Source organism: Gadus morhua, chromosome 18 (genome assembly GCF_902167405.1).
Source record: "Gadus morhua chromosome 18, gadMor3.0, whole genome shotgun sequence".
Classification (NCBI taxonomy): domain Eukaryota; kingdom Metazoa; phylum Chordata; class Actinopteri; order Gadiformes; family Gadidae; genus Gadus; species Gadus morhua.
In genome coordinates, this window is record NC_044065.1 from 752,163 (window position 1) to 989,662 (window position 237,500).

Below are 237,500 nucleotides of genomic sequence, written 5' to 3' on the forward strand. Positions count from 1 at the left end.
GCACACACACAGACAGACACACACACGCACACAGACAGACACACACACACGCACACAGACAGACACACACACACACACACAAGCACACAGAGACACAAACACAGACAGACAAACACACACGCACAAACACAGACAGACACACACACGCACAAACACAGACAGACACACACACACAAGCACACAGAGACACACACACAGACAGACACACACACACGCACACAGACAGACACACACACACACACACACACACACAAACACAGACAGACACACACACACGCCCACACACAGGCACACACACACACACACAGACAGACACACACACACGCACACAGACAGACAGACAGACACACACACACGCACACACACAGGCACACACACGCACACACACACACAAGCACACAGAGACACAAACACAGACACAGACACACACACCGGACACACGCACGCAGACACACATACACACCCACAGACATAGGCACACAGACGCACGCACACATGGACACACACAGGCACACAAACACAAATACACGCACACAGTCAGACACACACAGGCACACAGACACACACACGCCACCTACATACACACAAACACACACAGGCACACAGACACACACACCCCACCTACATACACACACACGCACACAGACACACACACACAAACACACACACACCACTTCGTCTCTCCTTCCCCAGCCAGGGAATCAGTTCAAGATGGTTAGTGCTGATTTTTGGCTGGGCTGGATTCTCAAAGCAGTGTTTTTGTGGGGGGGGGGGGCATACGTGTGTGCGTGTATGTGTATGTGTATGTGTGTGTGTGTGTGTGTGTGTGAGTGTGTGTGTGTCGAGAGTGAGTGAGAGGTGGGGCGGGGGGGGGGGGGGGGGTAATGCTGACATGCAGGCTTATGTTTGGCAGAGTGTGTGTGTGCAGTGTGTGTGTGTGCAGTGTGTGTGTGTGCAGTGCGTGTGTGTGCAGTGCGTGTGTGTGCAGTGTGTGTGTGTGCAGTGTGTGTGCAGTGTGTGCAGTGTGTGTGTGTGCAGTGTGTGTGTGTGTGTGTGTGTGTGCAGTGCGTGTGTGTGTGTGCAGTGTGTGTGTGTGTGTGTGCAGTGTGGTGTGTTGTGTGTGGTGTGTTTTCTCCATCAACATCATGGAGTGTGTACACAGGCTAAGAGAGGGGCTGGCTCTCTTTCTCCAGACCAGGAGATGCTCCCAAGATGCCGCGGCGTCTTACCCTGCGGCGAAACGTCTTTCAGAAAGAAACCTGGCGCCCTCCCCCCCCGGCGTCGCTGGCCTCTGAGTGTAGGGCCGAGGGTAAAGACGCGTGTGTGCGCGCGTGTGTGTGTGTGTCACTGTGAGGGCATAGGCGTGTGTGTGTGTGTGTGTGTGTGCGTGGCGTGCGTGCGTGCGTGCGTGTGTGTGCACATGTGTGTTTGTGTGTCACTGTGAGGGCACAGGCAGGGCATTCACAGGAAGTCAGTGAGTCAACTAAAGGCAGAAAGGTCTTATCTGGCCCAGAGAAGCGTTGTAGGAAGTCAGTGATTACCGAGCAGGCAGATAAAGAAGGGAAAGACAAACGCCACGGGCTCCTGCCCCCTAATCTCTTCCTTTCATAAAACGACCACAGCCGCAAACTAGGAGTACGTAGCAGGAATTTGAGCGATTTAAAACGAGACTCAAAGCGGCATCGCTAACCCAACCCTGGCTCCCTCAAACTAGCACAGCCTCAAGCCAGCATCTAGAAGCTAACATTTTTAAACCTAGTTCAAAGATCTGGTATTTTGGTGTCTTAAAGATAGTACACTTAAACCTAGTTCAAAGATCTGGTATTTTGGTGTCTTAAAGATAGTACACTTAAACCTATTTCAAAGATCTGGTATTTTGGTGTCTTAAAAATAGTACACTTAAACCTAGTTCAAAGATCTGGTATTTTGGTGTCTTAAAGATAGTACACTTAAACCTAGTTCAAAGATCTGGTATTTTGGTGTCTTAAAGATAGTACACTTAAACCTATTTCAAAGATCTGGTATTTTGGTGTCTTAAAGATAGTACACTTAAACCTAGTTCTTCCTTAGAAACTAGCTAAGCCTCCAGCGAGCATCTAGCATCAACCGTCTGGCAGACTGGAGAGCTTGCAGGATGGAATCTGGTCGTATAAAATTGTTCCGGTAAAATAAAAAAATCAGGAAAACGACACAGCTTGAAAGATCTAGTAGGCTTCACATTTTATACGATAGAGTAGATGTAGTCATGGGGAAAATATTGACATTTATATCCATGCGAAGCCAAGCGCCTGAGACCCTCCAGTAATCTGGAGCGTTGCTGCACACACTTCGGAATAGTGCGCCCTAGTGTTGAGGACTAAACACACGGGGCCATAAAGCCGGCCCACGTATTCATATGATGTCGTATAATGGAGCGGGAGAAGAACTTGCTCACCTTGTAAATGATGACCACTAAGAATCGCTCTGAAAACCATTTCAATTCCTCAGATGGTGACGGCTTACTGCCTTTTTCTTTTTATTAGTTGTACTTGGAAATGTTTCTGCTGGATATGGTGGTGAACCGTAATATTATTGCATGGATATATACTCAGGCTATAAATCCATTGAAGAACAACATAATATATAATCATATAATAACATGGAGGCATAATAAAAGGTGAACTATGGTTTGTTAAACTGAGAAGATGCTGAATATTTAGCAAACATAAGAATGAGAGCAAGAGATGATTAGTCCTGAGTTATCTGGGGTTAAAGCTCTTATTCTCCCAGGGAGGAATCCTTTATTTATAACCCTTCTTGAGAAGAGAAGCCAACATTAATTCTCAAGGTGTATGTTATTTGTGCGGAAGCAGAGATGTTTATCTACCATTCGTTACGTTATTCCACAATGAAACTCCATACGGATAATGAATCTTGTTTTAAATGTTTTGTAATACGGTGAAACAATAAAGAATGGAACGTCAACAGAGTCTAGAACAGCCTTCAGCCGGCCAGCCAAGCCGTTCATTTTGCTGAACTCTGTTTAGTTTGATGCAGAGCCATTTCCACTTTTTCTCCCAAATATTTGGTCTTATCTGTGAAGCAAATGATTCTCTATTTACTCAGTAATCATTTGTATGTAGGAATCCCACAGTACTTATTGTCTGTAAAATGTGTTTGTGCCAGTGTGTGTGTGTGTGTGTGTGTGTGTGTGTGTGTGTGTGTGTGTGTGTGTGTGTGTGTGTGTGTGTGTGTGTGTGTGTGTGTGTGTGTATGTGTGTGTGTGTGTGTGAAAATGTTGGACCCTCTGCGATGTTGTCATGAGGGCAGCGAAGGTTTCTGTTGGCACGACGACTTTGGCTTCAGGTCCGAGCCAGAGAAACCAAACACTCCCCTCCCCTCCTCCTCTCTCCTCTCCCCTCCCCTCCTCCTCTCCCCTCCCCTCTCTTCCTCGCCTCTCCTATCCTCATCTCTCCTCCTCCTCCTCTCCCTCTCCTCCTCTCTCCTCTCCTTCTCCTCCTCTCTCCTCTCCCCTCCCTCTCCTCCCCTCTCCTCTCCTCCCCTCTCCTATCCTCATCTCTCCTCCCCTCCCCTCCTCTTCTCCCCTCCCCCCCTCTCCTCTCCACCCCCCCCCCTCTCCTCTCCTCCCCTCCTCTCCTCCCCTCTCCTCTCTTCCCCTCCCCTCTCCTCCCCTCTCCTCTCTTCCCCTCCTCTCCTCCCCTCCTCTCCTCTCCTCTCCTCCCCTCCCCTCTCCTCCCCTCCTCCCCTCTCCCCTCCTCTCTTCCCCTCCTCTCTCCTCTCTTCCCCTCTCCTATCGTCCTCTCTCCTCTCCTTTCCTCTCAGGTCTGTCCTGAGTCTCTCCTGAGTCTGTCCTGAGTGGGGGGGCTTGAAGCCTGGATTCCGGCGGTATTTCAGCCAGTCCTACACATTCGAGAGAACATTGACTCAACATCTTCTTCCGAGCGAGTACAGAGCTGACAGGCCACGCATAACTCAAACACGATAACTCTTTGTACATTAGAACCAGATTGAAATAAAAGCCAAATGTCATAAAAAGAAAATCAAATGACAAATCTCCAGCGAGGACCAGTGAGTTGTGGAGGGCTGGTACCCCCCCCCCCCCCCATATCCCACATGACAACCGACCCGTTCCGGAATATCTGCACAAACAATCATCGGGCAAATGAGGGGCTCCTCTGGCTGAGGTCGTGAAGCGCCTCCATGTGTTCTGAGACTCTGTGTTCACGTCTGCAGCTGCAGCAGATCCACGGAGCAGACGAACACCTGCTAAGGTCTTTGGGCAGCCGGGCCTCGGTGCACACAAACAGCCGTAACCTTCAGGGGATCCACCGCCGCGCAGAGCGCTGACGCACGCAGGCCCCGTGTGGGGCGGCGGGCTGGTGGAGGACGGGAGGGGCCGGCGGCCCGGAGCGAAGACCCCTCCTGCTGCTGCTCCTCACCCAGAGGAGGCCGAGACCGGAGGCCGAGACCGGAGGCCGAGACCAAGACCGGAGGCCGAGACCGAGACCGGAGGCCGAGTCCGAGACCGAGACCGGAGGCCGAGACCGGAGGCCGAGACCGGAGGCCGAGACCGGAGGCCGAGACCGAGACCGGAGGCAGAGACCGGAGGCCGAGACCGGAGGCAGAGACCGAGACCGCAGGCCGAGACCGAGACCGGAGGCCGAGGCCGAGGCCGAGACCGAGACCGGAGGCCGAGACCGGAGGCCGAGACCGAGACCGGAGGCAGAGACCGGAGGCCGAGACCGGAGGCAGAGACCGAGACCGGAGACCGAGACCGAGACCGGAGGCCGAGACCGAGACCGGAGACCGAGACCGGAGGCCGAGACCGAGACCGGAGAACGAGACCGGATGCCGAGACAGAGAGAATTGCCGCACGCACGCACACACAAACACACACACACACACACACGCACACACACCATGAAGCACACACACACACACACACGCACATGCACACACACACACCATGAAGCACACACACTCACACACACACACACACACACAAACAAAGGAAGTAGCGACCATTCGTCTGCCAAGTTAAGGGCCCTTAGTTTTGTGCAAATAAGGAAAAGTAAATGATCACGGAAAGGGGAGGGGGTAGTGTATGGCGGGGGGGCAGGGGGGGTAGGAGGGTCTACGGGGGGTGAGGGGGGGTAGGGGAGTGTATGGTGGGGGGGAAGGGGGGGGAAGGGGAGTCTACGGGGGGTGAGGGGGGGTAGGGTGGGTAGGGGAGTCTACGGGGGGTGAGGGGGAGGTTGACGGGGGGACAGAGCGATGGGAAGAAGGAAAAAAGCAGGAGATAAAGAACACGATAGGAAGGGGAAAAGGGCAATTTCAGCTGAAAATATTAACGTAATCAGGGCTAATTAGAAGGTTTGGCATTCCTCCGGCCCACTGCTCAGTCTGCAGCCTGGAGAATAGGTAGGGCCGTTTGTGTGTGTCTCTGTGTGTGTCTGTGTGTGTATGTGTGCTTCCTGACGTGTGTTTGCGTGCTTGTAAGAGGCAGAGAGAAGGCAACTACCTAGGAATGTGTGCGTGTGCCTGTACGTGTACGTATTTTGTGTTTGTGTTGCATGGTGTGTGCGTGTGTGCTTCAAGAGTGACTGTGTTTGTATGTGTGTGTTTTTCATGGCGTGTATGTGTGTGTGTGTGTTTGTGTGTGTGTGTGTGGTGAATGTGTGTGTGTGTGTGTGTGCTTCATGGCGTTGATGTGTGTGTGTGTGTGTGTGTGTGTGTGTGTGTGTGTGTGTGTGTGTGTGTGTGTGTGTGTGTGTGTGTGTGTGTGTGTGTGTGTGTGTGTGTGTGTGTGTGTGTGTGTGTGTGGTGTTTCATGGTGTGTTTGTGTGCTTGGCCCTTATTTACACTAGGATATAATGAGCCTGTTAATCGAGGTGAGATCTAGGTTATACATTATATACACTATACTACACACAAGAATAACGATGATAAGAATAACGATAACCATAACGAGGTCTGGGGGACCGAGACCTGAGGGGGAGGGGTGGGGGGGGGGGGGGGGGGGGGAGGGGGGGGGGTGGGGTCGTACACAGAGCCTGATTCGGAATGCGTGTAATTGTTGTGTTTCAATCAGTCAACGCGCGGTGTGTCGGCTGAGCTGACAAACGGGCCGCGTTCCAGTCGACGGCCGACACGCTCCGCAGAACCTCGTTCCGTTGCCGCGGCGACCGTGCCCGTTCCAATTCAGCGCAGGAGAGCGACGCTGATTTACTGGGCGGGGAGAGCTGTCAGCTGGTTAGCAAGCGTGTGTGCGTGTGTGTGTGTGTGTGTGTGTGTGTGTGTGTGTGTGTGTGTGTGTGTGTGTGTGTGTGTGTGTGTGTGTGTGTGTGTGTGTGTGTGTGTGTGTGCGTGCGTGCGTGCGTATTTATGTGTCGCCCCACCTCTTCGTGACCAAGTGTTTGTGTGCCTCTACTCCACCAGCGAAAGTTTATTTCTGTCTGCTCTCGTTAGCAAAACTTTCCTTAAGATCTCCCCAGAGATGTGCGTGTGCGTGTGTGTGTGCTACAATCAGAAACTCCGATACACTCTGTTCATTCAAAAGTCAACTTAAAACCTATCTCTTCAGGACCACCTACAACATCTGAAAAATCATCCTCCGCCAACTTCCACCCCCTCTCTCTCTCTTAATTTGTTGTCTTTTGTTGTGGTGTTGTTGTTGTTGTTTTTTCCTTTTGTTTGAATGTCTGTGCTGTCTGTGTGCATTCCTTTTTGTGTAAAACGTCTTCGAATAGGATTTAGAAAAGCTCTTTATAAACCGGATACAATATTATTATTATTAAAAGTTAAAACGTGATATGCACTTTGACAACGATATAAAAGATGCCTTATATGCACGCGCACAATTGGACACAAACGACACAAACGACACACACACACACACACACACACACACACACACACACACACACACACACACACACACACACACACACAGTCAAATGCGCAAGCCCACACACCTATGGGCCGTAACTATGGGCTCTTTCTGTTAACTATGCGCTGTTGTTCAGAGCCGATGGCTTACTCCGTCGGGAGGAAGGTAGATCAGCAGGCCTGAATGTAGTAACGCAGCGCCGCCTTGTGGTGAGCGCGTGTGAAGACGTTTCATGGTGGTCAGGAGGGGAGAGGGGGTTTAATCACCTCGTTGTAACCACGACAACATGCTGCAGAATCACTCACTGCTCCATGTCGGGTCTCTGTCGTCAACCACCGGTTGGGTTTCTTGTTGAAGTGTGTGTGTGTGTGTGTGTGTGTGTGTGTGTGTGTGTGTGTGTGTGTGTGTGTGTGTGTGTGTGTGTGTGTGTGTGTGTGTGTGTGTGTGTGTGTGTGTGTGTGTGTGTGTGTGATTTGTGGGAAGAGGGGGGGGGGGGTCGGAGTTTCGCAACGCAAAGCTAAAGATGACGTAGCTCTCGGTGCTCGGATCACTGGCTCTCTGACGAGGTCCTGCTCTCCGCTGATTGGAGACAGATGTCGGACACGCAGGAAGGGGACCACCTGACATCCGTGAGAGTGACCTGCTCCGTCACTCTCACGGAGCAGGTCAGTAAAGTGATCCAATATTTCACGGTGTGTAACACAGTCACAGGGATTGCGCAATCTGAGAGGTTTCGCACTTTGACGCTCTAATTGAACAAGAAATACGCAAATTCAGCGATTATTATTCAAGTTATTCCAAATGTTAGTATTATTTCAAATTATTGAAATGATTGAAATCGTATGTGAACGAAATTTATAGTACAGTAGATAAGTATGCAAACACATCTATTACAATTTATTTTATCAGAGTTTATTTTCACAATGACAGGTGAAGCCTCCCTGACCACACGTCCCTGAAGCCTCCGTCAAAATAATATACATGGTGATAGTAGTGAATGAGGGCAACGAGAAGTCGTGGATATATTTAATCCCCGGCGAACTTTTCCTTCCATTAAACGGAGATTGGAAGTAGCGTTTAGTCTGATGCAGAACCGTTACACGACAGGAGATGGCGCCACCCGGTGAGAAGCCTTCTGGACAAACGACACATCGTTTGCATTCATCGAGGATTGACACGGAAATCCCTTTAATACAGCGCTAAGTAGGCCTATAAACGAATACATAAATGTGGGTGTTTTCATCAGCGTATGTGAATCCCGGGAGAGAAGCTGAGACTTTGATCACAATTATTTACATAGGCCTAGTGTTTAATAATGAGATATTTGTATTGATATATTATCTATTGATATGGATGAAATAGATAAAAGAAACCGTTCTATTACTGTATGAAATAGATCATCTTGTTGTGCTCTGTGTACACTCTACGTGTAAACACGTTTGCATATTTACATTTCAATTCACACGCTTTGTACACAAATAATTTACACGCGACTTTTCACGTGCTTTTTATGGCTGGTTACTCATGAACTTTGGTGAACCGAATGCACACGCATAAGCAGTTAAGGATCCCTTTGGCCTTCCAAACTATCTCTCACACACACACACACACACACACACACACACACACACACACACACACACACACACACACACACACACACACACCCTATATACCTGCTACTTCTTGATAGATAGATATATGCTTTATACTTTAGTTTATATGTAGCAATGTACATTCTCTTTATACTCACAACGTTAGTTAAAGGCCTAGGCCTGATAAAATATCATAATTGTATTTTCCAAACAGCCAGCAAAGGAAATTAAAACAGCGATGATGGATTAGATATAGAAAAAATACGGCTATATTAGATACATTAGAACAAAAGTGGTTCTTTTGGATTAACTAAGATTCGATAAATGAGAAGGAAACGCATCTACCTGTGGAGGCTGCATCAAGGTCCTTCAGTCTCTTCTTCCCTTCAGGTTGAGGCAGGCTGGTACATTCTGGGCATACTCAGGATTACCTCCGGACATTTTGACAGCATTCGTGTCAATGCGAGAGACAGTCATTGATTTGACGTTGTGGAGAAAACTGGGCATTTTAAACAGCAAAAAGAGTTAAGCAGAAGAGAGGAGGGGAGGGAGACAGAAGAAGGGAATGACAGAGGGGGCGAGGCAGGGACGTCACTAGGATTTAGATGCTGGGGGGGCTTAGCCCCTAGCAGTGTCTGAAGTGCCAATTTATTTTCATCACATCTTTAAAGTGGTTCTTTAATTCATCATTTATTACAGTAGAAAGTACAACAGAGCATCTATCAGGGCCGGTTTTCTGGCTCACTCTCTTTTCTTTACTTGCCTGAAAACCTCCTGCTTCCCTCTCCTGAGTCTTCAGGATGTCCTCCTTTTTAAAAATATAAATAAGGTAAACAAATGTAAGAGTTGGTAAGACTTAAGTGTCATGGTCCTCCCCTGGTTCTCCCGTTCACCTGCCTGCCACCCTGACCTCCCCTAATCAACCCTACCACCTCCACCTGTGCTCCCTCTATATCAACCCTCTCTCTCCACTCAGTCTCTGCCAGATCGTCTCTCGTTCTCACAGAGCTTTCCCGTAACTCCTGAACTGTCTACAACAATGATCCTGCGTGTTGTCGACCCCTCGCCTGTCTGACCACCCGCCTGTCGTCAGGTCCCTCCCTCGCCTGCCTGTCTGTCTGCCCTCCCGCTGCCGACTCTTTGCTCTCTGCCTGCCCGATCCTGCACCGAATGAAACCCTTGAAGCTGTCCTCAACTGTCGTCTGTCCGTGCACTTGGGTTCTGCCTAACCCCCCCGTTACATTAAGTCTACATATTGGGGTGAGTTCCGCGAAATAGGTTAGAAAATGTATCCATTCAACTCATATTCTGGCTTATTATGTTAAGTGCATGCATGTTACAATTTACATGACAAAAAATAAAAATAAAAAATTGTAGGGGGGGCTTTTGAACGTCTTGTGGGGGCTTAGCCCCCCCACAATAGGCCTAACGACATCCCTGGGGGGAGGGAGACGGGGAGGGGCGGCTGCACGGCGCTGACGGCTGTGGACATTGACCCTGGGGACGGAGCGGCTCTGGTGGTGGTAGGGTTATATTTGGCATCGGTACAACCAGGGCAAACGTCTGTGCAAATGATTGAATGGATTGGTGATATGTTTGATCATTAACATTTGGTTTGGTAAATAAATCAGAGCTCCACAGGGAATGAATGCAGCCAGAGTCATAAAGACATTAAACCGGTTGACGTGAATTGGTTTGGGTGGTGCAAATGACCTCGGCATTCTGTGATCATTGTTTTTTTATGTTTATCATCTTAGACTTTCGGGAAACTGAAAAGTGTGATGGGAAACTCGGGTAGATCATTAAGTGTTCTTGTAAAACGTCAGAAAATGTTCCCTATTTCCTTATTCAGCACCTGGCTGACAAGGGCACAAGGTTTGTCATCACTTATTTTTATTTGTTGTTTAATGTTAGGTTGTATTGTGGTCTTTCTAATAGTTTTACTGAGTTTATTTGATTGTGTTAAGGCGAACTAGGCTGCTACATTAGTTCAATGCGGTCAGTCTGGGAGGGTTATATACTATGTAAAATATGATTGCTGGTATGAAGAAATGCAGCATTTTTGTTTTACAGTGACTGCAATATAGATGTTCAAACTAACAAATGTGACAAAGTGTTAAATATGTTTAGCTATTGTACTCTATCAGAGGTGGTTACCAACCTTACGGGTTAAAACTTTAATGTGATTTTCCTTGATTGCAATATAAATTGTGATTTATCTTCATTGAGATGTTAATGTATGATTTTAGCTGTAGAATATTGTACGGCAATAGTACATTTAGCCTCAGAATGTGAACAGACGGTAATACTTTTATTTTCTTTCCTTTTGTAGCTCTTGTTGTGTTCACAGATTTCAGGGAGCTAAGGGATCGTCTGTTCGCTCAAAACTGTGAGCCATCAGGTAAAGAGACAGATCATTATCCAGCTGGGGATGCTACAAGTAGCATTAGAGATATGCCAGACTTTCCACATCCTGTCCTTAGCATCAGCACCAGATCTTTGTCACACACCCCTCAGCCAGGGGTAACTCCCCATGGAGTCTGTTTTTAGCGTCCTCAAAGCTATTCTTGTTCTTCCAACCAAACACAAAAAGGATGACGAGACAATACTTGAAACTTTTGTTAACCCCAGCAGGTTGGAGGTCAGCCTTTTACCTGGTAACAAATTTCAGAAATCAAAATCACAGTCAGAAATTGCAAAATGCAAGTCTAAGTTTTAAGCCCTTAAATCACCCATTGATTCATCCCCAGAAAGTCCTTCAACAGTATAAAAAAGATGTTCCCTGATTCATTCCGTCTGTGCACGGACCCGTATCAACGAGCAGGTGTACGCCTGCAGCCAGAGGGGGCGCCACAATACTAATTCTCCACACAATGTTACGTACTATATTGAAAATCTATTTTTTTTTTGCTTGCTTGTGGCGCCCCCCCCCCCCCCCATGTGATTTGGCGCCCCCCACAAATATGGCGCTCCGGGCGGCTGCCTGGTTCGCCCGTGCCCAAAACCGCCACTGCGTACACGGAAAGCCCTTCACCAAATAAAAATCTTAAAAAAAAAGCTTTGAGGAAAAAAAAAAACCTCAGTGGTCTTTGCCCAATCGGTCCTAAAAACGCCAGGTTCTCCGGCCCCCAGATTACCCCGTCCCGTTACTCTGGGGGCCGTGTGTAGCTGGTCGAGGGCTCCCCGTGGTCGACGGTCTCATGAACAGCCGCATGAGGCCAGCCTTGTGCAGCTGCTGCCACAGCGCCAGCTCCAAGCGGAACTCGTGGTTGGCGTAGAATATAACCCTGTGGTAGGTTTTGTCAAAGTAGTGGTCCGAGTACTTGCTATAGTCGGGCGTCATGAAGCCATAGGCGCTGACCTGCACGGCAAAGATGATCATAAACCACAAAGAAGATCCATCTTAGACACGAGGGTTAGGGTCATGGAGCAGTTGACGACCTTGTGAGTTGATATTATCCTCATAATGATAATAATAAAAAAGGTTGTTTATGACTGGATGCACACTTGATTATAACTAATTATATTGGGAACCAAAGTTCAGTGGAGATATGGTTATTATGTAACTAGTTACATGCTTAGAACGCCTTTGTAACCTGGTTACCTGGTCACAGGTGTGCAGAGCAGCCAGAAGCATCACAGATCCCGTAGACGGACGGAAGATCTCCCTGTATCTCTTCTTCAGTGTTTGGGCTGTAAAGAACCTACCAGATGGGTTTCAATCGAAGAATACAAAAGAATATTAAAAAAAGCGAATGGTGCATTGTGTAAGAGGCCCCCTATGGGTGGGGCAAGGGGCTGACAGTGTGGGCAGATGGGAGAAAATCTGCCCTCAGACGCATTCTACAGCGCCCTCTTCCCAACAACAGCACTCATTCATTAGAAACACAAACACTTCTGTCCATCCATGTAGATCTCCAGTGAACTCAGACCACCTCCCCCAATTCCACTCAAGTTGAACACTCAGCCTGTTCAACTGTTTGGTCGTTTATTGTATCGTCTGGCTCACCTGTTCCTGAGGTAGCGGACAAAGTCTGGGTGAAGCATCTTCAGCTTCTCCGCCGTTGCGTCCTCTCCGAAGTACTTTGGTGGACTGTGAAAACAAAACAAACGCAAATTATCGGGAATAAGAAATGCAATTTTGCAGTTTACTACTACTGTAACGGGGGGGGGGGTAGGCAGAACCCAAGTGACAGTTCAAGGATTTATTCTGGTAAAGGATCGGGCAGGCAGAGAGCAGACAATAAAGTCACAGACAGGTGGGCAGGGAATCATCGGTGGGTCAGTAGACGAGGAGATAGCAACGGGAGGGCAGAAGAGCAAATCGGGAGTCGGGAACTGGAGAGCAGACAGACTGAAAGGGACTCGACAGACTGACAAGGTTCGTTAACAGGCAGAGTGGAGTAGACCAAGACAATCGGGAGTTGCGTGAAAGCTGTGAATGAAACTAGAGACGATCTGGCAAGGACTGAGTGAAAGGAGAGGACTGTTACAGGGGGAGCACAGGTGGAGGTGGTTGGGTGGATTAGGGGAGATCAGAATGGCAGGCAGGTGAACGGGAAAACCAGGGGCGGACCTCGACAACTACAAAGAATGGCCGAAACACAAAACAGAAGCAGACAGAACTGAGGGGCTGAATATATTCACAAGTGATGTTGAAGGGTACTACCTATCGAGTCTTAAAAACAAAATGGCGTCAACGGGGATCTACTGATGGTATTGTGTGTATTAAAATGTCCTTTTTAATTAACAATTTGTACACTTACAAAGTTCTCAATGCCTTGTTTTATATGTTAAGACCCTTATTATACTACCAAAGAAGTGTAGGGCTACTTATAGCCTTTTAACTGGTTAAAAATAGCGATTGAGTTTTTACCATAACCAGTGCCCCCATCGTTCCAAGTTTATAGTGCTTTGATAGAATCTGCTAAAAACAGCCAACTGAAGAAAGCGTCTATGTGCGTTTTTTGTGCTCCAAAACGAACGTTTCAACTCGTTATCATAAAAAACATATCCCAAACCCATTTTACACCGGGATTACCCTTTAATTGTAGGATGGTCATTCTAGAATTGCAAAAATCCTAATTTGCCCCTTCTTGGTTTAACTCATAGCTATTTAGAGCGGACATGCTGCATACACGATAGAGCCATGGTAATACAACATTTTTTATTCATTAGAAAGGTTCACAATCACACATGCACACAAACATACTCACACTAACACTCACACACACACACACGCTTACGTTTTGGATTTATCTTGGCCTCGCTCCACCGGTGTGTGTGTGGCGACAGCTTTCACCATCAGGTAGTCCCGGTAACTGGTAGGAAGGAAGACATAACGCGTCTCCTGTAGTCCAAATGACAGAGACAGACAGAGCGACAGAGACAGACAGACCAACAGAGACAGACAGAGTGACCGAGACAGACAGAGCGACAGAGACAAACAGAGCAACAGAGACAGACAGAGCAACAGACACAGACAGAGAGACAGAGACAGACAGAGCGACAGAGACAGACAGAGCGACAGAGACAGACAGAGCAACAGACACAGACAGAGTGACCGAGACGGACAGAGAGACAGAGACGGACAGAGAGACAGAGACAGACAGAGCAACAGAGACAGACAGAGTGACCGAGACAGACAGAGAGACAGAGACAGACAGAGCAACAGAGACAGACAGAGTGACCGAGACAGACAGACATGAAAAAAACCGTCAGTTGAGAAGCAGAAATGAGGATTCCGACGGCAGTAACATAACCTTCAGCAAACTTTCAAGATTAAAAAACGAATAATAATGGGTTGAAGAGCAGTGCCCAAGTTTTGGTGACTGCTAGTATGTTATGAGTCAACAGGGTTATTTGAGCCTGCAGAACGCTGGCACTGTGGTGGTGGGGGGGGTGGTGGTGTTGGTGGCGATGGGGGTGCTGTGATGGCCATGGGGGGGTGGTTCTTACGTTGGACACCGGTGGCCCCCTGAAGCCCGCGCTACGGTAGCTCCCCATGGAATTCCTCATAGTGTTGGTGGAGAAGGTGTAGTGGGTGGTGCGGGTGCCCACATCCTTCTGGAAACCATCAAGGATAGCCCCGTTCGTTCTGAAGAGTTAGAGATATTAATATAGATATGTATACACCATGCACACACACACACACCAGACACACACACACACACACACACACACACACACACACACACACACACACACACACACACACACACACACACACACACACACACACACACACACACACACACACACACACACACACACACACACACTATAGCTATTTGGGGACGGGGGAGACGGGGGCTACCTGAACACGTAGTTGTGGCCGTCGATCTCGGGTCCCTTGCCGGAGTCCTTCAAGATCCCTCCGTTGCCGACCACGGCGCAGCGGATGCACTGCGAGCCGTTCTGTCGGTGCTCCCAGTCGTCAAACATCTGGTGGTTGGCCGTGAGGTTGAGGACGGAGAGCGTGGCCTTCAGCGCTGAGGAGGAGGAGTGAGGAGGTTCAGAGGTGGACGCGCTTCATGTCATTCTGCCAGATCACTCCTGATCAGGACGACGTGTTTTGTCGTAATGGTAAATGGGCGATGGTCTGCATTCACACAGCTCTCTTCTAACCAGTGGCCACTCCAAGAGCTTCACAACATTGCCTCATATTCACCCATTCATGCACACATTCACACCCCGACGGCGGAGTCAGCCCCGCAGGGCGACAGCCAGCTCGTCTGGAGCAGTCAGGGTGAGGCGTCTCGCTCAGGGACACCTCGACACTCGGAGGAGCCGGGGATCGAACTAGCAACCTTCCGGTTACCAGCTTCGCTCTACCTCCTGAGCCACCGATTATCGAGCTCTCATAGACATAATCGACTGCTCATATCTGTTGTAGCGAGAGGCAACACAGTCCCACATTGGGTTGTGCACAATCAGGGATCCAGCTCTGTGGTAGCAGAACCTCTGGAGACAGCACAGAGCATGTGCAGGAAACAGAAACTGCAGAGGGGCGGAGCTTAGGCCTTGTTTCCCGTTTCGTAGCAAACATATTCTGATGAAGAAGACTTCTTTGGGCGAACGGATCGAAACAAAGTACGAAAAATAATTCTTACAGTCATAATCCATCGAGAACCATCCGTAGGCTCCGTGAAACTGCTTCAGGCGCTGGTGCTGGTGCAGCGTGACGTCCTTGGCCCACTGGAGAACCGGAACGGTCCCCAGGAAACTGCCATTAAAGCCGGATGACGACCACTTCCTGGCGATGGAATCTGGGCAGGTCTGGGGGAGCAGATGGGGGACACTAATGGAATCATTACACCATCTTACTATAGCCGGTTTGAAGAGGATGCAGGGATCACCTTCTGCTGGTTCGAGAAACGGCTGAGTGCAGTTCCAACAACATGCTGATACAGTCCTCCTTATAGTATAGTTCATACAGACAGGGGGCGCCCCGCCTCTCTGCCCAGAGCAGTTAGGGTGAGGCGTCTTGCTCAGGGACACCTCGACACTAGTGATCGAACCAGCAGCCTTCCGGTTACCAGCCAACCCGCTCTACCTCCTGAGCTACTGCTGCCCTATTGGACATTGGACAAATGGCGGGGGGGGGGACTCACTGTCTGTGGTGGGATGTCTTCTCTGCTGTACGTATCTCCAATGTAGGCCTCCTCGAAGGTCAGCACCCTGGGAGTGGGCCCCATTGGGGCTGGTCTAGACGTGGTTACCCTCGGTCCCCTGGTCAGCACCCTGGGAGTGGGCTCAATGGGGGCTGGTCTAGACGTGGTTACCCTTGGTCCCCTGGCCGGCGGCTGGCCGGCGGCAGCAGTGGTGGACGGCGCTGGCCCCGGACTGGACGGGTCTGGGGCCACAGTGCTCGGGTCAACACTGGAGGCCCCGGGGTCCTGGCCAAAGAGACTGTTGTTGAGCCGAAGGGGCCCCAGGCGATCTCCTGGAATGCTGCAAGGGGCAAAATACAAAAAAAAAGTCGTTGAGCGGGTGGAAATCCGTCTGCATCCGTCTGCTTCTTTAATCTAAGCCATATGACTTCCATATCGACTGCCTCCCCTAACATCCCAGTGAACCTATGTGTATGGTATAGAACACTGATATAGGAGATCAGCTGTTATCAGGATAAATATACAACAGGGCGGTTAAACAAACTAAATTGAATGTTTACACCTCTAATTCTTTCATAACAATGACAATGAGTCATCCTCAACATCATCATCTTCATCGTAGCTGTGCTGTATCACATGTCAGCCACAAAGAAAGACACACGCTACATGAAATATGCAGAACCCTCTGACCCTCAACAACCCAGCCTCAACCAGAGGCCACTAGAAAACTAACACGTCAGTGTAGCTGCTGTTCTCCCTTCATACCCGTCCCCACCCCTCTCCTTCTGTTTTCATTGTTGACTTTCTTCAGAGGATGGTGGCTTTGTACATTCAAACACCGGGAGCAAACTGAGCATCTTGTTTTTCCCACATTTGACAGAAGGGCAGCTGCAGCCTCAGATAACAATGGTGCTGTTGGTGTGTGGTACGTCCCCTTTGACGCAACAAGTAATGGTTCCAGTGGAACAAAGAAACACTGGGAGACCGTGTATTATGATCCTTTACAACCCGCATACAGCGCGTTGTGTTCAACAAGATTAGAGAGCTGCCACTGCATGCCTTCAGCCATAAGCCCCATTGAGACCGGCGACTCCTCGCCAAATGAGAGGCTTGGAGGCCCCGACCGGTCATTTACTGTCTGGAGATGGACCTCCACCAGACGGACGCCACGCCCTGCTGCGTTGGCCCCAACGCTCCAACACGCCCGTCCTACCAGAGGCCGTCCCACTGGAAGTCACCAGCCTGTTCTCCTGGGGTGAACCAGAATGGGGGGTGCCCGTGTGTGTGGGGGTAGGTTAACCGACTTGCCTGCTTGGGGGGGAGGGGCTGGCTGCGTACCAGGCCCGCCCCAGGTGGTCCATGTGCCAGGGGGTCCACACCTCCAGGCTCACACTCATCAGGTAGAAGAGGGGCAGGCTGCCGGCCGCCAGGAGGCCGAACACGATGCGCAGCCCGGGCGCCATGGCACGCCGTCGCCCGGCCGCACGCCGCTCACAGGCCGCCGGCGGGGCTAGCGGTCCACAGGGCGGTCTCAGCGAGAGGAGGAGGAGGAGAGGACAGGGGGGGCCCCGTTGGGTGATCCCAGAGGGGCGGAGCCACAGGGGTATGGAGAAAACGTGGGCGGGGCCTCGTCCAATTAGGGGGCTCTCAAAGGGGGATTTAATTGGACCACCGCAGACTCTGTGCTCCTCTCCTAGAGAGACAAAGACAACGGTTACATGCCCCCATTCCAAAACCTTTTCGTACCGGACTTTTGAACTCTTCCAATCCGGTTTCCACTCCAAACACAGTACAGAAACTGCCCTCCTCAAAGTGACCAATGACCTTCTACTATCCTCTGACACTGGCTCCCTCAATATCCTCATCCTCCTTGACCTCAGTGCTGCCTTTGACATGATCAATCACTCCATTCTCCTCTCCCGTCTCCAATCCACCCTTGGCATCACTGGCACCGCCCTCTCCTGGCTCGGATCCTATCTCTCCGACAGACATCAATTCATCGCCATCAACAACTGTCAATCAGCCACTACTCCTCTCATCCACGGTGTCCCCCAGGGTTCTGTGCTTGGTCCACTCCTCTTCATTCTGTACATGCTTCCTCTTGGTCAGATCCTCCGTCACCATGGACTCCGGTTTCATTGTTACGCCGATGACACACAGCTTTACCTCCCCTCCAAAACCATCAGTCCTTCCACCCTCTCAACCATCTCCAACTGTTTGACTGACATCAAGACCTAGATGCAAAACAGCTTCCTCAAACTCAACTCCAACAAATCCGAAATCCTCATCATTGGTCCTGACACCCTCACTCACTCCACTCTGAACTTCACCCTTAACATTGACGGCTCCATCATCACCCCCTCCACCAAAATCCGTAACCATGGAGTTATCCTGGACCCCACTCTCTCCTTCCTCCCCCATGTTAACCATATTACCAAAACTGCCTTTTTCAACCTCCGAAACATCGCCCGCCTCCGCCCCAACCTGTCAACTACCGCTGCTGCGACACTCATCCACGCTTTCATTTCATCCAGGCTTGACTACTGCAATGGTCTTCTCTACGGCACCACCAACAAAGTCCTCAAAAAACTTCAATATGTCCAGAACTCAGCTGCACGCCTCCTCACTAGTACCCGCTCCAGAGAACACATCACACCTGTCCTCCCTGAACTCCATTGGCTTCCAATTAAACACCGAATCAACTTCAAAATCGTACTCATCACCTACAAGGCCCTCAACAGCCTAGCCCCCCCCTACCTTGCCGACCTCCTCCATCACCACGCCCCCTCCCGATTCCTCAGGTCCATCTCTGCCAACCTGCTACAAGTTCCACGGACTGAGCGCCGGACTTGGGGTGATCGGGCCTTCTCAGTTGCTGCCCCCACCCTTTGGAATTCACTCCCCTCCCACATCAAAGTCTCTCCAGCCCTCTCTTCTTTCAAATCTGCACTCAAAACATACCTTTTTACACTAGCCTTCTCCACCTAATTCCCACCTTATTCTTCATGTTTAACCTCCGTTTTTCTTTTTTTTCCTATTCTGTCTTGCATAGTTTTGAGATAGGGAAATATGTAAAGCATCTTAGAGTACCATATTAAGCGCTATATAAATTGCATTTATTATTATTATAATTATTACTGCCATTCCGACAGTCTATCAATCAGTGGCGCCAACTTCAGGGTGGGGGATCGTAAATATTTCGTTCAAATGTGTTCAACCAAAAAGCAGCCATTTCAGTATTATTTATCTGTAATCTATTTGATTAATTGCAAATTTTGGTTGTGATGATATTGTGTGTTGTGAAGGGCAGGGCGTGCACTTATTTAACATGGCCTGGGATTGTAGGCTATAAATAAATATTCTATGAAACTTAAAACTGGACAATTTATTCGTTAGACTTGGATTTAAACTCAATGCAGGACCACTATTGGAGTGGATTGGACGAATATGGGAACGAAATTAATTGTTTGGAGTGCCGCGGAAGAACGAATGGGCGCAGTTATCGGCCCAAGGCAATACAATATGCTTTACAATGGAGAAAGGCGAGAATATAACCTGCCCTGGAACCACCGTTCCACACAAATTCTCGAAGGGGATCAATAAAAATAAACCAACAACTTTTGCCCATAGAAAGCAAATCCGTTAAACATAGACTGTTAAACAATATCCCCCAACCTTTTCTTTTACCTATAGTTTCCACTAAACGGGCAAGTAAATATTCCCTCGTGGGCAGGATCCGGCAATTAAATAGCCCTGCTCTCTGATGACGTGTTTTGTGTGTGCGTGTGCAAGTGCGTGTGCGTGTGCGTGTGTGAGTGAGTGAGTGAGTGAGTGAGTGAAATACGTCAACCTCATAAAGCTCCGAAAACATCACCTCAACACAGAGACAAACGCTCTTCAAATTAGCCTACGCGTATTTGTTTGATGGGTGAATTTTCTCCAAAATCGATTTGTTTGCCGACAGCCTGCTGCAGTGGAATTGCGGACAGGCGTTGGAATAAGCAACGCCAGAACGGTCATGCGGTTCATCTCGTCAGTCCAAGTAGTCTATTGTTCATGATGAAATAAAGATCAGTTCAACGGGAGCATTAGTGCCAGGCAGCCACACGGCAAATTATACATTTATTTTTGTCTTGTAATCTCCCTGCTTCTGAAATGCGCGAACATCTCCGCCCCTTCCACTGTGCGGATTAAATTGCGCAGCATTCCACGATTATCCCTGTCGCGTATGTATGCCCTCACGCATTGTTGAAATCATATGCTGGATGCTTTAATCTTTCTATGTGTTTTTTAGTTAATGATTGGGCTACAATAAGACCACGTTGGCTATGTAATCGCGGACAAAAGGGGACATTTCATAGTGGATGGTGGAAACCGGGTCTCATTTATAACCGTTGCGTACGCACAAAACGGGGCTGAAATTGGCGTACGTGACTTTCCACTCCAAGGTTGTGATCTATAAAAAAAACAACTTGACGGGAGAATGTGCGCAGCCCATAAGCAAACTCTGACCCATGCGTACGCATGGTTTGGAGGAAAAGGAGAATTGGTGAACTGAAGTCAGACGGAAGAATTGTAGAGTGAGAAGAACGATTATGTTTTATCATCGCCCTTCATAAACGTAATTTCAACCCGTATCATGCGTTAAATCTATGTAATCTGAATAATTTAAGTCAACTGCGTTATTGCTCAGTTATAACTCCAGAAACATCTCCTTAGAATGGAAATAAAAATAAATTCTATATATTTAATCCCGTCACTCCATACTGTCCACTGCCGGCGCGACTGCATGGAATAAAGCATCTGTCCAACATGTGTCGATAACATAATATTTTTATGTGACACTGAAAACACATAATTATATGTCAAATAAATCCCAAGTGTGGAAAACCAAGCCACACTCCTCATCACAATCATTGTCCGTTACTCTTGATGCTTTCACGACAATCAGGCATTAAAAAGGGATTATGTTCAAGAACATTTTACGTTGGTGATTACAAACTGATTATCCAAGGTGTTCTCGGTCAGTTTTATTACCGTAACCAAATACAGAGGTGAGCGCCGTGGTAATGCTGCACCATATGGCACTTCTGGCGGACCATGCAAATGGCAGGATTCGGAGGGAGAGGGTCTTTAGGGACCATACCGATTTATTGGTAGCCTACATACAAATATGTACCTTTATGTCAGACCAATTCTTTTTTAATTCTGGGACTGTGCGCTCCGTGCTACTGACAGAGTTCACTGCTGCAGCAACATGGTGCCACTCACTCTGCTTTTTGTTGTTGGCGATCCCAATCCCGTGCACAAAACTACTTTTTGGGCCTCCAACTCAGCCACAAGTGGCTCCACTTCAACCTCCGTGAAATTTGGCTTCTTTGCTTTTCTCAGTCCTTCTGCCATTGTTTCCGACAAGACATAATACTTGCATCTGACTCTGTTTTATATGCAGATCGCATTCATGAGGTCATTTGCATTGACCATTTATGGTTAAAAAGGGGCGTGTACAGGGTGGAACGTGAAGCTGATTCAGCTGCGCACACTTGCACTCTGTGATTTATAAAGCAAAGATTGCGTACGGTGTGCGTACGCAGGGTTTTATAAGTCTGAATATTTTTTGGCGCACGCAAAACTTGGCTTTTGGGCGTACGTACAACTTTAGTAACGATCCCACGCACAGTTTTATAAATGAGACCCCCCAGGACATTTTAGGCTTTTGCTGGGACTCGGGACACGCACCTCAATCTCTCTCTCACATAGCCTCAGGGCTATTCATCCTCCTTAACAAGTGGGACGAAAAGGAAAACCACTGGGGGTTCATGGGCCACACAGAGTAAAACTACGTGAATGAATCGCTACAAATAAATCTTACTTAAAGTAGTGTTAACTTAATATATATAGTACTACTACATGGAATAAACTTGTCAGACGCATTCCTTCCTTCTTCACTTTTAATCATGTCATTATAAAAGATTTTGTTCTCACATATTTTGGACACGTATTTAGAATTCAACAATGTTGTTTGAATCATCACAAAACAGAACTACTGTACATATGAGACATTTTGAGCCACTGAGTCAGTGAGAAAGATTGCACCGACTGGTTTGCCTAGTTTGGCTCATCCTGAGACACTCCCTTGTTCTGATGGCATTCATATGAGAAAAGCTAGACTCAGATATCGGTTGAGCCAAACATTGTCAGAATAAGTGATGCCAGTTCCTGGTTGTGGGGTACTGATACTGGCTAGTATCACCGCCTACACACGGAAACCTGATTTGCATGCAACTATGTTTCTCCTTTATTTTATTTATTTTTTGCATGCAACCTCTTGCGGGCCAGAAAAAAATTAAGAGGGGCCGCATTTGGCCCACGGGCCGCTAGTTGAATAGGCCTGGCCTACACACACATACACTACATACACCCACACACACGCACATCACAAAAAAAACAGCTGGAATACAAAGAGTTTGCTTTGTATTCCAGCTGGCCTGTTATGTGCACACATATGTGCACGCAAAACAATCGGATCCTCATCAATTTATTTATACTGCATACAGTTTGTCCTGTATACAGGACAAACTGTATAGGCCTACAGTATATTTTACGGAGGCGCAGTTATTATGGTTTTCGCAGGACAAAAAAGACTCATCGGCAGTCCAATTTATATAGATAGAAAAAGTCAAAACGGGCTACATTTGGCTGAATTATAAAAGGTATAGGCCTAAGTGGTAATATGAAGAGCCGTTTGGGAGCCGAAAGGGTCGGCGACTATCCCCAGTGACAAATGTCAGTGTAGGACACTATGCATGAAACTAAGAAATAATCATGTTAATTAATTTAAGTAGGCTACAATATTAATAATGCAATTTATATTACCTCATGTCGGAATGGCGGGACGTTTGAAAAAAAGTAAAGTAGGCCTACCGCCACTCCGACCATGGATAGAGAGTGCATGGGAGGCTTGAAATCAATGGAATTGCAGCCACTACGACAATTAGACGTCAATGTCGGAGTGGGGGTACGTCGGAATGGAAGGCGGACCCCAGACACAACATACACAACCCAGTCTCGCGGAAATACGTGACACCGTCACGTCATTAAATCTATTCATTCGTGATTTGGGACACGTAATTTCAATTTTTTCCGTGCCAAAAAGCACAAATTTCTAACAATATGACAGCTTCTGGCCACTCGTTTCTACTTTCACCTTTGATTCTGAGAAATTGTGACAATTCACAGATATATTTAATGCAGGTGCGCTGCTCTGTAGGCAAACCGGGGGAAAAAAAAGGTAGCTAGGCCTACTTTCTCTTCTTAGAATGAGTTTGAAATTTTTGCTTTTGGCACGAAAAATTTGAAATTACTTGTCCCAGATCACGAATGAATAGATTAAATGACGTGATGTGACAGTGTCGAGCAAGGTACGTTTTATTACTCTGTTTTCTGGGAATAATTGACGTAAGCAGAAACCAGAAAACAAGCCGTTTTTTTCGTTTTTTTGTTTTGACAAGAAAACGAAAATCTAAATTTCAGTTCGTTTATTCGTTTTTTGGTTCTTACTGAGCGAAACTAATTTACCACTCAATATCTGGTTTCCGCCGGTGGGCGGGTCCTCTTATTGGCTAGCGTGCTTCATTGCCCTGTGCTCTTCATAATAAAAGTTCTTCCGTTTGATAATGTCGACAAGAATATTACTGTATTATAGACACTAGCAGACACAGAGGACCACACCACCCACAGTCAAGACTGACACTGCTTCAAATAACAATAATTGTATTCATAATCATTTGAAAATGAGAACTTATGAAGTTATGATGACTTCAGTGCAGTTGATGTTTAGCCACAGTTAATACATGCTGAGCAGACCTGCGATCGCGGGCTGCTGATTTCCTCACAACCTGAGAGCTATGAGGAATACAAGTGATCACAACATATTTCTGACAGCTGAAAATTGCGCATTTGTTGACCTTTATCCATTTAAAGTAAACAAATTATTTTTTCTTGTTGAAAGATATTTTATATTGTTTTCATATTATTATTTACTGATGGTGTTTACAGAATGCGAGTGTGTGTTATATTGAAAGCGAGGCTGGGTGTGCCTATGAATATAGGCTACAGTGAGTTTTTTAAGGTGCTGTACAAGCAAATCATATTGTCTACTCTGTACAGTGACAGGGAGTGTAAAGTAACCTACTTCATTCAATATCGAATAGGCTACTGTAGCCTACACTATGTACAAATGGTTTTGCTCATGGCAGTTGCGACAGTCATTTTAACGTGTCAGCAGGCAAGCTTCACTCATTCCAGGATGCATTATGCGTTGTCCTATAGCCTACTTGGAACATGTTTTGGAATGGATCTATAGTAGCGTATAGAAATGTGCACATAACAGGCCAGCTGGAATACAAAGCAAACTCTTTGTATTCCAGCTGTTTTTTTTGTGATGTTTTATGTTTCAATGTTGCGTTGGTAATGTGTTAGACAGCTTAGATGTTCTTAGATGTTTTGTTAACCTGATTCCTATCCCACTCTGTTTAAGTAAAAGTGTGCTACTGCTGCAAAATCTCTTTGCTTTTGTTTTTTTCCTTTCTTCAATGTGTTTGGAAATGACTTTTAATGATGTTAACACATACAAATTTGTATATACCCTAACCCTATACCGTTTGACTATAAGACCTCTATAAGAATCTCTATTCATGTAGTCAGTCAATGATCAAACTAGTAGCATGAATATGAATTACAGTCCAAGCGGGTTAGGCAAGGCAAGGCAATTTTATTTTTATAGCCCGTTTTTACAAACAGTTTGTCTCAAAGGGCTTTACATAGCATGAGCATCATAACAACATCCTCTTCCCTTAAACCCTCACATCGACTGAGTAAAAACTCCCAGGAAAACCAAGGGGAAAAATTGCAGTTGGTTCAGACTGGGGGTGGAGCTGTGGAGAATATATGGAAACACAGAGAGACTGCGAGACGCCAAGGCCAAACTACAAGGTGCGAAAGGCGAGGGGGGGGTCTGCCTCTATATTAATATGTGACTGCATACACATTTGTCCACAGTCATGGTGACTAATGTATGATAGTAGGCATTATTGGCCCTTAACACTAATATTCAGAAACAACACTGCCTCAAAAGGATATTGGCCTAAGCAACACCAGTAGAGGCATATACTTTTCCCTGAACTTTTAAACGTTGCAAACGTGCAAAACATACATTATATTTATTTGGCATTCAGTCCAATGCTTAAAAATATATCTGTGGCATTCAGTAGGCCAATGCTGTGGTAAAGTGTGCAAAGTATGAGTATGAATATTTGATGGAGTATGAGTAAGTGTTTCCTTCTGTTACATAGATATAACTTTATCAATCCCCTGCAGGAGAAATGTGTTAATGTTTGTCCCTATAAATCAATAATGGTAAAAAAATAATGCAAAACATGACGGTAACTCTAAAGTCAATCCGTCCAATCTGAAGGCTTTACTTAACCACTCCCCCCTACTCACTTCCACCAATACAAAGCGAACAGAACTGTGAGGGACCCAGAGGAACGCAACGCAACGGGGTATGGAGCGATTTTTTTTTTTTTTTGGCTCTAGGGGGCCCCCCCCGTGGCCCGGGGCCCCCAAACAATTGCGGGGCCCCAGGCCTGGTATGCCTAATGGGATGCGGCGCCTCTGGCTGTGAGGAAATCAGCAGCCCGCGATCGCATCTCCATTGATGTGAACGCGCACAGAGCGCATAGTTCAGAGCCGGACAATGATGTCGTAGTAAAGCCCTCAGGTCTACTCTGCATGTATTAACTGTGGCTAAACATCACTGAAGTCATCATAACTTCATAAGTTCTCATTTTCAAATGATTATGAATACTATTATTGTTATTTGAAGCCGTGTCAGTCTTGACTGTGGGTGGTGTGGTCCTCTGTCTGCTAGTGTCTATAATACAGTAATATTTTTGTCGACATTATCAAACGGAAGAACTTTTATTATGAAGAGCACAGGGCAATGAAGCACGCTAGCCAATAAGAGGACCCGCCAACCGGCGGAAACCAGATATTGAGTGGTAAATTCGTTTCGCTCAGTATGAACCAAAAAACGAATCAACAAACTGAAATTTCGATTTTCGTTTTCTTGTCAAAACGAAAAAACGGAAAAACGGCTTGTTTTCTGGTTTCTGCTTGCGTCAATTATTTCCAGAAAACAGAGTAATAAAACGTACCTTGCTCGACATCCTCTTTCACTGTCATGTCACTTAAACTTAAGCCACGTTACTGTCATGTTACTTAAACTATAGTGGCATGTTTAATGCGGAGCTCTAGAAAACACTCTCGTAGTTTAACAAGTTAAACCATTTCTTAGAGAGACTGCATCTCTTTTAAACTCCTTTACTGTGTCAAAGACACAGCAAACCTGGCCTGTGGCATCAAATCCTTTTTGCGCCACAAGATAGGCGTCGCATGTTCAGCAATTATCTCCAATATGATCCGAACAAACGAATTTTCCGAATGTCAAGATGAGTAGGGCTGAAGGGGCCGAGAGAATGTTTAGCCGCGAACCGATAAGCGCCTCTTGATAACTGACAGAAAGAGGCGAGGAAAGCCCTGGCTCTACTCCTCCCAAACACCCGAAGCATTTTAATAAATTTAACCATGTGAAACATGTTTAAAAACGAAACGCTATATCAGTGAAATCACATGTAGCCTACATATTTAGTTCATGACTGAAGTTATATATATTTTTTATTATTCCTCTATTTAAGGGTTACTTCTAGGCATCTCCTCTAATTTCCCGGACCTTCTCCTGGAGTATAATATGTGGTAAATCGCCCTCACCCGTTAAAGCTCCAGTTCAGTTACTCTTCCCCCATTATCGCGGAGCCTTTCCTTCCCAAGTTGGAAGCCCTTGCGCGTTGCTTAACCCGGTCAACTGTCGTCACTACACACACTCACACACTCACACACACACAGCCGGGCACAGCATGGGCGTCGACCCGCTGGTGAAATGAGAACCAGCTGCCCTCAATAGGCCGCCCCCCTCAGCCCCACACCCTTGTTGTATTTTTACAACAAGAGTTGTGACATACAAGTCAAACAACTTTTGAGCGCAAGTACACACCGAACACACACACACACGCGCACACACGCACACACACCTTCCGTATCTCCTTGGCACAAAATACGTCAGTGCTCCGTTTGTTTCTTAATGAGTCCTTAACGCAGACCCGAGGGGAGAAGGGAGTGCTCAGGGAAGAAGGGATGATCCAGTATCCTCAAAGCCCAATTAATTGTATTTACATCAGTTATTTTTGTAATACTTTTCACCTCATTTTCCTGCCCAATTTTGTAACCTTGTCCAGTTTAAAAACCCAACACTCAATCGCCTATTCGTAGAATGTGAATAGACGATAATGTTTATTTTATTTCCTTTTGTGGCTCTCGTGTTCAAGATGTGTTCACAGATTTCAGGGAGCTAAGGGATCGTCTGTTCGCTCAAAACTGTGAGCCATCAGGTAAAGAGATCATTATCCAGCTGGGGATGCTACAAGTAGCATTAGAGAGATGCCAGACTTTCCACATCCTGTCCTTAGCGTCAGCACCAGATCTTTGTCACACACCCCTCAGCCAGGGTTAACTCCCCATGGAGTCTGTTTTAAGCGTCCTCAAAGCTATCCTTGTTCTTCCAACCAAACACAAAAAGGATGACGAGACAATACTTGAACCTGTTGTTAACCCCAGCAGGTCGGAGGTCACCCTTTTACTTGGAAACAAATTTCAGGAATCAAAATCACAGTCAGAAATTGTGCAATGCCAGTCTAAGTTTTTAGCCCTTAAATCACCCATTGATTCAACACCAGAAAGTCCTTCAACAGTATAAAAAAGATGTTCCCTGATTCGCGGAGTGTCTTTGGCAGGACTAACTCTATACAGTATATTTTACGGAGGCTCCGTTATTATTGTTTCGCAGCACAAAAAAACCTCATCTGCAGTCCACCAGCGAGGAGACGAGCGCTCTCCAGCGAGGTCCAGCTCCACTTCACGCCATGGCCGTGAAGCCGGTCGTCGCAGGTGCCGCCGCCAACGCTCCCTGAAGAGTTGTCCCTGGAAACCCCCCTGCTCGGCCATGAGAGAAAGGGACGCTTTCTCCCCGTGTTGTCAGGGGAGACATCTTCAGTCCGTTAAAATATGTCCCCCAGCTTCCACAATAGCACAGCTTGACACGGTACCTTCTCCCTCCATGAGTTAACGCCACAGGGAGGAGGATCCTCAGAGGCATTTCTAAAATAATGTTTTTAAAATGCAGTTTGCATCGTAGACTACACACCAATGAAATTGCTTTAAAACAGAAATAAATTAAGTTTTTAAAATAAAAGACCGTTCTGTTTTTCTTCTGAATTTCAAGGCACACAGAATGACTGGAGGAGAACGTCTGAGACAGGGTTCGGTCAAGGCAATCAGCCACAATGTGGTTTCCCATCAAGTCTACATTTTTACCTGTTAGCTTGACGAGAAAACCAACACAATTATTACGCCGTACACGGAAAGCCAAATAAAAATCTTAAAAAAAAAGCTTTGAGGAAAAAAAAAAAACCTCAGTGCTCTTTGCCCAATCGGTCCTAAAAACGCCAGGTTCTCCGGCCCCCAGATTACCCCGTCCCGTTACTCTGGGGGCCGTGTGTAGCTGGTCGAGGGCTCCCCGTGGTCGACGGTCTCATGAACAGCCGCATGAGGCCAGCCTTGTGCAGCTGCTGCCACAGCGCCAGCTCCAAGCGGAACTCGTGGTTGGCGTAGAATATCACCCTGTGGTAGGTTTTGTCAAAGTAGTGGTCCGAGTACTTGCTATAGTCGGGCGTCATGAAGCCATAGGCGCTGACCTGCACGGCAAAGATGATCATAAACCACAAAGAAGATCCATCTTAGACACGAGGGTTAGGGTCATGGAGCAGTTGACGACCTTGTGAGTTGATATTATCCTCATAATGATAATAATAAAAAAGGTTGTTTATGACTGGAGGCACACTTGATTATAACTAATTATATTGGGAACCAAAGTTCAGTGGAGATATGGTTATTATGTATATAACTAGTAAAACTAGTTACATGGTTAGAACACCTTTGTAACCTGGTTACCTGGTCACAGGTGTGCAGAGCAGCCAGAAGCATCACAGATCCCGTGGACGGACGGTAGATCCCCCTGTATCTCTTCTTCAGTGTTTGGGCTGTAAAGAACCTACCAGATGGGTTTCAATCAAAGAATGCAAAAGAATATTAAAAAAAGCGAATGGTGCATTGTGTAAGAGACCCCTATGGGTGGGGCAAGGGGCTGACAGTGTGGGCAGATGGGAGAAAATCTGCCCTCAGACGCATTCTACAGCGCCCTCTGCCCAACAACAGCACTCATTCATTAGAAACACAAACACTTCTGTCCATCCATGTAGATCTTCAGTGAACTCAGACCACCTCCCCCAACTCCACACAAGTTGAACACTCAGCCTGTTCAACTGTTTGGCTGTTTATTGCATCGTCTGGCTCACCTGTTCCTGAGGTAGCGGATAAAGTCTGGGTGATACATCTTTAGCTTCTCCGCCGTCGCGTCCTCTCCGAAGTACTTTGGTGGACTGTGAAAACAAAACAAACGCAAATTATCGGGAATATGAAATGCAATTTTATAGTTTATTGCTACAAAGAAAGGTCGCAACACTGCAGAAGCAGATAGAACTGAGGAGCTGAATGTGTTGTGATTGACATTCTAGAATTGGAAATTTCAAATTTTCCCTTTATTTGTTTAACTCATAGCAATAAAGACCGGACATGCTGCATATAAGATAGAGTAGGGCTGCTTGATTATGGAAAAAAAATCATAATCACGATTATTTTGGTCAATATTGAAATCCCGATTATTCAAACGATTATTTTTTGAGTTTGAAAACATGAGGTTTTTATTCAGCGTGTCTCTCTAAAAAATACTTTGGAACCGAGAACATTGAAATTTCACCTTAAAAAAAAGACACAAAATGGTCCAAAAGAAAACATATGTATCCAGCTCTAAAAATCATAAAATAGAAACAAACGCTAAAATCGATACATACAAAACATTTTATTCATTAGAAAAGGTTCACAATCACACACGCACACAAACACACTCACACACGCACACGCACACACGGTTACGTTTTGGATTTATCGTGGCCTCGCTCCACCGGTGTGTGTGTGGCGACAGCTTTCACCATCAGATAGTCCCGGTCATTGTCTGGAAGGAAGACATAACGCGTTTCCTGTAGAACAATGAGCGGGACGACAGAGAGACAGCATCAGAACGAGAGAGACTCAAAATAAAAACATGAAAAAGAAGAAGCAGTCAGTTGAGAAGCAGATATGAGGATTCCGACGGCAGTAACATAACCTTCAGCAATCCTTCAAGATTAAAAAAATAATACATTGAAGAGCAGTGCCCGAGTCTTGGTGACTGCTAGCATGTTATGAGTCAACAGGGTTATTTGAGCCTGCAGAACGCTGGCCAGCTGATGTGAAGTAGAGGACATGTTGCAAATTATTTGAGTGAAGTGGTGATCAGACTCTAGCCGTGCTGTTATGTTACGACCAGGTCCTCGCTGTGAGGTCAGCAAAGGTTAATCAACACCACTCCAGGTAATCAAAGTCAATTAATCATTAAAGCCATCATCCAATCTATTATACGGGATAGAACAGTAACAGTTTCCAAAAGGAGTAGTACCAAACAATGTTTATCGATTGATCTGGTGGTGGTGCTGGTGGTGGTGCTGGTGGTGTTGATTGTGGTGGTGGTGGAGGTGGTGGGGATGGTGGGGGTGGTGGGGGGGATGGCACTGTGATGGTGGGGGTGGTGGTGGTGGTAGTGGCACTGTGATGGGGGCGGTGGGGGTGGTGCTGGTGGAGGCGGTGGGGTGGGGGTGATGGTACGGTGGTGTTGGTGGCGGTGGGGGTGCTGTGATGGCCATGGGGGGGTGGTTCTTACCTTGGACACCGGTGGCCCCCTGAAGCCCGCGCTACGGTAGCCCCCCATGGAATTCCTCATAGTGTTGGTGGAGAAGGTGTAGTGTGTGGTGCGGGTGCCCACATCCTTCTGGAAACCATCAAGGATAGCCCCGTTCGTCCTGAAGAGTTAGTTATTAATATAGATATGTATACACCATGCACACACACACCAGACACCAGACACCAGACACCAGACACCACACAGAAACACACACACAGAAACACACACACACACACACACTATAGCTATTTGGGGACGGGGGAGACGGGGGCTACCTGAACACGTAGTCGTGGCCGTCGATCTCGGGCCCCTTGCCGGAGTCCTTCAAGATCCCTCCGTTGCCGACCACGGCGCAGCGGATGCACTGCGAGCCGTTCTGTCGATGCTCCCAGTCGTCAAACATCTGGTGGTTGGCCGTGAGGTTGAGGACGGAGAGCGTGGCCTTCAGCGCTGAGGAGGAGGAGTGAGGAGGTTCAGAGGTGGACGCGCTTCATGTCATTCTGCCAGATCACTCCTGATCAGGACGACGTGTTTTGTCGTAATGGTAAATGGGCGATGGTCTGCATTCACACAGCTCTCTTCTAACCAGTGGCCACTCCAAGCGCTTCATAACATTGCCTCATATTCACCCGTTCATGCACACATTCACACACCGACGGCGGAGTCAGCCACGCAGGGCGACAGCCAGCTCGTCTGGAGCAGTCAGGGTGAGGCGTCTCGCTCAGGGACACCTCGACACTCTCGGAGGAGCCGGGGATCGAACTAGCAACCTTCCGGTTACCAGCTTCGCTCTACCTCCTGAGCCACCGATTATCGAGCTCTCATAGACATAATCGACTGCTCATATCTGTTGTAGCGAGAGGCAACACAGTCCCACATTGGGTTGTGCACAATCAGGGATCCAGCTCTGTGGTAGCAGAACCTCTGGAGACAGCACAGAGCATGCGCAGGAAACAGAAACTGCAAAGGGGCGGAGCTTAGGCCTTGTTTCCCGTTTCGTTGCAAACATATTCTGCTGAAGACGACTTCTTTGTGCGAATGGATCGAAACAAATTACGAAAAATAATTCTTACAGTCATAATCCATCGAGGACCATCCGTAGGCTCCATGAAACTGCTTCAGGCGCTGGTGCTGGTGCAGCGTGACGTCCTTGGCCCACTGGAGAACCGGAACGGTCCCCAGGAAACTGCCATTAAAGCCGGATGACGACCACTTCCTGGCGATGGAATCTGGGCAGGTCTGGGGGAGCAGATGGGGGGCACTAATGGAATCATTACACCATCTTACTATAGCCGGTTTGAAGAGGATGCAGGGATCACCTGCTGGTTCGAGAAACGGCCGAGTGCAGTTCCAACAACATGCTGATACAGTCCTCCCTATAGTATAGGTCATACAGACAGGGGGCGCCCCGCCTCTCTGCCCAGAGCAGTTAGGGTGAGGCGTCTTGCTCTGGGACACCTCGACACTAGTGATCGAACCAGCAGCCTTCCGGTTACCAGCCAACCCGCTCTACCTCCTGAGCTACTGCTGCCCTATTGGACATTGGACAAATGGCGGGGGGGGGGGACTCACTGTCTGTGGTTGGATGTCTTCTTTGCTGTACGTATCTCCAATGTAGGCCTCCTCGAAGGTCAGCACCCTGGGAGTGGGCTCAATGGGGGCTGGTCTAGACGTGGTTACCCTCGGTCCCCTGGCCGGCGGCTGGCCGGCGGCAGCAGTGGTGGACGGCGCTGGCCCCGGACTGGACGGGTCTGGGGCCACAGTGCTCGGGTCAACACTGGAGGCCCCGGGGTCCTGGCCAAAGAGACTGTTGTTGAGCCGAAGGGGCCCCAGGCGATCTCCTGGAATGCTGCAAGGGGCAAAATACAGGGCTTATGGTAGATATCAAAGAAATAGCTTAGTTTCTGTCAAGTTCAAGGCACATGTCCACAGTGATCGTTGGTTGCTATGACATATTTGGAAGCTCAATCTGTACATTTTTCCCAAAAGAATCTCACCAGAAGTAACCAATTAAAGGGTTTCATTTTCAACATTTTCTTCTAGGGGGGGCATCCCCCCGGACCCCCTAGCGTTGCTAGGTTATCAACTCACAGCAGCACCCACTGCTACTAAAGAATCTAGGGGAAACACTGCAAACACTGATATAGATGATCAGCTGTTGGATTAGTGGATAACCCCTCGCTAAATATACAACAGGGCGGTTAAACAAACTAAATTCAATGTATACACCTCTGTTTCTTTCATAACATTGATAATGAGTCATCCTCAACGTCTTCATCTTCATCATCCGTCATCACCCGCCCCTCTCCTTCTGTTTTCATTGTTGACTCTCTTCAGAGGATGGTGGCTTTGAACATTTAAACACCGGGAGCAAACTGAACATCTTGTTTTTCCCTCAGTGGACAGAAGGGCAGCTGCAGCCTCAGATAACAATGGTGCTGTCGGTGTGTGGTACGTTTCCTGAGAAACCACTGCACCGACCCCACAAGTGGTTCCATTGTCCCTCTGAACGGCACGCAAGTCCAGCAACGAGGCACACAGGAAGATGTGCTTAGGGGATAATATTAAAGTGTAACCAGACCTGGTTAATGCCCAACTATGATCTGACAACACAAGGTAATTACACTCCACGGAGCAACACTGGGAGACGGAGTGTGTTATGAACCTTGACGCATACAGCGCCTTCTGGTCCACCAGATTAGAGAGCTGCCACTGCATGCCTGTGGGCAGGGTAAGCACGCCCTTATTTGGAATCGCCAGGCATCCAGATTCAGCCATAAGCCCACAGAGACCGGCGGCTCCTCGCCAAATGAGCGGCTTGAGGGCCCCGACCGGTCATTTACTGTCTGGAGATGGACCTCCACCAGACGGACGCCCCGGCCTGCTGGGTTGGCCCCAACGCTCCAACACGCCCGTCCTACCAGAGGCCGTCCCACTGGAAGTCACCAGCCTGTTCTCCTGGGGTGAACCAGAATGGGGGGTGCCCGTGTGCGTGGGGGTAGGTTAACCGACTTGCCTGCTTGGGGGGGAGGGGCTGGCTGCGTACCAGGCCCGCCCCAGGAGGTCCATGTGCCAGGGGGTCCACACCTCCAGGCTCACACTCATCAGGTAGAAGAGGGGCAGGCTGCCGGCCGCCAGGAGGCCGAACACGATGCGCAGCCTGGGCGCCATGGCACGCCGTCGCCCGGCCGCACGCCGCTCACAGGCCGCCGGCGGGGCTAGTGGTCCACAATGGCCCCCGCCTTCCCCGGTGCATGGGGGGCCGCTGAGAGGGGGTGGAGGGCGGTCTCAGCGAGAGGAGGGGGAGGAGAGGACAGGGGGGGACCCGTTGGGTGATCCCAGAGGGGCGGAGCCACAGGGGTAGGGAGAAAACGTGGGCGGGGCCTCGTCCAATAAGGGGGCTCTCAAAGGGGGATTTAATTGGACGACCGCGGACTCTGTGCTCCTCTCCTAGAGAGACAAAGACAAACAAGTGTGAGCATGAGATATTGGAGAGGAATAAGAAGGATTGACTTAATCTTTCACTGTCATGTCACTTAAACTTTAACCATGTTACTGTCATGTTACCTAAACCAGCCATCATCCACACACTCCCACAGATGATTATTGGATCACAATCAAGACAAGAGACATCCAAAAAAAACATTCTCGGTTTCTATTGCATGTGTGACAAGAAACCTTTTAAACTAGGTAGATCGTTTTTAGCTATAGTGGCATGTTTTATGCTGAGCTCTAGAAAACGCTCTCGTAAAGTTAAACCAGAACGACTGCATCTCTTTCAAACTCTTTTACTGTGTCAAAGACACAGCATACATGGCCTGTGTCATCAAATCCTATTCACGCCACAAGATAGGAATCGCTTGTTCAGCACATTTCTCCAATTTGATCCCAACAAACGAATTTTCCGAACGTCAAGATGAGCAGGGACGAAGGGGCGGAGTCGGAGAGAATGTTTAGCGGCGAACCGATAAGCGCCTCTTGATAACGGACAGAAAGAGACGAGGAAAGCACTGGCTCTACTCCTCCCAAAAAACCCGAAGCATTTTAATAAATATAACCATGTGGGTATGTGTAAAAACGAAACGCTACAATAGTGAAATCACATGTAGCCTAGACATTTAGTTCATGACTGAAGTTACAAGTTTTGCATTTTTCTTTTTATTCCTCTAGTTAAAGGGTACATTCTAGGCATCTCATGGAGGCTTTCCCGGACCTTCTCCCGGACTACAATATGTGGTAAATTGCCCTCACCCGTTAAAAGTCAGGTTCAGTTCCTCTTCCCCCGTTATCGTGGAGCCTTTCCTTCCCAAGTTGAAAGCCCTTGCGCGTTGCTTAATCCGGTCATTTGTCGTTACTGACACACTCACACACTCACACACACAGCCGGGCACAGCATGGGCGGACCCACTGGTGAAATGAGAAACAGCTGCCGTCAATAGGCCGTCCCCCCTCAGCCCCACACTGGGGTCTAGGGCGGTCATTACTCAAATGTCTCTAATGACCGGAGAATGTGCGGAGAAACTATTATTCGAAAAACAGTTGTGACATACTAGAGTCAAACAACTTCTGAGCGCATGCACACCGAACAAACAAACAAACACACACACACACACACACACACACACACACACACACACACACACACACACACACACACACACACACACACACACACACGGAGCTGTCAGATGACAAGCAGCGACATGCAGACGTGGATTCTTTTTGCATGTGCAGATAACACACCAACTTTAGGATTCTTATCTCTACTTCCACGTCCATGTCTCATACGCATTCTTCAGTCAGCACGGGGTAGCTCAGACCTCGAAGTATGCTTTCTTATGTTGAGTTAAGCCAAATAAAAGGAAACACATGCGACTGGGGGCTGGGGAGTCCGAACGGGGCCACCAGTGGCTCCAGCACATGAGGCCACGAGCTAGAAACGCTGAACGACTGAACAGGATAAAGTAGGTCAAATGTACCGTTCCAGACGTGACGTCGCTCTGGGCTTTAGAAAGGACAGCGACGAGCTGGAAAATGTCATATCATGGCTGCTGTAGGATAAATTGTAACAACTCAACCCAAAAAAGAAAAATATGAGTTCATAGTGGTCAAAACGCATACTTTTTTAACTTTAAACTTTTTGACAATTGAGGTCTGGTATTTTTTCGTGCATTAACTTAAACCGATGATTAGTCCTAACAGAATTTACTTACTCTTGAATAGCAGCACTGAGACTGAGAGGAAACTGCAGTTAAATTGCCTGACGTGATAACAATGAACGCAGTCATCTTGAACCTTCAACTTTAATCTCGTCACAGAGAGATGCTTCCTGTGCTCAGAGCTTCTGATAGACCCGTCGGGCCGTCGTGATGAACCAAACCACAGAAGCACACCGCTTCCTCCGGTAGAGCAACGCTTTGCGACATCCAGTGGGCTCTCAGCAGGAAGCCCCGAGTTCTGCCTGCTGCTGCTGCTGCTGTTGCGGGCTGCTGGTTTGAAGCCTTGGTATGAAACAAGGTTCATGATCAAGTCTCTAGAGACCCACACGGACCAGACCTTTCACCCGAGTCTGCAGGTCTCTGAGATAAGATGGGTTGTGTTCACGTTGGGCCGGTTCTCATCCTGGTGGATGTATCCTGTGGTGGGCTGGGCGGTAGCCTACATGCCAGGGGGTTTACGGTGTGTTTTCAGCTTGTGTAACCAAGCCACGAAAACAATTGTCTCTAAATTAAACATCATGTGAAAACTAGAACCATTGCCCTTCAAAAAAAAGTTTATTATCAACAACAAAAAATATAAAATTTCCTGCAGAAAATGCGGTGGGGGCTGTAGTAGGCCTACAAAGTGGGGTTGAAAATATTTTTTAATAAAGCCACATAGATTAAGACATAAAGAAACGTTAAATGGCTTAAATCTAGTGATTTGAACAGAAGTTCAAAAGTCTAAATGGAGTAAACAATGTAAACATGCACACCATTTAAGAAAAAGTAAATGGTTGGAAACAAATAAAGTGACAGCCGAATGAAAAGCGCAAAGCATTGCTAAAAATGCAGAAATGTAAAAGGTCAAATGTATTGCCCTGCACGGGTTGGCCCGGCAGTGTTGCCAGGCCAATCTGGCAACGCTGCCTGAACGTCCTCCAAAAATAGCCCAATCTAGCGGGAAAAACGCCCAATCTGGCAACACTGCTGCACGTCCTCACGCTCCAGCGTCAACGTAAATCAATGAGACCAACTGAAAACGAAGCCGGTATGAACTAAAACTATTATTCTGAATAAAGTTTATATGATATCGAAATTCCGTTTGGATATTATTGAAGATACGAGTGTGCAGATTTGGTAAAATGTTTAAATTAAGGTTAACGGTTGAAATTTGACCGAGTTACGATGTCTTAAGTAATTTAAGTGTCAGAATGGGCAGACGGCTTAATGGGACCAACTGTAGAATATGACGGTTTGAAACTAAAACTGTGATTATGAAGATAGTTTAAATTATATCGAAATTCAGTTTAGATATTATTGAAGATACAAGTGTGTAGATTTGTTAAAAGGTTTGAATGAAGGGAAACAGTTGAAATCCCATTGACTCCCATGGTAAAAAAAAGAAGATAATATTTTAAAAGTAGAATATCTTAAAAAGTATAAAATATTTAAAAAATCTGAAATGAGGCGCACGCAATTCCAAGCTATTCTGAATATTTTAAATTTTGAATGGAGTCTCTAGGTGAAAAATTGAGGAAGGAGATAGGTCCCAAAGTTTGTAGAGAATAATAAAGAAAGAAAAAGATAAAAGATAAAACTTATGAAGAACAATAGTTGAGCGCTGCATGCAGCACTCACCTAATTAATATAGCTGGGAGCAGCAAAGAGGGGGCCAAGCAGAATACAACTCCATAAACTAATTTTGGTGGACAGACGTAATTGGTTCGAAGGTTACATGATGACGTCTCAGTAATTTCACTTACAATGAAAGCTATTGGCAAATGGTTATCACAATGAAAATACATTGAAGTTGCTTTCTAAGGGCTGGAATAGACCTGCTGCTAACAACGCATCCGCCTACGGATCAGGGTTGCCATACGTATGCTGCGATCGTTTGGTGCGTTGATTGTGCACGTTGTCGCAAGGTAACATGGCGCTGATGCCGCCCAAATAATTTGGTGACGTTTGACCTCTAGGTTGGCATTAAAACCAAATCAAGTGTGATCATATCTCAGTCTATCTTTTATTTTTTGATGTGAAACTTGTTGAAAGAGATGAAGGCCGTGTGTTTGACGTAGATCTATCTTGTTGCTGTGGCTACTCTACCAGAGTAGCCACAGCAACAAGATAATTCTGCAAGCAGAATTGACCAGAGTAGCCACAGCAACAAGATGGATCTACGTCAAACACACGGCCTCCAGCACTTCAACAAGATTCACATATAATAAAAATAAATAATAAAAGATAGACTGAGATATGATCACACTCACTATGGTTTTAATGCCGCCCTAGAGGTCAAATGTCACCAAATGATTTGGGCATCATCAGGATAGAGTCATAAGACTATTGCTGCCTTCAAAACAATAAGCGTTTCCAGGAGGTTCGGACCTTAAGCTCGGAGGAAAGTTTAGTACGGAAAGAGTTTCGTGCGGAAGTAAAGCTTCCCGAGTTTTCCAAGATCACGTCACAACAATAGCCGGCCATCTCAATTGATAGACTAAAGTGAACCTGCAGCAAGCATTAAGAGGCAAATTAACACCCATTCTAACATTTGCATTGCGATACATTATAGCTTACAATTGTAAAAATCCCCTGAAACATTATCGCTCATGTTCAACCATCGCAAGCAGTTCTATTAACTGATGTATATGATTCAGCAAAGAAGCGCAAAAAGGGTCCCGCGGACATCCATACTTGTCGTTATGAAGTCTAGTCTCACCAACAATCTGTTTTTCCAGTTTTATGTCATAGCCTACGAACATCTGAGGGGCGTTTCCTGAAAACTCTCGTTTCGAACGAAGGAAACGTTTACGTAAAGACACGAAAGGGCTTCCAAATCTCTGAGCTGTTTTGAAGGCGGCATATGAGCCAAGTTTGGTTCGGATACATGAAGTCATGGAGAGATATGAGCTCACTTCCTGTTTGACATCCCCCTGAGGTAAAAGGTCACAAAATTTGAAAAAGTTTGGCTATGATATGTTAAATAGTTGCTGAGAAATGGGCTTACTTCCTGTTGGGTGGCTTCGCCGTCAAGTTTGATTGGCTGTCGCGGCCAAGTTAAAACATAGCTTCAATAAACCAAATTTGATGAGTGTCCCCATGATGATGTCATGGGTCTATGTACCAAGTTTTGTTATGATTTGTCAAAGGGCTTTCTGAGAAATTGGCTTACTTCCTGTTTGGCAGCTTCGCCAAACAGGACTTTATTATTTTTGTCAGACTTTAAATAATAAAGTCTGACAAAGAAGACCAAGAGAATAAGAGAATTTGATGAGTGTCCCCATGATGATGTCATGGGTCTATGTACCAAGTTTTGTTATGATTTTTCAAAGGGCTTTCTGAGAAATTGGCTTACTTCCTGTTTGTTTTACCCGCCCACCGTGACCTCACGGCCGGTGTTCGGCCAATTTGTGCTACCTATCAGATTTTGCTACCTAGTGGTTCTGCGTGCGCATGACGACGCGATTGAGTATTGGTATAAAATACAAATACTACACCTCTGAAATCTCCAATAAAGACAAAAACTATTTTTAACGTACAGGCATTTAACCCTATTCTAGTAGTAGCCCCCAAATGCAATTATTAACCTGGAAAAATCACCCCTTTAAAAACACTCCTGTTTTTTTTTGCTTTATCAAGAACTAACTCAACTAGTTATGGCAGGGCTGGTAGGTATTGTCTGGGAAATTACATTCTAACATAAGTATAAAATGAATCACATATCCTTAGTTCTTGCTCAAATATGTGCTCAAGTGTCTTTGTTCTCGTTCTGTCACGCTACTACACGCAATCAGATCCAAAACCGGTCCGGTCGCCTATCTGATTTCATAGATAAGATAATTAAACCTTGATTGCCCCATGGCGTATTTTTCTTGCACTTGGCATCATAAATCACATATAAGCACAAAGCCATACACACAATCAGACAATGATAGACAGACTGACTGACTAAATAATATAAAAAGTCTGAAAAATAAGACTGATTATTCAAGGTACCTGATGTATTAGGGTGTCCCTCTACCTGAATTCAACCTGTTAATCAACTGAATACTCCTGGGCACAATTTATGTCAATGCCAGCGCCACACCACAGTGTGCGGCCGCACCAGGGTGTGCGGCCACACCAGGGTGTGCGGCCACACCAGGGTGTGCGGCCACACCAGGGTGTGCGGCCACACCAGGGTGTGCGGCCACACCAGGGTGTGGCCGCACCACAGTGAGCGGCTCCGGTGTTCAGGATGAAGGAGCGGATCGAGAGATGCACACCAGGGAGCCGTTGGGTCATCTCGGGCCAAGGAGGACTTTAATTCGTCGACAGTGGCAGCAATACGAATACTTAAAATAAAGGGGCTAGATTAAACTTTATAAATCCTTAAAGATATTGATAAAAAACGAATGGCATTCATTCAATGTCAGAATAAAAACTGACATACTGTACTCGGAGCATCCGAAAATAACATAGTTTTAGTTTAACTATTACAATAATTATAACCGTCCATATTGCGTTTGGCTTTTGCAGAAGGCATGCAAACTGTAGGACTAGTTGACTTGGGATTCTTTGTGCAAATACCAATACGAAACCATTCTGATAACAGTGAAATGTGGGAACCGAAACAACATCAATACTACAAACAAGGGAAGCAAAGAGACTGAGAAAAGAGAATAAATACAAAAGGGATCCACAAAAATAAAAACAAACAAGCAATAAATATCTTCAGACATGGATATGAATTAGGGGGGGGCGGCCTTGGGAACACAGTCACCTATCCAGCGTATTGCCATGGTGACAGGTCCTCCCTCTCTTCCCCACAGGCCTTTAAACAGAGCGAGGTTCTAGAAGGAACCTCCCTGGGCTCGGTGAGAGCATGGCACTGCAGCGTATTGCTTTAAACCAACCTCGACCGAAATAGAAAGCAAAACATACATTTAAAAAAAAAAGGGAATTGGCGTCTCTCGCTGATGGCCGACGTGGGGAGGATCTCCTTCCCTCGGCCGTCCCTCGTCGTTCAATAATGGAAACAAACCAACTGGGTTTCAGATGTCACCAGACACCCCCATGCCCGCCTCGGCCACGGATCAGGGTTGCACGTGATCATGTGATCGTTTCCTAAGCACATCCCCCGCTGGGAATGACGCTCTGACTCCTTCCTCATTCCTCCCTCGCAGACCATAAACAAACTCCTCACATCTCGGACTGGAAACATGTAGTGTCAGGACCAGTCTGTCTCGTGTCAACACATCCCCTTCTGAGTTGGTCTCTCTCTCTCCCCCTCCCTCTCCCTCTCTCTCCCTCCCCCTCCCTCTCCCTCTCTCCCCCTCTCTCTCCCTCCCCCTCCCTCTCCCTCTCTCTCCCTCCCCTCCCTCCCCTCCCTCTCCCTCTCTCTCCCTCTCTCTCCCTCCCTCTCTCTCTCTGCCTCCTTGCCTCCTCTCTCTCTCTCCTTCCTTGTCCCTCTGTCCCTCCGTCTCTCTGTCTTTCCGTCTCTCTCTTATATAAGATGTCTCGGAGGAGCTAACCCACTAGCCCCTGAAGTTACAGCAGGTCAGATTTGACCTTGTTCCAAGAGTCTCTGGTTCCACTCCCTGCCCCAGCCCCGGGGCAGGTATTTGGGGTTGAGGCCTTTTTTTACGGGATGAGAGACCTCTAATTACTGCTTCTCCTCCTGAGGTTTTGGGGTGGAGTGTGTGTGTGTGTGTGTGTGTGTGTGTGTGTGTGTGTGTGTGTGTGTGTGTGTGTGTGTGTGTGTGTGTGTGTGTGTGTGTGTGTGTTGGCATTTATGACCGGACCTCAAGGGGCGGGGCTTATTCGACTGTACTGCAGTCTCAGCTTTGGGTTTTGTCCGAAGAGATGTGTGAGTGTGTGTTTGGGGACTACCATCGATGTTGCAGATTAGTGTTTGGGTGTTTTCTATTTACCAAGGAACACTTTTTCTGGCGTTTTCCAATCCCAAAGCTATTCACAAGTCGATTTTTTCTGCTCCTCCATTTTTGCTTGTACCGTATAGTGCAGTTCTTGTCTTACTTCTCTTTTAACCCTCTAGAGATTTTTAAGTTTGAAACAGAGTTAACCCTAGCCTACTTTCTTTTCACACACACACACACACACACACACACACACACACACACACACACACACACACACACACACACACACACACACACACACACACACACACACACACACACCCTTTGCCTGTCGTGTATAACTTGAGGTATATCGTACGGCGTCAGTCTCTTCTCTGGGGCCTTCTTGTTTCAGCCTGTTTGGGTTCCACCAACACAACCCCATCCACTGCGGAGGAATCCAGAAGTCTTGGTACGAGTGGGGCAGGGGGGTCAGCAGTGGGGGGGGCTATTTATCTGACAGCTGTTTCCTCTGTTGTTCCCACAGGGCCTCCAAGTGTTCCGCCCTCTTCAAAGCGGCCTATCACAGAACAGGGGGAGGACAGGGAGTTTGATTGACATCAAGTGTGTGGCATGCTCACAGAGAGAAAGAGAAAGTGTGCGTGTGAGACAGACAGACAGACAGACAGAGAGAGAGGGAGAGACAGAGAGAGGGAGACAGACAGAGAGAGGAGAGAGAGAGACAGACAGACAGAGGCAGAGAGGAGAGAGAGACAGACAGACAGAGAGAGGGAGAGACAGAGAGAGGAAGACAGACAGACAGACAGACAGACAGAGAAACAGAGAAACAGAGAGAGGGAGACAGAGAGAGACAGACAGAGAGAGACAGACGGAGACAGAGAGAGAGACAGACAGACAGACAGAGACGGACCGAGACAGAGACAGACAGAAAAAGAGAGAGAGAGACAGAGGGAGAGGGAGAGAGAGAGAGCTCACCTCATGCTGCTTCCGAAGGCTACTCACAGTCTCTTCTTTCTTCAAGATGGCCGACTTCACTCTGGAATAACGGAGGTGAACACAAAGTATGAATTAGCATACGCGTTAATACACGTGTATGCAGTGGTGTATAAAGTACTCAAAAGCCATACTTAAGTAAAAGTACAGATACCTTACTGGAAAATTACTTAAGTAAAAGTAAAAGTCACCTTTTAGAATAGTACTTAAGTAAAAGTATTAAAGTATCTGATCTTTACTGTACTTAAGTATCAAAAGTACTTTTCTGATATTAAATGTACTTAAGTACTGAAAGTAAAAGTACAAGTAACTGCTGTTAATAAAAAAGCAAAGGGTCAGAATTTTGAGAATAAGTAAGGAATAATCACCGAGAGGCCGGGCAATAAACAGTTTGATATCCCCGGCTCGTGGACGGCTTACCACCCGAGACGAAGTCGAGGGCGTTAACCTTCCTCGAGCCGGGCATATCAAACTGTTTATTGCCCTGCCTTGAGGTGATTATTCCGTTTATTCTACTTCGCGCCGGCCAACATAATAAAACAATTCAAATACTTTAATAATTAGCCTTTTTCTTATTCGTATTGCATGCTTATTAAATGTATGCTCTGTTTAAGTTCATCTCCCTCGAAAAGTAGTTCCCTTTAGAACTACGGTGAATAACGTTAGCTCAACTGTAGGTAACGCGTTTCTATAGCAACCACACAAGGCTGGATCTGATCTCACTAGTTTAACAACGTTGTTACATTCGTATCAAGTCAGCTTTAATGACGATCGATCAAACATGCACTCCTTGGTTTATTTTTACAACGGACCTCATGTTTGAAATGTATGTGATAGAAAACGATACAAGCGGCGTATTGATCTACTGTGCTCAGTCAGCAGCAAGTAGAGTGTGAAGTGTATAAGATAGTGTTGTAATACTGCGTGTACAAACCAGCCTGATACAAATAGTAGAATTTTGATAGCCCTTGCCCTCGTCCTAGCCATGCATTTGTGTGTTGACAGTCGTAGGAGTTTTGATCGACGTAGCAACAGTAACTAAGCAAGGGGGCTTTGCGAACGTGCGCTGGGACAGCTGATTCGCCAAACAGGCTCGCAGTCTGTGTTCTACCACAGTCCCCGACGTTATTCTCATATCTCTCATGAATCTTTTTTTTTTTTCTAAAGATGAGTTGATTTTGTAACGAGTAACGAAGGTTTCAAGCGAAATGTAGCGGAGTAAAAGTATCCGTTTTCTTCGCAAAATGTAGCGAAGTAAAAGTAAAAGTACAGAGAAATATAAGTAGTAAAGTAAAGTACAAATATCCAAAAAAACTACTTAAGTACAGTAACGAAGTATTTATACTTCGCTACTATACAACACTGCGTGTATGCTAATACACGTGTCGAAACGGAAACCAACTGAGACACTGACTCATAAGCAGAGGGCAGCACTAACAGGTGTCTCTCTGGAAGGGAAACTTAATCGCATGAGCCCGATTGGTGCAATATAGAAAATATTATTTATTATAAATATTCACAGAATACGCCACCACCAAGATGGTATGATACATTTTATTTATAGTGCCCTTTTCATTCAAAGATCTCAAAGGGCTGAAGGTTAAGGTTAGGCTAAGGTTCAAAACAAAAAAGAATAAAAACATCTCATTTTGGGGTAAGCGAGATAACTAAGATAACTCAGCTTGTGATAAGGTCAAAGAAGAACAACATCTAAAAGGGGGATGTGACCCCGCCCCCCCGCCCCCCCACCTCTGGTGGACCTCGGCCAGCTCCGCCTCCTTCTCCCTGCTGACGCGCTCCACCTCCAGCCGCAGCCGGGCGCGCGCCTCCGCCACCTCCACCTTCATGCGGCGGTTCTCCTCCTCCGTGGCCACCAGCCGCTCTGCGAACTCTGTCCGGATGACCTCGGCCAGGCCTCGCCGCTCCGCCGACAGCTTGTCCCGGCTCTGTCCGATCGGTCCATGGATCATTGATCATTGATCGGGTCAGGCAGAACCTCACTCAGCACTGGGGGTCTGGCTTTGTTACAGGTTCTTATATAGATCTAGATCTATACATAGATCTATACATATATAGATCTAGATCTATATATGGATCTATACATGTATAGATCTAGATCTAGATCTAGATCTGTACATATATAGATCTATACATATATAGATCTATACATTGTGGCAACCCGGCCCAGGCCAATTAAGGATATTGAGAGCACCTGAGGAACAAGTGGAGAAGCAGGGCTTAAATAGCCCGCTTCTCCACTCATTCGGGGCTCTCCCAGCCCTGGAGCTCCTGCACGGAGAGACCGGTCCTCGTGGGTGACGGGATTCCACCCACGAAGGAGGGGACCGTTGATTCCTCCCAGGTCGTACGTTTTTTTGTGTTTGGAGAGACTTTTATGTTTTTGAAATAAACATGCCTTTTTTTGGCTTTTCCCAACACAATTGTGTCCTGTTTGGGAGGAGTTGGTACGCTCAACGTGGCGGGTTGCCACAACATATATAGATCTATATCTATATCTAGATCTATACATATATAGATCTATACATATATAGATCTAGATCTATACGAGCTGAGCCAGAGGGGCGTGCCGTGCTGCCTGAGGAGCCCACCTGCACCAGGTCCTCCATCTCCTGGTCCCTCTGCTGCAGACGGGCCTGCAGCCGCTGGAGCTCCGCCTCCGTCTCCGTCTGAAGCCTCCTGAGCTGCTGCTGCTTCTCCACCGCCGCCCGCTCAGACTGCTCCAGCTCCCGCAGCTCCACCTCGTACTGCTCCCGCACCCGCTTCACCCTGGGGGAGGAGGGGGAGGGGGGGGGGGAGGGGGGAGGGGGGGAGGAGGAGGGGGACGACGAGGAGGAGGAAGAGGAGGAGGAGGACGAGGAGGGGAAGGTGGGGGAGGAGGAGGAGGAGGGGGAGGAGGAGGGGGAGGGGGAGGGGGAGGGGGAGGACGACGAGGAGGACGAGGACGAGGAGGACGAGGGGGAGGAGGGGGAGAGGGAGGACGAGGAGGAAGAAAGACACAAGCAACGTTGAAGACACCAGAAAGGTCAGAAGGCGGACTTTGCCGGGGGTGGTAAGTGGCATGCAATTTGCCGGAGGGGTTGCGTGGGATGTCCCCCCTGGTCTCCCTATCCCCTCCTCCGCTCATTATTTCTATCCCGATGGGATCACTTTGATCCCCCAAAGTGATCAATGCTACTCCACCAATAGACCTAAAATATAAGAATCTTTAACTAAGTAAAGGTAACAGTCTTCAGTGCGATAGAACGATATAATCCAAAACGGACCGCCCACTGTCAGCGTTCCTGAGACAATAGAATACCTCTGTGTCTGATCTATTCTAGAGATACAAAACCTTTCAAAACATCCCCCCTCTGGTCTTTTCACAAATATTTGTCCCCTGATGGTAAATATTGCGAAACTTAAGAGGTGGACCATACTTTCCTAAATGTGTTTACTAAGTGTAAATATTTAAACACAGTTCAAAACGTTATGGTCTTATGCGTATCCTCAATGTGTGTGGAAGAGACAGGCACCATGGGTGCTAGGATGGCAGCTGCACTGCTCCCAGGCTTTGGAACCCCCCCACACATTCATCAGTCGGACAACCGGACATAAATCTCGCACACAAATCTTAAACACATCTGTTCCAACCGGCTCTCTGTAAGCTCCAGCCCCCTCGTATCCCACCTGTCTTGTGTTTTATTCGATTGTTTTATGAATTGTGATGCCAACTTGTGTGAGTTATGTTGACTTTGAATTTGCTTTTGGTGTGCACACAGCTGTCAGCCTATCAGCGCTCAGCACACAAAGCCACAGGATAACTAAAGTCCAGGGCTGCTTATCAGCGCTCGGCCATCAATAGGGTCACAATGGATAAAACAATACAAATGTGGGTGTGTTGGCGATGGCTGGTTGAAGCAGCCTCCCCTGGCCTGAGGCAGACTGCCTGGCTCTGTTGCTCGGTGAGGCGGCCCACCTGTGGTGCCTGGTTAATGAATCACCCCAGGTCAAACCATGCATCAACAACACTCAGGGGGTGTACCTGAACCTCTACAATAAACCGTTCCCCAACACCTCCAGCCTGGTCTCTCTGTCTGGAAGACTTAGCTCAGGAGGTAGAGCGGTTGTCTTGTAACCAAAAGGTTGCTAGTTTGATCCCCAGCTCCTCCTAGCTGAGTGTAGACGTGTCCCTGAGCAAGACACTTAACCCTAACAGCTCCTGACGAGCTGGCTGTCGCCCTGCGTGGTGACTCGGCCGTCGGTGAGTCAATGTGGGTATTAACCGGTCGCGACTGGACAAAAGCGACTTCATTGCCATAATTGTAATTGGTGGAGCCTCCACCCAGGTGGAGTGAAGCCCTGTTACAACCGAAAGTAATCCAGCACAAGCTCCCCACTCGACCTGTTCTCGCCGGCCCTCTCGCTCTCGCCCTGGGCGCCGCTGCTCTCCTCCTCCTCCCCCTCCCTCTCTCACCTGTTCTCGGCCGCCCTCTCGCTCTCGCCACGGGCGCCGCTGCTCTCCTCCTCCCCCTCTCACCTGTTCGCGGGCGCCGCTGCTCTCCTCCTCCTCCTCCCCCTCCCTCTCCCTCCCTCCCCCCCTCTCCCCCTCCCCCTCTCACCTGTTCTCGGCCGCCCTCTCGCTCTCGCCGCAGGCGCCGCTGCTCTCCTCCTCCTCCTCCTCCTCCCCCTCTCCCTCCCTCCCCCCCTCTCCCCCTCCCCCTCTCACCTGTTCTCGGCCGCCCTCTCGCCGCGGGCGCCGCTGCCCTCCTCCTCCCTCTCGCTCTCGCCGCGGGCGCCGCTGCCCTCCTCCTCCCCCTCCCCCTCTCACCTGTTCTCGGCCGCCCTCTCGCTCTCGCCGCGGGCGCCGCTGCCCTCCTCCTCCAGCCTCCTGATGGCGAGCTCTATCTCCTGGTCGCGGCCGCGCCTCACCTCCTCCTTCAGCTCCCGCTCCCGGCCCAGCAGCCACGCCTCCTAGGGACACACACAGACACACACAAGGTCACACACACACACACACAGGGTCACACACACACACACAGGGTCACACACACACACAGGGTCAAACAAATACGCACTCAAACACACACACACACACACACACACACACACACACACAGGGTGAAACACACACACACACACACAGGGTGAAACACACACAGGGTGAAACACACACACACACACATACAAGGTCAAACACACACACAAACACACACACACACACACAGGGTCACACACACACACACACACACACAGGGTCACACAAACACGCACTCAAACACACACAAACACACACACACAAAGGGTCACACAAACACGCACTCAAACACACACACACACACACACACAGGGTCAAACACACACACACACACACAGGGTGAAACACACACAGGTTCAAACACACACACGCACACATACAAGGTCAAACAATCACGCACTCAAACACACACACACACACACACAGGGTCAAACAAACACGCACTCAAACACACACAAACACACACACAGGGTCAAACAAACACGCACTCAAACACACACACACACACACACACAGGGTCAAACACACACACACACACACAGGGTCAAACATTCACAAACACACAGGGTCACATACACAGGGTCAAACACACACACGCGCACACCAGAGATGGATATTAACACCCGCCACACGCCATTTGCGGGTGGATTTGTATGGTGGCGGGTGAATCGTGTCACTTCACCCGCCACTGTGTCGGGTAATACTTTCCAGTCAGGTCAGATCAAATTTGCATATTCAAAACATTCGTCACACGGCGCTGCACAGTTCCACAACCATCACTGACAACACCCGGCCCCCTTCTTCTGCTACGCCTCTCTTGCTGAACTGTCAGAATTCTGAGAATTTAGTCAGCATTCAGATTTCTCAGAATTCTCTGACACTGTAAATTAAAGCGTTACTGCTTGGGAACTACTTTCAGCGTGACTGGAGAGAACTTCCTTAAATTAACCTTTAATGCTAGATTTGCATGAACGCTATTGTGTGAATTAGTTTGGTTCTCTTTCATGGAAGCCGGAAGTGGGAGATTCCTTATTTTTTTCTTATGTTTTATTAACAAATTTCTCCTACAGGGATTGATAAAGTTCTATCTAGACTGTGTCGGTAATACTTTCCAGTCAGGTCAGATCACATTTGCATATTCAATACATTCGTCATACGGCGCTGCACAGTTCCACAACCATCACTGTCAACATCCGGCCCCCTTCTTCTTCTACGCCTCTCTTGCTGAACTACGACTGTCAACATCCGGGATAATATACCGGTAACTAACAGCTCTCAAGTCTCACTCATTCGGCGTGAGATGAGACACACGCAATTCGGAAGAAGACGATGGGTGTGTCTCATAGACGTCATCGTCTTGCCGTCCCTCCCCGTTCTGTGATTGGTTCACTGTGTGTGAAATTAACTTTTTTGCCCACCAGCCACAGTGACAGTGGTGTTGAATGGGCCAAAAGGACGAGAGCAGCGGCGCCCAGGGCGAGAGCGAGAGGGCCGCCGAGAACAGGTGAGAGAGGGAGGGGGGGAGGGGGGGAGGGAGGGAGAGGGGGGGAGGAGGAGGGCAGCGGCGCCCAGGGCGAGAGCGAGAGGGCCGGCGAGAACAGGTCGAGTGGGGAGCTTGTGCTGGATTACTTTCGGTTGTAACAGGGCTTCACTCCACCTGCGGGGAGGCTCCACCAATTACAATTATGGCAATGAAGTCGCTTCTGTCCAGTCGCGACCGGTTAATACCCACATTGATTCACCGACGGCCGAGTCACCACGCAGGGCGACAGCCAGCTCGTCAGGAGCTGTCAGGGTTAAGTGTCTTGCTCAAAAGTTAATTTCCATCCCTGGCGCACACACACACACACACACACACACACACAACAGGAAGCCTGCTCGTGTGTGTGCGTGTGTGTGTGACACACACGCACACAGGGTCAAACATATACACACACACACACAAAGGGTAAAATACACACACACAGATACACGGGGTCAAACACACACAACAGGAAGCCCGCTCGCCTCTCTCCGTCGGGGGAAGTGACTCTCTGGTGTCACTCGTCGCTCTCGACGGGAGTGACGAGTGACACCTCCAGCACCACACAGGGCCTATTGTGGAGGTTGGAACCCGAGTTCAGCCAGTGTGTGTGTGTGTGTGTGTGTGTGTGTGTGTGTGTGTGTGTGTGTGTGTGTGTGTGCTCTGAGCAGCCCCCATGGCCGCAGCCAGACGGGGAGGAGATATGGAGTAAAAAGGATCAGCATAGGGGTCCCCAAGAAACACACACACACACACACACACACACACACACACACACACACACACACACACACACACACACACACACACACACACACACACACACACACACACACACACACCTCTTTCTTCATGTAGTTCTCCTCCCAAGTCTGCTTTTCGATCTCCATCCGTTCTTTCAAAGACTTCATCTCCACCTTGGGCCAAACAAACAGTAACCCGTTAACCATCACCCACCCAGGGCTGAACACCGCTGGAGGGGGGCCAGAGGGGCCGGGCCACAGCCCTCACCACGCCTGGTTGACCCCCCCCCCCAGGCCTGGTTGACCCTCCCTCCCCAGGCCTGGTTGACCCTCCCTCCCCAGGCCTGGTTGACCCTCCCCAGGCCTGGTTGACCCTCCCTCCCCAGGCCTGGTTGACCCTCCCTCCCCAGGCCTGGTTGACCCTCCCTCCCCAGGCCAGGTTGACCCTCCCTCCCCAGGCCTGGTTGACCCTCCCCCCCAGGCCTGGTTGACCCTCCCTCCCCAGGCCTGGTTGACCCTCCCTCCCCAGGCCTGGTTGACCCTCCCTCACCACGCCTGGTTGACCCTCCCCCCCAGGCCTGGTTGACCCTCCCTCCCCAGGCCTGGTTGACCCTCCCTCCCCAGGCCTGGTTGACCCTCCCCAGGCCTGGTTGACCCTCCCTCCCCAGGCCTGGTTGACCCTCCCTCCCCAGGCCAGGTTGACCCTCCCTCCCCAGGCCTGGTTGACCCTCCCCCCCAGGCCTGGTTGACCCTCCCTCCCCAGGCCTGGTTGACCCTCCCTCCCCAGGCCTGGTTGACCCTCCCTCCCCAGGCCTGGTTGACCCTCCCTCCCCAGGCCTGGTTGACCCTCCCCCCCCAGGCCTGGTTGACCCTCCCTCCCCAGGCCTGGTTGACCCTCCCTCCCCAGGCCTGGTTGACCCTCCCTCCCCAGGCCTGGTTGACCCTCCCCAGGCCTGGTTGACCCTCCCTCCCCAGGCCTGGTTGACCCTCCCTCCCCAGGCCTGGTTGACCCTCCCTCCCCAGGCCAGGTTGACCCTCCCCAGGCCTGGTTGACCCTCCCTCCCCAGGCCTGGTTGACCCTCCCTCCCCAGGCCTGGTTGACCCTCAAATGATACGACCCTAACTCAGCCAGCGACCGCGAGATCTCCCCATCATCACGTGTTTGGGACGAGGAAAACCTTGACTTGTAGTGTAGATTACTGTACTGTACTGTATAGTAGTGCACTGTCCTGGATCGTACTGTAGGGCAATTTACTGTACTGTACTGTTATGCATCATACTGTATCAAAGTGTAGTGTACTTTATCCTAGTTTAGTGCAGTGCTTGACTCTTGGCTCTATGAACATCCTTACTGTACCCACTACGACCTATGGTGGTTTCTCCTTCTTCTGTGAGGCGCTTTGGATAAAAGCGTCTGCTAAACGCCCTGCATGTTAATGTAAGGTGTACAGCGCGGGCCGGGACCCCCTGGAGTCCCACAGAGCGCCGGTCTTGCCCCCGTACCTGGTGCCTCCTCTCCTGCTCCTCCCGGCTCCTCTCCAGCTCCTCCCGGAGGGCGTGGCACGCCAGGGAGCTGTTGTCCTCCAGCGTCCGCCGCAGATCCTCCAGCTCCGCCCGCTGCCTGCAGAACGACCCCGACGTTAGAACCCCCAGGCTGACAGACCGACCCCGACGTTAGAACCCCCAGGCTGACACACCGACCCCGACGTTAGAACCCCCAGGCTGACAGACCGACCCCGACGTTAGAACCCCCAGGCTGACAGACCGACCCCGACGTTAGAACCCCCAGGCTGACAGACCGACCCCGACGTTAGAACCCCCAGGCTGACAGACCGACCCCGACGTTAGAACCCCCAGGCTGACAGACCGACCGACCCCGACGTTAGAACCCCCAGGCTGACAGACCGACCCCGACGTTAGAACCCCCAGGCTGACAGACCGACCGACCCCGACGTTAGAACCCCCAGGCTGACAGAACGACCCCGACGTTAGAACCCCCAGGCTGACAGACAGGCCGACCCCGACGTTAGAACCCCCAGGCTGACAGACCGACCCCGACGTTAGAACCCCTCGGCTGACAGACAGGCCGACCCCGACGTTAGAACCCCCAGGCTGACAGACCGACCCCGACGTTAGAACCCCTCGGCTGACAGACCGACCCCGACGTTAGAACCCCCAGGCTGACAGACCGACCCCGACGTTAGAACCCCCAGGCTGACAGACCGACCCCGACGTTAGAACCCCCAGGCTGACAGACCGACCCCGACGTTAGAACCCCCAGGCTGACAGACAGACCGACCCCGACGTTAGAACCCCCAGGCTGACGATGCTACCGCGGCTCTGAGGTCTTTACCGAGTCCCAGCACAAACACGCCGCTGCTTCAGAACTCCCCCAGAACACGGAGAACGGCTATGCTCAGGAGATGGATTGGGTTGACTGGTCACCGGATGCTTGCTAGTTGGATCCCCGGCTCCTCCTAGCGGAGGGTCGAGGTGTCCCTGAGCGAGACGCCTCACCCTGACTGCTCCTGACCTGCTGGCTGTCGCCTCGAGGGGTTGACTCCGCCGCCGGTGCGTGGACGTGTTTATTAACGTTGATCAGTCGCTTCGGATTAAAGCCAAATGCCCCAAATAAAAATAATGTCAAATATAAAGGTCAAACAATGAAGTGTTTTGGTTTTTAAGCTTTTAAGTACCCTCTACGGCAGGCCTATTCAACTAGCGTCCCGTGGGCCAAATGCGGCCCCTCTTAATTTTTTTCTGGCCCGCAAGAGGTTGCATGCAAAAAATAAATAAAATAAAGGAGAAACATAGTTGCATGCAAATCAGGTTTCTGTGTGTAGCAGGTGATACTAGCCAGTATCAGTACCCCACAATCAGGAACTGGCATCACTTATTCTGACAATGTTTGGCTCAACCGATACGTGTGAGTCTAGCTTTTCTCATATGAATGCAATCAGAACAAGGGCACGTTGCTCCATGACCTATGAGAAGCTGCATGAGTGTCTCAGAATGAGCCAAACTAGGCAAACAAGGCAGTGGAATCTTTCTCACTGACTCACTGGCTCAAAATGTCTCGTATGTACAGTAGTTCTGTTTTGTGATGATTCAAACAACATTGTTGAATTCTAAATACGTGTCCAAAATATGTGAGAACGAAATCTTTTATAATGATACGATTAAAAGTGAAGAAGGAAGGAATGCGTCTGACAAGTTTATTCCATGTAGTAGTACTATATATATTAAGTTAACACTACTTTAAGTAGGATTTATTTGCAGCGATTCATTGACGTAGTTTTACTCTGTGTGGCCCATGAACCCCCAGTGGTTTTCCTTTTCGGCCCACTTGTTAAGGAGGTTGAATAGCCCTGCTCTACGGTCTCATAGCCCAAAGCCAAGTGTGTCAGCGTTGTTTACCAGCCCAGCTGCCCTCCAGCTAGTGCCCTGCCCCGCGCTGAGGCAGCGGATCCACCGTAGAGCCTCGACACTCGTCACTGCAAATAACACTTCATTGATCCCCAGGGGGCAAAATGCAGGTGTTTAACGCAGCAGAAAGACAGCTGGTATCACAACATGTGGGCCAATAAGTATTGATCCAAGGGGAAGAACGGTGTTCACTCTGCAGACATCGCTGTAACAACCAAGCCAGGGCAGGTTGTTCTCTACCTTAAGGGAGAAATGATTGACGTTTTATTGCCACGTTTCCCGGGTGACCAGAGCAGCATGAAGCCAAGGACCCGCCCAACAACCAGAGCTCTGTGTTTGCACAGCATGGGGCTCTCCAACAGGCCCTCCTCCCCAAGCAGCTCCGCCTGAGGTGTCAGAGAGACGTGTCCGTGATAAGGACGAAGGGGCCCTGAATGTTGCTCAATGACGAGAGGTAAGGTTTAAGACCCCAGAACCTCTCAGACGACAGCCAGGCCCTCTGATAACAAGACTGTCCTGCTCTCTGTGTGAGGTGTGGTGGTGTGTGTGGCACGGGTAACGAGGTTAACCCGTGGCGATGAGGGCGATGAGGCCCTACCGAGCGGCCAGCTGGCCCAGCCTCTCCTTCTCCTCGGACACCTCCTTGTAGAGACGCCTCCTCTGCTGCTGCAAGGACATCTCTTCCTCCTGGAGCTGCTGCTCATACCTGGCGCACACACACACACACACACACACACACACACACACACACACACACACACACACACACACACACACACACACACACACACACACACACACACACACACACACACACACACACAATGCTGATTATCATTTATGAAGGTTCGTTGCTGACTGGCAACACCAAAGCGGAACTTCCCCGATTCACTTGAAGCTGAACTAGGACAGAGGAAGAGGGAGGCGACAGCAAGTGATGACCTGGAAGATTACATCAGCTGCCTGTTCTCCGTTGCTTTTCAATAGACATGAACCGAAGGAATACACCAACACAAAGACATCCATCGTCCTCATGGTGTTATGAGGACAATGGATGTTAACCGCACCCCCCCCCCCCCCATTGAGGCTGCAGACAGGTGTTGAATGAGCCTCTTGTTTCAGCATTAACGCATTCCAAACAAGCCATCATAACACGCACTCTGAGAAAAGTCATTGAACACAAGGTGCACATTGTACAATACACCACAGCCTATCAGGCGGAGGTAAAGCCACCATAATAAACAAATTCAGCCAGATAGGCTACAAGAGAACTTTTCATAGATTCAAATGAGTCTGGCTGGTCAGCTGTAGGGCGAACAAGAAGTGAAGCAATCATCAACGTACAGTCTGATTGTGGTCACTTAAAAAAATCGTACTTCCCTTTAAAAAAAACAAGAAAACTAAATGGTGGAATAAGGGTTAGAGCAGAGTTTCCGTTGTCCGGTAATAAAAAAAATGAGGAGGACCGAAAATTCTAAATGTCTCCGGTCAGAATGAAAAAGGGAAATAATTGTTTAAATATGCTACAGTGGTCATTGTTTAGCCAAATCATGTAAAACAATGAGGGTTTTGATTGACCCTACCCGGCCCGCCAATATTTCCCTGGCTTGATTTTCTGGGCCCTAAGCTCTAAAAAAGACTGCTCAGCGAAGCCGCCTTGGGGAATGAAGTGCCATGAGGCTTATGCGCATTGCAAGCAGCAGAGACACTCTCGATACATTTGACTTTAACTCAGCAGCAGCAGGCTTCACAGCTGCCAAATATCGAAAGAAGTAAAAAGAAAAAACGTTAAAATGAAACCTTCCAGGTCACATGACCGGCACCAATTTTTTCTAGCGGAAACACTGGGTTAGAGTTAGCGTTATCTTTACGTTATTTTTAGGAGCCCGTTTTCTTTAAATGATGGTCTTAACTGAGTATCAGTGACCAAATGTGATTCTGAAAATCCTTTCACACTTTAACACTTATCTCGTAATGGAAGCGCTGTGACTTCCCTGTTCTGATGGTGGTGCAAACAGAATCTAAAATGTACCTTTGCCTATAAGGGCAATTGGCACTTAATGTACGCACTTATTGTATGTTGCATGCCCTGGCACACAAAATAGTACTTAGCATCGTGTATCATCTTACCCTGGCTGTCTGTTTTGTATACGGGGAATGGGTTAACCTGATTGGTAGGTCCAATCCCATTTATACCCCTTACCCCTTCCCCCTTCAAAACAAGGGGGAGGGGGAAGGGGTAGAAATGGGATCGGGCCTTAGTGCTTGGCACTTGGTTCATTGAGCATCCTTACTGTACCCACAGTGATATATTGTTGTTCCTCTTGTGTGTGTAAAGGTCAGGTGTTCTGTGTGTGAGGTGGTGTCTGGGCGTGGGTGCGCTGCCCGCCCGCGGGTGCCCCCCCCACCCATACCTCTGCTTGGCCGTCTCCTTCTCCCGCTGACACTGCTCGTCCTTGTCCCTCTCCAGCTGCTGCCGCAGCTCCTCGCCCTGGCGGACGTAGCGCTGAGCGGCGCGCGCGTCCGACGTCTGCAGCTCCCCGTCGTGGGCCAGCCGCAGCCGCTGCAGCTCCTGCTTGTGTTTGGAGATCAGCTTCTGGATCTCCGGCTCCAGGCCTGGGAGGGCGGACACACGGACACACACGGACACGCACACGGACACGGACCCGGAGACAGACACAGACACGCAAACGGAGAAAGACACACACACACACAAACGGACACACACACACACTCAGGTTAATGGGTTAACCTAACAATTGTTAGTGCTTGGCACTTGTTTCTATGAACATCCTTACTGTTCCCACAGAGATATATTGTTGTTCCTCTTTCTTCTGGCGATTGGACAGGTTGTAAGTCTCTTTGGATAACAGCGCCCTGAGTGTAAACGTGATAGTGGACAACGAGCCCTCCACAGACCTTTGACGGTGATCTCTTTGATCTTCTTGGTCTTCTCGTCGATCCACTTCTCCCGACGCACCTTCTCCGTGGCGCTCATCAGCTCCTTCAGCTTCTTGATCTCCTGGAGGGGGGGGGGGGGGGGGGAGGGGGGGGGGGGGGGGGGGGGGGGGGGGGGGGGGGGGGGTGTTGAGGAGGAGGTCCGCTGTGACCACGGTGATACATCAACATTTACCGGCTCATTCTACCACTGCTACAGGGGAGGCTGCGGGGCTACGTGTCTGGAGTTACTCGTCAAACAGCGATACGCTCCAAGTTGGTTCACACTTTCACAGTGACTGCATGTGAAGTACACAGTGGCCGTTTGTGATGCCATGGCGATGTCAGGTCAGTCCTCACATCGCCATGGCATTAATAGCCGCCATGTTGGTGCGGGGTGCTGCAGTGGATGTGCAGTCCACGCCCTGGCCCTGCGGCTAAACGCCGGAGGTGTGCTTCACAGACACCGCACTGCGACGACGCACCAGCTTTACGAAGCACGGAGCAGCACAGAGGAGCCACAGGGAGAGCAGCGGGAGGTGAAGAGAGAAGAAGGAACAGCATCACACGGAGGTGGGGAGGAAGGGCCCCCCAGCGGTCCCCCATCATGCACCGGCCCGCCGTATCCCTTTGATTGGTTTACCGGGACTAGGCGGACCAGAAGGTACCGCGGTCACCGTCCAACCCCGGCTCAGGCACACACACACACCGTCCAACCACGGCTCAGGCACACACACACCGTCCAACAGGATGTGAACGGGACAGGCGCACACACACCGTCCAACAGGATGTGAACGGGACAGGGACACACACACACCGTCCAACAGGATGTGAACGGGACAGGCACACACACACACCGTCCAACAGGATGTGAACAGGACAGGCACACACACACCGTCCAACAGGATGTGAACGGGACAGGGACACACACACACCGTCCAACAGGATGTGAACGGGACAGGCACACACACACACCGTCCAACAGGATGTGAACGGGACAGACACACACACACCGTCCAACAGGATGTGAACAGGACAGGCACACACACACCGTCCAACAGGATGTGAACGGGACAGGGACACACACACACCGTCCAACAGGATGTGAACGGGACAGGCACACACACACCGTCCAACAGGATGTGAACGGGACAGGGACACACACACACCGTCCAACAGGATGTGAACGGGACAGACACACACACCGTCCAACAGGATGTGAACGGGACAGGCACACACACACCGTCCAACAGGATGTGAACGGGACAGACACACACACCGTCCAACAGGATGTGAACGGGACAGGCACACACACACCGTTCAACAGGATGGGAACAGGACAGGCACACACACACCGTTCAACAGGACGTGAACGGGACAGCCATTCGTTTTGCATTTAACTGAATAAAGTTTAGGAGGACACGTCCTCCCGTGAACACACAACACAGAGCGCAGGAAGAGGTGGGAAGACGTCCCGACAGGAGGGACCACACCCACACATTAAACATGATCTACTGTATACATGCACTACTGTATACATCCACTACTGTATACATCCACTACTGTATACATGCACTACTGTATACATGCACTACTGTATACATCCACTACTGTATACATCCACTACTGTATACATGCACTACTGTATACATGCACTACTGTATACATGCACTACTGTATACATCCACTACTGTATACATCCACTACTGTATACATCCACTACTGTATACATCCACTACTGTATACATGCACTACTGTATACATCCACTACTGTATACATCCACTACTGTATACATGCACTACTGTATACATGCACTACTGTATACATGCATGCACTACTATATACATGCATGCACTACTATATACATGCACTACTATATACATGCACTACTATATACATGCCCTACTATAACCTCCTCATCCAGTCAACTCAAACAGAGCAGTCAACAACACAGAATAGGACACAAAAAAAGAACTCTGTGTTGCCGGTGTGCAACAGCGAGTAATCGGTGTTGGTCTCAACAGCGGTAACACCAGTAATACCGCGGTAACCACAGGACACCCACACCAACACATTCCAACACGCTCTACTCAGAGGACAAAGGCCCACGAGCAGGTCGGACTAGGGGCCAGCCGGTACCAGAGACCTGTTCCCTAATTAAGCCTCAAAGCCTTAAATAAACACAACTGAAGCTCCCATGAACACTCAGCTGTTTGGGTGCGGTCCTCCAATATTGATTTATTATATTAAAGCCGTCACCTGATAATCCCATCAGCATTAATAAAACAGAGTAGAGCAGTGTGTGGGGGGGGGGGGGGGGGGGGGGGTGCGGGGGGTGGCAGCGTGGTGACAGAGGTTACAGGGTGGTGCTGATGAGGGCGGAGACTTGGGGGATATGCACATGTTGATTTCGGGGAAAAGGAAATATTACCTCACACAAGGGACCCAGAATTTGCCACACCTAAAGCCAGAAAGAAATCCACACACCCGCACCCAGGGGACAGACAGACAGACAGACAGACAGACAGACAGACGGACAGACGGACAGAAGGACAGAGAGACAGACAAACAGACAGACAGACAGACAGACAGACAGACAGACAGACAGACAGACAGACAGACAGACAGACAGACAGACAGGACAGAGAGACAGACAAACAGACAGACAGACAGACAGACAGAAGGACAGACAGACAGAAGGACAGACAGAAGGACAGAGAGACAGACAAACAGACAGACAGACAGACAGACAGACAGAAGGACAGACGGACAGACAGAGAGACAGACAGACAGACAGAAGGACAGACAGAAGGACAGACGGACAGAGAGACAGACAAACAGACAGACGGATAAAGTAAGAAGAGAACAAGAGAAAAAGAGAAAGGGGAGAGCAAAAAGAATAAAGAGACATGGAAAAGACAGTTAGACCATTGCAGCAGCGCCTTCGGGTGAACAAATACACTCACGTAAGCTGCAGACACACACGAGCGCACAACAGAGGTGGAACCGGGAGCACGGCACGCGTCTTAACGGTGGAACGCACTCTCATGGCCCTTATCCATACCATGGGCTAGCTGCTGGGTCTGGCCGGGTCTGACCAGTGTCTCCATGACCACTGGCCCCCCCGCTGGAGGGCGTGAGGCCCAGTGTCTGGGGCCTTAGGCTGCATGCAGTGGAACGGGGGACACAGCCATCACGTGGTCATCGAGGTAGTGACGGGCCTGCTGTACATTATCCAGCTTCTACCCCTTCTACTACTTCTGCTAATCCCTAAAGTAATCAACGACTCTAGAGGTCTGTATGAAGGACGGGCCGAGCCCCCCTGAGCGAGGATCAGCCCCCCCCGCTGGAGGCTGGGCTAGGGGGCGATGGCGGGACTCTCGGGGTCAACGTGACTTCAGCGCGACTGGTGCGTTGTAACCGGTTTAAAGCGGTGTAGAGCGGTGCAGAGCGCTGGTGCAGAGCGCTGGTGCAGAGCGCGGGTGCAGAGCGCTCACCAGCTGGTGCTGCTCCTCCATCTGGGAGATCTTCTTGGTGTACTTCTGGTCCACCTGCTGCAGCTCGGCCACCAGTGCCTCGCACCGCTCGCCCAGGGCCTTCTTATCGTCGATCAGCTGCCGGGGAAACGCATGGTCAGGCCCCAGAACGCACAACAGGAAGAACAGGCTCCCTCACAACGTGATCGGATCAGCTCACAGCAAGCACAACAAGAAAAGGCTTAGCCTTAACTACGCCTTTATAAAAATATTAAGATACATAAGATTGACACCCAACCTAACTGGTTTTAGTATGCCCAACGAGAACCTCCTAAGATGGCGCGATTTCATTGGTTTGCTATCTCAGGATATTAGGCAATATCCCGTGATTGAGATCTCAAACTCGGGATGTGAAGAATAGATGAATAGTGTCACTAGCTCACTCTTCACTTTGCCATCGGCGAATATTTGTTAACTATACGTGTCGTATGTGACGTGTCCAGACAAATAATGCAGTTGCCTTCAGTGAAAAATGACGTAGGCTCAAAGCATGATTGCCAAAGTTATATTTTAAGGTTATGTGGAACAGTATGTGGAACGGCACAAAAAGGTTCAGGCGTGATATGACGGCCAAATAAAGACTTGAAAACACTGTAGCTGTATGCTATACAGATCTTACTACACATTTACCGATATATGTTTTATACATTATGCACAAGGATTGAAACACAACTCTTCACTCACGTTTGTAAACAGTTAGGCCACAATTAATGTGTGTGTGATAAATATATATAAATAATAGTGGGGTTTTGAATATTTGTAAAGTTGAAATTGCACAAATTCTTTAACTGTTCTTGTTTCAGTTGTTATTTGACAATGATGTTAAGCACCCCCCCATTCTCACGGCCTAGCCCCCGACCAACTTAACTAACACATTTTCTGCGGGAAACCCTGCAGTCGTTATCAGACCAGTGTCCTCGTGGTTACACAACTCTTCACTTCACTCAAAACATTTAAGCTACAATAAGTGGTGTGTGATAAACATATAAATATTAATAATTAAAAATCTCTACATAGATTTTTCTTTAATATATATATATTTTTGTTTGTTTAATATATATATATATATATTAATATACACACATGTGTGCGCGTGTTACCTGATCAATGAACGCCAGGTGTCTCTGAATGGCCGCCTCGTACTGTTCCCGCTGCAGCTGGAAGTTTCTGTTGAGCTCCTTCTCCGTCTCCTTGACGTGGCGCACCGTCAGCTCCCTCTGCTGGGCCTGAGGGGAAGCGCAGGTCGGGGACGCTATTTAATACCAGCACTCCGCTGGCCTGAGACGTCACTACTAGCTTTGAACCCGCTAGCATTAGCATGGTATAATTGTTATGTTACAGTTAGGAACCAATCAGATCGCTGGATTTAGATCCCCCGTTGTATAAATTATCATACATTATATATTGTTTCGTAGTAATTAAAATATATTAACAATTATAATTAAATACACACGTCTGACACCTTTCCCCTGTGCTCTGATTGGCTACTGGGTTATGCCGAGTGGTTGTGGATACCAGGGTCGTGTGTGTGTGTGTCAAGCTGCTTTCACACCGCCAGGCGGCAACTCGCCGCCTCCGTTCATTTCAATGAGGGAAGGGCGGCAGAGGGGAGGTGGTTACAAAAGCGGCTGTAGACCAGGAAGCGGTCGCCGCCCACGTGAACGCGCACAGATTTTGCCCCACCGCTCAGCTTTCCCCGTGTTGATACTTTCGGCGGCAGCAGCAGCCGCTGTTGAAGACGCCTGGCCCTTCACACCGCCGCGCTGCCCCACCGGCAGCGACGCGGTATCACTGCGGTTGCCGCGCGACGCTGTGCAAGCAGCTTTAGTGTGTGTGCATGTGTCAGTTTGTGTGCGTGTGCATGTGTCAGTGTGTGCGCATGTGTCAGTGTGTGTGCATGTGTCAGTGCGAGCGTGTGGCCCTCACCAGCGCCGCCTGCAGCATGTTGACGGTCCGTCTCTTCTCTGCGAGGTCCAGCTTCAGCCTCATCACGGAGGTCGTGACCTCAGCAGCGGTGGCGGAGACGTGCTCTAGGCCGGCCAGCTCCTCCTCCGACACGCCCATCTGACACAACAACATCAACAACAACAACAGGAGGGCGGGCCTTTAGTGTGGTTTATCCAAACAGAGCCCTCACTGAGCGTTCAGATCAGCAGCTGTTGCCGTCGGCGATGGGTACGTCCTCTGTCAATGTGTCAGAATTTGGGCATTTTTTGATTGACGTGTCTCTGTTATTGTCTTGTTTTGTAATTATTTTCAGGGCTCTCTGGCAGAAGAGATTTTATCTCAAAGGGGAAATATAAATAAGAACACACGACTCAAACAGTGGACTAGGTTGCATCCTCCTCCTCTCCCTCCTCCCCCCCCTCCTCCCCCCGGTGGGACCCAGAGGTCCCGGAGCGAGGCCGTTCCTCCCCCCCTCCCCCCCTCACCTCCCGGTGGGACCCAGAGGTGCCGGAGCGAGGCCGTTCCTCCCCCCCTCCCCCCATCCCCCCCTCACCTCCCGGTGGGACCCAGAGGTCCCGGAGCGAGGCCGCTCCTCCCCCCCTCCCCCCCCGGTGGGACCCAGAGGTCCCGGAGCGAGGCCGCTCCTCCCCCCCTCCCCCCCTCACCTCCCGGTGGGACCCAGAGGTCCCGGAGCGAGGCCGCTCCTCCCCCCCTCCCCCCCTCCCCCCCCAGTGGGACCCAGAGGTCCCGGAGCGAGGCCGCTCCTCCCCCCCTCCCCCCCTCCCCCCCTCACCTCCCGGTGGGACCCAGAGGTCCCGGAGCGAGGCCGCTCCTGCTCGGACTGCTCCATCTCGTCCAGGAAGCTCATGATGCTCTGCAGCTTGGCCTCCGACAGCAGGGCGCCGCCGCCCGGCAGCGCTGCATTGTGGGTCATCTGGCCGTGGCGCTCCAGGTTGTCCGTGGTCAGCGAGGTGGAGTCCCCGTCCTGTAGGGGGGAGACGGGGGTGAGGGTGAGGGAGTGGTCACAGTAGTGAAGTATTATTACTACTACTGGATCTTTCAATAGGAGGCTGTATAAGATGCCCTATTCTTTATATAGCTCACCCTTAAATGATGATAAAAAGTTACATTTTATATCAAAGCAGAAATCGACCGAGGAAGGGCACCCTGTTTTGGCCGAGGGGAGGAGCCTACCTCCCTGTTTTGGCCGAGGGGAGGAGCCTACCTCCCTGTTTTGGCCGAGGGGAGGATCCTGCCTACCTGTTTGGGCGGGTGGGAGGAGCGCACCTCCCTGTTTGGCCCGAGGGGAGGAGCCTACCTCCCTGTTTTGGCCCGAGGGGAGGAGCCTACCTCCCTGTTTTGGCCCGAGGGGAGGAGCCTACCTCCCTGTTTTGGCCCGAGGGGAGGAGCCTACCTCCCTGTTTTGGCCGAGGGGAGGAGCCTACCTCCCTGTTTTGGCCGAGGGGAGGAGCCTACCTCCCTGTTTTGGCCGAGGGAGGAGCCTACCTCCCTGTTTGGGCCGAGGGAGGAGCCTACCTCCCTGTTTGGGCTGGAGGGAGGAGCCTACCTCCCTGTTTGGGCCGGTGGGAGGAGCCTACCTCCCTGTTTCTGGCCGGGGGGGGTGGAGCCTACCTCGTCGATGCGGGGGAAGGAGCCTACCTCGTCGATCCAGGCGTACTTGTCCCGAGAGAAGCCCTTCCCGGGCTCCGACAGCTTCTCCGGCTCCTCCTCCAACAGCTTCAGGGTGTCCAGCAGGTCGTTCAGGGTGGTCTTGGACTGGGCGTGGCTCGACTGGGCGTGGCTTGACTGGGCGTGGCAGGAGGGCGGGGCCAGCCGCTGGTCCTCCACGCTCACAGACCGCTGCAGGATGTCCTGGAAGCACAAGAGCGACACACACATCAGACGCTTTTACTCAAGAGGGCCGGGGAATCACTGCACGGTGCCGGGCCGCCGGGAATGGAACACCGGGAATGCAACATCTGGAATGAACAACTGGAATCAGTCAGTAACGTCTGAGAGCAAACAATTTAATCGTACATTTGAAGAAATGTGATTCAATTAGCAACGGTTTGGATGCGAGGTCTCCCATTGGTTACCTGGGAACACTGGGAGCCCCTGCGATTGGACGGCGCCGGGGAGGCGGCCCTGAAGCTGGTGACCTCACAGATGTCGTCCACCGCGTTGCAGATGGAGTCTGAAAGGACAGGCGTTCCCGTTAAGGACTGATGTTACCGTGGTGACCGACGCAACCCCCCCCCCCCCCCACAGACCGATGTTACCGTGACGACCGACGCACAACACCACCCCCCCACTGACCTGTGGGCCTGGCCTTCAGGTCCGTGGGCGAGGGACGGTCCTTCTGGGCCGTGGGGGCGGGGCTGTTGTTGGCGAGGAGGGTCTGGGCGGGCTGCTTGCGGCCCCCTCGGCCGCCCCCCCGGAGCCCCTCCAGGTCCTGGTCCAGGGACGCCTGGGCGTCGGCCGCCTGCTGGGCCCGCTTCTGCTGCAGCTCCTGGCCACACCACCAGGGGGAGACAGCGCACCGCTCGGTCACACCACCAGGGGGAGACAGAGCACCGCTCGGTCACACCACCAGGGGGAGACAGCGCACCGCTCGGTCACACCACCAGGGGGAGACAGCGCACCGCTCGGTCACACCACCAGGGGGAGACAGCGCACCGCTCGGTCACACCACCAGGGGGGGCCCCTCCCCTCAGTCTCTACCTGTATGGCGACGCCCCTCCCCTCAGTCTCTACCTGTATGGCGACGCCCCTCCCCTCAGTCTCTACCTGTATGGCGACGCCCCTCAGTCTCTACCTGTATGGCGAAGCCCCTCCCCTCAGTCTCTACCTGTATGGCGACGCCCCTCCCCTCAGTCTCTACCTGTATGGCGACGCCCCTCCACTCAGTCTCTACCTGTATGGCGACGCCCCTCCCCTCAGTCTCTACCTGTATGGCGACGCCCCTCCCCTCAGTCTCTACCTGTATGGCGACGCCCCTCCACTCAGTCTCTACCTGTATGGCGACGCCCCTCCCCTCAGTCTCTACCTGTATGGCGACGCCCCTCCCCTCAGTCTCTACCTGTATGGCGACGCCCCTCCCCTCAGTCTCTACCTGTATGGCGACGCCCCTCCCTCACTCTCTACCTGTATGGCGGAGAGGCGGGCCAGGCGGGCCTTCTCCTCACGGACGCGCCTCCTCTCCTCCTCCCTCCTCCTCCTCTGCTGCTGCTGGGCCTCCGGGCTTCGCTCCTGCTCCGCTCGCTGAGGAGGAGGAGGAGGAGGAGGACAGAGCCATGAGGAAGAGGAGGAGGAGGAGGACAGAGCCATGAGGAGGAGGACAGAGCCATGAGGAGGAGGAGGAGGACAGAGCCATGAGAAGGAAGAGGAGGAGGACAGAGCCATGAGGAGGAAGAGGAGGAGGAGGACAGAGCCATGAGGAGGAGGAGGAGGAGGAGGAGGAGGAGGAGGAGGAGGAGGAGGACAGAGCCATGAGGAGGAGGAGGAGGAGGAGGACAGAGCCATGAGGAGGAGGAGGAGGAGGAGGAGGAGGACAGAGCCATGAGGAGGAGGAGGAGGAGGAGGAGGAGGACAGAGCCATGAGGAGGAGGAGGAGGAGGAGGAGGAGGACAGAGCCATGAGGAGGAGGAGGAGGAGGAGGAGGAGGACAGAGCCATGAGGAGGAGGAGGAGGAGGAGGAGGAGGACAGAGCCATGAGGAGGAGGAGGAGGAGGAGGAGGAGGAGGACAGAGCCATGAGGAAGAGGAGGAGGAGGAGGACAGAGCCATGAGGAAGAGGAGGAGGAGGAGGACAGAGCCATGAGGAGGAGGAGGAGGAGGAGGACAGAGCCATGAGGAGGAGGAGGAGGAGGAGGAGGAGAGGGAGGACAGAGCCATGAGGAAGAGGAGGAGGAGGAGAGGGAGAGAGGAGGAGGAGGAGGAGGAGGAGGAGGACAGAGCCATGAGGAGGAGGAGGAGCAGGAGGAAGAGGAGGACAGAGCCATGAGGAGGAGGAGGAGGAGGACAGAGCCATGAGGAGGAGGAGGAGAGAGCCTTGAGGAGGAGGAGGAGAGAGCCATGAGGAGATGGAACAGGAGGAGGAGGAGGAGGAGGAGGAGGAGGAGGAGGAGGAGGAGGAGGAGCACAGAGGCATGTCGAGCAGACAGGAGGAGGAGGTTTACCTTCAGGGCGTTTAGCAGACGCTTTTATCCAGAGCCACTTACAATAAGTACATTTATCAGAAGAAAGAGGAACAACAATATGGCTGTCGGTACAGTAAGGATGTACATAGAACCCAGTGCCAAGCACTAACCATCACTAGGTTAACCCATTCCCTGTACACATACAGCAAGTGCGTAAGAGGGGTGAGATGGGGGGGGTGCTGTGTTTCAATATCCATACTTCCATGAGTACACTTAAAGGTAGTACACTATCAGCACTCATTAATGGTGCTAATTTTCAGATGTCAGTGTTGTTCCAAATCACTGGAACAACACTGACATCACTGACATCACTGACATCACTGACATCACTGACACCGGTTGAGCAACTGCTGCCGCGGCTCCTCCCACGCAATGAACATACCTTTGAATGGTGAACTCTTTACACTTAGTAGCTGCTATAAAAAGTACGAAAATGACTCCATTAATGCTCAGAAAACGTGGAAAATGCGCTGCCGTTGGCTCTGCCTCTTCCGCTACTTAGCTAAGATGGCTGCCGTTGAGCAAGAACAGAGTACATCGATCCACACTGCGAGGTTTGACCGTTTGGAGTAAACCATCCGGGTCCTTTCAGTACACTTCTTTTCGCCCCGATATTAATTGGAACGCCCTACGTACAACAACTAAGTACAGTGAGTAGGGACAGCGTGGATATTGGAACACGCCCTACGTACTCAAACCTAGTACAGTGATTAGGGATCGCGTGGATAATGGAACACGCCCTACGTACTCAAACCTAGTACAGTGAGTAGGGATAGCGTGGATATTGGAACACGCCCTACGTACTCAAACCTAGTACAGTGATTAGGGATCGCGTGGATAATGGAACACGCCCTACGTACTCAAACCTAGTACAGTGAGTAGGGATAGCGTGGATATTGGAACACAGCAGCAGGTGCAGACGAGAGGAGGACCAGCAGGGGGCGTACCTCCTTCCTGGCGGCCAGCAGCCTCCTGAGGGCGGCCTGGCCCCTGCGGCCCCGCGCGGCGTGGTGACGGTACCAGCGCTGGATGGTGACCACCGCCTGGTTCACCTGCTGGATGAACCTGCACACGCGCACACGCACACACACACACACACACACACACACACACACACACACACACACACTTTAACATTCTATGCAACCAATATAACATTTGGAAGCCTGTATTTAAAGCAGAGGAGATATTTGCAGTAGTTAGTAGTTAGTAATAGAAGACAGTACTAGTAGTTAATAGTAGTAGTAGCAGTAGACAGCAGTTAGTAGCGGTAGATAGCAGCAGTAGCAGTAGTTTGCAGCGGTAGTTAATAGCAGTAGTCAGCAGCAGATAAGATAAGATAAGACCTTTATTCATCCCTTTGCTTTTGACCCATCCGGGTAGCCGATGAACACATACACACACAGAGGTCCACACAGAGGTCCACACACGTGGGGTACACAAATACTGGTGCACACAGGTACACACATGCAGTTACACACATGGGGGCACACCGGCACTACCGGAGCAGTGGGCTACCGCGGTGCAGCGCCCGGGGAGCAGGTGGGGGTTTCAGGTGCCTTGCTCAAGGGCACCTCATCCGTGGAGGGTCGGGATTCGAACTGACCACCCTCCGGTTAGCAGTCCAACTCCTTCACCACCAGTATGCCACGGATGCCCCAGCAGTACAGCAGTAGTTAGTAGTTAGCAGCAGTAGTTAGCAGCAGTAGTTAGCCGCAGTAGTTAGCCGCAGTAGTTAGTAGTTAGCAGCAGTAGTTAGCCGCAGTAGTTAGCCGCAGTAGTTAGTAGTTAGCAGCAGTAGTTAGCCGCAGTAGTTAGTAGTTAGCAGCAGTAGTTAGTAGTTAGCAGCAGTATTTAGCCTCAGTAGTTAGCAGCAGTAGTTGGCCGCAGTAGTTAGCCGCAGTAGTTAGTAGTTAGCAGCAGTAGTTAGCCGCAGTAGTTAGTAGTTAGCAGCAGTAGTTAGTAGTTAGCAGCAGTAGTTAGTAATCAGCTCCTGTGAACTCTGACCTCTCCGCCTCCTGCTCCGTGACCTCCGTCCTCCGGGCGGGGGCGGGGCTGCCCTGGGGGGCGCCCCCCCCTGTGGGCGAGGCGGCGCTGGGGGGGGGCCGGGAGCTGGCGCCGGGGGGCGCGGCCGAGGCGAAGTTCTTCTGGGACTTGGTGACGGAGCCGTGCTCCAGAGACGCCTCGTCGTTCCCCGTGGCCTTGAGCAGGTTACTGGGGGGGGGGGGGGGGGGGGGGGGCAGGGTCCCAGCTGGTCAGACGGGGGCACTTTGGGATCATCTCTGGGGTATTAAGAGTCAATTGCCTCCATGCTGTTGGCATCTATTATGTTCTGTTATGTTACATTGATTGAGATAATAATGGTGGAGGAGGGGCGGGTCTTACTTGAAGGTGGGCCTCTGATTGGAGCTCTTTGGGGTGAGGGGCTTCTCAGAGTAGTTGTTGTGCAGGATGGTGGTGACGGAGTTGCCCACCGCGCCTTTGTTACTCCTGGAAACACAATGGATCCCTTCAACACGCACACATCTCCACACGGAATGGGTGGGTTGAATAACACATTTCACAAATCGAATTGAAATGGAACATTTAAAAATGTATAATTGAAGTCAAATATTGACAAAAATGTCATTAAAAATTAACTAATATAAATACATACACCGTAAATGATTTAAACCAATCCCGCTCTTCTCGAACGGGCCAGCGTGGCAGAGAAACAGTTCCCATCTACAAAACAACATTTCTACAGTCGTCATCTCCAAACTGCAGCACACACAGGGACCCTCCCCCTCAGCAGATAGTTCGGTATTGAGCGATGTCACAGTGGAACGGCCGGAGGCCTGCAGCGACAGTATCGGCTGTCTCCATCAGCAGGTAGGAAACATGAGACGGAAGGGGAAGAAAAGCCCCAGAATGCAGCTGGGCCATGAGTATCTCACTAAGGGACTGGCCCAACAACACTGCTGTATCCTGATATATACTGTGTGTGTGTGTGTGTGTGTGTGTGTGTGTGTGTGTGTGTGTGTGTGTGTTTGCGTTTGTGTGTCTGTCCGTGTGTATGTCTATGTCTGTGCGTGCGTGCTTGCGTCTGTGTGTGTGCGTTCCTGCATCCGTGTGTGCTTGTGTGTGTGTGCGTGCTTGCGTCTTTGTTCGTGCGTGCTTGCGTCTGTGTGTGCGTGCGTGCGTGCGTGCGTGCGTCTGTGTGTGTGTGTATGTGCGTTAGGGCTGCACGATATGAGCAAAAAATGATATCCCGATATTTTTTGGCTGAATGGCGATATACGATATATATCTCGATATTTTCTATAGAGTGGGTTAGATGTTTTTTTTCTAAGTCAAAAGCCACATGTGAGATGTTGCAAGCACTTTTATTAAAACATAGGTCAGTATGACTGCAACATGTGATTTTGTATCGTTATTTTCAACAGAATTGAATGAACATGTTAAAAAAAAGGGACGTTTTTCACCTTCTTCACAAAATAATCACCTATGCAAAACATTATAAAGCTGTAGGTTACACACATTAGCTTCCAATAAGAGCATTGGCTTCGTCGCATTGTCCTGTGTACTACGGTGAGGGTTTCAGTGCGCCGTAACTTTAATCCCCCGCCCCCTCCCTTCTCCGTTCCATTTGGGAACATGTTTGGTTTCATTTCGCTTGTTTCGTATATTTTAATTAATTAATTAAGAGCGTCACCAGAGGGCGCCCCCAACACATATGCCGAGCGCCGGCCCTGGTTTCGGGGCAGAAGAAACTGTCGCGGCCGGTGATGCAGCAGCACAGCCACGGAGTATTACGCATTCCTTATACTGCACTTTGTACCGCTGCTGTAAATGGTGGAACAGATTTGTCGTGCTTCCACTTTTAGTCGCTACACTTTAGTTGCTACACTCTCTACAGATGACCTGCAGCTGCTGCTCATCTGTTTTTTTTTAAACCCGAACTATTTCCACATTATAGAGCCGTTGTTTCTCCTCTTTGAAACAATTTCGTCTACCGCCGCCGTCTCGTTTTCTTTACGGGTATCATCCATGCTTGTTGTGTTGTGAGGGGGCGGCGGGGGCGGGAATGAGGCGTCTTTGCACACGCACGTTCGGAAAGACAGAGTGGGAGGGGGAGGGGTCGCGCTCACAGTCTCCAAGGCATGCGCTGTAGACGCTTGAGGGGGAAACTGACCATTTTAACGCATATCGATATAAACGATATTGTCAAATCTTGTATCCCCGTGGAAATTATATCGATATATCGTACATAGCCGATATATCCTGCAGCCCTAATGTGCGTGCGTGCGTCTGTGTGTGTGTGTATGTGCGTGCGTGCGTCTGTGTGTGTGTGTGTGTGCGTGTGTGTGCCAGCGACGCCGCCCACCTGTTGTTGGCGGTGAAGTTGGCAGCCAGGGTGCGGCCCGTGTCCCTCCTCCTCCCCGTCTGGGAGTCCACGCTGCCCGCGCTGCGGACGCTGCCCGCCAGGGGCGGCGCTCGGGGCTGGTCGTCCTGGGAACACAAGCCCACAGTTTCAGTTATTTTACAAACCTTTTCTTGGAGCATTGTGAGGGAGGGGGCCGAGAGTGACGGAGCAGAAACCCAGCGGCAGATCTGGAGTCACTTAAAGTTAACACTTATCTGTTGTTATTATTGTCAACATTATTCAGACTAAAACACACAGAATGAACGCTCTCGAGGTTAACGGTAAATGGTCTGCATTTCTACAGCTCTTCTCTAACCAGAGGCCACTCAAAGCGCTTTACAATATCGCTCAACATTCACCCGTTCATGCACACATTCCCACATTGACGGCGGAGTCAGCCACGCAGGGCGACAGCCAGCTGGTCAGGAGCACTCAGGGTGAGGCGTCTCGCTCAGGGACACCTCCACCCTCTAGGAGCTAGGAGGAGCCGGGGATCGAACCGGCGACCTTCAGGTTACCAGCCGACCCGTTCTCCCTCCTGAGCCACGTGGTAATGTGAAGGGACAGGGGGAGCTCCAGTGGGTCCAGTACCAGTATGTTCCATGTGGTCCTGTCTGGCGAGGCCTTGCTGAGGCTGGCCAGCTTCCTGCGTCCGTCTGAGCTGCTGTCGAACACGGCCAAGAAGTCGTCTCGGGGCTCCTCGCTGGGGACACAGAGCACAGCACCGTTGGTTCAGGGGTTCACACTGGACCCTCCTCAGCCCGTCGTGCATAAGAGGAGTGATCCAGTGTGATGACGATGTGAGACCATCTAAGGTCTGCCGGGCCACTTCCTGCTGTTCATAAGGGGAGTGAACAGGGGCTGGGCTGACCGCTTGGCCGCCATCCGCGACGCTAGCACCCGCGCGACGCTAGCACCCGCGCGACGCTAGCACCCGCGCGACGCTAGCACCCGCTTCGGTCGTTTCATGTGAACGGTTAGGGAGGTTCTTCTTACAATAACCCTCTCCATTCTAACCTTTATTGAATTCATAATTGCACATTGTGTGGATTGAGGAGATGAGAAATGAGAGGAGAAAAAACACAAATATTCAAATAGCCCCACAAACGTATTCTGCACCATTAACTTGCTGACAAAGAGGATTTTCTAAACCTCTAATGCTGAACACTGAACTGGTGGCCTCTCCCCCCCCTCAGCCCCGATCGGCCCGCTAGAGCGTTTAAAACAGGGCCAGCACCCGGCCTGCGGGTTTGTCATACCCCCCCACCCGGCCCCACCCCCGGCCCGGGTCCCAGTAACAACACGCTCGGCCCGCCGGCGGAGCCTCTGGTTCCAGAGGACATGGGACGACAGCTGGGATTCAGCCCCCCCCTCGCCAAGCCCCCCCCCCCCAGAGCGCCGGGGCCCGGGCTGGGGGACGGTGGGCCAGCGGTCTGGGATGGATTCAGCGCCAGTGTGTCAGTGTGAGTGAGTGGGTGAGTGTGAGTGTGTCTGTGTGTCGTTGTGAGTGTGTGTCAGCGGATGTGTGTGTGTGTGTGAGTGTGTGTGTGTGTGAGTGTGTGTCGGTGTGTGTCGGCGGGTGTGTGTGTGTGTGTACGTGTGTCGGCGGGTGTGTGTGAGTGTGTGTGTGTGAGTGTGTGTGTGTGTGTGTGTGTGTGTGTGCGTGTTCAAATGTTGACTCCCATGGCCCGTGGCCCGTCACACCCCCCCCCCCCCCCCCGCCCCCCCCTCAAATAGCTCGGGCGTAACTGCAGGGTGACCTCCAGGCTGGCCTAGCCTCCTTTGGCATCTACGTTTGATACTTAGTGCTGTGCGTGTGCGTGTGTCTCAATAGAAGTGTGTGCATGTGAGCATAAAGGAAACGGAGCGGCTGATGGGACAGCGGGGGCGTGGGGGGGCAGAGCCAGCTGGCCTCATGAAGAGCAATCTGGACTCAGCAACGCACACCCTGCATTCCTATAGACCCCCTCCTAGGACCCCCGAGAGGGAGAGGGAGAGAGAGAGAGAGAGAGAGAGAGAGAGAGAGAGAGGGACAGAGAGAGAGAGAGAGGGACAGAGAGAGGGACAGAGAGAGAGAGAGACGGACAGAGAGAGAGAGACGGACAGAGAGAGAGAGAGAGAGAGAGAGAGAGAGAGAGAGAGAGAGAGAGAGAGAGAGAGGGACAGAGAGAGAGAGAGAGGGACAGAGAGAGAGAGAGAGAGAGAGATGGGGAGAGTGAGAGAGATGGGGAGAGTGAGTGAGTGAGTGAGTGAGTGAGGTAGAGAGAGAGGGAGAGAGAGAAACAAAGAGACAGAGAGAGGACCAGGGAACTCATCACACTGGCCTCCATAAGGACTCTGAGGGGAGGGGTCAGTGAGGGGAGGGGTCGGTGAGGGGAGGGGTCGGTGAGGGGAGGGGTCAGTGAGGGGAGGGGTCAGTGAGGGGAGGGGTCAGGGAGGGGAGGGGTCAGTGAGGGGCGGGGTCAGTGAGGGGAGGGGTCAGTGAGGGGAGGGGTCAGTGAGGGGCGGGGTCAGTGAGGGGCGGGGTCAGTGAGGGGCGGGGTCAGTGAGGGGCGGGGTCAGTGAGGGGAGGGGTCAGTGAGGGGCGGGGTCAGTGAGGGGCGGGGTCAGTGAGGGGAGGGGTCAGTGAGGGGCGGGGTCAGTGAGGGGAGGGGTCAGTGAGGGGAGGGGTCAGTGTTTAGATGTTAAAGGTTGGGTATGGAATTCTCTTTTTTGGCCATTTTTTCAAAATTACTTGAAATCCTTATCATAACTCACTTACAGCCACTGAGTTAGAAGTACTGACATGGAAATTAAACAAGTCAATCATCTGTGGAACGGGCAGGGCTCGAAAAACTCCAGCCAATGATTTCCAGACCCACCGAGTGGCATTGGACAGTAAGTACGTCAATCAAACGGTCGTACTGCACTCCCCCGCTCCTCGCGCGACCCCTTCGTGCACATACTCAAAGCTCGTGACCCAGAGCAAGCTGCTGTTTGTTGTCATTCTGCGGTAGCTACTGGAGCTAGCTAACTAGCTAATGGCTGGCTCTCGCGCATCTGTTTGCGCGTCCATGTACTTGGAATGGGGGGAGTCAGAGTCAGCGTTGAAGGAGAGGGACCATCAAGGACCATTTAGTTTTGTGTATTTTCAATATCTGCTGGCGTTTCGCAAATCCCATACCCAACCTTTAAGTTGGTTTGTTTCAAATGTGAAGCTGCATAGCGGACAGTGCTGAAGGAGCAGGAGGAGGTGGGGGTGGGTGGGGTGGGGTGGGGGTGTGGTGGGTATGGTGAGGTGGGGTTGGGGGGGGGGGGGGGGGGTAGGGCGAAGGCGGCAGCTGTCCAACAATGGGGTCAGGCACACACTCCTCCTTCCACCGCTGGGGGGGGTAGGTCCCTCCCACCTTGGACAAAGCAGGGCTCTCGCCTTGCTTCCAGCACTACGAGACCCCCCCTCCCCATCACCACCATCAACTCCTCTTTCTGAATGGGGCAGCAGCCTCCGCCCTATTGTCCCCCCCCCCCCCCGCGAGCCTCTGGGCTGACAGCTGTTGCCCACTGAAGGCTTTAAAAGAGACTCCACGTGAACATGCTGCCACACACACACACACACTTCCAAAAAGACACCCACACACTCCAACAGACCCACACAAAAACACATACAATTCCAAAAACACCCACACACACACACTCAAACACACGACAGAAACACACACACGTCACTTCCATAAAGACACACACATACTCGAACAAATAGACACACACCCACACATACACATCCACACACTCCCAAAAACACACACACACACACACACCACTGGACAGGTTGAGTGTTGCCATGACCACAGACGGTCGATTGTCTCGTTTTGTCTCTGTGTTCACAGCAGACCCGGCCTCAGTTACTGTGCAGAGTTTAAATATAAAATAGAGTCATCACAATGAAAGAAGACACGATGAAATGGACGTCCCTAAGGCCCTAACACACCGGCCCAACCGTTGGCCGTCTGAGACGTCACACACCTGCCCAACCGTTGGCCGTCTGAGACGTCACACACCGGCCCAACCATTGGCCGTCTGAGACGTTTGGAAGACTCGGACGAGATCAGGAACAGATCTGTTCCGTGTTCAGCTGTGTTCAGCTGTGTTGAACCGGACCAGACGCCGTCTGGTCCGGTTCAACACGCAACGTCTGACAGCGTTGGCGGGGGGAGGAGTTGAGCCATCGGATACTCTGATGGGCGGTGTGCAACCGTGCACAACCGTGTGTGTGTCTGTGTGTCTGTGTGTCTGTGTCTGTGTGTGTGTGTGTGTGTACCTTAAGCTGATGTTGGCCTGCTGGTTGACCTGCGTTGTGCTGTTGGACCGCCGCAGGTTCTTGATGGAGCGCGGGCCTCCAAGGCTAGCATCACTCTGAGGAGCACGCACACATTCATGAGCACCTAGCATGTTAGCATCACACACACATTCATGAGCACCTAGCATGTTAGCATCACGCACACATTCATGAGCACCTAGCATGTTAGCATCACACACACATTCATGAGCACCTAGCATGTAGCATCACACACAAATTCATGAGCACCTAGCATGTTAGCATCACGCACACATTCATGAGCACCTAGCATGTTAGCATCACACACACATTCATGAGCACCTAGCATGTTAGCATCACACACACATTCATGAGCACCTAGCATGTTAGCATCACACACACATTCATGAGCACCTAGCATGTAGCATCACACACACATTCATGAGCACCTAGCATGTAGCATCACACACACATTCATGAGCACCTAGCATGTTAGCATCACACACACATTCATGAGCACCTAGCATGATAGCATTCCTCTGAGTACACACACGCACTCGTACACACACACGCACAGCATGTTTGTCCTTCCACTCAAAGAACAGCAGTTCCATCAGGCTTTACTGTAGTGGAACCAAAGTGCATACTCCAGTACCTCACCTAACTTAGAGGCATGTTATATATTAAGTCCACATGCTTAGATACATTGAGCTTTCTGGCTGCTAACTTTTTTCTATATTGTACACATTATATTTCACACTTGTGTTCATTCTGAAGTCTTATCTGTATTTATTTGATATTATTTTGACTGTATCTGCTCCATCCACTGCGACTGCTGTCAAACGTACGTTCTGCCTTTGAGGACGAGTAAAAAGCCACCTTATTCATCCATCCAGCGAATGTCAGAGTATTCAGCCGCCCGAGCACAACGCCCATCTGGAGCTGACAATCGGCACCTGGACCGGGCGACTAAAACCCCGTTCTCCTCCCTCTCTCTGTGGACTGTGGCAAATGTTGCTTATCCGTCCAATATATACAGTTTCTAGGTGGACACTCCCACGTGTGATGTCACTAAGGCACCTCGGTGCCTTAGTGACATCACAAGTGGGCGTGTCCGTCCAATCCGTCTTATATATATCTAGGTGGACACTCCCACTTGTGATGTCACTAAGGCACAGGAAGAGGCAGATTTTCAAACGGCTTGTAACGGCTAATCACACTCGCTCCCAGTGAGTAGTAATAAGGGCCCTTTAAAAGGAGATTAAGTTAGTGAAGATTCTAAAAATGTCAAGTTATCCTTGTTTTAAATCTTTAAGAAATAGAGAAAGGTGGTATGGATCTTCACAGAACGAGAGAGCATGTTGTTGAGTGCTGTCCTGACCCCTCTGCCCCCCCCCCCCGGTGAAGCGGGGCTCACCAGCGTGTTGCGTTTCCCCTTGCTGTCCGCGGCCACGGAGACGGAGCGGGTGAAGGCCTTCCCCGCAGCGACGGCACTGCCGGGCCGTCTGGACACGGAGAGCTGGGAGCCCGAGAGGCTGAGGTCCAGGGGGTCTCCCGGAGCCAGGCTGGAGGCGGACGGGGGGCTGCGGCTGCTCCGATGCATCATCTCTCAAGAGCCTTAGGGAGGGAGGGGGGAGAGGGAGAGGGAGGGAGGGAGAGCGAGAGCAATACAATCAAAACACAGAGCGAGACACACACACACAAACATAGAAATAAATAAAATAAGAACACAGAGCGGTACAGAAAGCCACACACACACACACACACACACACACACACACACACACACACACACACACACACACACACACACACACACACACACACACACACACACACACACACACACACACACACACACACACACACACACACACACACGGTAAACAGTCACTTTGCCCGTTGGTTTCCCTGGCGACCAACAACAAACTCTCTGTGGGAGGCGTCGCCATAGCATGGTCACGTTTACGTTACACAACTACACATTAAGGGCTTTAAAACACCGTGTATCACAGATATCACACCAGATACAACGAGATATAACGATGACAGAAGGAACGTCAGACGTCTTTACATTACAACATAAATATCCCGAGCAAGACGCGTAATCCTGCACGTCTGTGTCTGGGTAGTCATCATACATGAGACAAATATCATTTATATGAGACAAATATCATTTATGTGAGACATAAATCATTGATACGAGACATAAGCGGTCTTCTGATAGAAGTATAAACTGGTCCTGATGTGTTACTGGTATGCTGTTTCCCAACAACAAGGCCAGTGGGAGAGATGGGATCTCACCAGACTGTTGTTCTGGGAAACCATCCAACCAGATCCTGGCATCCCAACCGGGTTTATCGTGACTCAAATTGATTTCACGAAGCATCACTCCCACTGGATTGATGCAAACCGGAAGAACCCGACGTCACAATGTTACCTTCATGTTGTCACCTGAAGTCACACGTCACGCGTTCACCCCTCATCCTTCACAACACTGCTTAGTGAAACGAGCAGCTGTCTCCGGTAAAACCATCCTCATCCCCTCAACCTCAGCCCGACACTCAACAGTTAAGCCTTTCATCAACCGGAGGCGTCCCAACACAAGGCGGTACTCACGCTGATGGAGAGCCGTCCACAGCATCGCTCGGTAAACACGGAGTCAGATATAAACACGAACGTCCTCCTCTCTGTGCGATGGAAGTCGTGTGGTCTCCACACGGATTTATAACCTCCGTGGTGACGTCGTCACAACGCAACGGCGCAACGGGACGGAGACTCCGCCCCTCGGCAGCCGTGATTGGCCGAAGAAACGCGCTGTGTATGTTGTGGAGGACGTGATAGGCGGGAGAAGCTGCCTTTAAAGAAGCCCCGTCGGGGCGTGGCTTGGTTTGTTAATGGTTGGTTGAACTGAACAAAAAGGGGTAATAATCAGAGTAGTGCAAGTGATTTTACCATCTATGGGTTTATTGATTTATTAACAGATGCCATCACAGGTTTCTATATTCATACAAATACATTTGTGAAAAGATGTGGAAAAGGCAGAAACAGATTTCAAAAGTAAGACTCATTATAAAAAAAAGTAAGACTTTTAGAATTTTAGGAATTACTGCTAATCAAATTAAAACATCCCAACATTAACCATTAAGGTAAACAAGCAGCTCTAACAGGCTTTGGTCCCGAGGACTAGGCTACATTAAGCACAAGATTGGCCCAGAGTTCCTGAGTTTAAAATTAAATCATGTCCAACATCATCAAGGCATCAAGCGTCTTAGAGTACCATATTCAGCGCTATATACATTTTATTTATTATTATTATTATTAATGTGTGGACTTCAAGACGGAATGGACCGTGGAATGTTCCGTAGCCGCGACGCTATCCTCTCTTAAACGCCACCGCCATCCTCCACACCTCCGCCCCCTTGGCCAGGTTGATGTCGCCCGGTAGTGCGTCCAGCCCCTGCAGAGGGGGCAGGTTCTTCAGCTCCAGATGGCTCTCTAGAGTGGACCTGATGCTGGAGACAGAAGGGGGGGGAGAGATGCAACATTTAGCCTCACTGGTGTCTTCCCACATGCCCCCCTCCTCACTGGGCCAGCTGCCAGCTCAACACTGGTGACCTGTGGCTCTGGGGGGGGGGGGCTAACATAAGCACCGGTCATTCCCTTGATGGATGGGGGCCTTGAAGGGGGGGGTCATGTTCTAGCCCTAGGAAGCGAAAGGAGTTCAGCTCCCTAGGGGGCTGTGCTGGACACGACCTACACACTCCTCTGAGCTTGCGAGGGCCCTTCACTGCATTCCTTGAGAGCGCAGCGGTAATCCTTCAGGCTGACAAACGGCACACTTCTTAGCGGCTAGCTCCCAGCTTCAACACAACCAGGAGGACGAGTCCAGTCCGCTCCAGAGGGAAACAGCACGACACGAGGAGGCCTTGTGGGGCTCACCTTCTGCCTGTTTCCGATATTCCCTATTATTCTTATTATGTGTCTTACAAATGAATAAGTGCAATCATAAATGCAATGTATGCAAACATCTAGTGTCGTCTTCACAACAAAATGTATTTTATTCTGATTTAATTTAATTTCTGTCTTGTTCCGGTTTCCTTTCTTTCAATAAAAGCAATTCAACGAGGATTATGAAAACAAGACTTCTGGTCAAAAACATCTACTGATTGTGTGTTGCTTCAACTAATCATTCACACAGTCACACGCACGCACGCACGCACACAGGCACACAGGCACACACACACACACACACACACACACACACACACACACACACACACACACACAAACACACACACACACACACACACACACGATTGCACGCAACCTAGGTGAAAAGCATAAATCATTGAGTTGAATCCCACAGGGCTTTAGGGGCCGGCGGTGGGTTGGACGTGGAGGGTCTTACTCCCAGTGGGGGTTGTACTCCTGGTCCGGCACCAAGCCGCTGGTCTTCAGCAGGAGGACCTCGTGCAGCTCCCGGGTGAACCCTCCCGTATCGGCCGAGGTGAGGAACACCGTCAGCGCCCTCCGCTCCTCTGCCGTCAGCTTCTGGCAGAACTCTGAGCGCAGAGCGGGGAAGGGCTCCTACAGGACAGGAGACCACAGAGGAGCTTCATACAGGATGAGCTCAAATGAGTGTTACCTCATCCCAGAGGCCAAGGGGCTTCACAGGCCTCGAGGGAGAATCTTGATGACTCAAGGTTCATTGATAACCATGAGTCATCAATGAAGACCTGGAGGTGGTCTTCAGTAGAGGTGTGCCCCTCCCAGGGTGGGTACAAAACGGTTTAACCCACATAATGATAACAGTCATAGTCGCAATCATCCCAGATGGGACCCCTAGGGACTGCAGATGAAAAGTAGATATTTGGACTAATTCTGGCATATTTACAGTATTTTTTAAACCACAATGTTCATAAATATGCATGGACCCTATCAAACAAACCCCGCCAAAAAAGATGAAAGCCCATCAAAGCTCATATTGTGGCTGTGGTGAATTCAAGCTATTTCTCTTCCGCTCAGGGGGTCAGATGCTGGGGTCCCCCTGCTGTTTGTGGGGGCCCGGGCGCCACACTTTACACAGATTTACCGGCCAGGCTGCTGCCCCCCCCCCCCCGGCCCTGGGGGTCGGGCCGGGCCTCAGGCTGGGGTCAACCGCACCATGAAGAGTGACTAAAAGGTATCAGCCCAGAGGGGTCTCTCCACGGAGCCTCGTCGGGTTGTCTTCTTACAATAACTTAAAATAACTCTTCTTAAAATAACTCTGCCTACAAAAAAGTTTAGTTCATTAACTCATCTTTGTTAAATGTGTTTTAAAGAAGCACTAAATGACTAAATTATGATTTAAGTAAAGTATATAAGCAATGCTCTAATTAATGAATGATAAATGCAGTGAGATTTGGGTATGAATCGCTGCCAACACTCTGCCAAGCAGCAGTGAATAACATCCTGTGCTCCTAACCACCAGCGCTAGGCTAGCCTCAGCTGTAGCCTCACTGCTAACCCACACTCTGGAACGTCTGTCCAAGGGTCAGCACACAGTCCAAGAATGTGAGGAAGAAGTGACGGGCAGAGCTTCTTAAATGCATCTTCCAGTGGACACCTTCTACTGTCCCGTCTTCTTTTTCTTCTTCTACTGTCCTGTCTCATCTATTTCTTCATCTACTGTCCCGTCTTCTTCTTCTTCATCTACTGTCCTGTCTCATCTACTTCTTCATCTACTGTCCTGTCTCATCTATTTCTTCATCTACTGTCCTGTCTTCTTCTACTCCTACTGTCCTCTCTGCCTCTTGCCACCTGGAGCTCCTCTCCCAGGGAGGGGCTCTGCGGGTCACATCATGGCCACGCCTCCGACCCCGACCCACCTGCTTCTTCTTCAGCCTGAGTTCGGACTTCCAGCAGGTCAGGAGCTGCCAGGTGAACACGCCGTGCTCCAGGCGAATCTCTCCCAGCGCCTGCGATGAGACAGAAGTAAGAAGTTCAACGGATCCAAAAGGATTAAGGAAGCTTCCCGTTTCCCAGAGCTTAGGACAGCGGAAACCCTTTCATGTCTACGTCACATTCCTTCACGGATATCAATTTGATTTGGGATTACTGGGAGCTGGGGTATGAAAAAAAGAAATGCGAAAAATATGGCGAGGATGAATCAGATGATGAAACAAAATGACCATTCATGGTGATGATGAAGATGAAGGTGGTGATGATGAGGTCTCCCTACCTTGGCCACGCTGCTGGAGATCTGCGGGCCGATCTTCAGGGCCTCGGTGAGGTAGGTCATCAGAGGTCCCCCGGGCTGCCCGCCCGTCTTGCCCAGCAGGCGTAGGCCGATCTCCAGCAGGTACACGGCGTCACACACGTCCGAGTAGGAGCGCAGCCCGCTGCGGACCGCCTCACACACCGAGCCCTTCAGGGGGGTCTGGAGCCACAACACCAACACCATGACGGAGACGCCCCTCAGCAGTAGCTCCCGTAGCGGAGCTCTCACTCAGAGGGACTTTAGAGAGCTTTAAGGAGCGTGTGCAGGGGGATCGAACCCCGAACCTTCCAGCCAGGACTCAGACACCGTGCAACTGCAGCATTGTTAAATAGGAATATTGTACTGTCTGTTTTAGGAGTATTGTTCTGTCAGTGTGTCTGCTTGTCTGTCTGGGAACTTATCCCTTGTTTTATTAATTTTTTATTCCCGTTTTTTCCTCAACGTTGTAGTCCATGTGCTGTATGCTGGTTCTCCATGTTTAGCCTGTATTAAGCCTCCATGAATTATTTCTCCCTTTCCATCTAAAGGACCACAAACGAAACAACCCTTTGGGCTTTATTGTGTTTTTTAATCCTTTTGAACACTTCTGTTAATTTATTTTACTTATCTATTATTTTATTTTATTGTCCCCCCCCCTGACAATGTTTATATGTGAAGCACTTTGAGTCTGCCTTGTGTATGAAAAGTGCTACATAAATAAAGTTGCCTTGCCTTGCCTTAATTGTTGTTGTGCAATAAGGTTTTCAATCAATCAATCAAGTATCTGAACCTTGGAGGTAAATCGCTGCATCCTCGTTTCATTACAGCAAGCCTTGGCCCTTTGATAGTTCTAAATCAAGGCACAACTAATTTGTCTTTAACAATAATACTACTTATACTACTAACTAATGCAACTATGAACCAGAAGTTTCCATGACGACACACAAACAATACAATCAAAGCGCATATTTTTAAAGTTTAAAGTTGATTAAAGTTGATAAAAAAATGTTTTAAGATGAATGGAACTATTCCTACCATCGTTGGTAACAGTGGTATAAGTGGAATAAACCACTCGAGGAAGTTATTGGAAAGCAAAGTATATCAATGGTGGGAGACTACCTTGATTGATTGCTTGATCACCCTGCACCATTACCAGGTAGTTAACTCTCTTGGTCATGGACAGGGGCAGTTCTGCTCCCAGACAACACCGCTCAGTCATCACAGCGCCCCGTGGGACTCACCTGATGGACCTTCATCCTCACTTCCGACAGCACAACGGAGAAGTCCTGCTGGTGGCGGATCAGGAACCGCTCAGTGTCCTGGTTAGGACCAAAATAGATATGTTCAGTCGCTGCATAGTCTCCCCCACACCCCTCTGACGCACTTAGTGTACGTTGTACGTCCTGGCACCTTAATGTAATTATTGTATGTTGCACGCCCTGGCACTTAAAACAAAGTGCTTAGCATACTGAGGCATCTCATCCTAGTTGTCTCTGTTGTGTACGGGGGATGGGTTAACCTAGTGATGGTTAGTGCTTGGCACTCGGTTCTATGAACATCCTCACTGTACCAACAACGATGTATTGTTTCTCTTTCTTCTGACAAATGTACTTATTGTAGTTTGCTTTGGATAAAAGCGTCTGCTGAATCCCCTTGATGTCAGTGTCAGTGTAGAAGGCCCGGCGTCACTTAGAACCAGCCTTTAGGGGGCGGCCAGGCGGTGGCATCCTCACCGCTTGGATGAGGGGCTTCCCGGCCAGGAAGCGGCGGGCCAGCTGGGTTTGGATCCCTCGGAGGTCGTAGCTGTGCTCTGTCTCCTGGCCTTCCTTCAGGGTGTAGTGGCAGTGGGCGAGCACCAGGGGGAGCAGCTGCCTCTCGGGGTGACACAGGGCCAGCTGGGTGTCTGAGACCTCCTCTAGCTGCACACTGTACTCACTGGAAAGACGGAAAAGAAGAACATTATCGTGGATTATATCTCTGTCTCTGTCTTATTTATCATAAAAGGGCTTTAAACGGGTGTCAATCGGTCCTGTTCGGCTCTTCAATGAGAAAAACGGTTTAGAATGATCTACAACTCTCCGTTACACAGAGCCTAGCAAGATGGCAGCTATGTGATTCTTAAAAAGATGTTTGGTTGTACTTTGTCTGTGTTCAAATAATGTATAAATCAATACGTCAACAGATTGCCAGCATTATGAGGCATCATCGAATCACGATTTCATTTATCGGTTGTTTTGAAGGATTCAAAACAACCGAGACAACAGATTAATCCTACGTCAATTTATCGTCTGACAATAGAGAGTAAACTATTGCCGTGAATGGCATTATTTTTTTCTAATGCCGTGAATGTTTGTTTGCAGTAGTGGCATTAGCCAATCACAGAGGGGCTTCGTCTGTGGTTCAGGTAGAGGCGGAGGAGAAACCCTCTTCTGTGTTCTGTGGTCTGAACCTCCAGGTAAGCCGGGCTGACGGAGCCTTGGGGGGTGGCCGTCGTACACACCTGTGCTCTTGGTTGTTGACCTTCCGGGCCCCCGTCACCAGGCTGTTGTGGGTCTTGGACAGGAAGTCCACCAGGTTCCGAAGGCAGGACCCCGGTCCTCTACGGTCGGGGACCAGGAAGGCCCCGGAGCTGTCCGTGGTGATCGGTTTCTCACACAGCTTCACGTCCAGACCCAGCTCAGCTGCTCAGCGGACACACGTAGCGGTGAATGAAGCTTTACCGTCGCAACCTTAATCCCAAATGTGTGGTTTTAAAGCTGTGTGGCTGGTGAGTGCTCACCGTCACGGGCCATCTCCAGGCGAAGACAGTTCCACACGTCCACGAACCTCTCCACACGCTGCGAGACCACGCTGCGCTGGTGTCCTGCCGGCGACAAAACAAAGCGTCATCATGTGTGTTTGTGGGCGGCATGTGGCTCAGGAGGTAGAGCGGGTTGGCTGGTAACCGGAAGCAGGGCCGGCGCTGACCGTTTCGGTGCCCCAGGCGACTCGACATTACATTGCGCCCTGGACAGGGCTTCCCAGCGCGGGAACATGTTCCACCTCGGAACATGTTTGGTTTCATTTTGGTTTTTTTCGTATATTTTTATTAATTACGTGAGGGCGCCACTAGAGGGCGCCCCCAACACATTTGCCGCCCTTCGCCCAGGTCGCCTATGCCGAGCGCCGGCCCTGACCGGAAGGGTGCTGGATCGATCCCCGGCTCCCCCTAGCTGAGTGTCGAGGTGTCCCTGAGCGAGACGCCTCCCCCTGACTGCTCCTGACCAGCTGGCTGCCACCCTGCTTGGCCGACACCGCCGTCGGTGTGTGAATGTGTGCATGAATGGATGAATGTTGGGCAGTATTGTAAAGCGCTTTTCTAACCTCTGGTTAGAAAAGCACTGTATAAATGCAATCCATTAACCATACATCATTTGTTTGTAATTCATAGGTGTCCCATGTACTAGGGAACTCGGCCTCAGTGACGGTGTCGTTGAGGTCAACTGACGTTACCTTCCGGAAACCGTTGTAACATCTGAGCGATGCTTTGGGATTCGTAGTCCGGCGACGCAAGGGGAAAGATTCTGAGGAGGTCCGACTGCAGAGCTGCAAGCTCCGGGAGGTGTTGCAACTGTCTGACACAGGAAATCTGAGACACAACAGACGCATTTACATTTAGGGCATTTAGCAGACAATAAGTATCAGTACATTTTTGCCAGAAGAAAGAGAAACAAAATATCAGTCAGTACCCTGGGCTAGCGAAGCTCACAAAGCTTATCGCTCATTACCATTTTGGTGTGTTCGCTGAGGTTTGAATGTTGTAACTTTGCCATGTTGTATAAATATGTAACATTATATATGCAGGTTGTATAAAACATATCAATATCATAACTGTTGTATCAAACACCAGGGCTACCTTCTCCAGGAAGAGCAGCAGGAGGCCCAGGGAGCTCCGCCCCGCGCTCTCCCCCACCAGCTGGGAGAACCGCTCCACCGTCACGCTCTCCGGAAGGCTCCAGAAGGCCGAGCGCTGGGTGGGGCCCTCGGAGGGCAGCGCCAGCAGGGGCCCGGGGTCGGCGTACAGCAGCCTCATCAGGGGGCTCCCCACCTGGCTGTCGTCGGCGCTGACCCTCTGCCGCGCCTCGTCCAGCTTCCCCTTCAGGTTCTACGGGGACGGAGGCAGAACGTCAGATTAAAGCTGAAGTCAAACCGGGGGAACAGCACCCCCTGGTGGTAGGGTGGATGTTGAACGGACTGCATTTATTCAGTGCTTTTCTAACCAGTGGCCGCTCAAAGAGCTTTACAATACTGCCTCACATTCATCCATTCATGCACACATTCACACACCGACGGCGGAGTCGGCCTCGCAGGGCGACAGCCAGCCCGTCAGGAGCAGTCAGGGTGAGGTGCCTTGCTCAGGGACACCTCGACAGCTGGGAGGAGCCGGGGATCGAACTGGCACCCTTCCGGTGACCAGCCGACCCGCTCTCCCCCCTGAGCCACATGCCGCCATCCTGCAACATGGCGGTTGTTACAGAGGCTGATCCTGTACTGGCTGTGCCCGTTGCCATGCAAAGCCGGCCAGCTGTGAGTGCGTTGGTGACCGTATGCACACAGTAGGAGGAGACGCACCTGGAGCACCGGGTCGATGGCAGAGACACAGACGCGGTTCTCAAACTCTGCCCGCCCCTTCCTGCTGGTCAGGTCGGGTCTGGCCCCCCGCCAGCCTGGGCGGGACGACACCACACAGACACACGTTATTGATCCATGGTTATGATTATGGGCAGGACGCACCACACGGACACACGGTATTGATCCATGGTTATGATTATGGGCAGGACGACACCACACGGACACACGGTATTGATCCATGGTTATGATTATGGGCAGGACGATACCACACGGACACACGTTATTGATCCATGGTTATGATTATGGGCAGGACAACACCACACGGACACACGTTATTGATCCATGGTTATGATTATGGGCAGGACGATACCACACGGACACACGGTATTGACACTTATCATCGGGTTTAAGCACGAAACGTCCATGTACACATTTACATTAAAGGCACTTAGCAAGACGTTATCCAAAACGACTTACAATAAGAGCATTTGTCATAAGAAGGAGAAACAACAATATATCGCTGTCGGTACGATAAGGAGCAAGTGCCAAGCACTTACAATCACTAGGTTAACCCATTCCCCGTACGCAACAAAGCTAGCTAGAATAAGATGCTACACAGTGCTAAGTATTATTTTTAGGTGCCAGGACGTACAACATACGATAAGTGCTTAAAGGGCAACTTCACCCATTTCACATAAGCTTTGTATTTTTAGAACCCCCCGCATATTTTTGAATGGTCTAGCATCATTTCCTTATTTTCTGGAGAGACTGGAGAGATCCGTATCGATCTCCAACACTTCCTGTTTTTTATGACGCAATATGACGATTTTTGCGTACAAGAAAATAGGAAGTGTAAGAGGGGATGATTCTCGTACGACTACAACCACTAGTCCCACCCCCCTCTAGGGGGTGGGACCCACTGACGCTACAGACCTATTAGAGCAGTGCCAGTGGGTGGGACTTCACCAGCAGAAACTAACATCCACAGCGTCTGAAGCTAAGATAACAGAGGCTGTTGATAAAACTGAAGTAGGCCTACATTGGCGGAGGGTACTCGATCTGACATAGAAGATGGCTCCATGCAAAAGTTCACCATTTCGAAAGAAATAGACGAGGGCTGCCGTATTTTCCGCACTATACGGCACACCGGATTATCAAGCGCACCTTCAATGAATGGCCTATTTTAGAACTGTTTTCATGTATAGGGCGCACCGGATTATAAGGCGCATAGAATAGAAGATACTGCAGTCAAACGTTTGACTGGGGTTGCGTTATGCATCGACCAGACCGAGCTGTGCTAAAGGGAATGTCAACAAAACAGTCAGATAAAGTCAAACTTTATTAAGCGTTCTGACAACTCCGGTCACTCCCATGGTAACGATGTTCAAACGTTAATGTGCATATTAACAATATCTCATCAATATCAATATCTCTCAACAATAAGCTCACTTTTTCAGTTCATTCCCCGTCTACGAATCCCTCGAATTCTTGTGTGTCCGAATTAAACAGTTGGGCGAGTACGGCATCCAACATGCCCGGATCCCTCTCGTCATTATCCGAGTCAGTGTCGCTGCTGTTGACTGGCAGTTCAGTGATTATTCCTGCCTTCGTGAAAGCTTAGACCACAGTTGAGACTGTTATATCAGCCCAGGCATCCACGATCCATTGGCAGATAGTGGCGTAAGTCGCCTGGCGCTGTCTCCCCGTCTTGGTGACGTGTGTTCGCCTTCTTGGCCCCGTCCACACGAAGCCGATTTTTTGGGTGAAACCGCATAAAAAGACGCTTTTGGTGGACATGGGCTACGGCCACACCAAACGCGTGTAACGTGCTTAACTTGAAGCTTGATCATTGTGTGTCACAAAAATGGTTCAACGCGCCAACGCGCCTGTGGCTGCGCTGGATTTAGGAGTCCGAGGTAGGAAACCCAAATGCCGCCGTGTTTGGGTGCATGATAGAGTTTAGATCGGGTTAGATTAAATAATGTCGGATATAAATAACAATAATCGGGTTAAATAACTTCACATGGTGTGTCTGGTGTGTTTCCAGCATTCGTAGTGTTGATCAGCAGATAGTCCGCCAAGACGTTGAGGTTGCTTAGCAACCAGAGACGCTGTCCATGCAAGTGAATGGAGCGTTCCCTCTTCGTCATAACTATCAAACCAAACATCCTTCACATTCAACGAGCGAACATTATGAAATTAAAATGCACATTTCTCGCTAAAAATGTTTACATAAACGCATTTAATTGCGTAACTATGTTACTATTTCCACCCAGAATAAAGGAAGATGTCGGCCGTATGCTTCTGTGCAAGCGTCACTACTCTAGTGACGTCGGTTCAAGCTCCACGCTGATTTGTTCCATTAGTAGATGGAACAAGGAGGTGTCCGATAGGCGGAGATGATCAGCGGGAGTGGCCGCCAGCGAAGCTGTGCGTGGTGGGAGTTGTTGTCTTCAATCCACAAGCGCCAAAAAGTCACTTTCTGCCTTTTCTCGGTCAAGACTGCACCAAAGTAGAATTTTATTTTATTATTCGACTACATATAGGACCCAATTGCAATACATATTCATGCCTCCACCGGTGAAATGCTCCTTTAAGAGGGGTGGGGGGGGGATTCTTACTCTTACTGGAAACATATGAGGTTGATTCGCATCAGCTTTGTTCTGTTCTGGTCCGCGGACAACGTTATACCCGTGGGTCAAACAGAATCAGTACCCCTCCCTGCTGGTTCCCGTCCCCAGCTCACCTTGTGTCGCCGCGCTGCACTCGGCGAGGATCAGATGGACCGTCACGGCGGCGTCGTCGGCGTTCAGGTCCAGAGCGCGTCCCAGCGCGCCCAGGTCCCGCTCCAGGTGGTCCCACAGGAAGACCACCACGTCACGCGGGGTGGGGTGGACCATGCCAGTGACAACCTGACACAATTACAATCGATTTAAAGCGTTATTTATGAGGACCCTTCAAAACCCGCCTTACAAAGTGCTTAAAGGAAATATGAACGATTAGCTAACTGTTGATGTTGGTGTTAATTAAAGAGACGATTCCCCCAGGCCCGGGGCCTTTCCCAGGCCCGGGGCCCTTCCCCAGGCCCGGGGCCCTTCCCCAGGCCCGGGGCCCTTCCCCAGGCTCGGGGCCCTTCCCACCTTGCGGTTCTTGCAGGCCCCCTGCAGCATCGCGAGGTGCGTCAGCAGGCGCAGAACGCAGGACTGGGCGGGGGTCATCTGGCGCTCGGGGGCCTCGGACCGCTGACGGGCCCCTCCCAGGACGTGGCCGGCCCGGGTCTGATCCGCGGAGCTTTGGGCACACAAACACGGCACACGGCTTCAGTAAAAGAGCTTCAACACCAATAAGACAATTAATAAGTTGCAGGTGTGTTGTGTTTGTGTGTCACCTGTCCAAGCGTTGAAAGCCGACGACTGGCGAGTGGTTATGCCCTCCTACTTGTACGCGACAGTCTGGGCACTTTGACACTTCCACCGGCTTTCCACACTGTCGGACGATTTCAGAAAGACAAACGAATGAAAAATAACCCAAACCAACAAATCGACTGACCTCGATTAATGAAATATTAGGTCATATCTTACCTCGCCCACAAAGATAATATGTCCATTGGGACAACCTGCATGTAAATAACAGACACAGAGTAAAAACCCAGGCCAGGTGAACCACTGTGACAAGCCCAAGGATCAAAACGACGGTTCTGTACTTACGATACATTTGCGTCTTTCGCCCTTTGCTAAGCAGCAGTTGATGAACTTCATATGTGTGATCTTCAGGCATGGTCGGCAGGTAGAACGGCTGAAAGGTGAGGGCAAAGCGAGCTCTTCAGTGAGTATGAAGCCATGAGGGAGGTTGTGTTTCTAAGCGAGCTCCTCAGTGAGTATGAAGCCATGAGGGAGGTCGTGTTTCTAAGCGAGCTCCTCAGTGAGTATGAAGCCATGAGGGAGGTCGTGTTTCTCAGCGAGCTCCTCAGTGAGTATGAAGCCATGAGGGAGGTCGTGTTTCTAAGCGAGCTCCTCAGTGAGTATGAAGCGATGAGGGAGGTCGTGTTTCTCAGCGAGCTCCTCAGTGAGTATGAAGCCATGAGGGAGGTCGTGTTTCTCAGCGAGCTCCTCAGTGAGTATGAAGCGATGAGGGAGGTCGTGTTTCTAAGCGAGCTCCTCAGTGAGTATGAAGCCATGAGGGAGGTCGTGTTTCTAAGCGAGCTCTATAGTAGTTATGACACCGGCTGCCCAGGGAGACAGACAGCGTGGAGGGAGGCAACGCAGTCCTGAGGGCAGCAGCCTGTTAACGGCGGTTTGAGGGACGCGCGGTCCTTACCGCAGCGCTGGGGGGTCTGAAGGCCATGAGGTGCAGCGGCGCCAGCAGAGGGGCCCCACTGAGGAGCACGGCGTCCAGGTGGACCAGCAGCTCCAGCAGGGCCCGCCTCCCCGGCCCAAGCCCCTGGCTGAGGGAGAGGGAGGAATCCGGGCCCCCGATCTGATTGGACAAGAGGGCCGTGCAGAAGGCCTTGACCGGCTCGGGTATGGGGTCCTTAAGGACCTCCTCCAGGGTTCTCCTCTCCTGTAGATCGGGTGGGGGGGGGGGGCGAAGACGCTTTAGAACCGATGTGATTGGCGGAAACGTACATACGTCGTGAGGTGTGGAACGGTGCTGACCTGCTCTGAGGGGCGGAGCCTGTCCTCAGGTGATACACAGCGGCAGGTGACCTGGCGGAACAGGGCGAGCGCCAGCAGGACGCTGCCCTGGGGGCTGCTCTGCTTCTGTGAGGAGGGCAGAGAGGACGGGCTGTGACTGGCGGAGCGACCGTTAAAGAGAAAAGACGACGCGAGAACGCAAATCATTTTACTATGTGCTCGATATGTTCAGTAGTTCATTATTCATTATTTAGCTTTTTAATTACATAACCAAAAAGCTGTCAAAGGAAGTCCCAATATCCTATAAATAGTTCTCCTCCTTCATGTGCATTACAATACAATTAATTTATATTAATTACAATGCAATTAATTATACAATGCAATTAACATTGCATTAACATGTCATGTGACTGCAATTATCATTACATTGCGGTTAACAATGCACTTCCTATTTTAATCTGTAAAACCAAAAATAAAAGGCCTGTTATAAGTAAATGGCCTGTGAAGCCCTTTGAGACTGTAATGGTGATTAAGGGCTACACAAATCAATTGAAAAGCCCTCCACCGATCAGCTAGTCCCTGGTCCCGGGTCTGACCTGCAGCTCGCCCTGCAGGGCCTCGGTCCTGGCCTCCACCAGCGCCTGGCCCACGGCGTCCCTCAGGGCTCGGTACGGGGGACTGACGCACAGGAAGGGGTCCGCCTCCGCGGGGATCGCCTTCTGTGGGCCGAACGGTGGAGGACAAACGGTTCACAACGAGACACATGGGGTCACCCCATCAACATGTGTGTCGGGGACGGGAGCCTGAGGTGTAGCATATCATCTCTGTATATACTTCACGTGAACGCTCCAAAAATAAACAAGATAACACTTTATGCCGGGAATTATTTGTTTTTATTAGCGTGACGAGAGGACCGTCACGCGCGTTCCCCATGACGTAAACAATATCCCGAGTTTGAGATCTCAATCTCAGATTATTGCCCAATGTCCCGAGATAGCGAACCAAGCAAATTGCGCCATTTTAGGAGGTTTGCGTGTAGCATATACCAATACACAATATACAATACAATACACACAAGTGGGTGAAATACATTCTTGCGCATTACAATTGTATTCCAAATAAAAGACCACTCATTCATGTGCAATGGAGACGAGAAAATAACAGTAATAATTATAAAAATAATACTACATTCGATCTGTATAGCGCTTTTCTAAGTACTGAAAGACGCTCAAGCACAAAATAAAATCATTTAATAAGAACCTATACAAGTAAAAAGGAGGAAGGAGAGGGAAGGAGGCTATGTGGTGAAGGCAGTCTTAAAGAGGCTATGTGGTGAAGGCAGTCTTAAAGAGGCTATGTGGTGAAGGCAGTCTTAGAGAGGCTATGTGGTGAAGGCAGTCTTAAAGAGGCTATGTGGTGAAGGCAGTCTTAGAGAGGCTATGTGGTGAAGGCAGTCTTAAAGAGGCTATGTGGTGAAGGCAGTCTTAGAGAGGCTATGTGGTGAAGGCAGTCTTAAAGAGGCTATGTGGTGAAGGCAGTCTTAAAGAGGCTATGTGGTGAAGGCAGTCTTAAAGAGGCTATGTGGTGAAGGCAGTCTTAGAGAGGCTATGTGGTGAAGGCAGTCTTAAAGAGGCTATGTGGTGAAGGCAGTCTTAAAGAGGCTATGTGGTGAAGGCAGTCTTAAAGAGGCTATGTGGTGAAGGCAGTCTTAGAGAGGCTATGTGGTGAAGGCAGTCTTAAAGAGGCTATGTGGTGAAGGCAGTCTTAGAGAGGCTATGTGGTGAAGGCAGTCTTAAAGAGGCTATGTGGTGAAGGCAGTCTTAAAGAGGCTATGTGGTGAAGGCAGTCTTAAAGAGGCTATGTGGTGAAGGCAGTCTTAAAGAGGCTATGTGGTGAAGGCAGTCTTAGAGAGGCTATGTGGTGAAGGCAGTCTTAAAGAGGCTATGTGGTGAAGGCAGTCTTAAAGAGGCTATGTGGTGAAGGCAGTCTTAGAGAGGCTATGTGGTGAAGGCAGTCTTAGAGAGGCTATGTGGTGAAGGCAGTCTTAAAGAGGCTATGTGGTGAGGGCAGTCTTAAAGAGGCTATGTGGTGAAGGCAGTCTTAAAGAGGCTATGTGGTGAAGGCAGTCTTAAAGAGGCTATGTGGTGAAGGCAGTCTTAGAGAGGCTATGTGGTGAAGGCAGTCTTAAAGAGGCTATGTGGTGAAGGCAGTCTTAAAGAGGCTATGTGGTGAAGGCAGTCTTAAAGAGGCTATGTGGTGAAGGCAGTCTTAAAGAGGCTATGTGGTGAAGGCAGTCTTAAAGAGGCTATGTGGTGAAGGCAGTCTTAAAGAGGCTATGTGGTGAAGGCAGTCTTAAAGAGGCTATGTGGTGAAGGCAGTCTTAAAGAGGCTATGTGGTGAAGGCAGTCTTAAAGAGGCTATGTGGTGAAGGCAGTCTTAAAGAGGTGGTTTAGGGTTCAAATGAAGGGAGTGGACGCTCCTTTATTCAATCAGGGTAGCGTTCCCCGGCGCTATTAGGCACGCAGTGTATAGCAGAGAGGTGTGTGTGTGTGTGTGTGTGTGTGGGGGGGGGGGTTCACCTGGATCTTCAGCACCTCCGGAGGGAACAGCCAGGCCCAGGCGGGGTCGCGCATGCGGCCCAGGATGTGCTCCCGGCCGGCCTGCCGGTGCAGGGCTCGGAGCAGGTAGACGCGGTACCAGTCGTTGGCGCGGTACTCCACCACCGCCCGCACCTGCTGCAGGTACTGATCGTACTCAAACTGCTCCTCCGAGGTGTCTGAGGACAGGAGGACACATGTGGGGACGTTCGTACAGAATGGGGACGCTGGAATAAACTGAAGGCAGGTGAACCTGATATTATATGGTCAGGATAAGATGTTATTTATATACGCTATGGAACACACACACAGACACACCTATACCTATGCCTACACACACACACACACACACACACACACACACACACACACACACACCTATACCTACACACACACACACACACACACACACACACCTATACCTATACCTACACACACACACACACACACACACACACACACACACACACACACACACACACACACACACACACACACACACACACATATCCTGTACTGGGACAGGAGGGGGCAGCGTGTCTTCACCACGCTGCCCCCTCCTGTCCTGTCCTGGGGGGCAGCGTGGTGCCTCCATGAGCCCCCACCTGCGGCGTTGACCAGCATGTGCGCGGCGACGCCCAGGCTCAGCCGGAGCCGGGCCGTGTTGAGCAGGAACTCGGCGGGGTCCTCCCTCCGGTCGGGGGTCTGCCCCCGGGCCAGCCGGCTCAGGAACCGGCGCTCCTCCTCCCACCTCCTGCGGCGGCCCTCGGGGTCCTGGGGCGCCCCGGCCCCCGAGCAGAGCAGGGCGTCCTGGGGGGGGCCGGACCGGTCAGGGTTAACGCTTTGGGTAAGACGAGCGGCTCGATACAGAGGTCACTGCTGTGGTTTACTGGAGTCCTTTGGTCACTGGACCCGGTGCACATTAGTCACGCAACATCTACAAATCAAGGTGCTTCCCAACGCTGGATTAATTGCCCTGGAAATGATCCTAACTGCCCTGGGGGCGTTTTACAAGAGGGCCGAAATATGCCCGTGTCCGAAAGAGTTGACTTCTACCCTGGATCAGCACAAAGGAACCGACCAGACCATTATAAGAGCGTTCAGGTGACCAGAGACACTTATCATAGAACTAATACCAAATAAGTTAAATATAAAGGTAGGCAGAGTATACATCCATACATACTTATATATGTACACATAGACATGCATGTATGCATACACAAACAAAGCATCAAATCAAGCAGACTGGATGAAACAGGATGTGGATGAAGAGAGGCCTCAGTGGAGATGAATGGTGGTGGGTGGACTGGGAGGACTGGGAGAACGGGTCGGTTCATGGTCAACAGAATGTGGAGGGGGGGATTATTAGTGACCTGGAAGCAGTTGACGAAGAGCAGATAGAGGCCCGTGCGGTCTCCTCCTGGCACTATGTTGTCCTCCAGGCTCCTCAGGTACTTCTGGATGTGGCCCTTCACCTGCTTAAAGCTGAGCCAGTCATCCAGCTCGTTAGTGGTTAATTACCGGCCATCCGTGATAATGATGATGATAATACGTATATCAGGAACAGTTCATAATGATTAACGATTCATTAATACTAAAGAATGGATAATGAATAATGAACAATTAATAATGAATTAATGGTTGATTAATACTAAATTGTGAATGGTGAATAGTGATTAATGAATAATGATAATAATAATATAATTAATACTACTAATAGTAATATTGCACATTATGCAAATGAAAATGAATACAGTTTGTTTATCAGGTCTGTCTTGCAAAAGAGATGCTCAACATCAGTAAGACAAACCTGAACAAATAAAGGTTAAATATAATCCCTAACCACTAATCCCTAACCCCTAACCCCTAATCCCTAATATGAGTCCGCCCCAGGGGAGGAGCACCCTGATATGAGTCCGCCCTAGGGGAGGAGCACCCTGATATGAGTCCGCCCCAGGGGAGGAGCACCTGTACTGCAGCAGGAGCTTGGGCAGAACCGAGCGGACCACCGGGCTGTTGTCCACACACTCCAGGAAGGGGGACAGCTGCCGGGTCTTGTACACGTCTCCTGCAGACCACCCGAAACACGATGTTCACTACGACGCGTTCACGGTGAATGACATCAAACCAATAACACTGATGATAATAATGTAATGTCCTGAAGGTCATCACTCAACAACATTCTCTCTCGTCCTGTGAGGATCCATACCACCTTTCTCTATTTCTTAAAGAGTAAAAACAAGGATAACTTGACATTTTTAGAATTTTCACTAACTTAATCTCCTTTTAAAGGGCCCTTATTACTACTCACAAGGAGCGAGTGTGATTAGCCGTTAAAAGCCGTTTGAAAATCTGCCTCTTCCTGTGTTTTAGTGACATCACAAGTGGGAGTGTCCACCTAGATGTAGATTGGACAGATTGGACGGACACTCCCACTTGTGATGTCACTAAGGCACCTCGGTGCCTTAGTGACATCACAAGTGGGAGTGTCCACCTAGATACTGTTTATATTGGACGGATAAGCAACATTTGCCACAGTCCACTGGGTAGGCTGGCAGGCTGATCTATCCGGCATACATCTAGGTGCACACGCCCACTTGTGATGTCACTAAGGCACCGAGGGGGGGTGGGGGGGGGGGGGGGGGGGTGGGCGCGCACCGTGGGTGGAGATGAGCAGGGAGAACAGCAACTCCACCACCTCCTCAGAGGGACTCTGGTCCTCAGACAGGCAGAAGCGAGACACCACCTCCAGGAAGAAGGAGGTGCATGAGGAGCGCACCTCCGCCTGTCTCTGCAGGGCGGTCCTTCAGAGGGGCGGCAGGACGGAGCGCGGGCGGAGCAGAGACGGAGGTAGGGAAGAGGATCAGGGCCGGGTCTGAGTTCTGACTTTACTCTCAGAATTATGAGGTTAAAGTCAGAATTATGACTTAAAGTCAGAATTATGAATTTAAAGCTAGAATTATGACTTTAAAGTCAGAATTATGAATTCCGAGATTCTGATTATAGAATTCTGACTGAGATTAAAGTCAGATTTCCGACTTTAAAATCAGAATTCTTAGAATAAGAAACGCCCTACAACTCATCCGCAATCTTCCCATATGATAAACATTAGAAATCGTACAATAGTCACATCCCCAATGCTGTTGATATTCTATTCTACCATTGGCTACACAGGATTCCATTCACTCTGTAGTCGGGATTATGAAAAAGTAAAGTCTATTAGCAACTTAAACCTTAAAGAAAATAAAAGTTGATACAGTTGAACAATACAGTTGATTCAAAACATACTTGACGTCGTCTGAGACGGTGAGCTGGGGTTGTGGGGGCAAGTCCTTCCTGCACGTGGGGCAGAAGCGTCGGTCGTTCCGGATGCACTCCTGGATGCAGGGCAGGCAGATGAGGTGCTCACAGGGCAGGAGGCACGGGTCCTCCAGCTCGGACAGGCACACGGCGCAGAGCCGTCCGTACCTGGAGCAACAGACAGGATACGATCACGGTACAGTGTGCTGATCTCAGACCCAGCCGTGCTTCTGGGTCACAGCAGAACTGCCTTTCAGCTCGTTGCCTGTTTCGTGCAGGAGATATTCTACCGTAGAGAAACTCATGTTCTTGAGCTTTCAGAAGGCTATATCCATAAGGGTATTTCTACAGTGGCCAATCTACACATTATTCATTTGAAACCTTTACAGACACTTTTTCTAAAAACGTCTGTGTCTGGTAGGAGGGTTTAGCTTGTCTTCCCAAAAATAAACGTTACTCCTGCTGGCCTAGTTTGTTTTCACCAATCCCACGCTTCCAGATCCCCGCCTCCAGCACCAAAATTGGTCGAAACAAACAGAAAGAAATAAAAAAGAAAGTGAAACACAGTTTGCCCAGACTTCAACTCGTCTGCTATCAAACTTCAGGTTATGAACCTCAAGTCTTTTTGTTGACTGACGGCCCGATGCGGTGAGCGGCGTCTGATGTCTGCCTACCTCAGGGTACGGCTGGACGACTCCTCGTTGTAAGAGTTCAGGATGCTAATGAGCTTCTGCAGGACCGCCGCGTTCCAGAGGTCAGGTGACTCCTGCATCAACTGTCACCGGAGAAACCAACCAATCAGCTCGCTGCCAACACCACACGGACCACACATTTCTTCGAGTCCTATTTTGGCCAACCTAACTCTGCTCTCCTAACGCTGCTGATTCACTGTGCCTCAATCGCTTTATCCTAAGCCAATCATATTGCTTCTTACATTCCATGATAATTATCTGCCTAATTCATCTTTTCGGATCAACACAAGATGAACCTTAAAATATGACTCACAAATATGACGTTTCACAGAAGATGATGCATTGAGACGGACCAATAACGGGCAATACGTGGAACAATGAATCAATAATAAAACTAATCATCAAATAATACCAGTTTTGTTGGCGACCTATGTCAATTCGTGTATCAAATCCCACAGATGTCATGGCACACCCAGTCGTGCCTCAAGGAACCAGTGCTCCTGGGTCATCTATTTGATTTGGGTATTTTGGCGCTAAATACAAGATGAACCTTAAAATATGACTGAGGCCCACTAGCTATGAGGCTAACGATGTAGCAGTGGCCTTACCCGCTGGAGGAGGTTGCAGTGTTTGAGCGCTAGCTCCTTCAGGATGGCGCCGCCTTTGGCCGCCTCCAACAACACCCTCTGGATGAAGGCGGCAGTGACCTGCAGTCCACACCACGTTGACCTGGGGGGACATGGACGCTTATGGGGGACCCAGCCAACACACACCCGCCGCGCCCGCTGCGTGTGGGGCTACAGGTGCTCAAAACCAGCAAGGAAACCAGTTACAGCCCCAACCTGGGGTTTTGGTAAAGCTGTTGTTTCTCAGAAGACTACATCAGAATGTACGTTTACATTTACATTTGGCAGACGCTTTTATCCAAAGCGACTTACAATAAGTAAGAATGCAGTCTTCTGTTGTCTCATTTGCCATGTGCTTGGATCTTGAGATCATCTTGATCTTGATTTTTTCTATATTGTATTTGGTATTCTTCTACGGGATGTTATGGACTGCGTTAATAATGAGGCAGAGTCTCGGTAGTGGATGGCCCTCTAGCTACCTCAGTGAGTTCAGGTGCTGCAGACAGCCAGGCCCACAGAGGGCGCTGTAGCTTTGACTGAAGGCTCTCTCGAGGCACGGCTGCAGGAGGTCCACCCGGCGCACCAACACTTTGCACTCTCCCAGCGTGGTCACTGGCAACAGCCTGGTTTTCTCCACACAGATTCCCAGGGCTAAGACATCCTCGATCTTAACACCGAAAAAATCGAATGTATGAATATTGATAGATTAATTGCTGAATCAAAGGCTTTCTCATTGAGGTGGAAAAGCTCTCAAAGTAATCCATGCTACAAGATGAATTAATATTTCGGTCAAATAATATTTCGGTCACATAAAATTTGTATGGTTCAAATTAGGTGCATATTTCCTTAGTATATTAAATAATAATTAATTTAAAATAATATATATAATTTATAATTAATTATTAACTTATTCATTATAAATCTTTTTGAAATAATTGCGATTACGGTTGGTTTGCTTTTTATAAAGTGGCGACTTTTCCCACCATTTCGGCAGGTTCCCTCTTGGCGGCCAGCAGGTGGACCTCCATGGCGAGCTGATCCTCGACCAGCAGAGTGTGGGACAGAGTGTGCAGTCTGCTGGCGTAGTGTTTGGCCCCAGCCATGGCCCAGGCTGGGGAGAGGTGAGACAAAGCCCCAGTAGAGCAGCTCTGGAGCTCAGAGACGCAGCCTGACAGCGCCTTGCTGAACATCTACAGCGGCGTTGGAGAGACCGGGGTTAGTCGAGGTACGGAGGTTGGTGAAAACCGTAAGAAGAATAACATGCTTGTGTATTTCGTCATAAAGATGTCAAAGTACCCTCAGCTCCGCGTTGGTGGTGATCTTCAAGGAGAGCAGCAGGTAGTCCTGGAGGAAGCGCTGGCTGAACTCCTCTCGCTCCTGCACGGTCAGCTTCTGGAGGTACCCGCCCAGCCGGCTGTTGTCGAAGGCGCTGACAAACTGCTGAATCCTCGACATGCTGTCGTCGGTGGTCACTGAGACAGCGCCACACAGAGGGGGGCGTTGTATTTATCAAATATTTAAAGTTCACCATCTTCTACTTCTTTGCTGTAATGTAGGTTTTTATTCTAGAGTAGCAGACTAATAATAACAACCAACAAATAATGATCTCTGAATCATTCATTAACAATCTCTTCAAACCTGGAATGAATTCAGACTCGTCCCACAAGCTCTGGAGGTACGACTTGATGAGCCAGCTGAAGGGCGCCGCGCAGGGCTGCTCAACGCCGTCCAACCTGATGGAGCCCTGCACCAATACCTCCCGCTCTAACTTACTGCAGGTGACGAAAAACAAACAGAAACCCTTTGGTTGACTGCAACTCAACCGACCCCTCAACCGACCGCCGCGATGAGGAAGTACCCCCCCTCCGGTTACCTGGATGTCTGAGGAGGCGTTAGGTCGAGGATCTGCGTGTCAGAGAAAATGTCCAACCACAGTCCTGTCAAGCCCGGGCTCAGCTGACCCCCATGGAGCAGGTCCAGGTTGGCCCCCCGGTCCAACAGCTCCACCACGGTGGCCAAGACCGGGCTGACGTGGGACTGCAGACAGCGCCACAGGGTATGGCTGGCAGGTAAGGAAATAACGTTAGCATCCAATCTCGGAAAATACAACGCAGAAAACTATGATTTTGGGCTGCCTGTAAAAACATGACAAAAGAGTGTTTGCTTGAAAGGCAACATCGGGAGGTATGACCGTGAAGACGGGTGTTTTTACCGCAGAGTGCCCCCCTCCTGCAGAGCCTGCCGTTTCTTGGCTTCGGCATTCAGCCACTCTGCCGGAGAGAACTCTGTCTCCTCCTTCAGAGCCAAGGCCCGCGCCAATCTGCCTAGCAACACCGCACGGAACCGAGCTACAAACACAAGTATGATATTTGTCATGATATTGTGCTGTTTTTTTGTAAAACCAAAAATACATCCATATGCTTGGTACCCAAGGGAAACGCTGATGATGGAAGGAACATGGGATTACCGTGTGCGTTGTCTTGGCCGTTCCCCAGGAGGGCGAGAAGTGTGTGGATGCGTTCCCCGCTCCGGGATGCCATCCCACCGGGATCCCTCAACAGACCCAGCGCCTTCTGAACACAAGACCTCACCAAGGCCAGGCTGTGGAGCTGAGCTGCCGGCTCCTGCTCGTCCACAAGGTTACAGGACGTTAAACACAAGCTGTTAACCCTCGCTGCGGTCAGTGAGGGCAGGGTGGGACAGTAGTTCATGCTGTGTGGGGTGTTGCTGTGCTGAAATATCGTTAGCCTCATAGTATAATTTCCTAGGTCTCAACTCTCCAAACGCTGCTGATTCACTGTGCCTGATTTGCTTTATCGTAAGCCAATCAGAGTGCTTTTTTACTATCCATAATCACTATCTGGCTCAGTCCAGTATTTGAGTTGGGTATTTTTTTACCTTAAATACAAGATAAATCCTATGACTCAGGCAATTATGCTACAAGGCTAACGAAATGTACGTATAAAGTATGGCGAGGGGAATGCTGAGAAGCTACAACTACCTTTGGACATCTTTCGTTGTCCTCTTCTGTGTTTTTTGTTGGCTGCTCCATTTCCATTTTTTCTTCTAGGAGATGAAAATGTTTCAAATATTTAGGTAAAAATATAAAGCTATTTTCTTGAATATGTCATTTAGATTACATGAATATATATGCAAATTCTAAAAGGTTTTTTACACTCAAATAAAGGCACCAATAATAAGTAAGGTAATAATTGAGCATTGTGCATTTAATGCCAGAAGGTTCAGGGTGAAGTAAACTGGCTAATGGGAGTGGTGCTGAAGCCGCCGTGTTTGTACCAGAAGCTTGAGGGTGAAGAAGCTTGCTAATGGGAGTGGCACTGAACTCCGACAGGTTCAAGCTCATGTCCTCCATGTCCCTGAGGTCGTCAATATGCACCGAGTGCCAGATTCCTTTGAAGCAAAAATACATTGAAGGGTAAGGATAAGGCACTACTATCACGACTAACAAGACTAAGACTGGTCCCAATGTACTGCCGCCCCACATTAAATAGGAGTGATTCTTTGTTAAATTTGTCTCTTTTAGACTGGACCGTCGGGTCATGCCTCCACCGACACTCACCTCCCTGGAAGCCGATGTAGTGAGATCCACTGGGCATCCGTGAGAGCTTGGCGATGAAAACCACCCAACAGGCATGGTGGTCCAGGGACATCAGGTAGTTCATAGTGCAGTACCTGGACAGAGGGACAGGGTTACCAGAATGCAGCCACATTTCTATGTGTGCACGTGAAAATGAAGGCATGTCGGTGATCTGATTGTGGTCCAGAGCCTGGTTTGAGTCCTACTTTGCAGAAGCTATGAGCTCATCGCTGCAGTCCTCCTCAAGATCCATCTGAACGATCAGAACCAGAGCAGAGGGCTCAGGATCTTGCAGGAAGCTCCTGAAACATATAAAGCAGGGTAAGTAGCCTGATATTCTTTACAAAGAAAAAGCAGTGACAATTTGACATTTACATTTATGGCACGTAGCAGCACTTTTATCCAAAGCGACCAAGAGTAAATTTGTCAGAAGAAAGAGAAACAATATATCGCTGTCAGTACAATAAGGATGTTCATAGAACCAATTGCAAAGCACCAGCAATCACTAGGTTAACCCATTCCCCGTACACAACAAAGATAGCCAGGAGAAGAAGAGTATCAATAAGAAAGAAAGAGGGTTGTACCGTATCTTGCTTGAGAATGAGGCCTCTGTGTCAAACTGGTGAAGGGAGAGCAGCAGGAGTCTGTCCCGCGGCAGGCCAAGGACATTGGCCACTGTCTTTACATCTGATGTGGTTAGCAAGCTGGAGAATGTCGTGACCTGGCACAAAAAGACAGAAACGAGGCAAAGACGTTTTTTGAAAGAACATTAAAAATTGGAAAAAGAAAACTGCATCTCTTGGGTAGTTACCTCAAGGAACCTGTTGGACTCTTGTGGCTTTTTCAAATGGTTTTCCAGGAAACCCTGGAGGGAATGATGATGCTGTTGCTGGAAATAACTTTTCCGAAGTCTTTTCTTCTCAATATCTGACAAGGCTGAATGTTTAAGTCTCAGCACAGAGTCTGGGGTGGCGCAGTTCAGCAGAAGGCATTTGGCCAATTCCAACACCTCTTCTTCACTGTCAACGGCAGCCTGTGAACTGATTCCAGCCTTTGTTCCTTCTCCAAGCTTTTGTGGAACAGTCATTTCTCCTGAGTTTTCATCCAGTTTCTCCATCGAGACTTTGTCTGTCTTCTTCATGGATTCACTGGTATGCTGTTCTTTGTCAAGCCCTGTATCCATGGCATCATCATCTGCAGTAACTGCATCCTTGTTTGTGTTTGCTTCAGGTAGCTCTTCTCTTTGTTGTCCCACAGAATTGTCAAACAGTGTTTGTGGTCTATTTTCCAAGGCTTGCAACAAAGCACTGGCACAGGCGTCATCGTGAAAGCCCACAAATACGTCAGACAGAGTGAATTCTTCTGAGCAATTGCCCAAAAAGTCCTTCACCCATTCCCTAAGTTTCTCCAGGACACTGCGTTGCCATGCTGTCAGATCCGTACTTCTGTCCACTCTGTGCTTTTCTAGTCGATTGATGAGGGGCACAGGGAACTGTTCATAGACCTTCTTCTGGTCTTCTACTACAATCAGCCTGAAGCTCCTGTGGACACGGCATTTGACTCTGTGTGAGCCGAGGCCAAGATCGACATACTGCTGCTGACTGAGGTAAACATAGTATTGGTTCAAGGCATCGTACAAGCTTTCATAAAGATTCTGCATGTTCAGAAGAATGACTGTGCGCCCGGTTTCCATGCATGTCTTCACTCGGTTCACATTGCGGCAAACTTGGGAGTATTCTTGGTCCTTGGGAAATCCTGAGCCGAACACAATCTCAGGGGGAGCCTGGTCTCCATTTGCAAAGATATGCTGTTGAAGCATATAGAGCGCTGCATTGTTAGTGGTGAGCAAAAGGAGATACCGGTTCTCAAGACCGCTGTCACAAGCCAGATTACTTTTGATCATTTGCAGGGCACTTGGCCTGGGAACTTCAGAAAGGTTTTTAAAGACCTCATTGAAAAAAATGAGAGGGTCAAAACTGTCTGGTTGGCCGCTGAAGTTGTGCAAGATTGCCTCAACTAACTCCTCGTCGTCTGGCTCTTGTTGCGAGCGATTGACAATTGAAAAAAGCATTTTCACAAGGCTGTAGTAGTCCCTCAGCCCAAAGAACTGATTGGTTGCAGTCTCCTTACAGATCTTCCGAAAGGCCTTCGCTAGAGGTGGGAAGAGGTGCTTGATTTTCAGATTTACCGGGGGTGAGGATGAGCAAATCCCCTTGGCGGTTTCCACAAGTTCTTTCTCACTAGGATCCCATCTGGACACAAATATTCCTCTGTTCATCTTGGCTGGGTCAAGAGCCCAATTTGAGATGCCAACAAATCCAACTTTCATGTATGGATCAGGCCTGTCATTGTCAATGCAACCATCCTCAAGGAGAGGATGAAGAGTCTTCAAGGGCATCTGAGGAGAGTCTTCTGCTAAGCCAATCTCATCCAGCACCACAACAGACACATACTCATCCATGTTTTTATCCTTCTGGAAACGTGCACAGTTCTTGAAGGTCCCGATGATACCCTCAGGACTTGAGTAAGGACTGCATTGGAAGGAGACCATGTGGACCTGTTTGAGCTTCCTGAACAGTTCAACGTGTGAGTTCTGTCCCTGCATGGCATCAGAAACAACTGTCTTAGCCAGGGACTTGGAGCTTCCTGGTTTGCCAACTAGAAACAGTGGGATCTTGAGTTGAATGCAGATCACCATGAGAAACACGTTTTCTTTCAGGGCTGCGTTCTTTGCGATTGTTTCCCTTGTCTGTATGTTTTGAAGTAAGAATTCTTGACATTCTGAAATCACTTGCTCTAATGACTCTGCAGAGCGGAGATAACCTGGAAAGTATCTGCAAATGTGGGAGAGGTAAGGTTCAGTGCGCACAAGAGATGGGTAGTAGCAAACCCCAACTGCAAGAACCAAGCAGGTCAATGCCCTGCAAGGCATTGGGAGATCCTTTAGATTTTCGAAGTCATCGCCATGCTCGTAGAACCAGACCAAGACATTCATTGACCTTTCCACATCTCGCAGGCTCACAAAGCTGCACTCGTTTTTTTGCTCCCGCATGTATTGTTGTGAGGCTGCCAGGACATTTGAAATGATGTTCTCACAAACCACTGGTAAATCATTGCTGTCCACCTTTCTTTGGACAATCTGCTTGATGTAGGAAAGTTCAGTGGCATCACTCAACTGACCAAAATCCCACACTAGTGAAGCCATACTTGGAGGCAGAGGATGGACTCTGTACACAAGCTGCCTCAGTGGGACTTTTCCAAGACGGTCTTCTGTTTCATCTGCCTTTACTCTGTAGCCTAAACCTGCACGTTCCAAACGCTTCACCATTTCAGGTGTATGTTTTCGGTATGGATTGCAAGCAGCAATTATTTTCAGGCCACTGTCTGAGTTCAGGGGTTTTCCTTGAACGGTCTTATCACACAGGATTTCCTTGATGGCAAAAATGGCCTCTGTGGTGTTTGCCTCATCAAAGAATAAAATGGTGTCTAGTTTGTTTGTTCTGAAATTCTGCTCAGCGAGAATCTCTGCTTCCCTCACTCTTCGGTAGATCATCTCAGCTGTAGTTCCACCATGAACTTTGACGAGTTTCATGTTTTCGAGCTCTCTTCCCTCCTTCTGCAGATCGCAAAGGAAGCGGACCAGTCGGGTCTTTCCACAGCCGGTCTCTCCCATGATGATGACGGGAATCCCGCTACGAAATCTCATGTGAATAGCCAGCATTTTCCTCACATTGTCTGAGGTCAGTTCATATGTCGGGTCTGGATCAAAATCTTTGTTCCTGTTGAATTTGGTGGCACCAACAACGCGTGATATCCGCTTGATTTTGTCCTGCCGGTCCAGCAGGTCAAAGTCTTCAGTGAGGCAGATATGTTGGCGTTCTAAACCTTCAAAAAGTTTCTTTGTCATCACATCTTTAATTAGCACCTGCTGACTGTGGATGTCGACTGCATCAAATGTGTTTCGGCTCTGACATTTCTTCACGTGGAAGCCAAGGAAAGACATTGAGAAATGGTCGGCATTAAAGAAAATGTATGGATGGGCTTCACGCTCCCAATGCTTGCGTATGGTCAACATGTCATCCTCAGGATGGATGTTTTGATGACGATTTGAATCCATCGACGGGGAAGCGAAATCCCGTGCCATGAGAATCATGAACTTCACAATAAAATCCTTGAAGCCAAGCAGTTGGTCAGCGAGAAAATCTCGATCACAGAAAATTGAGTTCTCACAATCTTTGAGCTGCACATCAAGGAACCATGAGAAATTTTTCAACTCTGCCCAAGATGGGTCAGGCATTCCACAATAGTAAAGGAAATATCTCAGGCATTCCTGAGGATTCCCCTTAACTTCCTGGTACTTGAATGGATCCAGGTTTTGTTTGCTGTAGAAGAGCTTTAAAAACTGATAGGGTCTCTGAATCCCTTCACTGACAAACTCTTGTTTGTCCATGAGTGGGTCAAAGTCGTTCATTGTTAACCTGTCCTGGTCAACCAACAAGTTGTGCACCTCCTTAGGAGTTCTGCACTGGATGGTTGGAAGAATGTCAAGAAGTCCAAGTTTCACCTGTGGGAAAATAAAGAAACATATAACACATCACTCCCAGTCAGATATAATTGTACAAATATTTTCCACCTTATTGCCCTTTGGCGTAAAATAAGTGTTGATCAATTTACCTCCTTTGAATTCTCCTTTGAAGGTTTGCATGGTTTCAGAACCTCAATCATGAAAAGGTGAGATAAATTCCTTCTCCACACAGTTCCTTGGCTGTCACACAAGCAGCATAAAACCAGCAACTGGAACAGGAATTCTTCCAGACCAGAGTTCACCTAATAATGTACAATGGAAATAAATATCAAATCGTTGAATATACGTTGTCAAAAAAGGTTCAATTAATTTAATCTTTAGAAAATGTCTGTTATTGACTCACTGCTGCTGTGTCAATGTGAAGCAGAATTGGATCCTGCTCTCTTGTAGATTCTAGTCGGTCTAATAGTGTCTGAACCATTGAGTCGATATCAATTAGTGGTTCAATCAATCTGATTGTGATTTTCTGTGCCGGGGCAGATTTCTGTTGAAAGCTCTGGAACAAACGGTCGACATAAAGGGATTTTCCTGGAAATGAAAAGAAAATAAATGCATTTATTATACATTTTACGTTCTGTGTCCTCTGGAGTGACGACTACTAATGATCGCTGAAACATGAATATTCTTACCAACTGCAGGGCGTTGAGAGGACACTACCCAAACAGACAGTTTCTCCGGAGAGATCATTGACACGGGACTGTGTTTATTGGTGACGGTGAAGTGGTGGTGGATGTATTTCGTGATAGTATCGGCCGTTACAGTCACTCCTGCCTGAACTTTGTGATTACTGAAGAAGGAAGGCACATATCTGTGCTGGTGCACCAGGGGACTGACTATCACCAGCCGATAGTGGACACCGGCACTGCTTTCCAGTCTGTCAAACACCTCTCCAAGGGCCACGCTCACTTCGTAGCCTAACAATCCGGGGTTGACCAGAGAATAAATCCTCTTCTGGCTCATTTTGGAGCCCTGACCCAGAGCACGACGAAGAAAGATCTCCACCTGCTCCTCAGTGGTGGCCTCCCTGCACACCAGCACCTCGTCGGAGGAGGGCAGCGGCTGCTCGGGGCTGTGGGCGTAGAGGGACAGCGTCGTCGGGAACACCTCCGTGGCGGGACAGAGCACCAGGTTGGGTTTCCCCTCCTCGAGGGAACTCGGGATGGTCCTGGAGATGTGCTGCTGGCTCATATCAGATAGGCAGGAAAGGAAGTGTGCAAGTGTGGAGATGTCCAAGTGCTGGTGGAGATGCTGTGGCATGTTTTCCTTGAACTCTCTCCACAGATCCTCCATGCTATTGTTTTTACCATCCTCCCCTTTGCTCAAGGGTGAGCAATCCATGGCCTCAGCATCTTCCACTATCGTGTCATCCTCATCCTCATCCTCCGAGGAAAACTGCATGAAATCCTCACACGAACGCTTGGCGCCTTGCTCAACTGTTTGCCTCAGAGTTGTCCCTGTTGCAGTTTCAAAGGCGTTTCTGATATCAGCCAGGGTGCACTGGGGCTTTATGGGGGTGAGCAGATGCCATAGCTGTTGAGGAACCGGGCTCTGGCGGTGACACACACTGTGTATCCAGTGGCATAGGTACACCAGCTGCTCTGAAGTGAAGTGGTTCAGCATATGGAAGTTGGAGCGTTTTTCGGTGATAAACAAACACCATTCCTTATGGCAGATCTCCATGGAGCGACCAAGCTGTTGTAGGTTCTCCGTCACCTCCCCGTGGAACTCATTTAGTCGGTCGTCAAATGACAGGAATCTCACTTGGATAGATGGCTGGCACGCGTGTACGCAGTTGACCGAAGCATTCCATTCCCTGTAGAGCATGTTGCCTGACATTTGCATTTCGAGCAGAATCGAGGCCACTCTTTGAACACCTTCAAAGACCTTCAAAAGAAAAGGGAGGGGGGAAATGGTATGGTTAAAATAATGTATGCCAAACACAATTCTAGAACACAATTCTGTCAAACACTAAAAGTCCTCTGACCTGTGTGAACCTTCTGACTTGGTTCTTGCCATGTTCTCCTTTGGAGGACATGAGCATGAGTTTGTTTTGCAACTCCAGCAGCTCTTCAAGGCTGTATCTCTTCTGTGCATGGCCCTTGTCCACTCTTACAGACATGAGGTTCTGTAGACATCTCTGAGAAGTATGACAAGCACAATGCATTTAAAACAGCTATGGAAATAGCGAGCTTTGCATCATCATCATTGATGCAAAGTTCCCTGAATTGTCACCCTCACTTTTGGCATTCATTATTTACTTGTTTGAATTGCAGATGAACGTACGGAGAATTCAGATATGAGTCATTAGGCGTACCTACTTTATAGGTAGGCTGTGGACCTTAGGGATCAACACCAGGACCAATCGGCTTGGAATCAAACCCCCTCAGACCTTCAGAATTGAGTACTACTAAGTACTATCATCACCATGACAACTCACCTTCTCTGTGTTCTCGTTGGACCATCCAATCTGATAAACTCCTGTTTCATTAATGGAGGAGGCCAGGGCGAGGGAGGACTGCTCCACAGACCCATGGGTCTCCTTCAGTCCCTTCAGCCAGCTCAACAGTCGTGTGGAGTCCCTCTGCAAGGCGAACCATTGGCATTAATGTCACTCGGCTCCAGACACTCGGGTCGTTTCAACATCGCCTTCTCAAAAGAAGGAAGAACATTTGTACCAATTTATCCGGTAGTTTCCCGTCTCGTTGCTGGGCGTCCCACACCGGTTTGGCCAAGTTCATGAATTCATTAAAACCCGCGGTGGGTCTGAGGTTGTAGAGCAGTGGCCCGTAGCCCATCACTGCATCATGGAAGCAGGCAACCTGGTCGATCTCTGTGTCGTTCTCTCCAGCAGATATGGACGCCAGCTCGACAAACACCTTCACATCGCTCATGTCTGTGGTGGGAGCGTGAGACATGCACATGTAACACAAAGACTGAGGTAGTTGAATTGGAATACCGTTGAAAACGGCCGGACCTTGTACTCACTCTTTAGGTTCTCCTTGACCCAGGTGACCAGAGTGTGGCTCTTCAAGAACTCATCCAGACACAAGGTCTGCTGCTTGGTGACGCTGGAGAGTTGTTGCTTGGCACTGATCAGTTCGGTCGAAAGTGAATTGAGGGTCCTCTGTTTGAACGCATCTTCTTGCTGTTGTGCAGATAACAAGACATATGAAATCACAAACAAAACAAAGCCCAGAATCATTGCTAAATTAATTCTAAGCAGAGATTTAAGGGGGTTTACCAGTTGGGTGAGATTCTGGATCTTGCGGAAGTCTCCATTGAGCTCCATTTTATCTGCGATCTGCAGCACTGAACTTGCTGCGGCAGCCACCCCGAGGACCTGCCGATAGTCCTGGATCTGAGCGAGTCTCGCCTCCACCCAGTGGTCCTCAGGGGGAGGGAGGTACTCGTGGAGTTCTTCCAGCTGGAAGATTACATCAGCCATCAAACTCAGCTCCTGCTTCATCAGCTTCCCGTCTCCACTGTCCCCTGTGTCCACCAGAACCCGGTCGAGACGTTCAAATGTGACGGTGGCGTTGGCAATTTCAACGCCGTGCTGGAAATAATCGTCTAGCATTGGTCTCCAGATCAGGTCGCAGGCCTGCGATAGGGTGACCGGAACAGACACTGAGCTGCCTGATCGGTTTGTGTCCAGTCTCGCAGCCCGTCTGTCCCAGTATGCGAGAATCAGGTTGCTGTTGTGAAGTTGATGCATTTCTGAGGCCATCTCTAGGATCTCTGGGCTGAGTGAATACCAGAGGAGCTTCCAATCAGACACCACCTGGTCTCTCAAACTATTCACCAGCATCAACTCGTTCAGGCATACTGAATGGATGTCTTGTTGATGTTGCTCTTTGAGTGTGAACAACTCAAACACTAGATGAAAACAAAACTAAGTTACTGGGGACTCAATATACGATCACAAACCCACCATATGATAGAAGGGTTTGCAACCTACATTTAATGGAAATGTAAGATAACAAACTCAGTCATTAATTACCTGTGATGCTTTCTGTGACTTTGGCAAACATATTTATCAACGTGTTCACATGCTGTTGTTGGTGACGGAAAAAGGTGAGCTCCTTCTCTCTCTCAGCCAGAATGCGCCCTGCATCAGCTGGAATGGAATCCGAGGTCCCACTCTTTCTATCTGCAGCGGACATCATTGGGAAGGAGTGGTTTGAGATGGGTCCCTTTACACTTGCAGGGAAATTGAGCAGCATGGTATTAGAATAAAGCAACATACAGTAGTTGTAGAGCTTCTTAAACTGGTCTTTGTGCCGCAGGGTGGTCGTCAGATCTCCCAGTGTTACATGCCCTACAATCAGGGAGTCCACCAGCGACGCCATTCTGTCCAAGCAGCCTCTGACAATCTCCTCAGCCCCATCATCCAGGGGTAGTGTCTTCCATTCTACAGCGGACCAATTGATGCACACATTGGATCCACACAATGTACGATAAACGATAAACACTGCAAACAAATGCATGACAAATGCACAATGGTAAAATTGGCAGTCACAAATACTTTTCTATTTGAACATACCTTGAGACAGAATGCAGCTGATGGCGGACTGCGGATCGAGCAGCTGTAGCACAGAGTTGTGGTGAAACCTTGCAGCTGACTCCACTATAATCGAGGAAAGGATGTTGCCGGGGATATCTTTCATTTTAGAATAAAGGGTCTTTATCAGATCCCCCTCTTTCTCTCTCTGCAGATATGGAAGGATGAAATAGGTTGGTCAATCCTGAGCCAGAGGGAGAATCACTTACGATTTCAGACTAGTTAGAACCTGTTGACAAAGTCGTATTATAAGAACTCCACCATTCCCCATGAATTTATGCTTCTGGTGCATCATTGAGCAACCATTGTTAAAGTAAATGAGCTAATGCAGGATTTTCCCAGGTTGTTGTCCTTCCGAAACCCTATTGTTGTTCCTTCGATTGGAGGAAGATTGGAAGCTGATTGGATGACTTGTGGCAGCTGGGTTAACGTCTGCACTGTTGCACACTCCACAAGCAACACCAGAGCATATATATATACCTGGCAGGTGCTTCGAATGGCGGTCTGACACAGCTCCTGGAAGCAGGTTTGTAAGGTACTGTGGCTGCACCCCAAGGATAACTCAAGACAACACAGAAGGATCCTGTCCTCTTCCTCGGACTGCATAGACACCAAAGGACACAGAAAACAGTAGTGAATGTAGGAGCGAAACAAGAAGAACGTGAGGAAAATAATGTTGTTACAGTAAGTGCCTCACATTCCCTATTCATACACTCACTGATACATCGATCCATACACAGACAGTGGTGTGAACCATGCAAGGGAACGGCAGCGCATCAGGAACAGAGAGGGTAAGGTCATTCCTAAGGACACCTCAACAGCTAGGAGCAGCCGCCCACCGGATGACTGCTCTGGCTCTACACTAGCCACTGCTGCTGCCCCATGTGAGAGTGTGCGTGTGTGTGTGTGTGTGTGTGTGTGTGTGTGTGTGTGTGTGTGTGTGTGTGTGTGTGTGTGTGTGTGTGTGTGTGTGTGTGTGTGTGTGTGTGTGTGTGTGTGTACGTGTGTGTGTGTGTGTGTGTGTGTGTACGTGTGTGTGTGTGTGTGTGTACGTGTGTGTGTGTGTGTGTGTGTGTGTGTGTGTGTGTGTGTGTGTGTGTGTGTGTGTGTGTGTGTGTGTGTGTGTGAGCCAGAGCGTCCAAATATCTCGGCCAGTTCTACACGCCCTTTCACTAGTGTCTCATTCAGGCAAGCGCTAAAGAACATGTTCCCCTGCCTGGATCTCCATCGTCAGCATACCTGGTTAATCCTGGTCCTCAGGTCCTTCTCCACGGAGGACCTCCACTGGACCAACACTTCCTCATCGGAGCATTCCACCTTCAGCAGGGCATCCCAAATCTAACACGAAATAATCGCCAGAATCACAGAAAATGGTAGGTATTGGGATGTTGGATATCGTAATGATCTACTAAGTAAAATAAACTATGAAAGAAGCAAGGATCCAATGAAATGCTGCCGTTATGGATGCTTTGTTTTGTGTGTGTACCTCTATCTCTTTGGGGTAGCTGAGTGCTTTGGACTCTGTGAGAAGAGGTTTGTGGAGCAGGCTATCCCGCCACTCGCTAACATGCTGCTGCACGCGGAGCAGGTCTGTGCTGTATGGCCGAGTGACGGGGAGAACCTCAGCTTCAACGGTTGGGGCGTGGCCGTCCTCAACCTCCAGGGCCTGGGCGACAACAGAGTGAAACACGGCATACAACAAGAGGCCCCTATTGGCCTAATTCAGGTTCCACATTCCGCACTCCGTTCCATCACCCTGCTAGCGTTTGGAACCAAGACAGAACCAAGATGGCCGAGAGGGGAATAAAGTGGTCAGCATACTTCAAATTAAGAAGATTTAATTTTTGTAGTCAAATTTGTTTTATGCTCCATGCAGTTTCAGTTTTGTCACTGAGTATTACATTGGTTACGACCTGTAGCACCTTCATGGAGAACCTGCCTTCTCTGACAAGTCACACACAATGTTCGCATTGACCTCATCTGCAGAGATTTCGGCAGGTTACAAAAAATTGGAGCCGCAAGAAGTGCCCAAATCCCGTAATTGTTTTTGTAAAATTCAACAATCATATTATCCACGTGTGGTTTGCTGACCAATTGGGGCCACAGCTCAGATATAGCAGAGCTATAACAGGTGGACATACCTGTTCTGCAGACACTTGATGGATCATGGAGGTCAGCTTGAGCACTAGCTGGTAGGAGAGCAGTACAGTCCGGTAGCACGGTACCAGTTTTGCAACTTTGCGTGCGTTCTTGACCAAGTCAATGCTACTCAGGAAGATGCTACGCAGCTTGATGTCTCCTGAATCCATCACCCTATGGGAATCATACAATGAATAAGGATAAGGCTAAATAAGGCGCATGAATTTAAAAAAGTTTTTTCAATTCCTGAAGGCATTACCTTTCTGTTTCCATTTTTGTGATGACATGGGTCAGGACTCTTTGAGCCTGTTGCATAGTGGCAAAAAGTCAGAAATGTATAATACGACGTAAACACAAAAGCTGATAAAGGCAGGGTGCAAATGATATGGGGGGGACCGGGGGCCGGGTCAGGGCCCCCTTGATGTGAAGAGGGCCCCTGGAGACCCACCAGGACAACTCTTATGGGGTCTTTACAATTTAACATCCAATCACATTTTAAATACATGAAGACAGGAAAATGAAAAATGCATGTCTTGAACTGTTTAGGCCTATTACGTATAACGTGTATAAATATATGTTCCCACCCCCGTTGTGGATTTCACAATATCTCCAGAGATGTAAACTCATTTGTCTCGCTCCTATATTGTCTGATAGTTTCTTGTGTGTCTGTATCATTGGCCCCCCGTCAACACGTCTGTACGTCAGACTCACCTGCTCATTCAGGTGGTCTCTGGTGGTCTCGGAGGCATACTGTTGGAACCTATAGAGCAGAGCCTGGATCAGGAGGCCAGGGTGCACCCCTGTCAGCTCAGAGAACTCTGGGAAGTCCTCCAGTGGGATCAGCGTCAGCCAACTCCGTAACACCAGAGGCATCTCTTGGACCACAGTTAAGTGCTTCCGGATCAAAGTCATCATCATCCTGTGAGAGTCACAATAAACAATTTAATTTGATCTGTTCAGTGTATTTATCGCCAAGCATTGAATACATCTCAACACACACGGACCAATCTCCCCCCCACACTTTTTATTCTTTCAATTAAACACAATCCAGTTGCTCCAGCTTACCTTCTCTTGTCTTTCCATTCTGCTACACTGTCTCTGAAATGGCAGAACTTGACCATGGCCAATCCAGACCAGATCTCCTCCCCGACAGTAGGACCCATTCCTGGGGCGTCTGACGGCGGCGGCCGGAGCGTGTGGAGCAGAGGAATGAGCAGAAGGACCTCGGACACCTTCAGTCGTACACACTGTTCGATCAGATCAAGAACAAGGCTGCCAGGGGAAGGGAAAGGGTGCGTTTTTAAGTGTCATTTGAGAAATTATAAAATAGACAAAGGAAAAACAAGCTACGATTCTGAATTTACCTCTGTGGATTGTTGAAACTACTGAACGCTTCCTTCAGGTCGCAGCTGTTTATTGCTGATGACAATACTAGGCAGAGGTTCGCCAAGCCCTTCACTCCGAGACCTTCACTGTACTGAACAGAGAGCACAAACACAGCCAAGGCCAGCGCTAGAGACCTGGCGCTCATCTGGCCCGCCTCGGACACTGCTCCTTCTAAGATGTGAAGCAAACGCTCTGAAATCAACCTGGCCACCTGTTGAGGTAGAAGGGAATTGCCATGAGAACTGTGACTAAAATGTATTTGAATAAGTAACAGTAGTATTTTTGGGAATGTTGATTGTACCTACATTGACCTTGGGAGGGTGTGAGTTATCTGGGTAATGTATTCTTGGTGGATCACAACTGACTGTGTATTGGAAATCGGTCAGGTTCCTATGCAGATTCTTTGTGCATTCTTTGTCAGATGGAGACCAATTCACAAATATTCTTTTCAGCAGCACTGACACAGAGAAGTGCCAGCTTTCTGGAATATCTTCATCCTTTGGTTTCTTCCAGACAGATCCAATAAAACGCCTCACTATGGAGGTGTGCTCACTTCGGCATATATAGCCCTCAAAAAGGTGCAGATCTAAAAAGAAACAACATATATCTAGTCAGTGACTGACAGTGAATTCAGATACATGTACAGTAAAAGACTGCAGGCATTTGGGTCGAACCCAGAACCCCCCCCCCATTTGTGTACCAACATATCTACAGTTTCCACCTTTATCAGCGTTATCACAGGGAATAAAGATGTTCCTCATGGCTGTCTCTTCAATGTCTTTGCGGCGTTGCTGTATGACATACGTGTAGGTCAACTTTTGCCCCCTTGGAACATATCTGTCCTCCAGGGAAAAGCTTGCTTCCAGTAGGAAGCCTTTCTGAGGAAGCTCACTGAAGATGAGACATCCAATCATGTGTTACAATAATTATTCATTTCATGAAATAGACTTTATTAAAGCGGGTTCAAGTAGAGTTCAAGTAGTAACATTAATGCAAAATACAAGCATAATGTATACTTACGATAAATGGGTCACGTTGACAAAATGCCTTTCACTTTCTCTAAGCAGGAAGATTTTGTCATGTTCACGGTTGAACCGAAATTTCGCATCCAACACCGCGTGAACGTGAAAGGTGAACAAGGGGGTCTCAGAAGGTGAAGACCTCCCTGAAGTCCGGCCGCTGTAACACAGAGAGACAAAGGACATGAGGGTTAGTCAGGCCTTGGCTATATTCGGTCATCCTGCGCTGACAGCGACGGGTTTGGTTAGGTATCGGTTGGTCTGCTGCTCACCGCTCTGCCTCGCTGTGGGACGCCCTGCGGGGCCTCTCTCCGGCCCCTGGGGGGTCCGGCCCGCTCTCCACCTTTGCAGACCCCGTGCTCACCGCCTGTGCGTACGAACCGGGCTTGGCCTTGGCATCTTTTGTCATCCCGGACTCTGGCGCTGAGCTCTTCCCGGAGGGGCCGTCTCCCTTCTTCCGCCCAGCTCCTTTGAGGTCTGCCTTCTCCTCCACTGACGCGGCCCGGCGGTCCGCACCCCCCCCCCCCTGTGACGTAGACGTCTGTTGGTCCTTTGGGTTCGACTCCTCCGTGCTGCCTCCTGACCTGGGCGTTCCTCTGGGTTTCTGCCCGTCCTCCCGTCTGCCCGTCTGCGGGTCTGTCTCCGGAGGCGCCGGCACAGTCCGGTTCTCCCCAGACTGCCCCAGGTCGGGGGCCTTACCCTGAGTCTCCTCAGCTCCCTCGCCCTCCGTCTGGGGCTCCCATTGCGTCGACCGGGTGCACTGAGCCACTGCTGGAGTCTGCGTTTGCCAACTCCTGGTCGTGCTCTTCCCGGTTTGGGTGTGGCGGTGCACCTGCATTTTATGCTTTTTCAGACGGTGCGACAGGTTGTTCTCCGTGGACTGAAGATGACTGCTTTGATCTTGATGGTCCACAAGCTGCTCTTCTGCCCCCGCCGGGGTCTGAGCCCGCTCCCCCGGGGCCTGAGCCCGCTCCCCCGGGGCCTGAGCCCGCTCCCCCGGGGCCTGAGCCCGCTCCCCCGGGGTCTGAGCCCGTTCCCCCGGGGTCTGAGCCCGCTCCCCAGGGGCCTGAGCCCGCTCCCCAGGGGCCTGAGCCCGCTCCCCAGGGGCCTGAGCCCGCTCCCCCGGGGCCTGAGCCCGCTCCCCCGGGGCCTGAGCCCGCTCCCCCGGGGTCTCCGGCAGCGTCTCCGCTGGCGATGTGGTCTGGGCCTGATCATCCACGAGACGCTTCACATCTTCTGCCTCCTCTCCTCCCTGGCAGGCCTGGCCAGACTTCTTCCGTTTTCTTCGTCTTCTCTTGGCTTTCCTCTTTGGGTCTTCAGCTCTGCGACTCGAGGAACTCCTTGGCCTTTCACCCTGGAAGGGACAAAGAATGCTTTGGTTTAACATACAACATAAGTCACAACATACCCTTATATCCTTACATCAATATAAAGTACTTATATCAATATAAACTCCCAAGGTAAATAGATAGGCTATAATAATTATAAGAATGATCATAATACTTATTTGAATGACTAAAATAATTATATAATAATAACTATTACTATAATTATCATAATAATAATCATTGTTTTAATTATTATTCTTTTTTATAATTACATGCTATCATTATAATGGCTGACTGAATAAGAAACCCGTCTGATCTCAAAGTCCAGATCCAGACCATATCTGTACTGTTTACCCGCGGTCCTGTCCTTGGGCTATCGGCCACGCCCTCCTTGGTCGTGCCACCCTTCCTGGTTCCCCGAGTCTCACGCTGCGTTTGGTTCGAGTTCTGCTCCATGTGAAGGGACTCTCTCTGAGGGTGATCAAAACCCCTGCTACCACCTCCTGTGGTTTACGTGACAGAGTGTGGTAATACAGTAAGCATATCAATACTGGAAACGCTGCTGTCCAAACGCTTACCCTACTCATACTAACAACTTCAAGAAGAAAATGCAAATGATTAGTCAGCTTTTTTCCTTTTAGATCAATCATTTCTGTACCATATTATCAGGCATAGGCCTACGTGCGCATGCAAATGTGTTGCTTTTTATTTAAAACAACTCTACCATCAACAGCGATTCAACAGCAGTTTTTCACTTAAAATTAATATCAAACTAGAACTGCAAGCAGTTATGCAGGGGTCCAAGAAGTGTGCATTTCGCCGGCACAACGCGACAACAAATGTGCGTTTCGCCGGCACAACGCGAAGCATGTGTTCAAAACGCTACCCTGAACCTGTGGATACAAAGGATTTGACTGTGGTAGGAGTAGCGAGAAGTCAGTGTAGCGTTTTCGCGGCGAAATTTTGTAGAAGATATACAATTTCCTCGTTTATTGCGCCCCCTAATGGCGAATTTTTCCGATTTTTTTATCGAACGACATTAAGGTTAACACCAACATGTGTGTACAATTTGGACTCGATCCGATGTCTAATTTTGGATTTCTTTGGATTTTTGATATTCCACCTCTAATTTAGCTAATAAACCAATATTCAAAACACTACCGTTTCGTCGTCAAAGGTCGCATCAAAAAAGTGTTTGATGCATTCTTTGCGTGTGCGTCTGAAGATGTCGTTTGCAAAGTTTGTTGTCGATTGGTCAAGAAATGTGGGACGAGTAGGGAAAAAACAGTTTTGCGGTTTTCGCGATTTAGCGAAAAATATTCATTGACGCAAATGGGCGTGGCTTAGGCCAAAAGATGCAGCAGACTCCAGTGAATATGTGGGTACAAGTTTTTGACTGTGGGAGGTTCGGTGTGGGAGTTATAGCCCCAAACGCGTATTCCTTGGTATAGCGCCACCTAGCGACCGGCGTGTCTGGATTTGGTCGTCTGCCGTCACCTCACGTACCTGGATCTAGTCATGCAATTGGCGTGTGTGCACCATTTACGGTTTGGGCTGTGGTACCACTTCTAGCTGGGAATAATAATAATCCTTACAAAAACAATAGGGATCCAACCTGTTGGCTTGGACCCCTGAATACAGTTTAACCACCAATGTCTATATTACAGAAGAAGTAGTTCCCGAAACCTACCTGTTCAGGTCACATCTCTGTTTAGTCCTCATAAACACGACTTCATTCTGTCAGAACTGTGCAGCTCTGACTGTTCTTAATGTCTCAATTGATATGGTGCCATCCCAGTAAGGGAACGTCCACAAATGTCTACTGAAGCATTTGAAGTTGTATCTATTTTGCTTTGTTTAGCCATCTATTTCAGACAATAAAATGGATAATATTTATATAACTAATAATAATAAATTAGAAAGTGATTGGAAATTATTGAACATCCAAATAGTTATATTTATTGTAATATTATTATCTTGAATGCATATATCTTTATGACTATCCCTAATGCAAACGAAGTTCAGTTTCGGTTTCAATTCTCCTGTATGTACTGCTCTCAGCGAACATGAAACCTAACCTAACGTTTTATACGAACACAAGATCTGTTATCGTCTACTCAGACGATCATCCAGAAATATAACTGTGTGGCCATGTATCCTGCATGAACACATGAACAATATCATTTAATTAGAAAAGTACACCCGTTTTGAAACTAAACCGAACTCTTCTCTTGTGGGTTAAATTCTCCGTTTTCTTTTGTCTTATTAAAATAATCACTAAACACAGTCTGTTTGTGACGTTGCAACATGTCAAAGTAAAGTGAATACAGAACAGAAGGCAATGTAACGTAATGTATAATGTTGAACCCCCTGAAGGGGAGGGAACAGTAATTGAGGATTCGGCAAGTATTGTTTAATGGAACTCGGTTAAATTACAAAGAAGAACATCCTAGGGCGGCCAAACACCATGTAGGCCTATTACAAACATGTACACAATGGCACCTCTCCCACACGGTTCATCTCATCAAGACAACACAGGTCTACAGTTCATCAACACAAATATGAAGTCAAATAACATAATTGTTACATAGTTTATTTATTTTCTTCACTTCCGCCGGATAAGAGGAGCTCAGGAACCAGCCGGCTTCTTTATGCGTCTGACCACGACTCGCGTTCTTCTCCCCGGCGGTCTGCGTCGCTCCTCGGTGTTCGTGGCGTTCTCCTCGACCGGCTTGCCCGCGGGGGGTCTGGGCTCCCGCCGGGGCGGAGCGGGGCTCCTGCCCGCCCTCACGTCGTCCACGAAGGCCTCCACGTCATCGAACTTGACCGTGAGGTCGCCGAGGCGTTCCTTCAGCGCGTTGAACTCTTTGTAGAGGTCGCCCAGTGCGTCGGACAGCGGCCCGATCCTAGACGATATTAGATATCACCATGAAACAAATACAAGTGAATATCGATAAGGAATCTGCGGTTTAACGCCTTTGCCTCCTCAAACGTGTAGTGAGGTGGTGTTTGATGTTTTCACCTTCCATAGTCCGGCAGCACAGTGCTGTGGTCATGCAGGAGCAGGTCTTTGACCTGCGTCATGATCGCGTATTTCCAGTTGTCTAAGACCAGGGTGAGGTTGGCGCATCCTCTGGCATTGACCTTCTGTGCTAAAGAGACCACAGACAATTTCGACCGAAAAAGGAAATATACATTACCTCGATTCACGGTGTTATGTTGTATAATTGTAATTGTTTACTCATGTTTCTTGGCAGCAATGGCCTCATTTGCGTAACCAAGTGTACATAATAAATATCGTGAAGACACATTTTCAAAATATATAACATGTACATTTACATGTATAAAAATATATATTGTGATACAAGAATATTTATCACAATATATAACTTGTATATTTGCATGTCTAACAATATATTTCGTGATACAACATCACAATATATAACATGTATATTAACATGCATCACATTGTGATTTTGAGTAAGCCCATCCGTCATTAGATCAGAAAGATGGACGTCCTTCAAACATGAAGAATTAGGTTTTGAATTACACAACAAATATTAAGGTAATTAGATTAGATTAGGCTTTATTGATCCTTTTGGGATGACTCCCTCAAGGAAATTGATTGTGAATAATCTGTGAATCTTGAGCATAGATATGCATTTTTGTACAAAAAAATGGATCATTAAATTGAACTTAAAGAAATAGATCACATTATGAAATGATCGATATGCAATATATTTAATTGTATCCCTTGTATAGTATCGCCATTTTCTTACCAATACCCCCTCCTAGTCTCCAGGGACGAGACTGCCCGGTCGACTAACCGTATGCATGCGGTATACGAGGTCTACTGATTAAGTGTGAAGACAAGTTGAAGAGGTGAAGTCACCTTCAGACCTGTAGTCCCACTCCAGGCTCTGCTGCTTCCTCTGTGCCTGCACAGCATACAGGGTCACCAGCATCAGACACAAGACCAGTGTAACTCCTTTTGAATACACGGCAACACAGGAACAGTTCTTTTTGGAAAACGGGCGTTTATTGATGCCTTTCTTCTTGCTGTACACACCATCCACGCCGTGAGAACTTAAACACAGTACAATACAGTACGTCAGATAACGGTTTGCATCAATAAACACTAATAAAGAAATGAAATTACAAAAATACAATACCTCGTTGGCTGCTTGTAACGAAAAGAGGTTCTAACAGAGGTTTGCTTGAAGTTTCTTATCATACAGTGCATTTAACTTGTAAATCTTTTGAGGAGCTGAAGACAACGTGCTTATGGCTCCAACTTTCTTGCATGTTCTCTCCTCTTATCAGTCCGTGGGGGGCGTAACATTACAACAATTGTTCCGCCTTGCAACACAATTAACAAAATACACATACGTTCTCTCCAGGAGATGAACAATCACACATTTGTAATCATATTTTATAACCTTGCTCATCATGAACTTATTTATTAATATTTATTTATTTACACATATTTAAAGCATTTATATAATATGACATGTACCCTATTTAAAGTACTCTTTCAGCAACAGCTACACTCCCACCAAATCACTCATTGACCTGAGATGTGGGATTTCTCCCTTTTATCTTCACCAGTTTTAAGTATCTGTGTGCGTGTGTGCATGACTGTGTGTGTAGCCTGTGTGTGTGTGTGCGTCCTAAACGGCTTCTACTAGCGTTACTATTTTGTGAATAGGTCTTTCTAAATGAATCAGTCTTGTGTGAGGTTTGCCCTTGTCGACAGAAGTCTCACTGAGCACCAGCTTCAGCTTGCGCACTTTGCCATCTCTTCCAGGCTGAGCTTTGATTACTCTTGCGAGCTTCCATTCATTTCTTGGGGCGCACTCGTCCTTGAGGATCACAATGTCGTTCACTTGTGAGTTCCTTGATGGTCCGTGCCATTTCTGACGTTGTTGTTGGTTCAGCAGATATTCTCGCTTCCATCTTTGCCAGAATTCATTCGCCAAGAACTGCACCTTTCTCCATCTCTTGTGCAGATACAGATCCTCTTTACAGAACTGTCCAGGAGGTGGCAGTATGACTGCAGATTTCATGGTGAGAATATGGTTTGGCGTAAGAGGCTCTGGAGCTGTTGGGTCGTGGAGATGTTCAACACTCAAAGGTCGGCTGTTGATAATGGCCATCGTTTCGTACATGAGCGTCTTCAAGCTTGTGGTGTCAAGTCTGTTTGCCCACTTGTCGAACATGGTCGTCAGGATGCTTCTAATTGTTCGAATTTGGCGCTCCCAGACTCCACCCATATGACTTGCTGATGGGATGTTCACAATGAATTCACAACCGATTTCCCTTTGGCGCTCTTGATCCATGCCCTTGAGTAGCTCTGCAAACTCTCTTCTAGCACCCATAAAATTTGTCCCCTGATCACACCTCAGTTGTCGCACAGGGCCTCTGATGGCTATGAGTGTTCTGAGGGCGTTAATGAACGCATCAGTGGTCATGTCGTCTAGGGTCTCTATATGCACTGCTCTAGAGCATAAGCAGGTAAAGATCAACCCATATCGTTTAAGTTCTTTTCTTCCTTCTTTCACAAGGAATGGACCAAAGCAGTCGAGTCCGCAGTAGGTAAATGGAGGACTTGTCAGAGTTCTCTCTTCTGGGAGATCTGCCATTTGTTGAACTTCTGTGGTTCTCCTATACTTTCTGCATGGGACGCACTTGTAGATGTGAGAGGAGACGACACTTCCGCATCCAAGAATCCATATGCCATTTGCGCGTATCTCGTTCATTGTCATCCCTCTTCCTTGGTGGTGTACACGTTCATGGTGATACTTGACAATCAGGTCTGACACGTGTGCTTTCCGTGGCAGTATTGCTGGATGCTTCACATCGTGGTGCAGAGCTGACTGAGACAACCGTCCTCCCACCCTGAGGATATCATTCACATCAAGGTAGGCGTTCAGTCGGTAGAGCTTGTTGCGCTTGCAGAGTTTTTCAGCTCCGTTGCATTTGATTTTCTTTAGTTCATCAGCAAAGGCTTCCTCTTGTGTAAGCTTGATGATGAACAGCTCTGCTTCGCGTCTCTCTTCCAGGTTTGTAGTTTCGCCGGTCCCTACTTGACCTCCACTACGTTTCCTGATGTATTTCTTTAGTCTAGCGACAGCCTTCACAGCTCTTGACCAGTCTGAGAACTTACTTAGATGGCTGAGCAATGGGTTTTTGATTTCGACTTTGACAGTATGAACATAGGCTTTCCGCAGTTCTGGGTCAGCATCATCCATTTCTACTATTGGTTCTTTAATTGACAGATTGGGTTGCCAAAGGAAGTCTGGTCCCTTCAACCAACAAGAGTCCTTCAATTGGGCTGCACTGGCTCCTCTAGACGCCAGGTCTGCTGGGTTGTCTTCGGAGCTGACATGGTGCCATTGTGCAGAGTCGGTACTTGATTTGATTCGCTGTATGCGGTTCGCAACGAATGTATGGAATCTCTTGGCATCATTATTCACATAGCCTAGTACTACCTTTGAATCAGTCCAGTAGTACTCTGGCAGAGCTTCTATTTCCAGCTCTCCTCTGATGGAGTCACCACTGCGCACAGAGGTGACTGCAGATGATAGTTCAAGTCTTGGGATTGTGGTCAGTTTCGTGGGGGCGACCCTCGACTTTCCCATGATGAGTGAACAGCTGACCTGTCCGGTTTCACTTGTGACTCGAAGGTACGAGCAGGCACCGTAGCCTATGCAACTTGCGTCTGAAAAGTTGTGTAGTTCATACTTTGAAGTCTTCCCGAATTCTTCAGGTGAGTAACTTCTTGGGATTTTCAAAGATGCCAGCTCAGGTAAGTCTCTCAGCCATGACTCCCACCGTGGGCGAACGTGTTCTGGAAGCGCTTCGTCCCAGGTTACCTTCTCGCTGCACAGTGTTTGAAGAATCTGCTTACCGAGCAGTATGAATGGCGCCACAAAGCCAAGTGGGTCGAAGACAGAGGCGATAGTTGAGAGCACTCCTCTTCTAGTGAGTGGTTTGTCCTTCACGATGATTCTGAATTGGAACTCGTCTGCTTCAACACACCACTGGACACCGAGGGCTCGTTCGATGTGTTCTCCTAGTGCTATGTCTTGATCCTTGACTTGAGTACATTCTGTTGGTGGCACTGAGTTGATCACATCCTTACTGTTTGACACAAACTTGTGTAGTCTCAAGTTTCCCGTTCTGCATAGGGCTCTTGATTCTTTGATCAGGCTGATTGCCTCTGTGGTTGTGGAAACACTTGTTAGGCCATCATCAACGTAAAAACTTCTCTGGATGAACCTTATCGCCTCTTCATTGTAGTGGCCGCGGCCTTGTGCGGCAAGGTGCTTGAGGGCAAAGTTGGAGCAGCCGGGTGATGAAGCTGCCCCAAACAAGTGCACGCGCATCCTGTACACCGAGGGTTTAGAGTTCATATCGCCTTTGTCCCACCAGAGGAACCTCAAGTAGTCCTGGTGTTCTCTTGCCACGTGGAATTGGTGAAACATCTTCTCAATGTCACACATTATGGCGATTGGGCCCTTCCTGAATCGGATCAGCACACCGACCAAAGTGTTCGTCAGGTCTGGTCCAGTTAAGAGGTGATCATTGAGCGATGTATCTTGGAAACGTGCAGAACAGTCGAAGACTACGCGTATCTTCCCTGGTTTGTGAGGGTGGTAGACTCCGTGGTGCGGAATATACCATGCTGGTTGCTTGTGGAGTTCAGACTCTGGGACTTTGACAGCGTCTCCACGAGCAATGATGTCATTCATGAATAGAACATAGTCATTGTAGTATTGTTCGTTCTTTCTTAGTCGTCTCTCCAGTGCTGCTAATCTGTTAACTGCACATCTTTCGTTACTTGGCAGACTGGGTTTCTCTTTCTTGAACGGAAGTGGTAGTTCATAGTGCCCATCTTCTTTCTGTCTTATCCCCTCTTTCACTCTTGACATGAAGAGAAGATCGTCTTGAGAGACTGGATTGTCGTCTGTTGACTGGTCTGTGAAATCCATTTCAAGTGCCTTGATGATTTCAGACGGATTCAGCTCTTTGACCTGATTTCTGCAGACGAAGTGTACTTCTTCTTTGAGCCGACTTAGAGGTTGTGCAGCAGGAGTCACTTGTCGTACAATGACCCTATGGCTCAGACCTATTGCATCTTCATACTCAGTAGCTGGCTTGGAACAGCCTACAATGCTCCATCCAAGGTCGGTCCGTTGACCATATGGATGGCCTTCTTCTCCGCATAGGATTTCTCTGGGAAGAAGAGCTTGATGGCAGTTGTAGCCTATAAGTAGGCCGACTTGGCAGTCCAATGGTGGAGGAATCTTGTCGACCAATGGTTCAAGATGAGGCCATTTTTTAGCTGTCTCTGAGGTGGGAATGTGCGACCTCTCAGCAGGAATGAACTCGCGTGAAAAGAGAGGTGGTAGTGAAATCATTTTGTCAATGTTGTAGCCTCTCACGTGAAGGTTGTACAGTTTTTGACAGGGTATGACTGTAGAAACTGAAGACATTGTGGAAAGCCGCAGACAGACATTCTCTTTCTTCGTGTTGAGCTCTTGAGCAACTTGGTCAAGGATGAATGTCGTGTCACTCTGCGTATCCAGCAATGCATATGTTAAGATCTCATGGTCAGGCTGTTTTGTGGAGGACACCCAGACTGGTACTATTGAGGATGTGTGTGAGCCTTGATTGCCTTGGGCAACTCTATTGGTGGTTGCAGTGGCAGTTGCAGGGGTTTGCTCTGTTCCTCTGGCTTTATTTGAGTCGCTCTCCACTTTCTTTGCTTGAGAACTCTTTTGGAAGTTGTCGTCATGCAAGCATGTTGGATGTCTTCGTCGACATGTATCACACTTGCTCTTATCCTCACAATTTCTGGAGTGGTGACCGGTCTTTAGACAGCCGAAGCAAAGTTTTTCTTCTTGTACAAATTTGATGCGATCTGGGACTGTCTTTTCGACAAACTTAAAACACTTCTCCAGCCGGTGTCCAGACTTCTTGCAGAAGACACAAGAGACAGTGTTCTGTGTTGTATTTGTCGACAATGTTTTTGCCTTTATGGTTTCAGTCCTTGTCTGCCTTGGTTTCTCATTCTGTGTATTCTTGAGTGCTTGGACAGAGGATATTGGGTCACACGCCAGATCCGCTTCCTTTGATAAGAAGTTCACCAACTCTTTGAAAGGAGGATATTCAGCTTTTGCTTGTCTTGCTTCCATTGCTTTACGATTCCATCTCGACACAAGCCAGTCTGGGAGCTTTGACAAGATCTTCTGACTTTCAGTGCAGTCATTGAGAATCTCTAGCGTCTTAATATGAGGTATTGCGGCCTCACAGCTCTGGAGGAAATCTGCAAGTTCTCTGAGTTCGCATCCGTCTTTATATTTTACCTTTGGCCACGCATGCAGCTTGTCTCTGAAGGACTTCCCGATTACGAAAGGGTCTCCAAAGCGCTTCTCTAGCAGCTTCCATGCAGTGTCGTACGCTGCCTCTGTGCCGATCAGGAAGAGTCCCTCGACAGCTTTCTTCGCAGCACCGCTTAGATACTTTCTCAAGTAGTAGAGTTTCTCATTTTTTGGAATGCCTTTTCGGTCAATTAGTATTTGAAATGATAATTTCCAGTCGTTGTACTTTATGGGATCTCCCGTGTATACTGTAGGTTCAGGTGTTGGGAGACGATTAGCACTCATGGCTTCAGCGAGAGCAGTTGCTAGATCAGGACCTTGTGCCTGCCCTTTTGGTGAGACTTGTGCGACTAATTGAACGTCGGGATGATAATGACTTTGTACTTGAGCTTGTTGAGGAATGAATGCAGGACTTGATGCTTTGTGGGTTTGTAACTTATATGGCAATTTGACATCATGTGGTAGACTAACTACTTCGGACTTGTCACTGAGTTCATCGTACACCTTGACTCGGGCCTTGGCTGCATTCAGCTTTTTTACTTCTTCTAAGCGCTCAAGCTTTCGGAGCTGATTTTGTATTGCCTGTTGTCTGGCTAGCGATTCAGCCTCCAGTCTTTGAAGTTCAGTGACTTCCTTGTCCTGCTCCTCTAGCACTGACAAAACTTCTTTGGCAGCAGCTGCTTCTGCTACAGCCTCATCTCTCTTGACTGAATGATTGCTCGAATGAGTGTTGTGTTCTGAACGGAGGTATAGAGACTTTAATGATGGACTTGATGAATTGAGAATGGAGCCGACGTCTGGCCATTGTTCCTCATTCAATGCAGCGTCACCATCAATGAGTTGTTGTGCTCTTTTAATCATGAATTCGGACATAGCTACACATGCATCCACTTTGCGTCGCACGTCTGCATCAGGAGCTTGTATTTGACGGAGTTCTTCATATGTTGTCTTAACATCTGTGCATGTGGATTGTAGATCGTCAATCAACTTGTTTAATTCTTCATCTGAGATTTCATCACTCAACCATTCTTTAGCTAGCTTCGCATTACACTTCCATTTCTCATAGGCAAGTCTGTATCTGCGATGTACGCCTTTTGAATTTTCTTCTTGGAGCTCTTTCCCCTTTTCCGTCAAGGTTCGAGTTCTTTTGCTTCTTCGCACAGTGTCTTCTCCTTCTACAGCTTGGGCATCAACCTCGGGCTGAGCTAGTGAGTCTGTGTGTTGTTCAGTAATATGTGAGCTTGTGATCTGTTCTATAATATCTGTGTTTGGTTCTGTAACATTTATGTTTGAATCTGTAACCTTTGTGCTTGAATCAGACATATTGAAATAATGAGGCTTGTCAATTGACAATGTGTTGAGAAGATTAATTAAACTAATTTGGAAGTAGTTTTATATGAGTTGAAAATACCTAGTCACTTAAATTAGGCCTATTTAGCCTAGGCTATGTTTTACTTGAACAGCCTACTGTTTACTTGTTAATTCTGCAAATGCTTCCTAAAGGTTTGTGCAGAAAGCTCTTAATAAAGAGGAAGTTACTTGGGCCTATTTTGATTATTACTTAATTTGGGGTTTATATGTACATTGAGTCTCCCATAGACTTATAAATTCAACTTAAAATGCCCTTTGCTTAGTAAACAGAAAATGTATAAATCTTGACCAAACTCAAAGATGCCTTATTAAGCTGGCTTAATTAACAGAAATATGCCAATCTTGCTTTAACTTAAGAATGCCTTTTACACCTGGCAGAATGAACTGAAATTACAAAATCTTTCTTTTGAATTATGCTGTTGCACCGTTTGAAACTAAAAGCCTTCTTGGTCTGCAGTTGGACTAATTTGCAGTTAAACACATACAGTTCGACAATATCAGCAAATGAACATAATACTAGTTTGAAACCTTCATACTAGGCACCGTTTGCAAAGTGATAACCTGAGTCCTTGTGAATTCCAGAAACTTCTTCTCCCACCACTTGGCTTTGGCGGGGCTTCTTTGTCCTGGAAATCGACTTGATTGACAGGCAGGCTAATCTTCGTCTTCGAGATGCGCTAGCATGAATGGAAACTTAGCTATCAATGTTCGTTGAACTTGCTTCTATCGTCTTCTTCCACCATATGGTCCCGTGTCTCTCCTACCCGCGAAGGCAGTCGAGTTCTCACTGTAACTCCTTTCGAATACACGGCAACACAGGAACAGTTCTTTTTGGAAAACGGGCGTTTATTGATGCCTTTCTTCTTGCTGTACACACCATCCACGCCGTGAGAACTTAAACACAGTACAATACAGTACGTCAGATAACGGTTTGCATCAATAAACACTAATAAAGAAATGAAATTACAAAAATACAATACCTCGTTGGCTGCTTGTAACGAAAAGAGGTTCTAACAGAGGTTTGCTTGAAGTTTCTTATCATACAGTGCATTTAACTTGTAAATCTTTTGAGGAGCTGAAGACAACGTGCTTATGGCTCCAACTTTCTTTCATGTTCTCTCCTCTTATCAGTCCGTGGGGGGCGTAACATTACAACAATTGTTCCGCCTTGCAACACAATTAACAAAATACACATACGTTCTCTCCAGGAGATGAACAATCACACATTTGTAATCATATTTTATAACCTTGCTCATCATGAACTTATTTATTAATATTTATTTATTTACACATATTTAAAGCATTTATATAATATGACATGTACCCTATTTAAAGTACTCTTTCAGCAACAGCTACAACCAGCATCCTGAAGCCCAGACAGAACAACCTGCAACATAAGACAACGCAATAATGAGGATTCACTGTTTGCTCGACCCATCCTCGTAGTTAGAAAACCAAAACTTAAGTTTCGATGGTGACTGATGTTTGGCATGCAGAATGAAGCGTAGAATCCATACCTCAACCAGACCACGGTAGAATGCCTTACCACTCCGGTCCTGGGATCACAGGCAGCCTCGTCTGGGTGAGTCCAGTTGTGCGGAGTTGTAGATCATTGTGTAACCGCCCCTTCCATCCAGACAGACACACACCTCCCAACTTTTGGGAGGTGTGTGTCTGCCTCCATCGGTTATCGTGTATCTGCGATTGATTAGCTCTAATCATTTACAAATGATTAGGGAACTGCGTTGGGATCAGCCAGTTCTGCGACCCTTCTTGCAGCAGTGCGCGGCCTCTTTCATCTGCTGTCCATCTGAGGCACAGGCAGTCCAGTGTTGCCATGGAGATGAGGTTCAGAACTGGCGCTGACCTTCCAGCCTCAGACGTGCCGGTAACCGGACCCTCTGATCTGCTGTGCGGTGGACGGGGGGGGGGGCCGTGTGAGGGATGTTCTCTACATAACTGCAGGGAGAAGTAGGACCCAAACCCCTCCGAGCCGCGTGATTAGAACCAGGCTGCACTACTCCACCGTCAGGGATGGCCGATGCTTCTTCCTCTTGGTCACCGAGCACCTTCGAAGGGTTTCCTTCCTCTATCGTGGACAAATGACGACAGGATGTTGGATTTTAGGAATTAATTGTTCTTTATTAGGTTTTAAATCCGGGTCTACAACACTTGGATCCACTATGGCTCGCCGTAGGCTGGGACTAAATAGCATCCACACTCAGCAAACCCGGGATTAAGGTCGGAATAAATCAAAACCCAAACTAAACGAATTCAGTATCACATCATCAGGCAACTCGCCACTCAAACCGGGACTCGGATGGTCGAAGAGGACCAATCAAAAATACATTTTAACAATGTTGGGCGGAGATGGGGACCAAAGAAAACTCAAACGGAGATCGACTTAATTCATCGTTGGAAATCAACCCTCAACTCCTCATTAATAGCATTCAACGATGCATCTTAGTTTGACAGGTCAGTGTCTCAAAACGCCTATGATTTGGATTTAAATTGATGCTTCGTAGGAACAATCGGACACCAATGGTCGGACTACAGACTGTTCTGGATTCCCCGCTTTTTGACCCTCGGCATTCTGGGAGCGGTAGTCCTGTGACCCTCGGCATTCTGGGAGCGGTAGTCTTTGAAGGTTGATTGATGGGTGACGCGCCACGGTTCCATAAAAAAAAGAAAAGGAAAAGCCCCCCATTCCCAGGGTGTTGTCCTGCCCCTCTGGAACAAAGCCGGGCAGGAAAATATTCGGAGCGCGTTGGGGGGGCGGGGTTAACAGGGGGCAAGGGGAGAGGGGGGCTGGGGGGAAGTCACCAGGGCTGTTCATCAGTCGGTGACTCAGACAGAGGAGTAGGGAGTAGGGCGTGGGATTGAACGGACACCAGCCCACCGCTAGAGCAACTCAAGGTGCTGGGGCCGGGGGGGGGGGGGGCTCTAATATGGCTCATCAAACTGGGGGAAGACATGGCCGTCGCAGCGTCTGGCGGCAGGTCGAGCACCGTTCCGAGTTCTCCTTACAGCAGGGGGGGCTTTCAGTCCGAATTAGTGGCAAAATTAATAAATAAAAAAGGAAAAAGAAAAACACACCCGTCGCCTTTGTCTAATCAATTGCAGTAACCTCTTTAGATTTGGAATTGTACTGATTGTATGGGGGGGCTATCGATGTATAAAAACAGGCCTGAGCAAACGTCCAACTGGAAGTATTGAAAAAGAAAAACCACCACGCTACAAAACAAAACAAACTAGAACTGCAAGCAGTTATGCAGGGGTCCAAGAAGTGTGCATTTCGCCGGCACAACGCGACAAGAAATGTGCGTTTCGCCGGCACAAAGCGAAGCATGTGTTCAAAACGCTACCCTGAACCTGTGGATACACAGGATTTGACTGTGGTAGGAGTAGCGAGGAGTCAGTGTAGCGTTTTCGCGGCGAAATTTTGTAGAAGATATACAATTTCCTCGTTTATTGCGCCCCCTAATGGCGAAATTTTCCGAAATTTTTATCGAACGACATTAAGGTTAGCACCAACATGTGTGTAAAATGTGGACTCGATCCGATGTCTAATTTTGGATTTCTTTGGATTTTTGATATTCCACGTCTAATTTAGCTAATAAACCAATATTCAAAACGCTACCGTTTCGTCGTCGAAGGACAGATCAAAAAAGTGTTTGATGCATTCTTTGCGTGTGCGTCTGACGATGTTGTGTGCAAAGTTTGGTGTTGATCGGGCGAGAAATGTGGGAGGAGTAGCGAAAAAACTGTTTTGCGGTTTTCGCGATTTTGCGAAAAAAAAATCTAGACGCAAATGGGCGTGGCCTAGGCCAAAAGATGCAGCAGACTCCAGTGCATCTGTGTGTACAAGTTTTTGGACTCTGGGAGGTTCGGTGTGGGAGTTATAGCCCCAAACGCGTATTCCTTGGTATAGCGCCACCTAGGGACCGGCGTGTCTGGATTTTGTTATCTGAGTAGCGGTGCCGATTCTGTATCTAGTCATGTAATTAGCGCGTGTGCACCATTTATGGTTTGGGCTGTGGTTCCACTTTCACGGGGAGGTAGTATAACTAGAACTGCAAGCAGTTATGCAGGGGTCCAAGAAGTGTGCATTTCGCCGGCACAACGCGACAAGAAATGTGCGTTTCGCCGGCACAAAGCGAAGCATGTGTTCAAAACGCTACCCTGAACCTGTGGATACAAAGGATTTGACTGTGGTAGGAGTAGCGAGAAGTCAGTGTAGCGTTTTCGCGGCGAAATTTTGTAGAAGATATACAATTTCCTCGTTTATTGCGCCCCCTAATGGCGAAATTTTCCGAAATTTTTATCGAACGACATTAAGGTTAGCACCAACATGTGTGTAAAATGTGGACTGGATCCGATGTCTAATTTTTGATTTCTTTGGATTTTTGATATTCCACGTCTAATTTAGCTAATAAACCAATATTCAAAACGCTACCGTTTCGTTATCGAAGGACGGATCAAAAAAGTAATGCAGGAATTCTTTTCGTGTAGGTCTGACGATGTCGTGTGCAAAGTTTTGTGTCAATTGGTCGAGAAATGTGGGAGGAGTAGCGAAAAAACATTTTTGCGGTTTTCGCGATATAGCGAAAAATATTCCTAGACGCAAATGGGCGTGGCCTAGGCCAAAAGATGCAGCAGACTCCAGTGCATCTGTGTGTACAAGTTTTTGGACTCTGGGAGGTTCGGTGTGGGAGTTATAGCCCCAAACGCGTCTGTCCTTGGTATAGCGCCACCTAGTGGCCGGCGTGTCTGGATTTGGTTATCTGAGTAGCGGTGCCGGACCTGGATCTAGTCATGCAATTGGCGTGTCGGCACCATTTACGGTTTGGGCTGTGGTACCACTTCTAAGGCGTATAGTATAATAATAATAATCCTTACAAAAACAATAGGGATCCAACCTGTTGGCTTGGACCCCTAAAAATCCTTACAAAAACAATAGGGATCCAACCTGTTGGCTTGGACCCCTAACTAGAACTGCAAGCAGTTATGCAGGGGTCCAAGAAGTGTGCATTTCGCCGGCACAACGCGAAGCATGTGTTCGAAATTGAGAAACGGCGTGCGCCAAAAGATGCAGCTGACTCCAGTGAATCTGTGGATATAAAGGTTTTGACTGTGGGAGGTTCGGTGTGGGAGTTATAGCCCAAAACGCGTTCTCAGAACATTCCATTGGCCAATTAGGAGATGTATTATTTCGTCGTTTTTTTGCGCCCTCTTGTGGCGAAATTTTCCAAAGACAATTTTCCTTTTCCAAATAACTCCCGCCCACATTAATAATTCTTGACCATAATTTTTATATAGACTCGGGTTTGCCCCTTGATGGTCCCCTCATTGTTTGAAGAACATTCCTTTGGCCAATTAGAAGATATACAATTTCGTAGTTTATTGCGCCCCCTAATGGCGAAATTTTCCGAAATTTTTATCGAACAACATTAAGGTTATCACCAACATGTGTGTAAAATTTGGACTCGATCCGTTGTCTCATTTTGGATTTCTTTGGATTTGTGATAGTCCACGTCTAATTTAGCTCATAAACCAATATTCAAAACGCTACAGTTTCGTCGTCAAAGGTCGCATCAAAAAAGTGTTTCATGCATTCTTTGCGTGTGCGTCTGAAGATGTCGTGTGCAAAGTTTGGTGTCGATTGGTCAAGAAATGTGGGAGGAGTAGCGAAAATACAGTTTTGCGGTTTTCGCGATTTTGCGAAAAATATTCCTAGACGCAAATGGGCGTGGCCTATGCCAAAAGATGCAGCAGACTCCAGTGAATATGTGGGTACAAGTTTTTGACTGTGGGAGGTTCGGTGTGGGAGTTATAGCCCCAAACGCATCTTTCCTTGGTATAGCGCCACCTAGTGGCCGGCGTGTCTGGATTTGGTCGTCTGCTTAGAACTCAGGGCCCTGGATCTAGTCATGCAATTGGCGTGTCGGCACCATTTACGGTTTGGGCTGTGGGCACACTTTTAGGATTAGCATGTCGGAATAATAATAATCCTTACAAAAACAATAGGGATCCAACCTGTTGGCTTGGACCCCTAAAAAAACAATAGGGATCCAACCTGTTGGCTTGGACCCCTAATTAAATAGCAATATCATTCCTCAAACCTATGATTATTTACACAAAAATGTTCAAAATAATATTGTGGGGGGGGGGGGGGGGGGTCACTGGAGGGAGAGACAGAACGACCCCAACGATTTGAGAGCATTCCTCGCCGCGGTCAGGAGACACAGAACAACATTTATTTGAGCCATGGATGAGAAACGGCTTCGGTGGAGCGACGAAGAGACACTAGAGAGCCTCCCCCGGTAGAAGAGCTTCTCCCCGAGGGCAGCGGCCAGCCCCCCCGGCCCCCACGGCCCGGACACCACACACACACACTTCCAAAAAGACCCACACACTCCAAAAAACAGACCCACACAAAAACACATACAATTCCAAAAACACCCACACACACACTCAAACACACTACAGAAACACACACACTTCCATAAAGACACACACATACTCGAACAAATAGACACACACCCACACATACACACCCACACACTCCCAAAAACACACACACACACACACCACTGGACAGGTTGAGTGTTGCCATGACCACAGACGGTCGCAGACCCGGCCTCCATTACTGTGCAGAGTTTAAATATAAAATAGAGTCATCACAATGAAAGAAGACACGATGAAATGGACGTCCCTAAGGCCCTAACACACCGGCCCAACCTTTGGCCGTCTGAGACGTCACACACCTGCCCAACCGTTGGCCGTCTGAGACGTCACACACCGGCCCAAACGTTGGCCGTCTGAGACGTCACACACCGGCCCAACCGTTGGCCGTCTGAGACGTCACACACCGGCCCAACCGTTGGCCGTCTGAGACGTTTGGAAGACTCGGAACAGTTCCGTGTGTTCAGCTGTGATGGAAGCTTTGGAACCGCGCAGACGCTGTCTGGTCCGGTTCAACACGCAACATCTGGGAGCGTTGGCGGGGGGAGGAGTGGAGCCATCGGATACTCTGATGGGCGGTGTGCAACCGTGCACAACCGTGTGTGTGTCTGTGTGTGTGTGTGTGTGTCTCTGTGTGTGTGTGTGTGTGTGTGTGTGTGTGTGTGTGTGTGTGTGTGTGTGTGTGTGTGTGTGTGTGTGTGTGTGTGTACCTTAAGCTGATGTTGGCCTGCTGGTTGACCTGCGTTGTGCTGTTGGACCGCCGCAGGTTCTTGATGGAGCGCGGGCCTCCAAGGCTAGCATCACTCTGAGGTGCACGCACACATTCATGAGCACCTAGCATGTTAGCATCAAACACACATTCATGAGCACCTAGCATGTTAGCATCAAGCACACATTCATGAGCACCTAGCATGTTAGCATCACACACACATTCATGAGCACCTAGCATGTTAGCATCACGCACACATTCATGAGCACCTAGCATGTTAGCATCACACACACATTCATGAGCACCTAGCATGTAGCATCACACACACATTCATGAGCACCTAGCATGTTAGCATCACACACACATTGATGAGCACCTAGCATGTTAGCATCACACACACATTGATGAGCACCTAGCATGTAGCATCACACACACATTCATGAGCACCTAGCATGTAGCATCACACACACATTCATGAGCACCTAGCATGTTAGCATCACACACACATTCATGAGCACCTAGCATGTTAGCATCACACACACATTCATGAGCACCTAGCATGTTAGCATCACACACACATTCATGAGCACCTAGCATGATAGCATTCCTCTGAGTACACACACACACTCGTACACACGCGCACACACACGCACAGCATGTTTGTCCTTCCACTCAAAGAACAGCAGTTTTTTTTTTTTTTTTTTTTGTTGTTTGTTTGTTGATTTTGCTTGTTTGTGTATGTTGCTTTATGTGCGTGTCTAGTTTGTTGTCAATGTAGTTGTTTGTTTGTTTGTTTTGCTTGTTTGTTTATGTTGCTTTATGTGCGTGTCTAGTTTGTTGTCAATGTTGTTGTTGTGTTTTTTGTCTCATTGTTTCATGTGTACATTTGAATGTACAGACACGTGGTGATTCTAAAAAAGAAAGTATTAAAAAAAAAAGAACAGCAGTTCCATTAGGCTTTACTGTAGTGGAACCAAAGTGCATACTCCACTACCTCACCTAACTTAGAGGCATATTATATATTAAGTCCACATGCTTAGATACATTGAGCTTTCTGGCTGCTAACTTTTTTCTATATTGTACACATTATATTTCACACTTGTGTTCATTCTGAAGTCTTATCTGTATTTATTTGATATTATTTTGACTATCTGCTCTATCCACTGCGACTGCTGTCAAACGTACGTTCTGCCTTTGAGGACGAGTAAAAAGCCACCTTATTCATCCATCCAGCGAATGACAGAGTATTCAGCCGCCCGAGCACAACGCCCATCTGGAGCTGACAATCGGCACCTGGACCGGGCGACTAAAACCCCGTTCTCCTCCCTCTCTCTATGGACTGTGGCAAATGTTGCTTATCCGTCCAATATATACAGTATCTAGGTGGACACTCCCACGTGTGATGTCACTAAGGCACCTCGGTGCCTTAGTGACATCACAAGTGGGCGTGTCCGTCCAATCCGTCTTATATATATCTAGGTGGACACTCCCACTTGTGATGTCACTAAGGCACAGGAAGAGGCAGATTTTCAAACGGCTTGTAACGGCTAATCACACTCGCTCCCGGTGAGTAGTAATAAGGGCCCTTTAAAAGGAGATTAAGTTAGTGAAGATTCTAAAAATGTCAAGTTATCCTTGTTTTTAGTCTTTAAGAAATAGAGAAAGGTGGTATGGATCCTCACAGGACGAGAGAGAATGTTGTTGAGTGCTGTCCTGACCCCTCTGCCCCCCCCCCCCCCGGTGAAGCGGGGCTCACCAGCGTGTTGCGTTTCCCCTTGCTGTCCGCGGCCACGGAGACGGAGTGGGTGAAGGCCTTCCCCGGAGCGACGGCACTGCCGGGCCGTCTGGACACGGAGAGCTGGGAGCCGGAGAGGCTGAGGTCCAGGGGGTCTCCCGGAGCCAGGCTGGAGGCGGACGGGGGGCTGCGGCTGCTCCGATGCATCATCTCTCAAGAGCCTTAGGGAGGGAGGGGGGAGAGGGAGAGGGAGGGAGGGGGGAGAGCGAGAGGGAGGGAGGGAGAGCGAGAGCAATACAATCAAAACACAGAGCGAGACACACACACACAAACATAGAAATAAATAAAATAAGAACACAGAGCGGTACAGAAAGCGACACACACACACACACACACACACACACACACACACACACACACACACACACACACACACACACACACACACACACACACACACACACACACACACACACACACACACACACAGGGTAAACAGTCACTTTGCCCGTTGGTTTCCCTGGCGACCAACAACAAACTCTCTGTGGGAGGCGTCGCCATAGCATGGTCACGTTTACGTTACACAACTACACATTAAGGGCTTTAAAACACCGTGTATCACAGATATCACACCAGATACAACGAGATATAACGATGACAGAAGGAACGTCAGACGTCTTTACATTACAACATAAATATCCCGAGCAAGACGCGTAATCCTGCACGTCTGTGTCTGGGTAGTCATCATACATGAGACAAATATCATTTATATGAGACAAATATCATTTATGTGAGACATAAATCATTGATACGAGACATAAGCGGTCTTCTGATAGAAGTATAAACTGGTCCTGATGTGTTACTGGTATGCTGTTTCCCAACAACAAGGCCAGTGGGAGAGATGGGATCTCACCAGACTGTTGTTCTGGGAAACCATCCAACCAGATCCTGACATCCCAACCGGGTTTATCGTGACTCAAATTGATTTCACGAAGCATCACTCCCACTGGATTGATGCAAACCGGAAGAACCCGACGTCACAATGTTGCCTTCATGTTGTCACCTGAAGTCACACGTCACGCGTTCACCCCTCATCCTTCACAACACTGCTTAGTGAAACGAGCAGCTGTCTCCGGTAAAACCATCCTCATCCCCTCAACCTAAGCCCGACACTCAACAGTTAAGCCTTTCATCAACCGGAGGCGTCCCAACACAAGGCGGTACTCACGCTGATGGAGAGCCGTCCACAGCATCGCTCGGTAAACACGGAGTCAGATATAAACACGAACGTCCTCCTCTCTGTGCGATGGAAGTCGTGTGGTCTCCACACGGATTTATAACCTCCGTGGTGACGTCGTCACAACGCAACGGCGCAACGGGACGGAGACTCCGCCCCTCGGCAGCCGTGATTGGCCGAAGAAACGCGCTGTGTATGTTGTGGAGGACGTGATAGGCGGGAGAAGCTGCCTTTAAAGAAGCCCCGTCGGGGCGTGGCTTGGTTTGTTAATGGTTGGTTGAACTGAACAAAAAGGGGTAATAATCAGAGTAGTGCAAGTGATTTTACCATCTATGGGTTTATTGATTTATTAACAGATGCCATCACAGGTTTCTATATTCATACAAATACATTTGTGAAAAGATGTTCAAAAGGCAGAAACAGATTTCAAAAGTAAGACTCATTATAAAAAAAAGTAAGACTTTTAGAATTTTAGGAATTACTGCTAATCAAATTAAAACATCCCAACATTAACCATTAAGGTAAACAAGCAGCTCTAACAGGCTTTGGTCCCGAGGACTAGGCTACATTAAGCACAAGATTGGCCCAGAGTTCCTGAGTTTAAAATTAAATCATGTCCAACATCATCAAGGCATCAAGCGTCTTAGAGTACCATATTCAGCGCTATATACATTTTATTTATTATTATTATTATTATTAATGTGTGGACTTCAAAACGGAATGGACCGTGGAATGTTCCGTAGCCGCGACGCTATCCTCTCTTAAACGCCACCGCCATCCTCCACACCTCCGCCCCCTTGGCCAGGTTGATGTCGCCCGGTAGTGCGTCCAGCCCCTGCAGAGGGGGCAGGTTCTTCAGCTCCAGATGGCTCTCTAGAGTGGACCTGATGCTGGAGACAGAAGGGGGGGGGGAGATGCAACAGTTAGCCTCACTGGTGTCTTCCCACATGCCCCCCTCCTCACTGGGCCAGCTGCCAGCTCAACACTGGTGACCTGTGGCTCTGGGGGGGGGGGGCTGACATAAGCACCGGTCATTCCCTTGATGGATGGGGGCCTTGAAGGGGGGGGTCATGTTCTGGCCCTAGGAAGCGAAAGGAGTTCAGCTCCCTAGGGGGCTGTGCTGGACACGACCTACACACTCCTCTGAGCCTGCGAGGGCCCTTCACTGCATTCCTTGAGAGCGCAGCGGTAATCCTTCAGGCTGACAAACGGCACACTTCTTAGCGGCTAGCTCCCAGCTTCAACACAACCAGGAGGACGAGTCCAGTCCGCTCCAGAGGGAAACAGCACGACACGAGGAGGCCTTGTGGGGCTCACCTTCTGCCTGTTTCCGATATTCCCTATTATTCTTATTATGTGTCTTACAAATGAATAAGTGCAATCATAAATGCAATGTATGCAAACAACTAGTGTCGTCTTCACAACAAAATGTATTTTATTCTGATTTATTTTAATTTCTGTCTTGTTCCGGTTTCCTTTCTTTCAATAAAAGCAATTCAACGAGGATTATGAAAACAAGGACTTCTGGTCAAAAACATCTACTGATTGTGTGTTGCTTCAACTAATCATTCACACAGTCACACGCACGCACGCAGGCACACACACACACACACACACACACACACACACACACACACACACACACACACACACACACACACACACACAAACACACACACACACACACACACACACGATTGCACGCAACCTAGGTGAAAAGCATAAATCATTGAGTTGAATCCCACAGGGCTTTAGGGGCCGGCGGTGGGTTGGACGTGCAGGGTCTTACTCCCAGTGGGGGTTGTACTCCTGGTCCGGCACCAAGCCGCTGGTCTTCAGCAGGAGGACCTCGTGCAGCTCCCGGGTGAACCCTCCCGTATCGGCCGAGGTGAGGAACACCGTCAGCGCCCTCCGCTCCTCTGCCGTCAGCTTCTGGCAGAACTCTGAGCGCAGAGCGGGGAAGGGCTCCTACAGGACAGGAGACCACAGAGGAGCTTCATACAGGATGAGCTCAAATGAGTGTTACCTCATCCCAGAGGCCAAGGGGCTTCACAGGCCTCGAGGGAGAACCTTGATGACTCAAGGTTCATTGATAACCATGAGTCATCAATGAAGACCTGGAGGTGGTCTTCAGTAGAGGTGTGCCCCTCCCAGGGTGGGTACAAAACGGTTTAACCCACATAATGATAACAGTTATAGTCGCAATCATCCCAGATGGGACCCCTAGGGACTGCAGATGAAAAGTAGATATTTGGACTAATTCTGGCATATTTACAGTATTTTTTAAACCACAATGTTCATAAATATGCATGGACCCTATCAAACAAACCCCGCCAAAAAAGATGAAAGCCCATCAAAGCTCATATTGTGGCTGTGGTGAATTCAAGCTATTTCAATTCCGCACAGGGGGTCAGACGCTGGGGTCCCCCTGCTGTTTGTGGGGGCCCGGGCGCCACACTTTACCCAGATTTACCGGCCAGGCTGCTGCCCCCCCCCCCCCCCCCCCCCCCCCCCCCCCGGCCCTGGGGGTCGGGCCAGGCCTCAGGCTGGGGTCAACCGCACCATGAAGAGTGACTAAAAGGTATCAGCCCAGAGGGGTCTCTCCACGGAGCCTCGTCGGGTTGTCTTCTTACAATAACTTAAAATAACTCTTCTTAAAATAACTGCCTACAAAAAAGAGTTATTTTAGTTCATTAACTCATCTTTGTTAAATGTGTTTTAAAGAAGCACTAAATGACTAAATTATGATTTAAGTAAAGTATATAAGCAATGCTCTAATTAATGAATGATAAATGCAGTGAGATTTGGGTATGAATCGCTGCCAACACTCTGCCAAGCAGCAGTGAATAACATCCTGTGCTCCTAAACACCAGCGGTAGGCTAGCCTCAGCTGTAGCCTCACTGCTAACCCACACTCTGGAACGTCTGTCCAAGGGTCAGCACAGTCCAAGAATGTGAGGAAGAAGTGACGGGCAGAGCTTCTTAAATGCATCTTCCAGTGGACACCTTCTACTGTCCCGTCTTCTTCTTCTTCTTCTACTACTTTCCCATCTCATCTATTTCTTCATCTACTGTCCTGTCTTCTTCTACTCCTACTGTCCTCTCTGCCTCTTGCCATTTGGAGCTCATCTCCCAGGGAGGGGCTCTGCGGGTCACATCACGGCCCCGCCTCCGACCCCGACCCACCTGCTTCTTCTTCAGCCTGAGTTCGGACTTCCAGCAGGTCAGGAGCTGCCAGGTGAACACGCCGTGCTCCAGGCGAATCTCTCCCAGCGCCTGCGATGAGACAGAAGTAAGAAGTTCAACGGATCCAAAAGGATTAAGGAAGCTTCCCGTTTCCCAGAGCTTAGGACAGCGGAAACCCTTTCATGTCTACGTCACATTCCTTCACGGATATCAATTTGATTTGGGATTACTGGGAGCTGGGGTATGAAAAAAAGAAATGCGAAAAATATGGCGAGGATGAATCAGATGATGAAACAAAATGACCATTCATGGTGATGATGAAGATGAAGGTGGTGATGATGAGGTCTCCCTACCTTGGCCACGCTGCTGGAGATCTGCGGGCCGATCTTCAGGGCCTCGGTGAGGTAGGTCATCAGAGGTCCCCCGGGCTGCCCGCCCGTCTTGCCCAGCAGGCGTAGGCCGATCTCCAGCAGGTACACGGCGTCACACACGTCCGAGTAGGAGCGCAGCCCGCTGCGGACCGCCTCACACACCGAGCCCTTCAGGGGGGTCTGGAGCCACAACACCAACACCATGACGGAGACGCCCCTCAGCAGTAGCTCCCGTAGCGGAGCTCTCACTCAGAGGGACTTTAGAGAGCTTTAAGGAGCGTGTGCAGGGGGATCGAACCCCGAACCTTCCAGCCAGGACTCAGACACCGTGCAACTGCAGCATTGTTAAATAGGAATATTGTTCTGTCTGTTTTAGGAGTATTGTTCTGTCAGTGTGTCTGCTTGTCTGTCTGGTAACTTATCCCTTGTTTTATTAATTTTTTATTCCCGTTTTTTCCTCCACGTTGTAGTCCATGTGCTGTATGCTGGTTCTCCATGTTTAGCCTGTCTTAAGCCTCCATGTGTTATTTCTCCCTTTCCATCTAAAGGACCACAATCGAAACAACCCTTTGGGCTTTATTGTGTTTTTTAATCCTTTTGAACACTTCTGTTAATTTATTTTACTTATCTATTATTTTATTTTATTGTATGGCAATGTTTATATGTGAAGCACTTTGAGTCTGCCTTGTGTATGAAAAGTGCTACATAAATAAAGTTGCCTTGCCTTGATTGTTGTTGTGCAATAAGGTTTTCAATCAATCAATCAAGTATCTGAACCTTGGAGGTAAATCGCTGCATCCTCGTTTCATAACAGCAAGCCTCGGCCCTTTGATAGTTCTAAATCAAGGCACAACTAATTTGTCTTTAACAACAATACTACTTATACTACTAACTAATGCAACTATGAACCAGAAGTTTCCATGACAACATACAAACAATACAATCAAAGCGCATATTTTTAAAGTTTAAAGTTGATTAAAGTTGATAAAAAATGTTTTTAAGATGAATGGAACTATTCCTACCATCGTTGGTAACAGTGGTATAAGTGGAATAAACCACTCGAGGAAGTTATTGGAAAGCAAAGTATATCAATGGTGGGAGACTACCTTGATTGATTGCTTGATCACCCTGCACCATTACCAGGTAGTTAACTCTCTTGGACATGGACAGGGGCAGTTCTGCTCCCAGACAACACCGCTCAGTCATCACAGCGCCCCGTGGGACTCACCTGATGGACCTTCATCCTCACTTCCGACAGCACAACGGAGAAGTCCTGCTGGTGGCGGATCAGGAACCGCTCAGTGTCCTGGTTAGGACCAATAGATATGTTCAGTCGCTGCATAGTCCCCCCCACACCCCTCTGACGCACTTAGTGTACGTTCTGGCACCTTAATGTAACCAATTATTGTATGTTGCACGCCCTGGCACTTAAAACAAAGTGCTTAGCATACTGAGGCATCTCATCCTAGTTGTCTCTGTTGTACATCCTGAACATCCTCACTGTACCAACAACGATGTATTGTTTCTCTTTCTTCTGACAAATGTACTTATTGTAGTTTGCTTTGGATAAAAGCGTCTGCTGAATCCCCTTGATGTCAGTGTCAGTGTAGAAGGCCAGGCGTCACTTAGAACCAGCCTTTATTGGGCGGCTCGGCGGCGGCATCCTCACCGCTTGGATGAGGGGCTTCCCGGCCAGGAAGCGGCGGGCCAGCTGGGTTTGGATCCCTCGGAGGTCGTAGCTGTGCTCTGTCTCCTGGCCTTCCTTCAGGGTGTAGTGGCAGTGGGCGAGCACCAGGGGGAGCAGCTGCCTCTCTGGGTGACACAGGGCCAGCTGAGTGTCTGAGACCTCCTCTAGCTGCACACTGTACTCACTGGAAAGACGGAAAAGAAGAACATTATCGTGGATTATATCTCTGTCTCTGTCTTATTTATCATAAAAGGGCTTTAAACTGGTGTCAATCGGTCCTGTTCGGGTCTTCAATGAGAAAAACGGTTTAGAATGATCTACAACTCTCCGTTACACAGAGCCTAGCAAGATGGCAGCTATGTGATTCTTAAAAAGATGTTTGGTTGTACTTTGTCTGTGTTCAAATAATGTATAAATCAATACGTCAACAGATTGCCAGCATTATGAGGCATCATCGAATCACGATTTCATTTATCGGTTGTTTTGAAGGATTCAAAACAACCGAGACAACAGATTAATCCTACGTCAATTTATCGTCTGACAATAGAGAGTAAACTATTGCCGTGAATGGCATTATTTTTTTCTAATGCCGTGAATGTTTGTTTGCAGTAGTGGCATTAGCCAATCACAGAGGGGCTTCGTCTGTGGTTCAGGTAGAGGCGGAGGAGAAACCCTCTTCTGTGTTCTGTGGTCTGAACCTCCAGGTAAGCCGGGCTGACGGAGCCTTGGGGGGTGGCCGTCGTACACACCTGTGCTCTTGGTTGTTGACCTTCCGGGCCCCCGTCACCAGGCTGTTGTGGGTCTTGGACAGGAAGTCCACCAGGTTCCGAAGGCAGGACCCCGGTCCTCTACGGTCGGGGACCAGGAAGGCCCCGGAGCTGTCCGTGGTGATCGGTTTCTCACACAGCTTCACGTCCAGACCCAGCTCAGCTGCTCAGCGGACACACGTAGCGGTGAATGAAGCTTTACCGTCGCAACCTTAATCCCAAATGTGTGGTTTTAAAGCTGTGTGGCTGGTGAGTGCTCACCGTCACGGGCCATCTCCAGGCGAAGACAGTTCCACACGTCCACGAACCTCTCCACACGCTGCGAGACCACGCTGCGCTGGTGTCCTGCCGGCGACAAAACAAAGCGTCATCATGTGTGTTTGTGGGCGGCATGTGGCTCAGGAGGTAGAGCGGGTTGGCTGGTAACCGGAAGCAGGGCCGGCGCTGACCGTTTCGGTGCCCCAGGCGACTCGACATTACATTGCGCCCTGGACAGGGCTTCCGAGCGCGGGAACATGTTCCACCTCGGAACATGTTTGGTTTCATTTTGGTTTTTTTCGTATATTTTTATTAATTACGTGAGGGCGCCACTAGAGGGCGCCCCCAACACATTTGCCGCCCTTCGCCTAGGTCGCCTATGCCGAGCGCCGGCCCTGACCGGAAGGGTGCTGGATCGATCCCCGGCTCCCCCTAGCTGAGTGTCGAGGTGTCCCTGAGCGAGACGCCTCCCCCTGACTGCTCCTGACCAGCTGGCTGTCGCCCTGCTTGGCCGACACCGCCGTCGGTGTGTGAATGTGTGCATGAATGGATGAATGTTGGGCAGTATTGTAAAGCGCTTTTCTAACCTCTGGTTAGAAAAGCACTGTATAAATGCAATCCATTAACCATACATCATTTGTTTGTAATTCATAGGTGTCCCATGTACTAGGGAACTCGGCCTCAGTGACGGTGTCGTTGAGGTCAACTGACGTTACCTTCCGGAAACCGTTGTAACATCTGAGCGATGCTTTGGGATTCGTAGTCCGGCGACGCAAGGGGAAAGATTCTGAGGAGGTCCGACTGCAGAGCTGCAAGCTCCGGGAGGTGTTGCAACTGTCTGACACAGGAAATCTGAGACACAACAGACGCATTTACATTTAGGGCATTTAGCAGACAATAAGTATCAGTACATTTTTGCCAGAAGAAAGAGAAACAAAATATCAGTCAGTACCCTGGGCTAGCGAAGCTCACAAAGCTTATCGCTCATTACCATTTTGGTGTGTTCGCTGAGGTTTGAATGTTGTAACTTTGCCATGTTGTATAAATATGTAACATTATATATGCAGGTTGTATAAAACATATCAATATCATAACTGTTGTATCAAACACCAGGGCTACCTTCTCCAGGAAGAGCAGCAGGAGGCCCAGGGAGCTCCGCCCCGCGCTCTCCCCCACCAGCTGGGAGAACCGCTCCACCGTCACGCTCTCCGGAAGGCTCCAGAAGGCCGAGCGCTGGGTGGGGCCCTCGGAGGGCAGCGCCAGCAGGGGCCCGGGGTCGGCGTACAGCAGCCTCATCAGGGGGCTCCCCACCTGGCTGTCGTCGGCGCTGACCCTCTGCCGCGCCTCGTCCAGCTTCCCCTTCAGGTTCTACGGGGACGGAGGCAGAACGTCAGATTAAAGCTGAAGTCAAACCGGGGGAACAGCACCCCCTGGTGGTAGGGTGGATGTTGAACGGACTGCATTTATTCAGTGCTTTTCTAACCAGTGGCCGCTCAAAGAGCTTTACAATACTGCCTCACATTCATCCATTCATGCACACATTCACACACCGACGGCGGAGTCGGCCTCGCAGGGCGACAGCCAGCTCGTCAGGAGCAGTCAGGGTGAGGTGCCTTGCTCAGGGACACCTCGACAGCTGGGAGGAGCCGGGGATCGAACTGGCACCCTTCCGGTGACCAGCCGACCCACTCTCCCCCCTGAGCCACATGCCGCCATCCTGCAACATGGCGGTTGTTACAGAGGCTGATCCTGTACTGGCTGTGCCCGTTGCCATGCAAAGCCGGCCAGCTGTGAGTGTGTTGGTGACCGTATGCACACAGTAGGAGGAGACGCACCTGGAGCACCGGGTCGATGGCAGAGACACAGACGCGGATCTCAAACTCTGCCCGCCCCTTCCTGCTGGTCAGGTCGGGTCTGGCCCCCCGCCAGCCTGGGCGGGACGACACCACACAGACACACGTTATTGATCCATGGTTATGATTATGGGCAGGACGCACCACACGGACACACGGTATTGATCCATGGTTATGATTATGGGCAGGACGACACCACACGGACACACGGTATTGATCCATGGTTATGATTATGGGCAGGACGATACCACACGGACACACGTTATTGATCCATGGTTATGATTATGGGCAGGACAACACCACACGGACACACGTTATTGATCCATGGTTATGATTATGGGCAGGACGATACCACACGGACACACGGTATTGACACTTATCATCGGGTTTAAGCACGAAACGTCCATGTACACATTTACATTAAAGGCACTTAGCAAGACGTTATCCAAAACGACTTACAATAAGAGCATTTGTCATAAGAAGGAGAAACAACAATATATCGCTGTCGGTACGATAAGGAGCAAGTGCCAAGCACTTACAATCACTAGGTTAACCCATTCCCCGTACGCAACAAAGCTAGCTAGAATAAGATGCTACACAGTGCTAAGTATTATTTTTAGGTGCCAGGACGTACAACATACGATAAGTGCTTAAGAGGGGTGGGGGGGGGATTCTTACTCTTACTGGAAACATATGAGGTTGATTCGCATCAGCTTTGTTCTGTTCTGGTCCGCGGACAACGTTATACCCGTGGGTCAAACAGAATCAGTACCCCTCCCTGCTGGTTCCCGTCCCCAGCTCACCTTGTGTCGCCGCGCTGCACTCGGCGAGGATCAGATGGACCGTCACGGCGGCGTCGTCGGCGTTCAGGTCCAGAGCGCGTCCCAGCGCGCCCAGGTCCCGCTCCAGGTGGTCCCACAGGAAGACCACCACGTCACGCGGGGTGGGGTGGACCATGCCAGTGACAACCTGACACAATTACAATCGATTTAAAGCGTTATTTATGAGGACCCTTCAAAACCCGCCTTACAAAGTGCTTAAAGGAAATATGAACGATTAGCTAACTGTTGATGTTGGTGTTAATTAAAGAGACGATTCCCCCAGGCCCGGGGCCTTTCCCAGGCCCGGGGCCCTTCCCCAGGCCCGGGGCCCTTCCCCAGGCCCGGGGCCCTTCCCCAGGCTCGGGGCCCTTCCCACCTTGCGGTTCTTGCAGGCCCCCTGCAGCATCGCGAGGTGCGTCAGCAGGCGCAGAACGCAGGACTGGGCGGGGGTCATCTGGCGCTCGGGGGCCTCGGACCGCTGACGGGCCCCTCCCAGGACGTGGCCGGCCCGGGTCTGATCCGCGGAGCTTTGGGCACACAAACACGGCACACGGCTTCAGTAAAAGAGCTTCAACACCAATAAGACAATTAATAAGTTGCAGGTGTGTTGTGTTTGTGTGTCACCTGTCCAAGCGTTGAAAGCCGACGACTGGCGAGTGGTTATGCCCTCCTACTTGTACGCGACAGTCTGGGCACTTTGACACTTCCACCGGCTTTCCACACTGTCGGACGATTTCAGAAAGACAAACGAATGAAAAATAACCCAAACCAACAAATCGACTGACCTCGATTAATGAAATATTAGGTCATATCTTACCTCGCCCACAAAGATAATATGTCCATTGGGACAACCTGCATGTAAATAACAGACACAGAGTAAAAACCCAGGCCAGGTGAACCACTGTGACAAGCCCAAGGATCAAAACGACGGTTCTGTACTTACGATACATTTGCGTCTTTCGCCCTTTGCTAAGCAGCAGTTGATGAACTTCATATGTGTGATCTTCAGGCATGGTCGGCAGGTAGAACGGCTGAAAGGTGAGGGCAAAGCGAGCTCTTCAGTGAGTATGAAGCCATGAGGGAGGTTGTGTTTCTAAGCGAGCTCCTCAGTGAGTATGAAGCCATGAGGGAGGTCGTGTTTCTAAGCGAGCTCCTCAGTGAGTATGAAGCCATGAGGGAGGTCGTGTTTCTAAGCGAGCTCCTCAGTGAGTATGAAGCCATGAGGGAGGTCGTGTTTCTAAGCGAGCTCCTCAGTGAGTATGAAGCGATGAGGGAGGTCGTGTTTCTAAGCGAGCTCCTCAGTGAGTATGAAGCGATGAGGGAGGTCGTGTTTCTCAGCGAGCTCCTCAGTGAGTATGAAGCGATGAGGGAGGTCGTGTTTCTCAGCGAGCTCCTCAGTGAGTATGAAGCCATGAGGGAGGTCGTGTTTCTAAGCGAGCTCTATAGTAGTTATGACACCGGCTGCCCAGGGAGACAGACAGCGTGGAGGGAGGCAACGCAGTCCTGAGGGCAGCAGCCTGTTAACGGCGGTTTGAGGGACGCGCGGTCCTTACCGCAGCGCTGGGGGGTCTGAAGGCCATGAGGTGCAGCGGCGCCAGCAGAGGGGCCCCACTGAGGAGCACGGCGTCCAGGTGGACCAGCAGCTCCAGCAGGGCCCGCCTCCCCGGCCCAAGCCCCTGGCTGAGGGAGAGGGAGGAATCCGGGCCCCCGATCTGATTGGACAAGAGGGCCGTGCAGAAGGCCTTGACCGGCTCGGGCATGGGGTCCTTAAGGACCTCCTCCAGGGTTCTCCTCTCCTGTAGATCGGGTAGGGGGGGGGGGGCGAAGACGCTTTAGAACCGATGTGATTGGCGGAAACGTACATACGTCGTGAGGTGTGGAACGGTGCTGACCTGCTCTGAGGGGCGGAGCCTGTCCTCAGGTGATACACAGCGGCAGGTGACCTGGCGGAACAGGGCGAGCGCCAGCAGGACGCTGCCCTGGGGGCTGCTCTGCTTCTGTGAGGAGGGCAGAGAGGACGGGCTGTGACTGGCGGAGCGACCGTTAAAGAGAAAAGACGACGCGAGAACGCAAATCATTTTACTATGTGCTCGATATGTTCAGTAGTTCATTATTCATTATTTAGCTTTTTAATTACATAACCAAAAAGCTGTCAAAGGAAGTCCCAATATCCTATAAATAGTTCTCCTCCTTCATGTGCATTACAATACAATTAATTTATATTAATTACAATGCAATTAATTATACAATGCAATTAACATTGCATTAACATGTCATGTGACTGCAATTATCATTACATTGCGGTTAACAATGCACTTCCTATTTTAATCTGTGAAACCAAAAATAAAAGGCCTGTTATAAGTAAATGGCCTATGAAGCCCTTTGAGACTGTAATGGTGATTAAGGGCTACACAAATCAATTGAAAAGCCCTCCACCGATCAGCTAGTCCCTGGTCCCGGGTCTGACCTGCAGCTCGCCCTGCAGGGCCTCGGTCCTGGCCTCCACCAGCGCCTGGCCCACGGCGTCCCTCAGGGCTCGGTACGGGGGACTGACGCACAGGAAGGGGTCCGCCTCCGCGGGGATCGCCTTCTGTGGGCCGAACGGTGGAGGACAAACGGTTCACAACGAGACACATGGGGTCACCCCATCAACATGTGTGTCGGTGACGGGAGCCTGAGGTGTAGCATATCATCTCTGTATATACTTCACGTGAACGCTCCAAAAATAAACAAGATAACACTTTATGCCGGGAATTATTTGTTTTTATTAGCGTGACGAGAGGACCGTCACGCGCGTTCCCCATGACGTAAACAATATCCCGAGTTTGAGATCTCAATCTCAGATTATTGCCCAATGTCCCGAGATAGCGAACCAAGCAAATTGCGCCATTTTAGGAGGTTTGCGTGTAGCATATACCAATACACAATATACAATACAATACACACAAGTGGGTGAAATACATTCTTGCGCATTACAATTGTATTCCAAATAAAAGACCACTCATTCATGTGCAATGGAGACGAGAAAATAACAGTAATAATTATAAAAATAATACTACATTCGATCTGTATAGCGCTTTTCTAAGTACTGAAAGACGCTCAAGCACAAAATAAAATCATTTAATAAGAACCTATACAAGTAAAAGGAGGAAGGAGAGGGAAGGAGGCTATGTGGTGAAGACAGTCTTAAAGAGGCTATGTGGTGAAGGCAGTCTTAAAGAGGCTATGTGGTGAAGGCAGTCTTAGAGAGGCTATGTGGTGAAGGCAGTCTTAAAGAGGCTATGTGGTGAAGGCAGTCTTAGAGAGGCTATGTGGTGAAGGCAGTCTTAAAGAGGCTATGTGGTGAAGGCAGTCTTAGAGAGGCTATGTGGTGAAGGCAGTCTTAAAGAGGCTATGTGGTGAAGGCAGTCTTAAAGAGGCTATGTGGTGAAGGCAGTCTTAAAGAGGCTATGTGGTGAAGGCAGTCTTAGAGAGGCTATGTGGTGAAGGCAGTCTTAAAGAGGCTATGTGGTGAAGGCAGTCTTAAAGAGGCTATGTGGTGAAGGCAGTCTTTAAGAGGCTATGTGGTGAAGGCAGTCTTAGAGAGGCTATGTGGTGAAGGCAGTCTTAAAGAGGCTATGTGGTGAAGGCAGTCTTAGAGAGGCTATGTGGTGAAGGCAGTCTTAAAGAGGCTATGTGGTGAAGGCAGTCTTAAAGAGGCTATGTGGTGAAGGCAGTCTTAAAGAGGCTATGTGGTGAAGGCAGTCTTAAAGAGGCTATGTGGTGAAGGCAGTCTTAGAGAGGCTATGTGGTGAAGGCAGTCTTAAAGAGGCTATGTGGTGAAGGCAGTCTTAAAGAGGCTATGTGGTGAAGGCAGTCTTAAAGAGGCTATGTGGTGAAGGCAGTCTTAGAGAGGCTATGTGGTGAAGGCAGTCTTAAAGAGGCTATGTGGTGAAGGCAGTCTTAAAGAGGCTATGTGGTGAAGGCAGTCTTAAAGAGGCTATGTGGTGAAGGCAGTCTTAGAGAGGCTATGTGGTGAAGGCAGTCTTAGAGAGGCTATGTGGTGAAGGCAGTCTTAAAGAGGCTATGTGGTGAAGGCAGTCTTAAAGAGGCTATGTGGTGAAGGCAGTCTTAAAGAGGCTATGTGGTGAAGGCAGTCTTAAAGAGGCTATGTGGTGAAGGCAGTCTTAAAGAGGCTATGTGGTGAAGGCAGTCTTAAAGAGGCTATGTGGTGAAGGCAGTCTTAAAGAGGCTATGTGGTGAAGGCAGTCTTAAAGAGGCTATGTGGTGAAGGCAGTCTTAAAGAGGTGGTTTAGGGTTCAAATGAAGGGAGTGGACGCTCCTTTATTCAATCAGGGTAGCGTTCCCCGGCGCTATTAGGCACGCAGTGTATAGCAGAGAGGTGTGTGTATGTGTGTGTGTGTGTGGGGGGGGGGGGGGGGGGGGGGGGGGGTTCACCTGGATCTTCAGCACCTCCGGAGGGAACAGCCAGGCCCAGGCGGGGTCGCGCATGCGGCCCAGGATGTGCTCCCGGCCGGCCTGCCGGTGCAGGGCTCGGAGCAGGTAGACGCGGTACCAGTCGTTGGCGCGGTACTCCACCACCGCCCGCACCTGCTGCAGGTACTGATCGTACTCAAACTGCTCCTCCGAGGTGTCTGAGGACAGGAGGACACATGTGGGGACGTTCGTACAGAATGGGGACGCTGGAATAAACTGAAGGCAGGTGAACCTGATATTATATGGTCAGGATAAGATGTTATTTATATACGCTATGGAACACACACACAGACACACCTATACCTATGCCTACACACACACACACACACACACACACACACACACACACACACACACACACACACACACACACACACACCTATACCTACACACACACACACACACACACACACACACACCTATACCTATACCTACACACACACACACACACACACACACACACACACACACACACACACACACACACACACACACACACACACACACACACATATCCTGTACTGGGACAGGAGGGGGCAGCGTGTCTTCACCACGCTGCCCCCTCCTGTCCTGTCCTGGGGGGCAGCGTGGTGCCTCCATGAGCCCCCACCTGCGGCGTTGACCAGCATGTGCGCGGCGACGCCCAGGCTCAGCCGGAGCCGGGCCGTGTTGAGCAGGAACTCGGCGGGGTCCTCCCTCCGGTCGGGGGTCTGCCCCCGGGCCAGCCGGCTCAGGAACCGGCGCTCCTCCTCCCACCTCCTGCGGCGGCCCTCGGGGTCCTGGGGCGCCCCGGCCCCCGAGCAGAGCAGGGCGTCCTGGGGGGGGCCGGACCGGTCAGGGTTAACGCTTTGGGTAAGACGAGCGGCTCGATACAGAGGTCACTGCTGTGGTTTACTGGAGTCCTTTGGTCACTGGACCCGGTGCACATTAGTCACGCAACATCTACAAATCAAGGTGCTTCCCAACGCTGGATTAATTGCCCTGGAAATGATCCTAACTGCCCTGGGGGCGTTTTACAAGAGGGCCGAAATATGCCCGTGTCCGAAAGAGTTGACTTCTACCCTGGATCAGCACAAAGGAACCGACCAGACCATTATAAGAGCGTTCAGGTGACCAGAGACACTTATCATAGAATTAATACCAAATAAGTTAAATATAAAGGTAGACAGAGTATACATCCATACATACTTATATATGTACACATAGACATGCATGTATGCATACACAAACAAAGCATCAAATCAAGCAGACTGGATGAAACAGGATGTGGATGAAGAGAGGCCTCAGTGGAGATGAATGGTGGTGGGTGGACTGGGAGGACTGGGAGAACGGGTCGGTTCATGGTCAACAGAATGTGGAGGGGGGGATTATTAGTGACCTGGAAGCAGTTGACGAAGAGCAGATAGAGGCCCGTGCGGTCTCCTCCTGGCACTATGTTGTCCTCCAGGCTCCTCAGGTACTTCTCGATGTGGCCCTTCACCTGCTTAAAGCTGAGCCAGTCATCCAGCTCGTTAGTGGTTAATTACCGGCCATCCGTGATAATGATGATGATAATACGTATATCAGGAACAGTTCATAATGATTAACGATTCATTAATACTAAAGAATGGATAATGAATAATGAACAATTAATAATGAATTAATGGTTGATTAATACTAAATTGTGAATGGTGAATAGTGATTAATGAATAATGATAATAATAATATAATTAATACTACTAATAGTAATATTGCACATTATGCAAATGAAAATGAATACAGTTTGTTTATCAGGTCTGTCTTGCAAAAGAGATGCTCAACATCAGTAAGACAAACCTGAACAAATAAAGGTTAAATATAATCCCTAACCACTAATCCCTAACCCCTAACCCCTAATCCCTAATATGAGTCCGCCCCAGGGGAGGAGCACCCTGATATGAGTCCGCCCTAGGGGAGGAGCACCCTGATATGAGTCCGCCCCAGGGGAGGAGCACCTGTACTGCAGCAGGAGCTTGGGCAGAACCGAGCGGACCACCGGGCTGTTGTCCACACACTCCAGGAAGGGGGACAGCTGCCGGGTCTTGTACACGTCTCCTGCAGACCACCCGAAACACGATGTTCACTACGACGCGTTCACGGTGAATGACATCAAACCAATAACACTGATGATAATAATGTAATGTCCTGAAGGTCATCACTCAACAACATTCTCTCTCGTCCTGTGAGGATCCATACCACCTTTCTCTATTTCTTAAAGAGTAAAAACAAGGATAACTTGACATTTTTAGAATTTTCACTAACTTAATCTCCTTTTAAAGGGCCCTTATTACTACTCACAAGGAGCGAGTGTGATTAGCCGTTAAAAGCCGTTTGAAAATCTGCCTCTTCCTGTGTTTTAGTGACATCACAAGTGGGAGTGTCCACCTAGATGTAGATTGGACAGAGTGGACGGACACTCCCACTTGTGATGTCACTAAGGCACCTCGGTGCCTTAGTGACATCACAAGTGGGAGTGTCCACCTAGATACTGTTTATATTGGACGGATAAGCAACATTTGCCACAGTCCACTGGGTAGGCTGGCAGGCTGATCTATCCGGCATACATCTAGGTGCACACGCCCACTTGTGATGTCACTAAGGCACCGAGGGGGGGTGGGGGGGGGGGGGGGGGTGTGGGCGCGCACCGTGGGTGGAGATGAGCAGGGAGAACAGCAACTCCACCACCTCCTCAGAGGGACTCTGGTCCTCAGACAGGCAGAAGCGAGACACCACCTCAAGGAAGAAGGAGGTGCAGGAGGAGCGCACCTCCGCCTGTCTCTGCAGGGCGGTCCTTCAGAGGGGCGGCAGGACGGAGCGCGGGCGGAGCAGAGACGGAGGTAGGGAGGAGGATCAGGGCCGGGTCTGAGTTCTGACTTTCCTCTCAGAATTATGAGGTTAAAGTCAGAATTATGACTTAAAGTCAGAATTATGAATTTAAAGCTAGAATTATGAATTTAAAGTCAGAATTATGAATTCTGAGATTCTGATTATAGAATTCTGACTGAGATTAAAGTCAGATTTCCGACTTTAAAATCAGAATTCTCAGAATAAGAAACGCCCTACAACTCATCCGCAATCTTCCCATATGATAAACATTAGAAATCGTACAATAGTCACATCCCCAATGCTGTTGATATTCTATTCTACCATTGGCTACACAGGATTCCATTCACTCTGTAGTCGGGATTATGAAAAAGTAAAGTCTATTAGCAACTTAAACCTTAAAGAAAATAAAAGTTGATACAGTTGAACAATACAGTTGATTCAAAACATACTTGACGTCGTCTGAGACGGTGAGCTGGGGTTGTGGGGGCAAGTCCTTCCTGCACGTGGGGCAGAAGCGTCGGTCGTTCCGGATGCACTCCTGGATGCAGGGCAGGCAGATGAGGTGCTCACAGGGCAGGAGGCACGGGTCCTCCAGCTCGGACAGGCACACGGCGCAGAGCCGTCCGTACCTGGAGCAACAGACAGGATACGATCACGGTACAGTGTGCTGATCTCAGACCCAGCCGTGCTTCTGGGTCACAGCAGAACTGCCTTTCAGCTCGTTGCCTGTTTCGTGCAGGAGATATTCTACCGTAGAGAAACTCTGTTCTTGAGCTTTCAGAAGGCTATATCCATAAGGGTATTTCTACAGTGGCCAATCTACACATTATTCATTTGAAACCTTTACAGACACTTTTTCTAAGAACGTCTGTGTCTGGTAGGAGGGTTTAGCTTGTCTTCCCAAAAATAAACGTTACTCCTGCTGGCCTAGTTTGTTTTCACCAATCCCACGCTTCCAGATCCCCGCCTCCAGCACCAAAATTGGTCGAAACAAACAGAAAGAAAGTAAAAGAAAGTGAAAAACAGTTTGCCCAGACTTCAACTCGTCTGCTATCAAACTTCAGGTTATGAACCTCAAGTCTTTTTGTTGACTGACGGCCCGATGCGGTGAGCGGGGTCTGATGTCTGCCTACCTCAGGGTACGGCTGGACGACTCCTCGTTGTAAGAGTTCAGGATGCTAATGAGCTTCTGCAGGACCGCCGCGTTCCAGAGGTCAGGTGACTCCTGCATCAACTGTCACCGGAGAAACCAACCAATCAGCTCGCTGCCAACACCACACGGACCACACATTTCTTCGAGTCCTATTTTGGCCAACCTAACTCTGCTCTCCTAACGCTGCTGATTCACTGTGCCTCAATCGCTTTATCCTAAGCCAATCATATTGCTTCTTACATTCCATAATAATTATCTGCCTAATTCATCTTTTCGGATCAACACAAGATGAACCTTAAAATATGACTCACAAATATGACGTTTCACAGAAGATGATGCATTGAGACGGACCAATAACTGGCAATACGTGGAACAATGAATCAATAATAAAACTAATCATCAAATAATACCAGTTTTGTTGGCGACCTATGTCAATTCGTGTATCAAATCCCACAGATGTCATGGCACACCCAGTCGTGCCTCAAGGAACCAGTGCTCCTGGGTCATCTATTTGATTTGGGTATTTTGGCGCTAAATACAAGATGAACCTTAAAATATGACTGAGGCCCACTAGCTATGAGGCTAACGATGTAGCAGTGGCCTTACCCGCTGGAGGAGGTTGCAGTGTTTGAGCGCTAGCTCCTTCAGGATGGCGCCGCCTTTGGCCGCCTCCAACAACACCCTCTGGATGAAGGCGGCAGTGACCTGCAGTCCACACCACGTTGACCTGGGGGGACATGGACGCTTATGGGGGACCCAGCCAACACACACCCGCCGCGCCCGCTGCGTGTGGGGCTACAGGTGCTCAAAACCAGCAAGGAAACCAGTTACAGCCCCAACCTGGGGTTTTGGTAAAGCTGTTGTTTCTCAGAAGACTACATCAGAATGTACGTTTACATTTACATTTGGCAGACGCTTTTATCCAAAGCGACTTACAATAAGTAAGAATGCAGTCTTCTGTTGTCTCATTTGCCATGTGCTTGGATCTTGAGATCATCTTGATCTTGATTTTTTCTATATTGTATTTGGTATTCTTCTACGGGATGTTATGGACTGCGTTAATAATGAGGCAGAGTCTCGGTAGTGGATGGCCCTCTAGCTACCTCAGTGAGTTCAGGTGCTGCAGACAGCCAGGCCCACAGAGGGCGCTGTAGCTTTGACTGAAGGCTCTCTCGAGGCACGGCTGCAGGAGGTCCACCCGGCGCACCAACACTTTGCACTCTCCCAGCGTGGTCACTGGCAGCAGCCTGGTTTTCTCCACACAGATTCCCAGGGCTAAGACATCCTCGATCTTAACACCGAAAAAATCGAATGTATGAATATTGATAGATTAATTGCTGAATCAAAGGCTTTCTCATTGAGGTGGAAAAGCTCTCAAAGTAATCCATGCTACAAGATGAATTAATATTTCGGTCAAATAATATTTCGGTCACCTAAAATTTGTATGGTTCAAATTAGGTGCATATTTCCTAAGTATATTAAATAATAATTAATTTAAAATAATATATATCATTTATAATTAATTATTAACTTATTCATCATAAATCTTTTTGAAATAATTGCGATTACGGTTGGTTTGCTTTTTATAAAGTGGCGACTTTTCCCACCATTTCGGCAGGTTCCCTCTTGGCGGCCAGCAGGTGGATCTCCATGGCGAGCTGATCCTCGACCAGCAGAGTGTGGGACAGAGTGTGCAGTCTGCTGGCGTAGTGTTTGGCCCCAGCCATGGCCCAGGCTGGGGAGAGGTGAGACAGAGCCCCAGTAGAGCAGCTCTGGAGCTCAGAGACGCAGCCTGACAGCGCCTTGCTGAACATCTACAGCGGCGTTGGAGAGACCGGGGTTAGTCGAGGTACGGAGGTTGGTGAAAACCGCAAGAAGAATAACATGCTTGTGTATTTCGTCATAAAGATGTCAAAGTACCCTCAGCTCCGCGTTGGTGGTGATCTTCAAGGAGAGCAGCAGGTAGTCCTGGAGGAAGCGCTGGCTGAACTCCTCTCGCTCCCGCACGGTCAGCTTCTGGAGGTACCCGCCCAGCCGGCTGTTGTCGAAGGCGCTGACAAACTGCTGAATCCTTGACATGCTGTCGTCGGTGGTCACTGAGACATCGCCACACAGAGGGGGGCGTTGTATTTATCAAATATTTAAAGTTCACCATCTTCTACTTCTTTGCTGTAATGTAGGTTTTTATTCAAGCGTAGCAGACTAATATATAACAACCAACAAATAATGATCTCTGAATCATTCATTAACAATCTCTTCAAACCTGGAATGAATTCAGACTCGTCCCACAAGCTCTGGAGGTAGGACTTGATGAGCCAGCTGAAGGGCGCCGCGCAGGGCTGCTCAACGCCGTCCAACCTGATGGAGCCCTGCACCAATACCTCCCGGTCTAACTTACTGCAGGTGACGAAAAACAAACCCTTTGGTTGACTGCAACTCAACCGACCCCTCAACCGACAGCCGCGATGAGGAAGTACCCCCCCTCCGGTTACCTGGATGTCTGAGGAGGCGTTAGGTCGAGGATCTGGGTGTCAGAGAAAATGTCCAACCACAGTCCTGTCAAGCCCGGGCTCAGCTGACCCCCATGGAGCAGGTCCAGGTTGGCCCCCCGGTCCAACAGCTCCACCACGGTGGCCAAGACCGGGCTGACGTGGGACTGCAGACAGCGCCACAGGGTATGGCTGGCAGGTAAGGAAATAACGTTAGCATCCAATCTCGGAAAATACAACGCAGAAAACTATGATTTTGGGCTGCCTGTAAAAACATGACAAAAGAGTGTTTGCTTGAAAGGCAACATCGGGAGGTATGACCGTGAAGACGGGTGTTTTTACCGCAGAGTGCCCCCCTCCTGCAGAGCCTGCCGTTTCTTGGCTTCGGCATTCAGCCACTCTGCCGGAGAGACCTCTGTCTCCTCCTTCAGAGCCAAGGCCCGCGCCAATCTGCCTAGCAACACCTCACGGAACCGAGCTACAAACACAAGTATGATATTTGTCATGATATTGTGCTGTTTTTTTGTAAAACCAAAAATACATCACTATGCTTGGTACCCAAGGGAAACTCTGATGATGGAAGGAACATGGGATTACCGTGAGCGTCGTCTTGGCCGTTCCCCAGGAGGGCGAGAAGTGTGTGGATGCGTTCCCCGCTCCGGGACGCCATCCCACCGGGATCCCTCAACAGACCCAGCGCCTTCTGAACACAAGACCTCACCAAGGCCAGGCTGTGGAGCTGAGCTGCCGGCTCCTGCTCGTCCACAAGGTTACAGGACGTTAAATACACGCTGTTAACCCTCGCTGCGGTCAGCGAGGGCAGGGTGGGACAGTAGGTCATGCTGTGCGGGGTGTTGCTCTACTGAAATATCGTTAGCCTCATAGCATAAATTCCTTGGTCTCAACTCTCCAAACGCTGCTGATTCACTGTGCCTGATTTGCTTTATCGTAAGCCAATCAGAGTGCTTTTTTACAATCCATAATCACTATCTGGCTCAGTCCAGTATTTGAGTTGGGTATTTTTTACCTTAAATACAAGATAAATCCTATGACTTAGGCAATTATGCTACAAGGCTAACGAAATGTACGTATCAAGTATGGCGAGGGGAATGCTGAGAAGCTACAACTACCTTTGGACATCTTTCGTTGTCCTCTTCTGTGTTTTTTGTTGGCTGCTCCATTTCCATTTTTTCTTCTTGGAGATGAAAATGTATCAAATATTTAGCTAAAAATATATAGCTGTTTCCTTGAATACGTCATTTAGATTACATGAATATATATGCAAATTCTAGAATGTTTTTATACACTCAAATAAAGGCACCAATAATAAGTAAGGTAATAATTGAGCATTGTGCATTTAACGCAAGAAGGTTGAGGGTGAAGTAAACTGGCTAATGGGAGTGGTGCTGAAGCCGCCGTGTTTGTACCAGAAGCTTGAGGGTGAAGTAGCTTGCTAATGGGAGTGGCACTGAACTCCGACAGGTTCAAGCTCATGTCCTCCATGTCCCTGAGGTCGTCAATATGCACCGAGTGCCAGATTCCTTTGAAGCAAAAAGACATTGAAGGGTAAGGATAAGGCACTACTATCACGACTAACAAGACTAAGACTGGTCCCAGTGTGCTGCCGCCCCACATTAAATAGGAGTGATTCTTTGTTAAATTTGTCTCTTTTAGACTGGACCGTCGGGTCATGCCTCCACTGACACTCACCTCCCTGGAAGCCGATGTAGTGAGATCCACTGGGCATCCGTGAGAGCTTGGCGATGAAAACCACCCAACAGGCATGGTGGTCCAGGGACATCAGGTAGTTCATAGTGCAGTACCTGGACAGAGGGACAGGGTTACCAGAATGCAGCCACATTTCTATGTGTGCACGTGAAAATGAAGGCATGTCGGTGAACTGATTGTGGTCCAGAGCCTGGTTTGAGTCCTACTTTGCAGAAGCTATGAGCTCATCGCTGCAGTGCTCCTCAAGATCCATCTGAACGATCAGAACCAGAGCAGAGGGCTCAGGATCTTGCAGGAAGCTCCTGAAACATATAAAGCAGTGTAAGTAGCCTGATATTCTTTGACATTTACATTTATGGCATGTAGCAGCACTTTTATCCAAAGCGACCAAGAGTAAATTTGTCAGAAGAAAGAGAAACAATATATCGCTGTCAGTACAGTAAGGATGTTCATAGAACCAATTGCAAAGCACCAGCAATCACTAGGTTAACCCATTCCCCGTATGCAACAAAGATAGCCAGGATAAGAAGAGTATCAATAAGAAACGTGGGAGGGATGTACCGTATCTTGCTGGAGAATGAGGCCTCTGTGTCAAACTGGTGAAGGGAGAGCAGCAGGAGTCTGTCCCGCGGCAGGCCAAGGACATTGGCCACTGTCTTTACATCTGATGTGGTTAGCAAGCTGGAGAATGTCGTGACCTGGCACAAAAAGACAGAAACAAGGCAAAGACGTTTTTTGAAAGAACATTAAAAATGGGAAAAATAAAACTGCATCTCTTGGGTAGTTACCTCGAGGAACCTGTTGGACTCTTGTGGCTTTTTCAAATGGTTTTCCAGGAAACCCTGGAGGGAATGATGATGCTGTTGCTGGAAATAACTTTTCCGAAGTCTTTTCTTCTCAATATCTGACAAGGCTGAATGTTTAAGTCTCAGCACAGAGTCTGGGGTGGCGCAGTTCAGCAGAAGGCATTTGGCCAATTCCAACACCTCTTCTTCACTGTCAACGGCAGCCTGTGAACTGATTCCAGCCTTTGTTCCTTCTCCAAGCTTTTGTGGAACAGTCATTTTTCCTGAGTTTTCATCCAGTTTTTCCATCGAGACTTTGTCTGTCTTCTTCATGGATTCACTGGTATGCTGTTCTTTGTCAAGCCCTGTATCCATGGCATCATCATCTGCAGTAACTGCATCCTTGTTTGTGTTTGCTTCAGGTAGCTCTTCTCTTTGTTGTCCCACAGAATTGTCCAACGGTGTTTGTGGTCTATTTTCCAAGGCTTGCAACAAAGCACTGGCACAGGCGTCATCGTGAAAGCCCACAAATACGTCAGACAGAGTGAAATCTTCTGAGCAATTGCCCAAAAAGTCCTTCACCCATTCCTTAAGTTTCTCCAGGACCCAGCGTTGCCATGCTGTCAGATCCGTACTTCTGCCAACTCTGTGCTTTTCTAGTCGATTGATGAGGGGCACAGGGAACTGTTCATAGACCTTCTTCTGGTCTTCTACTACAATGAGCCTGAAGCTCCTGTGGACACGGCATTTGACTCTGTGTGAGCCGAGGCCAAGATCGACATACTGCTGCTGACTGAGGTAAACATAGTATTGGTTCAAGGCATCGTACAAGCTTTCATAAAGATTCTGCATGTTCAGAAGAATGACTGTGCGCCCGGTTTCCATGCATGTCTTCACTCGGTTCACATTGCGGCAAACTTGGGAGTATTCTTGGTCCTTGGGAAATCCTGAGCCGAACACAATCTCAGGGGGAGCCTGGTCTCCATTTGCAAAGATATGCTGTTGAAGCATATAGAGCGCTGCATTGTTAGTGGTGAGCAAAAGGAGATACCGGTTCTCAAGACCGCTGTCACAAGCCAGATTACTTTTGATCATTTGCAGGGCACTTGGCCTGGGAACTTCAGAAAGGTTTTTAAAGACCTCATTGAAAAAGATGAGAGGGTCAAAACTGTCTGGTTGGCCGCTGAAGTTGTGCAAGATTGCCTCAACTAACTGCCGGTCGTCTGGCTCTTGTTGCGAGTGATTGACCATTAAAAAAAGCATTTTCACAAGGCTGTAGTAGTCCCTCAGTCCAAAGAACTGATTGTTTGCAGTCTCCTCACAGATCTTCTGAAAGGCCTTCGCTAAAGGTGGGAAAAGGTGCTTGATTTTCAGATATACCGGATCTGAGGAGGAGCAAATCCCCTTGGCGGTTTCCACAAGTTCTTTCTCACTAGGATCCCATCTGGACACAAATATTCCTCTGTTCATCTTGGCTGGGTCAAGAGCCCAATTTGAGATGCCAACAAATCCAACTTTCATGTATGCATCAGGCCTGTCATTGTCAATGCAACCATCCTCAAGGAGAGGATGAAGAGTCTTCAAGGGCATCTGAGGAGAGTCTTCTGCTAAGCCAATCTCATCCAGCACCACAACGGACACATACTCATCCATGTTTTTATCCTTCTGGAAACGTGCACAGTTCTTGAAGGTCCCGATGATACCCTCAGGACTTGAGTAAGGACTGCATTGGAAGGAGACCATGTGGACCTGTTTGAGCTTCTTGAACAGTTCAACGTGTGAGTTCTGTCCCTGCATGGCATCAGAAACAACTGTCTTAGCTAGGGACTTGGAGCTTCCTGGTTTGCCAACTAGAAACAGTGGGATCTTGAGTTGAATGCAGATCACCATGAGAAACACGTTTTCTTTCAGGGCTGCGTTCTTTGCGATTGTTTCTCTTGTCTCTATTTCTTGAAGTAAGAAGTCTTGACATTCTGAAATCTGTTTCTCTATTGCGTCTGCAGAGCGGAGATAATCTGGAAAGTATCTGCAAATGTGTGAGAGGTAAGGTTCAGTGTGCACAAGAGATGGGTAGTAGCAAACCCCAACTGCAAGAACCAAGCAGGTCAATGCCCTGCGAGGCATTGGGAGATCCTTTAGGTTTTGGAAGTCATCGCCATGCTCGTAGAACCAGACCAAGACATTCATTGACCTTTCCACATCTCGCAGGCTCACAAAGCTGCACTCGTTTTTTTGCTCCCGCATGTATTGTTGTGAGGCTGCCAGCACTTTTGAAATGATGTCCCCACAAACCATTGGCAAATCATTGCTTTCCACTTTTCTTTGGACAATCTGCTTGATGTAGGAAAGTTCAGTGGCATCACTCAACTGACCAAAATCCCACACTAGTGAAGCCATACTTGGAGGCAGAGGATGGACTCTGTACACAAGCTGCCTCAGGGGGACTTTTCCAAGACGGTCTTCTGTTTCATCTGCCTTCACTCTGTAGCCTAAACCTGCACGTTCCAAACGCTTCACCATTTCAGGTGTGTGTTTTCGGTATGGATTGCAAGCAGCAATTATTTTCAGGCCACTGTCTGAGTTCAGGGGTTTTCCTTGAGCGGTCTTATCACACAGGATTTCCTTGATGGCAAAAATGGCCTCTGTGGTGTTTGCCTCATCAAAGAATAAAATGGTGTCTAGTTTGTTTGTTCTGAAATTCTGCTCAGCGAGAAACTCTGCTTCCCTCACTCTTCGGTAGATCATCTCAGCTGTAGTTCCACCATGAACTTTGACGAGTTTCATGTTTTCGAGCTCTCTTCCCTCCTTCTGCAGATCGCAAAGGAAGCGGACCAGTCGGGTCTTTCCACAGCCGGTCTCTCCCATGATGATGACGGGAATCCCGCTACGAAATCTCATGTGAATAGCCAGCATTTTCCTCACATTGTCTGAGGTCAGTTCATATGTCGGGTCTGGATCAAAATCTTTGTCCCTGAATTTGGTGGCACCAACAACGAGTGATATCCGCCTGATTTTGTCCTGCCGGTCCAGCAGGTCAAAGTCTTCAGTGAGGCAGATATGTTGGCGTTCTATATCTTCAAAAAGTTTCTTTGTCATCACATCTTTAATTAGCACCTGCTGACTGTGGATGTCGACTGCATCAAATGTGTTTGTGCTCAGACATTTCTTCACGTGAAAGCCAAGGAAAGACATTGAGAAATGGTCGGCATTAAAGAAAATGTATGGATGGGCTTCACGCTCCCAATGCTTGCGTATGGTCAACATGTCATCCTCAGGATTGATGTTTTGATGACAATTTGAATCCATCGACGGGGAAGCGAAATCCCTTGCCATGAGAATCATGAACTTCACAATAAAATCCTTGAAGCCAAGCAGTTGGTCAACGAGAAAATCTCGATCACAGAAAAATGAGTTCTCACAATCTTTGAGCTGCACATTAAGGAACCATGAGAAATGCTTCAACTCTGCCCAAGATGGGTCAGGCATTCCACAATAGTAAAGGAGATATTTCAGGCATTCCTGAGGATTCCCCTTAACTTCCTGGTACTTGAATGGATCCAGGTTTTGTTTGCTGTAGAAGAGCTTTAAAAACTGATAGGGTCTCTGAATCCCTTCACTGACAAACTCTTGTTTGTCCATGAGTGGGTCAAAGTCATTCATTGTTAACCTGTCCTGGTCAACCAACAAGTTGTGCACCTCCTTAGGAGTTCTGCACTGGATGGTTGGAAGAATGTCAAGAAGTCCAAGTTTCACCTGTGGGAAAATAAAGAAACATATTAACACATCACTCCCAGTCAGATATAATTGTATAAATATTTTCCACCTTATTGCCCTTTGGCGTAAAATAAGTGTTGATCAATTTACCTCCTTTGAATTCTCCTTTGAAGGTTTGCATGGTTTCAGAACCTCAATCATGAAAAGGTGAGATAAATTCCTTCTCCACACAGTTCCTTGGCTGTCACACAAGCAGCATAAAACCAGCAACTGGAACAGGAATTCTTCCAGACCAGAGTTCACCTAATAATGTACAATGGAAATAAATATCAAATCGTTGAATATACGTTGTCAAAAAAGGTTCAATTAATTTAATCTTTAGAAAATGTCTGTTATTGACTCACTGCTGCTGTGTCAATGTGAAGCAGAATTGGATCCTGCTCTCTTGTAGATTCTAGTCGGTCTAATAGTATCTGAACCATTGAGTCAATATCAATTAGTGGTTCAATCAATCTGATTGTGATTTTCTGTGCCGGGGCAGATTTCTGTTGAAAGCTCTGGAACAAACGGTCGACATAAAGGGATTTTCCTGGAAATTAAAAGAAAATAAATACATTTATTATACATTTTACGTTCTGTGTCCTCTGGAGTGACGACTATTAATGATCGCTGAAACATGAATATTCTTACCAACTGCAGGGCGTTGAGAGGACACTACCCAAACAGACAGTTTCTCCGGAGAGATCATTGACACGGGACTGTGTTTATTGGTGACGGTGAAGTGGTGGTGGATGTATTTCGTGATAGTATCGGCCGTTACAGTCACTCCTGCCTGAACTTTGTGATTACTGAAGAAGGAAGGCACATATCTGTGCTGGTGCACCAGGGGACTGACTATCACCAGCCGATAGTGGACACCGGCACTGCTTTCCAGTCTGTCAAACACCTCTCCAAGGGCCACGCTCACTTCATAGCCTAACAATCCGGGGTTGACCAGCGAATAAATCCTCTTCTGGCTCATTTTGGAGCCCTGACCCAGAGCACGACGAAGAAAGATCTCCACCTGCTCCTCCGTGGTGGCCTCCCTGCACACCAGCACCTCGTCGGAGGAGGGCAGCGGCTGCTCGGGGCTGTGGGCGTAGAGGGACAGCGTCGTCGGGAACACCTCCGTGGCGGGACAGAGCACCAGGTTGGGTTTCCCCTCCTCGAGGGAACTCGGGATGGTCCTGGAGATGTGCTGCTGGCTCATATCAGACAGGCAGGAAAGGAAGTGTGCAAGTGTGGAGATGTCCAAGTGCTGGTGGAGATGCTGTGGCATGTTTTCCTTGAACTCTCTCCACAGATCCTCCATGCTATTGTATTTACCATCCTCCCCTTTGCTCAAGGGTGAGCAATCCATGGCCTCAGCATCTTCCTCTATTGTGTCATCCTCATCCTCATCCTCTGAGGAAAACTGCATGAAATCATCACCCGAACGCTTGGCCCCTTGCTCAACTGTTTGCCTCAGAGTTGTCCCTGTTGCAGTTTCAAAGGCGTTTCTGATATCAGCCAGGGTGCACTGGGGCTTTATGGGGGTGAGCAGATGCCATAGCTGTTGAGGAACCGGGCTCTGCCGGTGACACACACTGTGTATCCAGTGGCATAGGTACACCAGCTGCTCTGAAGTGAAGTGGTTCAGCATATGGAAGTCTGAGCGTTTTTCGGTGATGAACAAACACCATTCCTTATGGCAGATCTCCATGGAGCGACCAAGCTGTTGTAGGTTCTCCGTCACCTCCCCGTGGAACTCATTTAGTCGGTCGTCAAATGACAGGAATCTCACTTGGATAGATGGCTGGCGCTCGTGTACGCAGTTGACCGAAGCATTCCATTCCCTGTAGAGCATGTTGCCTGACATTTGCATTTCGAGCAGAATCGAGGCCACTCTTTGAACACCTTCAAAGACCTTCAAAAGAAAAGGGAGGGGGGAAATGGTATGGTTAAAATAATGTATGCCAAACACAATTCTAGAACACAATTCTGTCAAACACTAAAAGTCCTCTGACCTGTGTGAACCTTCTGACTTGGTTCTTTCCGTGTTCTCCTTTGGAGGACATGAGCATGAGTTTGTTTTGCAACTCAAGCAGCTCTTCAAGGCTGTATCTCTTCTGTGCATGGCCCTTGTCCACTCTTACAGACATGAGGTTCTGTAGACATCTCTGAGAAGTATGACAAGCACAATGCATTTAAAACAGCTATGGAAATAGAGAGCTTTGCATCATCATCATTGATGCAAAGTTCGCTGAATTGTCACCCTCACTTTTGGCATTCATTATTTACTTATTTAAATTGCAGATGAACGTACGGAGAATTCAGATATGAGTCATTAGGAGTACCTACTTTATAGGTAGGCCGTGGACCTTAGGGATCAACACCAGGACCAATCGGCTTGGAATCAAACCCCCTCAGACCTTCAGAACAGAGTACTACTAAGTACTATCATCACCATGACAACTCACCTTCTCTGTGTTCTCGTTGGACCATCCAATCTGATAAACTCCTGTTTCGTTAATGGAGGAGGCCAGGGCGAGGGAGGACTGCTCCACAGACCCATGGGTCTCCTTCAGTCCCTTCAGCCAGCTCAACAGTCGTGTGGAGTCCCTCTGCAAGGCGAACCATTGGCATTAATGTCACTCGGCTCCAGACACTCGGGTCGTTTCAACATCGCCTTCTCAAAAGAAGGAAGAACATTTGTACCAATTTATCCGGTAGTTTCCCGTCTCGTTTCTGGGCGTCCCACACCAGTTGGGCCCAGGTCATGAACTCTTTAAAACCCGTGGTGGGTATGAGGTTGTAGAGCAGTGGCCCGTAGCCCATCACTGCATCATGAAAGCAGGCCACCTGGTCGATCTCTGTGTCGTTCTCTCCAGCAGATATGGACGCCAGCTCGACAAACACCTTCACATCGCTCATGTCTGTGGTGGGAGCGTGAGACATGCACATGTAACACAGAGACTGGGGTAGTTTAATTGGATTACCGTTGAAAACGGCCGGACCTTGTACTCACTCTTTAGGTTCTCCTTGACCCAGGTGACCAGAGTGTGGCTCCTCAAGAACTCATCCAGACACAAGGTCTGCTGCTTGGTGACGCTGGAGAGTTGTTGCTTGGCGCTGATCAGTTTGGTCGAAAGTGAATCGAGGGTCCTCTGTTTGAACAAGTCTTCTTGCTGTTGTGCAGATAACAAGACATATGAAATCCCAAACAAAACAAAGCCCTGAATCATTGCTAAATTAATTCTAAGCAGAGATTTAAGGGGGTTTACCAGTTGGGTGAGATTCTGGATCTCGCGGAAGTCTCCATTGAGCTCCATTTGATCTGCGATCTGCAGCACTGAACTTGCTGCGGCAGCCACCCCGAGGACCTGCCGATAGTCCTGGATCTGAGCGAGTCTCGCCTCCACCCAGTGGTCCTCAGGGGGAGGGAGGTACTCGTGGAGTTCTTCCAGCTGGGACATTACATCAGCCATCAAACTCAGCTCCTGCTTCATCAGTTTCCCGTCTCCATTGTCCCCTGCGTCCACCAGAACCCGGTCGAGACGTTCAAACGTGACGGTGGCTTTGGCGATTTCAACGCCGTGCTGGATATAATCGTCTAGCAGTGGTCTCCAGATCAGGTCGCAGGCCTGCGATAGGGTGACCGGATGAGACACTGAGCTGCCTGATCGGTTTGTGTCCAGTCTCGCAGCCCGTCTGTCCCAGTATGCGAGAATCAGGTTGCTGTGGTGAAGTTGATGCATTTCTGAGGCCATATCTAGGATCTTTGGGCTGAGTGAATACCAGAGGAGCTTCCAGTCAGACTCCACCTGGTCTCTCAAACTATTCACCAGCATCAACTCGTTCAGGCATACTGACTGGATGTCTTGTTGATGTTGCTTTTCGAGTGTGACCAACTCAAACACTAGATGAAAACATAACTAAGTTACTGGGGACTCAACATAAGATCACAAACCCACCATATGATACAGAAGGGTGTGCAAGTAAATTGAATGGAAATGTAAGATAACAAATCAGTCATTTATTACCTGTGATGCTTTCTGTGACTTTGGCAAACATCTTTATCAACGTGTTCACATGCTGTTGTTGGTTATTGAAAAAGGTGAGCTCCTTCTCTCTCTCAGCCAGAATGCTCTCTGCATCAGCTTGAATGGACTCCGAGGTCCCACTCTTTCTATCTGCAGAGGACATCATTGGGAAGGAGTGGTTTGAGATTGGACCCTTTACACTTGCAGGGAAATTGAGCAGCATTGTATTAGAATAAAGCAACATACGGTAGTTGTAGAGCTTCTTAAACTGGTCCTTGTGCCCCAGGGTGGTCTTCAGATCTCCCAGTGTTACATTCCCTACAATCAGGGAGTCCACCAGCAACGCCATTCTGGCCATGCAGCCTCTGACAATCTCCTCAGCCCCATCGTCCGGGGGTAGTGTCTTCCATTCTATAGCGGACCAATTGATGCACACATTGGATCCACACAATGTACGATAAACGATAAACACTGCAAACAAATGCATTACAAATGCACAATGGTAAAATTGGCTGTCACAAATACTTTTCTATTTGAACATACCTTGAGACAGAATGCAGCTGATGGCGGACTGCGGATCGAGCAGCTGTAGCACAAAGTTTTGGTGAAACCTTGCAGCTGACTCCACTATAATCGAGGAAAGGATGTTGCCGGGGATATCTTTCATTTTAGAATAAAGGGTCTTTATCAGATCCCCCTCTTTCTCTCTCTGCAGATATGGAAGGATGAAATAGGTTGGTCAATCCTGAGCCAGAGGGAGAATCACTTACGATTTCAGACTAGTTAGAACCTGTTGACAAAGTCGTATTATAAGAACTCCACCATTCCCCATGAATTTATGCTTCTGGTGCATCATTGAGCAACCATTGTTAAAGTAATTGAGCTAATGCAGGATTTTCCCAGGTTGTTGTCGTTCCGAAACCCTATTGTTGTTCCTTCGATTGGAGGAAGATTGAAGCTGATTGGATGACTTGTGGCAGCTGGGATAACGTCTGCACTGTTGCACACTCCACAAGCAACACCAGAGCATATATATATACCTGGCAGGTGCTTCGAATGGCGGTCTGACACAGCTCCTGGAAGCAGGTTTGTAAGGTACTGTGGCTGCGCCCCAAGGATAACTCACGACAACACACAAGGATCCTGTCCTCTTCCTTGGACTGTATGGACACCAAAGGACACAGAAAACAGTAGTGAATGTAGGAGCGAAAGTGTGTGTGTGTGTGTGTGTGTGTGTGTGTGTGTGTGTGTGTGTGTGTGTGTGTGTGTGTGTGTGTGTGTGTGTGTGTGTGTGTGTGTGTGTGTGTGTGTGTGTGTGTGCCAGAGCGTACAAATATCTCGGCCAGTTCTACACGCACTTTCACTAGCGTCTCATTCAGGCAAGCACTAAAGAACATGTTCCCCTGCCTGGATCTCCATCGTCAGCATACCTGGTTAATCCTGGTCCTCAGGTCCTTCTCCACAGTGGACCTCCACTGGACCAACACTCCCTCATCGGAGCATTCCACCTTCAGCAGGGCATCCCAAATCTAACACGAAATAATCGCCAGAATCACAGAAAATGGTAGGTATTGGGATGGTGGATATCGTAATGATGTACAAGCTATACTATAGCTATGGAAATTATAACTATGAAAGAAGCAAGGATCCACTGAAATGCTGCCGTTATGGATGCTGTGTTTTGTGTGTGTACCTCTATCTCTTTGGGGTAGCTGAGTGCTTTGGTGTCTGTGAGAAGAGGTTTGTGGAGCAGGCTATCCCGCCACTTGCAAACATGCTGCTGCACGCGGAGCAGGTCTGTGCTGTATGGCCGAGTGACGGGGCCAACCTCAGCTTCAACTGTTGGGGCGGGGCCGTCCTCAACCTCCAGGGCCTGGGCGACAACAGAGTGAAACACGGCATACAACAAGAGGCCCCTATTGGCCTAATTCAGATTCCACATTCCGCACTCCGTTTCATCACCCTGCTAGCGTTTGGAACCAAGACAGAACCAAGATGGCCGAGAGGGGAATAAAGTGGTCAGCATACTTCAAATTAAGAAGATTTAATTTTTGTAGTCAAATTTGTTTTATGCTCCATGCAGTTTCAGTTTTGTCACTGAGTATTACATTGGTTACGACCTGTAGCACCTTCATGGAGAACCCGCCTTCTCTGACAAGTCACACACAATGTTCGCATTGACCTCATCTGCAGAGATTTCGGCAGGTTCCAAAAAATTTTAGGCGCAAGAAGTGCCGAAATCACGTAATTGTTTTCTTAAAAACTCAACAATCATATTATCCACGTGAAGTATGCTGACCACTTGGGGCCAGAGCACAGATATAGCAAAGCTATAACAGGTAGACATACCTGTTCTGCAGACGCTTGATGGATCATGGAGGTCAGCTTGAGCACTAGCTGGTAGGAGAGCAGTACAGTCCGGTAGCACGGTACCAGTTTTGCAACTTTGCATGCGTTCTCGACCAAGTCAATGCTACTCAGGAAGATGCTAGTCAGCTTGATGTCTCCTGAATCCATCACCCTATAGGAATTATACAATTAATAAGGATAAGGCTAAATAAGGCGCATGAATTTAAAAAATTGTTTTCAATTCCTGAAGACATTACCTTTCTGTTTCCATTTTTGTGATGATATGGGTCAGGACTCTTTGAGCCTGTTGCATAGTGGCAAAAAGTCAGAAATGTATAATACGACGTAAACAACAAAAAAAAAGCTGATAAAGGCAGGGTGCAAATGATATGGGGGGGACCGGGGGCCGGGTCAGGGCCCCCTTGATGTGAAGAGGGCCCCTGGAGACCCACCAGGACAACTCTTATGGGGTCTTTACAATTTAACTTCCAATCACATTTTAAATACATGAAGACAGGAAAATGAAAAATGCATGTCTTGAACTGTTTAGGCATATTACGTATAACGTGTATAAATATATGTTCCCGCCCCCATTGTGGATTTCACAATATCTCCAGAGATGTAAACTCATTTGTCTCGCTCCTATATTGTCTGATAGTTTCTTGTGTGTCTGTATCATTGGCCCCCCGTAAACACGTCTGTACGTCAGACTCACCTGCTCATTCAGGTGGTCTCTGGTGGTCCCGGAGGCGGGCTGTCGGAGCCTATAGAGCAGAGCCTGGATCAGGAGGCCAGGGTGCGCTCCTGTCAGCTCAGAGAACTCTGGGAAGTCCTCCAGTGGGATCAGCGTCAGCCAACTCCGTAACACCAGAGGCATCTCTTGGACCACAGTTAAGTGCTTCCGGATCAAAGTCATCATCATCCTGTGAGAGTCACAATAAACAATTTCATTTGATCTGTTCAGTGTATTTATCGCCAAGCATTGACAACATCTCAACACACACGGACCAAGTTTCCCCCCACACTTTTTATTCTTTAAATTAAACACAATCCAATTGCTCCAGCTTACCTTCTCTTGTCTTTCCATTCTGCTACACTGTCTCTGAAAAGGCAGAACCTGACCATGGCCAATCCAGACCAGATCTCCTCCCTGACAGTAGGACCCATTCCTGGGGCGTCTGACGGCGGCGGCCGGAGCGTGTGGAGCAGAGGAATGAGCAGAAGGACCTCGGACACCTTCAGTTGTACACACTGGTTGATCAGTCCAAGAATAAGGCTGCCAGGGGAAGGGAAGTGTTCATAATTTGAGAAATTATAAAATAGACAAAGAAAAAACACATGTAAAAAGTAACAAAAATTAATAAAAAATAATTTACTTCTGTGGATTGTTGAAACTACTGAACGCTTCCTTCAGATCGCTGCTGTTTATTGCTGACGACAATACTTGGCAGAGGTTCGCCAAGCCCATCACTCCGAGACTCGCACTGTACCGAACAGAGAGCACAAACACAGCCAAGGCCAGCGCTAGAGACCTGGTGCTCATCTGGCCCGCCTCGGACACTGCTCCTTCTAAGATGTGAAGCAAACGCTCTGAAATCAACCTGGCCACCTGTTGAGGTAGCAGGGAATTGCCATGAGAACTGTGATTAAAATGTATTTGAATAAGTAACAGTAGTATTTTTGAGAATGTTGATTGTACCTACTTTGACCATGGGGGGGTGTGAGTTATCTGGGTAATGTATTCTTGGTGGTTCACCACAGACTGTGTATTGGAAATCGGTCAGGTTCCTATGCAGATTCTTTGTGCATTCTTTATCAGATGGAGACCAATTCTCAAATATTCTTTTCAGCAGCACTGACACAGAGAAGTGCCAGCTTTCTGCAATATCGTCATCCTTTGGTTTCTTCGAGACAGTTTGAATAATACGTGTCATCAAGGACGTGTGCTCCATTCGCCATATATAGCCCTCAAAAAGGTGCAGATCTAAAAAGGAACAACATATTTTCAGTCAGTGAATTCAGATAAATGTACAGTAGAAGACTGCAGGCATTGGGCTTCAAACCCAGAATCTTAGACTATCCTGCCCCCATTTGTGTATCAAAAATCAAGATTACAGTTTCCACCTTTCAAAGCTTTATCATTTGGAATAGAGATGTCCCTCATGGCCGTCTCTTCAATGTATTTGTCGCGTTGCTGTATGGAATACGTGTAGGCATAACTCTGCCCCCTTGGAACATATCTGTCCTCCAGGGAAAAGCTTGCTTCCAGCAGGAAGCCTTTCTCAGGAAGCTCACTGAAGAGGAGACATTATATGTTATATGTTATCATAATTATTTATTTCATGAAAAAGACTTCATTAAAAGTGTTAAAGTAGAGTTGAAGTAGTAACCTTAAAGCAAAATACAAGCATCAGGTATACTCACGATAAATTATTCACGTTAAGAAGATACCATTGACTTTGTTGACCCAGAAAGATTTTGTCATGTTCCCGGTCGAACCGAAATTTCTTATCCAACACCGCGTGAATGTGAAAGGTGAACAAGGGGGTCCCAGAAGGTGAAGACCTCCCTGAAGCCCGGCCGCTGTAACACAAAGAGACAAAGGACATGAGGGTTAGTCAGGTCATGGCTATATTCGGTCATCCTGCGCTGACAGCGACGGGTTTGGTTAGGTATCGGTTGGTTCGCTGCTCACCGCTCTGCCTCGCTGTGGGACGCCCTGCGGGGCCTCTCTCCGGCCCCTGGGGGGTCCGGCCCGCTCTCCACCTTCGTAGACCCCGTGCTCACCGCCTGTGCGTACGAACCGGGCTTGGCCTTGGCATCTTTTGTCATCCCGGACTCTGGCGCTGAGCTCTTCCCGGAGGGGCCGTCTCCCTTCTTCCGCCCAGCTCCTTTGAGGTCTGCCTTCTCCTCCACTGACGCGGCCCGGCGGTCCGCACCCCCCCCCCCCTGTGACGTAGACGTCTGTTGGTCCTTTGGGTTCGACTCCTCCGTGTTGCCTCCTGACCTGGGCGGTCCTTGGGGTTTCTGCCCGTCCTCCCGTCCGCCCGTCTGCGGGTCTGTCTCCGGAGGCGCCGGCACAGTCGGGTTCTCCCCAGACTGCCCCAGGTCGGGGGCCTTACCCTGAGTCGGCTCAGCTCCCTCGCCCTCCTTCTGGGGCTCCCATTGCGTCCACTGGGTGCACTGAGCCACTGCTGGAGTCTGCGTTTCCCAACTCCTGGTCTGGCTCTCCCCGGTTTGGGTGTGGCGGTGCACCTGCATTTTATGCTTTTTCAGACGGGGCGACAGGTTGCTCTCCGCGGACTGAAGATGACTGCTTTGACCTTGATGGTCCACAAGCTGCGCTTCTGCCCCCGCCGGGGTCTGAGCCCGCTCCCCCGGGGCCTGAGCCCGCTCCCCCGGGGCCTGAGCCTGCTCCCCCGGGGTCTCCGGCACCATCTCCGCTGGCGATGCGGTCTGAGCCTGATCATCCACGAGACGCTTCACATCTTCTGCCTCCTCTCCTCCCTGGCAGGCCTGGCCAGACTTCTTCCGTTTTCTTCGTCTTCTCTTGGCTTTCCTCTTTGGGTCTTCTGCTCTGCGACTCGAGGAACTCCTTGGCCTTTCACCCTGGAAGGGACAAAGAATGCTTTGGTTTAACATACAACATAAGTCACAACATACCCTTATATCCATACATCAATATAAAGTACTTACATCAATATAAACTCCCAAGGTAAATAGATAGGCTATAATAATTATAAGAATGATCATAATACTTATTTGAATGACTAAAATAATTATATAATAATAATAACTACTACTATAATTATCATAATAATAATCATTATTGTAATTATTATTCTTATTTATAATTACATGCTATCATTATAATGGCTGACTGAAGAAGAAACCCGTCTGATCTCAAAGTCCAGATCCAGAGCATATCTGTACTGTTTACCCGCGCTCCTGTCCTTGGGCTATCGGCCACGCCCTCCTTGGTCGTGCCATCTTTCCTGGTTCCCCGAGTCTCACGCTGCGTTTGGTTCGAGTTCTGCTCCATGTGAAGTGACTCTCTCTGAGGGTGATCAAAACCCCTGCTACCACCTCCTGTGGTTTACGTGACAGAGTGTGGTAATACAGTCAGCATATCAATACTGGAAACGCTGCTGTCCAAACGCTTACCCTACTAACAAAACAACTACCTACTAACTAACAACTTCAAGAAGAAAATGCAAATGATTAGTCCGTTTTTTTCCTTTTAGATCAATCATTTCTGTACCATATTATCAGGCATAGGCCTACGTGCGCATGCAAATGTGTTGCTTTTTATTTAAAACAACTCTACCATCAACAGCGATTCAACAGCAGTTTTTCAGTTAAAAGTAATATCAAAATACAGTTTAACCACCGATGTCTATATTACAGAAGAAGTAGTTCCCGAAACCTACCTGTTCAGGTCACATCTCTGTTTAGTCCTCATAAACACGACTTCATTCTGTCAGAACTGTGCAGCTCTGACTGTTCTTAATGTCTCAATTGATATGGTGCCATCCCAGTAAGGGAACGTCCACAAATGTCTACTGAAGCATTTGAAGTTGTATCTATTTTGCTTTGTTTAGCCATCTATTTCAGACAATAAAATTCAAGGATAATATTTATATAACTAATAATAATGAATTAGAAAGTGATTGGAAATTATTGAACATCCAAATAGTTATATTTATTGTAGTATTATTATCTTGAGTGCATTTATTTTTATGACTATCCCTAATGCAAACGAAGTTCAGTTTCGGTTTCAATTCTGCTGTATGTACTGCTCTCAGCGAACATGAAACCTAACCTAACGTTTTATACGAACACAAGATCTGTTATCGTCTACTCAGACGATCATCCAGAAATATAACTGTGTGGCCATGTATCCTGCATGAACACATGAACAATATCATTGAATTAGAAAAGTACACCCGTTTTGAAACTAAACCGAACTCTTCTCTTGTGGGTTAAATTCTCCGTTTTCTTTTGTCTTATTAAAATAATCACTAAACACAGTCTGTTTGTGACGTTGCAACATGTCAAAGTAAAGTGAATACAGAACAGAAGGCAATGTAACGTAATGTATAATGTCGAACAGTAATTCACGGAACAGTAATTGAGGCTTCGGTAAGTATTGTTTAATGGAACTCGGTTAAATTACAAAGAAGAACATCCTAGGGCGGCCAAGCACCATGTAGGCCTATTACAAACATGTACACAATGGCACCTCTCCCACTTGCACGGTTCATCTCATCAAGACAACACAGGTCTACAGTTCATCACACAAATATGAAGTCAAATAACATAATTGTTACATAGTTTATTTATTTTCTTCACTTCCGCCGGATAAGAGGAGCTCAGGAACCAGCCGGCTTCTTCATGCGTCTGACCACGACTCGCGTTCTTCTCCCCGGCGGTCTGCGTCGCTCCTCGGTGTTCGTGGCGTTCTCCTCCACCGGCTTGCCCGCGGGGGGTCTGGGCTCCCGCCGGGGCGGAGCGGGGCTCCTGCCCGCCCTCACGTCGTCCACGAAGGCCTCCACGTCATCGAACTTGACCGTGAGGTCGCCGAGGCGTTCCTTCAGCGCGTTGAACTCTTTGTAGAGGTCGCCCAGTGCGTCGGACAGCGGCCCGATCCTAGACGATATTAGATATCACCATGAAACAAATACAAGTGAATATCGATAAGGAATCTGCGGTTTAACGCCTTTGCCTCCTCAAACGTGTAGTGAGGTGGTGTTTGATGTTTTCACCTTCCATAGTCCGGCAGCACAGTGTTGTGGTCATGCAGGAGCAGGTCTTTGACCTGCGTCATGATCGCGTATTTCCAGTTGTCTAAGACCAGGGTGAGGTTGGCGCATCCTCTGGCATTGACCTTCTGTGCTAAAGAGACCACGGACAATGTCGATTCACGGTGTTATGTTGTATAATTGTAATTGTTTACTCATGTTTCTTGGCAGCAATGGCCTCATTTGCGTAACCAAGTGTACATAATAAATATCGTGAAGTCACATGTTTCACAATCTATAACGTAATGTACATTTACATGTATAAAAATATATATTGTGATACAAGAATATTTATCACAATATATAACTTGTATATTTGCATGTCTAACAATATATTTCGTGATACAACATCACAATATATAACATGTATATTAACATGCATCACATTGTGATTTTGAGTAAGCCCATCCGTCATTAGATCAGAAAGATGGACGTCCTTCAAACATGAAGAATTAGGTTTTGAATAACACAACAAATATTAAGGTAATTAGATTAGATTAGGCTTTATTGATCCTTTTGGGATGACTCCCTCAAGGAAATTGATTGTGAATAATCTGTGAATCTTGAGCATAGAAATGTATTTTTGTACCAACAAAAATTGATCATTAAATTGAACTTAAAGAAATAGATCACATTATGAAATGATCGATATGCAATATATTTAATTGTATCCCTTGTATAGTATCGCCATTTTCTTACCAATACCCCCTCCTAGTCTCCAGGGACGAGACTGCCCGGTCGACTAACCGTACGCATGCGGTATACGAGGTCTACTGATTAAGTGTGAAGACAAGTTGAAGAGGTGAAGTCACCTTCAGACCTGTAGTCCCACTCCAGGCTCTGCTGCTTCCTCTGTGCCTGCACAGCATACAGGGTCACCAGCATCAGACACAAGACCAGCATCCTGAAGCCCAGACAGAACAACCTGCAACATAAGACAACGCAATAATGAGGATTCACTGTTTGCTCGACCCATCCTCGTAGTTAGAAAACCAAAACTTAAGTTTCGATGGTGACTGATGTTTGCCATGCAGAATGAAGCGTAGAATCCATACCTCAACCAGACCACGGTAGAATGCCTTACCACTCCGGTCCTGGGATCACAGGCAGCCTCGTCTGGGTGAGTCCAGTTGTGCGGAGTTGTAGATCATTGTGTAACCGCCCCTTCCCTCCAGACAGACACACACCTCCCAACTTTTCCAAGACGAGGACGATGCGTCTTTGGACTCCGCCCCCCAAACAAAACAAATCCCAAAGCGTATGCACTTTAATGCTGCCTCCATCGGTTATCATGTATCTGCGATTGATTAGCTCTAATCATTTACAAATGATTAGGGAACTGCGTTGGGAACAGCCCGTTCTGCGACCCTTCTTGCAGCAGTGCGCGGCCTGTTTCATCTGCTGTCCATCTGAGGCGCAGGCAGTCCAGTGTTGCCATGGAGATGAGGCTCAGAACTGGCGCTGACCTTCCAGCCTCAGACGTGCCGGTAACAGGACCCTCTGATCTGCTGTGCGGTGGACGGGGGGGGGGGGCCGTGTGAGGGATGTTCTCTACATAACTGCAGGGAGAAGTAGGACCCAAACCCCTCCGAGCCGCGTGATTAGAACCAGGCTGCACTACTCCACCGTCAGGGATGGCCGATGCTTCTTCCTCTTGGTCACCGGGCACCTTCGAAGGGTTTCCTTCCTCTATCGCGGACAAATGACGACAGGATGTTGGATTTTAGGAATTAATTGTTCTTTATTAGGTTTTAAATCCGGGTCTACAACACTTGGATCCACTATGGCTCGCCGTAGGCTCGGACCAAATAGCATCCACACTCAGCCGACCCGGGATAAAGGTCGGAATAAATCAAAACCCAAACCAAACTAATTCAGTATCACATCATCAGGCAACTCGCCACTCAAACCGGGATTCGGATGGTCGAAGAGGACCAATCAAAAATACATTTTAACAATGTTGGGCGGAGATGGGGACCAAAGAAAACTCAAACGGAGATCGACTTAATTCATCGTTGGAAATCAACCCTCAACTCCTCATTAATAGCATTCAACGATGCATCTTAGTTTGACAGGTCAGTGTCTCAAAACGCCTATGTATTGGATTTAAATTGATGCTTCGTAGGAACAATCGGACACCCATCATGGTCGGACTACAGACTGTTCTGGATTCCCCGCTTTCGTTAACCTGCATGAACAAAACTCAACTGGATGAAAGGAGCCCCAATTTGAGCCGAGCATGAGAAAGAAAGTCCAATAAGCAGCCACGGAAACCTGTGACCCTCGGCATTCTGGGAGCGGTAGTCTTTGAAGGTTGATTGATGGGTGACGCACCACGGTTCCATAAAAAAAAAAAAGGAAAAGCCCCCCATTCCCAGGGTGTTCTCCTGCCCCTCTGGAACAAAGCCGGGCTGGAAAATATTCGGAGCGCGTGGGGGGGGGGGGGGTTAACAGGGGGCAAGGGGAGAGGGGGCTGGGGGGAAGTCACCAGGGCTGTTCATCAGTTGGTGACTCAGACAGAGGAGTAGGGAGTAGGGCGTGGGATTGAACGAACGGGGGGCCGGGGGGGAGGTCTAATATGGCTCATCAAACTGGGGGAAGACATGGCCGTTGCAGCGTCTGGCGGCAGGTCGAGCGCCGTTCCGAGTTCTCCTTACAGCAGGGGGGGCTTTCGGTCCGAATTAGTTGCAAAATTAATAAATAAAAAAGGAAAAAGAAAAACACACCCGTCGCCTTTGTCTAATTAATTGCAGTAACCTCTTTAGATTTGGAATTGTACTGATTGTATGGGGGGGGCTATCGATGTATAAAAACAGGCCTGAGCAAACGTCCAACTGGAAGTATTGAAAAAAGAAAAACCACCACGCTACAATTGAAAAAACAAAACAAATTAAATAGCAATATCATTCCTCAAACCTATGATTATTTACACAAAAATGTTCAAAATAATATTGTGGGGGGGGGGGGGGGGGGTCACTGGAGGGAGAGACAGAATGACCCCAACGATTTGAGAGCATTCCTCGCCGCGGTCAGGAGACACAGAACAACATTTATTTGAGCCATGGATGAGAAACGGCTTCGGTGGAGCGACGAAGAGACACTAGAGAGCCCCCCCCGGTAGAAGAGCTTCTCCCCGAGGGCAGCGGCCAGCCCCCCCGGAGCGACGAAGAGACACTAGAGAGCCCCCCCCGGTAGAAGAGCTTCTCCCCGAGGGCAGCGGCCAGCCCCCCCGGAGCGACGAAGAGACACTAGAGAGCCCCCCCCGGTAGAAGAGCTTCTCCCCGAGGGCAGCGGCCAGCACCCCCGGAGCCCACGGCCAGCCCCCCCGGTCCGGACACCAGGGGTCTGGTCATGACACCAGGGGTCTGGTCATGACACAAGGGGTCTGGTCCGGACACCAGGGGTCTGGTCCGGACACCAGGGGTCTGGTTCAGACACAAGGGGTCTGGTCATGACACCAGGGGTCTGGTCATGACACCAGGGGTCTGGTCATGACACCAGGGGTCTGGTCATGACACCAGGGGTCTGGTCCAGACACCAGGGGTCTGGTCATGACACCAGGGGTCTGGTCATGACACCAGGGGTCTGGTCATGACACCAGGGGTCTGGTCATGACACCAGGGGTCTGGTCATGACACCAGGGGTCTGGTCATGACACCAGGGGTCTGGTCATGACACCAGGGGTCTGGTCATGACACCAGGGGTGTGGTCATGACACCAGGGGTGTGGTCCGGACACCAGGGGTCTGGTTCGGACACCATTCACTCGTCCCGTTGGTGTAAACAAGTGCATCCTTGTCCGAAGCCAAAGCGGTCTGTGAGACGATGGGAGCAGGACAGAGAGAAGCCGGGGTGGAGAAGGGGAACGGAAACTAAAACGAATCGGGGTAAATCTGGGCCTCCCCAACCTTGCAGCTGCCCCCCCCCCACACACTCACCCCCCCATCCCGTGTCGTGATGACGTGTTTAGATCAGGAACTGGGTCGGCGGGTCGGCGCTGGAGAAACTAATGATAGGGTGGAGTATAAGAGGAGGGGGGGGCTGGACCGGGGGGGGGGGGGGGGGGGGTCTGCGGGGGCCTGCGGGGGGGGGGCTGCGGGGGCCCGGGGGGGGGGCTGCGGGGGCCCGGGGGGGCGGCTGCGGGGGCCCTACCCGCGGGGCAGGCTGCACATCTCACAGAGCTCGGTGCCGGGCTGGTTCATGAAGGTGCAGTGCAGGCAGGACCACATGGCGGAGGAGGAGGAGGAGGCGGCCGAGGGCCCCCCGACGGCGCCGTAGTCCAGGGAGCTGGGAGGCTGGCCCCCCACCGTACCTGGGGAGGGGGGGGACACAGTGGGGGGTCATGAGGGAGACCATGACGGAGACCTTAGGGCTCTACTGTCAGGGGTTAGTTTGAGGTAGCACAGCCGTCAGCTTTAAGGGGGGGGGGCACACGGGGAGAATAGTGGTTTTTAATTAATGTGCGATTTTAGACTCTTGATTTTCAAGTCTGACCAATCAGAGCTTCTTTCCTGATGGTTTGGGCTATCCATCTTACCTGTCAACTCGCTGGTGCAGTCGCTCTAACCATATGATGAATCAGTGGAATCACCTTCTATACATCACATCACATCATACATTTTAAAAGTAGACTTAAAACTAATTTCTTAAAGATAGCTTATGGAGTGACTTACTGACTTTTATTTTTCTTGACCTGGCTTCTTATTTTTAGTTATTTCTATGACATTAATGTAATTGTAATGAGATGATTGTTTGTGACGCGACCTTGGGTGTCATGAAAGGCGCTTTAAATAAAATGTATTATTATTATTATTTATTATTATCACTTGATTAATGAAAACATACACATGATGGCTGGTAAGGCCTTGGAGAGAAGCTTTGTGGGGCGGTCAGCATTAGGTGTCCAACGTGCACGTGCTATAACCGAGTGTCCCGGACTCTGACGGAGAAACTGACGCCATTTTGCCAAAGGGATCCAAACCTCGAAAGGTTCCAATCACTACATCCCAGGTGCGTGAATGCAACACTTGTCAATGTTAGCAGAACGTAGGGAGGGAGGGGTCATATCTGGGGTTGTTTATTTTAATAATCCTGCTCTCTTCAGCTGCATCCTGCCTCTCCTGATCTCCTCTCAGACCCCCTGTCCAGCTCGGAGCGAGGACTTACTGCACAGCTGTTCGATGGTGGCCCACTGCTCGGACTTCTTCCAGGTCTGGGCCAGGTCCTCGTTGGAGGTCTTCACGGCCTCCAGGATGAGCCCGATGCTGTCCTGGGGAGAACAACAACAACAGACCATTGAACGCGCGCCACGGCAACACGCTGTAGCGACCCAGAGGCAGCTGTCTCAGTGAGCGTATTGTTTCATTCCAAGCTGTCCACAATTATGTTTGTTTTTTTCTTTCTCCAGCATTAGCGAAGCCAATGGCGTCATGCAGCCTCCTCGGTACATAAACCCGGCGCTGCAACAACTGAGTTCAAGGAGCCGCAGGCGGGTCCTCGTTAAGGCAACGGCCCGATCTCTCCACAGGAACATTCCCGGATAACGACTCCGGACACCATTCCGGGCCGGAGGAACATGTGGCTGTAATCTGCGTCATCTCTTTCCTAGCGCTGTGAAACGAGGAGCTAATTTGGAGGCCGCAGGACTCACTCTCAGAGGCATGACCTCATTGGTGACGAGGAAGAGGAGCAGGTGGAAATCAGACACGATGTTGAGGAAGGAGGTGGAGCTGGACTGGGACAGGTACGTGGACAAGCTGTGGAAGTCCTGCGGAGACAAACGACAACGAGTCAGGATGAAGAGGTTAGAGGTTACGGTCCAACGTCTGAAGGTGGGGGAGGGGGGGGGGGGGGCTTGCTTACTTGCGTCTCTCCGAGAACGTCGCGGTTCTCTATGGGGAACCGCTCGGTGGAGGAGAAGGTGAACTGGGGATCCTTGGGGAAGGTGGTGGTGATCTGAGGACAGAATGATCACTAATTAGTCGTTCAGCACACATGATCCATACGGACTTCATGAGCCTTTTATGGGGTCTAATTAAATACTGAAGTATAGTCAAATTATGTCTGTTACTCGACAGTGAATATATGTTTTTCAAAATAATGGGCAAATTTGCTCAATACACCATCAAGAGGTACAACGGAGTGCACCTCTGGTCAATACACCGTCAAGAGGTACAACGGAGTGCACCTCTGGTCATTTGTTGGAGACTAATTTGGGATCATGAGCTGAGCGATAAAAAAGAAAAACAATCCCAACTATCTCAAAAGGTTATCCACCAATACTGTGAACACACAACATCATGACGCCAGGTGACTAAATACTCACATCTATGATCAGGTATTCAACAGGAAGAGGTCGGGCAAGAAACGTCACGTCGTTTCCAAACTTGTCTTTGTCCTGCCGGGAGGGAAACCAAACACATTTGCACCATCTTTTAAGACATGAATTCCACTGACCAGCATTCAAACATAAACCTCATGATGGTATCGTACATTCAACAAGAGCAGTTCCTTTGCCATTCTTTCCTTCCCGATACCGTTTACGATTCCTTAGTCTGAGTATCGGCCGATACAGAGTATATACCGATACAGCATCAAGCGTTGTACCTACTTAAAGCACGTGTTCTTACTGAAGGGTTCTCATTGACAGCGCTGTATAGTTCGGTTGACTTAATGTCGACAATTATTTTTTTCAGAACTATATCATTTACATTTATTATCCATTATTATAATAAGACATTTGTATTCTTGTAGTTAAGCGTGAGCATTCATGTTTTTTTCGACTTGGTAGCTTGAACACACACATAAGGTGTGTGTCGACACACTTCGTCAACTCTGACCGTTTACAAACAGCATAACACTGCACGTGTTTGTGATGTTCGTTGCCTTTGCAGTGAATGAGTCATGTGATCATAGACTTGGATACTTGCCCATACTGCATTTAAGGTGGAATTGGGGGAATTTTCGATACTGGTATCAGAGGAAATTCCGATACTGGTATCGGAATCGGAGGAATTTCCGATACTGGTATGTGTATGGGAGGAGTTTCCGATACTGGTACGGGAGGAGTTTCCGATACTGGTATGGGAGGAGTTTCCGATAATTGGTATGGGAGGAGTTTCCGATACTGGTATGGGTATGGGAGGAGTGTCTGATGCTGGTATGGGTATGGGAGGAGTTTCCGATACTGGTATGGGTATGGGAGGAGTGTCTGATGCTGGTATGGGTATGGGAGGAGTGTCTGATGCTGGTATGGGAGGAGTGTCTGATGCTGGTATGGGTATAGGAGGAGTGTCTGATGCTGGTATGGGAGGAGTGTCTGATGCTGGTATGGGTATAGGAGGAGTGTCTGATGCTGGTATGGGAGGAGTGTCTGATGCTGGTATGGGTATAGGAGGAGTGTCTGATGCTGGTATGGGAGGAGTGTCTGATGCTGGTATGGGAGGAGTGTCTGATGCTGGTATGGGAGGAGTGTCTGATGCTGGTATGGGTATAGGAGGAGTGTCTGATGCTGGTATGGGAGGAGTGTCTGATGCTGGTATGGGTATGGGAGGAGTGTCTGATGCTGGTATGGGAGGAGTGTCTGATGCTGGTATGGGAGGAGTGTCTGATGCTGGTATGGGTATGGGAGGAGTGTCTGATGCTGGTATGGGAGGAGTCTCCGATGCTGGTATGGGAGGAGTGTCTGATGCTGGTATGGGAGGAGTGTCTGATACTGGTATGGGAGGAGTCTCCGATGCTGGTATGGGTATGGGAGGAGTCTCCGATGCTGGTATGGGTATGGGAGGAGTCTCCGATGCTGGTATGGGAGGAGTTTCCGATACTGGTATGGGTACAGCTCTAGTGCGGTCCTCCTCCTCCAACACGTGGGGGGCCCTTACCTTGAAGAAGACGTCGGGTACGTACTGCTCCGAGCTGGACTCCTTGGCGTAGCCCAGCTCGGGGGCGTCTCTGCAGGGCAGCAGGCACTCGTCCCTCACCAGGGCCATGCACTGGTTGGACACCTGGTAGCTCTCAAAGTGCACCTGGTTGTCCGGGCCGCCTGCAGACACAAGACAGCCGGGGTGAGGCTCAGGTGTCCACCTGGACGCCAGCACCGTGAGGCGCTGCGGCCAGGGGTGAGTGGGGCGCAGAGAGGGGGGGGTGGAACCTCTTTATTACCCCCCCCCCCCCCCCCACACACACACACACACTTCATTGAGGACGTCCGCATACGTCTGAAGGTTTAAGCTTATAACTCGGTACCTGTGTTGACCTCATTCATGACAATGGTATCATCAGATATGTTCCACCTTGGTTGTTGGTGTGGATCTTCAAATTAATCCATATTCTTGCAACTTTTCAACTCTTAACATATTTAATGTTTAGAGTTGAGTGTTCATAATTAAATATGTTTATAACACACACACATACGCACACACACAATTGGCGTGAGCCTGAGGTCGACACACTCTACCCATAAAGTAGAGACCATCGAATGCATCCTGATTTCAGCCGGAGTCTGGGAGAGCAACATTTATATTTTTCTGTACAAAGCACTTTAACAAAAGGCCTTGGCCCCCAGCTCACCTGTTGCCACCACTGTGACAAATTTGGAGCCAAAATGGCCGTCGCGGGACAGTCTGCAGGGATTTGAGTGAAGGTTCTGGAAGTATCCTGAAGTGATGCACTCCTCGGCACTCAAGTAGTACGAGTCCTGTGGGCCGACAGCGGTGTGTACAGCAGTGAGGAAATATACTTTCATGCTATGGTAAAGAAACGCACCAAAGGTCACACGATACTTACAGCCCTAGATACACCACAAGTAAAAAACCCACTTGGAAAATCTGGATTGGAATATTAAGCACGAAATGGTACGAGTAACAAAAATACTTTAACTTCGGCTCTCTCGTCACTCTGCCTAACATTGGTAAACATTAAGCTGAGCTTCACTGTACGATGTGTGTAACCGTTTCTGGTCATCTGTTTTAACTTCATATATGCTGTGCTTATTGAGCGCGGTGCTTATTGACCGCGGTGCTTATTGAGCGCGGTGCTTATTGAGCGCGGTGCTTATTGAGCGCGGTGCTTATTGAGCGCGGTGCTTATTGAGCGCGGTGCTTGTCTTGTCAAAGTCTGCATGCGTTCGCGTACACGTCTCTCCTGGACCGATCTCGGATAACGATGTGCCTCAACTGTCTGCCCTGATCCTCTCCCTGCACCTGAAGCACCCAGAGCCATGTCGTACTTAAGCTGAAGGGCCAGAGGCTGTAGCTGTCACCACAGAACTGCCACTAGCTCACCTGGTTCCGCGAGTAGCGGACGGTTCCTATTCTGGTGTCCTCCGATATCAGGTCGGTGAAGATCCAGCCCACCTGGGAGACAGATTGCACAGTTAATAACGACACGACACGACCCAACACAACCAGACCCGACACAACCAGACCCGACACAACCAGACCCGACACAACCAGACCCGACACAACCAGACCCGACACAACCAGACCCGACACAACCAGACCCGACACAACCAGACCCAGCACAACCAGACCCAGCACAACCAGACCCAACACAACCAGACCCAACACAACCAGACCCAACACAACCAGACCCGACACAACCAGACCCGACACAACCAGACCCAACACAACCAGACCCGACACAACCAGACCCGACACAACCAGACCCAGCACAACCCAACCAACTCCATCAGAGGAGGGGGGGGGGGGCAGCCTCTCTGAGGCCCATCAGAGGAGGGGGGGGGGGGCAGCCTCTCTGTGGCCCATCAGAGGCAGGGGGGGGCAGCACCCCTGAGGCCCATCAGAGGGGGGGGGGGGGGGGGCAGCCTCTCTGAGGCCCATCAGAGGCGAGGGGGGGGGGGGGGGGGGCAGCCTCTCTGTGGCCCATCAGAGACGGGGGGGGGCAGCCTCTCTGAGGCCCATCAGAGGCGCGGGGGGGGGGGGGGGGCAGCCTCTCTGAGGCCCATCAGAGGCGCGGGGGGGGGGGGGCGGGGGTTCACGTGTGATTTAGTGGCTCGGTCCTAAGAGCGGCGCAGCATATGGAAGTTCTTTGCGCAGAGCGGCCGGAATTCAGAGAATGCCCTCGTGTTATTGATGAGGACCTTATGGACCCCGGGAGAGAGGACGAGAGGAGGGGAGGGGGGGGGAGAGGGGAGGAGAGGAGGAGAGAGGACGAGAGGAGGGGAGGGGGAGGAGAGAGGGGAGGAGAGAGGGGGAGGAGGGGGAGGGGGAGGAGAGGGGAGGAGGAGAGGGGAGGAGAGGAGAGGAGGAGAGAGAGGAGATGGGGAGAGGGAGCGGAGAGGAGAGGAGGGGGCGGAGAGGAGGGGAGGGAGGAGGGGAGGGAGAGGAGAGAGGAGAAGAGGAGGAGAAGAGGAGGGGAGGAGAGGAAGAGGAGAGGGAGGGAGAGGGAGGGAGAGGGAGGGAGGGAGGAGAGGGAGGTAGAGGGAGGGAGAGGGAGGGACAGGGAGGGGGAGGGAGGGGGAGGGAGGGGGAGGGAGAGTGAGGGAGAGGGAGTGCTGGTCTCCGGTTCCCTGGGTTCTCCACTCCTACGTTATTGAGGCGCGTTGCAGAAAGAGCACTGCCATGGAGCGGAGATCTAATCTACTGCATTATTGTATTATTATAAACATTTTAAAGATTTAATAATAGATCCTTTTTATAAGAGTAAGAGAGGAAGGTATGGGAGAGAGAAGGGAAGACTTGCAGCAAAGACAGCGATATACGATTTCACTTCCTTATGACAAATGCACTCATAGCTCAAAATAGCTTTAGATAAAAGGTTCTGCTAGATCTCCTGAGTGTGAATGTGAAGGACCACGGGCCGGGTTCGACCCCCGGGCGCTGCGCTGAGGACCGGGCCTCAATGGTACGCCCTCTACCCGGGGACCTCCAGGACGCCACGCAGTACTGCGAGATGGACCATTGCTTTTAATTTATAAAACGGTACAATGGGTTCAATGCTTCGGGAAGCAATACTACAATAACACACAAGAGCTGTGTTGAAAGAATCCCCCCCCGGACCCCCCCCCTAACTGCACGGCCATAACTCAGTGAGCAGCAGAGCACCAGGTGCAAAGCATCCTGGGAGGCCGCAGGTTACAGGATGCCCTGCTCGTGTTTCCTGGGAACAGAGGAAGGCGCCGTAAAACCCCAGAATAAAGCCAGGACGAGCGCCAGCCGCGTCTAACGAGAACGCGAGAACGCTTTCACCGGGCCAGTCCGCTGCCTCGTGGAGAGGCTGTCAGTCAACGACGGAACGCGTCGGGGCGGAGACGGCTCCGGGCGGGGCGGCGCTACGCCTCCGCCTCCTGTTTCCTTACGGAGATATTCTGCCCAAGACAAACTCACCAGCTGACTCCAGAATGTATTCCTACAGTAGTCTACAGGGCGCTGGTTTAAAACCTTCACAACCAGACACTTTTTCTAAGAACATCGGTGTTCAGCCAGGATGTTTGGGATGTCTTCCCACCGGGAAAAGTTAAGCACCCGTGTTTGGGTTTCCTGTCCGCCCATTAAGCGGTCACAGATCCCGCCTCCAACAACACGATTGGTCCACACCAACCCTGGGGAGACCCACCTTGACCAGTCCCAGCTTGGCAGCGATCTCCTCCACGGCCGCGGCCCGGGGGTCCTCCAGCAGCTCCAGGCTGTTCTGGGTGGCGTTCTGCAACCCAGGAGGGGGGTTATAGGGCAGCTTAGGAGGAGGGGGGGTTATAGGGCAGCTTAGGAGGAGGGGGGGGGTTATAGGGCAGCTTAGGAGGAGAGGGGGGTTATAGGGCAGTTTAGGAGGGGGGGGGGGTTATAGGGCAGCTTAGGAGGGGGGGGTTATAGGGCAGTTTAGGAGGGGAGGGGGGTTATAGGGCAGCTTAGGAGGGGAGGGGGGTTATAGGGCAGCTTAGGAGGAGGGGGGGTTATAGGGCAGTTTAGGAGGAGAGGGGGGGTTATAGGGCAGCTTAGGTAGGAGAGGGGGTTATAGGGCAGCTTAGGAGGAGAGGGGGGGTTATAGGGCAGTTTAGGAGGAGGGGGGGTTATAGGGCAGCTTAGGAGGAGGGGGGGTTATAGGGCAGCTTAGGAGGAGGGGGGGTTATAGGGCAGCTTAGGAGGAGAGGGGGGTTATAGGGCAGCTTAGGAGGAGGGGGGGGTTATAGGGCAGTTTAGGAGGAGAGGGGGGGTTATAGGGCAGCTTAGGAGGAGGGGGGGGGTTATAGGGCAGCTTAGGAGGAGGGGGGGTTATAGCGTAGCTTATGGTATGATTAGCTATTAGAGCTAGTAACCGCATCACTGGTATACAAATGTAAAAACATCAACACTAAAGAATGATGCTGCAGGGACGGAAGAGAAGGGGGGATCCTGAGATTGTGTTTGTCAACAACAGTCAAACATGCGTGAATACTGCCCTCTTGTGGTTCCCTGGGAACACTACCATTTAAATAGACGCCAGCCGGACTTGATGTTCACACCACAGTTGGAATATTCATAAAGTCAAGATCCCCTGCCTGACTGACTGACGACTGACTGAGAGACTGACTGATGACTGACTGACTGATGACTGACTGAGACACTGACTGACTGAGAGACTGACTGACAACTGATGACTGACTGACTGATGACTGACTGACTGAGACACTGACTGACTGAGAGACTGACTGACAACTGATGACTGACTGACTGATGACTGACTGACTGAGAGACTGACTGACTGAGACACTGACTGACTGAGAGACTGACTGACGACTGATGACTGATTGCGACTGACTGACTGACTACTGACTGACTGACTGACTGACTGATGACTGATGACTGACTGACTGACTGACTGACTGACTGACTGACTGATGACTGACTGATGACTGACTGATGACTGACTGATGACTGACTGACTGATGACTGATGACTGACTGACTGACTGACTGATGACTGATTGCGACTGACTGACTACTGACTGACTGACTGTATGACTGACTGACTGACTGACTGACTGACTGACTGACTGACTGATGACCGACTGACTGACTGATGACTGACTGATGACTGACTGACTGATGACTGACTGATGACTGACTGACTGACTGACTGACTGACTGACTGATGACTGATGACTGATGACTGACTGACTGACTGACTGACTGACTGACTGACTGATGACTGACTGATGACTGACTGACTGACTGACTGACTGACTGACTGACTGATGACTGACTGACTGACTGACTGACTGACTGACTGACTGATGACTGACTGACTGACTGGTGACTGACTGGCCGTGCCCCAGCAGCTGACCTGTGGGGGTTCGTAGATGGCGGCCACCTCTGCGCGGATGGCCAGGGGGATGTCCTTGTGCTCGGTGTAGCGTCCGTACAGGTAGCCCATCCTCTGGCTGCCCGTCTTCCTCCAGTAGTCCAGGAAGCGGTCTGCGATGGTGTGGTGCTCGAACATGATGTTGTCCACGTGTCTGTACCTCTGAGGACAGACAGAGGGACGGGGGGGGGGGTCAGAGGGAGGACCTGGAGGGGGACACTGTGTCTGTACCTCTGAGGACAGACAGAGGGACGGGGGGGGGGGTCAGAGGGAGGACCTGGAGGGGGACACTGTGTCTGTACCTCTGAGGACAGACAGAGGGACGGGGGGGGGTCAGAGGGACATGGAGGGGGACACTGTGTCTGTACCTCTGAGGACAGACAGAGGGAGGGAGGGGGGGTCAGAGGGAGGACCTGGAGGGGGACACTGTGTCTGTACCTCTGAGGACAGACAGAGGGACGGGACGGGGGGTCAGAGGTGGACACTGTGTCTGTACCTCTGAGGACAGACAGAGGGACGGGGGGGGGTCAGAGGGAGGACCTGGAGGGGGACACTGTGTCTGTACCTCTGAGGACAGACAGAGGGAGGGAGGGGGGGGTCAGAGGGAGGACCTGGAGGGGGACACTGTGTCTGTACCTCTGAGGACAGACAGAGGGACGGGGGGGGGTCAGAGGGACGGGGGGGGTCAGAGGGACCTGGAGGTGGACACTGTGTCTGTACCTCTGAGGACAGACAGAGGGAGGGAGGGGGGGTCAGAGGGACGGGGGGGGGTCAGAGGGAGGACCTGGAGGGGGACACTGTGTCTGTACCTCTGAGGACAGACAGAGGGACGGGGGGGGGTCAGAGGGACCTGGAGGTGGACACTGTGTCTGTACCTCTGAGGACAGACAGAGGGACGGGGGGGGTCAGAGGGACGGGGGGGGGGTCAGAGGTGGACACTGTGTCTGTACCTCTGAGGACAGACAGAGGGACGGGGGGGGTCAGAGGGACGGGGGGGGGGTCAGAGGTGGACACTGTGTCTGTACCTCTGAGGACAGACAGAGGGACGGGGGGGGTCAGAGGGACGGGGGGGGGTCAGAGGTGGACACTGTGTCTGTACCTCTGAGGACAGACAGAGGGACGGGGGGGGGTCAGAGGGACATGGAGGGGGACACTGTGTCTGTACCTCTGAGGACAGACAGAGGGACGGGGGGGGGTTAGAGGGACGGGGGGGGGTCAGAGGGACGGGGGGGGGTCAGAGGTGGACACTGTGTCTGTACCTCTGAGGACAGACAGAGGGACGGGGGGGGGTCAGAGGTGGACACTGTGTCTGTACCTCTGAGGACAGACAGAGGGACGGGACGGGGGGTCAGAGGGACATGGAGGTGGACACTGTGTCTGTACCTCTGAGGACAGACAGAGGGACGGGGGGGGGTCAGAGGGACGGGGGGGGGTCAGAGGTGGACACTGTGTCTGTACCTCTGAGGACAGACAGAGGGACGGGGGGGGGTCAGAGGGACGGGGGGGGGTCAGAGGTGGACACTGTGTCTGTACCTCTGAGGACAGACAGAGGGACGGGGGGGGGGTCAGAGGTGGACACTGTGTCTGTACCTCTGAGGACAGAGCGTGCGGTGGACTTTAAGCAATGCGTTCCCATCCTTCAGTATTGTCTTTAGAGAGCAGCTGAGTCAGGCCCACCTCAGAGTCACAGCTGGACCGTCGTGAAGGAAAGTTATATGGGAGTTGACTTAATTTAAGAACAATTATTTAAGAGTAGTATATTTAAAATAAGCTCAATACTGAATCTCTGTGTAATGATCCAGGCGGGGATAATCTAATTTTAATTAGAAGTCCAGAAAAAATGTAATTTATTTTCAAGATGTCATGGGTATAAGACATCCTGTTCCTTCAGAAAACGAACTGAAAGGACCCTTACAGACAATAACAGTCGCTCAGAGTCTTCAACCTAATTCTCCTTCTGTTTTCGCTCCCTCTTTCAGCCACTTAAAGGTCCCATGACATGCCACCAGGTGTGAGTGTGATTAGCCTTACAAGCCGTTTTGAAAATATGCCCCTTGTGACATCACAAGTGGGCGACTCCACCTCGATGTGTGCTGGATAGATCAGTCTATCCGTCATACATCGAGGTGGACACGCCCACCTGTGATGTCAGAAGAGGCAGATGTTCAAAGCGTCTTGTAACGGCTGATAACCCCCACCCCTGGCGGTATGCTAGGTCCCCTTTAACCCTATGGGACCGGGGGTTCCCCAGCAGCCTCCTCTCCTCCAGCGGCTGCTGCCCGGGAGCAGTACCTGTCTGTTCAGGGTGATGGCGCTGGGCTGGCACTTGGTGCAGATGCCCTCGGGCCAGGGCGGGTGCCCCTCGCAGCCAGACTTGATCTTACAGCTGATGTTCTCCAGAGCCGCAAACTTTCCTCTGCAGGGGCAGAGGACGGAGAGGGTGGGGGGGGGGACAGAAAGAGAGAAAGGTCGGTATAAGAATGTCGGGGTCGGCTTGGCCCAGGAGGTACAGCGGGTTGCTGGTTGGATCCCGCCTCCTCCTGAGCGTCGAGGTGTCCCTGAGAGAGACGTCCCACCCTGACTGCTCCTGACCAGCCCGTCGTGGTTGACTCCGCCGTCGGTGTGTGAATGTGTGTATGAGACGTTTAACAGCTGTAGATAAAATAATCTGCTAAATGCTCTCAGTTTAAATGTAGGGACAACAGAGGGTTGTGTTGTCACTCGGAGAGAGACCTGAGAAGCGTTGGCTGCTTACTTGTCGGCCCCGCCCGTCAGCTTGCGGATGTAGGCGTGGAACGACATTTGCTTCACCGGCGGGTCCAAGTGGTTCAGGTAGTCTTCGTCGAAGGGCTAGGAGGAGGAAGGCGGATTAGTGGAAGCACGAGGAAAGACGGGGGATGTTTGGTTAAAAGGACAACATGGACAGATACCTCTAATGGAACGCAGTGCACGCACTTCCCCAGAGCTCCGTGTCGACACCTGCAACCAACACAAGATAAGCAGCATTTAAAAACTCCTAAGAACGCTGGGAAAAGCGGGAGGCAAAAAGCCCCCATAACACGGCCAATAATCTAAAGCTTTTATAGATCACCGCCGTGAGTCGGCTGACGTGTGCCTCTCAAGTCAATCAGGCCGTGTGCATTGGATGGCTGAGGCTCCAGGTGGTCTCCAGGTAGGCAGAATACGACCTTCAGAGCGGATCAAGCGTGTTGTTGGTGTGGCTCCCCTCCCTCTAGGTGGACCCTCGCCCGCCCCCCTTCGCACTGGTCCTTACAGCTGGGCGTCGCGGTTCCTGTAGATCTTGCCGTCCTGCTTGGCCAGGTACTGGTCTATGCTGTCCTCCTGGACCTGGGTGGGCCCCGAGGAGGAGCGAGGCATCATGGAGGACGACGAAGAGGACGACGACGCGGACGACGACGAGGACAGCGAGGTGGCGAAGGACGTGGACGGGAGCGAGGTGGACGAGTGGGCGGCGGCCGTGTCCATGACCTCTGCCGGGACCCCGACCGAGCCGGAGGGGTACAGATACAGCATGTCGCCATGCCTGGACGGGGGGGAGGGGGCAGACACCTCGAGTTATGGTTGGCACTCGTGTTTACAGTCTATAACACCATCACAAAAGAAATTGCATGTTTGAGGATGGTTTGAGTTCCAGTTTCATTTGAAGCTGGGTAAAGACAACCGTAATACATATTGCTGAAACGATAATGAATTGATCTCAAATTAATTGATTAGGACTTAATTGACTTAGGAGTGTATTTCCTTAGTGTTGGACGAGGGACCGTGACGCCGGGCACTGCCTGAGCATCCTGCTCCACGCTGCGTCTTTGACTCACTTGATCTTGAGTATGCTGAGGCTCTTTGAGGTCTTGGAGTCGATCTCTCCCGTCTTGTTGCGGTTCTGGTAGATGGAGAAGCCGTTGGAGTTGAATCCAAACTCTTTGGCCACCTGGGAGAAGCGGGAGAGAAGCACACCGTCTGTCAGACTTTGTAACAGTGCACCTGTAGGGAGGGGCGGGGAAAACCACTCAGCAAACAGACGAGATTCTTTGCTTCCTCTTTACTTGAGCAATCATGTTGACTCAAATCCACTATGCTTGGTTTGTCAATTAAAAAAAAACTAAGAACCCTAACCACACAAAATATCGGATGCAACATTTACACCATGGTAATACATATCGTATCGACACTAAAATAAGCTTCAGCACGGTATCGTGAGGTCCCTGCCTATTCCTGTTCCGAGTCAACTCGACTATGGCATCCAGCTGACATGCCATCACATTGTTTTTCCAATGAGGTTAATAACCATTCCGCACATCCATTGTGGCCTTGGACTGCTAGGAGCTCCCCTGCTGTGGGTCTCTCCCTCGGAGTCAAAGCATGCATGGTGGTTTGTTTGTGCGAGAGAAACAGAAAGAGAGTTCCCCTGGCAAGTCAAGCTGGGGTTGGTCGGGCCGTGCTGTCTAAAAGCTTTGAATAGTTTCCAAGCAAATGAAACCAAAAGTGCTGGCAAAGAAATTACGAAACATATCCAAACTGAAAGAGTGGAGCTATAGGAAGCAAAAGAGAGGTGTGCATGACGAAGTAACTGGGCAGAAAGAGGGCTGCAGTAAAAATGCCCATCCGCTCATCAAAATATACATTAGATCGCATTCTAGAACAAAACACCTGGTTTTCACAAAGGCCATCTGTGCCTTCACCACCAGTTGCACATTGTAAGAAAAGGACAGAACGAAGGTGCTGGACTCCCTCAGCAATCAGAGATAACAAGCCTTTTCCGATTGTTATTCCAATCTAATCCAAGAAGAATCAAATACAAAAACTATCAATAAAAAATCGAATATACTATTTTGATTATGTATCTTTTTAAATATCTGTAAATAACTGTTCTAATAACTTAACTATAAACAGCCAGAAAGAGCACACTCATCAAACGACATCCTGGGACGCATACGACGGCAGCCAGGGAGGGGGGCGGTCAGAAGGGCTCACAAGGTCACTGCAGACAGAGCAGGCTGAACTCAGGGCTATTAGCAGCTCGTTGGGCGGGCCCAGACGGCTCATCAAGCCACGCACACATCGTTACCATGTCTGCCACCAGAGAGGCCATTGGACACACACCAGCATGATCACCAGCGAAGGCATTAGACCCGGATCAACTGAGGATATAAATGTTATCGCGACACCATCATCACGTAAATATATAGCCTAGACAACCTGGGTTTGAACACAGACAGACAGACTCACAGACAGAGGGACAGACAAAGAAAGGATAAATGAGCAAGCAAACGCTATTGCTCTTTCGTTTTGTCGTTTCTATTTTATGGTGAAACCTAAATCAAAGACACTTTTGGTATTTACGTTGGAAATATTTAGTCATGATTCGAGTAAACAGCTTAATTAAACAAAGACCGTGCCATCACACAAGGGGCACAACAGGCAATCACAGAGAGCAGGGGGAATCGGTCGCCGGTTAAATGTTACCAATACAACCCAAATGGTGGCTCTGTTGGCCATGCGCGTTTGGTTTTAAGGCAGACACTGCCTTCTCTCCCTCACAGCGCTATCCTGCGCTCCACGAGAGAAGACCTGTGTCCACTGATCTGGCGTCAGCCCTATCCAACCAAGACACATGAATCTTTAATGAGGGGCTGGGGCTGCAGCACTGTGACCCGCCTGCTGCAACGCTCTGCTGCCTGAAGCAGGGATGCCACCACGACACAACCCTATTCACACAGCCCAGGGGGAACTACTGGTGGGGGGTCAATGACGTAGAAACATGTCCTGGGTTCTCCTTCAATAAGAACATACTTGACATCAACGCAGACATAGCAAGTACCACCGATATCAATGCTAGGGGAGACTATTTGGAGAGAACTTGGATTTTGAAGGGATCTCATCGCAAAAACATCCCAGTTCTTGTTTATTTGTTGAAACATTTAGCAGACACTTTAATCCAAAGCGACTTACAATGATCAATTATTTCAGGGCCAGTCTACCTTAGAAACATCTTGGGTTAAGTGCCTTGCTCAAGGGCACGATGGTGATGGCAGGACTCCTCCCTTCACATCCCTCACTCACTAGCCTGCTAGCCTTAACAGCAGTTCTGCTTAGCCTTGTGGAAGATGGTCAGTCATGCACAATGAGTTCTTAGGCAGAGTACACAGAGGTAGCCCAAAAACATTATTCCGGGCCTCAGAAAGCTGATATATATATTATTTCTTTTGACAGAGCATTGATTTATTTATTGCAGGGATGTTAACAGAATTTCAACGAATATGACAAATGCTTCGAACAAGAAAGCCTGCCCTAGCTTAGATCCTCTATGGGTAGGATGAGGGACAGAGTCCATTACCGTTGCACAGAGAGATACTGAGAGGTTATTTTTAAACAATCGTTCAAAGCAGAACATACTCCATGTGCAGTGAACAAAATGCTACACAGTCTGAGGCCATGAATCCACTACTGGGTGAGGTCACACCGACCACGCAGAGACAAAAACACAGAGAAAAGAACAGCGTACTCTCAGGCCAAACACAAGCCTAGAGACTGGAGTGTTCTGGAAACTTTTGGTTGTAAAATGCTGCAAAGAGAAGTGCATGCCTGGTTCATCACCGGGGTCGCTATGCGACTCTCATAATGAACGTGACCTACTCCGACTCTTGAGGTAGTAGTTCATCACCGGGGTCGCTATAAGACTCTCATAATGAACGTGACCTACTCCGACTCTTGAGGTAGTAGTTCATCACCGGGGTCGCTATGCGACTCTCATAATGAACGTGACCTACTCCGACTCTTGAGGTAGTCGTTCATCACCGGGGTCGCTATAAGACTCTCATAATGAACGTGACCTACTCCGACTCTTGAGGTAGTAGTTCATCACCGGGGTCGCTATGCCACTCTCATAATGAACGTGACCTACTCCGACTCTTGAGGTAGTCGTTTTCTCATCCTTACCTGTTTTATAAAACCCGCCGCCGTTTCCCTCTTGGTGGAAGGAACTTTCTTCATCCCATCTGGGGACTGCACCCGAATGATCTATGAGGCAATAACAAGCCAAAATAAACAACAACAACAAACACACACACACACACACACACACACACACACACACACACACACACACACACACACACACACACACACACACACACACACACACACACACACACACACACACACACACACACACACACACACACACACGCTTGGACAGACTGACATTTCAAGTTCCTTGAAATGCCTTCAATCCTTAACTCAAGTTTAGATATTAAGAAACTTGCTCAGTTCTGCCTGAGTTCATCTCATGGCCTGAAAGGGACTTACTACCCTGTCGTGTTATTTCATCATGTTTTTCTACCACTCATTCGGCAATTATTAACGGTTAAGAATTTTATTTATACAAGTGTATTCACACTAGCCACCTATTGCCCTATTTGTGATCCCTGGAAGGAATTATCCTGCATATATTCCTTATTTTTTGCCAATAGGATATTAGCATTGAGTTGTCCCCTCGTCTTACTGAGAGCCTAACTTTCAGGTTCGGCAACATATACTTATGTGGGAAGTTAAGGCTTTTAAGACAATGCATGCGGCTTTGGAAACAATTTCCTGCCAAGTGACTTCACACTTTACAGAACATTTTGAACGGCCTCCTTCTGAGAATAACTCAGACGTCTGCAGTCAACATAACTGACAGGTGTCAGTCAAACTGTCAGGACATCACTGGCGTCATCCTTGAATACGCACTCTTGGGATGAGTTTCTGTGATGTTCAGCACCCAGTTTACCACGAGTGGTTCCACTGGTCTTATGTCTACATGGCATGGAAGACGTATTTTACCGTCAACTGCAAATGTGTCTCATATTTCTTGGACAAGACTTAATAAGTATCCACCCTGCGGAAGTCCCAGATAAGTAACTTAACGCTTTAAGCTATAATGTTGACAGTTCCAGGAGGCAAGTAAAGTATGTCTCTGTTATCAGGGGATAAGTAACGTATGTCTCGATCGTCATAACATCAGGAGATAAGTAACGTGTGTCTCTGATGTCGACCCTAACGGGAGACAGGGGAATTGACGTCCATCTCTAAAGTCGCCTAGGAGTCCCGTGTCTCTAATGGACGTCGACACTAGCAGGAGCTATAACAACCCATGAGTCCCTGTCCTCAACCTGTCCTTTCACTGTGAGCAGGGAGTCCGCCGGTGGACTCGTAAACCAGGCCAGGCACGGCTAGCTCCCAGTTAGCCTCCTAGCTCCCAGTTAGCATCCGAGCCATTTCTGCTGCCTCATCACTCCAAACTGGAGCTAACGGGCTAGCCGCGTTAGCAGCGTCCGGACCGACGCGGACCGGTCGTACTCACTATAGTGTCCGCCATGTCGCTCCTGGTCTCCGCTCCGGATCACTGGGGTGTAAACGGACTGTGGCTGTGGTTCAGATGCACAATAACGCTGCCGTCTTTCTGCATCAACAATACTCCATTCCACAACTCAAACACCGGGTGTTGCAAATATTAGCGCCCCTCCGGCCGACCGTATGCCTGTGGTCCAACATCGAACTGAACCCGAGAGAAACAACGCAACACCAGATGCTTCGTTCCGGGCTCAGAATTAAAGGCTTCCTTCAAACCTATGCAATAGCTGTACAGTCAACAACAATACATAATTACTTAAGTTACATACAATGTACCCTGGGCGGACATGCATATTGCTAGTTACAAGGAAGGATGAGATAGTACATAAACTGAATTACTTTTGTGTAATATAGGTATTTACTGCAATAGTCATTGATGTTTTGCCAATTATATTGCCTATTAGAGATGTCTTAATCTGACTTTGTATTCTATTTCTTATTTCTATCAGACACTGAAATATCATAAGGATACACTTGGCAGGTCTGATGGAAAGAAATGCACACCATGTTTTATTTTTAAAGCTTTATTTGTTCGTCCTGCAGAGAAAAGAGCTCAATATCACATTAATTAAACTTGGATTAAAACCATCATCTTGCTCTCTACTTCACTGCTGCAATCCATTCACAAGAGGAACGCATGCATGTTCATATCAAAAGAATACACAAGTTAGTAAAGGATCAAATATTGAATCAAAAACAATTTGACATTTAAATTGAATAATATAGTTCCATCCATCGTATTCATGGTTGACCAATATGGAGGAAGCATTTTGGGCACAAAGTTGAATTTCAAATTGTACAGAGTGGTATGTAGTTCTCAATGATTGCAATGAATATTGAGATCATTTAGATTTTCTAGGTGAATAGAAAACCTGTTTTACCCCCCAAGGGTAAACCAATAACATGTGGGCTTGGTATGTCAGAGCATGAGATCATAGCTGAGAAATAGCTACAAATATCACACAACACTGTCATGGATATACATAGCAAAATGTGGATGGATGAGATAGAAAATAGACAAACATAAATATACATTTCCACACATGTTTACATGAGAAACTGAATAACTTTCAAATCACTGGAAATTTGTAAAATAGAAAAATAATGGGGACATTATGGAAAGGACCCCTGGTGTGAATGGAGGCTTGAAACAGGAGATGCAGGGTTTACATGAAGAGTAAAAGACAACAAATGCAATGAGCATGGGTTAATGAACAGATTGCACTCTTTGACAGTCAACAGTGCTTCCAATCTCTAGAAAAGCTTCTATATTAGAGATGTTGTCGGCATGGATGGTACGAACCTCAGGAAACGGGAACCCAGCTGGGTTCGTTAGTTTTACTCAAAGTGAGGCTACCTTGGTTGTGTGAGTTTCACATTATGTGTCCGGGAGCAGTTACTTTGAAAACACAGAGAAGAGGAAAAGTAGAGTATGGAACGGAGTTAAAGAAAAGGTGCACATGGTTGTACAATCACAGCAATATAGCGTTGACTTAAACACAGTGAATGAAAGGAACATATTCTACATGAGCATGACCGTTAACCCTAGCTTCAGAATCAAAAGATCGGAACCGGAAAGAGACAGACTTTTTTCTTCTTTTCTTTCTTTTCTTCTTTTTTTTTGTGGTTGTTGCAGTTCATAATTTGGGTTTTCTTTTATCATTCCATTATATGGAAATGGGGTTGGCTTAGGCAATTGGTTGGAAGTGCATGGAAGCAGCCTTGAATCCAAAAGGGAAAGTGGGGGTAAAATGAGTCTCAGATGATTCCATACTTGGCCAGCTCATTCAGCTCCAGGTGGTTAAAGGCCTCCCAGGGGCAGATGACCGTGATATCTGAAGGGACAAACGCCACAGGTTACATCATGCTCAGGTTAAAGCAAAACAAAATATATAACTAGACAACAAAAAGACTTGTTACCTGTGCCCAATCCCTCCATGCCGGGGATGTCATCTCCGAAGCTGTTGAAGCAATTCAAACCTTTAGTCACACATGTTTTTTTCTACTGACTTTGCTTGTTATGCTACCAATTATGACTGCCCGTGATGTACATTGTACCATCCCTGGAATAAGTTGTTCCTTGAAGCCTTGAAGAGGTCTGCGGGTTAGGGTGTGTTGTGTTTGGCCTGAGAAGCCCTTTGAGACTCACCCCTGGATTCCCTTCTTCGGAGGCTTGCTCTTGAATTGCCGAGTCTGCCTCTGCTTGAACTTGGGGGGCCCCTTGCGTGGCGTGGCCGGGCCCCCGGACACCCTCGTGGCAGACTTTATTTCTGCTTTGGGGGCCTCCAAATTCATGTTGAGGAGTGACCGTCTCGTGTGCAGGTAGGCGACTTAACAAACACCTCCGGGAAGGTTGCCTCTGTCAATCTATTCCATGAGAACATGAGCGAGAAATACAACGAATATCAGCATGAGGATTTCTTTTTTGTCATTATCACCCATACACATATACCAATAAGATTACATCTTTGTGCAGTCACATTGCAGAAAAAGGTTATCATTGCTTGTCAAATTCCATCGTTAAAGTTACAATCATTTATTGAATAAACATTGCATTTGATGGACTCTCAGTGCGTGTTCTATGCAGATGACGTAATATTTTCATCCTCATCAGTTAATAGCCTGCCCCTCCCCCTCTCGCCTGCCCATGGAGGAGCAGAAACATAATCGTGTTATAGCAAGGACACAGCACTTCTGCTGAGTGAGCACAGACGATTCAAATCAGCAATCCTCTCATCTCATCCTCCCGGAGTGGCATTTAATAATCTTTTAGATTGACACCCGGATTAGTCCTTATTGTGTGCGCAATAACAGCACTGGGATAGCCATGTACAAATTGAAAATGTGGGTAAATGATTCTGCTATTCAAACCTGTATAAGCTTCCCCTGTGGTTAAAAACATACATCAATTTATAAAGATAGTTGTTTAACACATAATGTGACCAACTTGATCCTGCAAATAACCAATTATATTGCTTCCTTTGCCCCATTAAAACATTAACCAGCATTACAATTTACAAATGTTAATCACTAACATTACACATTAAACCAAATGTAATAGTTACGGTTAATTCACAATAAAACAATCAACGAGACAAACTAACTCAATAGTACCTTATTTCATATATTAATTTGCACCAAAGTTCTGTGGTATGAGTGAAGTATAATTGTAATGACTTTAATTTAGCTGAAGAAGAGCGGCAAGTCCCGGGTAATGTCCCCATGGTCGTCGGGTCACCATGGTAACCGAACGAAAGAATTGAGCGTAGCTCCGTCAGATCCATCGAACTCTACAGCGGGTATGCATCAACAGGTGTACTCACCAGCTTCTGTGGTGGTGCGTGAGTGTGGCGCAGCCCTGTAGTCTCAGGGAGATGAGTCTGTCTCTACGCTTGCTATGAGAGAGAAGAGGCACTCAGGGCTTCTTATACGGGGGCCAGTCCCCCCGGGCAGATTATAGATGCACCTCCCTCCACCACCCATGGCTGCTATGTGCGTTTACCGTCGGCCTGACATGAGGAGTGGGTGGTTGTAGAACAGAAGGATGGATGTGTGCGAGAAGGGGGGAGAAAATTATTTAGAAATGTACATGATTTTTGGTCATTTGCTTTAACATTTTCTAACCAGAGTGAACTCCTTTGCCTGAATCCATCTTGCGATGAGCAGTCATCATTGAGTTGCATTTCATGGTACACTGATTAGTTAGGCCGGAAATGTTACCCTCATTTAAGTGTTTCCCAGCATGTCCATTTGTTTATGAGTTGGGGCCTCGAGACTGGCCCACACGCCGGTCTTTGCTAAGCTGTGAGTTAAGAGTGAATCACAGCAGAAAGAGGTCGCGGCTTATTAGTGACGCAAAAACAGAACAGTCCTCTGATCCAGAGGCCGTACCGGTTAATCAGTTAACCTTATTAATGATTAATAACTGATCAATGGACTATACTAAAGACAATAATGTCTTTAGTATAGGTCCATCATACTCAATTGTTGAAATTGGTATAAGCTCTCTAGAGTTGTAAATGGAAATTTACAAATGGGATTTTCAGAAAATGGATGGCAAAGGCATTTCGTTTTTTGGCAAAGGAGCCAACAAGCATACGATGGCTGGGTAAAAATGTTCAGAAGTCACTCGCTTCCAATTCCCACAATAACAAAATGTGCTCCACTCATCTCTTAGCACTATAGATGAGAGCCATGCATGTCTTCAATGTGCTTTGAACCCTGGCGTCATATTTTCAAACTGCAGGACCAACCAAATCAAAGAATACCTGCAGTCCTTAGTGGACGGGCGACCATGACCACCGCCTCGGGATTATACGGAATAAAACGCGCACTGCTGCTGTCACAGGACTGCTGACTCAAATGCAACAAGATCAGGAGCGGCGTGGTCCAAGAGGCCGACCCCGGCGCCCTGCCTCAGGTGGTTCTGGGTAATCACGCGTCTGAAACCACAGGATCTAGCTGCAGACGGATCTATTAATCAATCCACATTTGCCAGAGGCAGACTCCGTCTCTCTTATGTTTTGTATACATTTTGAATGATGCTGATCGTTCCTCCTCTTTGGGTGGTCCCCAGGACATCCCCTTATGCAGCAAATAAAGTATGATTAAAGCAGAATGACTAACACGTCAAATAAAATAATATCAAATAATTTAATAGATAAATAAAAAAATAATAAAATAAACAGGCAATTATTAAATCTAACTCACGATGGAACCATGAGGGCAATAGATAACTAATGAATGCACTTAATTCAATAGAAATGTAAAGGTCTAAAAATTTCACGGCCTTAGGTTACAGATAACCAGGAGCCATTGGGGTCGGCAGTTGGCATCAATAAGATCGACGGACATGAAGAGACGCCTGCAATATGGAACATAATGCAGGCGTCCCTTTGGAGGGTCGTGAGACGCTGGACGACTCAACCCAACACTGGTCTGTGGAGAGCTAGGCGGGATAAACACATTTGGAACAGAATAGAATAGTCTTGGACACATTATAGCATCTATGCATTTCTATAAGCGACTGCTCTCACACCCAGGAGTACTGTTCACACAATCCTTGATTCAAATAAGAAAATAAACCGACCAAGTTGACACAAGATTAAAATATATTAATAAAATAAGACATTTAAAGTGCATTCAAAGTACGACCATAAAAACCCTCCTTGCTCTAAATCCTCCCACATCAAGGGTTCGGCCGCCCATTCGGCCGCCCAGTCCCATCGTCCGTCACTGCTTCTTCAGCAGCCTGATCTCCATCTTCAGGTACGCCTTGAGGTTCTCGTCCTCCACGTTCTCCTCGATGGCCTCCAGCGCCCGGTCCCCGCCGTCCTGGTAGAAGGCCAGCAGCCGCTCCGCGTGCTCGATCCACACGCAGTTGTGACAGCCGCTCATGCAGCAGTGGGTGGGGGCGGGCGGGGGGCCCAGGTCAGGGCTCCAGGGAGGGGTGGCCGGGCGGGGTTCAGGGTCCGTGCTCTGGGGGGAGGTGCCCAGCCCCGGGGCGGGCGGCGAAGCGGGTCCTGAGCTGAGGCTACGGACGCTCCCCCCGTGGGACTCCCGGCCTTGGGAACGCTCTCTGGAACAAGTGTCCATTTTGTGTTTCATATTAACCGGATGCAGGACGCAGAGCTGAAAAGAAAACAGAAAACAGGAAGTAAATACATTTTAGTGAATTACCACAAACTTGGCTGAACATCGCAACAATAACAACGCAAACAGGTGCATTTAAAACACATGAAATATGATTTGAGCCCTTTAACCCTTTCAGAGTGTATCTTTTAAAAGCTTTCTGAAAGATATTCACACTTTTAAAATACCAATATGAATGAGTGTGACTACTTTGACTGAGATCGTATCACTTTCAATGGATGAGGATTAATACCAAATGCACTATTTAAAGGTGATCAATATAGCGACTAGGAGGATGTCCATATAAGGGCACAACTCCCTCCATGGAATGACATATTCATGAAAACATAATTCTTAACCGATGGCATTTAATGTTGATAAACTCACTACAATTGTATCTAAGGACAGCTCAGGTCATCCTCTTTCTATGCCCAGTCTGTGAAGCTCTCCATGTCTCGTCTTCTGAAGTGATGCAGAGCTTCACACTTCACAGAAAGTTGTTCATACATGACAAATGATTAGGTCATGTATGCCCACAAAGAAGATGAGCGTAGTGTTGATATATCCGTGAGTTGATCACCATTAAACATAATCAGATTTGATGTTTTATACTTATGTTCATGAATGAGTCCATCCATGGAGGCTAGCTTGTGGCTAACCACCGACCTTGTGGAAACATGACGACGATCTGACGATATCCGCCCCCAAACGCAGCATGGTGGTGTTCAGATGAGGTACCGCTAAACGACAATAGTTCATGTTTACCCTAAAATAATGTCTTCAGATTAAAACCAGACGCATATCGTTTCGGCCCATGAAGCTGATGTCATATTAAACAATACAGCAAGGTTCAAAACAAACGCTGATTGGCGGAAGGAAAATCGAGGGTCCAATGACACGGAAGGCTGCCATTATCTGAACCAATCAGAACACTAGAAGCCATTAGAGGGACCGCCCTCTAGAATGTAGTTGTGATTTCCGTCTCCAGCCACCAGATGTCGCTAAATGTATTGCTATAGGCGTTCTTTATTTACTTTCATTTTTTTTAACCCCGCTGGGTTTTGGTCCTTGAAAACACAAGGACAATTCTGTGCGGCGGTCACTGTTGAAAATATTTGTTTTATTAACGTTTGTTATGAATACTTCACATCGGGATGTTCACGGATGTTGCATATGGTTCGGCTGCAATGAAAGAGTAAAGCAAATTGTTCTTGTGAAAAGCTGTGTGTGTGTGTGTGTGTGTGTGTGTGTGTGTGTGTGTGTGTGTGTGTGTGTGTGTGTGTGTGTGTGTGTGTGTGTGTGTGCGTGTGTGTGTGCGTGTGCGTGTGTGTGCCTGTCTGTCTGTCTGTCTGTCTGTCTGTCTGTCTGTCTGTCTGTCTGTCTGTCTGTCTGTCTGTGTCTCTGTGTGAGTGCATGCCTGTGTGTGTCTGTCTTTCTGTCTGTCGGTCAGGATGGAACCAACGATAATGTGTGTTTACTTTGAAAACGTGCCTGAGTGCCCTTGTGCTCTGAGTCTTCACGTGTGTGCATGACAGTTGAAAGGCCCGTTGTGTTCGGCGAGGGGGGGGGGGGGGGTCCCTGTGGACCTCCATGTTTGCGTGACTCCATGGAAACGCAGCAGGTGCTGCTAGGCTGGTGATAGCAGTTGTGTGTCTTCTGGCTACCTTATCTTTCTAGTGCTGTGGAACAACAGGACAGGACTCATACCCCTGGTGAACACAGAGATCCAGGACTACGTTTCTAAGTTACTAGGTAACTAGTAATTGGTAACAAAGTCATTATCTAGCTGAATATATAACTAGCTAGATAACAGACTAACTAAATAGCTAACTAACAAGCTTACTAATTAACTAACTAGCTAAATGATCGAAAAACTAGTTTGATAACTAACTAACTAGCTAGCTAAATGACAGACAAACTAGTTTGATAATGAATCAATCATGCTGGCATATTTTTAAATGAGACCACAAAGTATCCAAAAAAAAAAAGGTTGGTCCATTGCCTTCTTAGATAAGTTGATATATCATTGTATTAATATCCCTTTATGGAATCACATAGGATCTAATTGAGGCAAGCATCTGGTTAAGTTATACACTGTCAGCCTGTCAGCACCTCAGAGAAGCAATTGGTTTTCAGGATGCTTATCGTAAAACTTCTAGTGAAACTCAGATGGTATAGGCAGAAACATCAGAGGATTTAGGTCTGATACAAGAAAACAAAGATATGAGAGGGACCTTTATGGGTTGGCCATGGACAAAGCCTTGTCAAGGTGAGGGAGGCCATGTTGATTTACAACACACTATGTGAGGAAGTGGACATGTTGAAAGAAGACAAGGCAGATAAAGGAATCCACACAATAAAGTAATTAGGGAAGGACACAACCTCAGTACAAGCCTTTTTGGCTATAGTGCGGTATATATTGTGACCTGACATACCAACTTTTCATTGGAGAGAGGAGGTATCTCGAGGGGACCAGGATAATGTATACAAAGGCCTTGGAAAGGAGCTGGCAATAAGGTAAAGGAGGAGGTGGGGTTGGGAGGTAACCCTATTGGTTATCATCCCAATGGAGGCAGCGAAGGGCCCTATCCCACGGATGAAGATCAGGGTTTGTCATCTTCATCTTCCTCTTCTGTGGTGAAGCGGTCATATGATGATGCATGTAGGAACCCTGTTGTATTTTTTGGTATTATTAATTTGTTCTTGATATGAATTATAAGGATTGATAATATTGTTTTAATCATGATGATATTATTTTCCTGCTCAATAGCAGAAATAGCTTTTGAAGTTGTAATTGGTTTGACAGTATTATATTCATCAGTAAATGATTATTATGATGATACAATAATCATAAGAAATATATAAAAATCATAATAATAGTAGTAGTGGTGGTAGTAGAAGCAGTAGTAGTAGTAGTAGTATAGTAGTAGGATTAGTAGTGCTAGTAGTAATAGCAGTAGTAGTAATAGTAGTAGGAGTCGTAGTAATAGTCGTTTTGACAAAGAGGAGCTGACCAATCATTCACACGGACTCTCCTTGGGCTGACATGATGCAACACCACCCCTGCTCTCCGCTACCTTGGGTCAGTCCGCACACCGGCGCCGAGTAATGCCCGGTATGCAGCCAGAGAAGAATGGAGAGGGCTCCTCTTTCTACAGCTCCGGGACGGCCCGCGCTGACATGTGACCTGGGCAGCGTTCTGTCAATGTGTCTCCCCGACGAAAACGCACAACCTTAGCACATGAAACGTATGGGCACTGTGTGTGTGTGTGTGTGTGTGTGTGTGTGTGTGTGTGTGTGTGTGTGTGTGTGTGTGTGTGTGTGTGTGTGTGTGTGTGTGTGTGTGTGTGTGTGTGAGTGTGTGTGTGTACGTACGTAGTTATGTCATCCAAAGTATGGCTGTGTCCACGGTTTGCCCTTGGAAAAACACCTTCCTAATTGGTGAAGGTGCGATTTTATTGGATTGCTTCAGGGAAAGTCACTCATGCCTCACACTCTGCTAGGGCTTTTGATCAGAGTTCTGAAACACAATGCCTCACAGTACTGCTAAAAATAGTCGCGCACATTCCCTACGTTTGAAGCCTTGAGCTGCACCACTCAACGTGTTTGTCCTTTCCAAAGTGCAATAGAAATGCTGGCAGTAAAAAATGCTTTTCAGATTTCTGATTCACAACGACATCGTTGTTAGATTACCCTCAGATTACCTCTAGTATTTTTCCAGTGACCTAGCAGTTTCTTTTGGACCACCTGTGTCATCCTAGCTGAGACCTCAATGCTGTATTTGGAATGTGTAGTGCACCTTAATTAACCTATTAATTAATCAAATCCTCCCTTATTGTTATTTTTTGGTGAATTCAGCCACGATAAGCTCAGATGTGAGCCTGAGCGAAGACAAACCTGCAGCAGGGCGGAGCGGTGGTGCTCAGGTGGCCATCCTTCTGGCGGACTCACAGCTCCCGCTTTGTTCAGCGGCTCACAAAGAGCGCAGTGTTCTGCCTCTGCAGAGACAAAATGCTCTCCAGGGCGGCGCGGCACACCTGAAAGCCCCTTCGATATGACAATCACATATACTCCTCACATTCAAAGCTGATAGCAATCACAGACAAATCAATGGAAGCCTCTAATGTAAGTGATTGAAAAGTTAAGCTGGTGAGAAACGTTAAAGTATAAAATTAGAGCCCCGACAGCGATATATTGTTTCTCTTTCGTCTGACGAATGTAATTATTGTTTAATAATTAATGTAGTGGCTTCGGATAAAAGTGTCCGCTAAATGCCGTAAATGTTATTAGCAATGTAATTTTTTGCGCCAAAGTTGGTGACCAAAAAAAGCCCACAACATTGTCAGTCCTACCAACATCAGGATGAAACACAATACAGCACACGATTGCGTCTGGGGATATAATAGAAAAACAAGGAGCAGCAAAGATGAGTTGCGCTGTGATCATCACAGGTGTAGGCCATTGAAGGATGATCACGCAGAGCTTTCAGTTCAGGATGTGTCCAGTAAACATGTCTGGGTTAATACATTAAAATTTCCTTCTGCATTTCCTTCTCCATCGTTAATCTATTCATATCTGAACGGGACAGAAAATGTAAGAGCAAGTTTCGGTTCGTTAATAATATCAGAGAGTCGACAAACCTCGTTAAACGAGACCAGCCGCTCAGTGGTGTCTCACAGGCCAGGTGCTCCACAGAGCGTTGATGGGTGTTAGTAAATCATTGGTTATAACGGCCAACGGGTCAAAGAATCCATACAGCTCCACCACTGGTTTGTGAACTTCAAATAGACTAGCATATTGATAGCATGGAGGTGACCGTGGCCCTGGCTGGAAATACTGCGGCCAGCGGCGCCATAAAACCTGTAGTTTGAACCCCAACCTGAAGTTTGTATACATGGGTTCAAGAAGGTGTGCTTTCATTCAACCTGCACTCTGTAACCTTTTCACCTGTGGAGGAAATTTTATTTGTTTTTCTTCCTTTTACATAGTTCATGTGTTTAGATTCCATGTATTTTATGGCTGGGGGGAGATGGGAAGATACAGGGAGAGAGGCGTTTCATGTGCCCTGTGCATTGGCGAAGTCGTACCATCAGAGGAACGCCAGAGTTATAAATATAAATATAGGACTGAACCAACTCAGAGCAACTCGATTATAGTCTCATGCATTGATTCACAACTTAATTAACCCGAGACATTTTTTTTTAACATCCTTGTGCCCCCAACTCCTTCTACGTAGCTGCATCTGCTTCCTCACATAGCGTTTTAAAGCCCAGTATTATTGAAACCCAGTGAACTTCATCACATTGCACTGAGGCACACACTTAGGCTCACACTTAGTTGTGAGTCGCTTGTGTCTACAGATCCTTAGGCAGTCTAGCTGCATGGACGGGAGCTTTAAAGGATCAAAATTAATCATCGAATATCTACAGCAAAAAAAGATTGCAACCTCCCGGGACTCCGTCTGCATCGTCTGACCCCACCTGAACCCAGGTGGGGTCAGCCGGCGAGGGAGGCAACGCAGTAACGATGGCTGCATGGCGTGTGTGCGCTGTGTACCAGGGAGTGTGTGTGTGTGTGTGTGTGTGTGATATGTACAAGGGAGTGTGTGTGTGTGTGTGTGTGTGTGTGTGTGTGTGTGTGTGTGTGTGTGTGTGTGTGTGTGATATGTACAAGGGAGTGTGTGTGTGTGTGTGTGTGTGTGTGTGTGTGTGTGTGTGTTATGTAATAGGGAGTGTGTGTGCGTGTTGTGTACCAGGGAGTGTGTGTGTGTGATATGTACAAGGGAGTGTGTGTGTGTGTGTGTGTGTGTGTGTGTTATGTAATAGGGAGTGTGTGTGCGTGTTGTGTACCAGGGAGTGTGTGTGTGTGTGTGTGTGTGTGTGTGTGTGCGTGTTGTGTACCAGCGAGTGTGTGTGTGTGTGTGTGTGTGTGTGTGTGTTATCTAATAGGGAGTATGTGTGCGTGTGTGTGCGTGTTGTGTACCAGGGAGTGTGTGTGTGTGTGTGTGTGTTGTCTGCTATCACCAGGTAGCCTCTAATTAGCTCACAGTAAGAGCTTTGCAACCCCCCTGACATGGCTCTCCAGGATCTTGTCTCGTAGATCCCTGAAGACGCGGGACATGCATCACCCTAAAGACAGGACGTCCTCTTCATCCTCCTTCATCACGACAAACAGACCAGGTAGTGTGGCCAACGCTCAGAGGGGATTAGTTCTCTGGGTTAGTTTGTCACCAGTAGGAACTAGTCAACAGATACGGCCATGGGTTTGGTCCAGCAGTGTGGGTTCACCTTGGGTTATCCACACTTGTTCCGACTAAAGTAAAAATATTGAAGCGTTTAAAAGTCACATTTAACAAGTTTGTTTTGACACCGTATTATTGTAATAAATGCATGATTTCACATCGCATATTGATGCCTGAAATTAAAATTGTTGAGGCATGCATGTGTAAAATATATTGCAGTCTGTTGCGTTCTGGCAGCCACTATCATATTTTGGTCTCATTTTTCGTTCTACAACAAGGCTGCAGTATGGTAACAAAATAATTAAGTGTTACCCCCCCCCCCCCCCCCCCCTCCCCCACCTCACTCTCAAACACACTTTCTCAAACACAGACACAAACACTCTCAAACACACAGGTGCTGTGGGGTAAAAAGCTGCAGACTCAAACTTAATTATTGTAGTTTTTGACACCTTTTCCCTGAACATTACAAAAAGAGGTTTAAAAATAAATAAAAGACGTAACTACTACGACGTCATACCAGGAGTATTAAATGTCCTGCTGGCGCAGCAGAAGAACCCTCCCGTCTCCTCCCAGCGGACACCACAGAAGGAGAGGAACAGACAATGCATCTGACCGGGCTCCTGCTGTCTCTTATCTGCCTGCAGCAGCGGCATCGCCTCTCTGCATTCCTTCTGTCACACAACGCAGGACGGCCCAAACTTAACACCACCACCATGCCGCCTTGGGGTCCGGCAGAAGCTCCATCAGGGTTCTGATTCAGCCTCTTTGTTTTCCTTATTTGTGGTGGAGGAAGCGGGGGTTATCAGGGCAGAGCAGTAGGGGGAGAAGGGGGGGAATCACCGGGGTGGAGAACCGGTGACCCGCAGGCCAGCTGTACCTCAGAGACCGCAGCCTGACACAGGTGAGGAGGGGGGGGGCAGATGGTGCGGGGGCTGAAATGTGACCGTCACCACACCTGACGTACCTGGGGGGGGGCATTGGGAGGGAGACACAGGCAAACAATGAGAGAGAAGACATAAGGAAAGATTGAGAGAGTAACCGAAATATGGGGCTGAAATATACTGTTTCAGCCCCACAGTCAAATGATACAAGTATAAAACACACGGCCATTTTGTTAAAACACAAACAATGACACAGCTTCCCAGGTGTGTGCTCAACAGTCACACCTCAGCCGGGCCGTGGCAATAGGAAAGGGAGAGCAGCAGCACTACATCATGTGTCATAGCTGGAAACACACACACACACACACACACACACACACACACACACACACACACACACACACACACACACACACACACACACACACACACACACACACACACACACACACACACACACACACACGCACACACACCACCCCTAATCTCTACTGAATCAACAGTTGCCTAGATTGTGAGGTGTCCAGTGAAAATTGGATACTTGAAAAATGCATATTGACATAACTGCATTATGCAAACCCTGCTTCCAGTGAAACCTTACGTATGTTCGCTCTCTCTCTTACATATCCAGTACATGCTCCATTTGGGTTAACACAGATAGTTCGATGATTGATTCCGATCGTCACAAAGCCGTAAAATACTCTGTAAACACACCCGTGACTCAGTTTTATAAAAGCTGTTATGAAATAAAACTATGAGACAATCTGCTTGTTGACGTGCCTAACAACCAACCACAGCCGTTATTAAATCACTGCAAACCAAAACCTCTCGTGGCGTATTGATTAGATAGTAATTTTGTAAATTAAAGCTACGCTAGGCAATCTATTCAAGCAGCATTTTTGTCATTTGCCAAATTCTCTTTGCATCCCGAGCAGCAATCAATTCAATCAGCTCCGCCACTCTGGCTTGCTTCCCCTAATTGCCTTCTTTAGCTTTAAATATTTCCAGATTAAACCGAAGAGAGTGAAAATGAAAGAGGGCGAAATGTTTGTGTTCAACACAGAAACAAATCTCAATCTGATCTGTAAACGTTCATGGGTCCACCTCCTTGTCATATCCATGCTGTAAACGTTCCTCTGCTGTCCAGGTTCCAGTACGTAGGTAACTGTCAACAGGGCGTGTGAGAGGATGATTTTGCGTGTGATAAATTGTGCTTATCACAAACTGGTATTGAGGAAAAACAGGTTTATAGGGTGTGATAAACAAACCCCAACAAAACCATCACCCTTCTCTTGTTCCAAATAAAACTAGTTCTCGATTTATACGTCAGAAGTCCAGTCAACACTTTACCACAACTCATCATGTGGCTGAACTGGTTCCCATTATATCATACGGTCAGCCTCTCCTGGCCTAAACAGGTCGTTTTGTGGGCAGTGGTCAGGGTGACCTGTTTGACATTATTCTGGATTATGCCTGCTCTGTCTGAACACTCAAATCACTCCAAGGGCACAGCTGTACCACAGATGGGAATGAAAAACATATCGGGATAGAGCAAGAGAAAGGAGACTGCCTCCACTTAAAAATAAATTGACCCAGGACATTTTCAGATTCCATCTTTCAGCGAACAGAGGTTATATTTCCAACTCGGTATAATTCTCCATTTACATGCTCAATGATTACTCTAGTTTTCTTTTGACGTCTTTTGAGGCACCTGGCCAAAATAAAAACATACTTTCACTGCTGATTCAAAGAACAATATTTATTTGGATTGAAAAAGCCAGAAGGATGGATTAAGGCTAAGGCATGTAGCTCAAGGTTGTTCAGATGAAATATAATGGTATATATTATTGTGTCTTAAATATGTATGTGGACCAGCTTCCATGAATAATTAAGAGTTAATTAAAAAAATAATTACACTTGAATATTTAAAACTAAACTAACTATGGATATCTGTGGTTCAGGCACAAATAAAACAAAGTGAAATCTATTTCTAACCCTGATCATGAACAGCATGCTGGTTAATATGTGAGCAGCTCCACATGCTTGACCCTCCCTCTGGTGAGAACAGAACCTGTTCCAGACGATCCCCAGCCCCAGAGTTCTCCAACAAACCCCCGGCTCTGTGTCCGTGACGTCTCCTGCTCCAACATCGCTGAGGCGCGTCTCCACCTCCCCCGAAGCGCGCCTGAGAACATCCTCACCCTGTGTGTGCCTGTTTGTGCGTGTGTGCTTGTGCGCGTGGACTTGTGTGCTTGCGTGCCCATTGTGTGCAGGTGCTCGTGTTTATCAGTGTGTCCTTCGTACAGGAGGGCCGTGATCTCCCTCCCGGTTCCCAGCTGTCAGCCCCCGCACGCCTCATCTGTCTGTCCATCTGTCCGTTCATCTGTCCGTCCATCTGTCCGTCCATCTGACCGTTCATCTGTCCGTTCATCTGTCCGTTCATCTGTCCGTCCATCTGACCGTTCATCTGTCCGTTCATCTGTCCGTTCATCTGTCCGTTCATCTGACCGTTCATCTGTCCGTTCATCTGTCCGTTCATCTGTCCGTCCATCTGACCGTTCATCTGTCCGTTCATCTGTCCGTTCATCTGTCCGCTCATCTGTCCGTTCATCTGTCCGTCCATCTGTCCGTTCATCTGTCCGTCCATCTGTCCGCTCTCCAGTCCCAAAGCCGCTGGCGCTGAACCGCGACCGCTGCAGAAAAATAATGATTGTCCTCCGTCCATCGCTGACGACCGACCGCTCCGTCCCCAGTCCGGCCCCGCTCCGTCCCCAGTCTGTCCCCGCTCTGTCCCCAGTCTGTCCCCAGTCCGGCCCCGCTCCAGCCCCGCTCCGGGCCCGACTCCCCAATGAGCGCTGAGGCGGGGGGGTGGGGGGTGGGGGGGGCGGGGGCCTTTCAATAGCAGCTTGAGGCTTGAGCCGGGGCTTTTCTTTATCTCCCCCCCCCCCCCCCCCCCCCCTCATCAATGTGGATCCGGTGAGGTTCTCTTGTGCAGGGTGGAGGGGTTGAGGTGGAGGGGGGGCATGTTGTGTAAAGGTGGTGTTACTCCCTTTCAGAACCAGCTTAGGGTTTCACCGATGGCCGCAGCGTTAAAAAAAACTAATATTTATAAAATAACATACAAGAAAAAAAAATGTGGGTGGGTAAACAGGGTGGAGGGAAGCGAGCTCCAGGATGGAGGCTGAAGAGGCTGATAGAGGCTGATAGAGGCTGATGGAGGCTGGTGGAGGCTGGTGGAGGCTGGTGGAGGCTGATGGAGGCTGATGGAGGCTGATGGAGGCTGATGGAGGCTGGTGGAGGCTGATGGAGGCTGATGGAGGCTGGTGGAGGCTGATGGAGGCTGATGGAGGCTGAAGGCTGGGGCTGCTGGGGCGTGTCACCGGGGCTCACCACTGGGGTGCCTTATGCAGCCCGTTCCCCTGAGAGGCGGAGAAAGAAGCGGTTAGCATGTTTAGGAGCTAATGAGCAGATGATGACAAAGCAAAACATATTTTTATAGAGTCAGACACGTGATCCTACAACGATGATAGTGCTTTAAAAGGAGCAGAGAGCAACACAAGAGTAAAGCGTAAATAAAATGAACAAAAAGTCAACTATAACATATCACAATAACAATGACGCACACTTTGTTTTAGCGTTAATCTCAATAGATACAACTAATTTGAGGCACAAAATGTTTGAGGTCATAAACGTTCACGTTGTTCAAGGTAATCTCATCGTATCTTTGTTCAGCACGATGCAACAAGGGACACAGGATAAGGCGAAGGATGTTGCTAAGTGCTCCTGGAAATACCGAACACATTCATCATCCAAAACATGATTCAGATTAGCTGGAAGAACAAAGCAACCCTCGGAGTAGAAGGAGCAGAGAAGAGCAGGACACAGACTGACTGACTGTTGTTCTGTCAGATAAGGAGCAGGACAGCATGACAGGACAGAAGGACAGGGTAGCAGGACAGGACAGCAGGACAGGACAGGAGGACAGGACAGGAGGACAGGACAGCAGGACAGGACAGCAGGACAGGAGGACAGAACAGGAGGAGGAGGAGGAGGAGGAGGAGGAGGAGGAGGAGGAGGAGGACAGGAGGAGGAGGAGGACAGGAGGAGGAGGAGGAGGAGGAGGAGGAGGAGGAGGAGGAGAAGGAGGAGAGAGGAGAGAGGAGGAGGAGGAGGACAGGAGGAGGACAGGAGGAGGACAGGAGGAGGAGGAGGAGGAGGACAGGAGGAGGAGGAGGAGGAGGAGGAGGAGGAGGAGGAGGAGGAGAGAGGAGAGAGGAGGAGGAGGAGGAGGAGGAGGAGGACCGGAGGTGCTGTCAGAGCAGCCCGGCCCCAGTCAGGCCTGTCTGCTGACCAGCCGGAGGACGGACAGGGGTCCTTCAGGGGGACAGACGGACGGGAGAGGTGGAGAGAGAGGAGGAAGACGTGCAGGGACAAAGGACTGATTCATAAAGCGACCTGGAGAGGAGGTTGCCATGGCTACGGCAAGGCGCTCGGAGAGGGGGGGAACAGGAGAGAAGAGGAACCGGGGCGGGTGCAGGCGAGAGGGGGGGGGGGAGTCGTGGGGGGGGGGGGGGGACCTACGTTGTTGCCGTGGGCGTGTCCGTTGTCGCCCTGCAGGGTGGGGGTGCTGCCGCCGCTCTGGGCGGGGGAGCCGGTGGAGGCCCGGGGGATGACGGTGTTGTAGGACAGCTCAGTCTGGGGCTGGAGGGGGGGGGCAGGGAGGAGGTGAGGGAGCAGACCAGACAGGGCCCTGAGCCAGTGCACTGGGCCTCAAGGACGGGCATCCACGTCCTGATTCGTGTTGGCAATATGCATGTGCGTGTGTGTGTATGTGTGTGTGTATGTGTGTGTGTGTGTGTGTGTGTTTGCAGTGTGTGTGTTTGCAGTGTGTGTGTTTGCAGTGTGTATGTGTGTGTGTGTGTATTTGCAGTGTGTGTGTGTTTGCAGTGTGTGTGTGTTTGCAGTGCGTGTGTGTTTGCAGTGTGTGTGTTTGCAGTGTGTGTGTGTTGCAGTGTGTGCTTGCAGTGTGTGTGTGTGTGTGTGTGTGTGTGTGTGTGTGTTTGCAGTGTGTGTGCAGTGCGTGTGTAACCGTGTCCCGGGGCTGTGTATACCATATTAAACCTACTGTGTGTACAGGTGTCCTGTGTGTGTGTGTGTGTTTGCAGTGTGTGTGTGTGTGCGTGTTTGCAGTGTGTGTGCAGTGCGTGTGTAACCGTGTACAGGTGTCCTGTGTGTGCGTGGGGCCCAGCTCCCCGTACTCACATGGCCCTTGCTGATGAGGGCCAGCTCCGTGGGCTGGTACACCGAGCTGCGCAGCTGGCCGCTGTACCCGCTGTAGGGCGACACGGGCTTCAGACCTGCACCCCAGAGAGAGAGCGGTAAGGAAACGCTGAGGAAACCGAGCCCTGGGGGTTCCTTCCTCGGTCCTGCCCCCGTCCATTTCACTGACATGATCAAGATCCTAGAAGTGTTATCCCAGCAGGCCAGGCTGTGTCACCGTTCCCAGGCAACCGGCTCTCTCTCACTCACTCTTAAGCTCTGTGTGACAGACGCCGGGGATGTGTTCTTAATCACCGGAGAGAGAGAGAGAGAGAGAGAGAGAGAGAGAGAGAGAGAGAGAGAGAGAGAGAGAGAGAGAGAGAGAGAGAGAGAGAGAGAGAGAGAGCTACAAGTGCAGCATGTTGTTTTGACACTAGTGGTAAGCAGACAGCTGTCAGGTGAGACCGTTGTGTCTCCTCAGGTGAGACCGTTGTGTCTCCTCAGGTGAGAGGGTGAAACAACCAGCCTGGATGAGACACCGCCATGCTTGGTCTCCATGGAAACGGCTGCGTTGGCAACGACAAACGGTTTCCCGAGGGGATCAGGGGGCGGTGTGTGTGTGGGGGGGTGGGGGGGGGTCAGGGACATTCATTAACGCTTTGGGTCGCTCCCTGGACCATTAGGATCCGGAATGCGCTTTAGGGACTCAGGTCACTCATGTTGTTGCTTTACTTTATTCTAGTTTTACTATCAATCAAAGGTTTGTCAATCGAATACATCGTCCTTGTCCATCAAAAATCTATCCGAGTAGTAAATGCTTTAGTTATATCATATGGATTAACATAATTCTGTAAAAGAATGGCCATCAAATATTTGCCGGTATGAGCAGGAGCCATACTCGTGTGGTTGTTGTTGCTCAATGCTAATCCCACCGTGGCCAACAATGAGGTCCGGCCGGCAGAACCCTCTACGCTACTGCTTCCGTGCCAACGGCCGCCCTCATTGATCAGCACCGCCTGCATTACCATCTGAATACACCGCCCAGGTCTACGCCAGCCCGCGCCTCTATAAGCCCCTCTGGGGGAACATCAAAGCCTGGGTGCTGAGGGGACGAATGCCCGGTCAGCAGGACCTCCAGTCCGGGGTCTGGGGGTCTGGCTTTCACCGGATCGTAAACCAATTGCTAAAAGGTCAGCATATCAAATACTGTAGATGCAACAGAACGGACAACAGAGTCAGCCCCCACGGACTTAGTGTTTGTCTGTTTGTCTGCACTGGTCAGACGTCCATAAGAAGTGTGTTATTGATTATTAATTTCGTTACTGATTATTAATTCACGTGGATTAAAAATTTTAACAGAGTGGACGTTTCCCCGAGACCGGTCGAACGGGACATTCCTCAAGGACCGATTGGCGGAACCCCTCGCCACCCAACAGGCCTAACCCCTCACTGTCCAATGGACCTCACCCTTTATCACCCAATAGGACTCACCCTTTATCATCCAATGGACCTCACCCTTTATCACCCAATAGGACTCACTCTTTATCATCCAATGGACCTCACTCTTTATCATCCAATGGACCTCACCCTTTATCACCCAATAGGACTCACTCTTTATCATCCAATGGACCTCACTCTTTATCATCCAATGGACCTCACCCTTTATCATCCAATAGGACTCACTCTTTATCATCCAATGGACCTCACCCATTATCACCCAATAGGACTCACTCTTTATCATCCAATGGACCTCACCCTTTATCATCCAATAGGACTCACTCTTTATCATCCAATGGACCTCACCCTTTATCACCCAATAGGACTCACCTCTTACTGTCCAAAAGGCCTCACCCTTTATCATCCAATAGGACTCACCTCTTACTGTCCAAAAGGCCTCACCCCTCCACCCAATAGGACTCACCTCTCACTGTCCAAAAGGCCTCACCGTTTATCATCCAATAGGACTCACCTCTTACTGTCCAAAAGGCCTCACCCTTTATCACCCAATAGGACTCACCTCTTATTGTCCAAAAGGCCTCACCCTTTATCACCCAATAGGACTCACCTCTCACTGTCCAAAAGGCCTCACCCTTTATCACCCAATAGGACTCACCTCTCACTGTCCAAAAGGCCTCACCCCTCCACCCAATAGGACTCACCTCTTACTGTCCAAAAGGCCTCACCCCTCCATCCAATAGGACTCACCTCTTACTGTCCAAAAGGCCTCACCCCTCCACCCAATAGGACTCACCTCTCACTGTCCAAAAGGCCTCACCCCTCCATCCAATAGACGTCACCATTCCATAAAATAGACCTCCCCCTTCACCCCCGCATTAAACTCGCCCTTCCATCCAATCAAACCCTCCCCAAACCAATATGAGTCACTCTTTATCATCCAATAGAACCCTCCCTTGACCATCCAATAGGACTCACCCCTTACTGTCCAACAGACCACACCCTTAACCACCTCAAAGACCAGTGGACCATATAGTCCTTCTGATTAATGATTGATAAGTCATGTGGATGTTACATTCCTCACTGAGTAGTGAATGATGACCAGCTCTCATTAGCTGGTGACTCCACTGTTTGGACTTCAATGTACTTTCATGGGAATGGAGGAGTGTAAGAAGAGTGTAGACTGGAGTGTTCTCTGTCAGGGACACACATGGATGGCAATGAAAAGAGGAAGTGAAGCAGTTCGAGTCCTAGTTCTAGTTAGTATGTTATACCCTATTAGTGATTTCCAATGAGCATACATAACAAAGAAAGGGTAAAGTTCCCTTCAGCAGACCTACGGACTCCAACACACTGAGAGTCAAACGTTAGAGCTGGAGCTCGTACCTTTGTTCCCCTGGCCGGGCTCGTCCATGGAGAAGGCCTTGTTCTCCATGAACATGTTCTGGGAGCTCTGCTCCTTCAGGATGGTCTCGTAGCCCACCGCCCGGCTGGGGTACGCGTCCTCCGGGAAGCTCTCCTGGCTGTCCTCCGCCGCCCCCCAGCAGCACACCTCCGGGACGGTGTGGAGGAGCAGGAACACCCAGCCGCTGGCCACCAGGGCGATGGCCAGGGTGGGGTCGTCCCACTGCGGGCCGCTCCCGTGCCGGTCGTTGCCGTAGACGTACATGGCGATCCAGGCCGCCCAGATGCCCGCGGAGAGCAGGCTGATCAGCAGCAGCCCGGCCGCCTGGCCCCTCCACTGCTTGTGCGGACCCCCCATGGCCGCCAGGCTGCCGAGGACCAGCGCGGCGATCAGCGCCATCACGTAGATCAGCGCCATGACGAAATCCTCGTTGGCGATGTTGCAGGGCGTGGCCGAGGCACGGCCCAGCGCCGCCGTGGCGTTGAGCGGCGCCAGCGGGTAGCGCACCACCGTGATGATGAGCCACTCGGTGTTGATGATGGCCTCCACCAGGAACAGCCCCGCGGCCCCCAGGACCAGGGCCCACCCCCGGGGCCCTTCGGTCCGCCTGGCCAGGACGTTGAGCTGCACCGACTGCATCAGCAGGCAGGAGAAGCAGCCGGCGAACAGCACGCCGAAGAGGAAACGCCGCGAGGCGCAGGTGGCGAAGTCCTTCCCCACGATGAAGGCGAAGGTCAGGCAAAAGAGGCCCAGCGTGGAGACCAGGAAGCAGGCGTGCAGCCCCAGCGAGCTCCGCTGGTTCTTGTCCGTCATGAAGGGGATGCCGGCCAGCAGCGAGATGAAGAGCACGAGGGACAGCACCACGCCGGCCGCGGCCAGCGCCTCCAGCACGATGCCCCACGCTGCCGTCAGGTCACACAGGTTGGAGTAGAGCGAGTCCACGCTGGGGCCGCAGCCCAGAGCCACGCTGCCGTTGGACGCCATCGCGCCGGGCGCCAGGGGGGAGAGCGAGGGGAGAGCGAGGGGAGAGCGAGGGGTCTGGGTCCAGAGGATCCGAGGGGGAAGGTGGGAGGGTCGGCTGGTCAGGGCGGTGGCTCGGCGGTCTCGGCTGCTCCTGTTCACACAGATCAGAGGAGATGGGGTTGGGTTGGGTTGCGGTGGGTAAACGTTTCGAAGGAGTGGAGTGAAACCACATCACCCAGTCCAGACAATGGTTTTAGTCGCCACCCTTCCAGATAAATATTAGCCTTGTATGAGTCAGTCTTTATACAGAAACGGATTCAATCCTAACAATCATTCTGAACATGATGTCATGATTGATTACAGACATGATTACGTCTGTTTATATGTCGATATCCAATATCTAGCCTGTGACGGTGATTAATGGCCATACAAATAAAATGTAATTTAATCTAATTGGAACATTCAGTACACAGAGTCTATGGTGGTCCAACGGTGTTCTACCAACTGCTGAAAAACAACCACGGTGGACCCACAAAAACTGTTAGCTCACCACCGATTTAAAAACGGTCCCAGACAACCTGAAACAGGGAGCTCTGCCACAGCCCTGTTGATCATTGATAGGAACTGTGCGCAAATACTAGTTAGTTACGTTTGGAGTAAAGGGCAGCTCAGATCGATAATAAAATGACAAAAAACTCTTTGCAAATTGCACACAGTACAACAGTAAGGTATCAGGAGATAAGATCAAATTAAAACAGTAAAATAACATTATGCATCGCCTAGCCCGTCTATGAAGCGTCTCCTCTGCCCGATGCTGTTGGTCCCAACCAGGACCAAGAGAGCCAGAGCCAGGACGGTTAGTATGTGATTATCTCCAACTGTTTAGCCTACTACAACGATATATTGCTCCTTCAATCAGTCATGATTGATCAATTAGTGAATTAATCATATCAAACATTTGATAGGCAATCAGATAACAAGAGCAGTTAGTGTTGTTTATCCTCTGCTTGACGTAATTTGCACTGACTGACGTATAGAGATAACATTGATTTGTATATCAACATGTCTGTTATTCAAATCGAATCGTATGAAGTCATTTGGCCAACTTATTGGGCGCGGACAACAGATGAGATGACTATAGATATAGATGATGACTAAATAGATGAGCAGGACTTAATACAATGTAAACGAACATTTTAACTACAACAACAAAAACAACTAATCTTAAGTAAGTAACAATATTGAAAGAGAAGCATAATAAACACATTGAAATGGAATCAATGTGTTTTTTTGCACGTACATTTTGTTTGTTGATATAATCTATTCGTTTGTGTTTACTTTAAACACAAGCACACATCTTCAATTAAGATCAAGTCGCTAATGAATTGACACACAACTTTTTGAGAAGATTGACAAACATTGATACAATTTTGAATTACCTTCAACTCTTGCGGGACGACCGACTTCACGCAGCAGGAGGTGAAGTGGAACGCGCGGTGCAGGATCACTGTGACTGGAGAGAATCAAAGGAAAGGAACTGTGCTCGCATCTATAAGCGAGAGAAGTATAGGGCCTGCCTCTCTCCCTCCCTACCCCCGGATTAGTGATCACACCAAACACGGGCTGAGGTCGGCTTCTGAAGTTCTGAGAACCAGGCGGTAAACACACAACTCTGCTCATCAGTGGTGGGACCCACCTCTCATCTGTCCTCTTTCATCACTTGACCCCACCTGGTGGCCGAACGCAGTACCTCGACTCAACGGGTCGAATTATTTTACGAGACTCATAAAGAAGTACCATAAATTCTAATCTGAATTCCGACTAAATTGCGAGTCTGTGTCACGGTGTACTTATACTTGTTTAGACCTCCCAGTCGGAAGTCCCTCTGTTGTAGCCCCCAGTTTGTATTGTGTAGAGTTACAGTGAGGGTGTTGGGTTCCAGTCCACTGGAATAAGGTAAGGGCCCTTACATAGTCGACGCAACGCTACGCTTACGCGTCCAAAAGGCTACGCGACGCGACGCTTCGGCCGCCATTAAGCGTCGAAGCGTAGCAAAACGCGTCCTCCAAATTTTTGATACGCGACGCGCCGATTCCTGCAATACCAAGCGTTGTCGGTGGGGGCGATACTGCAAATATTGTACATTATTACTACTATAGGTTATATTTACAGAAGAACATATGAGAGGATGCGGGAACGTGATAAGAATGACTTGACGTCTCTTTTACAAATTATCTGTGCCAATTTATGCGAACCGTTCCACAGGGTCAAAGTGCTATTTTGATGCGCGACATCAGACAGCTGATGCGGGATTGTGAGCCATTTTAATGATATTCTTGTCACCCGATATTCGTTCTATTGCTGGCCTTATTTGTTTTAGAATTAGCCTATTTGAATTAATTACGTAATGTTTTGTGTTCACGTTCTGTGAAACATAAATGTTCATGTTCTGTGTGAAACATAAGTTCAGTAGCCTCTTTGAGTGAATGAAATTTGAAAGCGTGAGTGTGTAGTGAATTAAAAATGTGTGCGTGTATGGTGGGACTATTTTCTGTATTTGATAAATAAACCCCTTTTCTCTAATAATGTTGCCTACCATATAATTTCTGTGGACATTATGCGCTATAGCTTAAAGCCTTTGGCTATAGGCCTACACTTATATAATTCATTCACCTGTCAAGGCAATAGCTCGTTGTAGCCTACAAACATTTTTATATGGATATGAATTAATGAGTTTGACGTAAACCAAATGAGGTAACTTGTGTAACATGATAACTAATGAATCAAAAGTCATGCTTCCAAGTGACCAATGTATATACATTTATTGGTCGCTGCGCATACCCAATCGTAGCACATTGTAGCCTACTGGTGGGGAAACACGCCAGCATCTGACAAAAAATAATCTGCCAGCTGCTCCCTGACAAGGGCCGGTTTTGGTGAGTCGGGAAGATATCGGATGACTCGCGAAAGGAGATCATCAAACTTTGGCGCCGACATCCGAAAATACTGGAAATGCCTCTCCTCGTCCATACTTCGCATTGGAAGCACCAGAGAAACAAATTCCCCATCCTGATCTCGTGTGGTATTTAAAGGGCGCACATACCACCGCCTATCTCTGCGCTTCATCACTCTTCTTCCGTATCCACTTTGATCGGACCGTCACCTGGAACGTGCCCCCGCGAAAACACCGGTGACTCTGCTGCCACCCATGGCGTGAGTGGTGTATTGCATGTCATGCATTGCCCGCGACGTTCGCGTATGCTGTGTAGACTATGAAAGGAAGCGCGACGCTCGCGTCACTCACGTCGTTTACGCGCGTCGCTCGCGTCGACTATGTAAGTATGGCGAGTGGATAGTATGGCGAGTGGATAGTGCCAGGATTCCCTGGAGAAGGATAACAACGTGTGAAATGAACGTGTGGAGAAGCTACGCCGCCGCCGTGTGGAGAGGATATGCACGCCGCCGCCGTTGGGACTGGGGATCGATTCCCAGTCTCTATATATAATTTTTTCTTCATTATTTTCTGAATTTAATATATCCAATGACTTGTTGATGAATAAGTTGATGACATTTTATAAAAAACGTTAGTTTTTATGTGTCAAAAAGACAAACTGTTTTAAAACAGATCTCAAAAATGTTTTGATGATTGATGCAGAGGGGTATTCCACAAAGCCGGTTTTATCACATAACCGGGCAAATTAACCCAGGGTTTGCGGTAACCCTAGGGTTTCCGTTCCAAAATGAACACGGTATGTTAGTTACTATAGCAACATATGCTCTGAATTAAACCTGGTCGGACCAGGTTTTGTGCAGGTTAAGTTTGGAACATAACGGTTTTGGGGATTTAAAGCTGCGTTCACCGCAGAGTCCATGTGTTCACAATGGCATGCCCTGTTGATACCGGAGCGCCAATTATTCGTGCAATCCACCGGGAGAGATTTGTAAGACCACGGCTATATTCGGATGACTTTTTGCTGGAGAGATACCGATTCTCACGCAAATCTTTAATATATTTAAATAGCCTTCTCTCTAGTTCAGGCGTTCTCACGGCGACGTAGGGTAGCAGGCGTCTTAGTGGCGACGAACTTATCCACACGTCGAGAGTAGACGTATATTTTGTCACAATTTCCTTATGTACGTCGCCGTGACACCGCCGCCGGTGGGCGGATCTTCCATGCCGTCGCCGTGACGTCGCTGCTGGTCTCTCGTCTGCAGTCCCAATCAATCCCATTCAAAATTTCACACGTTCCCACGGCGACGTAGGGTAGGCTGCTCCTTCGCCTCTTCCAGGGAATCCTAAGGTTTGGCACTATCCACTCGCCATAGTATAGTGCCAAACGGATTCCCTGGAAGAGGCGAAGGAACAGCCTACCCTACGTCGCCGTGGGAACGTGTGAAATTTTGAATGGGATTGATTGGGACTGCAGACGAGAGACCAGCCGCGACGTCACGGCGACGGCATGGAAGATCCGCCCACCGGCGGCGGTGTCACGGCGACGTACATAAGGAAATTGTGACAAAATATACGTCTACTCTCGACGTGTGGATAAGTTCGTCGCCACTAAGACGCCTGCTACCCTACGTCGCCGTGAGAACGCCTGAACTAGAGAGAAGGCTATTTAAATATATTAAAGATTTGCGTGAGAATCGGTATCTCTCCAGCAAAAAGTCATCCGAATATAGCCGTGGTCTTACAAATCTCTCCCGGTGGATTGCACGAATAATTGGTGCTCCGGTATCAACAGGGCATGCCATTGTGAACACATGGACTCTGCGGTGAACGCAGCTTTAAATCCCCAAAACCGTTATGTTCCAAACTTAACCTGCACAAAACCTGGTCCGACCAGGTTTGATTCAGAGCATATGTTGCTATAGTAACTAACATACCGTGTTCATTTTGGAACGGAAACCCTAGGGTTACCGCAAACCCTGGGTTAATTTGCCCGGTTATGTGATAAAACCGGCTTTGTGGAATACCCCTCTGCATCAATCATCAAAACATTTTTGAGATCTGTTTTAAAACAGTTTGTCTTTTTGACACATAAAAACTAACGTTTTTTATAAAATGTCATCAACTTATTCATCAACAAGTCATTGGATATATTAATATCAGAAAATAATGAAGAAAAAATTATAGATAGAGACTGGGAATCGATCCCCAGTCCCAACGGCGGCGGCGTGCATATCCTCTCCACACGGCGGCGGCGTAGCTTCTCCACACGTTCATTTCACACGTTGTTATCCTTCTCCAGGGAATCCTGGCACTATCCACTCGCCATATCCACTCGCCATATCCACTCGCCATATCCACTCGCCATACGTCCTGGCACTATCCACTCGCCATACCTAACGCGAGTAAAATGTTGCTTATACGCATGTAACGCGTGTACGCGTCTCATACGCGCGTAAACCAATGGTTCCCTATGGAAAAATTGCCGATTTTATACGCGTGATACGCGGGTAACGCGTTTGGTGTGGCCGTACCTTAAGTCTTCTTGACATTGGAAGCATGACAGGAAATGTGTCTTTTATTTAGAAAAAATGATTTACAGTGTCATCAACCATCAACTAAATACTTGTATACCGTTTTTAGTTATTCATTTATATCGTATTTAATATACAGGCTATGTTTCCACGCACAAATAAATACATAAATACATATATAATGGCCTGGGTAATTTGGCTAGGGTTAGTAATATCAAACAGAGAGAGAGAGAGAGCGAGAGCGAGAGAGAGAGAGAGAGAGAGAGAGAGAGAGAGAGAGAGAGAGAGAGAGAGAGAGAGAGAGAGGTTGATCATAAGAAGACTCCGATAAATATAAATTTAGTGACTAATGACTAACCCCAGCTGATCAGATAAAGGTGGTTTCAGCGAAACCTATTGGTCAAAATAAAAACAGAATCCCAAGCCACTAAATTCACGTTGCCGCAGCGAGGTGGCAGCAGAGAAACACATTTTGTTTGTTCATATGACTCATGAGTAGTTTGTGGCTATACTAGTTTGTGGTGGCCTTATACATATCAGGACCGAGTACTGTATTTGTATTTGAAGTCCTGTGACTAACTAGCGGGTTAATCCTTATTCTTTGTGGTTTGATCCTCCATCACAAGCTGTTTCTTTGCATGAAATGTTCCTTCGATTTCCCAACATGGTTCAACTTACATTGAAGAAAGAACTACAACTCCCATGTGAAACATTTATTTTTCAATACATCTTCAATATAAAAGTACTTCAGCCAGTGCTTACATCTGTATTTACATCTATATTTCAATCCGCCTGCAATGAAGAAATAACTCAATAATGTAAACATTGTACAAATTGCATCTTAATCGACCACAGGAAGAAAAAAAATTCATTCAGGGAAAATTAACTCACAGAAGCCTGACTTCACCATGCTCAACCACGTGGTCTTTTTCCCAATGCTTTAAGCGACACAACAATACAGGAGTGAAAGAAACGAACGACGACTCCATAAACAATTTAGACAACTGAAAACAGCAAAGACCAGAAAGCCAGAACCAGAACAATTTTATGAAATAATCAAGTAGCTTGAATGCATGCAGGTAGACAGACTGACAGACAGGTGACAGGCAGGTAGACAGGTGACAGGCATGCAGGCAGACAGGTGACAGGCAGGCAGACAGCACAGATGTGCTGCAAGTGGTTCCCTTCAATGTCCCTGTCGCTCACCCACCCCCCACCAGCACGACCTCCTCCTCAGTGACGGGCGATGTCATAATATCCTCTGTCCCTTCAGCTGCGTGCTGCGCTCCAACCTCGTAAAAAGCTTTCATTCATGCACGACGTGCGGCCCGTCGCCGTGCCTGACCACATCATTATAGCGGCTGTTTATTCAGTCGCTAGAGCCCGCGGAGCCACATCCTCCTCCATCGCCAGCGGTTGTTTAGGAACACAGCAGTAGATGTTTTGGCTAAGGTTGGTCAATAATGCGTACAGCTGCTGCACCGCGGCATTTCCGGGCACAGCAGGGTCGCTGTAACAGGGTGCGAAGCGAGCAGAGCGATGCACAGTCGCGCCTATGGAGTTAGAATCATGCCAAAACCCCGCACACACGCAAAAAGTGTTTTGCTCACGCATAACGATTCACACGCACACAAAACGTGTTTTACTCACGCACAATGATTCACACACACACACACACACACACACACACACACACACACACACACACACACACACACACACACACACACACACACACACACACACACACGCTCAGTGTGGTTTGCAAATACAAAACATCATTCACAAACTAATGCATTTTGCTTCAGAAACAAATACAGTATGTTTTACTCAAAGTACAAAAATAAAATCCTTCAAGTACACAAAACAATTCTACAAGTACGGAACACGAAAGCTGCGCGTGGATCGGAATGCATTTGGGCACGGATCAGCAAGGCGGAAAATGAATGCCAAAAGTCACGTGACAAACAAATATCCTGTGATTCACACTACAAAACAACAGGTAGCGTTGTTCCTGCCAAACCGCACGGATTCCGTGCGGTTTAGCACTTTTACCGCGCCATTCTAGGGCCAGATAGTGGCCTTCTTGGCTTTCCATAGAATCCACACACGGTTGGCCGGCATCAAATAAAGATTTTGGGGAGAAAAAAAGATCGTCCTGGCGGCCTTAAACTGACTCAACAGCGCCACCTGCTGTTGTGTAGTGTGAATCACAGGACATTTATTTGTCACGTGACTTTTGGCACTAATTTTCCGCCTTGCTGATCCGTGCGCAAATGCATTCCGATCCGTGCGCAAATGCATTCCGATCCACGCGCAGCTTTCGTGTTCCGTACTTGTAGAATTGTTTTGTGTACTTGAAGGATTTATTTTTGTACTTTGTGTAAAACATACTGTATTTGTTTCTGAAGCAAAATGCATTAGTTGTGAATGATGTTTTGTATTTGCAAACCACACTGAGCGTGTGTGTGAATCATTGTGCGTGAGTAAAACACGTTTTGTGTGCGTGTGAATCGTTATGCGTGAGCAAAACACGTTTTGCGTGTGTGCAGGGTTTTGGCATGATTCTAACTCCATACACGCCGAGACGCGGGGGTGTGCACAGGTGCCTCGATACATAGTCGAAGCACCTGAAGCACCTGTCCTTAGTGATCAAGGCATCATCCCTCATTCGGGTTGCTTATCGTGTCTGCTGTGATAAGAGTACACAAGCGTGTTAGACTAGACTGGGAGATCAAATAAAAGAACATGGATTGATATCATTATCATAGCCGGCGTATACACCATGGTGACACTGGATTTCGCCGAAAATATATTCGGATAAGGAACTATCCAACGTTTCATCAGGTATAACATGGAGTGATGGATGGACATTTTGAGAGTTTAAACACTTTAAACACCCGCCACACTTGTTCAACATTTTTACATCTAGGCCTACATACTCAAGATATCAACCAAAGTTGAATAATAGTTCTTTAGCAAACCCCATCAATACCCATTTAATAATGTATAGCTTTTGCCATCCGACCCAGATTTAGAAGCACTTTAAAAGCAATAACTCATAGCAATACTGACAGTCATCCCTCTGATAGAATCCTACTGACTGAAATGGAGCAAAGGTTAACGAGTGAGGACATAAGGGCTACTTGTAGAAAAGCACTTCTGCAGGAGGGCATGCATCAGTACCTACAAGTCCACTCGTGCGGACATTCACTCCCGTGTGTGTGTGTGTGTGTGTGTGTGTGTGTGTGTGTGTGTGTGTGTGTGATTGAGTGAGTGTTTATCTGTGTTTGTGTGTGTGCGTTTTCCGGCATCTTGGTTTGTCTGTGCATTTAAAAATGTGTGTGCATAGTCGGTGTATGTTCAATAGGTGATTTAGGTGGCCGTTCATATATGCATGCATGTGCATGCTTGTGTACATATGTGTGGTTGTGTGGGGCCGCATGTGCATGTTTGTGACTGTGTGTGCATGTGTGTGTGCATGAGTATATGCATGATGAACATTTGATTTGTGTGTGTGTGTGTGTGTGTGTGTGTGTGTGTGTGTGTGTGTGTGTGTGTGTGTGTGTGTATGTGCATCAGTGTGTCTCTGTGTGTATTGAACATTTGATACACACGCACAGTGCGCGTGTGTGTGGTGAGTGTGTGCGTGTGTCTGCGTGTATGTGCGCGCGTGTGTGTGTGTGTGAGTGCCCCGTGCCCGTGCTCCCCGTGGTTTGTTTAGCGGGGGCTGTGTGTGCAGGTGCAGGCGGAGGCCGGATCTCCCCCCTGATTGGACCGCAGCCCTCGTCGGCCGCTCCATCATGTTTGCAATCGCACGAAGAATCAACAGAGCCCGGAGCGGCGCCCCCCCCCCCGCTGGGAGACGGGGGGGACATGGAGGCACTACTTTCAGTGGATGGAGAGAGCCGTGATGAGGCAGCATTGATACAAATGGCTGTGAGTGCATCCTGTCTCCGGCTGGGTGTCCTGCGGCTCTCCGGTGTCTGTCAGGCCTCTCAGGACGGCTCCAGACGCTTTGATTTAATCTCTCTGGATGCCACCTGCTCCTGGATATGGAACGCATCTCCGCCAACCCTCGGACTCTTCCGACGGAGAGTCGGTTGGTTTAGTCTCGGTTTACATAACAACCCAGAATAGTCACAGATTTAATCATCCGGGGTCTCGTTAAAACAACAAATAAAAACGGTCGTGTACTTCAACTAATTCATGTGAAAAGAAACGCAGATTAGTAAGAACGACACAAGAAAACCCCCTCAAAAGTCAAACGAAAACGGAACAAAACCCAAAATAAAACCACAGAACAACAGCTCCAGGCTGCTCGGTGGAGCTCAGAGGAGCCCTGAAGCTGATTGGCTGCCGACGGCGGAGCAGAGAGGGGCGGGGCTTCAGGCCCCTGGCCGTGGGACGATGGCTCCTGCAGACGGAGAGCAGAAGCAACAAAACATGTGTGTTTGGGATCGCGTCCGGGTCAGAGGTCGGAGGGATGGAGGGGTGAGAGGGGGGGGGGACGGGGGGGGCTCTACAGGGTCACACGGCATGGCTGGCCCCTCGGAGGGACATCTGTCCAGCGCCGTCCCGCTGGGACCGCTTGTACTTCCCGCTGCAGAGCGAGGAGACGGAGGCGTGGGCGGGGGCCGGCTGGCGACGGAGGGCCCCCCGCTGGCAGCGGGCCCCGGGGGCCCAGGGCAGCAGCAGCACGGCGCGCACGGTCTCGCGGAACGGCCGCGAGACGAAGCAGTACAGGAAGAAGTTGACGGCGGTGTTCAGCATTGCCAGCATGTTGCTGAGGTCGTAGGCCAGGTGCACGCGCCAGTCCAGGTGCACGGAGGAGCCGTACAGGTGGTAGATGACCACGGCGGTGCGCGGCGCCCACAGCACGCTGAACGCCGACGTGATGGCCAGCAGCATGGCCGTGGTCTTCCCCAGGCGCCGCTGCCGCCGCCGCCGCTGGGGGCCCGCGTCCTCCTGGCAGCCCCCGCCGGCCGGCTCCCCGCCCGCCGCCCGGGGGCCCCGCTGCTGCCGGTGGCTGGCCCTCAGCGTGCGGACGATCAGCGAGTTGAGCACCAGGAAGATGCTGCAGGGCAGGAAGTAGATGAGCACCACGTGCGTCCAGATGAGCGCGGCGTCCAGCGCCGAGGGCGCCCGGCTGCTGCGCCACACGTCGGACCACCAGAAGAACGGCACGCCGGACGCCAGCGAGAGTGCCAGCACGGCGGCGATGACGCGGCGGGCGCGCTCCGGGTAGCTGATCTGGCGGTGGAGCAGCGGGTGGCACAGCGCCACGTAGCGGTCCACCGTCAGAGGCACGGTGGACCAGATGGAGGCGTGGTTGGCGGCGAACTCGGCGGCGCTGACGGCCTGCAGCAGCAGTGCCGGGACCTCGCGGTGGAACACCGCCGTCTCCAGCAGGAAGCCCACGAAGATGATGAAGAGCTGCGTGAGGATGTCGGAGCCCGTCACGGCCAGCAGGTAGTAGTAGAGCGTCTTCTGGGTGCGGCAGGCCAGGCGTGACAACACCACCGCCGTCAGGACGTTCACTGAGGACACAACCCCAGGGAGAGGCAGGGAGAGGAGGCAGAGAGTCAGGGAGAGGAGGCAGAGAGGCAGGGAGAGGAGGCAGAGAGAGTCAGGGAGAGGAGGCAGAGAGGCAGGGAGAGGAGGCAGAGAGTCAGGGAGAGGAGGCAGAGAGGCAGGGAGAGGAGGCAGAGAGAGTCAGGGAGAGGAGGCAGAGAGTCAGGGAGAGGAGGCAGAGAGTCAGGGAGAGGAGGCAGAGAGGCAGGGAGGGGAGGCAGAGAGTCAGGGAGAGGAGGCAGGGAGAGTCAGGGAGAGGAGGCAGAGAGTCAGGGAGAGGAGGCAGAGAGGCAGGGAGAGGAGGCAGAGAGTCAGGGAGCGGAGGCAGGGAGAGTCAGGGAGAGGAGGCAGAGAGTCAGGGAGAGGAGGCAGAGAGTCAGGGAGAGGAGGCAGAGAGGCAGGGAGAGGAGGCAGAGAGTCAGGGAGAGGAGGCAGAGAGAGGCAGAGAGAGGCAGGGAGAGTCAGAGAGAGGAGGCAACACCACCGCCGTCAGGACGTTCACTGAGGACACAACCCCAGGGAGGAGGCAGAGAGAGTCAGGGAGAGTCAGGGAGAGGAGGCAGAGAGAGTCAGGGAGAGTCAGAGGGAGTCAAAGAGAGGCAGAGAGAGGAGTCATGGTTCAACATTGATGTTCGAAACGTCCTCCTGAGAGGTGGCTTTGTGTGAGAACCACTTCAGGATGCTAAGGGTTGATTGTTGGTTTGTCAAGGGGCTCATCTGTCCTAATGCACGACTTAGATATCCTTCTTTTTTTATATTCTTTACAGCAGGATGTTGTAAAGAAGCTATTTCAGGAATGCAGCCGAGTTAGACTACTTCTTTTTCTTCTTCTTCTTCTTCTTCTTCTTCTTCTTCTTCTTCTTCTTCTTCTTCTTCTTCTTCTTCTTCTTCTTCTTCTTCTTCTTCTCCGTCCCTCACCGCTGTCGTCTCTTGACCTGGCGCCCTTCTCCTGCCCTCTCTCAGAGATCAATCACCCCGGTGGTTCCTAATGAATCTCTGCGGTCCCCCTGGACTGCGGTCGATACACGGTGTTCGATACGTGATGTGAAGCCCTGCTCCCTCCGGCACCGCCCCCCCCCCTGCCCTCTGGCCCCTGGGACAGGCCCCCCCCTGCCCCCGGGCCCCGCCCCCCACCTGCCCCCGGGCCCCGCCCTCCCTGCCCCCCCCCCCCCTGCCCCCGGGCCCCGCCCCCCCCTTCCCTCCAGCCCCTTGGACAGTCCCCCCCCTGCCCCCCCCCCCCCCCCCCCCCCGCCCCCGGGCCCCGCCCCCCCCTGCCCTCCAGCCCCTGGGACAGTCCCCCCCCTGCCCCCCCCCCCCTGCCCTTGTGCCCCGCCCCTTCCTGCCAGTCAATGTTCCGGTCGAATCCCATGCAAAGCCTCACCCTGAGTGCAGCGTACCTGGTACCCCCACGCAGAGCAGGGCGCTGTAGTACACCACGGGGATGAGGCCCAGGACGCACTTGGACCTCTTCAGCTCCTCCGGCCCGGGGGGCGGGGCCAGCTGGGCCGCCACTGTCACGTTGGGCCAGTTGATCATGCCTCGCCTCGCGTTGTGGCCTGGGTGATCCAGAGAGACAAAGGGGGCAGACGGTCATACAGTGTAAACTCTGGGTGGGGGCATTTAAAGGGATGGGGACGGTCCTACAGTGTAAACTCTGGGTGGGGGCATTTGAAGGGATGGGGACGGTCCTACAGTGTAAACTCTGGGTGGGGGCATTTAAAGGGATGCTATGCAATGAGAACCAGCTAATGGACGGAGTTAGATCCAGGGGGGGACGTCACTGTCGACACGAAGAGCGAGAAACAAAAACTGCTAAGCATAACAACTGCGTCCTCAAGCCAGTAAATGCCCACATTGATTATTTGTGGTTCTACGAGTACAACTTCAAACTACATTGATTCTTCACTTTACTAATATTATTAATTTGACGTCATGTCTCCTCATTGCATATTTCTTCCAGGTCAGCACAGAGCAAATCCGAAACTTACATCCTGAAAAAGTGACAAAGTCGAGCTTCACCAAAAAACGTTTGCTACCAACATAAAGTTTGAAAACATACAAACTAAACCTGGAAAACCAAATATATAAAGTAAAATAATAAGTAGTTGCAGAATACGTCTCTTTATGTATTAACTAAAAAAAACGATGAGGCAATAGTAATAGAAGTAGCAGAATAGGTATTTTTGTGTATCATATATGTATTGGTGTAGTTGTGAGCCCATAAAAGCAGTTGGCGCATGTTGACCGAACTCTGATGGGGCTCTTCACGCAGAACTCCTATCTCAGAGGGCTCTGGATTCTCCAAGCCGTCCGCCTCAGCCAATGGGATAAGAGTCTCCATACGTCACTATCCCCGGTGTGTGTGCGGTCAGGGTGACCGGGTTTCCGTGTGCGTTACGGGAGGGGGTCACGTCAGGTAAATGGTGCATGTTTGTATTCTGTAGACTGAGAGAAAGTGGAGTAATTAGGCTGAGTCAGCGGCTTGGAGTGTGAACCCACTCTGTTAAAGCAGGGGAGCGTAGCGGCAGATGGACGGCCCGGAGGTCAACCTGTTGTTGTCTCACTCGCTCTCTCTCCATCTCTCTCTCCCTCCTTCCCAACACCCCCCGTCCCCCTCCCTCCTCCCTTCCAGGTCACCCTTTCAATTAGGTGCAATCAATGCTGTTGTTCTTCACGCTGGCCGGTCCCTTATCTGGCGGCCCTTCTAGTCCTGGCCTTGGCTCAGCCATGCGAGAGGCCCTCCTGTCTCTGGTCCGCGCCGCCTCCGTGTTGCCCAATCAGCAGCACTCAGTCTCTCCCTGTCAATGCGACCGGAAAGGTCAAGAAACACGGAGAGCTTCCATATGGGACCTCATTAATCAGGGCGGTTTTAATCACAATTACAGTCTCAGCCAATGATCGCGGTAGTGGGGGCAGCAATGGACCCATTGGAAGTCTGGGTCGTATCCTACAGTAACAACGAGGCAATTTGATCATCTATAGCAATATGCATGCCTAAGACTCTTTCCTTAGACGTCTTCTATATGTCACCTGGGTCCTTGCCATATTTACTTATGTGGCGAAGACGAAGCAACAGAATATTCCAAAGCAGTAATGATGTTTTTCAGAAGAGGGAGAGGGCCGGAGCAGCTTGTCCAAACAAGAGAGCGATCAGGGTGTTCAGCTGTTAGATCGTCACCCATCGGTCCGGATGTCTCTTGTTTTTGCCTCACCATGAATCTTGTCCCTGCTTTCACTTATTCAGCTCCATGCGTGTCAGCCCCCTTCAAAGAGTTTCAGTCTTTAAGGCTGAGGTCGGCAGATCGCTCCAGATCTGCGGGCTGAGGTCGCTGCAGAACCCTGCTGCTCTGCCGGAGCGCTCCTCTCAGAGGCCCAGGGCTGTTGGTTCAGCAGAGGAAAACACGCTCACGTTACACAGCCCATTGTGTAACCGTACCCCTGCCTGCTCCGATAGTGTGTCAGCTATCACTAGGGCCCAGCACTGATACTCTACAGCCTCCCCCTTCCTGAATCCTTCTCCATCTTGGCTGGCGAGTCGAAACAAATGGCACTCATAACTTCACATACGGTGGAAATGCGGCGACGTCACTTGGACCTTTGAAGGTTTTATCTGTGATTTGCTTCAAATGAAAAATAAAACCCGGCTCTGAAGCTCACCGCCCCGAGCAATCCATGCCGGCCGCGACTTCAGGCCCTAACTCGATACAGGAAGACCAGGCTCACATCCATCAGGTCTGGGTCGGTCTCCGCCATTGGGGCCATGCGGGGACAATCGCCTGAACTACGACAATCCTCCAGGGAAGAGGATATTTATGAACTGCCGAGACGTGGCGGCGATTGCACCGATCAATAACCCCGCAAGGTACTTCATTTGAAATGATCTTGGTCTTCATTATCCTCCTGCGGAGGCAAGAGATTAAATCTCAAACGCCTTTCCAGCTCCGGAGCTCTATCTCTGTGTGCTAGCCGGGACTCTTTGTACCCACATGCAAACACATGCACACACATGAGTTGCTGCTGCTGCCGGCAGCAACTCACTGTAAAAGCATCTAGCTGCTGCTCCTATAGAGTGTTGGAGTACAGCTTGTGTTCTCGGTGATCCGTCACAGCAGACTCAAGCGGTCTTATAACAGATGGCAGGAAGAACAAGATCAACTATACTCATGGAGACGTGCTGTGCGCTCTTCAAACCAAGGATTATTCCTCCACAGATATTGTGTGGGAGGAGAACCTCTTCGTATCCTGGGGAGGTTGGTGGCCTGGGACACACAGCCTCTGCAGCCTCTGTATCCTCGAAGCATGCTTTGGACTCTGGCTTTGGTTTGGATGGGAGGATGCTGAGTCCTGGCTGAGACATCACTGGGGGTGGTGCGACCACATCAGCCACCCAACCCCCCCCCACCCCCGGACGCATGGGCACACTCCGGTGGGTCCCCTGAATTATTCATGGCTGGACAGGAGCGCACCTGAAACCAAAGCCCGGGAGCCAGCGGGAGATGAACAGGCGCTATCACTGCTCGCAGAACTACTGCAGCATATGAAGTATATTAAATTACGTTCATGACGGCAGTAAGCACCAGTTTCAGCACGACCATGTGCATGCAAACACAATGGCATTCAGCCCCTTGTCAAGAGTGAGCTCTCAATGCTGCACACCTTTGCAGGTGATGCCTAATGACACTGCGGTTGGATAAAGGAAGTACAAGTAGGAAGAAAGAAATAGGAAGTACAGAATGAGCTACCTCTGAATGTTCTGTGACCAATGGAACAACATTTAGAGAGTTCACTGAGTTGATGTTGCAGACTCCAATTTGTGTTCTAACAACCCTCGTGTCAAGCGGTACTCAGTTGTATTAGAGAGCAGCTGAGCGGGACAACCTGAGGTTGATGTCTGCAGAGACACGACGCAGACGACATTTTATTTCTCATCGTAAATTAACATGTGTATTATGACAAAGGTTGGGTCAAAAGAAAGGAGGGGGGGAATTCACACTTACATAAACTCCCTGACAAACATAACAAACTATGAATTACAACGAAAGGTTCATAAAAAAGGTTTCTCCATTGTGAAACAGGTTGAGATAAAGCAGATCTTTTCCAAGAATAACTTTTATAAATCCTGCGTCTGGGGCAAGATAATCTGAAGTGAATGATGAAGAACAGTACTGATTACATAAACACACACACAAACACACACACACACACACACACACACACACACACACACACACACACACACACACACACACACACACACACACACACACACACACACACACACACACACACACACACACACACGCATGGAAGCACTCACACGAAACAGCCAGACTTTTGCAAGATACTGCAAACCTTCCCCTGGTCCAAAACTGCTGATTGGACTGTGTACGCAATTCTGCTTTGTTTTTTCTACTTCTTCTATGGTCAGCAAAAGCAACACCACCAGCACCGTCTACCACCATCAGCTCCAGCACACTACCACCCCATACACCACCAGCACCAGCACCACCACCTTCACCTCCACCACGCTACCACCCCATCACCACTATCACCAGTACCACCACCACTACCATTAACACCTCAGCCTTCACCACCACAGCCTCCACCAAACCCCCCCCCCCCCCATCACCAGTACCCCCATCACCAGCACCACCACGCCACCTACTGAACTACCACCTTCTCCGCCAGGACCACAGCCTCCACCACCTCCACCACCGCCCCCTTACCTCCACATCCAGGCTTCACCACGCCAGAGGTCCTGCTTCCCGGGACCCCGCCGTCCGGAGCCCCCGTCCCCCGGGGGAGGCGCTGAGGGAGACCCCTGCTTTGCCGCGGCCCCCGCTCTCAGCCCGGAGCGTGTGAACCGTAGCCGAGGAGGAGGACGGACACAAGGAGGACAAGGACGAGGAGGAAGGAGAAGCACACAGCAGGACTCCCGGGAGCTGGTACATCACTGCGACGAGTGCCAAGAGCAAGTGAGGAGAGGGAGAGGGAGAGGGAGATGACACCAGAGGAGGAGAGGAAGGGGAGGGAGTGAGAGAGAGAGAGAGAGAGAGAGAGAGAGAGAGAGAGAGAGAGAGAGAGAGAGAGAGAGAGAGAGAGAGAGAGAGAGAGAGAGAGAGAGAGAGAGAGAGAGAGAGGGGGGGAGGGAGAGGGAGTGGGAGAGGGAGAGGGAGAGGGAGAGAGAGGGGAGGAGGGAGAGGGAGTGGGAGAGGGAGAGGGAGAGGGAGATGACACCAGAGGAGGAGAGGAAGGGGAGGGAGTGAGAGAGAGAGAGAGAGAGAGGGGGGGAGAGAGAGGGGGGGGAGGGAGAGGGAGTGGGAGAGGGAGAGAGAGAGAGAGAGAGAGAGAGAGAGAGAGAGAGAGAGAGAGAGAGAGAGAGAGAGAGAGGGCGAGAGAGAGAGAGGGAGAGAGAGAGAGAGAGAGAGAGAGAGAGCTGGATGGGTGGATGGAGGGAGGAGGAGCAGAAGTTTGAGTGTGAGAGTGATTGATTTGTGGAAGAAGTTCGTTGAGGAGGGAGGAAAGCTATCGCAGGAAGTCAGAAACTGTGGGGATATAAGGAGACCAGGGTAGGGAGAGTAAATCTTAGGGTTCCCATATCAACGAGCGAGAGACGTGACCTTATCAGAGACACCGAACACAGCTGTGTCTCGCCGCCGCGGCTGACAGCAGGAACAACAGTCCCGATCAATGGCATGCTAAACCAAATTCATAAAAGAGACGCCACTCCCGGTTTTTTGGGGGGATTTGTGTGAGTGTCTGACCCCCGGCGACCACCAGACGGATTAATGGGTCCCCGTCGGCCGTCCCTCTGAGGAATGACTTCTCACGGTCGCTGGTGATAACCGGCTCCAAAGCAAACAGCCCAACAGACGGGAGGAAGCGGCCGGCGGAGCGAGCAGAGAGCGAACCCGCTCGCTCCGGTCATTTGGATAACAAAACACGAGATAACACGGGATGGATCCCTGACCCAGGTGTGAAGGCAGTCGCCCTGGGTAGTGTCCATACAACCAAACAACATGAAGTACATACAGATAAGATGGCTGAGAGTCGACGTAGTAGAGCGACCTGTGTGTGAGCTAACGTGCACCTGAACCCGGCCGTGAGATGGTGTTTGTGGGGGGGTCGGGGA

General features: G+C 49.1%; 12 protein-coding genes across 32 annotated transcripts; all 12 read right to left on the bottom strand.

Annotated features, from left to right (window-relative positions):
* Positions 1-10,776: 10,776 nt before the first annotated feature.
* Positions 10,777-27,583, bottom strand: LOC115530979 (alpha-N-acetylgalactosaminide alpha-2,6-sialyltransferase 2). Its single transcript, XM_030339874.1, has 10 exons — positions 26,928-27,583; positions 17,406-17,790; positions 16,098-16,437; positions 15,597-15,762; positions 14,801-14,975; positions 14,443-14,581; positions 13,731-13,834; positions 12,494-12,577; positions 12,089-12,188; positions 10,777-11,845 (listed from the first exon to the last, which is right to left on the bottom strand). Exons 2-10 carry the CDS (start codon positions 17,558-17,560, stop codon positions 11,618-11,620), a joined length of 1,491 nt encoding a protein of 496 aa, XP_030195734.1. The 5' UTR covers positions 17,561-17,790; positions 26,928-27,583; the 3' UTR covers positions 10,777-11,617.
* Positions 27,584-27,807: 224 nt separating this feature from the next.
* LOC115530980 (alpha-N-acetylgalactosaminide alpha-2,6-sialyltransferase 2) lies at positions 27,808-36,583 on the bottom strand. Of its 2 annotated transcripts, XM_030339876.1 has the most exons (11): positions 36,087-36,254; positions 35,359-35,514; positions 34,124-34,557; positions 32,680-32,956; positions 32,181-32,346; positions 31,383-31,557; positions 31,087-31,225; positions 30,264-30,367; positions 29,627-29,710; positions 29,223-29,322; positions 27,808-28,966 (listed from the first exon to the last, which is right to left on the bottom strand). In XM_030339876.1, exons 3-11 carry the CDS (start codon positions 34,276-34,278, stop codon positions 28,739-28,741), a joined length of 1,428 nt encoding a protein of 475 aa, XP_030195736.1. In that variant the 5' UTR covers positions 34,279-34,557; positions 35,359-35,514; positions 36,087-36,254; the 3' UTR covers positions 27,808-28,738. The 2 variants fall into 2 exon arrangements, with proteins under 2 accessions (XP_030195736.1, XP_030195737.1); XM_030339877.1 differs by lacking the exons at positions 35,359-35,514; positions 36,087-36,254 and adding an exon at positions 36,321-36,583.
* A 5,841-nt stretch (positions 36,584-42,424) lies between these two features.
* cep131 (centrosomal protein 131) lies at positions 42,425-78,038 on the bottom strand. Of its 3 annotated transcripts, none has more exons than XM_030339871.1 (27): positions 77,826-78,038; positions 76,624-76,823; positions 75,210-75,304; positions 71,504-71,615; positions 70,874-70,998; positions 68,893-68,997; positions 68,515-68,721; positions 67,455-67,572; positions 65,454-65,570; positions 64,626-64,818; positions 64,406-64,503; positions 63,969-64,181; positions 63,103-63,294; positions 62,289-62,426; positions 61,463-61,588; positions 60,324-60,440; positions 59,258-59,287; positions 56,808-56,910; positions 56,303-56,504; positions 54,487-54,594; positions 51,966-52,083; positions 50,562-50,636; positions 47,991-48,133; positions 45,772-45,949; positions 44,912-45,108; positions 43,145-43,205; positions 42,425-42,728 (listed from the first exon to the last, which is right to left on the bottom strand). In XM_030339871.1, exons 2-27 carry the CDS (start codon positions 76,810-76,812, stop codon positions 42,657-42,659), a joined length of 3,432 nt encoding a protein of 1,143 aa, XP_030195731.1. In that variant the 5' UTR covers positions 76,813-76,823; positions 77,826-78,038; the 3' UTR covers positions 42,425-42,656. The 3 variants fall into 3 exon arrangements, with proteins under 3 accessions (XP_030195731.1, XP_030195733.1, XP_030195732.1); XM_030339873.1 differs by lacking the exon at positions 77,826-78,038 and adding an exon at positions 69,164-69,231; XM_030339872.1 differs by lacking the exon at positions 59,258-59,287.
* Positions 78,039-78,152: 114 nt separating this feature from the next.
* On the bottom strand, positions 78,153-118,321 carry LOC115530974 (E3 ubiquitin-protein ligase rnf213-beta). Its single transcript, XM_030339863.1, has 65 exons — positions 118,214-118,321; positions 116,878-117,026; positions 115,468-116,549; positions 115,197-115,355; positions 114,898-115,067; positions 114,482-114,762; positions 114,155-114,387; positions 113,856-114,062; positions 113,502-113,709; positions 113,050-113,096; positions 112,793-112,964; positions 112,138-112,317; positions 111,891-111,989; positions 111,132-111,251; positions 110,634-110,799; positions 110,337-110,501; positions 110,091-110,240; positions 109,332-109,966; positions 109,076-109,235; positions 108,766-108,983; positions 108,528-108,671; positions 108,075-108,227; positions 106,720-107,974; positions 106,434-106,618; positions 106,180-106,332; positions 102,317-106,069; positions 102,090-102,226; positions 101,712-101,807; positions 101,488-101,600; positions 101,205-101,318; positions 100,909-100,973; positions 100,375-100,531; positions 100,120-100,255; positions 99,781-99,969; positions 99,546-99,679; positions 99,204-99,379; positions 98,891-99,097; positions 98,387-98,574; positions 97,890-98,010; positions 97,264-97,364; positions 96,578-96,757; positions 95,948-96,093; positions 95,258-95,357; positions 94,663-94,774; positions 93,895-94,099; positions 93,272-93,468; positions 91,289-91,411; positions 90,714-90,818; positions 90,376-90,618; positions 89,766-89,853; positions 89,640-89,674; positions 89,447-89,544; positions 89,199-89,349; positions 88,805-88,970; positions 86,059-86,153; positions 85,343-85,591; positions 84,940-85,075; positions 84,227-84,310; positions 83,948-84,128; positions 83,181-83,382; positions 82,689-82,766; positions 81,430-81,627; positions 81,077-81,166; positions 79,618-79,796; positions 78,153-78,721 (listed from the first exon to the last, which is right to left on the bottom strand). Exons 2-65 carry the CDS (start codon positions 116,977-116,979, stop codon positions 78,583-78,585), a joined length of 15,711 nt encoding a protein of 5,236 aa, XP_030195723.1. The 5' UTR covers positions 116,980-117,026; positions 118,214-118,321; the 3' UTR covers positions 78,153-78,582.
* A 600-nt stretch (positions 118,322-118,921) lies between these two features.
* On the bottom strand, positions 118,922-137,561 carry LOC115530976 (uncharacterized). 11 transcript variants are annotated; one of them, XM_030339868.1, is made up of 8 exons: positions 137,418-137,558; positions 136,211-136,410; positions 134,456-134,550; positions 128,798-129,905; positions 128,640-128,667; positions 120,416-120,500; positions 119,546-119,675; positions 118,922-119,429 (listed from the first exon to the last, which is right to left on the bottom strand). In XM_030339868.1, the coding sequence occupies exons 5-8, from the start codon at positions 128,643-128,645 to the stop codon at positions 119,153-119,155; spliced, it is 498 nt and encodes a 165-aa protein (XP_030195728.1). In that variant the 5' UTR covers positions 128,646-128,667; positions 128,798-129,905; positions 134,456-134,550; positions 136,211-136,410; positions 137,418-137,558; the 3' UTR covers positions 118,922-119,152. The 11 variants fall into 11 exon arrangements, 4 of the variants coding, with proteins under 4 accessions (XP_030195728.1, XP_030195730.1, XP_030195729.1 ...); XM_030339870.1 differs by having other exon boundaries at positions 119,546-119,670; positions 128,640-129,905; positions 137,418-137,561; XM_030339869.1 differs by having other exon boundaries at positions 128,640-129,905; positions 137,418-137,560.
* Positions 137,562-137,744: 183 nt separating this feature from the next.
* Positions 137,745-174,510, bottom strand: LOC115530975 (E3 ubiquitin-protein ligase rnf213-beta). Of its 2 annotated transcripts, none has more exons than XM_030339866.1 (65): positions 174,399-174,510; positions 173,909-174,057; positions 172,664-173,577; positions 172,393-172,551; positions 172,093-172,262; positions 171,672-171,952; positions 171,345-171,577; positions 171,038-171,244; positions 170,684-170,891; positions 170,226-170,272; positions 169,969-170,140; positions 169,313-169,492; positions 169,050-169,148; positions 168,660-168,779; positions 168,163-168,328; positions 167,866-168,030; positions 167,620-167,769; positions 166,861-167,495; positions 166,605-166,764; positions 166,295-166,512; positions 166,057-166,200; positions 165,604-165,756; positions 164,249-165,503; positions 163,963-164,147; positions 163,709-163,861; positions 159,848-163,597; positions 159,621-159,757; positions 159,266-159,361; positions 159,042-159,154; positions 158,759-158,872; positions 158,462-158,523; positions 157,929-158,085; positions 157,674-157,809; positions 157,335-157,523; positions 157,106-157,239; positions 156,763-156,938; positions 156,450-156,656; positions 155,946-156,133; positions 155,449-155,569; positions 154,823-154,923; positions 154,139-154,318; positions 153,509-153,654; positions 152,819-152,918; positions 152,224-152,335; positions 151,456-151,660; positions 150,807-151,003; positions 148,837-148,959; positions 148,262-148,366; positions 147,923-148,165; positions 147,313-147,400; positions 147,187-147,221; positions 146,994-147,091; positions 146,746-146,896; positions 146,352-146,517; positions 145,531-145,625; positions 144,815-145,063; positions 144,412-144,547; positions 143,699-143,782; positions 143,420-143,600; positions 142,653-142,854; positions 142,212-142,289; positions 140,966-141,163; positions 140,613-140,702; positions 139,216-139,394; positions 137,745-138,316 (listed from the first exon to the last, which is right to left on the bottom strand). In XM_030339866.1, exons 2-65 carry the CDS (start codon positions 174,008-174,010, stop codon positions 138,178-138,180), a joined length of 15,537 nt encoding a protein of 5,178 aa, XP_030195726.1. In that variant the 5' UTR covers positions 174,011-174,057; positions 174,399-174,510; the 3' UTR covers positions 137,745-138,177. The 2 variants fall into 2 exon arrangements, with proteins under 2 accessions (XP_030195726.1, XP_030195725.1); XM_030339865.1 differs by having other exon boundaries at positions 158,462-158,526.
* Positions 174,511-175,099: 589 nt separating this feature from the next.
* LOC115531071 (uncharacterized) lies at positions 175,100-179,836 on the bottom strand. 4 transcript variants are annotated; one of them, XM_030340086.1, is made up of 4 exons: positions 176,825-179,836; positions 176,582-176,694; positions 175,734-175,858; positions 175,100-175,617 (listed from the first exon to the last, which is right to left on the bottom strand). In XM_030340086.1, exons 2-4 carry the CDS (start codon positions 176,636-176,638, stop codon positions 175,341-175,343), a joined length of 459 nt encoding a protein of 152 aa, XP_030195946.1. In that variant the 5' UTR covers positions 176,639-176,694; positions 176,825-179,836; the 3' UTR covers positions 175,100-175,340. The 4 variants fall into 4 exon arrangements, with proteins under 4 accessions (XP_030195946.1, XP_030195944.1, XP_030195945.1 ...); XM_030340084.1 differs by having other exon boundaries at positions 175,734-175,863; XM_030340085.1 differs by having other exon boundaries at positions 175,734-175,863; positions 176,582-179,836.
* A 15-nt stretch (positions 179,837-179,851) lies between these two features.
* Positions 179,852-197,624, bottom strand: nploc4 (NPL4 homolog, ubiquitin recognition factor). The gene is made up of 17 exons (XM_030340082.1): positions 197,426-197,624; positions 196,021-196,101; positions 192,900-193,012; positions 192,338-192,607; positions 191,994-192,042; positions 191,819-191,913; positions 191,356-191,479; positions 189,046-189,225; positions 187,343-187,429; positions 185,050-185,121; positions 184,337-184,463; positions 183,649-183,809; positions 182,094-182,165; positions 181,631-181,723; positions 181,419-181,535; positions 180,935-181,037; positions 179,852-180,080 (listed from the first exon to the last, which is right to left on the bottom strand). The coding sequence occupies exons 1-17, from the start codon at positions 197,438-197,440 to the stop codon at positions 179,917-179,919; spliced, it is 1,923 nt and encodes a 640-aa protein (XP_030195942.1). The 5' UTR covers positions 197,441-197,624; the 3' UTR covers positions 179,852-179,916.
* A 359-nt stretch (positions 197,625-197,983) lies between these two features.
* pde6gb (phosphodiesterase 6G, cGMP-specific, rod, gamma, paralog b) lies at positions 197,984-200,928 on the bottom strand. The gene is made up of 4 exons (XM_030340092.1): positions 200,799-200,928; positions 199,625-199,842; positions 199,396-199,436; positions 197,984-199,310 (listed from the first exon to the last, which is right to left on the bottom strand). Exons 2-4 carry the CDS (start codon positions 199,768-199,770, stop codon positions 199,234-199,236), a joined length of 264 nt encoding a protein of 87 aa, XP_030195952.1. The 5' UTR covers positions 199,771-199,842; positions 200,799-200,928; the 3' UTR covers positions 197,984-199,233.
* Positions 200,929-202,109: 1,181 nt separating this feature from the next.
* Positions 202,110-203,972, bottom strand: oxld1 (oxidoreductase-like domain containing 1). 4 transcript variants are annotated; one of them, XM_030340091.1, is made up of 2 exons: positions 203,872-203,972; positions 202,110-203,106 (listed from the first exon to the last, which is right to left on the bottom strand). In XM_030340091.1, exon 2 carries the CDS (start codon positions 203,080-203,082, stop codon positions 202,708-202,710), a length of 375 nt encoding a protein of 124 aa, XP_030195951.1. In that variant the 5' UTR covers positions 203,083-203,106; positions 203,872-203,972; the 3' UTR covers positions 202,110-202,707. The 4 variants fall into 4 exon arrangements, with proteins under 4 accessions (XP_030195951.1, XP_030195948.1, XP_030195949.1 ...); XM_030340088.1 differs by having other exon boundaries at positions 203,773-203,972; XM_030340089.1 differs by having other exon boundaries at positions 203,719-203,972.
* A 9,226-nt stretch (positions 203,973-213,198) lies between these two features.
* On the bottom strand, positions 213,199-221,192 carry gprc5c (G protein-coupled receptor, class C, group 5, member C). Its single transcript, XM_030340578.1, has 5 exons — positions 220,750-221,192; positions 218,329-219,461; positions 215,491-215,585; positions 214,810-214,929; positions 213,199-213,647 (listed from the first exon to the last, which is right to left on the bottom strand). The coding sequence occupies exons 2-5, from the start codon at positions 219,329-219,331 to the stop codon at positions 213,615-213,617; spliced, it is 1,251 nt and encodes a 416-aa protein (XP_030196438.1). The 5' UTR covers positions 219,332-219,461; positions 220,750-221,192; the 3' UTR covers positions 213,199-213,614.
* Positions 221,193-228,415: 7,223 nt separating this feature from the next.
* gpr142 (G protein-coupled receptor 142) lies at positions 228,416-236,332 on the bottom strand. Its single transcript, XM_030339294.1, has 3 exons — positions 236,095-236,332; positions 231,766-231,924; positions 228,416-230,334 (listed from the first exon to the last, which is right to left on the bottom strand). The coding sequence occupies exons 2-3, from the start codon at positions 231,902-231,904 to the stop codon at positions 229,325-229,327; spliced, it is 1,149 nt and encodes a 382-aa protein (XP_030195154.1). The 5' UTR covers positions 231,905-231,924; positions 236,095-236,332; the 3' UTR covers positions 228,416-229,324.
* Positions 236,333-237,500: the final 1,168 nt, after the last annotated feature.

Coding starts and splice junctions, on each gene's coding strand:
- LOC115530979 (XM_030339874.1), bottom strand. CDS start 17,560: ATGGCGCCCGGGCTGCGCATCGTGTTCGGCCTCCTGGCGGCCGGCAGC. Junction 15,763..16,097: donor AAGACATCCCACCACAGACA/GTGAGTCCCCCC, acceptor CTGCTCCCCCAG/ACCTGCCCAGATTCCATCGC. Junction 11,846..12,088: donor CTCTGCACACCTGTGACCAG/GTAACCAGGTTA, acceptor TTTGCCGTGCAG/GTCAGCGCCTATGGCTTCAT.
- LOC115530980 (XM_030339877.1), bottom strand. CDS start 34,278: ATGGCGCCCAGGCTGCGCATCGTGTTCGGCCTCCTGGCGGCCGGCAGC. Junction 29,711..30,263: donor GGCCACGATAAATCCAAAAC/GTAACCGTGTGT, acceptor TTGTTTTCACAG/TCCACCAAAGTACTTCGGAG. Junction 29,323..29,626: donor ATCCGCTACCTCAGGAACAG/GTGAGCCAGACG, acceptor CCCATCTGGTAG/GTTCTTTACAGCCCAAACAC.
- cep131 (XM_030339871.1), bottom strand. CDS start 76,812: ATGATGCATCGGAGCAGCCGCAGCCCCCCGTCCGCCTCCAGCCTGGCT. Junction 75,305..76,623: donor AGGGGAAACGCAACACGCTG/GTGAGCCCCGCT, acceptor CGTGCTCCTCAG/AGTGATGCTAGCCTTGGAGG. Junction 68,722..68,892: donor AATCAGAGGCCCACCTTCAA/GTAAGACCCGCC, acceptor CCCCCCCCCCAG/TAACCTGCTCAAGGCCACGG.
- LOC115530974 (XM_030339863.1), bottom strand. CDS start 116,979: ATGGAGCAGAACTCGAACCAAACGCAGCGTGAGACTCGGGGAACCAGG. Junction 90,819..91,288: donor CCCTGCAGGGCGAGCTGCAG/GTCAGACCCGGG, acceptor CCCTCCTCACAG/AAGCAGAGCAGCCCCCAGGG. Junction 83,383..83,947: donor GTCAACAACCAAGAGCACAG/GTGTGTACGACG, acceptor CCGTCTTTCCAG/TGAGTACAGTGTGCAGCTAG.
- LOC115530976 (XM_030339867.1), bottom strand. CDS start 127,232: ATGTCTGATTCAAGCACAAAGGTTACAGATTCAAACATAAATGTTACA.
- LOC115530975 (XM_030339865.1), bottom strand. CDS start 174,010: ATGGAGCAGAACTCGAACCAAACGCAGCGTGAGACTCGGGGAACCAGG. Junction 171,578..171,671: donor CACACCCCCCCATGGTCAAA/GTAGGTACAATC, acceptor CTACCTCAACAG/GTGGCCAGGTTGATTTCAGA. Junction 138,317..139,215: donor GAGTACAACCCCCACTGGGA/GTAAGACCCTGC, acceptor TTCTGTCTCCAG/CATCAGGTCCACTCTAGAGA.
- LOC115531071 (XM_030340084.1), bottom strand. CDS start 176,672: ATGCTGGTCTTGTGTCTGATGCTGGTGACCCTGTATGCTGTGCAGGCA. Junction 175,864..176,581: donor GTGGGACTACAGGTCTGAAG/GTGACTTCACCT, acceptor TGGTCTCTTTAG/CACAGAAGGTCAATGCCAGA. Junction 175,618..175,733: donor GTGCTGCCGGACTATGGAAG/GTGAAAACATCA, acceptor AATATCGTCTAG/GATCGGGCCGCTGTCCGACG.
- nploc4 (XM_030340082.1), bottom strand. Junction 191,480..191,818: donor CTGACGGGCGGGGCCGACAA/GTAAGCAGCCAA, acceptor CTGCCCCTGCAG/AGGAAAGTTTGCGGCTCTGG. Junction 189,226..191,355: donor CCATCACCCTGAACAGACAG/GTACTGCTCCCG, acceptor GTCTGTCCTCAG/AGGTACAGACACGTGGACAA.
- pde6gb (XM_030340092.1), bottom strand. CDS start 199,770: ATGAATTTGGAGGCCCCCAAAGCAGAAATAAAGTCTGCCACGAGGGTG. Junction 199,437..199,624: donor CCGAAGAAGGGAATCCAGGG/GTGAGTCTCAAA, acceptor TTGCTTCAACAG/CTTCGGAGATGACATCCCCG. Junction 199,311..199,395: donor CATGGAGGGATTGGGCACAG/GTAACAAGTCTT, acceptor TTGTCCCTTCAG/ATATCACGGTCATCTGCCCC.
- oxld1 (XM_030340088.1), bottom strand. CDS start 203,865: ATGAACTATTGTCGTTTAGCGGTACCTCATCTGAACACCACCATGCTG. Junction 203,107..203,772: donor CGTCGTCATGTTTCCACAAG/GTCGGTGGTTAG, acceptor TTTTCTTTTCAG/CTCTGCGTCCTGCATCCGGT.
- gprc5c (XM_030340578.1), bottom strand. CDS start 219,331: ATGGCGTCCAACGGCAGCGTGGCTCTGGGCTGCGGCCCCAGCGTGGAC. Junction 215,586..218,328: donor GCCCGGCCAGGGGAACAAAG/GTACGAGCTCCA, acceptor TCTGGGGTGCAG/GTCTGAAGCCCGTGTCGCCC. Junction 213,648..214,809: donor GACACGCCCACGGCAACAAC/GTAGGTCCCCCC, acceptor TCCGCCTCTCAG/GGGAACGGGCTGCATAAGGC.
- gpr142 (XM_030339294.1), bottom strand. CDS start 231,904: ATGATCAACTGGCCCAACGTGACAGTGGCGGCCCAGCTGGCCCCGCCC. Junction 230,335..231,765: donor GCTCTGCGTGGGGGTACCAG/GTACGCTGCACT, acceptor TTGTGTCCTCAG/TGAACGTCCTGACGGCGGTG.